The sequence below is a fragment of the Tursiops truncatus genome, chromosome 8 (genome assembly GCF_011762595.2).
Source record: "Tursiops truncatus isolate mTurTru1 chromosome 8, mTurTru1.mat.Y, whole genome shotgun sequence".
Classification (NCBI taxonomy): Eukaryota; Metazoa; Chordata; class Mammalia; order Artiodactyla; family Delphinidae; genus Tursiops; species Tursiops truncatus.
In genome coordinates, this window is record NC_047041.1 from 105,977,762 (window position 1) to 106,255,235 (window position 277,474).

Consider the following 277,474-nt stretch of genomic DNA (forward strand, 5'->3'; position numbering starts at 1 on the left):
GTCTTCCTACGGTCGCTTTTTGGTTTTAAATTTATTTATTTAATTTATTTTTATTTTTGGCTGCGTTGGGTCTTCATTGCTGCACGTGGGCTTTTCCCTAATCATGGCGAGCGGGGTCTTCTCTTGTTGCAGAGTATGGGCTCTAGGCGCGCGGGCTCAGTAGTTGTGGTGCATGGGCTCAGTAGTTGTGGTGCATGGGCTTAGTTGCTCCGTGGCACGTGGGATCTTCCCAGCTCAAGGATCAAACCTGTATCCTCTGCATTGGCAGTTTCTGATTATTGAAAGCAGTAGGGTTCGTCTGATTTCAGCTACTCTTCCAGCTCTCTCATTGTACGCACTTTTTTTAATGAAAAGAATAAGGATAGTTCTGAATTCCAAAACATGCATGTCCCCAAGGGTTGGGGGCCCATACCCATCTCCTGGGGCTGCATGAGGATTAAATGAGGTGACTCACTGCACAGAGAGCACGTTACATGAGGTTTGGCATAAATCATGCCTCCAGCGATGTTAATGTCTTTGTAGGTCCAGACGGCCAAAACAAGAACACCCCACACTGGGCGGCTCATATAACAGAAATGCATTTTTCACAGTCTGGAGATCAAGGTGCTGACATGGTAGGGCGAGGCTGAGAGCCCTCTTCCTGGTTTGCAGATGGTGCCTTCTCTCTGTCCTCACACAGCAGAGAGAGATGTCTCTCCCTGCCCCTTCTCATAAGGACACTAATCCCATCACGGGGCCCCACCCCCATGACCTAATCACCTCCCAAAGGCCTACCTCCCAATACCATCCCATTGGGGGTCAGAGCTTCAAAGTATGAATCCAGTTCAGAGGAGCTGGTTATGGTCAGAAGAATGAAAAAGGGCAGGACCCGGACCCATGACTTACGGGTGAATCAGCTGGACTTAGCAACAGGCTGAACAGGGCTGCAGCGTCGGTTTCTTCCTCCCATGGGACGCTCGTGGGTGAGCATACAGTTCTCCCAGGGAAGGAGTCTCCCGGGGCTGTCATCACCTCCCAGCAGGGCTTTTGTCCCTTCAGGCATGGAGTCTGCCACCCTCAGCTCTGTGCCCCCTCAGCCTGCAGGCCGCAGGGGCTGAGAGTTTGCAGAGTGAGTGGATGCTTCCTGGACCTCCAGGAAAACTGCTCTGAAGTCCAGGGAGGCCCTCAGCCTGTCTGCCTTCCCTCTCTGCCCTCGTGCAGTGCCCTGACATCCCACTTGCAGGCTGACCTTTGCTAGCCAGAGCTTCCGGGGGCCCGTCTGTCCGCATGATCACCCTCCAGCAGCCCCCGGTGCCAAGGCGGGGGCTTTGAGGAGAGACCAAACTCACAGTGTGGAGCTGCTGACAAGGATGCTTCAGAGCCTCAGACGGCCCTGCGCCTCTAGCGGGCATCAGGGCCCTGCTTGGCCTGAGAGCTCATCAGACACCACACAGGGCAGGCCCTCAGCGGTCATCCCTGGGCCGGAGGTCAGCCACTGGGGACCCAAGAGCCTGAGGTCAGGTACCTTTGCTGGCGTTCACAAGGGTTAAGTCTGAATTAGTTTCCAGCACTTAACAACTGGGAAATTTCTCATCAAAATACAGATTTCTAGCCTCTCCTAAATGTCAGAGACTGGCAAACCTCACCCACATTGCCCCTGGCCCACAAGGGAGGGGTGGGGAGGGGCCAGCCTCCTGGAGTCCCCTTCTCCACTGTCACCCTGAGACCAGGCCACACCGCTACATCACACTGTTGTTTCCTAGGTTGAAGAGGAAAGTGAATGGGTCTTTTTGCTCCCGTTTTTAGTGAAATGTGGGGAAAGACAGACCCAGGGAGCCCCCCTTTTTGAGAAAAATGGGAGGGAGCTCGTTTCCTTGTGGACGCGACGAACAATCTTTTGTGTATAATGTGCAACAAAACGTGTGTGTCATTGAACCCCCTGCAAGGGTAAGATTCCCCCCTCCCCCGCCCAGATGGGACCCCGTCATTCTGCTGATGGAGAGAGGGAGGCCCAGGCAAAGGGGGGCTGTCCCCAGTCCCCCAACTGGGCCACGGCAGAGCCGGGCCTCCTCTGACAGGTGGGTGGGCACATCTGCGACGCTGGTGCCCAGGCCCTGGGAGCCGCGATGAGGACCCTCGTGTCTCAGCCCCGCAGGGCCTGCGGACGGGGCGGGCGCAGGCCTGTGAGAGATGATGTCCCAGGCCCCCAGCCCACCCTCCTGCAGACAGGCGTGCGCACCCTCCAGCAAGGGGGCGGCAGGTGGCCTGCGCCAGGCTAATGTCCTGGAAGGATGGGCTGCAGGCGGAGGGGAGGTGGCTGCAGAGACACTGATGAAGGACATTTGGTGGCTTCCCGGGGGGAGCCAGGCCCCGTCTGGACAGAGAGACCAGGGAGCCGGGAGCAGACAGACGGAGAGGTCCCCGTGCAGCCAGCAAGGCCGCAGGGCAGTCGTCCTCCTCATTAGCTTCTCAGTAGGAGATCTCTCAATACCTGTGCGCAGAGTGAAGGCCAACCCCTCACAGGGCAGTCTTTCTGGAGAGGATCTGAGGGGTTAACTCCCTGCTCCAAAATACTGCCTCCACCTTCCCCACAGGGCCTGAAATTCCACCCTTAGCATCACAATTTGGGGGTAAAGGGGGATAAACTGATTTGCTGAATTAGAGAGGGAAACAGCAGAGTGGAGATCGACTCCCAGGGCAGGGCAGGGACCACGGCTGGCCAGAAAACGTGGAGTGGAGAGAGCAGCTTTTCAAGGTTACATATGGCCCCCACTGTCAGGCTGAGAGGAAGTAGGAGACCCACTAGGCCTCCAGGAGAGCCCAGGGTCAGAGATGCCACCTCATGTCAGGTGCCTGGCACAGCACTTGTTTCTATTGTTTTATTATGTCATCCTCACCACCATCACCATCAACATCACCATCATCACCACCACCATCACCACCATCACCACCACCATCACCACCATCACCACCATTAGCATCGTCACCATCATCACTGCCATCACCACCACCACCATTATCTTCATCACCATCATCACCATCACCAGCATCATCATCACCACCATCACCACCATCACCATCATCACCACCATTATCATCATCACCATCACCACCACCAACATCACCATCATCACCACCATCACCACCACCACCATTATCATCATCATCATTGCCACCAACATCACCATCATCGCCATCATCACCACCATCACCACTACCACCATTATCATCATCACCATCATCGCCATCACTCCTCCTCCTCCTCCTCCTCCTCAAGGCACCCCCAGCTCCCTACCAAGGACAGAGGAAGGCAGGAGGAAGAGAGCCAGCCCTCACCTCCTCCATGCTCCACATCTCAGTTCACAGCCTGCCCTACACCCACCTCCACGCTCCTCGCTCCCTCCCCAGCCCCATGCACACTCAGCCTCCTCCATCGGACAGGTCCCCAGGTTCCCCTGATGTGACCTCATCAGTCTCTAAATTGTAGCCTGAAACCAGCCTCCTCTGCAGGTATATGCACCTGTTTGGAAGCTCGGGTGAGCATGGGCGTCAGGAGCTGTGTTTCTCACTCGGCACTGCCTGTATTGGGCCCGGGCCTGCTAGGTGCTTGGTAAACACTGAATAGAAGAGACTGGGGAGGGCATGTGAGAGGAGGGAGGGAGGGAGAGAGGAACTGATACTTGAAGAACAGATCAAATTTTCACCGGGTCGCAAAAAGATCTGGGTCCCAGGGAAAGCCTTGGATAATCTGCAAAATTCTGATGGTTCGTGTGAGCTTGGACACGGACGTGGCTGCTCTGCTCTGGTCCAGCCCAGGAGCAGTGGTCCCATCCCAGCCCCTCAAACCTGCTCGGGCTGCACCCCCTCCCTTGGGAGGGTGATGTCGGTGATGGTCCCATACCCCACTTTGTGACTGTGACACCTGAAAATGGACAGGACGAGCATCTCTGAGGAGGGACAGTGCTGCCTCGTGTCTGTCTGGGAGTCGAGTTGTCACGGGGCTGGGTAGGGCATGGGCTGCCCACCCCTGCTCCTGTGATGCCAGGGATCCTGCAGACCAGCCTGGAGCAGCCCCCCTGCCCCCCGCTGCACCAGCATCCACCACAGAATCTTCCCCTGGGGTCCCAGCATGCACCAGGGCCTGGAGGCTGCGGGCGGGGCAGCTCGCAGAGCCCTGCCTTGACCGGAAGCTGTCCTGGGTCCTGAGAGGCCACTTTGCAGCCGGAGAGGTTGAGGGACTCGCCTGGCAGGTGGCGGGTGTGCCAACAAAACCCAGGCCATGGACCTGCAGGGTATCCAGCCTCCACCTCCGCGTGACACGCTGGGGCACAGGAGGGGTCCGAGGGTCATGTTTATAAGACCGCGCAGGGCAGAGGCAGGAGGGGCCGCTCTAGCTGCCCAGGCCGCCCCTCTGAGCCCACGACCTGAATCCTGCAGCCCATGGGGCACTCGGGACCAGCCGCAGAGCTGAGCATGTTAAGGAGAGGCTGGCGTCTCGGTGGCAGGGACCAGCCGAGGACCAGGGATGGCATTACCAGTGTCTGTCCCACTGCCCTCCCCCCCAGCCCCCCAGGAGTCGCCTGCATCCCACTGCCCTCCCCCCCAGCCCCCCAGGAGTCACCTGCATCCCACTGCCCTCCTCCCAGCCCCCCAGGAGTCACCTGCATCCCACTGCCCTCCCCCCCAGCCCCCCAGGAGTCACCTGCATCCCACTGCCCTCACCCCCAGCCCCCCAGGAGTCACCTGCATCCCACTGCCCTCACCCCCAGCCCCCCAGGAGTCACCTGCATCCCACTGCCCTCACCCCCAGCCCCCCAGGAGTCACCTGCATCCCACTGCCCTCACCCCCAGCCCCCCAGCAGTCACCTGCATCCCACTGCCCTCCTCCCCAGCCCCCCAGGAGTCACCTGCATCCCACTGCCCTCCCCCCCAGCCCCCCAGGAGTCACCTGCATCCCACTGCCCTCCCCCCCAGCCCCCCAGGAGTCACCTGCATCCCACTGCCCTCCTCCCAGCCCCTCCAGGAGTCACCTGCATCCCACTGCCCTCACCCCCAGCCCCCCAGGAGTCACCTGCATCCCACTGCCCTCACCCCCAGCCCCCCAGGAGTCACCTGCATCCCACTGCCCTCCTCCCCAGCCCCCCAGCAGTCACCTGCGTCCCACTGCCCTCCTCCCCAGTCCCCCAGCAGTCACCTGCATCCCACTGCCCTCCTCCCCAGCCCCCCAGGAGTCACCTGCATCCCACTGCCCTCACCCCCAGCCCCCCAGGAGTCACCTGCATCCCACTGCCCTCCTCCCCAGCCCCCCAGCAGTCACCTGCATCCCACTGCCCTCCCCCCCCAGCCCCCCAGGAGTCACCTGCATCCCACTGCCCTCCCCCCCCAGCCCCCCAGGAGTCACCTGCATCCCACTGCCCTCCCCCCCAGCCCCCCAGGAGTCGCCTGCATCCCACTGCCCACCTCCCAGCCCCCCCAGGAGTCACCTGCATCCCACTGCCCTCCTCCCAGCCCCCCCAGGAGTCACCTGCATCCCACTGCCCTCCCCCCCAGCCACGCCCCCGCCCAGGAGTCACCTGTATGTTGGGGACCTGCAACTCTCCCAACCCAGCTTCCAAAAAAAGGCTTGTCAGCTGTTGCTCCTGCAGTGCTGCAGGCATTCTGTTCTGTTGGGCAGAGCCAGGCAGGGGAGGGGTGAGCAAACCTGTGCTGGGTTGGGGAGGGGCCGGGGGGTGCAAAGCAGGGATGGGCATGGCTGGGCTGGGCTGGGCTGGGTGCTGGGAGGGAGCTGGGCACCCAAGGGGACGGAGGATGACACTAGAATACAGGAAGACGGGGCTGAATTCCTGGTGCCCCTAACTTGCTGTGTGACCCCAGGCTGTCGTTCACCCTCTCTGTGCCTCAGGCGCTGCCCCACCTCTCCCCGGAGGAACAGAGCACATGAGGTCAGGGCAGTGTCGGGAGGATTTTCTGGTGTTTAATGATGAACCGTCTGTTTCCCACTGTAATCCCTAAACAAACCTGCCAAGGAGGAGGCGTGGCTGCCTCGGGATGTTAGGTAACACCCCAGCCTGCACCTCAGACCACAGCAGAGGCTGGAACCAGACCTCCCTGGCGCCCGGATGCAGCTGCCGCAGCTAGTCCTGCTGGTGGCGGCTCGGGACTGGAGGGGACAGCTGCAGTCTCCAGAGGAGCGCGCTGGGGGCAGCTGGGATACCGGTCCCCTGCACACCTCCTGGGAGTCGCCGGTCCCCACAGTGACCCCCTGGCCCTCGCTGCACAGCCTGCCACACCTGTCCGTGGCCCAATCTCGGCCACCACTCAGACACTCCCCTCACGACTCTGCCAGCTCCGGTGCTCCAGGGTGCCCACCAAGAAGAGCCTGGGCTGGGGGCGGCCAGCGTCCGTGGCATCGGCTGAGCCGTCTGCTGGGCGAGCATAGCACCCCACCCCGTCCCCACCCCCCCCGCGGGGGCAGCAGAGCGCAGTGGAGACTCCGGAGGACCAGCCTGGAGGAGGCAGCGAGCCCACGCCCTCATGCCCTGCTGCAGGGTGAGTGCTGCCCGCCTGGGGAGGGACTGGGCCCCAGAGGAAGGGCTGCCTTGGATGCTGAAGGAGGCGTCTGGAGCCGCGAGGGGAGGGGCCGGAGAGCGGCAGGTGGCCGAGTGCAGCGGTTCTCTGCTGACTTCCTCCAAGTTCTCCGGGAACTGACACACAGGCCGGGTGGGGGCCGGCTCTGGCCCCCCTCCCGGCCCCCAGCTGTGCCCCCCAGTGGGAGCGCTGGTGGGTCCCAGGGCACAGCGGGCAGTGCTGCATTGCACCCACGTCTGGGCTCCCGCGTCCCTCCCCGGGCAGCTCCGGCCAGCACCTCCTGGAGGGGAAGTCCGGCAGGGCAGGAGCGTTGGGACGGCCGCGTGTGAAGAAGCCTCTGTCCCGTCAGGGCCTTGGACATCTGGCCTCTTTGCCCACAGCAATTTCTTCTTTATAAACCAGACTTGAAAAGGGGTATGTCTGAATTTCTGACCTAACGTTGCGTTGGCAGAATGGAGGACAAAGCTGAGAGGTCCTCTGGGTAGTGATGGAGGACTTGACCAGAACTTTGGGTGCAGATAGGGGTCCTGGGAGCAGAAGGTGAGGTCCGCAGGGCTCGGCTTCCCCAGTCCCTGCCTGTGCGCACCAGGTGCCTGGGACGGTCGGCGCCTTCGCCCCCATGGGGATCGGAGGCCAGGAGGGGCGTGGCCACCGCTGCATTCTGTCTTCCAGCATTTGCATAACGAGGCTGCAGCCCTGGGCCTGTTGTTTCAGAACGTGTTTGAGGAAGGCTCTGTCAGTGCAGCGGGGGCAGTAGCGGCGGCTCAGGGCCTTGGGGAGAGCCCCAGAGCTGGATGAAGGCAGCCTTAGACCGGGCTAGCTGACCGGGGAGGCCTGTGCGGAGGCACGGTGGGCCGAAGGTGATGTTCACGGTGCCTGGTTCGAGTCCCTGGTTCTCCCCGGCTGCATGTCCCTAGGCCTGTGTCTTTCCTCTGCCTCGCCTTCCCCGTCTGTGGTATTAATAAGCCCGCCTCGCCGCCGCGTTTATGAGAATCAGATGAGCTCCCAGGCGTGGGGCGGCTGGCGCAGCATAACGTGATGCTGCAGGTGTGTTGGTCGCCACCAGAAATTAATGGAACACTCATTAATTTTGATGTTACATTTTTCTACTCATCTCTGAGAGCCAACAGATGTACTTGAAGTCTCAGATAAGTAGGTGCCTCTTGAAAGGCTGTGCCCACAGGCCAGGCAGCAAAAAGCCCCCTGGCTCGGGGCATAAGGGGGCCCCCGGCAGAGCTCAGTAAGCACAGAGCTGCGCTGGCGTCTGTCCCGCTGGGCTCTGCCACAGGGTGCGAACCACCAGGGTTTGCAGCAGCCCGCCCTGGATCTGAGGCTCCCACCCGGGCAGGTAGGACACCAGCCCCCCAGGCCAGCAGGGGAGGCACCCAGACCTCCTACGGACCAGCCCCCCACCCCTTGCAGCCAGGGGACCACAGCTCTGCTCTGCCCCCCTGCCCCCCAAGGAGCCCTGGGCTGGACAGCGCCCTCCCAAGAGATGCTGTCTGCTGGTCCCGGAGGCTGGATGCCGCCCGCTGCCCCTCGGGGGCCTGGGCAACCAGGTCCTGGACATTCCCACTGCCTCTGGCTGACTCCTAGTGGGCGGCAGAGGAAGTAAGGAGAGGAATACTAATTGGGCCGAGGGAAATAGTGAAACATTCATGACTCAAGCTCTCCTCCCGAAGCCAAGGGAGGGGGGGCGATGCTGAGCACACACTCCGGGGGCCCCAAGGCAGGGGCTGCGGGTCGTGGGTCCCTCCAGGCCTCCCCGGGGCCCCCCACATGCTGGGCCTCTCGCTGCAAGGAGGGATCACAGAACCACAAGAGATGCCCTTCCAGAGCTTTGGCTGAAGTCACTGGCTGGTGATTTTTGGTGAAAGACCCTCTTTTCCTAAAGGGAAACCCGAGGTGATAAGCAGGGGTGGGGGGCCTGGGAGCTGACAGGAGCTGGGAGAGGGTGGTGACCACGTACCAGATACTTTGGGGGTACAGATGGGCTGGTGGGGGGAAGGAGCAGGGCTACTGGGGGATGGGACAGTGAAGGGGGCTGGGCAGCCCCAAACCAAGCCCCCCTGGCTAAGCTCCTGCCTTCCTTCCGAAGGAGCACCCATGGGGCCCCCAAGTCCCACACGGGTCCCTGGGCCCGGACAGTCTGAGTGCAATGTCCCGAATCACTTGACCTCATCAGCCCCGGGGGTTCCCTCCCCTCCCCCAGACCAGACCCTCCCTGCCTCCTGCTCTCCAGCCCTGCGACACACCAAGGGTCAGGCAGGGCTCGCCCCTCCTCACACCGCCCTGGGGGAGGCCGGGCCAGGGACAAGGATGCGCCAGACCCTGCCAGCCAGTGCCCAGGGCCGGGGTGACCCAGGTGTGTCCTGGAGCCCTTCTGGGCCTTCGTTTCCAGCTGGCAACGTTCGCATCTCAGCTGTCTGGCTGAGTCAGGAGCCAGCGTTCCCTGGCTGGCAGCCCTCGGCTGGCCCGTAATTTGTCCTTGTCACAGACTTGTCGTCCTCCAGACCCCTGTCCAGCCCGGGAGCCCACGGACCTGGAGGGGCCCCGAGGACCAGCTCAGCGGGAGGGCAGCTTGCGTGCCAGGGAAGGAGGCCCCACCTCAGTAAGAGAACCGTCGCAGGTCTGCACTGTCTGCCTCAGGCTGGGGCCGGGCATTAATGCACGGGGTGCACCAGACCCCACGAGGGACCCAAACCCCTGCTCTGACCAAAGCTCACTTGTCCAGCCATGAGTATTTTCACCAAACATTTACAGGCTTCCCTCTGTGTTAAACCTCCTTGGGGGCCCAGGAGATACAGGAAGAGCTGGACACCCCCAGCCGTAGGCCTGGAGGAGGAAAGACTCAAAGCCAGTCATTAACGGAGGCATGAAGTGAGCAGGTTCAACGGCTGCAGCCGTCGTGAGCTGCGCGCGAGGTGCTGTGATCATCAGAGTAGACCCCCCGACCTCCACCTCCTGAGTGCAGCTGTCCTAGGGACTTCGTGTCCTCACCCTCTTAATCCCTACACCCCCCTGTAAAGACCGTGACGACCCTGTCATAGCCGGGGAAACTGAGGCATGGGAGGTTATGCAGCTAATGCCACCTAGCAGCTTAAAGTGCCCCCTGCCACCGCTGTTATGTCCTGGAGCCAGCGGCCCACGCTCAGCTGGGGCCTCTGTTCAGGGCCTCACAGACAGAAATCAGGGCACCTGCCAGCCGGTGCCTTCTGCAGCCCTGGGGAAGAGCTCGCGTCCACGCTCGTTCAGGCCGTTGACCGAACCTGGTTCCTTGCAGCTGTAGGACTAAGGTCCCTGTTTCCTAGCTGGCCACCAGCAGGACCACCCAAGTTTCCTACCACGTGGCCTCCTCCATCTCCGATCCGGCCATGGAAGCCTGCCTCCTGCCCCAGCCTCCCCAGTCCCTGACCTCTGCACCCAATAGGCAGGCCTACCACACTCATCATTTGACTGACCGAAGTCGACGGACCGGGGGCCTCAGGGACGTCCACAAAGATCCCCGTTGCCGGGTCACGTGACGTCATCACGGTACAATCTCGCTCGCTTGTAATCACAGGTGCCACCCACACTCAAGGGCAGGTTATTATGGGAGGGAGCGTTGGGTCGACCTGCAATTCTGCCCAACCCAGGGGTTCAGTAACGTTCAAGGTCAAACAGCCAGTAAGTGGCGGAGCTGAGGTCGCCCCAGGGGGTCTGACTCCAGGAATCATGCCATCAGGGACGGGAGGGCTTCTTCCCAGGTAAGAGGGCACCTGAACTAAGGCTGATGACACGTGTGTGACAGAACCCCGGGGGCCAGCATCGGAGCAGGAGAGGGCGCCAGGCCCTGCCACAGGACGGGGGCATCCAGGGCCTTCCCCTCTCCCCCATCTCAGACCCAACAGGAGGCTGCACAGTGAGGGGCCGGCCAGACACCCCCGGGGGCTGAGCAGGGGAGAGGCCCCCGTCCTGGGCCGAATCCCCGGGGGTCTACAGTGGTCACAAAGAGCACAGCTGCAGCTGCTGCTGCCCCTGAAGTTTGGGAGCAAGCAGGATTCCCAAGGTCCACCGGGCAGCCTGGTAATGCCACTGCCCTGCAATGCCACAGCCTGGTGGACTGACCGACTGCCAGGCCACCGCCCCGCAGCCCACCTGCAGAGCGGGCGGGGCTCCCAGGGGCCCCTCCAAGGCAAAGGAAAGCCAGCAGCCTGGCCGTTCCCCACGGGTCTGACGGCCCGCACACCCTGGGACAGCAGAGGCCACCGTCACAGGGCTCAGCGCCTCCTGCCAGGGCCTGGGGGCTGTCCCCACCGCTGGCGCCGGCGCCCTGCAGCCCTCTGCAGCCGCAGGCCTGCTCTGAGCCGTCCTTGTGGGTGTGTAAAGGGGAAAGGAGGTCGGGCGGCCTCCTGGCACAGATGCGGCCTGTCAGCTGCCTTAAATTACAGCTCACCCCGCCCAGCCGGCGAGACCTGGCCCCTCCTCCTCTTCCTGCAGGGACTCTCGCTCATTCCTCTCTGCCCTGACGGGGTTCCCTGCGATGTCCCGAGGGCACGGGGCACAAGGTGTGGACCATTCCCCACTCCTTGGAAGCCAGCCCCCTCCCCTTCTCGAGCAGGGGTGCGTGCGGGGAACACCCACCAGGTGGAGGTCAGCGCATCAACGTGGAAGTCACGAGTGTCCCAGGCCCCCGGCCCAGGGCTTCCCACACGCGCCGCGCCGAACGAACGTGTGGTTGACCGGCCCTTGCAGCCACATTACAAGGCAGTGGGAGGAGGACTGCAGAACCGCAAGGGCACCATGCCAGCCTGGAGCGCACCCCCCCCCCCAGTCAAGACAGAAAACCAGCAAAACCACCACAGAGGGCTGGGGGGGTTGGAAGGCAGGCCAAACAGGAGGCTGCCAGGAGGCCTCCCTGGAGGAGGCGGGCGGCCCAAGGCCAGCAGATCCCAATAAGCCCCCACCCCTTTTCTCCTGCACCTGAGACGATTCCGCTTTCCTCCAAGACGGAAAAGGGGCCAATCACAGGCCACGGGGTCAAAGGCCAGAGTCACTCCTGTGCCACCAGCATCAGTGCCCTTGGGACACCTGCTTGCCACCTGAGACCCCTGTCAGAGCCCTGGGATGCCTCGATCTCCCCACCTGCACGATGGGTATGTATCAGTTTCCAGGGGCTACCGTAGCCAAGCACCACAGATGGGAGCTTAAACAATAGATATCTATCCTCTTGCTGTCTGGGGGCTGGAAGTCCAAGACCAAGGCATCTGCAGGGGTGGGTCCTCTGGTCCAGGCCCCTCCCCCAGCTCCCGGCGGTCTGCTGGCGATCTCTGCGGTTTGGTGGTTTGTAGAGGGATCACCTGATCTCCACCTGGTGTCCCAGGCTGGCTGCTTCCTGCGGGTGAGCTGAGCCGGCAGGTGTTAGTTGCCTCCTGGTCTTTCAGTGGGGCTCCCCTCTACCAGACCCAGACCCAGACCCATACACCCACACGGAGACTTCCGGCCAGTTGTAACAAAACCGAAAGACTCGAGCCCTTTGAGAAGTCTCTGAGTGGTCCAGGCTCGGGCCACCGTAGCCCTGGACACCCAGGCAGGACCAGCCTTCCTTGTTCTTGGCCCAGGGGATGTGCCAGGAGTTTTCCCCGGTTCCCCATCTCTCCCCGGAGCATCTTCCTTTCTTCCCAGCAGGGGTCACCGTGGAGCGAGGGTTTTGTCGCATCTCCACGTTTTTGGCGCCAGCACAGGGAGAGGTGGACAGACGGAAGGATGCGAGGACAGGTGTGGGGAGAGCTGAGACCCGAGCTGTCCCCGCTGGAGCCAGAGGCTACCATGTCCACGATGTGACCGCCCGTGGACGTGGAGCTGGTGATCATACATTGCTTTTGGATCAAAATGATTCAGCTTTTGTTCCCCAGTAAGAATGCAAAGCTTCTTAATGAAAGATTTGAGATACGCCACTAGCAATCACTCACACCCCAGGATGAATTAGGAGGATGTGCTGTTAGGACCAGTTTGCAGCAGAATAGGAATCAGAGCAGTGGCTATCCAGAGGCCCTTCAGCATAAACAGGGAACCCCATCCTGGATTTCAGAGGGGGCTCTCTAGGTAAAGGGTACCCCCTGCAAGACAGCCCCAGGAAGCAGCAAAAGCCCAGCCGGCTGGCCCAGCAGAAAGAGGAATGTCCACCCGCAACCCTGCCCACCATGAGACGAGTACCTGGCATGGCCGCCGAGCTGGACCCCTGGTGCTGCCCTAAGCATTCCCTGCACCCCTGTCTCCAAGGGGCCTGGGCCACCCTGGTCCTCACAGACACACATGCCCTCCGAGGAGGCCGTCTCCATCCCCCAAGGCCCTGCACCTGGGGCTGGGGTGCAGGTGACCTACGGGAGGGCCCCCTTCCTGCCGCCCCTCTCGCTCACCAGAAATGCAGAGGCCTAACCTCCGGTGGGGGGCGGGCAGGGCTAACAGTTCCAAGAAGACCTCTGCCCACCTTTCCTTCAGCCTCCTGTTTGTCAGAAAGGATCTCACCGAGGGTCCGCACAGACCTACCCTAGTCAGAAAGTGCTGGAGAGACCGCATGGGCGGGTGGGAAAGGGTGGAGCTGGCCGCAGGCCTGGGGGCCTCCCTCCCAGCTGCCTGGTCGGGGGCCCCGGCCGTGCCCCCTTGTCCGCACGGCACCGGGGCCGTGTGGCCCCCGGAGATTCCAGGGCAGTGACTTTCTGGGACAACAGACCCCCGATGGGTCTCTTGACTCCTCCAGGAATCCCTCCCCGCCTCGGGTCTGGAGCCGAAATCCCAGTGGCCCCAGGGGTGGCAGAGATCACTACTCAAGTGTTTTGCTCCACGTGACCTATTTATCTGGTAGAGAGGCAGGCGTTGGTGCATGTGTTAGGGACAGGGGCCGCGTGCCCTCACCCACGGGACTTCCTGCTTCTGTGAAAGGAGAGCCACCGGGCCACCCCCCTCCCCTGCTCCTTCCATTCTGAGACCCGACCCTCTAGGGGTCGGGGAGACTTCTCAGCCCAGAACCTGAGTGTCCAGCGCTCGGTCCCCTGGGCTGCGGCCCCGGCTCAGCAGAGGAGCCCACCACATGAGCTGAGTCCCTGGGGTCCTGCCTGCCACGTCTGGGGGTTAGGAGCTGCCCCAAGGGACCCAATTCATCCTCGCAAGTTCTCCACCCCACTGTGCAGTGGCCTCACCTGGGGCGCTTGTAAAACTCCTGAGGCCTGGACCCTGCCTGCCCCACGGCCAATGAAACAGGAATCCCCAGGGACGGGAGGGAGGCCCTCTCCCTCTGCAGCCCCAGGAGGGGCGGGGGTGGGGGGGGTGGGGTGGGGTCTGGGCCCCGCCTGTAGAAGGGGCTGAGCCTGTTGAGGGGAGGGGCTTTATGGAAGGAGGCAGGGGCTCCCAGAGCACAGGAGGACGATGACCCGACTTGGAAAACAGGCCGAAAATAAGGAGGAGGGGGCAGAAGCAACCATGGGGGTTGGGGGGCTCTAGGGAACAGCCGGTCTTCCCCACACAGGCCACCACCCTGCCACATCCCACCTCCTCTCGAGACCCCGGGGGGAGGCAGGTGCTGGGGGGATGCTGCACAGCTAAGATGTGCAGAGGTCCCCCTCCCCGCCCCACGTGATCCCCGTGCACGTGGGTGCTGGCGCCTGCCCACCCATGGAGGGCAGATTCATATTTACACAACAGGCGTGGACAAATGGAACAAAACCTCCCCAACCAGAGCAGGAGGGTAAAAACTCCCAAGGACACTGGGGTCCCCTCGCTCTTCCCCATGCCTGCTGGACGCGGAGCCGTTCAGACCCTGACAGACAGACCCAGACAGACAGGCAGCTGCCTCCCTGGGGCTCACAGCCACATCCGCTCAGCTCCAGGCTTGGGGGAGGTGACTGAGCTGCGGGATGTCCAGGAGGGCTTCCAGGAGGAGGCGAGGCTGGAGCAGAGTGGGCTGAAGGAGGAGTGGGCTTACTAGTAGAAGCGGTGCAGGCTGGGAATTGTGTGGCCCCGTGGAGGGGGGCACCAGGTGCCAGCAGGGCTGAGGGGCGCGCCCTTCCAGTTGTATAATTCATTTTCCCTGTGTGTTCTTGGCTCACGGGCAAACCAGCCCTGGCGTTTAAGCTCCACACTCACACCTCTTGGCTTCATTCTAGGAGCGGCAGGTTCCCAAACAGCTCTGCCCATTCCCTTCCTCTCCCAGAGCCCCGCACGGTGCTTCCTTCCAGAACCTTCCCTCTCTGGTCAGCTGCCCTCTGCAGCCCTGGATCTTAGGTTGACTAAGCATAGGCTACGGACACCCTGGTCCCCTCCAGAAACCAGTGGGTCTCCCCAGGGACCCTGGAATCTGCATTCTGTGGCTCTGTGTTGGTGGGCCCCCAGATCCTTATAACCGAGGCCGCATCTCTGCAGCCCCACATGGGAGCGTGTCTGGTTACCAATGGGCATCAGCCCTTCTGAGGAAGCCAGACTGGTGGATGGACACAGCTGCCCCACCAGGCCTCTGCCCATGTGTAAATATTTACCAAGGTGGTTATGCAAATGGAACAAAACCTGTCCCCTCCTGCCAATACTGTCCCCTCCTGCCAATACTGCCCCCACCGCTGATCACAGATGCTTGTAATAGAGCCTAGGGCCTCAACACACCTCCCCAAGGTACGGAAAATTTCCGCTACTTACAGTGAATAAAACTGGAGTTCTTATGGTTAAAGCAAGGGAGCAGACCCTAAACTGGCCCACCTGGCCCGGCCCAGCCCTCTTTATTCTGGGGGACATCCACAGTCTTCAAACACTAACGTAGCAGATGAGCTAATTTTTCTGTATGATTTGCCCATTACGTTATAAAATTGCATTTCACCGCACAGGATGCTGCCTGTAAGTGGCCTGTCCTTCCTGCCTCCCAGGCAGTGCCACTCCCGTAGACTTGACCACTCATCACCTCTCGGCAGCAGCGTTGCCAGGGACGACCCAGCAGCCCAAGGCAGCTGTCACCCACTCCTCTGTGGGGAAGGGGGTTCAAGAGAGAGACCCCGGGCAGCTAGGCACAGATGCTGGGGTCACGGTGTCTCCAGCAGCTGATCTAACTGGGGATTTCAGCTGTGCCGTCACGTTCGCCTGGGCCAGAGGTAGCTGGCGCTTTAGCTGAATTCTGAAGCCCACTGCACCGCCACCAAGATGCGTGGCACTGCCTGGGCCAGCAGTCCTTGCCCAGTGACAGGGCAGAACCGCTTCCCCCCGGAGCTAAAAGCGATTGACCAGGCAGGACGACAGCAAAGGAGGCCACAGCAGACGCACAGGGTGTCATCATCAGACACAGCTGCAGGGAGGCGGTGACGGGGCCCAGCCAGGTTCCCAGTCTCCTCCGTGTGCCCTCAAAGGACCTTGCCGGGGACCACACTGCTGGACCCGCCACCCCTACCCAGACCTGATATCCACACCCGGAGGCGCACGGCTCCGAGTGACCTCCTCCCAGGGAGCTTTTCCCCCTCACCCCGCAGGAAGGCCCTGATGGGCCCCCTCCAGGCTCACCCGCACGCTCACTGTGTTGCGGGTTCTCCAGAGAAACAGAAGCAGTGGGATATGCGTAGGTCCGCGTAAGAGGACACGGAGTGTAGGAATCTGCTCACGCGGTTAGGGAAGCCAAGTCTTGCACCATCCATTGCAGTGATGTAATTCAGCCCGAGCCTGAAAGCCCACAAACCAGGAGGTCCAGTGTCCGAGGGCAGAAGATGGACATCCCAGCTCTAGAAGAGGGCGACTCCACCCGTCCTCCGCCTTTTTGTTTCATTCGCCCCGATGGATTGAATGACGCCCGCCTACATCGGTCAGGGTGATCTTCCCTCAGCGTACAGAATCAAATGCTAATCTCTTCCAGAAACACCTCCCAGACACACTAGAAGTCATGTCTTACATCACATATGTACACACATTCATCCAGCCAGGGGTCCCCAGCCCCGCGGTAGCAGCCCGTGGCCTGCTAGGAACTGGGCCACACAGCAGGAGGTGAGCGAGCAAAGCTTCACTTGCGTCTCCCCACCGCTCGCATCACCGCCTGAACCGTCCCTCCCCCGCCCCCCCACCCCCCGCCGTGGAAAAACTGTCTTCCACAAAACCGGTCCCTGGTGACAAAATGGTTGGGGACCGCTGCATCGAGCTATCTGAGCAGCCCTTAGCCCAGCCAAGCTGACACAGAAAATCAGTCATCAGGGTGGGTATTCGTGACAGCTTTCCTTCCCCACCTCCCCCAGCCTAAGAGCACCTTGAGGACGCAGCTGCGTCTTGCTCCTAAGTGCGTATAGAACAAAGAGCTCATGAACAAAGGAACGGATGAACACGTGAGTGTGTGAAGATGCGGTCACAATGTTAAACCCATCACACGCTCCACGGCGTCGTGCATGGCCTCGATTTGCATTTCCCTGATCACTAGTGGTGTTGAGCATCTTTTCACGTGCTCATTCGCCATTTGTATATCTTTTCTGGAGCGATATCTATTCAAATCCTTGGCCCGCTTTTTTTAAATAAATTTATTTATTTTATTTATTTACTATTTGGCTGCATTGGGTCTTCGTTGCTGTGCACAGGCTTTCTCTAGCTGCAGCGAGCGGAGGCTACTCTTCGTTGAGGTGCGCGGGCTTCTCATTGCAGCGGCTTCTTTTGTTGCAGAGCATGAGCTCTAGGCGCGTGGGCTTCAGTAGTTGTGGCACGAGGGCTCAGTAGTTGTGGCTCTCAGGCTCTAGAGCGCAGGCTCAGTAGATGTGGTGCACGGGCTTAGTTGCTCCGCGGCATGTGGGATCTTCCCAGACCAGGGATCGAACCTGTGCCCCCTGCATTGGCAGGCGGATTCTTAACCACTGAGCCACCAGGGAAGTCCCCTTTGCCCATTTTTGAATCAGGCTTTTCCTGCAGAGTTGTAAGAGGATTTTTTTTTGTTTCTTTAATCTATTCTGAATATTAATTCCTTCTCTAATTTGCAAATATTTTCTCCCGTTCCATGGATTGCCTTTTCACTCAGTTGGCAGTGTCCTTTGATGCACAAAAGTTTTTAATTTGATGAAGTCCAGTTTATTTTTTTCCTTTCATGCCTGTGCCTTTGGTGTCACATCCAAGAAATCATTGCCAAATCCAGCGTCATGAAGTTTTCCCCGTTTTCTTCCAAGACTATTACAGCTGTAGCGTTTACACTTAAGTCTTTAATCCATTTTGTGTTAATTTTGTATATGGTGTGAGGTAAGGGTCCAGCTTCACTCTTTCACATGTGGAGATCCAGTTTGCCAGCACCCTTTGTTGAAAAGACTGCCCTTTTGCCTTTCATTTATTTCTTTTAAAAATTTTTATCGAAGTCTAGTTGACTTACGATGTTGTATTAGGTTTAGGTGTACAGCAAAGTGATTCAGTTATACACACATACGTATATATATTCTTTCTCATATTCTTTTCCACTTTGGTTTATTATAGGAAATTGAATAGAGTTCCCTGTGCTCTACAGTAGGAACTGGTTGCTCATCTGTTTTATATATAGTAGTTTGGATCTGCTAATCCCAAACCCCTAATTTATCCCTTCCCCACCCCCTTTCCCTTTCGGTAATAAGTTTGTTTTCTATGGAAAAGACTGTCCTTTCCCCCTTGAACAGTCTTGGCACTCTTGGTGAAAGTTTTTGGACCATAAACGTGAGGGTTTATTTCTGGGCTCTCTATTCTAGCATGTTGGTCTGTGTGTCTGTCAGTACCGCAGTATTTTGATGACTGTAGCTCAGTAGCGAGTTTTGAAATCAAGAAGTGTGAGGCCTCCGTTTTGTTCCTTTCCAACACTGCTTCGGCTATTCTGGGTCACTTGAGATTTCATATGAATTTTTGGATGGATTTCTCTATTTCTGGAAAAAAGCATTTTGATAGCGTTGCATTGAATCTGTGGACTGCTTTAGGTAGCGTTCACATCTCAGTGGGTAATTCCGGACCCCTTCCACCTGCTAACCAGGCACAGAGTCTGAAGGCAGACAGGTCACCGCGGAAAAGCAGATAAAGTACTTTTCAGAGTCCAGACCTGCACTGTCCATCAGAGCAGCCACTGACCACACAGGGCTGTGTAAACTGACACCTTCATGAGGTAAACTTCAGATACTCAGAGGCACAAGCCACTCTAAGCACCCGGCAGCCCCTGTGGCCAGTGGCTCCCACCTGGGTCACATAGCGTATCAACATTTCCCTCATTTCAGAAAATTCGGTTGAACGGTGCCACCCTAGATGTCTTTAAGGGGCAAGAGGCCTAAAGCAGAAACGTAAAGGTCCCGAATCTGAACGAGCTGGGATTGTTCCCACAAAATATGGCCACAAATAGAAACCAAGGCCATTGTGGAAAAGCAAAGCCGCAGTGCTGGATGGGTGTGGACTGCAGGGAACACGTTACAGGGAGCGGAAAGGAGAGGGTGTGATGGGGGCTGGTGGTGTCCGGGCAGGGCCTCCTCCCCAGCCGCCTCCCACCCCGAGTCCATCAAGGCCAAGACAGCAGCTGCAGGCCCAGCGCAGCCCCTCGCGCAGCCAGGTCAGGAGACCCGGGCCCTGCCCGCCCCCCGCCCGAGTAAACACTGTCCTCGAAGGCCCCACCTTTTTCTTCAGCAAATGAATTGGTGAGGAACTCCCCTTTCCTCCTGTGCCCCCGCCAGGCCACCACACGCCCCTCCTCCTGGCCAGCAGCAGCAGGTGTTGACAGAGCTGGCCTGTCCCAGGACCCTCCCCTCCCCTCACCCCTGGCCCCACAGCTCCGGGGAACAGGGCCTGGGCAGGGCCTGGGCACCGGCCTCAGCTGCTTACACCTGCCCCTGGGAAAGGAGCCAGAGCCCGAGCCAGGAGCCTCCTGGGGGACAGCCCCATGCACACACGGGGCCAGAGTCCTCTGGACAGGGCCAGACAGGGGGCCCCTCGGGCCTGTGCTGACAGGGGCAGCTCCCCTCCCAGCCCAGCACGAGGCCATGGTCATTTCCTTGCCAGGCACCCTCTCTCCAAGTTCCAGGGACACTGAAGACACCCAGCACCCGTGCTCATCCAGCTCCCGCCCTGCCCTCTAGCGGCCACTGGCAGCCCCCCAGGCCTGCTGGCATCGGCAGGCACCCTTGTCCTGAGCTGGCCCGACAGCAGGTCGCACCAGCCTCGGCTGCTAACCGACGTCTCTGGGCCCCACCCCCAAGTCCTGGGAGCCCTACCTTCGAGGGCTTGGATTGCCAGCCCCACCCTGGCAACGAGGCCCCAGGCACACCAGGAACAGAAGCGTCTTTTGACAGGGCCAGGTCTAACCCTGCCCACACTGAGCCACTGCCCTCCTCTGTGCACACCAAGCCCATTCACACACACGTCCCTTTAATGTACAGGTTGCCTTCCTTTACTTTCAAGTTGGTGCTTACCACATATATATACCTTTTTCAATGCCCCATTGATATGTTTTTTTGAGGTGTGATTATATTCCGTAAAGCTCCACCTTTTCAGTGTGGGTTTTGATAAATGAATACAGTTGTGTATCCACCACCACAGTCAAGATAGAGAACAGTTACAACACCCCCCAAAATTTCCTGGCGTCTCTTCGTGGTCAGTCCACCCCCACGCCCAGCCCCTGGCAGAACTGATGGGTTTTCTATCCCCAGACTTTTGCCTTTTCCAGAATGTCATATGGGTCCTACAGCGTGTAGACCTCTACATCCGGCTTCGTTCACCAAGCAGAAGGTTTAGAGATTCATCCACGTTGTTGGTGTATCCGTAGTTTGTTCCTTTGACTGTTGAGTACTTTTCCACTGAATGGACGTACCACGTTTTTTTTTACCCATTCGCGTTAAAGAACATTTGGGTTGTATTAGTCCTGGGCGATCATGAATGAAGCCAGTATAACATTTACGTGCAGGGTTTGGGTGGATGTAAGTTCTCATTTCACTTGGGGAAACACCCACGGGTGGAACGGCCTGGTCCCACGGTCAGTGTATGTTTTCCTTTCCAAGGAATGACCAAACTTCCAGCCAAAGTGGCTCTACCGTTTTGCATTCTCTCCAGCAATGCGTGAGGGTCCTGCTGCTGCATGTGCTGGCCGGCAGCGGGGATCTATTGTCTGTGGTGCTGGTGGCGGCTGTAGAGGTAGTCGTTGTAGCCATTCTCACGCGAGGGGAGTGGTATCTCATCGTGGTTTTCATCTGCAGTTCCCTAATGAACGGTGACGTTGAGCGTTGTGCCACCTGCTTATATTATTGGCAAAGTGATTGTTCAGATCTTTTGCTCATGCTTTATTGGGATGTGTGTTTTCTTAGTATTACATTTTGAGAGTTCTTTATGTAATCTGGATACCAGCCCTTTGTCAGGTATGTGTTTGGCAAACGCGTTCTCCCTGTCTGTGGCTTGTCTTTGGATTCTTTTAACATTGTCTTTGAAAGAGGAGAAGATTTTCACTTCAAGGACGTCCAATGTATCATTGTATTCTGGTATGGCTTATGCTAACCCAAAGTCACAAAGATTTTCTCCTATGTTTTTTCTAGAAGTTTTATACTTTCACGTTTTACATATAGGTCTATGATCCATTTTGAGTTCATTTTTGTTTAGGGTGCAAGGTATGAGCCAAGGTGTGTGTATGTTTGCATATGGACATCCAATTGCTCCAACACCATTCGTTAAACAAATTATCTTCCCTCCATTGAGTTGCCTTTGCATCTTTGTCAAACATCAACTGACCGTATATGTGTGGCTCTGTTTCTGGACTCTCTATCCTGTTCCGTTGATCTTTGTGTCTATTCTTTTGCCAATACTGTACAATCTTGATTTCTGTAACTTTAGAGTGAGCTTGAAATCAAGTAGTATGAATCCTCCGATTTTATTCTTTTTCGAAGTTCTTTTGGCTCTTCTAGTTACTTTGCCTTTCCATATAAATTTTAGAATCAGCTTGTCAATTTCTACACCAAAAAATCCTGCTGGGATTTTGATTGAGATTGCATTGAATCTATTGATCCGTTTGGGGCAAACAAACATCTTAACAATACTGAGTGTTCAAACTCGTGAACATGAAACGGAGCAGGACCCTATGGTCCTCACCCGCCCCGCACCCCATGTCCTCAGCCTGTCTTTTGTCTATGGAAAAACTTCAGCCAAAGAATAAGTTTGTTTCTGCATGTAGCCCCCTCCCTCCGCCTACAAAAGCTCTTGCCCACTGATTGTCTGCGGGGGGAGTCGGCCTTTGGACAGGAGTCCACCCTCGCCTCCCCTGCCCCCCGGTTGCCAGCCTCCAAAACAAAGCAAACTTTCCTTTCCACCAGCCTTGCCTCTCTATTGGCTTTTGAGCGGCGAGCAGCCGGACCCCCCTTTTGGTTACATAGTATGTCTGTCCATTTATTTAGGTCTTATTTTATTCCTCTCATCAGCGTTTTGTGTCTTCAGCAGATTCTTTGCATATCTTATTACATTAAATTTAAGTATTTCATGTATTTTAGTGTTATTTTAATGGTATTATAGTACCGAGTTTTTATTTATTTTATTTTACTTCCAAGTATTCATTGCTAATACATAGAAATACAGTTCCTCTTTGTGTACTGACCTTGTATCCTGACATCTTGTACGACTCACTTACAGGTTTTTTATCTGTCCTGTAGAATTTCCTACACAGACAAATGTGTCATTTGTGAACACAAACACTTTTATTTCTTCCTTCCCACCCTGTATACCTTGTATTTCCTTTTATTGTCTTATTGCGCTGGCTAGGACTTCAGTCTGCTGTTGCATAGGAGTGGATAGAGTGGAGATCTTTACTTTGTTCCCAATCTGAGGGGGAAAGCACCAAGTCTGTCACCATTAAGTCTGATGGTAGCTGTGGGTTTTTCACAGATGCCCTTTATCAAGTTGAGGAAGTTTCTAATACGAATTTTCTTAGACTTTTTATCATGAATGTATGTTGAATTTTGTCAAATGCTTTTCCTGCCTCCACTGAGATGATCATTTGGTCTGTTGCTGTGGCCAAGTACACTGATTGATTTTCAAATGCTGAAGCAGCCTTGCGTTCCTGCGATGAGCTCCAGTTGGCGGTGCTAGGTTTTCCTTTTTATACGCTGCTGGATTGGATCTGCTAATAGTGTGTTGAGGATTGTTGCATCTATATGCATGAGAGTTCATGGTTTCACTCACGTGTGAAGCACCTACCTTGAGCAAGGTGTGGGGAGACCCACTGGAGAGGAGGTCAACTCTGACCTCAAAGAGCTCATGCTTGAGCCCCAGGGTCCCACGGATTGTCTGACCTCATTGCAGAAGATGATGTGGTTCAAAAAGAAAAAAATGTGCTTCCCATCGGCTATCTCTTTGGAGTCTCAGTACTCCCTTGAGAGCTGAGAGGTACATTATCATCTCAGGACAAGGTGGGGGTGGGGGGAACTGAGGCACCAAAAGATCGAAGACATCTAGCTGTGGGCGGAGCCAGCGAGAACCCCAACTCCTATCCCAGCCCCTGCTGACTTAACTGCCTTTGACCGGAAACCTCTGCTGTGAACTGAATGTTTATGTCCTCCCAAGTTCACATGTTGAAATCTTACCCCCCATGTGATGGTTTTAGGAGGAAAAGAGGTCGTGAGGGTGGAGCCCATATGAGTGAGATTAGTGTCCTTATAAAAATGACCTCAGAGAGCTCTCTCTCTCGGCTGTGTGAGGATACAAAGAGAAGGCGGCAGTCTGCAACCCAGGAAGAGAGCCCTCACTTGACCCTGACCATGCTGGTGCCCTGATCTCATTCTTCCAGCCTCCAGACTGTAGTAAGTACATTTGTTCAGAAGCCACCTCATCTGTGGTGTATTGTTACAGCACCCTGAGTTGGCTAAGACACCTTCCCACCCCATCCCTAAGGCCATAGGCTTGGGTGGATAACTGTTTTACTTACTTTCAAAATATACCTGAATCTACCCACCTCTCCCAACCTCCCCTTCTACCATCCTAAAGTAAGACTGGACGACACAAAATCTTTCTAAAAGACACCCGGCCTCCATTCTTGAACCTCTATATCCAGAGACATATTTTTTTTAAATCAGATCGTCACATTCCCTTCTCAGAACGCCCCCTGCAATGTCGCTTCCATCACAATCAGACTAAAATAAAACTCCACACATGGCACAGAAAGCCATGCATGGGGGCCCCCGCCAGTCTGCATGGCCACACCTGGTACCCCTCCTCCATCACTCTACCCCCTGGCACACTGGCGTCTGGCCATTATGTGAACACACCAAGCCCTTGTCTGGGCACCTGCTATTCCTCTGTCTGGAAGATGCTCAGCCCCGAGGTGCCAGGGTTCAGTCCTTCACTCCACACAGGTCTCCCGCTCAAAGGTCCTGTTCTCAGAAAGTCCTCCCTAGCCATCCTCTCCAGAGAGCCCCCAACATCGCATGCCTCCTACCAGCCCCTTACACGACTACCTGTCCTTCATAGCATGGGTAAGAGCAGGGGCTGCCTTGCTAGGGGCTGCCTTCACGCACTTGTTTTCCATCTTTGTTTGTGAGCTACATGCAGGCAGGTGCCTTGCTTTCCCATTCGCAGTGGACTCCCCTGTGCCTGGAACACTATTTAACACTTAAGAGATGTGCTATCAATATTCAGTGAGGGAGAGGAAGGATGGAGGGGCCCACTGGGAGCGTCCCGAGTCCAAGAGACAGAGCTGAGCGGTGGTAGAGGCCACGCCCACCTCTGCCGTCTCCTGCACAGGTCTGGCTCATCCCCCCACCTCCGCCGCCAAGTCTCAGTCCCAGCAGCCTCGGGCCCACACGGAGGAGGGGGCCATGCTGATGGGGGCAAGCATTCATCTGGTGGCCCTCTTGCAGGCACTGGGGCAATGTTTTCACATGCAACTCACCTGCACCAAGATGGGCGTTATTTCAACGCTTGCTCGACATGACTGAGAGGATTAAGAGAGTGCGGACAGGCACCTCTCCCCGTGCCTGGGGCTTAGTGGGTGGTCAGTAATCGTAACTAGTATCGTTACAAATATTCGCAACTAACAACTGGGGACTAAGCAAGCTTGAGCAACTTCCCGGGATGTCCACGGAGACAAATAGATTGGAGTTCGGAGCCCGCTCCGTCAGGGGATTTTGTTTACCTTGTATAAGCCTCAGTTTCCTCACTTGTACATATGGATAATGATACCGACTTCATAGAGGTCTCTGGCAAGTGGAGATAATGGCTATAAATCACTTACCACAGTGTCCGGCACATAGCAGATGCTCAACTAAGGGTAGACGCGATCGTGATGATAATGATGGTGATGGTGGTGGCGACACTGGTGGCGTTTGTGGTTCGGTGGTGATAATGATGGTGATGGTGGTGGTGACCGTGGAGGTGGTGGTGATGGTGGCCGTGGTGATAAAGATGTGACAGTAGTAGACGAATAGGTGAGGATGGCAAAGCCTACATTCACACCCTGTTCTGACTCCACTCCCGTTCCAGCTTTTTCCGGAATCGTTTTACTCCACCTCCTGGCACGCTCTACATCAGTGGTTTTCAAAACTTTTCGTCTCAGGATCCTTTCCATTAATAACAAAAATTATTGGGGACCACAAAGGTTATTTGTTTCTGTTGCTTAGTCTATCAATATTTACTCCGAGTTTTAAAAAATATTTATTTACTTATTCCTTTAAAAAGAACAACGATAAGCCCATTATGTTGTTAACACAAATAACACATTATTTATGAAAACCAACTCTCTATTCCAAAGTAAAACTATTTAGTGAAAAGAGTAGCATTGTTTTACATTTTTGGAGTCTTTTTAACGTCTGGCTTCACAGAAGCCAGTTGGATTCTCACATCTGTTTCTGTATTCCATCTATTGCAATATCACACATATGTAGTCTCCAGAAAGCTCCACTGTTAAGTTGTGAAAAAATAAAGGTGGAAAAGGAAAAAAGCATCCTAGTATTTTGATAGCAGGAGCTTTCACGTCTTGGCCCCTAGCAGGGTTTTAAGCTCCCACTTTGAGAAGTGCTGCTCTAAGACCCTCCAAATGAAGTGGAGGCGTTCTCAGCTTCAGGTGTCCCGGTGTCCCTGCAGGGCGACAGAAGCACCCCGGGGCCCATGCACGCTCCAGTGCAGACTTGCCACGTGGCCTGGGTGATGCGCTTCCCACCTCGAGCTCTCGGTCACCTTTGCATAACATTGCTGGGTTTCTCTGAGTTCTGCCTGCTAACCAAACCCAGCCCACGAAAGAGGGACAGTTGGTGGTGGCCGGTGAGTGGGAGCAGGGTCTGAGACCGCCGCCGGACCCAGCCCTGCGAGTCTGCAGAGCATCCCTCCGGGACGAGTTTCCACATCTTGAGAAGAAAGGGCAGCGTGGCCGCCCCGCGTGCAGGTTCCCGAAAGCAGATCCTGCCGTGGAATCTTTTCCTTTTCCTCGGTTTCCGTGGCATCAGGCAGCAGCCCCGGACCCTCCCCCAGATACTGGGAGAATGTGCCAGAGTCCTCATGGACCTCCCAAAGTTAGGCTGGAGAAAGCCAGCCCTCAGCCCCAGTGTGGGTTTGCCAAAACCCTGCGCTTCAAGGTGCTCCAGCCTGGCCGGAAAGGCAGCCCCCAGCCAACGCTCAGGGCATCGGCGCCGGGGGAGAGCCCTCACCGCCCTTCCATCCTCTGTAACTGAGGGCAGGGGACAGGCTTCTGGCTTGGGGCTCAGAGACAGGAAGGGGCAGAGCCTGGATCAGCTCCAGTCCACAGCTTTCAGGACCCCGAGGCCGTGTCCTCAAATGAAGACTCAGAACAAAAGCACTTAGAACAGGGAAGACGTTCAACAGACTTCGGTCTGGCTCAGCAAAGCAGACCGCAGGTCTTCAAAGGGAAAGCAGATGCAGGATGCCCGAGGGCCCCTGTTGCAGTGGGCGAGTCGTGTCCCCCAAAGATACATCAGTGTCCAAACCCAGCACCTGTGCGTGTGACCTTATTTGGACATACGGTCTTTGCAGGTGTCATTAAGTTAAGGACTTCCATACGAAATCCTGGATGATCCTGGTGGGCCCTAAATCCAATGACTGTATCCTTTTAAGAGAAAGGAAAGGAACACTCGAGACAGGGACACAGCAGTAGAGGAAGTGTGTCAGTGAGCCAGAGAAGGGGGTTGGGTGTAGAGGGGCCGGCGTCAACCGAAAAGAAATGCACAACCTAGAAGGAGAGAATTGTGTTTTATTTGGCGAACTTGCTGAGGACTTAAGCCCAGGAGACAGCCCCTCAGATCGCTCCGAGGAGCTGCTCTGAAGAGGCAAGGGAGGAACGAGGATATACAGGGGTTTTTGCAACAAAAGCCAGGTGGCAGGAACATCAAAAGATGGCTGTTAATGAAAGAAAAACCAGACACCTCAAGTTAATGAACTTAGCGCTTTTCTATGTATGGGAAGATGCAAGAGCCTGGGCTCATTGGAACTGCTCCCCTGACGTGCACCTCAGCCACCTGGGGCCAGCACCCCGCTTTTCTCCATCCTGAGTCCCCGCAGTCGGGCGGCTGCAGTGGCTGACAGCTTGGGGGCTGCGACACCCTTTGTTTGCTGATATAGCAAGTGACATTCTCTGTCCACACCACGGGAGCGAGCTGCACCTGCTCTCCGGGGAATGTCCACCTCATTGGACCTCAGGGCACCCCAGGCACGTCACCCCCACTCACGGCAGTGCCCACCATGGCCCACGCAGGAGGGCTAGAAGCAGAGGCTGATGGCCCTGATCTCACCTCCGTGAGCACGGGGAGGTCTGGGTGCGGGCACAGTGGCATGTCCAACGGCATCCGGCACCATGCGCTCCCCATGGCCGCTTCAGTGCTTCCTGTAAAGTCCCTGGAGGACTTGCCCTGTAGATAACACCTTCCTGTCCCTCTAGGTAGGAGAACAAGTATTGGGACCAAGAGAGAGGGAAATTCCATGCCTTTATCTTTATTTACTATCAGGGGTTTGCCTGAATCAGGGGTTTGGATGTGACCTTCTGGAGGACAGGTGTGTGTGTGCGTGCATGTCTGTGTGTGTGACACAGAGAGACAGAGAAGCAAAGAGACAGGGAGAGAAAGAGACAGAGACAGAGAGATGGAGCCCTCCAGGCAGCCGGGTGCCCACGTGACTCAGAATTCCAAAGAGAGACTCTCCAGCTGAATTTCATCACAGGTTCCTCTGAGAAAGGACAGAAAACAGCCACTGCTTGGTCCCCACACCTGGCTTGGTGACTCAGCCCGGGAAGACATCACCAGACAGCGTCTCCCCAGCCAGAGGCGGAGGGACAGGTCTGGGGATGCGATGCTTCCCTGTGGGAGCTGAAGCCACAGGGACAGGGCTGGAGGACGGCTCTTCCCCATGTGCCCAGCCCCAAGTGTGGGGAGGTTACAACTCCAGGCGTTTAGTCCTGCCTTGGCCACTCCCTAGCGGCCTGGCCTGGAGCCGGTCACTTAACCTCCACGGGGCGGGGAATGGTGACCCCGCCACCAGGCGGAGGAGGGGATGGAATCCCGCAGGCGCGGAAAGTGGGGACGTGGTGCCCGGCACAGGACGAGCGATGGATAAATGCCGTGATTGTTTTTACGATTAGCTGTTGTGCTCTGGACACCTCCACATACCCCTCGTGGGGAAGTTACCTCAGCCCTGCTGCACAGGTAAGGAAACTGGGACCCGGGCGCCGAGATGTTCTGGAGTTGTCCCTGAGTCCAGTCACACCATTAGGGTGGATTTGCCCTCGGGCCAGCAGGGGACAGCGGGCCCAGGTTCCCCTGCCCTGGCTGAACCCCTGGGCCGCCCTGCTGCCACCCTGGGCCCAACTAGGAGTCAGGGGTTCGGCTGCACCCCTTACTACTTGGGGCTCAGTTTCCTCATCTGAGAAACGGGAGAAATAGTCACTGCTGCTTCCGTTGGCTCGGCAGGTGTGAAAGCACCTGGCACCTGCCTGGCTCGGGCCCCCCACCCCAGTGGACCGGCCCAGCCAGCGCTGGCCCTGCAGGGGTCCGAGCCCCCGCAGCCCACCCGGGAGGCGCCCTCTCTGAGACGGGCGTGTGTGTTCCAGCGTGTTCTGGCTACCCACCCTTCCCAGTGGGGCAGCCGGTGCAGCAGAAGGGGCAGGGCCCCCCAGGGGTTCCCCTCTGAGCCTGTGGGTCGGAGCACAGCTCTGGAGCAGGCTGCCGGGGGACGCTTACTTTCCGCTCTGTGCCTCTGTTTCCCCGCCTGTAAAATGGAGCCTGTCAGGACCTGCCCTCTGGGACTGTGGGGAGGATTCGAGTCCATATGTCTAGAGCCCCTTGCCATGGAATCGGGGACAGGGTGGGGGATCCATCAACAGGAGGCTGTGGGTCTCCCGCGATCCCCACGGACCGACCGCCCAGAAGGCGCGACCCTAACGGTGACAAGTGCCCTCGCTCTAGAGCGGGGTCTCTCGGCCTCGGCACTGCTGACGTTTGGGGCCTGATCCTTCCCCCTGTGGGCCACCGTCCTGGGTGTGGATGGGTGTTCAGTGGCCTCCCTGGCCTCCACCCACCAGATGCCAGTAGGACCCCCAGCTGTGACAACCAAGGATGTCTCTGGACAGCACATGATGTCACCTCCAGAGGGGAGGCAAAACTCGCCCCGCTGAGAACCACCGTTCTCCAGACTTGGATGGAAACAGTCTTAACTTTAATTACATCCCGCCTGAGAAAGAGTAAAGTTCTCCGTATTTGTAAAGGCACTTTAAAAAAAACTTACCTCTCACAGACAGATCATATGAATTAGCATAAATTCAGAACCGAGTGAGAAGCCAGTGGCTATACTTCAGAGACGGTACCAGCCACTTCTTCCCCTGGGTTCACTAGGGGAGTCCTCTCACCCCGGGGACTCGCGGCAGCCTGCAGGGTGAGATGCTCTTGTGCCCCGCCCCCCTTGACAGGTGGGGAAACCTGAGCACGGAGCTTCACGAACTTGCCCAAGCCCCGACAGCTCCTAGACGGCGAAGCCCACCCAGTGCGTCCCCAGAGCCATCACCAACAGCCCCCGGCTCTGCCCATCTCTGTGTCTTTTCTGTCCCATCCCTGCACTTGGCCACGTGTCCATTTGACCTCAGCAGTGTCATTGCATAAACTCAAGCTCGCTTCAAACAGCCAGCATCAACAGTGACTGAGACTTTCCCTACTTGGGCCCTGAAACCTCCACCCCAGCGGACAGAGGCTTTGTTTTCTTCCCCAAATTCCCTGTGGATTGGCCCTGACAACCAGCCATGGGCCAGGCTGCCAGCAGCCGCATCTAGCTCCACGCAGAGGCTTCAAAGAGCATCCGGGCGGGTCTCGTTGGCCCCGCGCTGCACAGACCCTCCCCTGAAGAGGCAGAGGGCTCCCACCCTGGCCCTGAGCATCTTGTCTGAGCGGTTCTGCATCCAAAGGCCTTGCAAGGTGACTGTGGGGCGGGACCGGTCCCGGGGGTGAGCCCAGGGCTGCCGAGGCAGCACACCCCACCCCTTAACCCGGGGTGCTTTGGTGCCCTGGAGGAACCACCACCTGGCCCAACGGGGTGGGCACGATGCTGAGGCTGCGGGCAGTGTGGGCCGGGGCCACCACTCGGCCGGCTGGGGCAGAGCTAAGGTAGGACTTCCTGCAGCCGCTCCCCTGAGAGCCTGCTCCAGCTCGAGGGTCTGGAAGGGGCCTCCCTGCGTGGCTCCGTGCCCCGCCTGGCGGTCAAGCTGCACCCCGCTGACCACCAGTCTCCAGGGCTGCCCTTAAGGTACGCTCCACCCAACATAAGGTGCTGGGGTTCTGCGGAGGGTCAGTCCTGTCCCTTGGAAGGGAGCAACTGACAGATTCCGTTTGGAAAAGTCCCCGCACCCTACCTGGTCTGGGGTGGCTGGCAGTGGGTGGACCCAGCTTCAGCTGGTCTGCCCCTGGGGAACAGTGGCTGGAGGAAGGCCCCGCAGGCTCTGCAGACCGAGCCCCAGGGCACCTGGGACTGGGAGCGGGGGCTGGCATTAGAGTGTCTCATCTATACAGGAAGGCTTCAGGGGTCTAAAAAGCTCCCTGGGGGCAGAAGGGGTGAGGGGAACTCACACAGGAGGAAATCCACAAGAAGGTGGGCTCCTGGCCCAAAAAAATCATCCTCAGAAAGAGATGCACTGAGAAACATGGGTATGAGGCAGGGGTCCACACGTGGGACAAGGACAAAGGGCTCGGGTGTCTGGGTTTCCTCTTGTGTTCCGGTGGCTTCCGCCTGGGGGAGAAATGGTGACAGTTTCTCGGGGTCGGAAAGAGAGGGGGTCCCCCCCACTCTGGCTAGGGTGGGCTGGAGGCCTGCAAGAATCTGTGATCATGTGCCCTCCCGCACCCCTAACCCATGGAGGCTGACCCCACTCACCAGCGCTCGCTCACCCCGTTTCGGGAGGGACGTCCGAGCGCCGGGCGCGCCAGGCAGAGGGCGGCGAGGCAAGGCCGCGCCAGGCAGGGAGTGGGGTCGCGGCGCGCCCGCTCCGCTCGCCGATCCCGCCCGGGTTTTGCGGCCGCCGCGCCCTCCGTCCCTCTCCCCGCCTCCTCTCCTCCCTCCTCCGCTCCCTCCCTCTGCTCCCGCGGTTGGATCAGTCTTCTGGCATTTCCTGCAGCCGGGCCGCGCCGCCAGCTGAGACCCCGCGCGCCCGGCACGGCCCGGCCCGGCCCGGCCCAGCTTCTCACGGTAGGAGCGCGGCGGGGGACGAGGAGGGGACGAGGAGGGACCGAGGAGGGGGCGGGGAGGAGGCCGCGGCCCAGAGAGCCGGGAGCGTCCAGGGGGCGGCGGGGGGGAGGGGGGGGCTGCTGAGGGGGCTGGGGGAGCCCCGCGCCGGAGCCCGCAGACCCCGGGGACTGGGGCGTAGCCCGGCCGACCCCGACAGTGGCCGGAGCTGGGGAGCCCCGACCCGGGCCGTCGCTCGGGGAGCCCGGGGTGATGCGGCTACGATCCCAGACACGGGCGGGCGGGTTGGAGCGCGGGTGGGGCCGGAGTGTGGGAAGCGGCGGGCAACCGGGCTCCCCAGTTTCGGGGCTTGAAGGAGCGGGGAGGGGAGGGAGGGTGGCTGGGTCCATCTGCGCGGAGTGGCCGGGTCTGTGTCCCCAGCTCAGCCCAGACCCAGGGGATCTTGAAGGGGCAGGGTCTGCGGGAAGGGGACCTGCCGCCTCTGGATGGGGTCTGGGATTAGCGTCTGGCCTTCCAGCGTGGGGCTTGGTCTGTGTCCACAGAGTGAGGGGCTGCGTGAGCTGAGGGGGAGGACCTCTGCTGTCACCCACCCCCCGGGCCCTCCATCTCTAGGCCACTGAGCCCCTGAGACAGGGAGCCTTGGAAATTGTTCAGGGGACATGAGTCTACACGAGGGTGCCGTGCACTTGACGATTCCCGCGGGCCAAGGGAGGGTGGGACGTGGGGGTAGGGGGCTGTCAGCAGCTGGGGGGGCCAGCCACTGCCACTTGGAGCCCCCAAGCTGGGCCGTGTGCCGTCGGAAGACCCTGGAATTGGGATTCTGAATGGCTCCTGGGGGTGTGGACAGGGCCCACCACGGGGAGGTGGGCTTCTCTGCCCCCGCTCATCCTTGGTCTGAGCCAGGCCCAGCCCAAGCAGCTGGTTGGATTTCTGCGCTTTTGCCATTTGGGGGTCCGTCTACACCAGAGATCTTTTATATGTGTGTCTGCCCGTCTGCCTGAGCCTTCAAGGTACCTTTCACAGGCCGACCCCTGTGGTGTTCCCCCAGGCCAGGTCCAGAGGCAGGACCGGGCTGTCACAGCCTGGGCCGTGGGCACAGCCTTTGGGCTGGATGTGGACGCCCTTGCAGATGTGGGCGCCAGGTGGATCCGGGCCCCGGACAGCAGGAGCCCTCCCCTCGAGTGGCTTGTCGGGTGGCTTTTACGCACTTTCTTGGCTGCGAGGCCTTGCGGCTCCTTGAACTTGACAGGCTTCGCAGGCAGCTGGCAGCCCAGGGGCGTCAGGCTTCAAGCTCCAGGTCCGCGATCCCATTGTCTGCTTGCGTGCGTTTGTCTGCTTGCGTGCGTGTGGGGCAGGGCCCGGGGCGCCAGGAGGGTAGGCACTGAGTGTGTCTGTCTGGTCTGTCCTGCCAGCTGTGTTTAGAGATGGTGACAAAGCAGATGGGCCAGGCCAAGGCCCTCGAGTCCGGGCCTCGTCCTGTGGAGGCTGCTGTGCAGATGTGGACCCGTGGGCGGTGCTTCCTGGACGCCAGATGGAAGCCCCTCCTTCCTGGGCCCGGGGGTCAGGCTGGCCTGAGTTGGGCCGGGGATCAGCTAAGTCTCCAGAGGTTTGCTCCCGGCTCTTTTCAGAACGCCGGCTGCAGCCCCTCCCCTAGAATGGTCGTTACTGTGCTCAGAAGTTCGGGGATCAGTTTCTCTCCTGAAATCTTTCTTCCTGGAAGCTCCCTGAGCTGTGATAGTCATCTGACAAGCTGCACCTGGGGGTGGGAAGAAAGGCTGCGTGACAGGCCAGTGGTTTGAAGGTTGTGGTGTGTCTTCGGCAGCTGTGTTTGGGGGACTTGCACTTTCTGATGATTCTGTGCTTAAGTCAGCGTGGACGCGCATGCACGCGTGCGTGCATACACACGCACGATGCACAGGTGGACGAGAACGCACCCAAGGTGATGGGAGCGTGCTTGCCCCCTTCCCATTCATTCAGGGGACAGGTGTGCAGCCACAGCTGGGAAGCAGTGTAGCTCACGGTTACATGGGTGAGACCTGAACCCCAGGACTGGGGACTGTTCAGGGGTGCACGGTGTGCGTCAAAAGGATCCCCGTCGTCTGGACTTGAAGGGAGGTGTCAAGTGCAGGGCCCACCGTGGGGTCCACGGGTCGGATGGAACCACCTGGCGGCTCTCAGGAGGCAGAAGCCCAGGTGGGCACTGTCGGGTCGGGGGCCAGGGGTTGGGAGGCGCAGAAGGACGGTCACCAGGCGTGCCGCTCGCAGCTGTCACCAAGGAACAGAGTATTGCTGTCCGTGCCGGATTTGCCCCACGACGAGGGGCAAACCTCCTCCCCAGGACGAGGCCCGGACTCGAGGGCCTTTGCCTGGCCCATCTGCTTTGTCACCATCTCTAAACACAGCTGGCAGGACAGACCAGACAGACACACTCAGTGCCCACCCTCCTGGCGCCCCGGGCCCTGCCCCACACGCGCGCAAGCAGACAATGGGATCGCGGACCTGGAGCTTGAAGCCTGACGCCCCTGAGCTGCCAGCTGCCTGCAGGTCGAGGAAGCAGAACTTACAACGGGGGATGAGCTCTCTGTGGGTTTATGGCTGGCCTTGGTGGCTCGGTAACCTGCACCAGCTCCCCAGCCGTGTGAGCAGATAAACTTCTCCAGGGATGGTAATGGTGATCGAGGACAAAGGACTTGGACTTTGGATTATGTGTCCTCTTAGCATCACAGTTGCTCCAGGCCAGGGCTCCTGTGTGCCCGTGGGTGTGAAGGTGGCATATATTGGCGTCTGTGCTGAGGGCAGTGGGCACCCGCTGTGTGGTCAGGACCTGCCCCATTGAAGGCCAGGCTTGGATGGGACTGCGTCCGGGACACGAGGTCTCTGGCTTAGAGTTCTCTGTCCGGTGAGGTAGCTGGGGAATGAGCCGTCAAGGTTAAGAAATGCTGCAGGACCGAGACGTGGGGCTGCCGGGAAGTGCCCCAGGGATACCCAAGAAGGGAATCCCTGCGCCAGCATCACACACCCTTGGGATTCAGAGAGGGAGGCTCGAGGGCCATTGGGAAGGGCCTCGGAACCACCGGGCCAGGCCCCTGGGGAGGTGAGAGAATTGCCAAGGTTATCTGGGTCATCCAGCCAGTGAGAGACCGTCCCCACCACTCAGGACAGGAGCCTGGTTGGCCCGCGCCAGGGGACTCACAGGGCCTTTGTCGAAAACCTCAGAGCTAGTACTTTGCTGAACTCCCAAGCCCACCTCACACCCACTCTTCTCTCCAGACTGGCCTCTGCTCCTGACTGAAGCCTCCATTCGAAGGTGCTGGGTTTCATTTTCTCAGCGCCGTGATCCATGCATTTCTGGAACCATCTCCATCCCGTATCTGTTCAGTCGAGCGGGCGGGCACACTGTTGGCACCTGGGTCACCCTTCGCTCATTGCCTGGATGTCTGCTCGGGGCTCTGCCCCCGGGCCTGGCACACAGTGGGTGCTCATGGGAAGCTGTAGAATCGTCTTCGCCCGGGGATGCCCCATCCTGCATCTACCTCGGGTCTGTGGACCTCACCGGCGTTGACAGGCAGGACACCTGACCAGCCCGTGCCCTCTGTCCTAGGAGGGATGGACCCAGCTTGCCCGCCTTCCCAAGGGTCCTGCCATTCCTGGATTAGAAGTATCGTGTGCAGAGTTCACTGGGCGAATGGAGGTGGCCTGGACTGTCCGGGCCCTCCCTGGCCCTGGCTGGGAGGAAGGGCTGCAGGGGGGTGTCCAGGCCTCACGACGGAGCAGTGCTGCCCCAATCCCAATGAGAGGGATATCTCACGGGCTTAATGAGCACATCAGGAGGGGATCTGGGGCCGCCCCGTCCCACAGGCTGCTGACCCTTGTGACCAGCTGGGGGTCACTTTCTCTTGTCCAAGGCCGAGGAGGGGCGGAGACCGGGAGTAGGCAAACGCCCAGGAAGGCAGAGGGAGGGGATGGCCCAGCAGGGACGGGCCAGGCTTCTGAACCAGGAGGGAGGGAGGCCGCCCGATCCTCGGCCAACAGTGGGCAGGGGCGGTGGCTGGCTTGGCCACAGCCACCATGAACCCGTTTTCAGTGGCTTCCACTCGAGGAAAGGCAGTCCGCCAAGGGGAGGGATCACGCGGCCGTATTGATGTGCCCGCCTATTGGGGTGAATGCGGCGCAGGGGAGGTGGCTTAAAGGGCCAGGCCTGCGCGGCGGCGCAGGAGTGGGGAGGATGGGGCGGTGGGGGATTCGGTGCCCGCCTATTGGGGTGAATACGGCAGAGGCCATTAAAGGGCTGGGGGTCTCCCCGGGGTCTGTCACCGGGGCGGCGCCGAGGCTGCTAGGGCGGCTCCAGGTGGCTGTGTCCTCTCCCGCTTCCCCAGGAGGCCAGAGGGAGGGGCCGGAGGGTGAGCAGCTGGGACAGGAAGGCCGACTGCCTGCCCTGTAGGATGAACCTCATCCCCACCCACCCCACTCAGGAGTCACCCAAATCCAGCGGGATCGGGGTGGGGGGCGGGGAGTGCGCACTGTGTCTGAGGTCTGCAGACCCGAGGACCGAACGTTCTGGGTCAGGGAGACCAGGGACAGGCTTTTTGCTACTTACCGACACGTTTACCGAATGTGTTTTTATCCCTTTGCTGCTTTTAGAGACAAGAAGGGTCTCTGGACCGGGGGTGGGGCGGGCTTCATGGTCAGTCCTCAGCCGCCCTTGGGGTGACACCCAGGGGTCGGGGGCCCTTGCAGGTCCTCCCATGGACCCTGGGCTTGTGGGCTTCTCACCCCAGCCCCAGGAGACAGGGGATGGGGGGAACCCCACGCCTCCCAGTTGGAACCTAAAGGCCAGTGTGGCACCTGGCGCAGAGCTCTGAGAACGTGGTCAGGGGTGGCCGTGCACGGAGCCCCCGCCCGTTCAGGACGCCTCTGCGTCCACCTCTGCAGTGGCCCTGACCGGGGCCCTCTCCGGGTCAGCACTCAGCCAACCCAGAGCGACAGGACAGGCTCTCCTGCACAACCCTGTTCCCGAGGGGAGCCTGGATGCCCGCCGCCTCCTCTGCCGGCCCGGCCTGGGCTGAACTGAGCAGGCCCCTGGAGCCCTGGTACAGGCCTGGGGCTGGAGGACGGCACAGAGGCTGGCCAGGGTCCCAGGGGTTGATGGTGTCAGGGATCACGGTGGATGTGGAGGCCAGGCCAAGGAAGCGGCTCAGGGATTCTTAACCCCAAGTCCTGGGGCCAGCAGTTTCTACCCCCTAAAGCTCTGTTTCCCTATCTGTAATCCGGGCCCACAGCAGTCCCATGAGAAGTCATGAGACGGGTGACCATTGGCCCCGTGTTGGTTCTCTGCCTTAGCTCCTTGTGGGTTAGGAACCAGACCTCCTTGTAGGCCGGAGGCCAGGTGCACGGTAGGGCCTGGGGGTGCTGGGGGTGGGGAGGGAGAGCTGGAGCTTCACATTAATGCCCAAAGATGAGCTCAGGTGGAGTGAGAACCCCACCCCCAGGACTGAGAGCTCCAGTCCCCAGCTGACCTTTAGCATGTGCCCATCTCCTGGGCGGAAACTGACCCACAGAAAGGGGCCTCGGTCCTAATGCTTTGTTCTCTGGCTTCAGAGTGAGTGCAAAGCTCTCACCTGAGCCCTCTTGTCTCCCCTCCCCAAACAAAGCTGAGGTTGAGGTCCAGGGGCTCACAGGGTCCACCCAGCTTCTATTAGAGAGGCAAGGAGACCGCAGCCCAGAACATGGCAAGATCGCCGTGCTGTCCTCACCGGGCCTCCGTTTCCCCGTCCGTAAGGCTCCCCGATCCCTGACATCCTGTGTTCCACATTCCTGTGTCCCCCAGACAGGTGGTGATGGGGCAGGAGCTGGGAGGGAAGGGGCGCCCTGAGCCCCAGCTCACTGCCCGAGGCCCAGGTTCTCTGGACGGCTCAGGTCCCCAGCACCTGCCCTTCCAGCTGTTTTAGCCTGAAGTTACACAGCAAGTTTTTGGTGTGGTTTTTTTTTTTTGAATTTTATTTTATTTATTTTTTATGCAGCAGGTTCTTATTAGTTATCTATTTTATACACATCAATGTATACATGTCAATCCCGATCTCCCAATTCATCCCACCCCACCACTTCCCCCCCTTGGTGTCCATACGTTTGTTCTCTACATCTGTGTGTCTGTTTCTGCCCTGCAAACCGATTCATCTGTACCATTTTTCTAGGTTCCACATATATGCGTTTATTTACGATAGTTTTCTCTTTCTAACTTACTTCACTCTGTATGACAGTCTCTAGCTCCATCCACGTCTCACAGCAAGTTTTATATGGAAAAGAGTTTCCACCAGTTTTTAAAAGTGTGAAAGCCACAGGAATTCTCTGGCGGTCCAGTGGTTAGGACTCCACGCTCTCACTGCTGGGGCCACAGTTCAGTCCCTTTTCGGGGAACAAAGATCCTGCAGGCCATGCAGTGCGGCCAAAAAAAAAAAAAAAAAAAAAAAAAACAGGGTGAAAGCCACAAGACCGATGGTTGGAAAACTCTCCCCCTCTCCCTCGGGCACCACACATGACTTCCCGTCACCAAAGCGGCTGCCTGCTGCTGGCCCCTCACCCCTGCCTCCCTGCAGTCCGCCCACGTGGGCCACCCGGCGTGAGCCCTTTGTAGAACCTGCTGCCGCTTCTGTCATCCTCCACCCCCTTCTCCTGGAGCAGAGAGAGAGCAGCCCACTTTGAAGGAGCCCTCGCCCACTCCAGCCCACCCACGCTGTTTCCGCTTTGCGCTCCTGCGACAGAGCACAGGTGGCCCCTGCTCTGAGGCCTCCATGCTGCCTCTGGACTGCAGCCGCCCCTGAAGGGCAGGACCCCTGGAAGGGCAGAACCCAAAGGGTAGGACCCCAAAGGCTGCCAGGAAGAGACCCAGCCCTTGGTCCCGGGAGGCTGGGTTAGTTTGGGTCTGCAAGAAGATGACACCTTGACTCAGAATGTAAGACTGCAGCCCCACTGTGCGATCCTGAGCGTGAGGCCGCCCGGGGACAGGGCCTGGTTGCTTTCCAGCGGCCACTGTGGGTCATCCTTGCTGGTCAGCAGGCTGGCTCCGGAGGCTCCCAGGGAGGGGGGTAGAGGCGTTCCCCTCCGAGGGGCAGTCTCAGTGCTGGGCCTGACCATTGGGACCCCCTCCATGCCCTGCATGCAGCCGTGCAGCGCTCTCTCCCTGGCAGTGGGCATCCACCACCAGCCACTGCAAGGCCCGTCCTGCAGGAGAACCTTCCAGCTGCCCAGAGCTGGCCAGGCTGGGCCAGCGTTTCTTCGCCTGATCAGAGGGGAGAGTTTCTCAGTCTTGGGGCAGGGCCCCGCCCTCTGCTCTGCTCTCGCAGATCGCCAGGCGTTCGCTCTGATGTGACTTAGCACCTCTGTGCCTTAGCGTACGCTGATCCCTTGCCTAGAAAGCCCTCCCTCGGCTCCGTCTCGGGCGCTGACTCTCGGGCACAGTGGGGTCGGCGTCCAGGCTGTCGTGCAGGGAACACCAGGTGCCTGGCCAGCGCAGCCCTGGCCAGCACTTTGTCTGTGGGCCCTGCATGGGTCCACCTCACCCCTTATCTGCCCTTCTTTTTTTTTTTGCTAGAAAATACTATATGTAATATTTTAAAGATGTTTTTAAATTGAGGTAACATCGGTTTAAAGCAGCACGTAAGTTTCGTGTGTATATATAGTGTGTACACTGTGTTTCGAGCTCTGGATACACTACCACATGCTCACCACCAAAATGGTCTCCATCCGGTCCCATACTGTTGGTCCCCTTTACCCGCTTTGCACCCCCGTGCCCCTCCCCCCACCAACCACTGCTCTGTTCTCGGTATCTACTCGTTTGTTTGGGTTCGGTTTGCTTTATCGTTCATTTTGGGTTTTTTGTTTGTTGGATTCCACATGAATGAGACCCTACAGCCTTCGTCTTTATCTGTCTGACTTGTTTCACGTAGCATAGTGCCCTCGAGGTCCGTCCGTGTGGTCTCAAATGGGCAGGATTTCGTCTTTTCTGGTGGCTGAGTAGCATTCCGTTGTGGACACACCACTTCTTTGTCCTCTCAGCCTTCTTCTCACAGGCTGGGGGTTGGGTCTCCAGCCGGAGCCCCAGGCCAAGCCCTCGCCTCCTTCCACTTGCTGGGGAAATGTCACTTGTTTTCCTGGCAAGTCAGCGAGCTGCTGCTTCTGTTCGTTGGTTTGGGTGTTTCGTTTTCAGGCGGAGGCAGGGAGCGCGGTTAAGCCAGATGCCCGAGTCTGTAAACAGCACCCCTGGAAAAGCGCTCCTGACCTGCCGTGGGGGCTCTGGAGCCCCCCGTCTGACCACGTGGACGCCGAGTGGCGTGGTGGTTAGAGCGTGGGCTCCGTGGGAGTCCCCCCCACTCGGACACGTCACTAGCCAGGGAGCCCTGGACAAGTCCCTTAAGCTCCAGGCCTCAGTTTTCCCGTCTGTGAAACGGGCATGGCAACGCCGGCCTCGGAGGCAGGGGGAGGATGTGCTCGAAGCCCAGAGCCGGCCCCCAGAGATGCTGCAGCCACCGGCCCTCATCTGGCCGAGGCTCTGCCAGCAGGGAGGGACCATCTCCTTATCACTGATTAAAGCTTTGATTAATGAGTGGGAAAGATTTACACCTAGAAACCACAGAAAAGAGTAAAACCGATCCCGCCTCATCAAGGTCCTGTTCTCTGGCTCTGCCTGCTTCAGGCTGGGAGCCCAAAGTTCCGGCGCAGGACGGGCCCCTGACCGCCCTCCCCCCGGGGGTTGCCAAGCTGACATCGCAGAGTGCTTTTGTGCTGTTGCTATATATGGATGAATCCACAAACAAATACAGGACCCTCTGGCTCCTTGACAGATGTCGCATGACTGCCGCTCTCCCTTCACGCCCCTGCTTATTTCCCATAACTTCGGAGTCACGGAGAAGTTGCAAAAACCCGTATACGCAGCCTTTTGCAACGTCGTTTGAGCCATGCAGTTATGAGTGCCTCTGCCTCGTTCCCTATCCTTATTTTCTATGTATAAGTCAGGACTTATTTCCACTCCTCTGTCGAAGGACTTTGGGTAGTTTCCGTCTTATCCCTGGAGCGTGTCCTGCGTTGGGTCCCCTGGGGCACGTAGACGGGTGCTTCTCTGGGATATTGGCCTGCGGTGGTGTCTCGGGGTCCCAGGGTGAGCACGTGAGCAGCCCACTGGGTGTGGCCAAGTGGCTGCCAGTGATGCCCCAGCACACGTGGGGGGAGCCGGCCTTTCCCCCGCAGCAGATGGGGAAGGAGGACAGCCAGTGAGCGAGAAGTCACAAAGCTCCCAGCACCGGCGTGGGGTGGGGGGCTCTTCCCAGGGCCTGGCCCAGGTGGGGGGCAGGGGCTGCGTCTCCCGGTAGGGCGGGGTCCTCGGCTCGCCGTTCTGGGGTTGAGACAATCTTTCTAAGCCAGTCCGTTGACTCTCCTGGCCTTGGGGACCCGCCTGCTGTGTCACCTCTTGAATCCCACTGGACGGAGGTCTTTCTCCCCACCTCTGCCTGGGCTGCCAGCTGAACATCGACTCCCAAGGGCCCGCGGAACAAGATGTTTGCCAGGCTCTCCCAAGGGGTCGCTCAGCGACCAGCACGTTCTGTTCATTAAAAACAAGAACTATATGTAACGTGATGCCCGTAGTTGATGACTCTATTGTATAATTGAAATTCACTAGGAGAGTAGAATTGAAATGTTCTCACCAAGAAAAAGTAAATAACGTGTGAGCTGATAGATGTGCTAATTAACTAGGTGGGAGGAAGCCTTTCTCAGTGGAACGTGTATCAAATCAGTGTGACGTACGCTTTCAATATTTTACCATTTTATTTGCTGATTATACCTCAATTAAGCTGGAAAAGAAATAGGCTGAACCTGAGACGGCAAGGGTCCGGGGAGGGCGGGTCTGGCTGAGGCTCTGCGGGCCCTGCCTGGAGCTGGTTAGAGCACACAGGTGCCCAGCTTGAAACACAGCCCCACCCCCCCATGCCAAAAATGGGGCACAGATGGCGGCCAAGTCCCAGACCACGGTATTTCCACGTGGCTGTTACGCAGAAGCAGATCACTGGCGGGAGGGCTGCTGCCTGGTTGTCTGGTCTCCTGGGGCCTGGGTGCAGAGACCATTGGTGATGCTGGTGCACCAGCCCTTTGGGTGCTCGGGGCCACTCTGGTCCACAGCCACCAGCTGGAAAGTGGCCCAGGCAGGATTTGGGCCCTTCTGCGGCATCCATCCTGGGAGAGAAGCTTCATCTCCTCCGTCCCCCAGGTATGGCCAGGGAGATGCCCCTTTTCCCAAGGGTGCTGGCTGCCGACCCATCCATCTCGGGGAAGCCTGCTTGTGTGTGTGTATAGGTCGGCCAGGGTTGCTATAGTAAACACCATAGCTGGGGCGGCTTAAACAACAGACATTCGTTGTCTCCAGCCCTGGAGGGTGGAATCCCAGATCCAGGCGTGGGTGGGGCTGAGTCCTCCTGAGGCCTCTCTCCTCGGCGTATAGATGGCTGTCTCCTCCTTGTGTCCTTACGAGGTTGTCCTTCTGTGTGTGTCTGTGTCCCGATCTCCTCTTTTTATTTGTTTATTTATTTATTTGGTTGCGCCGGGTCTTAGTTGCGGCTCTCTGGCTCCTTAGTTGCGGCAGGCAGGCTCCTTAGTTGCGGCGTGTGAACTCTTAGTTGCGGCATGCGTGTGGGATCTAGTCCACTGACCAGGGATCGAACCCAGGCCCCCCGCATTGGGAGCGCGGAGTCTTATCCACTGCACCACCAGGGAAGTCCCCTGACCTCCTCTTCTTATAAGGACCCCAGTCCTGTGGGATTAGGACCCACCCTAGTGACCTCATTTTACCTTAATCACCTCTTTAAAGACCCATCTCCAGAAACAGTCACATCTGAGAGACGGAGGGTTAGGCCTCCAGCAAATGAATTTGGAGGACACAATTCAGCCCTGACCGTGGGTAGTGGGGTGGCCATAACCTTGGGCGCCCAGCACAGTGGGAGGGCTCATTAACAGATTCCTGGGCTGCGATTCTATTTTTATTTCCTGTGCAGCCCACATGTTTGCAGGGAGTAGGATTTTGAGGCCATCAGAACCTTTAACACCCATAAATGTGCAGAAATGTTTTCAGATTTCACTCCCTTGGATCTCGACTGTTTTGTAGCTGCCCGGGTGCCCTTGGCCAGCATTTTCAGCGCATGCACCGGGGATGGAGCCAGAGGCCCACACCACACGGTACGAGGTTCACACACACATGGACCCGGTTGCGCTTCCCTGGGTCTGAGCTCCACCTGTGGGCGTTCGTAGGGTCGGCACGCCTGTGGCCGTCAGGTCCTGCTGCCCTCTGGCCTTCCCACCTGCCAGGCCATCCTCTCCCGGCCACAGCATCCCAGGCCCGGGTCAGCTTCCCCATCACCACTGCCCGCTGTCCAGTTCAGCAGACACCTTCTGCAGTGGCCCTTGGGAAACCAAATGTGGCCTTTCCTTCGGGCCAGGTGGACAAGGGGACGCTGTAGCAGTGGGCCATCCGTTCTGACGCTCACAGACCTTCCTGTGCCAGCAGCTGTGTGCAGAGTCCTGAGAGCTGGCCGAGTGTGCTCTCCTGCCCTGTTCTCTGCAGTGCTGGCGGGGGTCCCCAGGGGTCCCCTGCCCCTCCCTGTTACCAGACCTGATGGGTGCCCTCTGGGTGCCGCGTAGGGCCTGTGGAGACCTCCACCCAGAACTCAGGAGGGGGAGCAGGTGCTCAACTGTTGGTAGCAGATGCTGTTTCAGGAGGTGGTCCCGGGGGTGCCCACTAGGCCTGACCTTACGGGCTTCCTACTGAAGCTCCAGATACAGCAGAAAAGGGAAGAACGGCTTCTTCCACGCCAGGTGGGTCCCTGAGGGGCTTCCCCCACGTGCGGCCACCACCAGCCCCGCTGAGCGCCCGCCAGCTCGTGCTTCCCCCCCACCCCGGCCCCGGCCACCGGAGCTGCAGGCTGGGCTGGCGGTCAGTTTTTCAACTGCGGTTTAACAAATAATGGGAGGAAGACACACAGGCAAATGACTGCCCTCCTGCCTGTTCATTATTTTTAAACTGTGTCTGCTTTTCAGTTTATTTTTAAATCTCAAAGGCACAAGGAACATGCTGTTTATCTCCGGCAAGCCTGCTCTCTCCGACGTGACCGTTCACCACTTCCCGGCCAAGCCTGGAGCATCCCGCCTCTGGCCGGGCCCCAGTTGGCCTGATGGGCAGGAATAACCCCGCAGAACCCATGGATCCCGGACACCCGCTCCTTCAGGCCATGGGGGCCTCTCCCCGACCAGGGCCGCTTACCCGGCTCAGCTGCCGGGTATTGTGGGCTTCCCCGGTGCGCAGTGGTTGAGAGTCCGCCTGCCGATGCAGGGGACACGGGTTCGTGCCCCGGTCCGGGAAGATCCCACATGCCGCGGAGCGACTGGACCCGTGAGCCGTGGCCACTGAGCCTGCGCGTCCGGAGCCTGTGCTCCACAACGGGAGAGGCCGCAACGGTGAGAGGCCCGCGTACCGCAAAAAAATAAAAAAAAAAAACCTTATCGTGTTCAGGGGAAATCTTGCTATACTGCTTTACCCACGTGATGCCTTGCAGGCTTAAGGTATAAACGAGAAATAATTTAACCCTTTTCCTGGTGACTTGGGTCATTACAACGATTAATTTTTTCTAATGCTTAACATTTTGCTGAGGGCCCTTGACATGGTCTAGCTCCTTTAATCTTTAAAACCACCGTATGTGGTGAGTTGTGTTACCACCCCCAGTTCACAGGTGGGAACGCTGAGGCTCAGAGAGGTGAGGAAGCCTGCCAGAGTCACCCCCCGCCCTCACCGTGGTACATGACAGGCCGGGATTAGGCCAGCTCACCTGATGACGCTGCCGTGACACCGAAGCCCTGGAGGGATGCCGCCTCGTGCGGGGCTGTTTGTCCCTGTGCTAACAGGCCCCAGACACCTTTTCTTAAACTTCTTGTCGGAGGGGTTGTCAGTTATTTCTTTCCTTAAAACACAACTTGTTTCGGCTTCTGGTCCACCCGTGTCTGGGATGGACTTGATGAAGAAGGTTGTTAGAAATGTGTGCAAGCCAAGAGCGAGCAGGAGCTGAAGGAGGGCCGAGATGTGCCGGGGAGTCGTGAGCAGAACCGCAGCCGAGATGTTCTGTGATGTGATGCCTCCCTTCACCGCTGCTGAGAGACTTGCTTCTGTCCGTGTTCTGCATCTCGTTCAAAACCCAGTAGGGCTCTTCCGGGTTGTTCGCAATAACCGATGGGTATCCAGTGCCCACTGGAACCCAGAATTTCGGGGTACAGTAAGGCACCCCCTCTGTTCAAACTCAGGACCAGCTGTGAGGTGCCTGGCAGCGCCAGCTTCGGGTGTGAAACCAGGGCTCAGAGACGGTCCGTGCCTTGCCCGCTCCGCCAGCTGGTGAGTCCAGGAGCCCCTCGCAGGTCGGACACCGGGTGCCCCAGATCAACTGAAAGGCAAAGGAAGGGAATGAGGGGGACCGCAGATTAAGAGACTTGGAAGGGGGCCTCACAGTTGGACGATGAAATCGTAAAGGTGAAGGTGAGGGTCTGGGAGGACCGGCGGCGGGGCCGTGGCCGGGACTCGTGCCGGATGGGCTCCTGGGGTGACTGGGCAGTGCTGACTTCTGACCTGGGTGGTGGTTGCAGAGTGCTTGTCTAGAGGAGCTCGTGAGGCCGAACGTCTGTGTGGTTTTCTGTATTTACATTTTATTTTATAATAAATGGAGCTTAGAAAAGAAGCTGCTCTGGGTGGAGCCCTGGGAACGGGACCCGTGACAACCCAGGCCGGGTCCCTGCTCTGGGTGGAGGGACCACGGGGGCCTCCTGACCAGGAGGGGCCACTCGGAGCAGCTCCCAGCATTTTCGGAACAGCTTCCCGAGTTCCACCTCTGTGGTCCAAAACCACCTATGCTGGTATTTTAGAACATGGTTAAGTCCACCCACTTATTTTTACTTAAATAAATGTGTATCTAAGGGAAACTTTAAGCCGTTGCTGCAGTTAGAAAGGCTTCCTCCCACGTAATAAACAGCAGGTAATATAAAAATGCAAAGCGAGCGTGAAACACCAGACTGTACCGGCGGTCGCTCTCCTCGTTTTGTCTGCCGTAGCTTTGTGCCCGAGGCTGCCCTGCTTCTGTTAAGTAGAGAGATTCGCGATGATGGAGCTGCAGTAAAGACCCAGACTTCTCTCCCTTGACACCCTCAGGAGGCTGGAAAGAGAAATGAAAAAAGAGACGCTTTCGCACTGAGACCAGTGATGACTAATGCGCCCCGGCGTCACCTGGCTGCATCCGGTGTCTGCCCACGTTTTAGAAACGCGTGACGTGCTTATTTCGGGTCTGGCTCAGGACGCAGAGGGGGCTTCGGTGGCCGATTCGAGGGGCTTTGAGAGCTGGCTTTTTCCTAGGGGTGGACAGGGTGGGACGGAGACCCTGCTGCTCGGAGACTGGGAGGTGACCTCAGCGACGGGGCCACCAGGGTGCCCAGCGCAGTGTCGCCGCGTCGCCTGGAGACCCCTCCCCAGGGATGGGCTGGCATCTGCTGAGTCGTAGGCCCTTCTCCAGGGAACACCGGCTTCCTCTGTTGGGTTCGTGCCGGGATGGTGTGCTCCCCCTCAGCCTCGCTTCTCGTGCGGGACGGACAAGGCAGGGGCTGGCGTGGACGTGCCCCAGATGGGGAACAGGGAAGAGGCGCCCAGGTCAGCTTCACTCGAGGTCTGCACATCTGCTGCATGGAGCAGTGACTCTCCTGCAGTCTCAGCAGCGCCCAGGGGCACAGGGTCCCTCGGCGGCGTCCTTTCAGTGTCCACACACTCACCTTTGGTTCAGGCCAGTTTTGAACCCCTAGTGTGAGTGTCCGGGGCGGCTGTAACAAAGGACCACTCGTGGGGCAGCTTTTTCCAAAAAATATTTATTTATTTATTTGGCTGCGTCGGGTCTCTAGTTGCGGCACGCAGGATCTTCATTGCCGCGTGGAGGTCGCGCTCGCGGGGCGGCTTTAAAACCACAGAAACTTGTTCTCTCCTGGTTCTGGAAGCCAGATTCTGAAATCAAGGTGTGGGCAGGTGTGCCGCTCCTTCTGAAGACTCTGGGGGAGGAAGCTTCCTGCCTCTCCCAGCTTCTGGGGAACCCGGGCATCCCTGGACTTGTGGCCGCGTCCCTCCAGCCTCTGCCTCTGTGGTCACCTGGCCTCCTCCTGTGTCTCTGTGTCCTGTTCTCCTCTTATAAGGATACAGTCATTGGACCAGGACCCACTCTGCTCCAATGCAGCCTCATCTTCACTCGGTCACATCTGCAGAGACCCTATTTCCAAAGAAGGTCACCTTCACAGGTCCCAGGGGTTGGGATGTCGACATACCTTTTGGGGGGGCCTCATCCCACCCGCCGCACCAAGGAGTGGGTGGCCACAGTGGGCAGTGGCCAGGAGCTTGCTGGGACTCCTGGAGACGTGGTGGTTAAGAGCTGGGCTCTGACTGACCGAACGGTGGGAAGGAGAGGGGATGGCACTCTGGAGACAGGGGTGACATCACGGATGTGGCCACATTGTTCTCCCAGCGATCCTGGATGCAGGGTCAGGGGGCTGCCTTATTATACAGATGAGATCGTTTGGGCCTCCGGAGAGGCAAGGACCGCTCGGGCGCCTGGCTGAGCTGGGTGTGACTGCTGGGGAGGCCTCCCCGCCAAGGGATGGGATGTGTCCTGCTTCCCCTGGACCAGCGTTCGTCCAGTGAGCTCTCACAGCACCCACACCCGCGGGGCACAGGTCGCTGGCCCCGGCATCTGGAGGTGGGACATCGTGGTCCTTGGCCTCCTGGCTGCTGACCTGCGCCTGAGATGTGAACCCCTCTAGGTCCACAATTCCCTGTGTCCTGCTAAAGCGATCGGCCAGGCCTGGGGGCACCAGGCATGCTCACCCCCGGGCCAGGTCCTCGCTTCGCGCTCAAGGGCCCCTGGTTCCTCCCCTCCTGCGAGACTCTCAGCGGGTCCCAGGCCCTGGGGAGTGAACCGGGGGAGAGTAGCTGTGCTTGTGTCACCTGTGTTTACCTGGGAACCGAAAAACACTCTTTCAAAAGAGCCTCTTAGAAGGCAAGAAACATGCCAGCTCCTTCCCTGGGGCCCTGGGACTCTGGTTCCTGAGGGCAACTCCTGGCTGCCTGGTTGCGGTAGGAGCTGCCCTGGGCACGCCTCTCCCTGGTCCTGCAGCCCTTTCTGCCCAGACCTGGGGCGCTGGCTCCCGGGCCGCAGGGACCACTCGGGAGGCTGCGGTGACACGAGCAGGGGAAGTGGCAGCAGATCGGGTTCAGAGGCCTGCGTCATCACGTAGGGGCGCGGGGGTGAGCGCTCAGGGTGGAAAAGGGAGACAAGGACCTTGCACAGCTGTGTACCAGCACCCGGCACTTGGGGCACCCTCGGCAGGGCCCAGTGGCCAGGCTGGCGGTACCCCAAGCTGCCTGGAGCCTGGCCAGGGCAGTGATTGCCCGCTGACACGTCGGCGAGAGTCGGGTCGTTTTGATGATCAAAGAGGAAGAAAGGGAGCAGGGCTGGGGGCTGCCCTCACCTTGGGGGCACACAGGCGTGTGCCAGCGCGGGGGCCGAGGGCTCGAGCCACCCGACCCGCTGGCCGTCGGCTCTGGTCAGCGCCTGGCCTCACCTCTTGGTGGTGGGGTTGCCTCCTAGGAGGTCCCGGAGGACGTAAACCCGGGAGCCTGGGAGAGGCTGCGGTGGGCGCCCGACCACAGTGGGCACAAGCATGCTGTTGGCCGTGAACCATCCGTACAGGCTGCGCGGGCCCCGGGCCCGCTGACCGGCCGCACGGCAGCCCCGCGGGCGGGGCCGAGGAGCGGGGTCCCGGCGGCGGTGGTGGTGGGGAGGGAAGGGACGAGGGGCTTGCTGCCAGAGTCCCCTGCCCCGGCACGTGTCGCAGCGCTGTCTGGGCCGCCCGGCAGGGCAGCCTACTGGAGAGGTGGCCTCCGAGGGGTGACCGCCCCCAGCCCAGGCCGGTGGGCGCTGAGGGCAGCACCCGGGCCCCCGTTCCCAGCCTCTGCCAGGTTCCCGGCTCGGGGCCTCTGGTGGGTGTTGCTGATCTTGGGGGGCTGTTGTGAATCAGGGGATACGTCCTGGACAGCCGGGAGACCCACACAATCAGGCCGGAGCCTGTGAAAGGCCTAGGGCAGGGCCGGAGGGCCCCAGGCCGCTCTGCAGTGGGCGAGGCGGGGGCCCAGCCGCTGGGGTCCACGCTCTCGGGACACTGCAGCCCACCGAGCGGCTCTTCTTCCCACTCGTTACCTGGCTGACTCCGAATCTGGATCACCTCGTGGCTCTAACCTCCCCCGTTTCGGGGAGGGAGCACTGGCGTTTCCCCGGGGTGCAGCCTCTGATCGCCTGGCTGTCACCTTTCCAGTGTCCTCAGAGGCACCTGGCTTGTTTTTAGTCTTTTAAACTCTGAGCCTTGTTTGGGGGGTGGGGTGAGGACAGGACTCTAATGTTATGTGAATTTCTTCTCTGTTTCAAGGCTTTTATTAAATTCTCCCTTTAAGCTTTCAAGAGAGAGCTTTTGAGCCTCTCCTTTTTGACTCTGTATCACGGAAAATGTGAAATACGAAGGCGGAGAGGACGGTGTAACAGAGGCTCCCTCGACGCCCCGCGGTCCCCAGAGCCGACCCCCGACGGACGCAGCTGCACCTCATCTCCCTGATCTCGGGTTTAAAATAGAGCTTCGTGCTCACCTCCTGACCTCTAGCCCCCGCTTCCTCCTTCTTTTGTCGCTGGCCTTCATAACTGCCGTCAGAGCGCGTGTTCAGGCTGGATGGAGGTGTCCCCAGGTTCCCCTCCAGGTCTGTCTGTGCGGGGTTTCCAGGGCAGGGCCCCGTGGCCATCCACACACAGTGCTGGGGAGCAGAAGGCAGTGGGGAAGGTTCTGGAAGGTCACACCCCGGACAGCCCCCGTGACCTCGAGGAGCTCCTGGAGAGGTCAAGCCCACCCTCCCCGAAGACCCTCAGGAGAGACTCCAGGTGCTGTTTCCTCCCTGCCTGGCGGAGTCCCGGGATGAGCCTCTGGGCCGTGCGTCCCCAGCCTCTGTCTCTGCTGTGCTCCCCCATGTCCCCCCTGCCTCCTGTCTGTTCATGGCCCCTTGGAGCAGCTCTGAAGGTGGAGAGGTTACTTCCTTAGTCAGCCGAGTCTGGTTCCTGAGCGCCTAATGGATACACATCCCACTCGGTCAGATCACCCCCACCTCCATCCCCCACCAGGAGCATCACCGTTAGTACCTGCTACTTGCTGAATGCTCCCTGGGCACTGGGGCTGCAGGGACAAGCCGGGTGCCCCACCTGGGGTACTGCTCCCAGGAATGGAGGAGATGCCGCAGCAGAGGTTCTGAGACCTGGTGCGGGGTGGGGGTGGGGGGGTCGTGTGAAGAACAGGAGACGAAGAGCTAGGATCGGGGGAACAGCCCAGGGGAGTGGCCCTGGGCCAGACACTGGCCCTGCCAGGTGCTAGGAGCTGAGGGCCCCTCGGTGCGGCTGGGGCGGCCGTGGGCATCTGGAGAGCAGGCTCCGGTCCACTCCGGCCTGGAGGTGGAGGGGCCGTGCAAGTGGGGGGAGTATGGGGTTGTTGGCTCCCAGAGAGGGGGTCCAGCTGGGCGAGAGGGACCCCAAGCTTCCCCACGCTCCTCCAAGGCCCTCGGGCCACCTGCCTTTGCAAGACCACGTTCCCTGAGTCTGGGGCAAGAGCTCCTCCCGTCCCCCTGGAGGCCCGGCATCTCTTGCTGCTTCTTGTTTGCTTTCGGGCTGCTGACAGCTCTGCTGGGGGCGTGCTCCGCAGTAAAACGGGCACGCGCTCTTCGTGGAGAGCAGACGAGACGGAGAAAGTCGTATGGACCGATGTACACACTCACGGGCTGGTGGCTTCCGTCACTGCGCCCTGGAGTCGCCGAGGCACAGCCCACTCCTTGGCGCATCCCTTCCGAGTCCGCAGCGTGGTCTCCGTGGCCACGTTTAGCATCCGCTGCACCCACATCCCTTCGTTTACTCACCACCTACCTGTCGATGGGTATTTTCACTCCCGAAAATAGCCCTGCAGAGCAAATCCTCCCACACGTGTCTCTTGGCACAGATATTGATTATTTGGATCTCACGCCCCATAGTAAATTTCTGGAAGTCGGATTATTGGCTCAGGGGACGCTCGTGCTTGACACTCTGATTCACGCTCACAAACGACCCTCCAAAGAGGCTGTGCGCCTTCCCCTCCCTCCGTCCCTCCTCAGGGCTGTGTGCTCATGGGGTGTCCGCTGGGCTGACCCATAGGGCACAAAGGAGCAGCCTGAAAGCAGGGGGCTTCCCGCCGAGCAGCAGGCCATAGTCTGTGGCCCTGGGCCGGCCTCGGTCTGTGACTGGCCCTGCCTGAGCGCTCAAGGTCGGGTCAGGTTGACCAGCAGAGGCAGGTGCTGTGCTCAGCCCTTGGGGACACAGAGTGTAAAACACATCCGACCCCGAGGGCTGTAGCCGAGCGCCCCCTCCTCCTGGGACCTCTGCCAGGATCACCTGGACCCCTCCAGACCGCTGTCCAGCCCAGCGCCTGGAGCGGGCCTGACCAGGCTGGCCAGACCTCTGCCACTGGAGAAGGAGGGGCTCGCTGAAGCTACACGAGGGCAGGCTGCCTGAGGCTCGGCTGCAGGACGACACCCGCCCCCGTGCCCTGGGGACCCAGCGAGTCGTACACCTGGTCACACACGCCCGGTCTGCGCAGAAGCCACCTTTCCTGTGACCGCGACTCATCATTCTCACTTTGGAGCTGGGGGGAGGGCTGAGCCCGTGGAGTCCTTCTCCCTGAAAACTGAAGCCTGGGCAGGATCCCCGGGGGCAGAGCTGGGGCCTGGACCCGCCCCACCCCCTGGCCTCCCCCAGCCGTGCCCGTCCCCTCTCTGAGGAGCACGGTCCTTACTCATCACCGGGCTTTGGGGGGCACTGGGGCAACAAGACCCCTCTGTCCCCAGCCGAGCCACGTCTAAACTCTCAGCTCCCCCTGCAAACCAGGGGCGCGGGGGACGCGTGAGCAATAGAGGCGCCAGGCCCCCTCAGTTTATGGGCTCCACGCCCCTGATACTCTCGCGGTCCGTGCTTCTCTGTGCCAGGCCCTGCAAAGGCCAACGCCATCCTCTCCCGGGCCTTGGAGGGACCCCAAGATCAGCCCCCTTCCCGAGGAGAAACCTACCTGCTCCCCAGCACCACGTGCCGGCGGCTCAGCGGTCCTGCCGAAGACACGTAACCCAAAGTGCAGCGGAAACCCAGGGCCCAAACCAGCCGGACGGTGGGAACCAGCCAGACGCCCTGCCCCCGGGTCCAGCAGCCATGCCCACCGGGGGCCCCGGCCACCACGTTGCTGCAGCCCAGCCCCCTCTCAGGCTGGGGTCTCCACATATGTCTTCTCTCTCCCTCCCTTGCGAGGGCCCTCAGCTCTTTAGGGACCCCTTTCCACCCTCCCACAGAGCACACTGCTCACCTCCCGGGCCTCCACCAGCTCCAGATGTCCGTCCGGGTTTCCCCGATGTAAGCGTCAGTTAGAAATGATCATCGGTTGCTCTGGGCTCTGGGGCCGATGCTGCTGGGGCTGGCGTGACCCAGGGGGGCAGCGGGCAGCCCCCTCCACTGTTCTCTAACGGGGACTCCCCAGACAGCCCCCTCAGCCCACCCGAATCATCGGGGAGCACCGCTGGGCAGTGTGGCTTTCCTCCAGTGATGACACAAAGAAAGCACGTGATGGACCACTGCTCGTCCCAGAAGGGCCACAGGCCTGGGTTCCATTCAGACCCCGTCAGCCTCGGGCCCCCTCCCTGCCCAGGCCTCGCCTGTAAAATGATACTCGATTCTTGCTGGGTCGGAGTGGGGGGCTCGAGTCTGTGATAGCACCTTGAGAAGTCGGCCCCCGAGAACACACCCCTGGCAGGCTCGGGCCCCAGGGGACACAGCCCTTCCCAGCCTCGGGGTCCCCAGCCGGTGCTGGGCCGGAGCCAGAACAGATCTTCGCAACCCTCGAGAACCCTGGTGGTCCAGTGGTTGGGATTCCGCGCTCCCAGTGCAGGGGGCCCGGGTTCGATCCCTGGTCAGGGAACTAGATCCCACAGGCCGCAACTAAGACCCGGCGCAGCCAAATAAATAAATACTTAAAAAAAAAAAAAAAAAAGGAAGCAGCAGCTGGGGGGCGGGACCAGCTTGTTGGAAGGCTCAGGGTCGGGGTGACACTAAGCTGAGTGCTGGGGCCGGTCCCAGCTCTGGAGCGGGGTGTCAGGCAGCGGGGAGGCACCGCTGGCCCAGGGACCCGGGCGGCCAAAGGCAGGGATGCGTGAAGCTGCCTGGCATTTGGGACCTGGTACTGGGGCCGCCTGCACGGCAGGAGAGCTGCCACCTCCCAGGAGCTCCCCGGGGGCTCCATGGTGGAGGGGCGGGGGCGGGGATCCTCATCCGGGGATGGAGCCCTAGGAGGTTAGTCAAGGGGTGACAGGGTAAAAGGTGGCTCTGCTGAGGGTGATGGGACAGTGGGAGGAGCTGATGGGTGTCGGCCTGACCCAGGTGAGCGGGAGGGGCAGGTGCAAGCGGAGGGGACAAGGGGCCGAGAGCCGCCGGGACTCCTGCAGGCCGAGGGGGGCACTGCGTACCTTCCCGTGGGTGGCGAGGTGCTGTTGCGCCTCATCCCCACCCCAGGTCTCTGCTGGGCTGGGCGCCCCTGAAACTCCCTGCAGTGAGTTGAATGGTGACCCCCAAAAGATACGTCGAAGTCCTAACCCCAAAAGCCGTGAATGCATCCTTACTTGGATTTAGGAATTTGCAGGGGTAGTTAAGGGAAAGGTCTTGACCGAGGTCATCCTGGATTATCTCGTGGACCTTAAATCCCGTGATTTAGGAGAAAGGGAAGGAGAGGGAGGTTTGAGACATGGACATGCAGGGGAGGCCACGGGAAGACAGAGGCAGAGACTGAGGGACGTTTCTGTAAGTCACAGAGTTCTTGGGGCCCCCAGAAGCTGGAAGAGGCAGGAGGGAGCCTCTGAGGGTGTGGCCCTGCCGACACCTTGATTTCAGACTCTGACCTCCAGAACTGGGAGAGAATCCGTTTCTGTTGTTTATAAACTGCCCAGCGTGTGGTCCTCTGTTCCGGCCGCCCCAGGACACTGATACAGCCCCTCTCTGTGGAAACCTGTTAATTCTCTCCAAAAAGCCTCAGGATGCAGTGGAGCTGCCGCTGTCACCGGCCACCTCTACAGTCAGCAGGTGACGGGACACTGGCTGCTGTGACCTCTAACCTCCAGAAGGAGAAGGCCCTTCTGGGTCAGGCCCTGATGGGTGAAGCCACCAGTCCCTCTGTCTCCTTGGACTGACCTTCACTGGCTGGGGGGCAGAGGGGAGATGTCAAACCTCCTCCCCAGTCAGAAAGGACAGCCTGGAGGGGGTGGCCCTGTGGTCTCAGCATGTGGGCGCCTCCCACACATCAGATGATCCAGGAGCCTGACCTCTCATGGGGCCAGAGAGGGCGCCGCCCCGGGCGCTGGGATGGGGCTGTCTCTCGAAACCAAGGGAAAGTGTTTTAGGGCGAATGATGGGGCCCGGAGGGAGCGCCGACTGGCAGGCTGGGTTCCCTGGGGCGTCCCCGAAGGCAGGCATAGACGAAGGGGCAGCAGGCTGTCTGGGCAGGTATCTGTAAAGCTCATCTTGAGCCAGAGGGACACGGCTGACCCCGAGCCGGCCTCCGAGCGGTCGCTGTGTCCCCGTCACTCGCGGGCTCATTTATAGCTGTCACTTTCTGCTCACGAGGCGCCGATGCAGTATCACGCTTTAGAACTTGTTATTTCATGGCGTGACCAACGTGTCAGGGGACAGACCCAGATTTAGGTCTCCGAGCTTGGAGGACAAGCCCTGCCTTCTCACCTCTCCCACGGGGCCATTTCTCAGCCCCAGGGGCCTCAGGGAGCCCTGACCTCGAGGGTCGTCGGGGGTCTCTGGACCCTTCTCCAAACCTCAGTATCTCCACTGGACAAGGCACGGTGGCGGGACTTGGGCTGGGCGGCCGCCGCTTCAGTGTCTGGAGAATGGGTCAGGCGTGCTGGCTACACACCTGGTGAGAGGGCCATGGGTCCACTTCACGGAGCTCAGGATTGGCCAGAGGCTGGCAGGACCACTGGCCACTGCGATTATGATCAATGGAAGTGTGATAAGTCCTGCAATTTTGACTTTTTTTTAAGGAAACAGCGTCCATCATCACTTCTGCATAGTGCCTTCTAGACGGCTCCTCTTAATGAATTCAGCGTGAATTCCTTTCCATGTTGAATAATATTCCGTGGCATGGATGGACCACAGTTTGCTTAGCCGTCGATCAGCTGATGGAAGTCTGGGCTGCTTCTGCTTTTTGGACACGTGTGTGCACGCTGCTTGTGGATAGAGGTTTTCATTTCTTCCTTGTTTCTCGTTTGGTCTCTCTGTGAGCCCTTGGCATGCCCCCCCCCCCGCAATGTCTCGTGGTTCAGGCCGATGTCACACTGACACTTCGGCACCAGGAAGCCGGACGCCCTCAAGTGGGGTTTGCTTGGGCCCTGACGGTGGGCTGGAGGGTCCAGTGAGCAAAAGGGTCTGGAGGCAGGGCCGGGGGTCCGCAAGCTTGGTGACCACATCCCTGAGATGTCAGGTCACCTTCCTGGACTGTTCCTACCGTGGCAGGACAAGGAGGGGCCCTCGGCCCGGTGCCAGTTTGGTCCTACCTGACCGGCAAGGCCACTTTCTCCGCCAGGCGCATGACAGCTGACAGAACGGGTTTCCCCAGAAACCACCAGGGAGTGGCAGGTGGAGGCTGTGACCGGGTGCCCACAGCCTGACTTGGGGGGTCACTGGGTAGGGGGACTGCCTCTACTGGTTATCCCAGAAGGGCCTGGAAGGCAGGGCTTCCATTCCCGCCCCAGCAGCTGCCCGCCCAGCGGGTCAGTGCTGAACAAGGCCTTGAACTGGACGCTGAAGGGGCGCCAGGAGCCATGCAGGAAGACCCCGTGAGCTCCAGCCGGAAGTGCAGACAGCCCCTCCCCGAGTTAAAACCTGCGGGCTGGGCTGCAGGAGGGCCAGGGCGGCGGAACAGCGCACAGTAGGTGCTCACGGATCGGGCTGCAGGGGAAGTGGCTGGAGGAGCACAGGACGTGGGGGAGAGAAGGGCGGCCCATCCACCCAGAGGGGTCCTGGGCTCTTGCAGGCGGCGGGGCCGGGAAAGCTGGGGACATGGCAAGGAGGCAGTGGGCTTCCCTACTGTACGGACCTGCAGCCCAATAAACGTTCTCTCTCTGGAGTTCCTGTTCTGGCTCTCAGGACAGTCCCGGCAGATGTGGGCAGCCCTTCCCCTGGGGTTGACGCCGAGCGGGGCGTCCCAGGTGAGCTGGGAGTCGAGGGGGCGGTGCCACCTGGCCACATGTCCCCGGGTGAGTCAGCTCACCCTTGGGGCCTCAGTTACTGCATCTGTAAAATGCAGAAAAGGCAGGAAAACAGCACTGCAACGCTTGCGGTCATTTTTGCTTCCAAGACCTAGGATCCTCCCAGCCCCTGGACAGGGTGGGAGGCCGGCAGGAGGGGAGGAGGGGCATGGTGCCCGCCGCCCACCTGCTGACTCCTTCAGTGCCCTGCAGGATGCGATGCAGGGGGGCGTGCGCCCCGGGGGGAGCTGCCACTGTCTGAGGACTGGGACCGTCCAGCAAGAGGGAGTTTTCAGTTTATGCAAGGATTTGCCCTGGACGTCAGAGAAGCTGGGCCCCCTCCTGCCCTCTCCACGCACTCAAGTTATGATGAACCCCCCCAGAACCCAACTCCTGGAAACCTCGGTGAGCCCTGCACCCCAGGGCTATGTAAGAATGAGCTCCAGCCCTACTGGAAACCCCACTGGCCCAGTGCTGGGTGGGAGGGTGTCGGGGGTCCATGTCCTCCCCCAGTGCAGATGCTCCTGGAGGGAGCTGGGTGCCGGCCATTCCCAGGTGAGCAGGGAGCCCGGGGTCTTCGCCTTCTGGTACTTGGGTCATGAGAGCCACGTCCCGTCCTCGCCAGGAGCAGTCATGACAGGGGCGGTGAGTCCCACTCAGTGAGTCCCCCGGGGCTCCCCGTGGGCGGGGAACCCGCTTGTCTGAAGGCTCAAGGGGAAGCGGTTTCCCCTAAGCGAGCAGGTTGGGTGCACAGGAATGGGACCAAGGCTCTTAAGGGTGCCGAGAGACAGGTCATTCCCAATGAGGCTCTGTTTCCCCCTCCGGCCTCGAGGAGCAGAGGGGGCGGCCCAAGGATGCTCCACTGCATCTGGGGCAGAGAGGGGGCCCCGGCCCTGGATCTGGAGCTCGTTTCCTTCAGAGGAGAGATTCGGGGGGAACAGTTAGGAAAGGAGGTTTCACCCTCCACTCAGACGAGGCCAGGGAGGGGTTTTGTGGAGTCCGAAGCCAGCTGGGCATTAAAGAGGAAGCAATAGAATTGTATGTTAAGCCAGGTGGCCCGTGGCTTCTATAGCAAGTGTTGTTTGTTTTTTTTGTAAATTTCAGACTGTCTTTTTAAATTGAAGTATAGTTGATTTACAATGTTGTGTTAGTTTCAGGTGTACAGCAAAGTGATTCAGTTATACACATATATACTCTTTTTCAGACTCTTTTGTGCTATAGGTTATTGCAAGATATTGAGTGGAGTTCCCCGTGCTGTGCAGTAGGACCTTGTTGGTTATCTGTTTTATACAGAGTGGTGTGTATCTGTTAATGCCAAATTCCTAATTCATCCCTCCCCCCCCTTTCCCCTTTGGTGACCATAAGTTTGTTTTCTCTCTGTGAGTTACAGTGTGTGTTGTAAATAGTTGGTTCTTGGCATAAGTTCAGTTATTTTAACCCAGACTGTGATCACGCTTCTCTGTCTCAGCCCTCCGGGGGCTACAACGTCGACACCAAATAAGGGCTGGCAGCCGCGTGCCGGGCTGCACGTCCTATGGAGTGTGGGGAGCAGGGAGGCGGGTCCGCTTCCCTGAGATCACATGCTCGGTTTTCCCACACGTTGTGCAAAGTGTTTTCCACCTGCAGTGTGGCCGAGGCTGGTTTGGGACAAGACTGGAGTATAATTACTGCACGGCGTCTGCCCGCCCGGATCCCCGGGGCCAGCAAGCAAACCGGCTGAGGAGCCGGCCACGGGCCCACGCGTGCACGCTGACCCTCACATTTGTGTTCCGTGGCCCCGTGGCGGTGTCTTCCCAGCTCTGTCGGGAGCCCACCTCTCAGCCTCAGTCCCCCAGAGGGCTTTGGTTTCCCCATGGACGGCTCCCCGGAAAGGGGCCTGTGCTGTCTTCATCCAGCCGCACGCCAAGCCTTCCCCGGCCCCGGCCATCGCTGCACTCCTGACGCCAGGCTTGTCTCTTCAGGACTCGGTGCTGCAAACGGTAGTACTTCACGTTTGTTGGTGCTGCTGCTCTAAACCCTCTGTGAGCCTCGACTCCACGATAACCCTACGACGGGTGCTGCCATCAGCCTGTTACAGACGAGGAAACCGAGGCACTGAGTAGGTGCGTGGCTGGTCTCCCCGCCGGCTACACCTGTGCTCTTATCACGGGCCCCTGTGCCGTGTTGTCAGTGATCATAGCAGGAGGAGAGGGCAGCCTGACGTCCGGGTGTGTCGGTCAGGGTTCTCTGGTGTATGTATCTGTAGACGTATAATCTATACGTAATAAACACGTATATATAGAGAGAGAGAGAGAAAGAGACTTATGATAAGGAATTGGTTCGGGGCTTCCCTGGTGGCGTAGTGGTTGAGAGTCTGCCTGCCGATGCAGGGGACACGGGTTCGTGCCCCGGTCCGGGAAGATCCCACGTGCCGCGGAGCGGCTGGGCCCGTGAGCCATGGCCGCTGAGCCTGCACGTCCGGAGCCTGTGCTCCACAGCGGGAGAGGCCACGACAGTGAGAGGCCCGCGTACCGCAAAAGAAAAAAAAAAAAAGGAATCGGTTCGTACCGTCACGCAGGCTGCACAGCCTGAAGATCTGCGGGTGGTCGCAAGCTGGAGACCCGGGGGCACTGGTGGTTTAGTTCCGCTCCAAACGCCAGCGGACTCGAGACCGAGGAAACGAGCGGATGCTTCAGTTCAGGTCTGAAGGCAGAAAAAATCCAACACCCCGGTCCGAAGGCATCAGGCAGGAGAAATGCCCTTAGTCGGGGGGGGGGCTCAGCCTTCGGTGCTATTTACGCCTTCAGGTGATTGGACAAGGCCCGCCCCGCCCACACCGCGGGGAGCCGCAGCGCGGGGAGCCACGTGCTCCACCGAGTCCACCGATGCGGAGGCTCAGCCTCATCCAGAAACACCTTCCCAGACACACCCAGGATCGTGTTTGACCAAATGTCTGAGCCCCCATGTGGCCCAGTCAAGTGGATGCATAAAATTAACCAGGTGCCCTCCTTGTGACCTCCTTGGTCTCAGAAACGAGGTGCCCACAGCCAACCCTGGGCTGCCGCGAGCCTGGGCATCAGGGAGCCTGGACGCCCCAGCCAGGCCCCCAGTCTCCGGCTCGATGCTGTACAGCATGGTGGGTGGGGAGACGTTGCCCGTCCCCGGGGGTCCAGGCTTTCTGGGTCCTCGGTGCCCCTCTCTCTGGTGGGGGAGGGCCCCGAGGCCAGGCCGAGCTGGTGGACACCGTGCGGGGATTACGCTCTGTCGATGTCCCAGAACCAGCCTTGGGCACAGTCCGGCTGGGGTGTGCTTTGCGCGACTTGTGGGAAAAGCGGGCATTGGATTTCCGTGGACCTCACGCACCCAAGAGCACAGGACCAGGGGCTGCTGAGAGTGGGTCCTGCGAGATCAGGCCCTCACCTCCCCTGAGCGAGCCAGCGTGCACCCCCGACCCAGCGCTGAGCAGCCGGGGGCCAGGCTGGCTGGCATTTAAGGTGACCCACCAGCGAGCCTGTGAAGGTGGCACGTGAGTGAGGGCGCCTCTTCTTGGCAAGAGGCAGGGTTTCTCCGCACTCAGAACCGGCCCGGGTCAGCCGGGCTGGGGTAGGAAGGAGGAGACGGAGGCTGCACCCCCCCACCCGATGAGGCTGAGATCCTGGTGTTCGTGTGGGGTCCTGAGCAGGTTTGGGGGCGCCCTGCCGCGCCGTGCTTCAGCGTTCTCAGCCAGCAGGCGGGGCGGCCACCTCCCTGCAGGAGCTACAGTGATGCCTGCTCAGGTGTGGCCAAGGTGCTGGATGAGGGGCGCCCGACCCAATTCCAGGGACGCTGCAGGGCTGGGGCACGGGCAGGGGCTGGGGGAGAGGAAGACTTTGCTGCACCCACACCTCTGGATCCCACCACCATGACCTCTGTGGGAGACCTGAGCCTTTTCGGGGGCGGGGGCCCCCCACCCAAGTTGGGGGGCCACATTGCTGAGTCTCTTAGGGAGCTTCTAGGTGCTTTCAGGAGCCCCCCCGCCTCCGCACACGCTCTGCCTTTTCCTGGGCTGTGGGCGCCGCAACTCCCCTTCCCCAGAGGGCGGTTGTCTGAGCCCCGCATGAGCCCGGCCCTGCCTGGAGCTCACACCATCGATCACCCGAGGGACACAGAGGAGAGCTGGGCTGTGTGTGCCCTTCCCAGGTGGCACCGCTCCCCGGTGGCACGGCCCTGGCCCTTCACAGAGCATTCCTTTGGGCCACCCCTTGCTGAGACGCGCAGGGCAGAGCCCAGCAGTCTGACCAAGGAGGGCCCGCTGGAATCATCCCCTCCCTTTTTCTGGGGGCCTCACTCTGGGTTAACACAGTCCGAGATGGTGGGTGTTGCTTAGGGAACCTGGGCCAGATTCTCCCCTGCGGAGGGAGATCCTTGACAGAGATGCCCTGAGGTAGAGCCCTGGCTGTGCCCATTCCCGCCCTGCACCGCCGAGGGCCAGTGCCCCCCTCCGGGGACCCCCAGCAGGCTTCGGCCCCACCCATCCGCTGGCAGCCCTCCTGGCCTGTCTCCTTCTGTTTACTGGACGACTGCGCCTCCAGGGGCCGCGGCTCCTACCTACCTAGTTTTCAGGCCCTCTCAGCGCCCGCCCCAGGGCCACCAGGACAGGAGCAGCTGCAGAAGGTCCCATGGGGGGAGCACGGGTGGGCAGGGGGAGAGGCTGAGGCTGGAGGGGTCTGGAGGAGAGTGCAGGCTCACTCGAGCCCCCAGAATCCTCTCAGGGTCGGCGATGACCCACCACTTCCCCTCTTCTCCCAACCCCCTCCATGCCCCTCCCTGCCTGCTGGGAGGGAGGCTGGGCCACAGCAGCCCCTGGCCCACTTTGTTCTCCTTTTCTTATTGGAATTTCTTATTGGAATTTCCCTCCCAGGCTCGGCCCTGCAATGAGGGAAGATGGGCGGGTGGCCATCTGTGGCCGAGTGACCCCCAGGGCAGCCGCCTAACTGCTGTCCGTCAGCCACCACCACCCAGGCAGGCAGCGGCCTGGGGGGTGTCTCCCGGGCGAGGGGGCACGCAGAGCAGAAGCCCCGCTGGGAGAGCCAGGCCACAGGGGATGTCCGGGAGACATCAGCACCCCTGGGAGAGCCCCGCAGTGTGCGGAGGACTTCATGTCAGCAGCCAGCCCCGCGGCACGGGCAGTGCCTCGGGCGTGAGGTCACCCCGGGGGCCCAGATCCAGCTGCCTGGTTCAGATGCTGGACCTGAGGGTGGGCAGCCCCAACCCTTGACCCTCGGCAAGCCCCTCTCCTGGGGGGCTCCTGCCTCCCCTCCCCGTCGTCCTCCCCGCTGCCCTGCACTCCCGCCTGGTTGCACAGCACCCGTCCTCTCACCGCCCCCTCCCCGTCCCAGAGCACTGCGACCAGGATGCAGTTTGCATCAGAAACTCAAACTCTCATTTGGGACAGGTGGGCGGGCAGGGTCTGGGTAGGACAGGGTGGGGTCAGGCCTGCAGCGGGGACCACATCCGATCAGGCCACAGTGGCCCGGGCTTCCCAGAACTGGGCGGCAGTGGCCTGATGCAGAGGAAGTGGCAAGTGGGCGGTGCCCAGGCCAGCCGATCGTGGTACTGAGTGTGCCAGTTGGCCCCGTGTCGGTCAGGAAGCCAGGTGGGCGGGCGCCAGGGCCTGGCCCTACCCGCGGCCATGTGATCTGGCTGAGTCAGCCGAGAACACCCAGGCAAGGCCTCGAGCAGGGCAGGCCGCTTCCTGCCCCTCTCCGCAGGGCTCAGGCACCCCGAGGTGGCCTGTCTGGGAGCTGTCTCTCTGGGGGAGACCCGGCTCCCACCACCTCCCCCAGGATGCTGTACCCCGCTTCCTTTCTGCCCCTGCCCTCAGCCATCTTCAAGGTGCACGGGGACTGGGGGCGTAAAGCTCTGCCACCTCGCGGGGACCCGGGCACGGTTCAAGCCACTGGACCTCAGGCTGGTCTTTTCTGCTCTCGGGGCCTCTTTAAAATGAGATCTGCTACCCTCAGCTCTCCGATATCATAAGAATCATATCAGATGGAATAATACCTATGAAAGGGCCTGGGACGCGTCAGGGGTCCATCAGCACAGGTCCGAAGTTCTGAACACCGGTCTGGACCCGTCAGGGATGCGCCCACAGGCCACAGTGCGCTGAAGGGGCCGCTGCTCCCATGGGGGCTGCTCAGGCTGCCCAGTTTGAGCCCAGATGCCAGGTCCAGCTGGGGGACGGTAGCCGGGACATGTTTCTGGACCTCATGAGGGGCCTCCTGGCAGGGACTTCATGGCCACTAGCCTTGGGACCTTAGCAAGTGTCTGGAAGGCAAACGTGTGGTGTTGACATGATGGCTGCTGTACTTTAACTGATGGCTGCTGTCCTTCCCTGGGATCTGCTGACCTGTCCACTGGGTGTGCAGACAGAGAGCCAAGCGGGTGGGTTCACGAGGCTTCATCCCTGAGCTTATCTGTGATCTCAGAGCATTTTTCCCCTCGCCTTTTACGATCCGTTTTGTTCAAGCAGAAGTGAGTGCACTGTGAGTGCAGGCATGTTGGCGGTGGCCGGGCTGCCAGCGCCTGCTACTCCTGCGCCCACCAATTAACAGAGGAGCCCCCCGTGGCCCGAGCCGCACCTCCCCTGCCCAGGAACTCTTGCCCTCCTGCCCTCTAGCACAGTTAGGCCAGTTGTGACACTCAGCCACTGGTGAGAAAGCTAACCAGGCAGCCAGGAACTCACACTGGGTTCACCGTCTCGGCCTCTGCAGGGGACTTTGCCACCCCCACTCAGAGGAGCCCCCCCTTTACAAATAGGGGCTCAGAGACGAGCATGGCCAGCTGAGGCCACACAGCCAGTCCCACAGGCAGGACTGGACCTTTTCCCAGGCTCAGAATTGTCCCCCCCACCTCCGCGCCTGCAGGTGGGATGCGAAGTGAGTCCAAGATTCTGTTGGATTCCTTCTCAGAGCCTCAGCCCTTCCCACCGAGAGCTGCAGGCGGCTCTGCGGATTCTGGCCCCAGATAAGCGGGCTGGGCATCCTGTCTATGCTCGCAGATAAGGCACAGAAGACCTTTCCTTACAAAGATCACATTGTTCTGGCCCGAAGGTGGGCCTCTGGTGGTGGAGGGAGGGGACAGTGTTTAGAGGCAAATAACTGCTCGGAAGGCAGCTTCCAGTGGGGGAGGGGAGGGGCAGGGTGCAGGCACCCAGGTGGGGCAGGGTGGGCTCTGTGCAGCTCTCCAGGCCTTGATGTTGGCCAGGCGGCCTTGTTTAGGGACAGAGAGCTTGTCACCTACCAGGTGCCCGAGCAAGTGCTGGAGCTCAGGGACATGGGGCTGGCCCGGGCGGGGCCGAGCCTGACCTATACCCCGTCTACTCTGGGCCAGCACCACGTGGGACCCGTCTGCCCCCGACGCTGGGGGGCCTTCGTGCCCCAGAAGGGAAACGGAAGCCGAGGAGCCAGCTCAGGCCGTGCGGGGTGAGGGCGGCCAAGCCGGAAGTCGGAGCTGCCTCCCGTCCTGGGCTCCCTTATCTGTCCCCCTCATCTCCCAGGTGGCCCGGGAGTGGCAGTGGGGCAGGAGGAAGTGGGGAGCCCTAAGGAAGCAGACCAGGAGGCTCCTGCGGTTGACAGGAAGACTCCTGAGCCGGGGTAGAGCTTGAAGTTCAGCTTGTCCGGCCCCTGCTGCCGGGCAGGGCTGCACCCAGACACCACCCGTGGATACGTCCCGCCTGCGGCTGCAGGACCCTAATGGCTCCTGGCAGTGATGTTTCACTCGAGGCCCCCATGGCGCCCATCAGCCCGGGCCTTCTGCATCCTTGGGGTGCAGGCGGGGCACAGGAGTCTGGGGCAGGCTGCAAGGAGGCTGCTGGGACGCAGAGGACACCGGGGAGGCGGGTCCATCCCTGGATGCCTGGACAGCCACTACCTTGCCCAGAGCAGGGCTGCAGGAGGGGCCCCTGCCCTCCTTGCTCTGGGCCCCCAGGGCTACTCCCTGACCCGCGACAGCCCTGACCCCTCGCAAGCCCCCTTGCCAGCGTGAGCTGATTCATTCTGGAAATGCTGCATCGGCCCTACGGGTGCCCGGCCTGAGTGGGTATCCAGGGGTTCAGGCAGTCGAGGAATCAGCTGGGATGTGCCCCACGGCGGAAGCCCAGCCCGGCGGGGAGTTAACGCATGGACTGAACTAAGACACGAGGGGTGTGTGCCTCGGGCCCCAAGACGGGCAGACGTGCTGCCCCCGAGAGGGCTAGGGTCAGGGTTCCTTCCCTCTGCGGGGACCAGCCGGGAGGAGGAGTGGTGGGAGGCCAGCCCTGCCTGTCCTGGAGCTTCTCGGGCCAAGGGGTGGGCCCGCCTAGACGCCTGCCTCCATGGGAAGGAGCTTGCTCAGACGGACAAACCTGGCGGTCCCAGGGGCGGGGGGCTTGTCCCCAGGGGCACGTGTGCCTCCAGGGCTGGGATTCCTGCTTGCTGGGTGGGCCGCGAGGGCTCCGGCAGCAAACCACAGCCCGCCGTCCCCCAGAGGTACCACCACTGCCAGGGCCTGCAGGAAGCTGACCACACCTGCGCCCTCAACCCTGCGGGTCAGCGTGGGCACCGCCGCCACGCCTTCCCAAGCCCCGGGGCTGGCTTGGTCTTGGGTCTGAGCAGGGGCTGCAGCGGCTTCCCTGCTGAGCTCAGGCCTGCAAAGCCCTCCCCCGAGGCTTGGCCAGGGCTGGGCAGTCCCAGGCCACAGACCTTCTCCCCAGCCGCTGCCCCTCCTCCCGATTCCTGAGCTCCCCCTTAGGGGGCCCGGGGGCCTCTGGGCTGGGGGCCCCCTCTTGCTGAAACACCCGAGGCTCCCGCACAGGGATGTCAGGGCCCCTCACGCTCAGGCCCCCTCACGTGCTGTGTCGGGGGCCGTCTCACCGTGTCAGGGTGCCCTTGGGCTCCTTCCTCCAGACCCTACAGTGTCCCCTCAGACACCTGGACTTCATAATAACGAGGGCCAGGTGAAGCCACGGCAGCCTCATTTATGGCAGCGGGGGAAGAATGTAGGCAACTGTAGGCCGAGGGCGAGCTGTGTACGGGCAAGCGTCACCCCAGTAACCAAGTGTAACGGAGCCCCAGTAACCAAGGGTAACGGAGGGCTGTTACTGTGGTCGGGGTACAGGCCAGCCGTCAGAGGTTGGGGAGGCCAGTGAGGGCAAGGCACATGGTGGCCCGAGATGTCTCAGGCGGGCAGAATCCAGGCTCCAAGGGCCCAGGGCTGGGCCCAGAGACAGCGTGCCCTGAGCCCTTGGGCAGCTGGAGCCCAGGCCAGGACAGAGGGAGATAGCTGCCCGCCGCGGGTGTGGTCCCTGGTTGCTGGCTCAGCCTGGGAGTCTACTTCCTCATCCGCCTCCCTCCCTCCTCTCTCCATCCTCATGGACTGGCTCCCATCCTCACGGGTCTGTGCTCCCTGGGCTACGAGCCTTCAGCTTTCCCTGTGAGGTGCAGAGCAGCAGACAAGGTCATGGTCAGCCCAGCATCGGGCTGACGGTCCTCCCAGCTTGGAGCCTCCAAGGGTCCGCAGACCCGCCAGGTGCCGGATTCCTCCTGCCTCCTGCCAGTGCCTGGAGGGCAGGGCCTCAGTCCTCGGCCGCACCAGGCATGGCAGGAGGCCTAGGACAGGAACCTCACCAGGGTTACCGTGAAAATCGGCCCCCAAGCTGACGCTGGCCAGAGGTTCCTCCCCTAACCCGCAGAGGAGGGACGAAGCCCAGGGGCGTTTGCTCCGCTGCCTTCATTCACCCCAGGCTCTGGGGTCCCCAAGCCCTGGAGCGGAGTGGCGCCCACGCCCGCTGCAAGTCCCTGCTCCCGGCCCTGGGGAGACTCAGCAAACGGGAGGGACAGTGCTGTCCCCTTTCCTGGAACTTGCATCCTGGGGTGGAAGAAAGTTGACACAGAAGAAGGCATGTAGGAGCAACGGTCCAGCGACTTGGACTGTTCCACGGGGATGTGGCATTGTGCGAGACAGAGGGGTGGCAACCTTCTGGGAAGGGACATTTGAGCGGAGAGTGGAATTTGAGAAGGACCCAGCCACACGGACGGACGGAGATGTGGGCGAGGGCGTTCGGTGGCGGGGGACGTCAGAGCAGAGGCCCCAGTGGGCACTGGCTTAGCGTGTTCAAGGAACATAACGGGGGCCAGTGTGTCTGGGGCAAGTGGGTGACAGAGCCAGGCAGGGAATGAGGTGGGAGGAGCGGGCAGGGGTCCTGACGGCCTGGAAAACAGGGACAAGGAGACAGAGGCCGGACTGTGTTCTAAACACAGTGTGGAGCCTCTGGCGAGAGGGGCCCTGGATTTAGCTCTGAAATGAACGAAGCAGCATCTCTCCCTCCTTGACCCCAAACGAGATCAGAGACAGCAGCCAGGGGTGGGCATTGGGAAGGCCGAGGGGCTGCGTGTACACCCTGAGGCCTTGCCGAAGGAGAGGGGCCACCTCGCTGTCCGAGTGGGTCAGAGGGGGGCCTTTGGGGGCCCGCGCCTGCTCTGGGGTGTCAGGACACAGAGGGGGTATCCACGGGTGCCCGCCGGCACTGCACTCGGATCTGTGGGGGTCTGTTCTGGACCAGCTGTTCAGCCATTTGGATGTCACCTCTGATGTACCTGATTATTGGGCAAATAGGAAGGAAGGGGGGAAGGGAAATCAGGCTGCTCTTCTGAGAAGAGAGATTCACGGAGGAGGGAGGGGAGAGAGTTTGGACGGATGGATCGATGGATCGATGGATGGTTAAATGATTGGATGTTTGGATGGATGGATGGGTGGCTAGGCGGTTAGATGGATGGACAGATAGGCAGGTGGGAAGATGGGTGGCTGGCTAGCTGGATGGATGGATGGATGGAAAGGAGGGAGGGAAGGTGGAACGGAGGATGGTATATATGAGCAGATGGTGGGGCTCACAGACTAATGAGTCCCACTGGCCGCTGGTGGTTAGCTGTGCTGGGGGAGGAGAAAGGCAGCCAGTGACCTCTGTGCCCTCCCCACCCTGCCCTGGTAGAGCCGGGGTGCATGGCCAGATGGGGGAGCTGAGATGTGTGGGCAGGAGCCCCTCTCCCTGCCCCAAGTTTGCAAGACTCAACCCCTAAGAGACATGCAGCTCCAGGTGAGGAAGGCCTACCTGTGTCATCCCTCCTCACGCGTCCTGGGGCCTCCAGGGCAGGAGCGGGTCTGACTCACCGCGGCTGCCAGCCAGGTGCTTGGAAGATCTCAGCTACATGAGGAAGACGCGGCGGACCTCCTCTCAGGTGCTGGCTCCCTGGCCTGAGACACGCCTGGGGAGTCAGTGAGCGAGCACTGAGACTCTGCAAGCAGGGGCTGGGCTTCCAGACTCCCGCCCGCTCCTCCCCACAGTGGGTTTGCTAGAAGCTAAGCTGAACTGGTGAGAGGGGGGGACTCGGGCCAGGATTGAGAGTCAGCCTACTTGACTCAAACACAGCCGTTGCCAATGAACAACTGTGCGACCTGGGGCCCCAAATCCCAACCTCTCTGAAACCAGTTTCCCCCTCTGTGAAATGGCAGAGGTGACAAGCTTAGCCAGGTGACACGGTAGTGATTAGGAAGGGTGGGGCCCCTGGGCCCACTGCAGCCTTGGAGCCCCCCCACTCTGACCCCTGGGCAGGGAACACAGAGGAGTTTCCGGGGCTGCCGACGGAACCCTGGGCCACCCTGCCTACTCCTGAAGCCCTGCCCGGGTCCACTCGCCCACCTGTCACAGCAGGAAAGGCTCTGTGTTTCTGCTGCCCTGCCCAGGAAGGCCCAGGGCCAGGGGAGAAAGCGGGAACTTTGTCCTGGGCTTGGCAGGAGGCCACCGGCCCACCCGGGAGGCGGCAGGAGGCACCCCTGGGCCTTTAGAAATCGGTCACTGGGCCTTTACGCAGCTCGTCCTCAGGGAGTGGAAAGAACCCAGGATTCCGAGCCGGAGTTCCTGCTCTGCCAACATCGGCCAGGCCGTGACCACAAGGCGAGGCCATCAGCTCTTGGAGCCATGATTTTCGCATCCATAAAATGGGCCGACGTCGGTGGCGGGGTGCCGTGCACTGGGAACTGCTTGCCCCAGCCCCACGCAGGGCGGGGCTGCGAGGGGGCAGGAGACAGAGGGAGCTGCCTCTTTCCTGATCTGGGCAGACCGGGGCAGCGGCAGGGCTTGGGAGGGCGCGGCAGGCACCTGAAGGACTGGCCGTCGGGCTCCCCGGGGGCCGCTGCTTCCTTTGGGACCGGACGCTGGTTTGGGCAGTGCTGTGGGGCAGGAAGTGATGTCTTGGGTGGAGCGTGGGTTCGGGTGCACCTCACCGTAAGCACGCCTGCACTGCCTCTCCGAGTTAAGGCGCTTTGGGTGCAGGGATCGGAAACCCAGCCGGGAGCTGAAGCCGGGGAGGGCAGGAGGCGGGGTCTCGAGGCGCCCTTAGGTGGGATGGGCAGGCCAGGTTCAGGGACGGCCCCAGCCCCATGCCAGCTCCCCCGGGGGCTCTGTGGCCACCTGTCTGGGCAGCCCTTGGCCCCCTCCCCTGCGTGCACCAGTCGCTGTCTTCCCACCACGGAGCTCCATCCCCTAGCGGGGGAAGTCTGATGGCCCGGCATGGGTCAGGGGCCCACCTCAGCTCCACTTCACCGTGTCCAAGGTCCTCCAGAGCCGACTTAGTGCCGGGCCTGGGGGCAGGGGGTCCTGCCACAGCTGTGGCAGCCAAACCTCCCGCGGGGCCGGTCCGGGCCTGGCCTCTGCCATGGGCCCTGGAAAGCCTGAGCTTGGCCGTGAAGCCTTCCCTGGGTGACCCGCAGGCCCCTCGGGCCCTCATCCCATTTCTGAGACGTCCCCTGAGTGGGGACCTGACTGTAAGACACGGTGGCCCCGGCCACTCGGCCCTGGCTCTCTGGCGGGTCTCTGGTCCCCTTGCCAGGGCGGGTGGAGGATACCCCCTCCAGGCCCCAGGCTGCCCCAGCCTCGGCGTGAGGCGTGACCAGTACTCTCCCCTCCTTCCTTCCAGAAGCCCCCCAGTGCCCACGCCATGAAGGAGGAGGCCTTTCTGCGACGACGCTTCTCACTGTGTCCGCCCTCCTCCACCCCTCAGAAAGTCGACCCCCGGAAACTCAGCCGCAACCTGCTCCTGGGTGGAGAGAATGAGCTCGACTCTCTGGGTCCAGGTCAGCGTCCACATGGGAACCCGGTCACCTGGCACGTGGGCCATGGGTGGGGACAGCCAAGCCTGGGCCCTCCTCAGCTTTGAAGCCCAGCTGTGTGGCCTCAGGCAGGTCCCTTTCCCTCTCTGTGCTGTCCGGGTTGGGGAGGGAGGGCGTCGGCCTTGCTCTGCTCACACCCCAGCCCCTGGTGCCTCCCGGTCAGGATGGCTCTCCCCTAGTCATTGCTTCTCCACTTCCTGCAAGGACCTGGCAATAAACCACCAGCCACAGGGAGCTGGTGGGAGTGGCCCGTCAGGCGGCCTCAGGCCTCCTCTGAGACCATGGCCTCTTCTTCCTGCCCGTGAACCTGAGCTTTAGAAACCCGCTTCAAAACAAACAGAGCTATATGGAATCTAAAAAAAAAAAAAAAAATGGTTCTGAAGAACCTAGGGGCAGGACAGGAATAAAGATGCAGATGTAAAGAATGGACTTGAGGACACGGGGAGGGGGAAGGGTAAGCTGGGACAAAGTGAGAGAGTAACATTTACATATATACACTGCCAAATGTAAAACAGATAGCTAGTGGGAAGCAGCCTCACGGCACAGGGAGAGCAGCTCGGTCGTTTGTGACCACCTAGAGGGGTGGGATAGGGAGGGTGGGAGGGAGATGCAAAGAGGGAGGAGATACGGGGATGTATGTATACGTATAGCTGATTCACTTTGTGATACAGCAGAAATTAATACTCCATTGTAAAGCAATTATACTCCAATAACGATGTTTAAAAAAAAAAAAAACGGAGCCGGGCACGGGCAGCCGCTCCCCCCAGGGTCGAATCCAGACACCTCACGCCCCCCCACCCGCTCAAGCGAGCTGCAGAGGAAGCCTGCTGGGAGGGGCGCGGGGACAGTGTCCGGCCACCTCCCTCCGAGGGCCCAGCACTGGGGAGCAATGGAATTCCAGCCAGCGGATTTGGGGCGTGGGGGAAAGCCAGGCGAGGTCTGGGTACCCTGAACTGAAAACAGGGGGCCTGTCTTACAGACCCCAGAGGGTGTGCCACACCAGCGCCCAGGGCACCCGGGCTTCTCCCAGCGGTGACACCCCCTCATGACGCTGACTGGTGCTCATTAGCTCTCTGGTCCCGCAGCCACCGCCTGGGCTGGCTTCCTGCCCCGCCCAGGCCACCCGTGCCGGTGCCCGTGCCTCGCCTGCCACACACTGGGCAGCGGCGGAGGGGCTGCCCGGCAGCCACGCCCCGGTCCTCATGCCGGCCACTCTCTTGCAGGGAAGGACATGGAGCCCAACAGCCCATCGCCGCCCAGAGATGAAGGGCCCCCGACCCCAGGCTCTGCCACGAAGGTGCCACCGGTAGGAGCCCGGCTGTGGGAGGACCCAAGGCAGGGAGCCTGCCCTGGGGACGATGGGAAGTGGCTGGAGGGAGGGGACAGCAGGGCTGCCGGCCGAACCCACCGTTGCCAGCCCTTGGCTCTGAGTCAGGGAGGCTGCTGGAGCCGGGGACGGAGTCACAGAGCTTGTGAGTTGTTTATCAAAGCCACCTTCTTGAGTAACACAGGTCGGGGATGCAGGGCCCGGAGGAGGCTGGGGCTGCCAGGGGGCCTCAGGGACAGAAAATCATGGTAAAAGGAGGCCCTGGGCTCTTCTGTCATAGGGAACCCATCCAGGTGTGAGCGCATCCTCCCTCTGCCTGTGTCTGTGCTGCGCCCTCCACCCGTGCACCCTCTTCAGGGCAACGCCGAGTTCGGGGAAAGGGCACGCGCACACACAGATACACACACAAATGCACATACAGATACACAGATATACACACACACAGATACACAGATACACACAAATGCACATACAGACACACACACAGATGTACACACACACACACATGCACGTACAGACACACAGATACACATACACACATAGATACACACACACATGCACATACAGACACAGAGATATAGACACACACACATAAATGCACATACAGATACACACACAGAGGCACACACACAGACACACACAGTTACACACACAGATGCACACAGGCACACACACAGACACAAACATACACACAAATGCACATACAGATACACAGATGCACACACACGGATGCACACCATACATGCACACATGTACACATGCACACACACAGATGCACACACACACACACATACACAGATGCGCATACACACAGATGCACACACAGATACACATACACAGATGCGCGTACACACAGATGCACACACACACACATACACAGATGCGCATACACACAGATGCACACATATACGCACAGATATACACACACAGATGCACACACAGATACACACACGCACACACACACACACACCACGTGCTCCCCAGCCCAGCGCCTCTCAGCTGGGGCCCAGCCGTGCACCTCCAGGCAGAAGCTCTGGTCCAGGGAGGGTGTGGGGCCCCAGGTACAGGTGCCAGGTTGTAGACACGCCCTTCCTTCCCCGAAGGGCCTCAGGCCAGGGGAGCCACGGCCCCCAGTTCTGGCGGTGCAGCTGGGGGGCTGGGGGCACATAGAAGCCAGTTCTCCCCACCTTGGCTGCCCCGTGAGACCCAGAGTGACAACCGCCTGCTCCTCTGGGACCCCACGCCCTCCTCTGTCCAACAAGGAGTGTGTGGCGGTCCTCCCTGTGTCCACTTCCGGCAGGGAAGAAACCGGACCTTTCGTGGGTCCCCCCTCAGCCAGCGTTTCCCCGCCTCGGTCCCCAGGGCTGCCGGCTGCTGGGAGTGCAGTTGGAGCGCCTGCATTTGTGTGTGTGGAATTTTTTTAATTAAAAATCTTTTTTAGATTACAGTAAAATACTCATAACAAAATGTAGCATCCTAACCATTTTTAAGTCTACAGTTTAAGTACGTTCACATTATTATGTCACCATCACCACCATCCACCCCGAGCACTTTTTCATCTTATAAAACTGACAGTCTGTCCCCATTAAACACTCACGTCCCACCCCTTCCCCAGCTCTGGGCCCCGCCGTCCTACTTTCTGTCTCTATCAATGTGACTCCTCTAGGGACCTCCCGTGAGTGGATCGCACCGTATTTGTCTTTTTGTGTCTGGCTTATTTCACTTACTATAATGTCCTCATGTTCATCCAGGTTGTAGCTGGGTCAGAATTTTCTTCCTTTTTAAGGCTGAATAATATTCCAGTGTGTGGCTGGACCATACTTTGTTTATTCAGTCATCTGTGTACGGACACATATATTTTTCTAAGACACAGATTTATTTCATGAAAACACGGCTCTTCCTTCTACAACCCAATAAAACATTAAACCCAATAAAACCGCATCAAATGCTATCAGGAACACTCGGTTCAAATTTCAGATTTCACCCATTCAGAAATGATGTCTGGGCATCCTCTCTGGGCGAGGCCCACACCGCGGTGGGTGCTGGGGATGGAGTCGTTGGTAAAAGAAAGTCCCTCTCTCCTGGAGCTTGTGTTCTAGAGGGAAGACAGGCACCAGACAAAACAAGTAAGGTCTAGAACACGTCAGAGGCTGAGGGAGGAAAGAAAGGACAGCTCTGGACACCCCCAGGTTCTTTTCTTTTTTAACAATTTTTTAAAATGTATTTATTTATTTATTTTTGGCTGCGTTGGGTCTTCGTTGCTGCGCGCGGGCTTTCTCTAGGTGTGGCGAGCGGCGGCTCCTCTTCGCTGCGGTGCGCGGGCTTCTCACTGCGGTGGCTTCTCTTGTCGTGGAGCACGGGCTCTAGGTGCGCGGGCTTCAGTAGTTGTGGCTCGTGGGCTCTAGAGCGCAGGCTCAGTAGTTGTGGCACACGGGCTTCGTTGCTCCGCGGCATGTGGGATCTTCCCAGACCAGGGCTCGAACCTGTGTCCCCTGCACTGGCAGGCGGATTCTTAACCACTGCGCCACCAGGGAAGCCCACCCCCCACCGAGACTCTTAAGAGCGACTTGAGACTGTTCTAAAAGGCACAGCTTGGGGAAAGATACAAACTCTAATATATATGTGATAAATGTAAAGTATTTAATATATTAATATTAGATATCATATACAATAGAATATAGCATAACACAGTATCATATCACGTATAGTAACATATCAGATGTGTGATATACCAGCAGTTCTTTATGTATACACACACATATGTGTATATATATTATATAGTTTTTCCATGAGATAAAATTCAAATAACACAAAATTAACCATTTTTGATGAACGATTCAGTGACGCTTAGTGCATGCACAGTACTGTGCAACCGTCACCTCTGTCTAGTTTCCGTGACCCCAAACAGACGCCCTCGCGGCAGTCATCCCTGCAGCCAGCCCTGTGCTTTCCCTCTCTATGGATTTGCCTCTTCCGGACATTCCATATAGACGGAGCCCTGCGCTGTGTGGGGTTTTGTGCCGGGCTCCTCTCCCTGAGCCTCATCCGGGCTGTGGCAGGTGTCCGTGCCCCTGGAGGGATGGACCACAGGCGGCTCGTCCGCTCGTCAGCGGGAGGACATGTGGACCGTTTCCACTTTTCCGCTGTTGGGAACAGAGCTGCTACGAACACGCATGTACAAGTATCTGAGTCCCTGTTTTCAATTCTTTGGGTTTATATCTCAGAGTGGAATTTCTGGGCCATCATGGTAACTCTGTGGCAAGATGGAATTCTAGAAAGTTCTATAGTTGACTTTTGGGGGAAGTGCCGAAATGTTTTCCACAGCGGCTGCCCATTTTACTTTACAGCCCCACTGGGGGAGAGTAAGGGTTGCCGTTTCTCACCTCCTCAACAACACTTGTTTCTGTTCTTTTTTAAACCCAGTAGGTGTGAAGTGATGTCTCACTGTGTTCGTTTGTTTGTTTGTTTTGCGGTATGCGGGCCTCTCACTGCTGTGGCCTCTCCCCCTGCGGAGCACAGGCTCCGGACACGCAGGCTCAGTGGCCATGGCTCACGGGCCCAGCCGCTCCGCGGCATGTGGGATCTTCCCGGACCGGGGCTCGAATCGCGTCCCCTGCATCGGCAGGCGGAGTCCCAACCACTGCGCCACCAGGGAAGCTCCCTAAATCACTCTTTTAAAGGCATTTTTAGGTTTTTGGTCAGACTCCCGCGTTCATGGTTCTGAGCAGCATGTCTCACTCCTGGGGGTGCTGCATTATCGCCCCACTGTGCCTTGAGGTTCAGTGGCCCTCGGGAACGAGCAGAGGGGTCTGGTGGGCCTTGGCGGGGTCCCCAGCATGGCTCTAGGATGGAGGAGTAGGGGCACTGTCTGCAGTGACCCAGCCCGGTGGGGCTTGGGGGGCCCAGGAGCAGAGGGTTGCAGGGCACAGACGCCCCATCCCGTCCACCCCCCAGCCCCGCTGTCCCCAATCGCACCTCTCTCTTCCTCTGTTGCCCCCAACAAGCTCCTTTCAGCCGCATCTGGTGGAAAGCTGGGCGGCAGGGAATCGGCAGAGGGTTCATTCACTCATTCACTCATTCATCCATTCATCCAAGATGCTCACCGAGCTCCCAGCCGCTGGTGCCAAGGGGATGCTGGGTTGAAGCCGAGCCCAGTGGAGCTCTCGACAGTAAGCAGAACCGTCTGTGTGGCTGTCACTGGAGGAGATGCCCAGCCGGCCAGGGGTGGCTGGTGTCATCAGCGTCTGATGCCAGCAGGGTGGGCAGAGCCGTCTTCCTCCCGGGGAAGCAGCTCAGCGGGGCCTGAGGAAGGCGCAGGGGTTGCTCAGCAACAGGGAAGAGCATTCAGGCTGGGGGAACAGCACGTGCTAAGGAAGCTGAGGGCACCAGGCATAAGAATCCCAGCTCCCCGGGAGCTGGAGGGTCAGCCCGGCCCCCAGAGGCCTGTCACTCAGCTCCTTCTCACCACTCCTGCTTCAACACAGAGGGTGCTTCTAGAGCAGAGTCCCCCAGGTGCCTCGTCCCATGTCCCTGTCTTCCTGGGATCCCTGCCTGAGTTCAGCCCCAGCTCGGCCCCTCGCGAGCTGTGTGACGTCTGGCAGGTTCTGAGCCTCTCTGTGCCACAGCCGCCTCACCTGCAGGGCGTGGGTAGTAAGAATGCCTGAAGCTGCGCTGGTTCCTGTGCACACACATGCTCTCCAACCCCCTCTCTCAGCCCCTGCTCCCTGGGGGCGGCCTGTCCCTCTGTTCTAACCCCAGCACCCCAGCACCCGAAGCCATGCCTGGCACGTAGTGCCGTGGGGACAGCCGGTCCCCGGGACAGTTCCGGCTGCAGCCCTGCCCCTGGCTCTGCAGCCTCGGGGGTCACTGCACCTCTCTGTGCCTCAGTTTCCTCATCCATCGGATGGGGGTAGTAACTGGGCCCGCCTCCTGGGTGGTCGTGAGAAGTAGGTGAGCAAAGGCAGTAAAGACCTGAGAGGACCTGGCAACGGCAGAGCGGTCGAGAGCATTGCCTTGCGCAGGGAGGAAGCTGAGGGCCGTTGGCCTCTGGTCCTCCGGGCCTCCCTCCCTTGCCTGGAGGCTCGGGGTGGAGGCACTCAGCCCAGAGGACGAGCAGGGCAGGCAAATTTCTGCAAAGGACCAGAAAGGGAACGTTTTAAGCTCGGCAGCCACACGCGCTCCATCGCAAGAACTTGCCGTGGCCGTTAGAGCCAATGCAGCCACGACAGCAGGCCAACAATGGGCGCGTCCGGTGGCCACGATCACCTGATTGGTGGATGCGGAAATCTGAATTTCATCATTTTCACATCTCACGTTGATTTTTTCCCCCCCATCCCCTTAAAAATGTAAAACCCGGGATTTGCCTGGCGGTCCAGTGGTTAGGACTGTGGGCTTCCACTGCAGGGGGCGTGGGTTCAATCCCCAGTCCGCGAACTAAGATCCCGCAAGCCGTGCAGCATGGCCAAAAAAAACCCAAACAAACTGTGAACCCCATTCTGGGCTCGCAGGCCCACAGAAGCAGGCCCATAGCCTTTAGTCCTGGCTTCTTCTCCCCACTCCCCCCCCCCCCAGCTGCCATTTCCCCGTCTGTTAAAGGACCGAGGCCCCACCCGCCCCCAGATCCCTGGATGCAGCTGCCTGGTGGGTGTGGCCGGCTGCACCTCCTCCCTGCAAGCGTCGGGAGAGGGCCTGGGCGTTGCCCCACCCAGCAGCTGCTGTCAGGGCACTAGGGATGGGGGTCCCCACTGCATACGTGCGCCCTCCCTGACCAGAGGCTGGGCGCCAGGTGATGGCTAAGATGGACGCCTCCTGGGCACCACGGGGAGGGTCATTGCTGTGTGCCCAATGCGGGCCCCCAGGGAGGGGTTCCACAGACACGCCCCCGTGACCCACCCCAGCTCGTGTTCACATGCCCACCTCCTGAGGCCTGTTCACGGCCCCCACCCCCGCGCCCCGGGGCAGGGAGGGGGAGGGACGCCTTTCTCCCACCTCCTGCTTCCTGCGCCCGGCACCACCCCTCACCGCCGCACACCTGTCCTCTTCTCCCCTCCCTCCAGCAACCTGAGTCTCTCTTGCAGGCGGAATACAGGCTGTGCAATGGGTCCGACAGGGAATGTGTATCCCCGACAGCCAAGGTCACCAAGAAGGAAGCTCTCAAGGTGGGCCCAGGCCTGGGGAAGGGGCGCGGTGTGTCGTTTGTTGGATGAATGGGCACCCCAGCCAGTGAGGCCACACCTCCACCCCAGCCTGCCAAAGGGAGGGGGACAGAGTGCACCCTGGCCACCTCCACACCCCCTCTTCCTGTCCTCTCCCTGCCCCCCTCTTCGCCCCTGGCTAGACGTGGAGGCCCTCGCGAGTAGAAGGCCCCCCGGGAGGGCCAGCCCAGGGCCTTCTCCCCTGACCCACCTGCGGGTGCCCTGGGCCCAGGCACAGAAGGAGAGCTACCGCCAGGAGAAGAAGCGCGCCACCAAGCAGCTGCTCAGCGCCTTGACAGACCCCAGCGTAGTCATCATGGCCGACAGCCTGAAGGTGAGCGCGTGTGTGTTCCAGCACTGGCCAGGCTCCCGCGGGAGGCCTCCCCCAGGGACAGTGCAGGGTCACCAGCCACTCGGGAGACGGTGCGGCATGCTGGCTGCTGCAAACTGTATGTGTCCTGGGGCTGCCCTGACAAATGACCACAGGCTGGTGGCTTATGACAACCGAAGATGATTCCCAGGTCCAGAGGCCAAAGTCCAAACTCAAGGTCCTGGCAGGGCCAGGCTCCTTCCCGAGGCTCTAAAGGAGGGTTCTTCCTGCCTCTCCCAGCTTCTGAGGGCCCCAGGCATCCCTGGACTTGTGGCCGCGTCCCTCCAGCCTCTGCCTCTGTGGTCACCTGGCCTCCTCCTGTGTCTGTGTCCTCTTCTCCTCTTATAAGGACACGGTCATTGGACCAGGGCCCGCCCTGCTCCAGTGCAGCCTCATCTTCACTTGGTCACATCTGCAGAAACCCTATTTCTAATTAAGGTGGGGGGCCCTAACCTGCTGGCGGGGGTCCCAGAGTGCCCATAGAGCCCCCTGCTGGGATACAGGAGGGAGGTGAAACTCGGACTTTGGGAGAAAGGACCAGGGTTGTGTTCAGACCTCACTGAGGCAGCGAGAGAGTCCCTCAGCTCCCAAGCTTCGGTTTCCCCCTCCGTACAGAGGGGGTAAAGCTGCTGTATCCCGGGGCTGCCACGAGGGGCAGAGGAGACAAGGGGACCAGGGAGCCTGGGCTTCTACAGAGCCCTGGGCCCGCGTGGCTCCTTTTCTCTGCTCCACGAATAAAAAATTAAGTACAAAAGTGAATATTTAGGATGAGAAAAGAAATGATCACAGGTTTCAAAATCACACAGCGGACAATTGCAACAGTCACATCCGATTCCCAGTTCCCCCAGGGCCCTGGCAGGGCCTTGAACTTGAGCTCCATGGACTTCACCAGTAAATCTGGCTACAGCATCCTCCTTTGGATTCACCGTCATTCAGAGTTCCTGTTAAATCCTAAAAGAGAACTCTGCCCGGAGCGCAAAGCCCTGTGTATCTGCCCCTCCCCGAGCCGCCCAGATGCCCCTGGGTCCCGGGCAGGCATGGACGGCAGCGCCCCTCCCCCCAGATCCGTGGGACCCTGAAGAGTTGGACCAAACTGTGGTGCGTGCTGAAGCCGGGGGTGCTGCTCATCTACAAGACGCCCAAGGTGGGCCAGTGGGTGGGCACGGTCCTGCTGCACTGCTGCGAACTCATTGAGAGGCCCTCTAAGAAGGACGGCTTCTGCTTCAAGCTCTTCCACCCGCTGGACCAGTCCGTCTGGGCCGTGAAGGTACCGCAGTGCGAGCCCTGGGGCTCGGGAGGGCCAGGCGAGGAGAGAGCCCCCGGGGGCAGGTGGCTGTGTGGGAGGAGAGCACAGATGGGCAGTCAGGAGGCTCACCCTGGGGCCCCAGCGGCACGGAGTCCAGAAATGGGCGGACAGTTCCAAGGGTTAAGTCACTCAGTGGCCGGGGGATCAGATGTGGTCACTGGAGGTTGGGGGCGCTCAGGGCCTGGGGGCCCCATGGGATGAGATCACACCTCGAGCCGTGTCCAGAGGCTGAGGAACGCGGCCATGTGAGGGCAGCTTCTCTGAACCCAGACCTCACCCTCATAACCTGGGGGCTGCCCAGCCCAGGACCAAAGGGGGTCAGGTTGCCAAGTGAAATCCTGAATGCCCAGTTAAATTTGGATTTCAGAGGAAGATCAGAAAGTTTTTTTAGGGACTTTCCTGGTGGTCCAGTGGTAAAGAATCCGCCTTCCAATGCAGGGGACGCGGGTTCAATCCCTGGTCAGGGAACTAAGATCCCCCATGCCGCAGGGCAACCGAGCCCGCGCGCCACAACTACTGAGCTCACGTGCCTCAACTAGAGAGCCCCCATGCCGCAAACTACAGAGCCCACGCGTCCTGGAGCCTGCGCACCACAACTAGAGAAGAGAAAACCCGCATGCCACAACTAGAGAGAAGCCAGCGCGCTGCAATGAAAGATCCCGCGTGCCTCAACGAAGATCGTGCGTGCCACAACTAAGACCCGACGCAACCAAAAATAAATTAAAATAAATAAATCTTTTTTTTAAAAAAGTTTTTTTAGGATAAGTATGTCCCAAAAAGAAATGAAATGGAGTTATTTGTAGTGAGGTGGATGGACCTAGAGACTGTCGTACAGAGTGAAGTAAGTCAGAAAGAGAAAAACAAGTACCGTACGCTAACACATATATATGGAATCTAAAAAAAAACCACACTATGTCCCAAATCTTTCGTGGGTGTACTTATACTATGTATGTAATTTTTCTGAGATTCAGATTTAACTGGGTGTCCTGGACCTGCACAATGCTAATTCTGGCCACCCTAAAGTGGGGGGCTCAGAGCTGGAAAGCCAAGGGTGGGACCACCAGCTAAGAAGGGGGACCGAGCACCGCGCCCGTTCACCTCTCTTGCCGCCTGCCACGTCTGCGTGGTCAGGTGCCTGACCCTGCCTAGGGGTCCTGAGGCCCCGGAAGCGTCCACGCGTGTCTGAGTGTGGGTCCACATGACCGCACAACCTGTGTTTCCACCCATCCCTGGCCCATCCCTTGGGTGACGCCGGGTCTCTGCCTCTCCAGGGCCCCAAAGGTGAGAGCGTGGGCTCCATCACACAGCCCCTCCCCAGCAGCTACCTGATCTTCAGGGCCGCCTCCGAGTCGGACGGTGAGTACCTTCCTGCCCTGCTGGTCTCCATGGTGACCCCACCTGAAGCACCCCTCCCCTTGGTGGGGTTTAGGCCGGGTGTATGGGACCCCGGTTCGGACCCCTTCACCGCCATCCAAGGAGGCAGCCTGGTGTCAGGGGACGAGCCCGCTATTCACCAGCCCCCTCTCTGGAGCCTCAGTCTTCCCCGTGGGCAAAAGATGAACAGTAGCACTGTCTCCCCCGTTGCTATGCGAATCTGATGACCTTATTTAAAAGCAACCAGATAACAGTTACTGGGTGCCAACCACGTGCCAGGCACCACTGAATCAGCAGATGCTACTGTTACCATCCACGTTTGACACATGCGGAGACAGGTTGGGTGAACTGCAGGTGAGAAAGTGCTGGAGCCGGGACGAAGCCAGGTTCCCAAATCAGCGCACGTGTTTGGAGCGCCCTCTAGTGGCTGCCCCGAGTAAACGCGGCTGCCCCCACACACACACCCCGACCCATCGCCGAGCCCTGAGGGCCGGCGCCTCCCAGGGATCTGGTGGAAGACTCCCACCCCACCAGCAGTTCAGGGCAGGCAAGGTCCTGCCCGAGGCAGCCTGGCCTGACCACTGGGCTCCGGCCCTCCCGGCTGGGAGTCTGGGGCAGGCGGCCGTCCCTAAGGTGCCATGGCACCCCCTGGTGGCCAGACGCTGCATCCACGCTCCAGGGGGCCGTCCTGGGTCCCTTGAATGCCACCCTCATTTCCCCAGCCCGCCACTCGGTGCCAGGCCCCTCGTGGGCCCTGGGACGGGATGGGCAGCTAGTGCTCCCATGGAGCCTGCAATCTAGTGCGAGAGAACACCAGCAAACCAGCAGACGAGGCCAACTGGGCTGAAGCATGAGCTGAGTCCCTGATGGGGTCGGGGGCCGTGGTCAGGGAGGAAGGGCATCCACAGCCCCTGTGGGTATCAGGGTGGGCTTCCTGGAGGAGGAGGAGGAATGGACTCGAAGGATGCGTGCTATTCAGGATGTCTAGTCCCTTGGGGCAACCACAAAAAACGCACGTCAGGGCCCCGGGCCCCACTCAGCAGGTGTGGGTTTCCCAGCTCTCGCCTGCGGGTTCTGCTCCCATGAGCACCCCACCTTCCACCACCATGACCTTTCAGCCCTGGCTGAAAGTTGGAAGGTTGGTATCCAGCCAAGCCTGCAGTGAAGCCCCCCCCCCCCCCCCCGCAGGGTGCCGGGTGTCCTCCTGATGACCAGGAGCCACCCCCCCTGCAGGCCCCTCCTCCACGATCCCCTGCAGGCCCCTCCCCCACGATCCCCAGCGCCCCTCCCAACGCCAGGCCCCGGGATGCACCACGGAGAGTTAGGGAGGGAAATTCACTGTCTCCAGGAGGGAGACACTGAGGCTTTGGAGAAGGAAAGAACCGAGTTCAAGGTCCTTCAATCCCAGGTCCAGCCCGCGGGCGGCCTCTACCAGCAGGGCTGCAGGGGGCTGAGGATAAGGGCTGGGGGCTGGAGGCGGCTGGCTCTGGCCACCCCACCCCGCCTCCCCGCCCGCCTGGCCCTCCCCTCCCCCCGGAGCTGTTCCAACACCAGGGGCTGCCTGTCTGCGGCCTTGGCTCCGCAGCCCCTCCCCAGCCTGCCAGCCCCCCTCCCGCCCTGTGCTCCAGGCCAGGAAAGCCCTCAGCGCAGAGACGCCCTCCTGCCCCGACCCGTGGGGGCCAGTCTCCATCAGGAAGGGCCCTCACCCTGACGCCACAGGTGGGAGCTCGCAGGGCCAGTTTCCATCAGGAAGGGCCCTCACCCTGACGCCACAGGTGGGAGCTCACAGGGCCTCTGTGCAGAGTGGCCTGAGCTTGCTACACGTATGACCTTGGGGGGGTCACTTACCCATCCTGGCCTTAGCCCTTGTCTGTGACGTGGGTGACTGACAGTGTGCTGGGAGTGGGGTGCTCCTTGTTGAAGAACGGAGGGATGGGGGCGGGCAGGCTCCCTGACAGAGGGACAGGAAGCTCCCCAGTGTGCAGTGGGTGCCTCCCCAGCTGGGGGCTGCTCATCGCCCCTGACCCCCCCCCCCTCCACTACAGGCCGCTGCTGGCTGGACGCCCTGGAGCTGGCACTGCGCTGCTCCAGCCTCCTGCGACTCAGCACATGCAGGCAGGGCCGCGACGGGGAGCCCGGGTCCTCGCCAGATGCATCACCCTCCTCGCTCTGCGGGCTGCCCGCCTCGGCCGCCGTCCACGACCAGGACCTGTTCCCGTGAGCAGGGGCGTGGCGGGCAGGGACCAGCCTCTCCCGGGAGCCTGCTGGGGACTCCTGGGCCCGGGCCCTCCCTGGCACCACCGCACGGGGTCTCCTTGTACGTGGGGAGAAGATGGGGGGCAAACGCCACCGAGGTCTGGCTGCCCAAACCCCAGGCCAGGAGGCAGGCCTCCTCCACTCGAGGTGGACCGGGGAGCCTCAGGGTGTTCGCCGGTGAACTGGGGCTTATAGTGTCAAATGCCCATCGCTGAGGCTCTTCAGCACAGGGATGGGGCTGAGGCGCCCGGCAGCGAAGGGTGCCCCGGTTGAGGGTACTGGGGGGTGTGCCCAGAGGTGGGCGTGACCAGCAACCCACGGGCGCCGTCCACCTTCCAGACTGAACGGGTCTTCCCTGGAGAACGACGCTTTCTCAGACAAGTCAGAGAGAGAGAACGCTGAGGACTCAGATAAGGAGACCCAGGACCGCAGGCGGAAGGCCGAGAGCGGGGGCGAGCCGTCGGAGGCCCCGGGGCGCCCCGCGCGCAGAGGGACCACGTACGTGGTACAGGAACACGAGGACCTGGGGGAGGTGAGAGCCCGCCCTGCCTGGAGCTCGGGCACCGCCCAGCACCCTGCATCCCTGAAGCGATGGAGGCGACGCCTGGCCGTCCCCTCGGGGAGAGCCCGCAGGGTCTGCTACACCCAGAGGGCCGGGGCACGGGAAGGCCAGGATGGCGGGACTCAGGGAGAGCCGGGAGGGCCGCGGGGCTCTAGTGAGGGTGCTGGGGGGGGCCACAGGGCAGGTTCAGGTGGCGGCCTGCCAGGGTCCAGGTGAGACCTTCAGAAGGTCAAGGGGCAGAGGTGGAGCCTGGGACCCGCTAAGGAGGAGCTGTTGTCTGGACAAAGCTGACGGTGCCCTGGACCCGGGTTGGGGTGGGGAAGGGAGAAGGGGTTCAGGGCGCGTCCAGAGGCAGACGGGCAGGACCCAGCCTGACGGCGATGCCACCTGTGAGACCGGTGCTCTGGAAGAAAGAGCTGGCGGCTGGGGGTGGGACCCGACTGTGTCCCAGGCTTGGACGTGCAAGGGAGACGCTGCTGCACGGGAGGGTCTGGGGCTCAGGGGGCCGTCTGGACATAGGGCAGCCCAAGGGGCCCAGGCACCCCAGCCTTCAGAGGCTGAGCACAGGCGGGGCTCCGCAGAGGAACCCTGGGAGGCGTGGCAGGGAGGGGAGGGGTGGCCTCAGGGGCAGCTGTGCTGGGAGCTGGAGGAGAGACAGGGTGACACGGGGGTGGTGGTGACTTTCACCAGGGCACTTTTGGTGGAGAGGAGGGGCAGAAGCCAGAGGGAGAGGGTTAGAGGGAGTGTGGGTGGGATAGGGGGTGCAGGGGATTCCCACTTGCGGCAGCTGCCACGCGCGCCCCGAAGCTGGCCTGGACATCAAAGCCAGGGAGCCACAGCCTCATGGGGGTCAGACATGACCGTGCCTCTGGGGGCTTCCCCTCCCCTCGGTGCCCAGGCGAGCTGTCCAAGCGAGTGCCACTAGGCCTCCGCCACAGCTGTGCAGACACAGAGAGGCAGAGTGGCTGCCTGAGGTGGCCCAGCAGAGTGGTGATGGGCCCTGGCGCAGGGCTGGCTGCTGGCACACCATTCTGCTGCCTCCCTGGGGTCAGGAGATGGGGGTCCATGGGGAGGGGAGGGGGGCTTGGCGTTGGCCCGAGAACTGCAGCTCGATGGCAATTCCCGAGACGGGAGGGTCCCCGATGCACAGCCCTGCCTGGGAGCACCTGCCCCGCCAGCCAGCTGTCTGTACACAGCTGCATGACCCTTTCTGAGATCACTCTGCCCACCTGAGGGTTTGCTGGTTGGTGCGGCCTGGGAGATGGAGCCCCCCACCCCCCTACCCTGCCCCCTCGCCCCCTGCCCAGACAAAGCCCAAAGCTCCGGGGCTCAGTCTCTCTGTGGCACAGTCTCAGGGAAGAGAGGAGGGGCCCAGGGCGGCCCCCTCTAGCCGTGCGATCCTGGACAGGTGAAGACCCCCTTCTGAAGGGAGTGCAGGCCTGAAGCACCTGTGTCACCCCATGAAGACAAGATGGGCTGGGGGTGGGAGGAGGTCTCCTCGAGCACGTGGCACCTGCTGCCGCGGCACAGGTCATGCAAAGTCCACAGACAGGTGTCAGCAGCCACGGTGGACGTGCACCAGCCGCGGGGAGGGCCCAGGCTGGCCAGGAACCAACCGCGGGGAGGGCCCAGGCTGGCCAGGAGCAGAGGCAGACGGGAGCCGGCCTGGGCCAGCAGCTGCCCCTCGGGTCTGCTGGAAAACGCAGGGCTCAGCTGGGGCTGGGACAGGCCCTCTGGGTGTGGCGGCCCGGCCAGGGGGTACGCGTGGCCGCCCTACCCCCCATCCCGCCCCCGCCAGGCTCCCCGCCCAGCTCTGGCTGCAGCCTGACCGCGGTCCCTCTGCCGGCAGCTGGGCGAGGCATCGCAGGTAGAGACGGTGTCTGACGAGAACAAGAGTCTGATGTGGGTCCTGCTGAAGCAGCTGCGGCCGGGCATGGACCTGTCCCGCGTGGTGCTGCCCACCTTCGTCCTGGAGCCCCGCTCCTTCCTCAACAAGCTCTCCGACTACTACTACCACGCCGACCTGCTCTCCAGGTGAGCGACGGGGAGGTGCCCAGAGACACCCCCCCCCAGGCTCCCTCAGCCCCTGCCTGCCCCACAGAGAGTCCTAAGGGTCCCCAGGAAACTGTCCCTGAAGCCTCTGCCTCCAAGGGGCCCGGCCTCCATGGGAGGAGCTGGTAGACAGGGAGGACGGGGCAGCCCCACGTCCGGTCAGGGCCACCATCACAGGTGAGCCCAGCACCTTCTGTGCACCTGAGCCCTGGCATTGGCTCCCTCAAGCTGAAGAAGGCAGAGGTTGGAAGGGGGGCTGCAGGCTCAGCAGCCCACGCAGAGGGAGCTGGGTGAGGGCGAGAGCATCCCGGGGGCTTCCTGGAGGCGGCACCCTGCCGGCCTCGAGCCAGCAGCACCCTCTCTGCCCCAGCACTGGAGCCACCCTGACATTTTCCAGTTCCGTGGAAAACCCGATTCCCTGGCGTGTCGAGGGAGGGTGGGAACCTCCTTTTTTGGGGGCTGGGCAGCCGGGGAGGGGCCTGGGTTTTCAGCAAGTGGATGGAGGTTGAAACGGAAGGAGAGAGGGCGCCGGGAAAGGGCAGAGGGCGGCCCAGGTCCCCCAATCTGGAGTGAGGGCATTCCCCCACCCCATCGCAGGGCCGCACTGGAGGAGGACGCCTACAGCCGGATCAAGCTTGTGCTGCAGTGGTACCTGTCCGGCTTCTACAAGAAGCCCAAGGTGAGAAGCACCGTCCGGGGAGGGCGCAACTACAGCCCAGCCCTGCGCCCTGGCACCCAACCCCACCCAGAGTCCAAGGCCATCCCCTACCCCGCGTGACCCTGAAGGATCCTGGTCGTCCCCACAGTGGTCCCGGGTCCCCCGAGATGGGGGGCTAAGCCCTGACTTCCCACCCAGGGAAGCGACTGAAATAGCAGGGCTGGAGAATTGGGGCTTTAACTTGAAAGGTCATTAGAAGCCACAGGGGGCTTTGAGTGGGCTGTGCACTGGCTTCCCCTGAGGTCCGGGGAGAGCTTGATGTGGTTAGGGTCTCACGTGCCCCTCAGAGCCAAGAAGTGGGCAGGGCACCTCGTAGGCCGTCCGCCCAGAGCGTAAACCAAGGGTAAAGCATAGTCTCCCCAGACCGGGAGTGGGGCGCTGTTCCCAGATGCTGGTGGGAAACTAGACATCCCTTCTAGAGACCTCCTCCCTGCAGGTGCCCGGGGCTGTGGGCAGCAGGCAGCCCCTCTTGTTGTCCCTCGGTCCACACCCCGTCCCAACTGGCATCTGTGCCCCACCCACAGCTTCTCACACAAGCCTCTTTGTTCACTGCCTGCAGGGGATCAAGAAGCCCTACAACCCCATTCTGGGGGAGACCTTCCGCTGCTGCTGGTTCCACCCCCAGAACCACAGCCACACCTTCTACATAGCTGAGCAGGCAAGGGCCCGGCCACCCTGGGCTGGCTGCTGGGTTCTGCAGCGGACGGGGCCCTGGCAGGGGGCAGGGGGCGTCTGACCCCCAGGCACGTTTCTGCGTGGCTCCACCTGCGACCACTGGAAGAGCTCTGGCCTCACTGCGGCCAGCGGGGATTCTCCCAGGAGGCACAGGCACCATCTCGGCTGTGACAGCAGAAAGTGTTTCCTTAGGGAGGGGGACAGCGCATCCCGTTTTCCTGGGGGGATGCGGGGATGGCATTCAGCTCCCCCCCGGGCCCCAGGACTCAGGCCCGGCTTCCCTGGACATTGGGGCTGAGAGATGGGGACTGCCCTCGCGCCTGCGCCTGGCGCTGGGAGGGATGTGGTGGGGGACCGGGCCTGCCTGCTCTTGGGGCTGCCGCAGGAGCCACCTCTCCACCCACAGGTGTCCCACCACCCCCCCGTGTCCGCCTTCCACGTCAGCAACCGAAAGGACGGCTTCTGCATCAGCGGCAGCATCACAGCCAAGTCCCGGTTCTACGGTGAGGGGGGCTCCCCTGGGCCTCGAGGAAATGGGGGGAGGACTGACCTGCCGCACTCGGTGGTCACCGAGACCTCCCCCGGTGGCCATGTTCGTGTCCCTCTCCGCCTCTCCTAGCCAGGGACTGCGAGGGGTAAAGTGCTCAGAGCCTGGGGTCAGGCAGAGCCCCCTCCCCCCGGCCTCTCATCCCTCAGCCGTAGAGCTGCACTGATGCTGGGAGGATTACGGGAAGAGCCATGTGAAGGTACCATCTCGAGCTGGCTGTCCAATTCAGCACCACTGGCCACACGTGGCTGTTTGAATTGATCCAAACGAAATACAACCTAAAAGGCAGCTCCGCGGTTGCTCTGGCCGCAGTGCAAGGATCCGCGTGCTGCGTGGGATAGAACAGTGTCATCATCACAGGACAGGCTATCGGGCAGCACCCCTCGAGAGCCTGGCACCATGGGTCTGTCTGCATTTTTACGTCCTGTCGACCTTCCTGTTGTTCTCACTGGTGGGCAGGTGCTCTGAGTGCCTCTGCGTGCCCAGCAGACTGCAGAGGGCGTACAGGCTCGGCCCACCTTTTCCACCCCTGTGCTCCCGTCACTGACTGTGGCTGTGACTCTCAGCCCTGAGCGGGCCGTACCCCCTCTCCGCTGGTGTTTAAAATCAGAGCAGAGGCCCTAGTTTGAAAAGGTTTGAAGGCTCCACCCTAAGAATCCCTGCTTTAGTAAGTGAAATAAACATGAACACATGGCGACTTAGGTAACTCCTCAGGATGAATGACTTGTACGACCTGGATGGGGCCTTTACAGAATCCGAGGCTCAGAGAGGTTAAGCAACCCGCCCAAGTCACACAGCTGGAGGTGCCTGGGACTCTTTCCACCTGTTGGAAGGGAGCTCAGGTCCTGTGACTTGGGGTGGAGGTGGGGGCCCAGGTCCCGAGGATTGGTCTCATCTCACTGGTCCCACTGCCCCGTCTCTGCAGGGAACTCGCTGTCAGCTCTGCTGGATGGCAAGGCCACCCTCACCTTCCTGAACCGGGTGGAGGATTACACCCTTACCATGCCCTACGCCCACTGCAAAGGTGAGAGGCCATGGTACTCCCACCCTGGAGGGCAGAGCCCAGGCCGGCTCCCTCAGGGAGAGCACCCTGGTTCTTGTCTGTTTGAAGGTATCTTATTTGACCCTCACTCTTCCATGACTTTTTAGCTGGGTATGGAATTCCAGGCAGATTGTCCTTCTGTCCTCTTTGGAAGCTTGTTACCACCTTCTAATTTCCATTGTGGTTGGTGATCAATCATCTGTTGGCCTGTTTGTTACATGTTCTGCTTTTCTCTGTAGCTGCTTTTAAGATCGTCTCTTGTCTGTGGTTTTCTGCAATTTCACTGTAGCAGTTCAAGGTTTGGATTTCTTTTTTTTTTCCTCTACAGTGTTGTGTTAATTTCTGGTATACAGCAAAGTGATTCAGTTATAGGATTTCTTTTTTATTTTTTAATTAACAGACTTTCTTTTTTACAGTGCTTTTAGGTTTACAAAAACTTTAGCAGAAAGTGCAGAGTTCCATATACCCCACCCATCCCAACATGCACACAGACAGGCGCACACACACACACACACACACTCGGATCCCCTAGTGTTAACATCTTGCATTGGTATGCTACATTTGCTACAATTGGTTAGTTGATATTAACACATTATTATTAACTTAAGTCTATAGTTTACATTAGGGTTCACACTTTGTGTTGTATAATTATATGGATTTGGACAAATGCATGTTTCTACCGTTACAGTATCACAATAGTTTCACCACCCTAAAAAATCTGAATAGATGAATTCCCCTATTCATCCCTCCCCCCTCCCCCCCTCCCCTCCCCCTCCCCCTCCCCCCCTCCCCCCCCTCCCCCCCTCTCTCCCTCCCCGCGATGGCTGAAGGCAGCGTGGGCTGTGATGTCTGTGCTTCTTGTCCTGAGTGGATCCCTCTGGGATCTGTAAGGTCATCAGATATACCCCTCTGGGATCACGCCCACTCTGGTCTTTCGTTTCATTTCACTTTGGATTTTTAGGAATTGCTCTTTTAACTTCGTTTTTTAAATAATTTTGTAAATGAAATATGTACCCGGTTCCAAAGTCAAAACTACATAACAAGGTATAGACAGTTCTAGGGTCTCTCAGACCTCCTCCCCCACCCCCCGCAGTAGAGAATCGGGCCCTGCACACGCGGCCCTGCAGCTGCTTCTCTGACTCTGCGTTAGTGTGTCCTGGAGAGACACCAGAGCAGCTCAGAGGCCCGACTCCCTTCCATGTAGCTTTTCCACCCTGTGCACAGGGGAATTTGGGGGTGATTCCAGCCTTTTTGCGATTTCAATTAGCTTGTCTTTTTAAATTTTTTTTTAATTAGTGCTAAATCTTTTTTTTTTTTAAATAAAGTTATTTATTTATTTATTTTTGGCTGCGTTGGGTCTTCGTTGCTGCGTGCTGGCTTTCTTTAGTTGCGGCGCGCTGGCTTTCTCTAGTTGCGGTGAGCGGGGGCTACTCTTGGTTACGGTGCATGGGCTTCTCACTGCGGTGGCTTCTCTTGTTGTGGAGCACGACCTCTAGGCACGCGGGCTTCAGTAGTTGTGGCTCATGGGCTCTAGAGCGCAGGCTCAGTAGTTGTGGCACATGGGCTTCGTTGCTCCGCAGCATCTGGGATCTTCCCGGACCAGGGCTCGAACCCATGTCCCCTGCATTGGCAGGCGGATTCTTAACCACTGAGCCACCAGGGAAGTCTGTTTTTTTAATTTTTGGAAGACTTATTTTAGCCCACATCTCTAAGTGTTTCCAAGTGAGAATGATCCTTTCTTTCTTCCTTCTCCTTCCTTCCTTCCTTCCCTCATTTCTTTTTTTCTTTTAGAGTAAGCCCTCCGTAAGACCAGAAATAGAAGACTCATGCTTTCCTTCAGTAATTAAAAAATATATGTATTAAGTTAAAAAAAAAAGAAAACCACGTGGGCCCGTCCTGGGCGCAGCAGTGAGCAGGGAAGATGCAGCCACCTACATCGGGGCAGGATCTGCGGAACGGAGTGACAGGCCTTGACAAGGGTCTCCCGGGGGCAGTGGGGCTCCTGGGAGCCTGGAACAGGGGCTGCTGGAGGAGGTGACCTAGTAAAGGGTGGGGATGTCTCCCAGACTTAGCAACTCGCATGAGCAAAGGCCCTGGGGCCAGAGACCCCGTTCGCTGCAGGGAGCTGGTCACTGCGGAATCAGGCCCGGTCACGGGCTCTGCTCACCTAACGAGATTCTCCCCCTCCTGGCAGCACTGCCCCCAGAGCGCCTGCCCCCTCCCTGCTCCCGTCTCGCCCTCCGAGCCCTGACAGGGGCCTCCCCGGCTCAGTGTTGCTGGGTCAGGACTCAGCAGAGGTCTGGGGACTCGGCTGGCCAGGGGGTGGCCCTGACCCCTCAGTGCGGCTGTGTTCCAGGCATTCTCTACGGCACCATGACCATGGAGCTGGGCGGCAGAGTGACCGTCGAGTGTGAGAAGAACAACTTCCAGGCTGAGCTGGAATTCAAGCTCAAGGTAGCACTGGCCGCAGCACCTCGGCCACCCAGGGGCCTTGGGGGGCGTGGGGCTTGGGCCGGGGAGAGGCGAGGCCTTGGGTGGCCCCCTCTTGCCCTCTCAGTGCCCCAGGGATGGTTTCCTGACAGGTGCACATGGACGAGCAGCTCCTGGCTTCCCTGTAGCACAGCGAGGCTCGGAGAGGGGAAGGGGCTGCCCACAGGCCACACAGCAGAGCTAGGACAGGCCCAGGCCCCTTCCCCACCACAGGGCACAAAGCCCTGGCAGGGACCCAGCACCCTTGAGCTCAGGCTGGACCGTGGGCGAGCATGGCCACCTCCAGCTTCAGTCCCGTCCCAGCCAGCCCCCCATGCACTGGGGCTGGGAGCTCACCTCCCACCCACCCATGAGGAAGGGGCCCCTCCTCCCCAGCTCCACGAGGGGGCCGTGGCTGCCGCCCTCACCAGCGTCGTAAGGGCATCGTCTCGGGTGTGTCCCCACAGCCCTTCTTCGGGGGCAGCACGAGCATCAACCAGATCTCCGGGAAGATCACATCGGGCGAGGAGGTCCTGGCGCGGCTCACGGGACACTGGGTGAGAGGCCGCCTCCGGGCAGGCGCGGGTGGGCCCGGGGGCAGCAGAGGCCACGGCCGGTACCTCTGACCTGCCCGGCTGTCTGGGGCAGGACAGGGAAGTGTTCATCAAGGAGGAGGGCAGAGGAGGCGCCGAGCTCTTCTGGAACCCGAGCGAGGAGGTCCGCGGGCAGCGGCTGAAGCGGCGCACGGTGCCTTTGGAGGAGCAGACAGAGCTGGAGTCGGAGCGGTAAGGCCCGGGCGCCGCAGGACCCCTGACCACGGCTGGGGTGGCCGGGCCGGCAGCTGCTGTCTCCTGGGTGCACGTCCCCTGGATGTCTGTGGCAGGGAGGATGGACCTGAGTGGACCTTTCTGGGCAGAGGACACATCCAGCTGTGGGCAGCTGGAGAGAGAGCAGGGGAGGCCTGGGGAAGAGCAGGCTCCAGGGCAGATGACCTGCAGTCCACAGGGAGGGCCCTGCTGGTGGCAGGTGTGCGTCCAGCATAAGAAAGAACCATCTCAGGGTAAATCAACAGTGCCCAGGAGACCCGGGCACCCTGAGAGGCAGTGAGCTCCCTGTCACTGGAGGCAATCAAGCGGAGGTTGCTCCGAGGCTCCCCTCTAGTGTGAGGGGACGGGACTGCCCAGGTCCCCCAGCTCAGAACACGTGCTCCGCTCGCAGGCTCTGGCAGCACGTCACCAGGGCCATCAGCGAGGGTGACCAGCACAAAGCCACACAGGAGAAGTTTGCCCTGGAGGAGGCACAGCGGCATCAGGCCCGAGAGCGCCAGCAGAACCTGGTGCCCTGGACGCCGCAGCTGTTCCACCTGGACCCCACCACCCAGGAGTGGCGCTACCGATACGAGGAGTGAGCGCTGGCAGACAGCGGCCTGGGCCCCGCGGTGGGCTGGGTAGCAGACCCCCACCATGCTGGCCCTGGGTGATGGGGAGGGAGGGTCACACAGGGGCTGCACACAGGTGCAGGCAACGGTCACTCCCCTGGGGGTCTCCGGTCCTGCTGGGAGGCTGAGGCCCGGGCCGGGCTGGGGCCCCCTCACTCCGAGGGCCACCGCCCCTGCCAACAGACACTCTCTGGACCCTCCAGCCACAGCCCCTGGGACCCCCTGAAGGACATTGCCCAGTTTGAGCAAGACGGGGTCCTGCACACCCTGCAGCGGGAGACCATGGCCGGCCAGACCACCTTCCTGGGCAGCCCGGGGCCCAGGCACCAGGTCAGCACCACCCCCAGGGCCCCTGCTGGGTCCCTCCAGGTGTGGCCCCATGCCCACCCTCACACCCACCTGCCTGGCCCCCCTCCTCTGGGTCCCCCACCCTGGCACACTCTGACCCACGTCCTAGCAGGGTCTCCTCTGGCATCCCCCTGCCTCCCTGTCCTGCCCTTCCCTGCCCAGCATGGGGCCTGGACGCCTGGATTTGCAGGACGCTCAGTTCCCAGGGCACCCTGGTGTTCAGGGCACTGTGCCAGGGTGTATGGTCCTGGCCCATCAACCCCCAGAGCCGCCCTCTGCGGTGCGGGCAGCATGCTATCCCATTCCACAGATGAAAAAACGGAGGCTCTGGGCAGTCCAGGGACTCGCCCAAGTAGGAGCAGGAGACGGCACATTTACCCAGATGCCTGGGCCTCAAAAGTGTGGGAGAGAGGGTGGGAGGCGCGGGCGAGGGCAGGTGGGAGGTTCCAGGAGACACGAGGAAGGAGAGCTCCAGACAGAGATGCCTTTTGAGGGAAGCCTGGAGTGGCCTCCACCACGTGGGCAGGTTCCACGTGTGGAACAGCACACGCTACACCAGCTAGGCACCCACTGTGCACACGGCCGGGGGGCACGGCCCACCCGGGGCAGGGAGGGGAGGACTCCCCATCTTGCCCAGGGGCCCCAATTTTCCCAGCAAACAGGGGCCACAATATCTCACTAGCCACGTGTGTCCCACCCACCATTCCGCCACATTCCGCGGCCCCTCGACCTCGACCAGATGGCCCCGGCCCCTCGCACACGTGTCCACCTGATGCCCCTCTGTATCGTCCTCCTTCACTTAAGCCTTTCCAGTCGGCTCAGGCCCCACCAAACCCCAAAACCTGTCCCTGCAGCAAAGTCCACCTGGGTGGACTGCCCCACCCTCCATCTCTGTCTGCACCTCCCATCGCTGACCCCACCCCCCAGCACTGACCCCACCCCCATCGCTGATACACATCAGAGCCACAGGGCCCTGATGCAGAGCGTCCAGGCACCATCCTGGGCCCGTCTGTTGGACACAGGCCTGCTGTCACCTGGCCACTCCTGTACTCAGGGGGTTTGTTTGAGGCCGGCCAGCCTGGGGGTCCCTCCATGATGGGGGAGCCCTCAGCTCACACACTGAGCGGGTCCCTGGCCCCACCCCCATCATCTCCGCATGTACTGGGCAGGACCTCGTGACGGTCCCCAGGCCGCCGCAGAGGGGCCAGCAGTCTGCATTACCCCTGAGGACCCTGAGGCCCGGGGGGAGTGAGGCTCCAGTCCAGGCAGGGCCAGACCTCCTCTGTGCACCCAGAGCCAGCAGTTCCCTCCTCCGCCGGCCACCTCCTCGGAGCTGCCCTGGCATAAGCCCACCACCACGTCCCCAAGGCCAGCGACACCCCAGCAGGTCCCCGAGGGCACGGCGGGCGCACGAGGGTGCGGTGGGTGTGGGTGAGCTCCCGGCCACAGCCGCTCCATCTCCCTCCAGGGGTCTGGCCCCGACCGGCGGCTCCGCAAGGCCAGCGACCAGCCGTCTGGCCACAGCCAGGCCACCGAGAGCAGCGGCTCCACGCCCGAGTCCTGCCCAGAGCTCTCTGACGAGGAGGAGGACCGTGACTTCGCTCCCGGTGAGCCCTCCTGGGCCAGGCCCTCTTCAGGGCGGGAGGACAGAGAAGCCGAAGGGCAGAGGGGGGTGTGGGAGGGGGCCTGGCTCCCGAGTCTGCACTCAGGGGGCGGGGCCAGGGCGAGGGGCGGGGCTGTGACCTGTCCATCTGTCTGTGACTCTCCGGATTGGCTCCTGCCTCTCTGCCCCCTGCCCTCAAGGGCGTGCCTGTCTCCCCAGCTTGGTCCCCGCCTCTGGGCGAATCAGAGGCCAGCGGAGCCCGGGGTTCCCTCTGGAAACATCCCTCGGCACCACCTCCCTGTGTTATTAGCTTCACCTGGAGGCTCCTGTGAGGTGGGACACGGCCCCACGACCCCACCTGCCGGCTCCCCAGACATCCCCGCTCATCCTCACTTCTCCCCCCCACCCCGTGTTCCCTTGTCCCCCGGGTCCTGCGTCCCAGGCTGCAAGAGCCCGTGCCCTCGGTGTGGGAAGGAAGCGTGGCGGCTGCAGTTGCTGCACGAGGGGATCCTGTCCATCCGGGAGGCCCAGCAGGAGCTACATAGGTGGGCCATGCTCGGGGGTCCAGCCGGGGCTCCGGGTCAGAGAGCAGGAGAGCCAGAGCCGGCGGGGGGTGAGGGCAGGCGTTCACCTGCACTGTCACTTGGGCTAGAACCCTCAGGACTTCAGCCAGTCTGGCTACTGGGCGAGGACAGGGGACCTCCTGGGTTCTGCCCTCTGCGAGGGGCGGGCAGGGCAGAACGCGGCGTGTGAACAGGCTGAGCTGGCAAGGAGGATGCTGGGTCTGGCGGGGGCTTGATGGAGTCCAGGTGAACCAGGGCAGGGCTGCCCGTGCTTGTGGCGGGTGGAGCAGACAGAAGCTGGAAGGAGGTGCTGCCGGCACCGGCTCCCCCGAGGATGCCTCCTGCCGCCCCGCGGTGGCCCCAGCTCCAAGAATAGTGGGTCCTCGGGAACAGCTGGGGGAGTCATCGCGGGGAAGACTGGGAACACACTCTATTTGCCGGCACCAGGAGGCAGAGCCCTGCTTGCCAGCTCTGCCCCAGAGCCAGGCTCCCGGCTCCAGCAGGGCTGCAGGACTCCCGGCCTGTGGGACCTCGGGCTGTCCCTGCCTCAGTCTCCCCATCTGTGAACTGGGGTGACAGCAGTGGCCCTGGGGCGGGAAGAGGATGGAGCAGAGGGATGAGCTCTGTGCCTGGCACCCAGCGAGCACTTAACCAGCTGTTAGCATCGGAGCCGCCCTCGGAAGCCTAGAATTTCATGCCTGTGACCCACCCATACGCGGCATAGAGGCGTTTCACACCGTTTTAGCACCCCACTCCACTGCAGGCTGTGTGGGGCTGAGAGAGGGAGAGGAATGCTGTCTCCATGGTCAGGGAGGGCTTCCTGGAGGAGCATGCAGGTGGGCAGGGAGGAGCTGCAAAGGGGGAGAGCAGAGGCCAGCACTGAGAGCAGAGGGCACCACAGGTGGGCCGCTGTCGGGAGAAGGGCGAGTCAGGTGAGGGGGCGGAGATGGTGGAGCTGAGCCCAGAGGCCGTGGGAGCCGGGGGGGGGGGGGGGTGTCGGGGTGGCCATCTAGCACCACAGGAGGAGACTAGCTGCGAGGCGGGTGGCTGGGAGAACCGCCGGAAGCTTCTGCTGAGGTCCAGACACACACTGACGTCAGAGTCCAGGGCGGGGCTGTGGGTTTCCTGGGCTGCCGTACAGAGTACCACAGGGAAGCAGCTTCAACCACAGACATTTACCTCTCCCAGTCCTGGAGGCTGGCAGTCCAAGATCAGTGCAGGGCTGGTCCTCCTGAGGCCTCTCCTCGGCGTGTAGACGGCCGTCTTCTCCCTGGTCCTCACGGGGTCGTCCCTCTGTGTGTGTCCGTGTCCTGACCTCCTCTTCTTATAAGGACAGCAGTCCTACGGGATTAGGGCCCATCCTAGTGGCCGCATTTTACTTTATTCACCTCTTTAAAGGTCACATCTCCAAATACAGTTGCATTCTGGGGCGCTGGGGGTCAGGATTCCAACAGAGGATTTTGGGGGACACAGTTCAGCCCATAACAATGGAGGTGGGAGGGAGGATGTAAGAGGCCCAGCTCCCCCAGCCTTGACCCCCCCCGGAATGTGTGCCCAGGAAGCGCAGTGCAGCCACTGGGCCCTGGGTCCCTCCCCCCCTTGCACCCCGGGGCAGGGACGTGCCACCCTGCCTGGGCTGGCCCCAGCTGAACTGCGGTGCCCTATCATTCCAGGCATCTCTCGGCCGTGCTGAGCTCCACGGCACAGGCCAGGCAGGCACCAGCCCCAGGCCTCTTGCACAGTCCCCGCTCGTGGTTCCTGCTCTGCATGTTCCTGGCGTGTCAGCTGCTCATTAACTACATCCTCAAATAAGAGCCCTTCGGGGACGGCGTGGGCATCGCCTGCAGAACTCGGGCAGCCCCAGCCTCCCTCCCAGGCACCTAGCACTTTAAGCCAGCCCCGTGGAGGCAGAGACCCAGCGAGCACGGCCTCTGTGGACAGAGGGGCCCAGGGCGGCACAACAGCAGGAGGGACCTGGGGGGCCACACGGGGTCCTCCCGGGGAGGCGCTGGCCTTAATGCTGAAGCCAAATGCCACATTCGTCGTGCACTGCACCCCCTGGTGACCTCGTCCCATCCTCCCTGGTCAGCCTCAGGGGATTGATGGCGGAGGGGCAGGAGAGCCTGCAGGTCTCTGGATGTCGTTCCCCAGCAGGGGTGAGTGGGGGCGTTGAGGAGCAAGCCGGGACCCCAGGCCCTCCTTGGGCCTGACACACAGGCCAGCCCTTCCTGAGACCCTGCCCACATTGCCCTGGAGGGGCCACGGGTGGGCTGCTTCGGAGAGGGCGCTTGGGGCTTTATTCTGCCTTTGTGCTGTCTGGACAGAGCCCAGTTCCTATACCTACAGGACCCGCCCCACCTCCCTCAGCCAGGACGTGCCAAGCTGGGGCGGGCACACGTGAGCACGGCGTGCCTGGGGACAGCGTCCCCGGCCCGGAGCCTGAGTTGGACACTTTGCTCAGACTGATGCACGGTCTTCTCCTCCCACACGTTTTTAATAAACGCAATCGCAATATTTTAGGCAGGCTGCAGACAGCGCCTGGCGTCTGGCCTCCATTCCTGTGTCAAATGCCAGGGTGTGTGTGTGTGTGTGTGTGTGTGTGTGTGTGTGTGTGTGAGCATCTGCACATATAGATACACACGGAGCCTTAAACTATGTTGTGACGGTGTCATCTGAGCTGATTGTCCAGTTTATGTACCCATGTTCTTATCCTCCCCCAGTTTGGGGACATGTCTTTGCTCCATCCCTTGAAATAAACAAGACACACATATTGTGTGTGTTGTCTTCTTGGGGAACTTCTGGAAACTGGTGGGGGTGGGATGTCTTTCAGGGGAGAAGCTCAATGCCAGCAGAAGCTGTCTGGGGCTGGAGGGGCCCAGGGAAGGGTCCGAGGCCCTGAGGATGGAGGGAGGAGGTCCGTGAAGGATGGGGGTGCAGTTTGCAGGGAGCAGTTAGAAGCTGCCCACCCTGCTGAGCCAGCGCCAGGAAGCTGGGGTCCTGTCAAACAGCCGCTGAGCCAGCTGAGGACACGGGAGGGGCGCTGCCCACCGGGGCCTCCAGGGTGGCCCTCAAGCCCATTTGGCCTGGTCCCTTCTCCACAGTAACAGCCCCCTCCCTGCCCTGCTGCCCCCAGCCCAGCCCTTCAGTTCCACTGTGGCCACCATTGCCAGTACTCACAAACACCAGGGCCAGGTGAGTGGGCCTCCCTTTTCTGGGACAGCCCAGGATACCCCTGAAGGGGAGGGTGGGGACAGCTGACCGCAGACCCATGCACCACAGTACAGGGAGACTGCAGCCCAGCCCTGACAGTACATGAAGGAGGAAAGACACAGAGGGAGAGGCCACAGGACAGGATGGACTTGGACTGGAGCCGAGGAAGGGGCAGGTGGGCACTGCCATCCCAGCCCTCACGCCTGCACCAAGCAGACGGGACTCCCAGGATCCCGCATCGAGGGCAGTCCCCCTAGACTGGCTCTGGATCCCACGTGGTTGTCCCTCCCTGCTGAGGGTGGGTGCTTTCCAGGTGGAAGTATTCTGCACCTTGTTACTGAGGCAGGCTGCTCTGGACCCAAAGCCCTGGGCCACCTATCTTGCACCCTGACCCCTTCAGAGCCAGACGGGGCCACCCTGCTGCAGCCTGATCCACCAGCCCCTCCAACCCCGGACCCCTGCAGCCTCGGAATCTCCTCCAGAATTCTCTTTATGTCCTTGGTAGGCCAAGAACTACTCTAAATAACGAGGAAAAGAAAGCTGGGTGGGCATCGTCCCAGGGGAACAGGAGGCCAATGCCCAGAGGGGTGGCTGCAAGGGCATCACGCAGCCCCTCGTGCAGGAAAAGCCTGGACGTGGTTTCAGGGTCCATCAGCCAACTCTCGGGTGTCCAGATGCTGGTGGTTAAATCTAGAATGATGTAGGGTCCAGAGCTGGGCCTCCCACCCTCACGTCCACTCAGTACCCATTTCCCCGCCCCACTGACAGTGTGCCTGGCTTGGCTCCCAGGGTATGTGGGCAGGAAGAGGATGTTGCAGCTGGACTAGGAGAGTGGAAGCTCAGGAGGGCCTGTGCGGGGGCCCCACCTCACCCTCTAGGAGACTCAGAGCAGCAAAGAGAGAGGCTGAGGAGATGCACTTCCTGGGGACACAGTGACAGTCACCTCACCTTGTCACCTCCTTGGGTGAACAGCCAGCAACCTCTAGTAGGAAGAACTTCTAGCAGAAGCGACCTGGGTCCCAGACAGGGCAGAGAGACTCAAGCAGCTGAGCGGGTCCCCTGGAGTACGGGATTCCGGGTGGGGGCGGGGGACGTTGGAGGAGGTTGAGGAGATGAAGGGGCGCGAAGCTCCCTGTGGATGTGCCTGGGCTGCATCCTGCTCTCCCCACGAAGGAAGGGTCTCCTCCCCTTGAATCCCTCTCATCCACCTCACCCGCCTCCCTCATCAACGTCGCTCCCGCGGGCAGCTCAAAAGATGCTGTGGGCTGAGGCGGGGAGGGAGAGACAGACGCTCGGTGTGCGGCGTCCACCTGAGCCCAGGTCGGAGCCCCTGGGGCATCTGGGGCCGAGGGCGCAGGAGGGGCGGGTGAGGGGGGACCGGCGGTCGGCAGCGTGCTCGCCCAGGAGGGGCTGGGGAGGGGGGCGCGGCGAGGCGCTCCGTCCTTTCCTTTGCAGCGGGGGCTGTGCATACACCCTGCCCTCCCCCGCCCCCTCGGAAGCGACTGGGCAACAAGTTAAACTTGGGGGGAGGGCCGGGAATGGCCGTCCCGGGGGCACCGAAGCCCGAAGCCCATCGGTGGCCCCGGCGCGGCGACGGCCTGGGCTGAAGACCTCGGCATCTGAGGCGGGAGGCGCGGGGTCCAGGGACGGGCAGGGCCGAAACGCGAGTCTAGGACCACCGGTCCTAGGCGTCTCCTCCGCGTGGCCGACCTACGAGAATTCGGAGAAGCGGAAAGTACCGCTTCCAGCTGGGAGGCGCGGCAACTGGGAGACACCGCAACTGGGAGGCGGAGCCCGTGGGTGGGGCGAGGGGAAGGCCGTCCGCTCCGATTGGGTACTTTGGTCAGAAGATCCCCTCCGATTGGCTATGAAGTCAGAAAGTCCTCAGTGAATGGGGCCCGGGGGGTCGACGGGTAGCCAGACTTGGAAGTGTGACCGCAGTTGTCAGCTCGTCCGGAGAGGCATCGCGATGGAGCCCCGGGCGCGCGCTGTCCTGGCGGTGCTGCTGCTGCTCGCGGCGCAGGTGGGACGGCGGCGGAGGGGCTCGGGGGAGGGAGGACTCTGAGAACGGGAAGGGGGCTGTGGCCTGGGCGCGCGTCCGGAGCGAGGATGACGCGGGCGGCGGGACATCCCGCACCCCGGTTCCCATCCGGAGCAGGTCTCAACGGAAGTTTCCTGCACCCAAAGGCCCAGGCGGGGCCGAGCCCGCTGCACATCCTTGGTGACTGAGCGCGGGGAGCCCCAGTGGAAGGGGGGGGGCATGCGAGGGACGGGACTGCGGAGGGCCGGGGCTGCGGGGGGCTGAGTGTGTGTGTGTGTGTGTGTGTGTGTGTACATTCAAATATATAATACAAAGATGTACACATACACACTCAGATCCCCGTTCCCAACCCATAGACAATATCCTTTCTTAACACAGTCTATATGCAACAGGTGAAGCAATTAACTATAGACTAGAAAAAATCAAATACTAAATTCCAAAGGTTTACTACCACAAAGGGTCTAGTTCTGGCCATGCAAATAAAATAGGCTCCTACCATCTAAGTAGTCAACACATCCACATGCATTTGGGAACTGAAGAACATATTCCCCCCAAATAATACTGCTCTGTATCGCGAGTGGAACAGCACGGAGATGCTCCCCCGAGGAAGCCCACTTCCACGAGGGAGGCAGTGCTCCAGGTTGGGGGGTGACTGCCACTCCTTGCTCAGGGGTTTCGGTGTCTGCTTCCATCAGGAGCAGAGGCATCTTTTGATAATGTCAATATCCTCTTTCTGATTGAAGGTGACCATGGCAACCGGGGAGACCCGGTGTAACCCGGGCGAGTATGAGGTTACCAGCCTTCGCCGCTGCAGCAAACTCTGCCCGGCTGGTGAGTCTGGGACCACTTCCAGAGCCTTCCGGGGCAGACCCTGCCTGGGAGGAGGGAGGCCGCAGTCCCTTCGAGCAGAGCTGGGGGCTGCCTGTGGGGAGGAGCTGGCTGTCTGTGGGTGGGAGGGCCTCTCCTGGGCAGCTGCCCAGTGCCCCACCTCTGCACCCACCTTGGGGGCTCTCGTGTGAACAGAGTGGTGTGTGCTTGTTTTGAGATGGGTGAGGTGAGTTCAGCAGGGCTTGGAGGACAGAAGTGAGGACCCATGCCCAGGCTGGACACGCCCACCTTCCCACCCGCACCCCATCCACACTCAGACAGGTGTGCCCACGTGATCAATGAAAGTCCCTTCATGGCCTCCTCTTGTAAGGGTCCAGCCACACACCTGTACCATCACCATGGGCATCGTCTACTCACACACACCTGCACACGTGCCTCATTTTATCCGGGAAAGTGTGCCTTCCGGGGCTTCTGGTTCAGAGACCAAACACCCAAAACCTGGACACTCAGCCCCGTATCCTCCCCACACACACACGTGCACACCCACCAATACACACACTACATACATCTATACACACACATCCATGCATTCACACGCACACCTACATGAACCACATGTAGGAAAGAAAGGGACACAGTTGGTCCAACATGAAATCTTGTGACCTCTGCCCAGCACCCACATACTGCATGTCATCAGTAAAAGCCAAGGGGCAATTCAGGTCCCCGGTTTCTGGGACACCTGTGGCCTCGGATCAGTCCAGAATGTTCCAAGGAGACGGGAGGAGAGGGGTGGGTACTGTGCAGGGCGTCTGGCCTCCAGGTGCCTTGGGACCTCCTCATGCAGAGGCCTCAGAGACCAGGCGGGGTCTGCGGCAGAGCAGGACAGCCCTGGACACCCACCTCCCCTCCGTGTACCACCTGCCACAGGCTACTACGTCAGCAAATACATAGACCGGGACCACAGTGTTGGAGAATGCAGGAAGTGCGAGTCTGGAACCTTCCGGGCCCACCCCAGTGAGGAGAGCAGCTGCGTGCCGTGTTCCCAGTGCCGGGAGGGTGAGTGGGCTGCCGTCCAGGCAACGTGCCCCTGTCGACTGGCCCTGTGGGAACCTCCCCAAAGGAAATTATCACAGAGGAACATGGGGATGGGGCTGCTAGAGCAGACATCACAAAGTGCTTGTTTTTTTTTTGGTTTTGTTTTTTGCGATACGCGGGCCTCTCACTGTTGTGGCCTCTCCCGTCACGGAGCACAGGCTCCGGACGCGCAGGCTCAGTGGCCATGGCTCACGGGCCCAGCCGCTCTGCGGCATGTGGGATCTTCCCGGACCGGGGCACGAACCCTTGTCCCCTGCATCGGCAGGCGGACTCTCAACCACTGCGCCACCAGGGAAGCCCCAAAGTGCTTGTTTTTATCATGATGCTGTATGTATTGGCTAAAGAATCAACCTACAGGTCATTAGGATTTCAGAGTTGCTGTGTATAAGGATGATATACAGAAGTTCTTCCAAATCTCTGTATATCAGTGACATTGTTTTTTAAAATGTAATTGAAAAATGCCACTTCCATTAGCAAAAAAACCCCAGACAAACAAGATTCTTTGAAATAAATCTAGCAAAGCACGTATAAATGTGTAAGTGAACAAACAACATTTAAGGACATCTAAATACGGAGAGGAGTACAGTACCACAAGGTAGTAAGCAGGAAGGCTCAACGTTTTGTTGGGGGGTCTTTTGGGCCGCACGGTGTAACTTGCAGCATCTTAGTGCCTGACCAGGAACCGAACCTGGGCCACAGCAGTGACAGCGCTGCGTCCTAACCACTGGACAGATCGGGAACTCCCTCAGTGTTTTAAAAGTATCAGTTTTCCCAGGAATGATTCTTAGGTTTAGTGCATTCCCAATGAAAATCCCAACAGAATGTATCAACTTATCATGCCATACACCTCAAGTAGATACAATTTTTATTTTTAAAAAGTAAACTATCCCAATAGGAGATTTCATAAAACTGGCTATGCTGACAGTTGCCAAAACAACTTCCTTCTTTCCTAAAGGAGGAAAACAAGATAGCACACTGGCTCCCCCAAGTACTAGGACTCTGTACAGAGAGACAGTTCAGCAGTGTGATATTCACGTGGGGGTGGACAGTGGGCCCCGTGGAAATAGCCCCGTAGATGTGAAGTGTGGGGTGTGGCCCCATGAGCGAGCCCGTCACAGGCGAAAGGCGGAATCCCCCAGTGATGCTGGGAGAGACCGTTCAGTGTCCACACTGAGTAGTGCTCTTCTGATCTTTGTGGGGCACACGAGATGGACAGAATGATTTGGGGGTGTTTCTGAGCAGTTGGCCCTGTGCCCCAGCCCAGATTGCAGGGGCACCCACGGGCCCCTCCACAGACACTCCGGATGCAGGGGATGAGGTCTGGCTGGTCCCTGTCTCCATCCCTGCTGGGGAAGGAGGGGGGTGACGATTCTGAGGCTTTGACTACGAACCTGGACGTGGCCGGCGTGGGCAGGACAGAGTCCAGGCCCCTGTGACTGACCCTCGGCCTTCCCTCCAGCAGATCAGGAGGTGGTGACTGAATGCTCCCCAACTAGCGACCGGCTATGCCAGTGCAAGCAGGGCAACTTCTACTGCGACTCCATGGACTGCACAGAGAGCTGCTTCCGGTGCAAAAGGTGTTGGCCTGGGGTGTGTGAGCTGATCAAACAGGCCTGGGCGTGGGTTCCCTTCCTCCATTTACTGCCTGTTTGGCTTTGGGTCACTTATTCTTCCGTCCCCTTCCCGGAGCCTCCGTTTTCCCATGTGTAAAATGGGGCTAATGGTAGCACCTGCCCCACAGAGGTGTCCTGAAATTAAGTCAGACAAGTCACCTGGATGTTTCCACCTGGTGACGGACTGGAGTCAATGCTCCTTCCTTCCTTCCTTCCTTCCTTCAGGTGTGATCATGAGCCCCGCTGTGGCCTGCAGGTCTTACGGCAGGCCTGGCGCCCCCAGCCATGGTGGAGACCATCCCAACACCTATACAGTGACAAGCCCATGAGGGACAGAGGGGATGCTAGAGACAGCTCTCTAGAGCAGATGCCCCGTGAGGGAGGGAGGGAGGAAGCTCCAGGCAAAGGAAACCACAGGCAGAGAGGACGGCAGTACCACGCCCTGAGGCAGGGTGGGATGCCCACTGTCATGGTAAGAGTCTCCTGGGGCTGCTGTAACAAAGCACAAGTGGGTGGCTTTTAATCAACAGCAGAAATGTATTCTTTCACGGTTCTGGAGACCGGAAGTCCGAAATCAAGGTGTCAGCAGCCGTGCTCCCTCCGAAGACTCCCAGGGAGGAATTTCCCTCGCTCCCTCAGCTTTCCGTGTTGCCGGCAGTCCTTGGCGCTCCTTGGCTGTAGACACATCACTTCAATCTCTGCTTCCACCTCCAGGTGGTCTTCTCCCTGTGTGCTTTTGTGTATCTGCATCTTCACGTGGCCTTCTCTCTGCCTGCATACAATTTCCTTCTTCTAAGGACGCTGGTCATTGATTCAGGTCCACCCTGATCCAGTATGACCTCATCTTAACACGATGACATCTGCAGAGACCGCATTTCCAAATAAGGTCCCATTCTGTGGTTTCGAGTGGGCACAGATTTTGGGGGGGCTTTGGGGAAGACACTTACAGCGGTAAAGCCACTTGTAAAATCGTTCACGTTTGTAGACTACTAAATACAACTCAGACCATGTTGAACTGTTGGCTTGGGAACCGGACAAGTCCAGAGTAAGGACTGCCCTCGGGTCTGGTCTGATCAGGGCTCTGGCTTCTCTGGACTTGCTTGCCTGTCCCCTTCTCCATGAGCTTCATCTTTAGGCTGAGTTCCCTCTTGGTAGAGATATGGCTACAGCAGGTCCAGTCCTCATAGCCACGCACATCTCTATCCGGGAACAGAGGCAGAGGGAGGCCCCTCCCCTATATATCAGAGAATCCTCAAGCTTTATTCTCATTGAGCCAATTTGGGCCAGGTAGCCCAGGAAATGCCAGACACTGATGGCCTGAAGCCTGGTGGGGCAGCACAGGACCCGGGGCTGGTCCCTCGAACCCCTGACGGGTGGGTTTTAAGAAGGATGCTTTGGGCTGGGCCTGGGCGGGGAGAAGTAATGCTCAGGGTTTCTTTATTCTTCCTCTCAGGTGTGAAGACAGCACCATCCTTCAACCCTGCAACGCCACAAGGGATACAGTTTGTGCCGTTAAAATTCATCCAGAGGCTGGTAAGGTCTGATTCTGTCTCTTAAATCCATAAAAGTAAAAAGTTGAGGCTCTGTGGGCCCTAAGGTCCCTGTTGTCACAATTTAACTCTCCTGATGTTGCTTGGCTGTGTGTGAATAAAACTTTATTTATAGCAGTGGACAGGACTTGGCCCATGGGTCACCGTTCATACACTCCTGTCTTGAGTAAGCAAATAGAATCCTTGGGGACAAGCGGTGGCTCTGCCATCCTTGTCCCCATGTTGGGGCCGTGTCGGCTCAGGCACTATTTTTTTTTTTTTTTTTTTTTTTTTTTTGCGGTACGCGGGCCTCTCACTGTTGTTGCCTCTCCCGCTGCGGAGCACAGGCTCCGGACGCGCAGGCTCAGCGGCCATGGCTCACGGGCCCAGCCGCTCTGCGGCACGTGGGATCCTCCCGGACCGGGGCACGAACCCGCGTCCCCTGCATCGGCAGGCAGACTCTCAACCACTGCACCACCAGGGAAGCCCCATTCTTTTTTTTATTATTGAAGTATAGTTGATTTACAATATTGTGTTAGTTTCTGGTGTACAGCAGTGATTCAGTTTTATATATATATATACATACACATATTCCTTTTCAGATTCTTTTCCATTATGGTTTATCCCAGGATACTGAATATAGTTCCCTGTGCTATACGGTAGGACCTTGTTGTTGGTCTATTTTATATATAGTAGTGTGTATCTGTTAATCCCAAACTCCTAATTTATCCCCCCCTCATCCCCCCTTACCCTTTGGTAATCATAAGTTTGTTTTCTACGTCTGTGAGTCTGCCTCTGTTTACTAAACATGTTCATTTGTGTCATATTTTAAGATTCCACACATAAGAGATTTCATGCGGTATTTGTCATTCTCTGCCTGACTGACTTCACTTCATGTGATCATCTCTAGGTCCATCCAGGTCCCTGAAGATGTCTTGCCCATTTTTATACTCGGTTGTCTGGGGTTTTCATTTTCTTATTTTTGATGATTATTTATAAACATTGGTAATTATTTATAAGCTTGGGATACAAGCCCTTTGTATCGGATATCTGCACCCACCTCTGCCCCCGAGGGTGCCTTTTTACTCGCTTTATGGGGTCTCTTGTGGACAGAGGTCCTTCATTTTAATGAGGTCAAGTTTGTGGCTGTTTTCCACTATGTTTGGTACTCTTCCTCTCCCGGGTGAGAAATCTTTGCTCACCCGGAGAAAGTATTCTGCTCTGTGATCTGCCAGCAGCTTCGTGGTCTTACCTTTCTCTTTTTCACTCTACACGAACCTGGAATTGGTGTTTTGCGAGGTGTGAGGTAGGGGTCTAGGTTCAGTGTATGTTTTCCCACTGCACATATCGACTACCCCGTTTTGTGTTTTGAAGACGATCCCTCCCCCGCCCTCAGTGTTACTTGGTCATAACTGAGCGCCGTGTCCATCTGGGCTTCCTGTTTGTCTGTTCTGGGGCCAGTGCCACTTTCCTGCCAGCCTTGCCATTGGAGCTGAAGTCCCCCTTGCCTCCTTCCACAGGGTCGTCAGGCCACCCTTGGACTCAGCACATCCACTGAGACTTAAAAATCAGCTTGTCAGTTTCCTTCTGTTTTAAATAACATGCAAGGACCTTTTTTCTTTAAATTTTTACTGGAGTACAGTTGGTTTACAATGTGTTAGTTTCAGGTGTACAGCAGAGTGAATCAGTTATACGTACACATATATCCACTCTTTTTTCCCATATAGGGCATTACAGGGTACTGAGTAGAGTTCCCTGTGCTATACAGTAGGTCCTTATTAGTTATCTGTTTTATGTATAGTAGTGTGTATGTGTCAATCCCAATCTTCCAGTTTATCCCTCCCCGCCTTACCCCTGGTAACCATAAGTTTGATTTCTGCATCTGTAACTCTGTTTCTGTTTTGTACATAAGTTCATTTGTACCCTTTTTTTAGGTTCCACATATGAGTGATATCATATGATATTTGTCTTTCTCTGTCTGACTTACTTCACTCAGTATGACAATCTCTAAATCCATCCATGTTGCTGCAAGTGGCATTATTTCGTTCTCTTTTATGGCTGAGTAATGTTCCATTGTATATGTACCACATCTTCTTTATCCATTCATCTGCTGATGGACATTTAGGTTGCTTCCATGCCCTGGCTATTGTAACTAGTGCTGCAGCGAACACTGGGGTGCATGTATCTTTTTGAATTATGGTTTTCTTCAGATATATGCCCAGGAATGAGTTTGCTGGATCGTATGGTAGTTCTATTTTTAGTTTTTTAAGGAACCTCCATACTGTTCTCCAATATGGCTGTACCAGTTTACGTTCCCACCAACAGTGTAGGAGGGTTCCCTCTTCTCCACACCCTCTCCAGCACTTGTTGTTTGTAGATTTTCTGATGATGCCCATTCTAACTGGTGTGAGGTGATACCCCACTGTAGTTCTGATTTGCATTACTCTAATAATTAGTGATGTTGAGCATCTTTTCATATGCTTTTTAGCCACCTGTATGCCTTCTTTGGAGAAATGTCTGTTTAGATCTTCCACCCATTTTTCGACTGGGCTGTTTGTTTTTTTAATATTGAGCTGCATGGGCTGTTTATATATTTTGGAGATTAATCCTTTGTCTGATGATTCATTTACAAATATTTTCTCCCATTCTGAGGGTTGTCTTCTTGTTATGTTTATGGTTTCCTTTGCTGGGCAAAAGCTTTTCAGTTTAAGTAGGTCCCATTTGTTTATTTTTGTTTTTATTTTCATTACTGTAGGAGGTGGCTCAAAAAAGATCTTACGTCAAGGAGTGTTCTGCCTGTGTTTTCCTCTAAGGGTTTTATAGTATCTGGCATTACATTTAGGTCTTTAATCCATTTTGAGTTTATTTTTGTGTATGGTGTTAGAGAGTTTTCTACTTTCATTCTTTTACATGTAGCTGTCCAGTTTTCCCAGCACCCCTTATTGAAGAGGCTGTCTTTTCTCCATTGCATATGCTTGACTCCTCTGCCATAGATTAGGTGACCATGGGTGCGTGGGTTTTTCTCTGCACTTTCAATCCTGTTCCATTGATCTATAATTCTGTTTTTGTGCCAGTACCATACTGTCTTGATTACTGTAGCTTTGTGGTATAGTCTGAAGTCAGGGAGCCTGATTCCTCCACCTCCGTTTTTCTTTCTCAAGGTTGCTTTGGCTCTTTGGGGTCTTTTGTGTTTCCATACAAATTGTGAAATTTTTTGTTCTAGTTCTGTGAAAAACGCCATTGGTAATTTGATAGGGATTGCATTGAATCTGTAGATTGCTTTGGGTAGTATAATCATTTTCACAATATTGATTCTTCCAATCCAAGAACATGTTGTATCTGTCCATCTGTTTGTGTCGTCTTTGATTTCTTTCATCAGCATCTTATAGTTTTCTGAATACAGGTCTTTTGCCTCCTTATCCCTAGGTACTTTATTCTTTCAGATGTGATGGTAAATGGGATTGTTTCCTTGATTTCTCTTTCTGATCTTTCATTGTTGGTGTATAGGAATGCAAGAGATTTCGGTATATTTATTTTGTATCCTGCAGCTTTACCAAATTCATTGATGAGCTCTAGTAGTTTTCTGGTGGCATCTTTAGGATTCTCTATGTATAGGATCATGTCACCTGCAAACAGTGACAGTTTTACTTCTTCTTTTCCAATTTTTATTTCCTTTTCTTCTCTGATTGCCGTGGTGAGGACTTCCAAGACTCTGTTGAATCATAGTGGCGAGAGTGGGCATCCTTGTCACCTTCCTGATCTTAGAGGAAGTGCTTTCAACTTTTCAGCGTTGAGTATGATGTTTGCTGTGGGTTTCTCATATATGGCCTTTATTATGTTGAGGTAGGTTCCCTCTATAACCCGCAAACACTTTTAAAGGCTATTATAACACCAAAACAGAAGGCAGAATGAGGAAGGGCCTGATCAGAGAGTAAAGAAGAGCCTTTAAGCAGAACAGTGGCACCACGGGAAAGACTCGCTCCTTCCTCCTCTGTCCTTGGTGACAGATGGCATCAGGGTGGCTGAGCGTCCACGGCTCTGATGGCCCGCCCCGCCCCCCGTGTCTGTGTGTCCACGGCTCCTGTCGGCGCTGGGAGCTCAGCAGGGTGAGACGGAGACACCCCAGTGGTCACGCCAGAGGTCTCCCCAGGGTGGACCCTGCCCTGTCCCTTGGGCCAGCGTGGCCCGGCCCTACTGCCATGAGGACTGGCCATCCCCTCCGTCCTCCCAGCCTCCTCCAGGCTCTGCCTGCTGCTGACCCGGTAGTAGATCCTGCAGCTGCGACCACTCACACCTGAGCCCCATCCGGGATGCCAGGGCCTCTTGCTGCTCTGCTGGCCGGTCAGGCCTCCTGCTGCTTCCAAGGATGTGAGCAACAGCCCAGGGCCTCTGAGCCCAGGTCCTGTCTGAGCAGGAAGGAGGAGCCTGTCGTGCCTCCTGCCGGGGAGGTTCGTGGCGACAGTCGTCAAGAGAGCACTTCGGGGCCTGGGGAATGGCGGTGCTGCCACCACGCCCAAGAGCTGCACGTCACTTGGATGGGGTAAGCGTGCCTGACACTGCGACAGCATTCTCTGTTTCGCCTCCTTGCAGGAGGCTCAGCGTGTGTCCTCCCAACGTGGCTGTGCATCCTCCTTGCTGTGATTGTGGGGATTGCGGTGATTGTGGTCCTTTCCATCGCCGCGGCCATCATCACTCGCCACTATAGAAGAAGAGGTAAAGCAAAGTCACGTTGATCCTTGAGGAAACCAGGTCAGCAAGGGCACCAGGAGCTCAGAAGTGGGGGCCTGGGGTCAGTGGCTCCTGACGGGAGCCTGTCGTTTGAACACAGCTCTGCTCACTTTCCATCTCGGGGGCCCTGCATGTGTCTGGGCTCGGAGCCGCCCGCGGCGTGCTCCCCGATGTGCAGGGCTTGAGACCAAAATTGCAGGGCAGCTGCTGGGGACAGGCGTCCAGGGCACCGGGGGCCGGGAAGCCAGGAGAGACGGGTGCAGCTCCAGCCAGGGGGTCTTGGAGGAGGCGGTCCCTGGGTGCTGGGGAAGCTTACCAAGTAAGTGCCCCTCCTGTGTTTTCCCAGCTGCGTGGTTTTTCCAGTCGGTTGTGGTTTTGGGAAACATAAGTCCACTTTCTTGACTGTGAATTCGAGGCATTTCCTCTCCTCACAGAAGTCGCTGTAATAGTTAATATCAATTGTTTTCTGTTCTCTCTCTTCTTTTTGATTTGCAGAAAATCCAAAGGAGCCAGGCAGCCCTGTAAGTATCACCCTGGGATTTGTCCAGTGAAGCCCCAGGAGGTGGAGGGGTGGGGGACAGCCCCAGGCCTTCCCCGCTGCGTCCACATTTAGCCTGTGCAGTGGTGTCTGCGCCCACCTTAGCAGAGCCCTGGGACATCTGTGCTGGAAGATTTAAATTCTGCTGAGGCACAGGGGACAAAAGGCTTTCTTTGGTATCCCAGGGCTGCTGAGACAGATCCCCATAGACGGGGCGCTTCAAACATTACGAGCTTACTGTCCCACAGTTCTGGAGGCCAGAGATCCGAAATCAAGGGGTTGGCGGGTTTGGGCCCCTCGGGGCTCTAGGGGCAGGTGCTTCCTCGCTTCCCCTGGTTGGGGCTGGACGTGCTTGGCGCTCCTTGGCTTTTCGGCGCGTCGCTCCGATTTCTGCTGTCTTCACACAGCCTCTCCCCGTGTGTCTCTGAATCTCTCTCCTTTTAAGGGCACTAGTCATAGGATACCGGTCCCACCCTTATCCAGTATGACCTCGGCTGAAGAGACCCTATTTCTAAATAGGTCCCATCCACAAGTACTGTGGATTAGGATGTGGGTCTCTCCTTGGGTGCCCACCATTCAACCCACCACAGGCTTCTCTTGGGATCCCCCGAGGAGTCGGTGGCAGAGCAGGGACCTGACCCCGTGCAGTGTTCCTCTCGAAAATTGCACAGGCCTTGCTTACCTATCAGACAGTTGGCATTTCTTTCCCTGAAAGTGGCTTGGGAAGGGCCTGTCCTGCAGGCTCCTGTCAGCAGAAGAAATGACTTTGTTCTTTAGTCGCCTAGAAGCAGCCAGCCCAAGGAGATGCAGATGCCCATGGACCTTGAGAGGGGCCAACCAGCCCCTGGTGTGGAGACCAGGCCGATGTTGGAGGTAGAGGACTCAGCCCTGGAGCCCGAGGCCAGGACTCACCCAGGACCCTCCAAGGACGCTGGGGAAATCCTTGGGCTACAGGAGCTGGGGGCCAAAGGAAGTCCAGCAGCCCCAGAGCAGACACTACAACAGACTCAAGCTCCCGAGGCCCCCAGGCCCCCAGGCCAAGCAGAGCATTGGAGGAATGGGCTAGGGAGGGACATTTCTGTATTTAACTCATGGCTGCCCTCCATAACACGGAGCTACAGATATGTTCGCAAATTATAAACAAATTGCTTGCAGAAGGTATCTTAGGTAGGCATGCAGAGAGCTCCCAATAAACTCTTTTCTGACACAGGGCTGTTACTTTACGCAGTGTCCTGGGTGGGTAGGGTCTGAGCTTCTTTTTTTTTCTTTGCGGTACGTGGGTCTCTCCCGTTGTGGAGTACAGGCCCCGGACGCGCAGGCCCAGCGGCCATGGCTCACGGGCCCAGCCGCTCCGCGGCATGTGGGATCTTCCCGGACCGGGGCACGAACCTGTGTCCCCTGCATCGGCAGGCGGACTCTCAGCCACCGCGCCACCAGGGAAGCCCAGATCTGAACTTCTGTTCCAGTTCTGATCCCACCAGAAACTTCATGAATCCCAGATGGAACTGCGGTCCTTATCCAAATGGATTCTGTATAAACTTCCAATGGGGACAACAGCTCTGCCCACAAGCAAAGGTGCTTCTCTGTCAGGGGCACTGCCTGTGGCCAGTGTGGCAGAGATGGGATCCCAGGGGACTGCTGACTGCACTGGATGGGCTCACGTTCCTCGGAGCATTTCCCTAGGCTCTGCGGCCAGGAGAGTTTGGTGGTTGTCCTTCTGCCCCCACCAACTCCTTGATCTCAGAGTCACCATGACGTCTGCATGACCTGGGACAGGGCGTGGCATTGAGCAGGTGCTCCATGAATAGGCACAAGGAAGTTGGTGACAGGCAACCCACAGGCCACTCTGAGTAGTCAGAGACGCTGGTCCATACCTGGCCCTGGGACCAGACTATCCCTATCAAAAATGGGCAGAAGGCTCTGCTCAGTATTCTGTGATAACCTCTATGGGAAAAGAATCTGAAAAAGAATGCTTATATGTATATGTATAACTGCATCACTTAGCTGTATACCTGAAACGAACACAGCGTTGTATATCAACTACACTCCAATATAAAAAATAAATTAAATTTTTTAAACTGGGCAGAAGAAACAACAAAACAAAGCAAAAAATGGGCAGAAGACCTAAACAGATATTTCTCCAAAGAATACAAACAGATGGCCAATAGGCACAGGGAAAGATGCTCAACATCACTAATTATCAGAGAAATGCAAATCAGAACTACAACGACGTATCACCTCCCACCGGTCAGAATGGTCGTCATCAAGAAGTCTACAAATAACAAATGCTTGAGAGGGTGTAGATAAAAGGGAATCCTCTTACACTGTTGGTGAGAATGTAAATTGATGCAGCCACTATGGAGAATAGTATGGAGGTTCCTTAAGAAACTAAAAATAGAGTTACCATATGATCCAGCAATCCCACTCCTGGGCATACATCTGGAGAAAACTCTAATTCCAAAAGATACATGCACCCCAATGTTCACAGCAGCACTATTCACAATAGCCAAGACATGGAAGCAACCTAAGTGTCCATCGACAGAGGAACGAACAAAGAAGACGTGGTATACATACAATGGAATATTAACTCAGCCATAAAAAAGAATGCCATTTGCAGCTACGTGGATGGACCTAGAGATTGTCATACTGAGTGAAGTAAGACAGAGAAAGAGAAATATCATATGATATCGCTCATATGTGCTATCTAAAATATAATAGAAATGAACTTATTTACAAGACGGAAACAGACCCACAGACACAGGGAACAAACTTGTGGTTGGCAAAGGGGAAAGAGGGGAGGGATCAATTAGGAGTATGGGATTAACAGATACACACCACTATATATGAAATAGATAAACAAGGGCCTACTCTATAGCACAGGGAGCTATATTCAGTATCCTGTAATAACCTATAATGGAAAAGAATCTGAAAAAGAATATGTATATGTATGTATAATTGAATCACTTTTCTGTACACCTGAAACTAACACAAAGTTGTAAATCGACTATACTTCAATTAAAAGAAAAACAAAAAAAACCCCTAAGACTATCCCTCTGCTCTTGTATCTGAGGATCAGATTGGAATGTGACCAGCTTTAGGCCCCAGCTTCCTAAACCAGAACTAGCCAGGGTGGGGCATGGTGACAGTCACAGAGACCTTTTTTAAGTACCTGAAACTATTTTTTTAAGGAATGGACATCATTATAAACTTTTTGAGATAATCATAGATTTACATGCAGCTGGAAGAAATAACATGGAGAGATCTCCTCACCCTTCACCCAGTTTCCTAAAATGCTAACATTTTGCACAATTATGGTACAATGTTAAAGCTGGGATAATGACACTGACACAGTGAATATACCCAACCTTTCCATCATCACAAGGACCACTCATGTTGCCCTTTTTTTTTTAATGTTGCATCTTTTTTTTTTAACTTTATTTTATATTGGAGTACAGTTGATTGACAATGTTGTGTTTGTTTCAGGTGTAGCCGCATCCACCTTCTTCCCGCATTAACTTCTGGTATTCACTTGTCTTTATTTCTATGATTTTTGCCATTTCAAAATGTCAAATAACTAGAATCACACGGTATGTAATGTTATGAGATTTTTTTCTTTGCATTTAGCATAATTCTTTAGAAAAGTAGCTTAAACTGTTAAAGTTTTAATGCCAAAGATACGCTTTTGCCAAAAAGTTGTACAATTTAGCAATACTTGCTTTTATACTTTTTCTTTACCTAATAAAATTTCCATCCTAAGTGTTTCTTTTCATTCCCTGTGTGTGCAGAAGCTTGAGTGTGATGTCCTTGGGAGATGGTATCTTACACAGAGGAAGGCACAGGCCCTGAGGATGTGATCTGTGGGCTGAGGGACTCTAGAATGGGGATTAAACGCCAGAGAAGCCTCTTCTCCTCGTTTGTGTTATTCCCCCCGGGGCCTCTGTCTCTGGGAATGACAACCCTGTCCATACAGAGTGTGTGCTCCACCCTGCCCCCCTTTCTCACTCACCCCAAACATCATCAGTCCTTGGACATGCTGACAAACCAGCTGCTTTCTTCCACCCAGCACCAAGTGTCTTCAAGTTCATTATTAAAGGAAATGCCATAACCACCAGTCTCTCTCAGGACTGAAACGTGGGTGTCATCCCCGGCCCCCACCTCGCTCACCCGCCCCACCCCATCCCAGCATCTGCTGCCCCTCATGGCTCTCCCAGATCTGCCTGCTCACCCTGCTGGTCCAGGGCACCGTCTCCTCTCCTACAGACTATCGAAAAGGCTTCCTGCCAAGTCTTGCTTTCCTCCTGGCTTTCCCTAATCCACTCCACCGCCACACAGCAGCTGGAATGAGAGGTCTACAGCACAAATCCAGTCAAGCCTGCTGGGTCTCTGCCATTCCTGACTTTGCTTACAAGATGCTTCAAGAAGCGCCAGCCCTAGCCTTTGCCCCAGGCCCCAACTCTCGCCAGGGCTGCTCCAGCCTGCCCTGCGGTCAGGCTGAATTTCTCAGTGGCATGCTCTCTGTTGGTATCACTTGCAGGACAGTACCCTCTGCATGGAATGCACTTCCCACCCATTCCCAATCCCCTCCTCTAAGCCTCCTTCCAACTGGTCCTCCCTCCCCGGACCCTGGGAGACAATTTTTCCACGGAAGTGGGTGGGTGGGCGGATGGTTCAGGCGGTAATGCGAGAGATGGGGAGCGGCAGATGAAGCTTCGCCCTCCCGCCTCTCACTTCCTGCTGTGCGGCCCGGTTCCTAAGAGGCCGCGGACCGCTACCGGTCCGCAACCCGGGAGCTGGGAACCCCTGCTCAAGGGCACTGGCCGCAGCGCAGTAGGAACTACAACTCCCAGCATGCCCCGGCCTGCGGCGTCTCGAGCCCGCGGCGGTTGCCTAGCGACCGGGCGTGTCCCGGAAGGCGCACCGCCTCCGGCGGGACTTCCGGGGCGGTGGTTGCGTCAGATTCTGGGAAGCTGTCGGCGCGGCCGCGAGTGCGGCATTCCAACGATGGCAGGTTCCTCCGCGGAGCACGGTGAGTGCGCGCGGCGGGCGGGCCAGCGGGGGCGACCCCGGGCCGAGGGGCGGAGGGGCCACCGGGGATCTGAGGGGGCGCCAGGTCCCTGAGGGGCGGGTCTGAGGGCGCGCAGAGGGCGGGGCGCGACCCCCGGGCGCCCGCGGCAGGCCCCGCTCCTCCAACCTCGCGGGGACCCGACTCCGGACCCGGAACTGCCGAGGCCACCCCGTCCCCAGACTCGGTCCCCTCCTTGGGTCCTCCAGGTTCCATTGCGCCTTGACCCCAGGACGTGGCCCTGCGTTTCCCCCGCCGGTCCCTGGGCCGGACCTCGCCCCTCCTGTCCCCTGGACTTTGGGGGACAGGCACAGCCCTAGGGTGGTTTTCGTTTCCGCCCAGCCCGGGCAGCACCCGGGTTGGCACTTAGGAAAATGAGGCCGAGGAAACAGGGTACGCGGACATACAGGAAAGGGCTTGGGGTTTTACGAAGGCTTTCATCTGCGGCTGCAGACAGTGGCCATTGGGACCTGCGTGGTCACAGCGTTATTGCCGCCTCCGAGGTTCCGTGAGCAGCGCTGGATCTGCCCACCAGAGTCACTCGTGTCGCCAGCCGGTAGACACGCCGCCCACAGGCAGACTCCAGGGGGCGCTGGGCCCTTGCTCCCCTCCCTCAGGCGAGATTGTAGGTGCCAGACAGACCGGAGGTTGTCCCTGGATTCCCTCGTCTGGAGCAGACTTTCTTCAGGAAGAACTCTGAGTGTGTAGTATTTATTCCCCGGGCTGCCGGGTTTAGGCTGTGCAGGCTTCCTGGAGCCCTGTGATCCCTCTTGCTCCTGGGGTTCCAGGCGGGAGCGCTGACCACCTGGGTAACCCAGTGACGTGGGCGGCCCCTGCTGACAGGGCTGCTGTGGTACCCACCTTCCGGGCGCCCCGCATTCCACCCGACAGGTGCGCCTGGATTCCAGCGCCATCTCTACCCACCTGGAGCCTCGGCCCTCGGCCCTCAGAAGTGCACCCGGACTCCTGTAACATAGCAGCGTGGTTGACACCCCAGTCTTCTGAGCGAGCCGGGCTGGGGGCCCACCTCTGCCCCTTCCTCACGTGCAGCAGGGTAACACGTCCCCGCTCGGAGGATGTAGTGGGCATTAAAGGGGCTGGTAGAGGTTAAGGGTTGAGAAGAACACTTGGCATGAAACGGGGGCTGTGTCCGGGTTGAGAGCCCGAGCTTGTTTCTTTTCTGTCTTCCTTCCTTCTTTCCTTCCTTCTTCATTTGTGAACACAACTGACGTATTCGATTTTGGGGTTTTGGTTTTTTAATCGCTTCGGAACTTGAGGTTTCCAGAGCCTTGGTAAGAACTGGCCTGTTTCTGGAGATTGATACCAGAGTTCTAGACATTCTTGGTTTCCGGGTTCTGAATGCTTTTCATTCTCAAGGTTGGATTTATCGAAAGTGACCATCTTTCTGGACTTTTTAAGGAGACCCTCGTCTAGAATATTCTTCCCATTTCTGGTCATCTTCCTTAAGTTGGCTCAGAATGTCCATTTGGTTCCCTGCCACTGGGGTTAAAGCTTTTCCTTTGTAGCTTGAACGTGCAGCCTGTTCCAGGGCCCAGTGTTTTTAGAAAGACGAGTCTCATCCCCGAGGACCCCGGGGTGGATGGAGCGCGTGTCAGAGGCTTTGCCCTGCAGATCAGGCCACTTTGGTGGCTGTGTGTTAGGTCAGATTTGCAGTTTAATTTCTTATGCAGTTTAATTCAAAGGTTCTTCGTAATAACAATGCAGCTAGCTTTTTTTCTTAGCATGAGTCTGTGCTAAATGCATCTGCGGGGGGCCTGTAATCCTCAGAGCAGCCCTTTGTGGTCGATACTGCCCTTATCTTCCTGTGCAGGCGAGAATCCTGAGGTTCAGAGAAGCTAAGTGATTTGTCCAAGGTCACACAGCTAGCCAGGGCCTGTGTGACTGCAGCAGGGATGTTGACTACGCTGCCTTGCTGCCTTTGATGACTCTATTCAGATGAACAGCAAGCACCCCAATTCCAGAGGGCGTCAAGGCAGACAAGAGGAGGGAGCTGATACACTTTCCTGTGTTTCCCAGAGAAGAAATGAAACGTATATATTTGTAGACTACAGACATTTGCTCATCCCTGAACCCACAGTCTCCTGGTATTTACACCTTAAGAGTTGTGAGAGATAGTGTCCTCGGGGGGAGATTAAACCGTTCCCAGTGTCCACACTGCTGTCCCCGGGCAGTGGTGCCGTCTGATCACCTGCGTGTCCTCAGGGCATCAGGTCACGATGGTCCTCATGACCTAAAAATCCCACGTGAAAGATTCACATCTGCTGTTTCTGTGGGAAATTGCCCGAGTGGTTCAAAATATTTTCCTTAAATAGATCTGTCACTTTATTTATTCAGTAGATCTGCTTCAGGCACCGGCTCTGCCGGACGCTGCTGGGCGTGGAGATGCAGCATGCCTGGAGGAGCGTCTCAGCCTTCCTGGGCCTTCCGTCCAGCGGGGCAGGGTGGCCGGAGCCCAGAAGCCCAACGCCTCCCCAGGTTGCATGGGCCATTCCTCTCTTGGTCACTCCCCAGTGCATGTGCTGCCGGGTGGCCTGAGTCTGCAGAGGTGGTTCAGGGCCCACAGTCTGCCAGAAACTTGGCCGGGTCCTCCTCTGCCAGCTGCCCCGTGGGCAGGGCGGAGTGCAGGGAATCACGCCGGAGGCCCTGCTGGGCCAGGTCCGACGCTGCTGTGGGCATTAGCCTACTGGCCAAGCCCAGCCCCGGAGCCCCGAGACAGAGAGCCTGGGTCTGGGGAGCACCCTGTGCTCTGCTCCTGAGGGACGGCCTGGCTGCAGGGCAGGTAGGGAGCCTCCCGAGAGAGGCTGGAAGCTGATCCTAGAGAAAAAAGGGGAGCAGGAGTCCTGGCAGAGAGCACCTCGTGCACTAAGACCTGAGGGCCAGCAGCACTGCTTTCTGGCAAGTTCCTGAGGCCAGAGGGGGGAGGGGGCTGGAGATGGGCCACAGGACCAGGTCTGCAAGGGCCTTGCGCACATTTGCGGAATTTGGGTCTTGTCTTTGCGTTCTGGCAAGATATCTGCCCCCTCCCCCGCGTGTACCAAGGCAGGGAGAGCAGGAAGAACCCAAGACGGTGGTAACCGGCGGCCTGGGCCCGTGGCGGTGGTGGGTGTGAGAAGTGGACAGTCTGGGGAGGACCGGGGCAGGTGCTGGGTTTGCTGTGGGATGAAAGAAACAGCCACCCAGCTTCAGACCCAGTGGGGAAGGTGGCTGTACCGTTCCCGGACTTGTCCCCAGTTGGAGGGCGAGACATGATGCTTGGGAGCACCCTGTGGACACGTGACCGCTGGGCCTCCAGGGCTGGTGCTCAGGACGGAAGGGGGCGCTAGAGAGGGCCTGTGGGAGGAGGTCCTGGGTGCCGGGAGTGGGTGGCATTGCCGCCAGGTGCATGCACCTCTCTCCTTTATGAGATTCGTGTGAGGAGGGGATGCATTCGTTTGAGAAGGCTTTTCCAGTCCCCGTTCTGAGAGCCACCTGGGCAGGCTGGGAAGCCCCACAGGAAAGAAAAGTGGGCCTGAAGAGGGACCCAGGGGGAGGGGCAGCTGCAGAGGCGGGCCAGGGAAGCTGGAGGAGCCTTTGCAGAAAGGATCTGATCCACAGGGCCCGGTGCCGCCGGGGCCTTGCAAGGTGTGGACCCGAGAGGCCTTCAGCAAGTGCGGGAGGGGTGCAGACCCCCGCTGCGCTGGGCCTGGGAGCTTAGGAGGAAGGCAGACCTGCGGTGAAGGGGCCTGCGCTTCAGCAAGCCGCCTGGGGGCTCCTGGCAGCTGAGCTCTGCACCCGCCCCACCCAGGTTCCGATTCCAAAGGTCTCAGGTGGGCCTGGAATGGGTGCTTCCAGGAGCTGGCCCTGCTGCCGCTGCGCTGGAGCCTCACTGAGCGGGAGCCTGGCTGGAGCGGAGGAGGGGGTGGGAGAAAGCAGGCCGCGGACTGTTGTCCAGCAGGTGTGAATGCTGATGGGAAGGGGCCAGGGGAGGTGACGGCTTGGTGTGAATTCGGTTCCTTAGCTGGTTCTTGCGTTTGTGCGAGTTCAGTAAGCGTCTTCTAAACTGTGAAGACCGCGGTCCACGTTTAGGGCCTTCCCACAGTCAGAAGGTGTGTGTCCTGCGATGCATTTCTGGATGGACCTGCGGTGGACCTGGCGGTGGGTGTGGCGCGTGCGTGGGGCTCCCTGGGGAGGGCCAGTGTGGCCAGTGGGCGCCCTGCTCGGGAACCATCTCCGTTCATCTTGGCATCATGGGCTGATAGCCAGACCGCAGTCTGGCCCAAACCCAGGGCCACTTGAAAGCTGACCAATTTTTAAATTTGTTTCCTCAAGTTACGCTTAGCCACAGCTGCCACGGTGACCCCATGACTGCCCCCCTCTGCCCTGCGGGCTCCCTGCTCCAGACGGGGCTTTTTAAATGCGTGTGTGACCCCTGGGTAAACGCCTCCAGGCAGTTTCAATAGTAGTAACACAGGAGCGATTAAAATAAGAGTAACGGCAACTGCCGGGCGCCGGCTGTGTGCCCGGCATATTTCAAACAGTTTACAAGTGTGATTTCACTAACGCTCACCAGCTTTACCAGGCGTGTGTTGTGTGAGCCTGATTTGCCCTTGAGAGGAGCCCGCCGGGTGCGGGAGGGGTGCAGACCCCGCTGAGCCCTTGTCCCCTGAACTGCTTCATTAGTGCTTTAAAGCCATTGTGTTGGTAGAATGGTTGACATGTTTTTCTCATTGTAAAAATAACATATGCTTATTGTAGAAAATGTGCGCAGCGAAGAAAAAAGAGGGAAATAAAATGCCCTGTGAGCGTACTCCTCCAGGGTAGCCAACGTCAAGGTCAGGCAAGTTCCCGGGGGTCTGTGTTCCCTGGAGTAGTTCCGGAGTGAGGGAAGTCTGTCTGTCCAGTGCTGTCCTGGGGGTAAAGGGGCAGGGGGAGCTGGGAGACCACACAGCTTCTCAGAGAGGGGCTTCCTTCCCCTCCCTCCTGTGTCCTGGCATAGATGGCTGCACCAGAGGGATGCTCGGAGACGGGCAGAGGGAGCTTGGAGGGTCGGTGTCGGGTGACCGGCTGCCGAAGGTTGGCCTGGCCCACTCCGGGATGCGTTCCCCCCCCCCCCCCCGCCCACCGCCCCGGCTCTGTCCACCCTCTGGCAGGTCCTCTGACTTAGCCTTCGTGAACTGAACTTTCTCCATCACGAGAAAGGAGCACGCTTCCCGACTCCTGACGGGCTGGCAGGGCTGCCAGGGAACCGTGCCAGGTGCAGTAAAGTTCCCTGGAAGGAAGACTCCGTGCCAAGGAATTTCTGTAGCGTTAGGTTTCCTGGTGCCCAGGGCCGCCCCGGCAGGTGCTGCTTCCTTCTCCCTGGGTGGGACAGAGCGGTCCTGTCAGAGAGGGGTGGGGGGCACGGGCCCGCCTGGCCTTCCTTCACTGTCTCAGAGGGGATCTGAGCCCTCAGGCTGGGTCCCTAGAGCCAGCCACCTGCTCCCGGGAAGGAAGGCGAGCTGGCTGGCGCTGCTCCAGGGCCCTCGTGGGTTCCCCAGGCTTCCCACTGGCACCTTGGGCGGGAGGGGCCGCCTCTGTGTCTCTCTTTGCTTCCTCCGACACTTCCAGGAACTGGAGTGGAAAGTAGCTGCTTCTCCTGGTAGGTCAGGTGTGGAACAAAAGCAGCGCCCCCTGTAGGTGTGCGCCCTCGGGCAGCAGGGCTCCAGCTCAGCCCGCCACGGGTTAGAAGCCTTCTTACACTCAGCTGGGTCCCCACCCTGGTGTCTGGGTGCCGGGTGCTTCCCGGGAGGGGGCTTACGAGGCCCTGGAGTGACAGGTGATGCCGGCCTCCCGCGGGCAGGCCTGCACTTCGAGGTGCATCTGCCGCCCATCCGCTCGTTCAGCAAATTCGCTGAGTGTCTTCAGAACGTTCCAGGCTTGGTTCTAGAGGCTGAGCATATGCTGAGTGGATGAATCGGATAAAACCCCGGGGGGTGGGGCAGACAGTAAAGGAAAGAAAGCAGGGAAGTGTGTGTGTTAGAAATAAGCGCTATGGAGAAATAAAGCAGGAAGGGGTCGGGGCCCCGGGGGGCGGGGGGCTCACTTGGAACAGTGCCCGGGAGGACCCAACGGAAAAGGGGACACCCGTGGAGCCCCGAGGAAGGGAGGGAGGCTGGCTGTGTCTGGGGGAGGCTTCCAGGCAGGCAGGGCAGGGGGCATGAGGGGCGGGGGTGGGAGCTGAGGTCAGAAGGGTGTGGTGGCCCTCCTGGCCGGCGCGAGGACCACTCTTGGTGGGACGGGGGGGTCTAGAGAAGGAGCATGGGCCACTCTGGCCACGGTGTCCTGTGAAGCCCGGATACCAGCAGGGGCGCCTGCATCCCGGGGGCCAGGCGAGAGGAGGGCTGGACCTGCCATGGCAGTTGGGGTGAGAGGGCTGGGTTCCGGGTACGTTTAAAGGTGGAGGCCTGCAGTATCCAAGGGCATGGCGCTGGGTGCTCTGACGGTATTCTGTAACGGGCAGAAGGGTATTCCTAGCCGTGCGCCTCGGGGCCACCCTGGGCTGGCGCCCCCGCGGTGCGGTGGGCAGGCAAGCATGCCGGTCTTCCTGGAAAGCCTGGGCTTGAGAGCCCAGGGAAGACGTTTCCCTGGTGCCCATGCCTGTCCTGGGGATGAAGAGGTCGGGGTTCAGGAGGTCCCCGAGAAGCCAGCCTCCGGGAGGCTGGGCCCTGGATGGTCACAGCCCCTCCGTGGGGCACCTGAGGACGTCCGGAGATGCTGCCGGCTTTGGCCCTTCTGTTGGCTCCTTCCGTCTCACCCCCGTGCCCAGGAAGGCAGCTCCAGGTAGGCCCTGACGGAAGGGTTTCCCGCGGTGGAGACGGTGCAGGAGGGTCTCGTGTGCACAGCTGCTTCCCCACACGTGTGCTCTGCTGTCTGTTTGCAGGCGTCCTGTGGGCTTGGTCGGGGCGAAGTTCCTGTTTCTGTGCCAGGCCTGGCCGGTGTCGGCCCATATCTCCTCCCCGCTCGGAGCCGTCCCACTCTGGGTCCAGCACGGTGACCCAGGGGTCTCGTGGTGTCAGGCAGCTGGCCGCGAAGGGCTGCGGTGTCAGGGTGTCTGCCCCGTTCCCAGGGAGAGTGAGAAACCGGGCTTGTGCTCTCCCACTCGGAGCCGACTCCGGGGCTCAGGGTGTGTCTGTGTGGAAGGGAACAGGCGCTGGGCCCTGTTCACACTCGTGGACTAGGGGACCAGGCTCCCTCCTGCAGCTTCAGGGACTGGTCTGCGCCCCTCCCCCCGATCTCCTACTGCACCCCCCCAGCCAGCAGGTGATGAACGCATCCGCAGGGTAGTTGGAGCAGTGATCGGGGACGTAGGGAGGAGGTGAGGGTCTCGGGCAGCGGGGGGGGGAGGAGGGGCTCAGTGGAATCAGTGCCGTCTGCCGGCTGTGCCTGCTGCCTGGTCCTCGCTCGGGCTGGACTTCTGTCCTCCCACGTCCTTCCTGAGGATTCCAAGGCAGAGGAGTGGCCTCAGGTCCCTGAAGGGGGGCAGGCTTGTGCCAGGTGCTGGCTGGACGGTTGGCCCCCTCTGGCAGGCATTTCCGGGGGCGGGGCCGTGGTCCTCCCAGGAGCTGGGCCTTGGCTGCTAGAAGCCTCACCGGTGCCGGGTTTGGAGAGCTCTGCAGTTCTTAGGCGCCACCCATCGCCCACCCAGGGACGGGTCAGCACCTGCCCTGCCAGCACCCAGTGCACAAAAGGGTGTGTGCGTGTGCGTTTCTCTTTAATTGAGGTGAAAATCACCAACGACGAAACTAACCATTTTAAAGTGCACAGTTCAGTGCGTTTAGAACCTTCACAATGTTGTGCGACCACCCGCTCTTTCTAGTTCTAAAACATTTTCGTCCCCAGATGGGAACCCACTGGCAGTCACTCCCCACTCCATCCCCCAGCCCTGGGCACCCGCCCGTTCTGGACATTTCCCAGCCAGAAGGGTGACCCTGGGACCCCATTCTCTGGACTCACCCAGGCCTCCAGCCCCACTGACGCGTGTGCCTCTGTCTTTGCAGCTCCCGACTACAGGTCCGTCCTGAGCATTAGTGACGAGGCAGCCAGGGTGCGGGCCCTGAACGAGCACCTGAGCACGCGTAGCTATGTCCAGGGCTTCTCCCTGTCCCAGGCGGACGTGGACGCGTTCAGGCAGCTCTCAGGCCCTCCTGCCGACGCGCAGCTCTTCCACGTGGCTCGGTGGTTCAGGCACGTGGCCGCGATCCTGGGCAGCCCCCGCGCCCCAGCCCCGCCCTGTGGGCTCCAAGCAAGTGAGTAGCAGAGCGGCTCCCCGGCCGTGAAAACCTCCCCTCGAAGTTCTGTTCACACTCGTGGGCTAGGGGAGCCCACGAGTGTGACCTCCCTCTGAGGTCAGGGCCCTGAGGGTGCGAGGCGCCCACGGGGGAGCCCGCGGGGCTGGCACTTGTCCCCGCACTCAAGCAAGCAGACTGGGGGGCCTGCCGGCGCCCCCTGAGGGGAGATGAGGACAAAACGCCGAGAGGTCAGCCCCCAAGGATCACGACTCCGGCAGCTGCTGTAGCAGAGCCTCTGGGAGGGCGGAAGGCCTGTGCCCCTCTCAGGGCCGCCTTGGCCGTCAGCTCACTCCCGACCTGGCTCGGATTTGATTGGCTTCTTTTCCTTTATTCTTTCCCTAAGATTGCAGGGTGTGTGTCCACCAGATTTAGAATTATTGGATCTTAAGGAAGTATTCATGGACATGAACTCTTTGGAGACCAGAGAGAAGGCGTTTCTGGGCTTTGAGATAAGACCAGTCTTGCAGCTCTGGCCCCCACCTGTCGGTGTGATGTGTCTGGACGCTGTCATTTCAGGGGCGATTCTGGAAAGTCTCTGGGGCGCATGGTTCCTGGGTGGTCTCTCTCCTCCGGTGAATCGAGGTGCTTCTCCCATAATCGCCAGTGCCCTCAAGCGGCTCGGCCCCCCCGGGGGGGCTTCGAGCACGCACCCAAGCAGCGAGAGGGGTCCAGTGCCGTCTGAGTCGTCCCTGCTGGGCTGGGCAGCCTGCGGGGGCCTTTTCCAGATCCCTTCGGCTGGGACATTTGGACCGTTTCCCAGCTTCTGCACCTCTGCCTGGTCTCTGCTGGGTCCCCCTCTGTAACGGGGCAGAGGTGGGATGTCGTTTCTCCAAGCGTGGGGTGTGTTTTGGTTTTCTCGGTGATCCTGCAGCAGACACCCCTTCCCCGGCATAGGTGGGAGCCTTGCTGTGTAGAGCGTCTCCTCCCCGTGCTTCCAGGCGGTGACCCAGGGGTGTCTGCGGTGGCAGGGCTCAGTTGTCAGCTTGTCCCCCAGGTCCCCCCTCCCGAGGCACGGCCTCTGGGGGTGGAAGTCAGGGTGGGTTGGGGGCACGGCCTCGGCACGGCCTGTCTGGTGTTCCGTCCGGGGAACTTGTGGGGAGAGTGATGCAGACACACGTGAAGGAAAGGCGGGTCTCTGCCCTGCCAGTCGGGGGGCCTGCAGGTTCACCAGGGCGGTGAGGGAGGCACCTGGACAGCGCCAACAGGACTATTCACCTCCTTCCATTTCCAAGTCCCCCGTCACCAATGCCTCCCGGGGGCCGGCAGGGACCCTGAGTGGCCGGGGACGGCGGGTGGGCTGGTGCCCAGAACCCCCAGAGCCGGTGTCCTAGGCCGCGTCCTGGATGCCAGTGGCCGAGCGTCCGCCTCCCCGCATTGCTGGCCCGTCTCAGACATCTCTCCAGCCTGTCCTGGGCGGGAGTGCCCCCTCTCCCAGCCCCTCGATCCACAGTGCCCCGCCGGCCTTCCCTCCATGTCCCACTCCTGCTTGAGACCCCCAGCTGGACATCTCAGCACCGACATGCCCACAACTGGCTTGTCACCGTCCTCTGCGCTGGCCCAGCCTAGGTCCCTGTGCCTCTTGCCGTGGCCACGGGCCTCAGCAGCCCCGGGGAGCCACTCAGACACAGGAGGTGGACCAGGGCTCTGCCTAAGCCCCTTCCCCACCTCTCTGTTCCTTGTCTCACCCCCTCCCCATCTTGTCGCCTCCTCTCTGCGGCCCCAGCAGGGAGGGTCCACTGTGCTCAGGGTTTCAGCCCTGCTGTGCTCTGTGTCTGGAGCGCCCCTCGCCCAGAGCGGGGCTCAGTCCAGACGGCTCCTCCTCCCGGGGCGCCCTCTGCCACTGGGCCCCCCTCACCCCCCTACCCGCCCTCCTGGGAAGGATCTTCAGGGCCTGCCCTTCACTGAAGAAGGCGTGTTAAGTCCCCCGGAGCGTGGGTCTGTCTGCGGCTGGGTGGGGTCTTCAGGGATGTGAACCTCTCTGCTGCCCCTCCTCCGAGGCTGAGGTGCGCGCTGTGCCCAGGGGACCGGGGACCTGGCTGGTGCATCTCCCTCCATCTCCCCTCGGCACCCTCCCTGCCTAGAGCCTCGTTCTCAGGGCGTCCCTGAGCGGCACGTGCAGGTTATGTTGTCAAAGGTCAGGGGTTTATTTCCCCCCAGCAGCCACGTGCCTGGGGCAGAGCCAGGGCAGGACTGGGGGTGCTAGCGAGCAAAGGCACGCACCGTGTTTCGCACAAACCAGAGGAAGGGCAGCCGCCTCAGGAGTCTGCGTCGGGGTGGGGAGGGTGCTGGCAGTGCCGTTGTCGGGCAGGGAACCGCGGAGGGACTCTGGTGAAGCGTCCTTCTTGGTAAACCGAGGTCACCTCCCGATTTTCCCCTTTGGCAGATGGGGGTCGTGTGTGCTGGTTGCCTTGAACTGTCACCGGCTGTGTGGCTGTAGCCACGCTTCGGGGAGCAAGAAAACCCAGGTGTGACCCGGTGTCCTGGACAGTGTCCCGCTGGCCGGGCTCCCTGGCTGCACCCTCAGCTGTGTCCTGTCACTGCTGTCTTTTCAGATGAGCCTTCGTTCCCCCAGACCCCGAGCCCCCCACCCCGGCCCCTGGCTCAGGGCAAGCACGGTGGTCGTCAGGCTCACATCAGTGTGTGGGCAGCTCTCGCCGGCGTCCCCTGTTGTCCCAGGTGGCAGCTCTGTCTTTGTGTTGGGAGCCGCAGCATCTAAGCAAGGGGAGGGGTTGATGGAGTCATAAAGGGGCAGGTGGAGCGTCATCGAATCGTTTGCTGCGTTTACAGTGAACCCTTAGACCACGCCTGACCTCAGGAGGCATTCGAAGTGTCAGGGGGACTTGGGCTTGGCCACCTGGGGGTTTGCTGGCGCTCCCTGGGGTCAGGAGCTGCTGGATAGCGCTGTCTGTCCCCCTCCCCGTCTGCCGCTCTCCGCCCACCTGTACACATGTACACACACACACACAGCCACCTCCCACCCCCTTCACCGGTCAGTTACGTGCATCCTCTGGGTGGCACGTGGCCAGGCCCAGGGCTGAGTGCTCCGTGACCCGCAGTAGGGAGCAGCAGGTGGTTGCCTGGTGGCCACGCTGGACGTGGATTCTGTGCCGGGAGGAGGGAGAATCGCTTTGCAGACACAGAGGCAGGGGTCGGGGTTGGGGGTGGTGCCGAGAGTGGGCACCTGTGCCCTCAGGTGTGCAGGCGGTGTGCAGCCCGCGCTGGCGCCAGGAGAGGGCTGCAGAGCACAGCTGGGTTCTGGGTGCAGGAGCAGTGCCTTGGGGGTAGCTGGAAGGTCACCAGATGCCCAGGGCCTGTGAAGACTCAGCTTGGTGGCTCTTTCCGGCCGAGGGACGGAGCTGCACCCCGCCAGGCTCTTGGGGCGCAGGCTGTGTAAGGCCTGCCCTTCACCCAGCGGGAGGCGTGTGCGCATGAGCAGCAGGGGCAGGGGGTGGGGCTGGAGGAGGAGGAGGTGGGGCTGCCGGGGGACTGTGATTGGAGAGGCTCAGCTCCGTGAGCCCCTGCCCTCAGCGTGGGGAGGACCCGGAGCTGCTCCCAAAGGCCTCCGGGGCCCATGTGGAGCCCTGAGTGCCGGCATCAGCACCGTGTCCGGGAGCCTACATGTCGCCCGGGTCGGGGACAGGAACTGCGCGGGGAGCCGGCCACTGGCCCGCAGCTGTTTCCGTCCTGACCTGGCTTCTGCGCCCGGAGGTGGCCCACGTCCTGGGAAGCCTCCACGGAGCCCGTCCTCCTGAGGGGGTGGCCAGCTGCGTTGCGGTCCAGGCATGCGGCCGGCCCGTGTGCAGGGCCCGCGCCTCCCGTGCGCCCTCAGGCTGGGTCGGGCGCCTCATGCTTGGAGCCGGTGGAGGGGAGGCTGGGTGTAATGGGCCTTCTCCCGCCCCGTGGGGTTGGGACTGTGGGATGCGCCGCCACTCAGACGTGAGCAGGCAGAGAGGGGGCACGAGCGCTGGACGCGGGTGACGCTCTCAGGGTCCACTTTCCCCTTGTCCCGCGGGTGACCCAGCTGTGCTCTCTCCCTGGCAGGCAGAGGCCGGCGCACGCAGCCCCCGTGGTCTCCTCCAGCCGGGTCCGAGCCATGCCAGCTCCGCCTGTACAACAGCCTGACCCGGAGGAAGGTAGGGGGGCCTGGGGGCAGGGGCGGCAGCTCTTAGCTAGCGAGCGTCCTCTGTGTGTCCGGGGCAGGACTGTCCTCGGAAGCACACCTGGCACGCCTCAAGGGGCCTGCCCGTCGGCGCTCTGGCTCTGGCTGTGCTCGGGGCCAGGCCCGAGTGTAGATGCTCGTGGCTGCTCTGAGCCAGGCCAGGAGCCAGCGTGCTCTTGCAGGGGACCTGTGGTGGCAGCTGGTGTCCCAGTGCCAGCCAAGCAGGGCCTGTTGCTGTCGGGGGCCCAGCAGGTGTGGGGACGAGGGCAGTATCGGCCGGGGCCGCTCAGCAGGGCCAGTGGCTCCAGAGATTTTGAAAAGGACTCCGGCCGAGGGCTCATTGGATTGCCATCAGCAAGCACCCTGAGCAGATGGGAGACGGGGTCCCCCTCATGGACTTAATTGGTAACAGCGGCCCCTGAACTGGTCTGAGACCATCGGGCCGTCGGCGGGAGGCCTTGCTCTCTAGGCCGGCTCCTCTGGGATTGCGGACCCCTGGGCATCTGAAAGGAAGCATCCCTGCTCACGTCGTTCCTGGGGGCAAAGGCAGGGCAGTCCCTGCGCTCAGCACGGGGCCTGGCTCGCAGCAGTGCTTGATGAACGGAAGAGCAGCAAAAGCAGGAGCGTCCGTCTCCTTGACCCCCCAGCTTGCGTCCCCGAGTGGGATCCCAGGGAGGAAGGGGCCTGCCCCCATCCCAGATGACTGTGACTTTCCCGTAAAACTAAGCAGTCCTCGTGGAATGCGTATGAACCATTTGTCTGGCGGCTGTGGTCCTGCACGGTGCCTCCTGCATCCTTTGTGACGGTCATTCCTTCATTTCCAACCAAGGACGTGTTTGTACCTCAAGACGGGCGGAGGGTGACGTGGTACTGCTGCGGGCCCACCGTCTACGACGCCTCCCACATGGGGCACGCCAGGTAGGGCTGCACCTGGGCGCCGCTACAGGGACCCAAGCTCTGAGAGGAAGCTCAACGCCCAGCCTTTCCTCTTATTTTTAAGAAGAAAAATTTTCATTCCGTCAGTACTACATATTCACTGTAGAAAAACTAGAGAGACCAGATAACCAGAAAGAAAAAGCCCACAGCCCCGATGTTATCACTCTCCTGGACTCTGACCAGATACTTTCCTCCGTGTGCCTGGCAGTTCCTCCTCATCCGAGGCTCTGGAGGTGGGGGTGGGGGGTGCCCGGTGCTGGGATCCCTGACACCCACACCCGTGGCCAGTGTGCAGTGCCCCCTGCCCCGCAGTCACGAGTGGGGTGGGCATGAGAGTAGCGGTTTTGGGGGGAAATGCGGGGGATCTTTTTCCTTGTATGTGTTTTAACTGCAGAGCCAAGGTGATGTGCGTGATGTGCTGTGTGGAAAGGTTTGTCTTTTTATTGTCCTAGGTCCTACATCTCCTTCGATATCTTGAGAAGAGTGCTGAGAGATTACTTCAAATTTGACGTCTTTTATTGCATGAACATCACAGACATTGATGATAAGGTAAAGGGAGTTTTCAAGGTTAAATTTTAAATACAGTGGACGGTACGAGGGAAGAAATGACTTTGGGTAAGTTAATAAAGTAACGTGGGCTTGAGTGCCCTCAGCCCAACACATGCTGTTTGAATCCCCTCTGGGACTTGTATCACGGTTTATGCAGATGATGATGTCCTGTGTTCAGCTGTTTGGATGCTGTTGGGAAACCTGGGGAAATGTAATAACACCCGGTACTCCAGGGAAGGCACGTGCTATAGTGTCTGGCGCTGCGGGGAGGCCGGGCCTGGCTCAACATGTTCGGACAGTTCCAGCGTCGGTGGCGGGGCGGTGTGTGTGGGTGTGAGCTCAGGCACCGCCCGGCACTCTGCACAGGGACCCGGCAGGTGCCGAGCTGACCCCATTTCCCTCCTCTGCTCCCAGATCATCAAGAGGGCCCGGCAGAACTACTTGTTTGAGCAGTACCGGGAGAAGCAGCCCCAGGCAGTGCAGCTCCTGGAGGACGTGCACGCTGCCCTGCAGGTGGGCCCCCGGCCGCTCCTGGGTCCCTACGTCCCCACGTCCCCACGTCCCCGTCCCAAGCGCAGGGGTTGTCCTCAGCGCGCTTCATAACGTGTAGGGTCATGATGTCTCGGTCGCAGTGCTCCCCTGGCCCACGGGGAAAGCCGCCAGGACGGACGCACACGGGTGGGGCGGGGGATGGGGGTGGGTGACCGTTGCTGCCGCTTACGGGAGAACCTCAGAACCGGTCGCGGCGATCTGCGCCGACTTGTGAATCTTCCACGTGGAGCTCACGAGCAGATGACACGCGTGTGACCAAGACGCAGAAGCTGTGCTAAGCTTCTCAAATGGGTGGTGCTGGAAATTTCTGGAATTATTTGAAGAAATTAGTTCTTTCCAATTTAATATTTTTGTTTTGAATAAACAGTATTACAACTGATGGTGTCAGACAGTGAGGTCAGGAAAAGGCATTTTTTTCTTTTCCATAATTGTTATCTTTAGTAATTGCAGTAACGATTGTTGTTGTGCTTTTCATGTATCTCTGGAAGAAAAATGTAGGAATAAAATTAGGGCTTAGCAATCCTCTAGGCGGACGAGGGGGGCCCACTGGGCGGTGGTGCCTTCGTGGTGGCAGGTGACACCCGCGTGGCCCCGGGCACAGCCTTAGGACGCTGCCACGCCCGGCTCACTCAGACGAGGCCGCAGGCCAGGGTCCCTCTGGGGTGACACTCCACAGACACAGACCTCTGGGTCGCCACGGGCAGTGGGCAGAACTGGCCTCGTGCGTGGAGTCACCTCTGCACACGGGGTTCTGCTGAGCGGGCATAACAGCTGTGGCCTCTCCTCACGCTCGCAGCCGTTTTCAGCAAAGTTACGCGAGACCTCGGATCCCGACAAGAGGCAGATGCTGGAGCGCCTGGAGCGCGCCGTGAGGCTGGCGGCAGAGCCGCTGGAGGAGCCGGCGCGGCGCGGCCTGGCGGGGGAGGAGCTGGACGGCCGCGTGCAGGTGAGGCTGAGGTGGGTCCCGCCGGCCCCTCGCCTTTGCCCCACTGCCTTCAGGGAAACAGCAGGCGCTCTCGGGGAGGAGGGGCTCCTCAAGGTGTTTCCCACTCGCCGGGGACTCTGTCCAGCGTTGGCACTGGCAGCACCTGGGGCAGGCGGAGCGACAGATGCCGGTGGGCCTGAGCTCCGGGGCCGCGGGGACCCGCTGGGCTTGAGCCTTCCCCGCGGCGGCCTTCTGCCCCTGAGGGCGGGCTCCGGGTGCCCGGCCTTCCTCCGGTCCCGACGGCCCTTCTCCTCTGCGCCGGCGCCCCCTGCTGGCCGCTTGCAGAACCGCGGGAAGGACGCAGCCAGGGAGGCTGCGGCCGAGGGCGCGGACGTGTAAGGGGGTGGCCGCCTGCAGGGCCCCCCTCTTCTGGGGCCTCGCGGGGCAGGATGCTTGGTGTGCTTGTCCTGAGCTTCGTGAGGAGTCAGGCGCACGGGGTCTTGGGGACGAGGGCTATCCCGCTGGCGTGCTTCTGAGACGGGCCACACGAGGTCCCGCCCTCCCTGCAGTGGACGCCTCGGGCCCAGCCGTTTATTTCTTCTCCTGAGAAGCTGGTTACGTTTCCGTGTTACCAGCAGTGACGCTGGGAATTCTCTTCCCAACGATTCCAGTGAGGTCCTTTTTGTTAAAATTGTGGTAAAGTACGCATAACATACAGTTCACCACTTGAACCATTTTTAAGTACATGTGTTCACATGGTTGCGTAAACGTCACCACCGTCCATCTCCAGAAGTTCTTTCATCTTCCGAAACGGATGCTCTGTCCCCATGGAACGCTCACTCCCCTCCCCTCCCCCAGCCTGGGCCCCACGTCTGCTTCCTGCCCCCATGAATCTGGCTCCTCCAGGGACCTCACACAAGTGGGGTCACACCGTGTTTGTCCTTTTGTGACTGGCTTATTTCACTCGGCAAACTGTCCTCGAGGTTCAGCCACGCTGTAGCCTGTGTCAGAATGTCCTCTCCTTAAGACTGAGTACTGTTTCGTGATGTGGGTGGACCACGTTTTGTGTGTCCTGTCATCCTTTGGTGAACGTTTGCGTTGTCTCTTGTGAATCATGCTGCTGTAAACATGGGTGTGCAAGCATCTGTTCGAGTCCCTGCTTTTAATTCTTCTGTGGGTATACCCCCAAAAGCAGGTTGTACGCCAGCTCAACTTTTAATATTCTGAGGCACTGCCGTGCTGTTTTCCATAGTGCACAGGGGTTCCAGTGTCTTCACAACCTTGTCAACCCCTGTGCTTTTCTGTTTTCCTGACTTTGCAGGACATTTGGTCCATGCCAAGAGGTCCTTGAAATTTGGTCCCATCCAAAACGTCCATGGTTATATCTGGTCCATGCCAAATGGTTTTAGATAGGACCACACTTCAAAGGCTTTTTGGTGTGGACCAAACGTCTTATGGACCAGATGTCTTACATGTAAATGTATCCTCCTCCTAACATGCTGCCAGTGTCCTGTTAATTTGCCTATACACCAGCACTTTGTGTTGCTGGATTCGTTCCTTTTTATCAATGGAACGTATACTGTAAAGTGGTAATTACTGTGGTTTGAACTTGCATTTCTCCAGCCTCTCCTGAGACTGAGTATCTTTTCACATGTTCACTTGCTGGCTATAATTCTGCACATGCATCTTCTGCCCCGTTTTCCACTGGGCTGTTTGTCGTCTTACTGGTTTGTAAGCATCCTTAGGTTTTCCCTAGACACTAATCCTTTCTCATTTAAATGTGTTGCAAGCACCTTCTCCTAATTTGTGGCTCTTCTTTTCACTTCCTTTTAATAACAGAGGGTCTTAGTTTTAATGTATTCAACTTTATCTGTTTTCCCTTTTATACTTGGCAGTTTTGTGTCTTAAGAAATCTTTCTTGCCCTGAAACGTGAATATATTCCTCAGTATTTTCTTCTGAGGATTTTAAAGTTGTACAGTTCACATTTAAGTCTTTGATCCCCCAGAATTAGTTTTTGTAAGTCATGTGAGTAGAGATCCAATCCCCTCTCCCCCGCACAGATACGGGAGGCCCCCCTTTCCTCAGCCCCTTTCTGTCGTGTGTCGTGTCTCAGTTCTGTTCCATAGGTCAGGTTAGCCACTCTGTGTGAGTCTCACTGCGTCTGTCACCAATGCCTGGAGAGGTAGGAAGCCTCACCTTGTTTTTGTTCTCCAGGTATGGTTTTCTTTTTTAAATATTTATTTATTTAATTTATTTTTGGCTGCGTCGGGTCTTAGTTGCAGCACGCGGGATCTTTCGTTGCCGCATGTGGGCTTCTCTAGCTGTGGCATGCTGGTTTTCTCTCTCTAGTTGTGGCGCGCTGGCTCCTGGGTGTGTGGTCTCAGTAGTTGTGGCTCGCGGGCTTAGTTGCCCTGTGGCATGTGGGATCTTACTTCCCTGACCAGGGATTGAACCCACATCCCCTACGTTGTAAGGCGGATTCTTTACCGCTGGACTGTCAGGGAAGTCCCTCCAGGTATGTTTTGAATGCTCCTTGCTTGTCGAGTCCCATACAAGATACTGCTGGGGCTTTATTTATTTATTTATTTATTTACTTATGGCCATGTTGGGTCTTCGTTGCTGTGCGTGGGCTTTCTCTAGTTGCGGCGAGAGGGGGCTGCTCTTCATCACAGTGCGCAGGCTTCTCATTGCGGTGGCTTGTCTTGTTGCGGAGCATGGGCTCTAGGCACGTGGGCTTCGTAGTTGTGGCACATGGGCAAAGTAGTGTGGCTCGCGGGCTCTAGAACGCAGGCTCAGTAGTTGTGGCGCACGGGCTTAGTTGCTCCGGGGCATGTGGGATCTTCCCAGACCGGGGCTCGAACCCATGTTCCCTGCATTGGCAGGCGGATTCTCAACCACTGTGCCACCAGGGAAGCCCTTCAATATTATATATTGAAGGATCATTTCAGAGCTCCACCTTTGAATGTGTTGATCCTCTCTATTCTATTTCAAAAAAAATTTTTTTAAAGAGTTTATCGTTTTAGAGCAGTTTTAGGTTCACAGCAAAACAGGTTTCGTGTTTTGATAAATAAAGGTTTCCTGTGTACCCCCCACCCCACCCCCATACACACAGAGCCACGCCCACTGTCAGCATCCCCCCCCAGAGCCGTATGTTTGTTACAACTGGGGAAACTACACTGACACGTTGTCATCACCCACACAATAGTTTACATTAGGGTTCTGTCTTGGTGTTGTACATTCTCTGGGTTTGGACAAATGTATAGTGATACGTATCTGCCCTTAGAGTCTTCCACACAGTAGTTTCCCTGCCCTAAAAATCCTCTGTGCTTCGCCTGTTCATCCCTCCTTCACCCCAACACCTGGTAACCACTGATCCTTTTACCGTCTTCATAGTTTTGCCTTTTCTGAATATCACAGAGTTGGAATCATGCAGTATGTGCCCTGCTCAGATTGGCTTCTTTCACTTAGTAATGTGAATTTAAGGTTCCTCCGTGTCTTTTCATGGCCTGATAGCTCACTTCTCTGTAGCACTGAAGGTTAGTTCATTGTCTGGACGGACCACAGTGTATTTACACACTCACCCACTGAAGGGCATCTTGGCTGCTTCCAAGTTTTAGCAATTAGGCATAAAGCTTCTGTAAACATCCATGTGCAGGTTTTTGTGTGGACACAAGTTTTCACCTCTTTTGGGTAAATACCAAGGAGCGTAACTGCTGGATCATGTGGTGAGAGTAGGTTTAATTTTTTTTTTTTGCGGTACGCGGGCCTCTCACTGCTGTGGCCTCTCCCGTTGCGGAGCACAGGCTCCGGACGCACAGGCTCAGCGGCCATGGCTCCCGGGCCCAGCCTCTCCGCGGCACGTGGGATCCTCCCATACCAGGGCACGAACCCGTGTCCCCTGCATCAGCAGGCGGACCCTCAACCACTGCGCCACCAGGGAAGCCCCTAATTGTTGAAGAAACCGCCAAACTGTCCCCCAAAGTGGCTGCACCATTTTCCACTCCCACCAGTGGCGGATGAGAGTTCCCGTTGGTCCAGATCCTCACTAGCCTTTGGTGTTGTCAGTGTTGCAGATTTTGGCCATTGAAATAATGTACGGAGTATCTCGTTGTTTTAATTTGCATTTCCCTGATGCCACACGATGTGGAGCATCTCTTGATATTTATTTGCCATCTTTATGTCTTCTTTGGTGAGGTGTCTGTTAATGTCTTTGGACCTTTTTTTAATCAGGTTGTTTTCTTATTGAGTTTTGAGAGCTCTTTGTATATATTGGATAACAGTCCTTTATCAGATGTGTCTTTTGCAAATATTTTCTTCCGGTATGTGGCTTGTCTTTTCATTCTCTTGACAGTGTCTTTCCCAGAGCAGAAGTTTTTAATGGTGATAAAGTCCAGCTTATCAATTCTTTTCTTTCATGGATCATGCATTTGGTATTGTGTGGAAGAAGTCATTGTCAAAGCCAAGGTCATCTTTGAAGTGCGTAAGGTCTTGGTCTAGATTCATGGTTTTTGCATGTGATGCCCAGTTGTTAAGCACAGTTTGTTGGAAACTGTTTTTGCTCCTTTGCTCCTTTGTCAAAGAACAGTTGGCTATATTTATATGAGTCTGTTTCTGGACTCTGTCCTGTTCCATTGCTCTGTTTGTCTGTTCTTTCACCAACGCCACACTGTCTTGATTACGGTAGCTTTACAGTAAGTCTTGAAGTCGGGGAGTGTCAGTCCTCCACCTTTGTTCTCCTTCAATATTGTGTTGGCTATTCTGGGTCTTTTGCCTCCTCTCCATATACACTTTTTTAAAAAAAATATTTATTTATTTATTTGGCTGCGCCGGGTCTTGGACGTGGCATGTATGATCTTTTAGGTGCGGCATGCATGTGGGATCTAGTTCCCCAGCCAGGAATCAAACCCGGGCCCCCTGCGTTGGGAGCGTGGAGTCTTAGCCACTGGACCACCAGGGAAGTCCCTCCATGTACACTTTAGAATCAGTTTGTCAATATCCATAAAATAACTCGATAGGATTTTGATTAGGATTGAATGGAATCTACAAATCAAGTTGGGAGGAACTGACACCTCAACAGTATTAAACCTTCCTATCCCCAAACATGAAATGTCTCTCCATTTCTTTCATCAGAGTTTTGTAGTTTTCCTCATGTAGATCGTGTACGTATTTTGTAAGGCATATATGTATTTCATTTCGGATGCTGATGTAAATGGTATTGTGGTTTTAATTTCAAATTCCACTTCTTATTTCCTGGCCTGTAGTTTTGTCTTCTTTCCCAGTCAATATACAGACGGTCCCCGACCTCTGACAATTTGACTTAGGATTTTTTGGCTTTACGATGGTGCAAAAGCAATAAACAGTATAAACCATACTTTGAATTTTGATCTTCTCCTGGGCTAGCGATATGCAGTCCAGTACTCTCTTGGGATGCGGGGCACCATCAGTGAGCCTCAGATCGCCAGCGTGAACAACTGACACACTTACAATTACACTGTGCCCAGACAACCATTTTGTTTTTCACTTTCAGAACAGTATTCAATACATTACATGAGATATTTCAACACTTAATTATAAAATAGGATTGGTGTTAGATGGTTTTTCCCAACTGTAGGCTAATGTATTCTGAGCACATTTAAGGCAGGCTAGGCTAAGCTATGATGTTGGGTAGATTAGGTGTATTAAATGCACTTTCAGCTTAATGATATTTGCAACTTACGATGGGCTTATAATCCTGTATAATCCTCTTTTTTTGCCCTTTTCTTGCCTTATTGCATTAGCAAGGACTTCCAGTATGATGTTGGAAAGGACTGGTGAGAGGGGACATTCTCGCATTATACCTCATCTTAGTGGAAAAGCTTCCGATTTCTCACCGCTAAGTCTGATGGTAGCTGTAGGCTTTTTGTAGCTGTTTTTTGTTTGTTTGTTTATTAAGTTGAGGAAGTTCCCCTCTATTCATTTACTGAGAGTTTTTATCATGAATGGGTGTTGCATTTTGTCAGATGCTTTTTCTGCATCTATTGGTATGACCTTGTGGTTTTTCTTTTTTAGTCTGTTGATGTGATGATTTACATTAATTGATTTTATAAAGTAGAACCAGCCTTACATACTTGTGATAAATTTCACTTGGTTGTGGTATATAATTCTTTTTATACTTTTGTGGATTCAATGTGGTAATATTTTGTTAAGGATTTTGCATCTGTATTCATGAGAGATTTTTTTTTTTTTTTTTTTTTTTTTTTTTGCGGCATGCGGGCCTCTCACTGTTGTGGCCTCTCCCGTTGTGGAGCACAGGCTCCGGACGCGCAGGCTCAGCGGCCATGGCTCACAGGCCCAGCCGCTCCGTGGCATGTGGGGTCTTCCCGGACCAGGGTACGAACCCGTGTCCCCTGCGTCGGCAGGCAGACTCTCAACCACTGCGCCACCAGGGAAGCCCCCACGAGAGATATTGATCTGTGGTTTTCTTGGAATGTCTTTGTCTGGTTTAGGTATTAGGGTAATGCTGTCCTCCTAGAAGGAACTGGGAAGTATTCTCTTTGCTTCTGTCCTCTGAAAGAAACCGTAGAAAATTAGTATAATTTTTTCCTTAAGTGTTGGCAGAATTCAGCAGTGAATCCATCTGGGCTTGGTGCTTTCTATTTTGGAAAGTTATTAGTTATTGATTTAATCTCTTTAATAGATACAGGCTTATTCAGATTCTCTGTATCATGTCGTGTGAGTTTTGGCAGATTATGTCTTTCAAAGAATTGGTCCCTTCAGGTTATCAAATTTAGGGGCACAGAGTTGTTTATAATATTCCTTTATTCTTCTTTTAACTTCCATGGGATCTGTAGTGATGTCCCCTCTTTCATTTCTGATATTAGTATTTATGTCCTCTTTTTTTCTTAACTTGGCTCATCAATTTTATTGATCTTTTCAAAGAACCAGCATTTGGTTTTGTTGATTTTCTCTATTAATTTCCTGGTTTCTGCTTTAATTTAAAAAAATATTTATTTATTTGTGTGGTTGCACTGGGTCTTAGTTGCAGCAGGCAGTCTCCTTAGTTACAGTTCAAGGGCTCCTTGGTTGCAGCTCGCTGGCTCCTTAGTTGCAGCACGTGAGCTCCTTAGTTGTGCATGCGAACTCTTGGTTGCTACACGCACGTGAGATCTAGTTCCCTGACCAGGGATCGAACGCGGGCGCCCTGCATTGGGAGCGCGGAGTCTTAACCACTGGACCACCAGGGAAGTCCCTCTGCTTTAATTTTTTATTATATCCTTTCTTCTGCTTACTTTGAATTTTTTTTAATTGGCAACAAGCTAACTTTATTTATCTTTATTTTTATTATCACTATTTTTTCGGCTGTGTTGGGTCTTCGTTGCTGCACGCAGGCTTTCTCTAGTTGCGGCTAGTAGGGGCTATTCTTGGCTGTGGTGCATGGGCTTGTCACTGCAGTGGCTTCTCTTGTTGCGGAGCACGGGCTCTAGGTGCGCAGGCTCAGTAGTTGTGGCACGTGGGCCCTAGAGTGTGCGGGCTTCAGTATTTGTGGCGCGTGGGCTCAGTAGTTGTGGCTCGCAGGCTGTAGAGTGCAGACTCAGTAGTTGTGGCTCACAGGCTTAGTTGCTCTGCGGCATGTGGGATCTCAGACCAGGGATCGAACCCACATCCCCTGCATTGTCAGGCGGATTCTTAACCACTGCACTACCGGGGAAGTCCCTAACCATTTTTTTTTCAATTAATGTAAAGTTAATTTACAGTATTGTGTTAGCTCTAGGTGTACAGCAAAGTGATTCAGTTATATATCTCTTTTTCAGATTTTATGGTTCAGTATATATCTGTTTCTATATTTTTTTTTTAAATGGGTATTGTGGTTGTGACTTTATTAAAATAAGTTTATTGGCTGCATTGGATCTTTGTTGCTGCGCACAGGCTTTCTCTAGTTGCAGCGAGTGGGGGCTACTCTTCGTTGCAGTGCGTGGGCTCTAGGTGCGAGGGCTTCAGTAGTTGTGGCTCGCGGGCTCAGTAGTTGTGGCTCGCAGGCTCTAGAGCGCAGGCTCAGTAGTTGTGGCACATGGGCTTAGCTGCTCCGCGGCATGTGGGATCTTCCCGGACCGGGGCACGAACCCGCGTCCCCTGCATCGGCAGGCGGACTCCCAACCGCTGCGCCACCAGGGAAGCCTTAATATTTATTTACTTATTTACTTATGTATTTATTTTGGCTGTGCCGAGTCTTAGTCGCGACAAGTGAGATCTCTGTTCTGTTATTTTTTGTCAGCCTCTGAGAACAAAGGCTTTTTGGTTTTCAGTTTTGGAGGCTGCTGCTGAGATCTCCTCAGGCTGAGACTCCTTCCTCAGTCACGTCCAGTCAGGCCCATCAGAGACGTTCTTCATTTCCACTTCGGTGCTTTCCCCTCTAGCATCTCTGTTTGGTCCTGTCTTGGGATTTCCGTCTCTCTGCTTACATTCCCCACCTGGCTTCGCGCTGCCTGCTTTGTCCACTAGGGCCCTTAGCATATCGGTCACGGTTGTTTTAAATCCCAGGTCTGATAATCCCAGGATACCTGCCACGTCTGGTCCTGTTGCTCTGTCTTTTCAGAAAAGTGGCGTTTCGGCTTTCGGTTCGCCTTGTGATTTGTTTCCATGATAGTTAGTACATGATGTACTGGGTAGAAGGAGCTGCTGTCAGTAGTCGTGTGGCGAGGTGTGGGGAGGACGCCCTCTGTGGTCTTGTGATGGGTCTCAGTCCTTCAGTGGCCTATGCCCGTGGCCTGTGAACATCACAGGTGTTTCTGGGTTTCTCCTCCCCTCCCCCTTAGATGGGGCAGGATGTGTGGGGGGGCCTGGAGGTGGACGTTTTCCTCCCGCAGGTCAGTTAGGCTCTGCTGGAACCCCAGCAGCTTAGGTTCTGGTTAGCTGGTTCCTCCTGAGGGCAGTCTTGTTAGGAACAGAAGGCTTTGTCATATTTCCGAGCAGTTCCTTTTCCTCTCCCCCTGCTGGAAGCATGAGGGCATTTTTCTCCAATATTTACTGTGAGTAACCGTCAGGGCTCCTAGAGGTAAATCTCACAAATTTGTGGGGCCCCAAAGGCTGGGTCGCCCTGGAGTTTTGATCTCAGACTCGTCCACACCGAGCCTCCAGCGGGTGGTCAGTTTCAGTTCCGGCCTCCCTGCCCGTCACTGGGTCCCAGGCGCTTTCTGCCCCGGTAAATGGCGGTTCTCTGTACCTGCCCGTCTCTCTGCAGTTCAAGGGGCGGCAGTTTGCCCTGGGCCTCTTTCCCTTACGGATCTAAGAGGAGTAGTTGCGCAGCCTTTCGCTCATTGTCGGGACAGAGTGGCAGCTCAGGACTTCAGCTCATTTTCTGGTTTAAGCATTTGAGGCCATAAATTTTCCTCTAAGTATCATTTTTGCTACTTCCACGTATTTTGACATTATTTGCTTCTGAACGGTTTTTTATTTCCATTTTGATTTCTTGTTTGGAAACCCAAGAATTATCTAGAAGTTTGTTTGATTGGAATCTCATTCTTCTGCTTGGTCATGATCTGTGTCGATCCCGAGGGTGGGGGTGGGCTTTCTGCCCCTCCGCATGGGGCAGGCTCTGCCCCTGGGCACCAGCCTGGTCCTGGGAGGTTTCCCCTGCTGCCCTCCAGCGCAGCAGCACATGAGCGGCTCTGTTCTGTCTGGGAGCTGCCACAGGGGGTGCCCTTGCCACCGCTTCCACGCCCAGCTTCCCTGCGCCCTCTCCCTCCACCCTTTGGTCTTTGCCTCCGCCCCTGCCAGTGGACCGCAGACCGCCTGCCTGTCCCCACGTCTGTCGGCTCCGGTTAATGAGCAAAAACACTAGATTCCTCCAGGGCAGAGCTCCAGGTCCCCCTGGCCTTCAGGACTCCGGATGCAGCCCTGATGCTGTCACATCATGTCTCAGATGGACGTTCCTGTGTGTGGCGTGAGTGCTGCGGCGACAGGACGCGACTCGTACCCATGCTGCACCATTGTGGTCGTAACACGGGGCCTTTGGTCAATGGCATGTGGCCGGCAGGGCGGCGTGGCCTTGGAGACTTCCCACCGGGACGTGGCTCCACCTCCTGTTGTGACCCTCCCCTCGAGCACTCAAGTGTCCAGGCTGTGGGTGACCACACCACGTGCTCTCCCACCCTGCCCCAGGCAGCCCCACTGCACCGCTGGGCCTCCCCAAGCCCACCCTGACCCTCCGGCGACACAGTCAGCGCTCTGAACACTCCGGCCTCTTAACCGCCAGGCCATCCGTGGGAGCGCCGTGGTCTCCTGGGTTGGGGCCGCGTCTGTGCATCCGAGGCCTTGAGCGACACGGATTGACCGTGCCAGCTGTGAGCCCATGAAACTTGCACGTGTGTGCGGATGTTCTGTTTCTGTTTCTTCAGGTGCTGTTGGAAGAAGCAAAGGATCTGCTTTCCGACTGGCTGGATTCCATGCATGGCAGTGAAGTGAGCGACAATTCTATTTTCTCCAAACTGCCCAAGTTCTGGGAAGCGGAGTTCCACAAAGACATGGAAGCCCTGAACGTAAGTGTCGCCGACTGTCTTGACCTTGCTGTCTTGGGCTGAGGATCCCCCATGACCAGAAGGCCTTGTGGGATCCAGACCATTTCGCTTTGCAAGTAAATTCAGTTAAAGATGAGCGTGGGGTGGGGGGGTGGGGGGCTTCTGGGCGCCAGCAGTGCTGCAGCTGCCCTTGAACCAGGACTTTGTCATTGTCCCCAGGTCCTCCCTCCAGATGTCCTAACCCGCGTTAGTGAGTACGTGCCGGAGATCGTGGACTTCGTCCGGAAGATTGTGGACAACGGTTATGGGTGAGCTTGGGGCCCTGCTCGGGGCTGCGCAGCATTCCAGGCAGGTTTTCCAGGGAGAGCGGCTCTCCTCTGGCTCCAGACCAGGAGCAGGGGAGTGCACGGTTTTGCTGCTCAGGGTGGTGGTGCCCTGGGGCTGCCGTTACAAAGCACCACGCGGCAGGCAGCTCAAACCACAGAAGAGTCAGTGCACAGCTCCAGGGGTTCCTTGTGCGTGCACACGTGCCGCTCGTCCCTCCCTTTGTGTCCCGATCTCCTCTTATAAGGACGCTGGTCGTACTGGATTAGGACCCCACCCTAATGGCCTCATTTTAACTTGATTCCCTCTGTAAAGACCCTCTTTCCAAATACAGTCAGACTCCGAGGTGCTAGGGGTCGGGGCTCCAGCGTGTGGATCTGGAGTACACGGTCGAGCCGTAACTTCGCCTTATCGGCAGCCGCTTTCCTCTGTGCCACTTGGTTCTCAGCTTCCCAGTTGTTTTGTAAGAGAACCCTCTGGGTTTTCCTTGGTAGTGGCGGCTGTTCAAACAACCATTTAGCTGTACGGAGGCCATGTCTTTGTTCCAGGCAGGAAGGGGAAGCAGGAGGGTGGTGCTGGCTACACCCAGCCTGTCCCCGAAGCCCCCGGCAGGTTTGGTCATACAGCTTGGGGCCTAGTCCAGGACCTGGGGCCACCCCCACCCAAGGGGCTGGCCAGCACCTCTGCCCAGGCCAGTGGCCTGCCCTGGGGACCACAGTGAGAGATGCTGTAGGTACCACCTGGCCCCTGGTCCACTGGGAAGCTCCCAGTTAAGGCCACGCGTCACCAGGTCCCCAAAGCAGCAAGCTGTTGCCCTTGGGCACCTCCAGGTCTTTGGAGACGCAGGCCACGTGGTGTGGGCACTCAGAGTCTTCCTCGTGTCGGGTCCCAAGGCGGGTGGCCTTTATCCTTGCCGGGCCGGGATTTGGCCCCAGGTCACCGTCCTCACCATCTGCCTGCGTGGAACGCTTTTCATGTCTCTGAGTCAGCGTTTTCAGAAACAGGCAGCAAGTGGACCTGTGGACGGGGGCCAGGCGTCTGTGTGCTGATGCCAGGCCCCCGCCCAGGAGAGCTGCGGTCCCCCTCGCGCGAGGTGAGGCGGGCGGGGGCCTCGGAGCAGCAGGAAGTGCCTGGCACAGGGACCAGGCCGTGGGTTCTCGCGAAAGGACAACAGCTCCTTGCACCACCACCACCGCCACCCCCACCCGTCACACGGTCACCGTGGGGCAACTCCAGACTGCCAAGCTGAGTGACATGGGCAGGGCCACGGCGAGAGGAGACAGGGCATCCCGGCCTGGAGTAATCCCCACGCTCCCAGGAGGCAGAGCCTGGCGGGCCGGGCAGGTGGTGGCGTGTAGACAGAGGCAAGGGTGGCAGGGCGGAGGGACAGGCTGTCAGGGAGTGTGGAGTCCCTGTCCCGGCCCCTCTCAGCCCACACAGCAGCTCTGTTTGAACAGCCTCCTGGCCTCCCTGCAGCGTGGCTGAACCAGGGGAGGCTCGCAGCTGGAGCAGATGCCCCAACGGCCTGCGGGTGTCCAGGCCGGCCCGCGAGCACCTCATCACACCTCCCCCAATGGCTTTGTTTTCCAGCTACGTTTCCAACGGGTCCGTCTACTTCGACACGGTGAAGTTTGCCAACAGTGAGGGACACTGCTACGGGAAGCTGGTGCCTGAGGCCGTCGGGGATCAGAAAGCCCTGCAGGAGGGGGAAGGTAAACGGACCGGCTCGAAGTCAGAGCCAAGTGGAGCCGCGGCCTCACCGCACACGATCGGGGTCACCTAGGTTCACGGGGACCGTGGTTTTTCACCTAAAGGGATTTTAGGAGCTCTGTGCACTAAGCCCCTGAAATGTATTATTACTTAAGAAACAGAAGAGTGAGTGGCTGCAGTGCCATCCTGAGAAGCGCACAGACCTCGGGGCCTCGGCCATGGGGCTGGACTTTGCTGGTCTCTCGGCACCCAGAGCACCCAAGGGTCGGGTGGGCTGTGCTGGGCACCCAGGCGGGTGTGTGGAGAGGAATCAGATGGTGCTGAACCACGCGGGGCAGCGGGGAGCCTGCGGAGGGAAAACCCCAGGGTGCTGTGGTCGAAGGCGTGCAGTACCCCCAGTGAGGGAGTAGACATAAGATGGTTTACTTACCGATCCCACGAGGAGGGCCGGAGGTGGGCACTGGGCGGGGAAGGGCAGTCCCCCATCCCAGGGCAGGAGCGAGCAGCTGTTACTTGTAAGGCGGCTGTGGGAAAAGGAAGGTGGGAACTGAAGCCCGGTCCTTATCTGGAAGTCCAGACTGTGGCTGTGGGCAGAGCTGTCCTGCCGTGAGAAGCTCGGGCAGCAGCTCAGAGCGGCTGTGTTCTCAGCGCAGAAAGTGTGACCATGTATAACGACAGCCCCGGGCCCATCTTGATCCAAACATTTTAAACAGAGACACAGTGCCTTTTCTGGGCCAGGCGGGATTCTACTTGTCTTTCATAAGTGTTTACTTTCACCCCCTCAGTGTATCGGGGGGAGCAGTGCAGGGGCTGCTCTCACACTGCCGGACACATGCTGTTTATCCACCAGCGTTTCTGGGATGCACTTTGGCCATAAATATGTTCATCTCTTTTTAACCACGGGTACAGTTTTCGCTTTTATCGTCCCTACATTTATTTATTTATTTTTTAAGATAAAGGATGTTCTTTTTTTTTTTTTTTTTCCTTTGACTGTGTTGGGTCTTTGTTGCTGTGCGTGGGCTTTCTCTAGTTGCAGCGAGCGGGGACTATTTTTTGTTGCGGTGTGGTAGCTTCTCTTATTGCGGAGCACGGGCTCTAGGCACGTGCGCTTCAGTGGTTGTGGCGCGCAGGCTCAGTAGTTGTGGCGCATGGGCTTAGTTGTTCTGTGGCATGTGGGATCTTCCTGGACCAGGGCTTGAACCCGTGTCCCTTGCATTGGCAGGCGGATTCTTAACCACTGCACCACTGGCAAAGTCCCTGTCCTTATTTAAATTTCACCATTAGGTATACTTAGAGCATAGGTATATACCAGCCTTATGTCCAGATTTTCAAATGTGACGATAAATGGACAGGTAGCTGTAAAGATGTGATGTATTAGACGTTGTAGAAGATATTAAACAATTAGAGGGTCTAGTGGGTGGTAAACTTCTGTCTGTATGCCGTTGCATGGTCAGCGGCCAGGCAGACTTGTGAATTTCCGGGCTGCGGTTGGAGGAGACACTGTCCAGGACTGAACTGAAGTCCTGGGTTGCTGACAGAGTCTCCCCAGACTTCAGGCCTTAGACAGACTCAGGAGTCTTTGTCAGGACACAAAGGCAGCTTTACTGTACAGGTTACAGTGCCGTCAACGTACGACTGTACGATGTTCGTACGTTTTGATCAAGTATCTTTACCTCAAGGGCTCTGTTCTAAAGAGATATCAGAACTTAAAACAGGACGACACAGAAACATGGAGGAAAGACAGACCAAGTTAGTTTAACAGCGTGACCATCCGACCCAACGGCGTTTCAGACTCACGGCCGCTGAGCAGGGCCAGGCATCGGAGGCGGACCACTCAGATCATGGCGCTCACGGTGGGAGAGCCACGTCAGGGGACCAGGAATGACACCAGGAGGGGGAAGCAGAGGGATCGTGTGGTTTCTCTCTCTTCCGTACAGAATCAGGAGCGAATAGCAAGCGTTACCAGGTAGTGACGTTTGTGTCAAATGCAGAGTGGGGGAAGGGCGCGTGAGACAGCAGATCCTCTGTTACAGAATTTTTCAAAGTTAATTTTTAAAGTTAGATACATTCATGAGTAACCATGTTCATTATAAAGAAAAGTTTAAACCTCAAGGTATGTTATCTGTCCGGTAAAGGGTGGGTAAAAGAGAAGGTCCCGGCGCCAGGTCAGATTACGTTTTTGAGTAACTGCCGTCGCCGACGCCGTGGTTAAAATGCGCACGGTGAGAAAATAGATACAAGACCAGGGTGGCGCTTGTCCTGTTTGCTGGATGTGTCTGTGTCCTTCTTACATGGATTAAAAAACCCACAAACCCACAAGTCAAGACACCAACATGTTAATAGCAGTTACCCCTGCGTTTCCAACAACATGTTAATAGCAGTTACCCCTGCGTTTCCAGCGACATGTTAATAGCAGTTACCCCTGCGTTTCCAGCGACATGTTAATAGCAGTTACCCCTGCGTTTCCAGCGACATGTTAATAGCAGTTACCCCTGCGTTTCCAGCTGTGGCGCCTTTTCCTGGTTCTTGGTCGTGTTTTCCAAGTATTCTGCGTTTAGTGCCTGTTTCACCGTCACAGTCTTTGTGTTCAGCAGTGCCTCCGTCTGCACTGTGTCCCTCCCAAAGTGGCCTTTTTCCAGTCATCCTGCGTTTGCAGCCTGGACAGGAGAATGAGAGTCATTCCTGTTCTGGAGTTTTCCAGCAGGCGCCCTGGTGAGGCCCTCTAGGGCCTGAGTGCCGGGCAGACCCCATCACCCAGCAGGCAGCCCCCACTGCCTCCCCACTCAGGGATGCTCCGCCTGCAGGCTGGGCTGACCGGTGGGTGTTCATTTTCAGGAGGCTGATGTGTCCGTGGCCCCAGCACGTGGTCTGGGGACGTCTCCCGTGGGGCCGTGGATTCCCGTTCTGGCTGGCTTCATCTGCGTTCAGCGGGTGTGGGGAGGGAGAGGGGGAGGGTCTTCCAAGGAAACGGAACTTGGCCCAGGGAGCAGTGCTCCCGTTCGCTCTTGGGGTTAGACTGGTCCATAGCCTCCTTCCCGCAGCTGCCCTGTGTGGACACGGGAGGCCCAGTGAGTGTCCTGATTTGCCACCTTCAGGCTGGGGGCGCCACACACAGCAGCCTGGTCGCCCTTACGCCCCGCAGAACCACAGCCAAGAGGCCCGCCGGGTGTTAGTACAAGATCCCGCCTACACGAGCCCGGGTCCCCGAGGCAGCCCATGAGAACAGCGCCTCACACTCTGGGCCAGGCGCTGTCGTTGTCCTAGACGAGGGGCCGAGGTGGGGCGGCAGTGGAGGCAGGGGGTGCGGGTCCAGGTCCGGGGGTCGTTGCCCTTGGACGCCGGCTTGTGAGGCCGTGGCTTCTGAGCTTGCGGTTAGGGCTTTATATCTAGACCCTGGGCAACTCCAAAATCTGGTCACAGTCAACTTGAAGGAGTGCTTGACCAAGTTAACAAACAAGTACCTGAATCGTCCCTGGACCGAGACAATTCCATCCACCGAGTACCCGCCTCCCCTGTGTCCGCAGGCGACCTGAGCGTCTCGGCCGAGCGCCTGAGTGAGAAGCGGTCCCCCAGCGACTTCGCCCTCTGGAAGGCCTCCAAGCCCGGGGAGCCATCCTGGCCGTGCCCCTGGGGAAAGGTGAGCACCCGGGATGGGGCCCCGGGCCTGGGGCTGTCACCTCCCTGCCTTCCTGGGACTTGCGTCTTCCGCTGCATGGCTGGGGTGGTGGCGCTGGACTGCCTCGGAGGCCCCTCTGTCCCAACAGTCTCTGACCCGGGGTACTAGGGGACGGATCTGCCCTCCGACATCCCCTGCGACAACAGTCCTGGTGGCCCAGAGCTGTGGGAAGAGGTGTCGGGAGCGGGGGATTCCTTGGCCTTCGCGAAGCTTGTTGTGACTTTTATAGCCTGGGGCCCTATTCATCTTTTCGTGTGCGGGACTTGACCCTCGTTCCCATAGAGCTCAGGGGTTCTGAGGGTCGTGGACAGGGGAGCGAGTCCCGGCCCGTCACAGGGGGCGGTCAGGGCGCTCACCATGTTTGGGTCCCTAGGGGCGTCCAGGGTGGCACATCGAGTGCTCGGCCATGGCAGGCACCCTCCTCGGAGCCTCAATGGACCTTCACGGAGGGGGCTTCGACCTCCGCTTCCCCCACCATGACAATGAGCTGGCGCAGTCGGAGGTAGGGGCGAGGTCGCCGTCCTGGGCACACACGGGGGGCGGCGAGGTGCTCCCCAGCAGAGCCTGGCCTCCACGTCAGGGGCTCTGAACCGCATTACTTAGTCCGGCTCGCGTGTGAGCAGCCTGGCCCTTGGCAGCACAGGCCCGGATTCACGCTGGGCGGCACTCCTTCTGCACGTCAGGTGCCCAGAAAGCGGCCGGCACCCGCTGTCCGGCCCGCAGCGGCGCCCCTGACCCCCGTGCCCGCCCTGTCCACTCAGGCCTACTTTGAAAACGACTGCTGGGTCAGGTACTTCCTGCACACGGGCCACCTGACCATCGCCGGCTGCAAGATGTCCAAGTCGCTCAAGAACTTCATCACCATTAAAGACGCGCTGAAGAAGCACTCAGGTAAAGAGGCCTGGACGCTTCTGTTGTCGGAGGCACGGGGCTGGAGCTGCTCGGGAGGTAAGGAGCCCCGCGCCTCTCTCCCCAGCCCGGCAGCTGCGCCTGGCCTTCCTCATGCACTCGTGGAAGGACGCGCTGGACTACTCGGCCAACACCATGGAGTCGGCGCTGCAGTACGAGAAGCTCCTGAACGTGGGTCCCGCCTCCCCGAGGCAGCTCTGGGCCAGCACAGGGGGAGGTGGTGCCTGCTCCCCATGTCCCCCAGAGGGAACGGGACGTGGCCAAGGCCACTAAGCTCTGGGGGGGGGCCAGCTCCGCGCCACCTTCCCAAGACACCTCATGTCACGTGTGGCGCCTCTCATTCAGCCCCACCCGCTGGCTGCACCTCGGGCCCCCAAGGCTGGAACCGGACCCACTTGTCTCAAAGGAAAACCTTTCCCTTCCCTTCCTACACCTGTGTGACGTTCAGATCGCACCTGCAGTGGAGGCACGTCAGTAGAACGGCTCTTTCCCAGGTTTCTCTGGGATGGAAAGGTCTGAATGCTCTTAAAAGGAATTTTCATATTTTAGGAGTTTTTCTTAAACGTGAAAGACCTCCTCCGAGCCCCCGTTGAGGTAGCCGGTCAGTTTGAGAAGTGGGAAGACAAGGAAACAGAGCTGAACAAGAGGTGAGGCGGCGCCTTCTCTCTGGGGCCCACGGGCGGTCCCCGCAGCACGCCCGCCAGTGGGGAGGCCGGTGGCGCCGTCCCTCCCACTCGTGCAGAGCCACGCTCAGAACGGGCCGCCCCGGGAAGGTCGTCTGTCTGACGCCCCCCGCCTTCCTCTTCCGCTTCCCGTTCAGCTTTTACGACAAGAAGGCCGCGGTTCACGAGGCGCTCTGTGATAACGTCGACACGCGCACCGTCCTGGAGGAGATGCGGGCTCTGGTCGGCCAGTGCAACCACTACATGGCAGCGCGGAAGGCCGCCAGGAGGAGGCCCAACCGCGCCCTGCTGGAGAGCGTCGCCCGGTACCTCACGCACATGCTGAAGGTGAGCCCCCTGCGACCGTGCCAGTGCGGGCCCGCGGGTCACGGGAGCCGCGCCGCTCTGCTCTCAGGTCCTGCCACGCCTGTGCCCGAGACAGCAAGCCCCCCGCCCCTGCCCTCGCTCCGAGCAATTTCGCCTCTTTGCCTCTGCTTTTCCCCTCCTGTCTGGAGGTTTGAAAAGCACAAGGGCTTTCTCCCACAAGTGGCCCTAACATGTTGTTCACCACGCCCACTTCGTGCTGACAAGTCCCGGGTCCTCTTCAGGGGGCTCCGTGGTCCAGCGGCTCAGGCTGGGAAGGGGCCGGAAGGGCAGCGGGAGCCAGACCTCGTCCTGGGTCAGGTGCGGGGGCACCCAGGCCTAGGTTTCCATCTCTCCCCACCCGGCAAGGCCGTCGGCACTTCGGCCCACCCCTCCCGGGCGCAGCGGCGTGTTTCGAGGACCGGTCCCCGCCTCCCACCTCTCAGGACCTCCTGTCCTGCATGCCTCTTTCTTCCCTAGATCTTCGGGGCCATAGAAGAGGAAAGCTCCCTGGGTTTCCCCGTTGGAGGACCTGGAACCAGCCTCAATGTGAGTAAAGCACACCTGGGCCCAGAGAAGCTCCCTGCTGGCCGCCCCGCCAATTTGGTGTTCCCTCCTGGGGCGTCTGAGACCAGCAGTAGGTCCCATCCTGCCCTGGGCCCTCCAGCCTGAGCCCCACGTGGCCGAGTCTCGGCCTGGCTGGGGAGTTGGGCACAGTCCGCCCCCGTCCTCACCACCAGCTGTGTTGTCTTTGTGAGCTCGGTCCCAGGAGACCAGGCTGCACGGGACGGTCCTCAGCCCCCAAGCATCTGAGCCATGGCCACGGGGCATCACCACGGCCATAGGGCGTCAGGAGTCCCACGCCCGCGTTTCCCGGTGTGCGTGCACCTGTAGGCAGACAACATGTGGAACCGTCTGTCCAGTGGGTCCGTGCAAGTGAGAAAACTCGCCAGTGGTTGTTGGTGTCTCCTTCGAACTTGGCATCCGGGCAGACACACGGTTTCTGCTGCGGGAGGAACATCACGTAGGACAGGCACACACTCAGGTTCATCTGAGACGCGCTCGCCCTCCTCCCCTGGTTGGGAACGCTCTTTAAGTATTTGGTTAGAAGGCACATATAAATGCTTACACGTAACGGGTCAAGTCCAAAGTAAAAAGGCAAAACCTTTTAAAAGTCCTGTTACCCAGTGAGGGACGGCGTGAGGCACTCTCTCCTGCGGACAGAGTTTAGGGGTGTTTCCCCAGGAGCTGACTTGCACCCCAGGAAACAGAATGCCAGGCCCTGTCCCCGGGCCCCTTGTCAGCCTTGGAAGTGGCTGTTGCTGTGGTACTTGGTGCTTTTTAGGAAGGAAACCCACGCGGTTGCTTTGTTTTCTCGTGTAAGCAATACTAGACGTGTATTATCTTTAAGGAGAAACACACACTAGAAACACCTTGGAAGGAAGTCTGCCTTTGAGCTTTAAAAAAATGTGTCCAGGGCTTCCCTGGTGGCGCAGTGGTTGAGGGTCCGCCTGCCGATGCAGGGGGCGTGAGTTCGTGCCCCGGTCCGGGAGGATCCCACGTGCCATGGAGCGGCTGGGCCCGTGAGCCATGGCCGCTGAGCCTCCGCGGCGGTGAGAGGCCCGCGTACCACAAAAATAAAAAATAAAAAAATGCGTCCAGCATCGGATGCCTGGTGTTTCTGGCCCCCAAGCCTCCTCCACCCGCCCTTTGAAGACAGCTGCCTGGAATAAGCGGCCCCGAGAAGCGTGGTGGGTGCCGGCTGGGCCGAAGGACAGGCCCGAAGTCACGCCTTCCAGAGTTCACGGCTTTACTTCCAGACCTGCATGGTTTTAGGAGCAGGTCTTGAACCACCTAGTACTGAGCGGTCTACAGCGTGTGCTCGGGTAGTGTAGTCAGCTGGGCCGCTGGGGGTGCTGGCCTGAGACCCTCCTCCAGGCCGGCCTCAGGCACGCTGGCCAGCTCCCCGCAGCGAGGCTCCCCTGCGGCCGTGTACGTGTGTGGGTGGGTAGGCGTGTCCTCAGCCCACGCGCAAGATTGGGCCTGAAGTGGCTTAGGCCGTGCTGAGGGCTTGGTGGCCTCACTAGCCTTTGCATTTGATCGTTGGGATTTTGGTCACTGAGCTGCACGGAGGCACAGAGACCTTGCTCAAAAGTCTAGTGGAAAAATATGGTAGATGTAACAAAACAGGTTTTCCATAAAATTGTTATTTCTCTGGTTTGGATTCGCCCTCTTGGGTTTTCCTTTTCCAGTGGGCTTTGCGTCCCACAGCCACCTCTGAGTCACCGCGGGTGGTTCAGTGTTGCGCAGACGTGAGGGTGCGTGTGGACAGCAGACAGTTGATGGTACACAGGCGTGTGTGTGGCCTCAGGTCGGACCCAAGCACGGCCGGGCTCTGTGGTGCCGGCCCCGGTGGAAGGGAGGCCCCAGCCCAGGAGGAACGGCCTCAGCCTCAGAAAACCATCCCTCCTGGGAACGCTCAGTGTCACCTTACGGACAGGCTTTTAACAGCCGTGTGTCTGCCTGAGACAAAGGGGCTCCTGTGAGCCACTGGGCGGGGCCGCCCACAGGACTCAGTTCGCTGGGGGGAAGGGGACCCTCTTACCGTGCTGTCCGCGCCGCCACGCGGGACGCCCCCGCGTCCATGAGCCGACCGTCGGGGATGGGCACGCGCACCCTGGACGCGGGTCACAACGGGGCGTCCGCCAGCCACACGTCCCTTGGCAGCCCTGCCCTGCGGCGCGTGTACTGGGCTCTGTCCTTCATAAACACGAGGGTGGCTGGTCTCTCGGTGACCCAAAATGTTCTCTCCGCAGCTCGAGCCCACAGTCATGCCGTACCTGCAGGTGTTGTCGGAGTTCCGGGAAGGAGTGCGAAGGGTCGCCCGTGAGCACAGAGGTGAGGCCGTCACGCGCTCCGTGGCCTGGGCACGCCTGGCCGGTCCTCTGCTGCACGTTGTCCTGGGTGCTGTAGGCGATGAGCAGCGTCCCTGGCCTCTGATCACGAGATCCAGGGACCCCCCCCCCCGCCCCAGTCAAGTCCTGGCCTCTGATCACGAGATCCAGGGACACCCCCCGCCCCAGTCAAGTCCTGGCCTCTGATCACGAGATCCAGGGACCCCCCCGCCCCAGTCAAGTCCTGGCCTCTGATCACGAGATCCAGGGACACCCCCCCCCGCCCCAGTCAAGTCCTGGCCTCTGATCACGAGATCCAGGGACGCCCCCCGCCCCAGTCAAGTCCTGGTAGCCACGCAGACGTCTAGACCAAGTGCCCCTACGGTCAGGGCAGCCGAGCAGAGCCTGGGGACACTGAGGGGCCAGCGTTTCCTCACCTCTTTTGTTTGTGGTGACTCGGTTCTGCTCTCTGGGGCGTCCGCAGGGTGAGGACTGGAGGTGTCCTTGTCCCTGCCCTGCAGAGGCTCCGTGGTGACTGCACAGCCTCTGCTGGGGACAGTTCTAGGTTCTGCTCGGGGCCTCGCCAGCGGCCCTGGGGACTTGGGATGAGCTGGGATCAAACGTGTTGTCTTTGGGGCCAGTTTTGAGCAGTTGTTAAGCGGGCGGTGAGTGGCCTCAGTCAGGCAGTCTGCTTCTTACTGTGGTGGTCTGGACTCACAAATGACCACCACGGCTAAAACTGACCTTGCGAGGTTCCGGGCCTGGTCCAGCTGCTGTCCTCACGTTGCTTCTTTAATGTTCGTGATTGGACAGAGGTGGGCAGCGAAGCCCCTGGAAGGTAGAGGCCTCGCCTGGGGTCACGTGGGGGTCGGGGCAGACCCCCACTGTCGTCGCCTGGTGTGCTGTGCCCCCCCCCCCAGTCCCCTGTGTGATGAGAAGTCACACCTGGAGCTCATCCGGGTGGGGCCTCCCAAGGGTGGAGCCGGCAGAGGCCAGATAGGCGGTCAGGGAGCCTCCAGGGGAGCTATGCCTCAGTGGGGAGTGGGCAGGCCCCGGGGTGGGGCGGGAGCTGGCCGGGGCCTGTCCCAGGGCCAGCAGAGCAGGGGGGCTCTACCGACAGAGAAGAAAGAAGCAGTTTCTCCTTTAGTGCCCACAGTCCATTTGGCCAGAGAGCTCAGGCCTGGCCAGCAGGGATGTGGAGTGTGGGTGTGTGACCAGGAGAGGCTTGGGAAATTGGGAAGAAGTTAGAAGGGCCGGGACGGGCACACGGTCAGAATGGGAGACCGGCAGGGCGTCACTGGAGAGATGGTAGCCATTAGCTGTCGTCGTTCTTTTATTGTGGTTAAATGTACACAATGTAGGAGTTTCCACCTCAGCCATTTCTAAGTGTAAAGTTCAGTGGCCTTAAGTAATTCACATTGTTCTGAACCATCACCCCCATCCATCTCTAGAACTTTCCATCTTCCCAAACATCTGTCCCCGTTAAACACGCACTCCCCTCCCCTCCCGCAACCCCTCATCCCCACCGTCTACTTTCTGTCTCTCTGGATGTGACTTCTCCAGGGACCTCATGTGAGTGGAATCAGACAGCATGTGTCCTTCTACGTCTCGCTTATTTCACTGAGCGTAACGTCCTCAAGGTTCATCCACGTTGTAGCTTGGGTCGGGATTCCCTTCCTTTTCTTAAAAAAAAAATTATTTATTTATTTTTGGCTGCACTGGGTCTTGGTTGCCGCACGCGGGCTTTCTCTAGTTGAGGCGAGCGGGGGCTGCTCTTCGTTGCGATGCGCAGGCTTCTCATTGCAGTGGCTTCTCTTGTTGCGGAGCACGGGCTCTAGGCACGCGGGCTTCGGTAGTTGTTGCACGCGGGCTCGGTAGTTGTGGCTCACGGGCTCTAGAGTGCAGGCTCAGTAGTTGTGGCATGCGGGCTTAGTTGCTCTGCGGCATGTGGGATCTTCCCGGACCAGGACTTGAACCTGTGTCCCCTGCAATGGCAGGCGGATTCTTAACCACTGTGCTCTTCCAGGGAAGCCTCTCCCTTGCTTTTTAAAGCTGAGTAACATTCCATTGTGTGGATGGACCATATTTTGCTCATCCGTTCATCTGTGGGTGGAGCCCGTCTCCTTTTGTAGCATCTCCAAGCCTGCGCCTGACAAGGTCTCCCTGCTCACTGCCCATCTGTTTTCCACTCCCGTATCACAGCCCCGCCCCACAGTAACCAGCCCTGATGGATGCAGGCTGCCCCGCCCTGAGCCTTGTGGCTCTATGGACAGTACACACGGGGAAGGGTGCGGACCGCAGTTGCAGGGTACGGGGAGGTGCTGGCAGGGGCATCCAGCAGATGGCCACACAGAGACACGCTCCTTCCCTTCTAGAGCCTGGAGTCAGAGCCCCTTGGCGTCTGCAGGGCTGTGAGGTTCCCGGGGCTAGCACGCTTTGCCAGGTGCCCTGGGAAAGTCGCCGCCTTGGCCCACGTCCAGGGAAACCTGTTTTCCTTTGCTGGGCTCCGTCGTGGTGGTGCAGCTGCTTCCTTCCAGAAGGGGCCCTGCCAGCCACCGGCTGCCCCGTCTCTGTGCACCCACCACTGGGAGCCAGTCCACACAGATCCGCCCATCCCCACTGCTGTCCCAGTGCCTCTTCTCCACGGGGCAGCCTCCGCTCCTGTCTGGGCCTTGCATGAGGTTCCATCCCAGCCCCAGATTCAGTAGCCGCAACTTCAGACCCGGATTTGCACAGCATTGGGAAGACCCCAAGAGCCTTGGCTTCACTCCTGCTGGCATGGCAGGTGGGCGGGGTGGGGGACGGCATCTTCTGTCTCCATGTACGGGCTTCTCCCCGCACCCCACCCTGGAGGCAAGCTCCCCGTCTGTGCTCTTTTAAGGTTGCATTAGCTGTTCTGAGACCTTTGTTCCATATGTTTAAGAGTTGGTTTATTGAATTCCTCGAAAATATCCAACTGGGGTTTTCCTTTAAACAGAAATAACTTACTGAAGTGAACTCGCGTAACGTAAGCCTGGCCGTTTTAAAGTGACCCCTTCAGTGGCGCTGAGTGCCTTCCCAGTGTGTGCAGCCACCGTCTCCTGGTCCCAGCATGTTTCCACCCTCCAGGGTCACGCCCCCTGCCCCAGCCCCTGGCAGCCACCAACCTGTGTTCTGTCTCTGGGTTGACCTGTTCTGGGCATTTCACATAAATGGAGTCACACAGTGTGACCTCTTTTCTCTGGCTTCTCAGCAGAATGTTTTCGGGGTTGTCCACACTGTAGCACGTGGCGGTGCTTCATGTTTTTAGGGCAGAGTGATCGCCAGATACGTGTACCGCTTCCATGTATCCATTCAGCCGTTGATGGGTGTTTGCACCTTTGGTGAACAGGGCTGCTGTGAACATGCATGTGTAAGCATCAGATTGGGTCCCTGTTTTAGTTGTTTTGGGTACACACTTAGGAGAGGAATTGTGGGATTACACGGTAATTCTGTGTTTAACTTTTTCAAGACCCACCAAAGTGTTTTGCATGGTGGCTGAACCATTATGTGTTCCCACCAGCAGTGCGCGCGAGGGTTCCGATTTCTCCACATCCTTGTCAGTCCCTTTTATTTTCTGTTATTGTTAATAGCCGTCCTGGTGGGTGTGAAGGGGAATCTCATTGCGGCTTTGATTTGCATTTTCCCTGACGAGTAGTGACAACGAGCTGCTTGGCCGTCTGAACCTCTCCTTTGGAGAGTTGTCTATTCAGGCCCTTTGCTCGTTTTTTTTTTTTTTTTTTTAATAATTTTTTAAAATAAATCTATTTATTTTTGGCTGCGTTTTTTGGGTATTTGTTGCTGCGCGCAGGCTTTCTCTAGTTGCGGCGAGCGGGGGCTGCTCTTCGTTGTGGTGCGCGGGCTTCTCATTGCGGTGGCTTCTCTTGCTGCAGAGCACGGGCTCTAGGTGTGTGGGCTTCAGCTGTGGCACGCGGACTTAGTTGCTCTGCGTCATGTGGGATCTTCCCAGACCAGGGCTCGAACCCGTGTCACCTGCATTGGCAGGCGGATTCCTAACCACTGCACCATCAGGGAAGTCCCCCTTTGCTCATTTTTACTTGGGTCATTTGTCGTATTGAGCTGTAGGAGCTCTTTCTTTATGGTGGGCACTAGACCCTCTTCAGAAATGTAAGTCGGGAGAGGCTGGAAGAGAAAGCCGGCTCCTAAAGTGAGAAAAAGGTTTGGAAGGAAATCCCGGGGCCAAGTTTGAGCTCCGTGGACCAGAGCAGGTCTCAGATGGAGGTGAGGGTCGCTCTCTCAGCCTTGTGGAGGCCACCTAGAGGATGGCGCCTGAGGGGCCCCAGGGAGGGGTGTCCCTCCCCTGGGGGTATGGCGGGGAGGCGGGGTTGGGCCTGAGGGTGTGGAGGGGAGTTGGTGGCAATGATGGCAGGGCCAGCCTGCTTCCCTTCCCGTTACGGTGAGCAAGCATCCGTTGGGCACTTGCCTGGGCCGGTGCCCTGGGGTCTCCTCAGGGCTCTGGGGGGACCCGTCTGAGCAAGGGGCCCCGAGGGGCAGAATGAGGGGAGGGACCAGATACAAAGGGCCTCGTCCCACCAGCCCTGCTGCGGGGCTGGAACGGGGCTTTTCCTTGACTGGTGCTGGGAAGCGGGAGACTGTGCGTCTCGCACGTGTGGCCGGGGCTCGGGCATCCCCTGAGATGTGTGGGGCATCGTCCGTTCATTCATTCACCCGTGAGTGGACTTGCGGGGCACCTGCACAGTGCTGTGGGAGCACCCCGGGTTCTGGGGACACAGTGGAGACAGGACAGGTGAGTGAGTGACCACGTGGGCCGTGGTCAGTGCTGCGGGGAGGGACAGCGCAGGGCGGGAGGGGTCTGCTTTGCTGGCGCCAGCTGGAGTTCCCACTGGCCCAGTTCTTAGCCCGGAGCTGAATCTGCTTCACCCTGAGGTCAGGGTCTCAGAGCTGGAATGTCCGGGTGAGCCTCTCCTGACGTCTGCATGAACGTGTTTAGTTGGGCTTGAGCCCATATGGACTCTTCAAGCCCAAGTACAAACGGGCTGGCCTCTCCCTGGTCTGGCTGGGCATCAGACACCCTGGGCGCCGTCCGTGATGGCCGTTACAGGACTCTCCCAGGCTCCCCCGAGCTCGTGGGCCTTCACCGGCCCTAACCAGGTGGTGCAGAGGTTAACACTGTCCAGACTTGAAGGGCCCGTCCCGTCAGGCCCAGAGGCCACGCCAGCCGTCTGCTCAGCTCTGCCCACTCTGGCTGCTGCGTGTGTGCCATCTCTCCTGGAAGAGGCACTTCAAAGCCAGTGGGCCGGCCAGGCTCCCCGGGCCGCTGCCCGTTCAAGCCCTGCTCTGGGCGACCACTTCCCTCGGCTGGGGCGAGGCTGGCCAGGAGCGCCAGTGCCCAAGGCAGAGTGTCACCGAGGTGGGGCGTAGGTCCCACCCCCAGGCCTTTGGCCCCTTCTGATCCCTTGCTGGGCCGGGGCCCTGGACGGTGGGACGCGGCCGCCTCTCTCAGGATCGCCTTGCCAGGGCCGCGGGGGCTCGGCGCTCCCAGGCGCCTTCCCGAGTGACCGGGGAGCTCATTCCTGTGCAGCAGAATCCTAGTGCCCCTGGGCCTGCCGCCCGCAGGGCTCTCCCCAGTCCGTGCACCTCTGCGGTCAGTGCCCGCCTCTGAGCAGGGCCCTGAGCCGGTGCACAGGCCACGGGTCCAGGGGCTGCTCTGGGCTCACCAGTGGCCGCGACCTCTGTGTCTCGGCTTCTCCTGCATCTGTGGCCAGTGGAATAGCCCGGCCCCTCCAGAGGCACAGGGGGGCGCTCTTCCGTGGGGCCCGGGCGTTTCCGGGCCCAGTGGACCGAACCGCTTCCTCTGTCCACAGTCCCCGAGGTCCTGCAGCTCAGCGATGCCTTGCGGGACGACATCCTGCCTGAGCTGGGGGTGCGGTTTGAAGACCATGAAGGTGGGTCCTCTGGGCGTGACACCGGGTCAGGGGAGGGACACAGGGTGGAGATTGCTTTTGAGAGGAAGAACTCCGGGACGGGTCCGAGGACGCTCCACCTTTTACGTGGTGAACCCCCCGTGATGTGTGGTCCTGGGGGACCTGTAGTTGTACCTTCGTGGGCATCACTGCCAGCACCTCCTCTCCTGCGGCCTGACTGCCCGGCGGCCCTGTTTTTGCGGGGCCACTGGCCGCCTTTTCTCATGGCCTGTCACGTGGGAGGCAGCCTGTGTCATGTGGATCGTCAGCAAGTTTCACAGCTTGTGTTTCGACTTGGTGGGAGTTTGGGCTGCATGGAAAATTATTGGAGTTTAAACACTCAGATGAATGTTTTATTTTATGACTCCTGGGTGCTCGGTCTTGAGCAGCAAGGCCTCCCCACAGCACAATTAACATTTGACCTATGCGAGCAGGAAGGAGGCCCCGGCTTCTCTCGGGGGCCCCGTGGGCGGGAGTGGTGTGGGCAGCGCTGGGCTCGGCCTCGTCTCACGGCTGTTGGCCTTTCAGGACTGCCCACTGTGGTCAAGTTGGTGGACAGAGATACCTTACTGAGAGAGAGAGAAGAGAAGAAAAGGGTGAGTAAAACCGCAGTGACCTGAGCTGGGTGTTTTGGTTTTTGTTTTAAGTTGTTCTTCTTATTTTTTTTTTTTATTGTCTGCGTTTGGTCTTCATTGCTGCACGCTGGCTTTTCTCTAGTTGCAGCAAGCGGGGGCTGCTCTTTGTTGTGGTGCGTGGGCTTCTCATTGCAGTGGCTTCTCTTGTTGCAGAGCACGGGCTCTAGGCGCGCGGGGTTCAGTAGTTGTGGCTCGTGGGCTCTAGAGCGCAGGCTCAGTAGTTGTGGCGCACTGGCTTAGTTGCTCCGTGGCATGTGGGATCTTCCCGGACCAGGGCTCGAACCCGTGTCCCCTGCACTGGCAGGCGGATTCTCAACCACTGCGCCACCAGGGAACTCCCTGAGCTGGGTGTTTATTGAAAAAGTAAATATCACTGGAGTTTTTATACTTCATCTTTAGGAGTTGGCATTTATACTCTTAGTAAAAAGACTAGATAGGTAACTACTTGGCAATTTTCTAACAACAACAACAACAAGATCCAGCTTCTGATGAAGGACCCGGGGTACAAGGGAAGACTTGTCACCTCTGGGAAACTGCGAAGCTGACAGGTGTGGTCATACTTCGCCCTCACCTGAAGTGGTGTCTCCCTGTCCCTGGGGTTGAATGTGTCACAGTCACACCTCCACCCACTCCCGCCCCCAGCACCGTCCTTCTCACGCCTCAGATGTTACTACACCTCCGTGAGCAGGGCTGAGCCAGGGACTCCGTGAAGTGGGACAGTCCCTGCTCTCGGGGACCTCAACGTCCCATAGAAAGAGAGAGGCAGGAACAGACGCAGTGCCTGTCAGATCTGCTGGGCACAGCTCGCTGGGTGCGGGGCCCAAGAGGCCTTAAGAAGAAACCCCAGGGAGAGGAGTTTGGGAGGCTGGGAAGGGGCCTCGACAGGTGTCCACAAGGAGAACTGACGGGTGGGTGGGTGGTCAGGGAGAAGAGCGGCGAGGCTGGCCCGGGGCTTCGCTGGGCGCCGGGGACGCTGGTGTGGACGCCAGGAGGGGCCGAGCTTGAGAATTAAGGAGCCCGGGTGCCGGGGAAGGTCTGGCTGGAGTCAGGCTGGTGTGAGGTTCCGGGAGCTGGGCTTTGACCCCAGTCCAGGCCCTTCTTGGCCCCTCCCCCCCCTTCCATCCCGTTCGGTCACCCCCGCTGGCGTCACGTCCCCTGGGTCGGGTTCTCCCCATCCTTGGACACCGCAGCGTGTGGGCCGCCCCGGCCCTTCCCCGGAGGTGACGTGGGGCTCACTCCCGCTCTCCCCCCAGGCGGCCCGGGGCGTAAAGACGGGGCAGTGAACTTGGATCGGTCACCCCTGCCCATGTCTTCACTGGCCGTAAGGCCTTTGCGGGAGGGATTTGCCATATACCTTCCGCCTGGTAGCTCGAGTTTCCAGTCGAGGGAATCCCACCCCAACCTCCGTGTGTGGAGGCGCCTGGGACCACGGCCTCGTAGGCTGTCTTCTGCTCCCCCAGCGGGATAAGCACCTCTGGTCTCTAAGTGGAAAAGCAAAAGCCCTCGGCACCCGTCTTCCCACCTCCCAAGCTCCGTGCCGGGTCCCTCTTCCTCCGTCCACCCTCAGCCCCTCCTGCTCTGCTCAGGTTCTCCGGTGACAAGGCGCATCCTGGGGTGGCCCCGCCCTTGACCCCTGCTCTCTGGGACCCTCCCTTTGCTTCCCCCACTGCACTGCCTGCATTTCCCGCCTCTCTGGCGTCCCCCCACCCAGGTGACCTCACCCCGTCCCAGGGCCCCTCTGCCACCTGTGTGCCTGTGACCGCCGAGTCCTCTCTGGCCCAGACTCCTGTGTCCAGCCGCCTACCTGAGGGCTCCGCTTGGCCAGGAAGCACCCGAAACCCAAGACGTCCAAGAGGGAACGCGTGACCTTCGTTCCCCAAACCCGTTCCTCCTTCCTGTCCGGGGCACACGCCGTCCACATGGTGGCCCGAGCCCAAACCTCCCGAGGCAGCCTCGGGCCCCTCCTCACGGGCGCCCAGCCCAGCGCCCAGGCCCTCCCTCCCTGCCTCCTGCCCGGACGCTGCCTGCCTGGTGGGAAGTGGGCTCTGGCTCCCACCCGTCTCCTCCAGCCAGCCCCCCTCCCGCCCTCCCCAGGTGCCTGGGCCCCTCAGGGTTGGCCCTCGCCGTGCTGTCCCTGGTCCCGCACCCGACCGCAGCCCCCCTGCTGCCGGGCAGGTCTGGTCCTTTCTTCATGTTGGTTGTGCTGCAGGTGACCTCACGCATGGTGTCCAGTCACCGCCCCGTGTCGAGAGCAGGGCTGGGTCAGAGCCCAGCTCACAGGGATGGGCGGGGGGACGGCAGGGAGCTTGTCCTGTCCCTCTCCCACCCAAGAGGGGCCTGGGCAGCTCCAGCTCACGGGGCGTTTGCTGTCCCCCAGGCTGAAGAAGAAAAGAGAAGGAAGAAAGAGGAGGCCGCCAGGAAGAGACAAGAGCAGGAAGTAACGTCTGCTCAGGGGCGGGCTGCTGGCGGAAACGCACTTTGACCCCATGCCCTACCCCCTGTGCCTCCTTGGGGCCCAGCCGGGCGCCCCCTCTGCCTCTGTCCCCAGCGGTGGCCCCTCATACAGTGCCCCAGGGAGGCCGGGAGCCCTGGGCGGGGACAGACGTGGCCGCGAGCTCCAGGACGGCTTCTGTGGCCTTGATCCTGCTGTGCTGCGTGCACGGCCGTACCCCTGTTCCTGCAGAGAACACCTGGCTCCCTCCTTTCACTTCCCTCTGCCCAGCCGTCGCTCCCTGAACCTGGGGGCTGGGGTGGGAGCCGACACGGGGTCACGGGCACGGGTCACGGGCATGGGTCCCCCCGCGGGCTCGGAGCAGCGACCCCATGTCTGTGTTCCAGGCGGCAAGGCTGGCCAAGATGAAGGTTCCGCCCAGCGAGATGTTCTTGTCAGAAAGCGACAAGTATTCCAAGTTCGATGAAAACGTAAGAAATCCTTTCTTTCTTTTCAGAACGTTGTTAGACCATTGAATTGGGATGACAGGGGTTTTCAAACTTGGCTGAGAAGATTCTCTGTCCAGGGTGCTGTTTGCAGGAAGGCGGGCTTATGTGGGGCTGTTTCAGGTCCAGCACGTGCAGCCCAGTACCCAGGGCCGCCCCTCCCTCACCGCGGCCCAGCGGCTCTGGTGCCGGGTGTTGTGGCCTGGGCCGGTTGATGGATTTGCAGGGACTCACCCCACAGACAATCCAGAAGGGCCATGGCACAGATGTGCCCATTGCTCCAGGGGCTCTTCAGCGTGGCTACTCATGGCTGCTTGGCCTCGAGACCCTCAGGCCTCCCTCACTGGTCTTGTACGTATTTGCTCGTATCAGAACCATGTCAACCTGGTGGGGAACGGTGCCCCTCACCCCTCAGGCAGGGGGGCACCCCAGGATGGTCGCTTCCCAGAGGCTAGCACGGGCACCTCGGAGCAGTGCGCTGGGTCCAGAGCGTGGCGGGGAGTGGATGCCGGGCAGGCGGACTGGCCTGGTCGGTGGGCGGTGACCGCCCGTGCTCTCGCCTTTCAGGGTCTGCCCACACACGACACGGAAGGCAAAGAGCTGAGCAAAGGGCAGGCCAAGAAGCTGAAGAAGCTCTTCGAGGCCCAGGAAAAGCTGCACCAGGAATACCTGCAGCTGGTTCAGAATGGAAGCATCCCGTGAAGGTGGGGCCGAGGCTCCACACCGCCCCGGGGGCACCAGCTCCCCGCCCCGGGGACTCTGCCGCCCGCCCTCGGGGCCTAAGTTAAGGGTTCTGTCCGGAGAGGGCTGGGCCACCTCCGGCTCTGAAACGTCAGCAATAAAGTCTTCCCAACGCGAGGCCGGGCTCTGTCTGCCGTCACCCTGCATGGTCAGCGCACGAGGGGGCCCGGCCGGGCTGCGTGGTCAGCAGGTCACGACACGGGAGCTCAGGCCACTGAGCGGCTGCAGCTGAGGACTGTCCCCCCCCGCCCCTGCCCCCGTGCAGATGGCTATCGGCTAATCTCTGGTGTGTAGGCGCATTAGGAGGCATTTGAGTAGGAAAAAGACAGGCTCAAGCTGGCAGAGCCCGCTGGCGCCTCGCACAAAGGCTGCTCGGCCGGGTGCCCGGGTCCTGCTGGGTCAGCTCGGCGCCCTGTCTCCACAGTGATTCCGCGGGCGGGCGGGCCGGCTTAGCACGGCTGGCGATGAGATGGGAGGAGGGGGGATCTCAGCAGCACAGGGCAGCGATGTCCCCAGGTCCCAGCCAGGCGAGCGTGTCCTCACCAGCCTGCTCTCGCATTCTTAATCCCGGGGCTGAGAATCCCCACCTGAGCTCCAGGCCTGGATGGAGCAGGGTGGCAGCGAGCCGGGACCGGCTCCACCTGCAGAAGCGCGGGGCCAGGTCAGATCCGCGAGAACCGGCGATGGAGCCCTCGGGGCTGGGAGACGACATCCAGGTCTCGCTCGCGGCGATGGCGAGGCAGGGGGCTGGGGTCGGGGTTGGCACTGTCCAGTGGTGGCCACGCTCACCCTTCACCCCCGCGGCCTGCTCGTAGGAGCATCACCCCCAGAGCAGGCGGGGAGCAGCCTGCTGGCCGGTGCCGGCTGCTCTGGGGGGCTCCCACCCACCCAGCCACACGTGGAGCACGACAGCTGTGACCCCACGAGGACAGGCCCTGCATATGTTCGACTTTTGAACCTTGTAAATGTTCTACGTTAAAAAAAATAAGCCAGTAAGAAAAAAGGCCCCAAAACGAAGTGGAGCAAACCCAGGGCAGTTACCTACCTAACAAGTCACCCCAGCATTTAGTGCCTGAAGTGACAACGAGCTTATTATTGACCCTGGGGGTTCCAGGTTGACCGGCTCCTCTGGGCGGGTCTGAGTCAGGGCCCCACACCGGGTGCGGTCAGAGGGCGGGGGGTCTGCGTGCTCATGCCCGGGTCCTGGGCGGGGGATGCTGGGCTGTGGCCTCCAGGTCGGCAGCCTCTGCGGGTCCCAGGAGAGTTGGGCACCACGTGCCCTTTGGGATCTAACCTCAGAGGTCACGCGGACGCCCTCCATCCTCCCTGAGGGGAGGCTGCCCCAGGGCCCACCTGCAGGCCCCTCCCCGTGACGGCAGTGGCAGGGGCCGGAAAGGGCGGCAGCTGTTCAGGGAAGCGCCACCTGCCGCAAAACCGCAAATCAAACCGGTGAGAAAAGGGCCCCTTTGGTTGGTTTGAGAACCTGCCGCTTCGCCGCACGTCTTTTGGAGGGTGTGTCCTGAGGCCAAAGCCGTGCAGCGAAGTCAAACTTGGTTCCATTGTCATGTCGCTGGGCATGGTGCTGGCGTGGTCGTCACCCTCCGCTCTGCGTGGGCAGTGGACACGTGCCTCGACATCAGCAGCCCCGCATTCATCCATCGTGAGGAAAAGCGCCAGAGGATCACGTGCTGTTAAACACGAACGGAGGAGGCAACGGAGGAACTGACGCTTGACTTGTAAACAGCAGGTATTTCCCGCCATGCAGGCTGAGAGGGGACCACCCCGGTGGCCACGAGCACCCCCAGGGCCAGCTTCCAGGCTCTGAGTGCCATCCCCTCTCCTGGGAGAAGCGGCCAATTCCAGGCCGAGGGCGAGCGCACGTGGAGGCCCAGGGCATCCCGGTACCCTGAGGGGAAGCGTCCCAGACGGAGGGGTTGTGTCAGAAGGACACGGGACAGACCAGGAACACACACAGCAGCCAGGAGAGTCTCCAGAGCATCGGGGCAGAGGGTCACACGCAGTGAGATTCCAGTGAGATGACTCGAGAGGACAGAACCAGAGAGAGCGGCGTAGCGGTGCCAGGGGCTGGGTGGGGGCTGACTAGGGACAGTCCGGACCCTTCACCCTTCGACCGCAGTGGTGGCTGAGGACTCTACGCCCGTGGCCACGTGACACCAGGGCTGGTGTCCCAGGGTTCATCTTTGGCAAGATGGAGCTGTCAGGAAACCATGTGAAGGGCACAGGGACCCCTCTGCTGCAGCTTCCCGGGAACCTTTCATGATTTCAAAGTAAAAAGCCTCAGGAGCTTCCCCCGGCTGAGTCTGCGAAAACTGGAGCCCTGAAAAGAAGGGGTCATTGAAATCCAGGCATCCACACTTATTCTCAAAAGCAAAGAAGACCAAGACATAAGAACTGGTCACCACTGGAGGTGACACCTGGTCCACAGACTTAGTTATTTATAAGTGGCAGGATTGGGACTTGCCTGGCGGTCCAGTGGTTAGGACTCTGCTGTCGCTGCCACGGCCCTGGGTTCAGTCCCCGGTCGGGGAATTAAGGTCCCGCAAGCTGTGTGGCGTGGCCAGAAGAAAAAGGTGGCAGGATTAAACGTCTCCCACCCTCCATGGAAACTATTTCAGGGCCACCAATGTCCCTACTGAAGGGGGCAGCAGTGCCAGCGAGTAGAAGGGGACGAAACAGGACAGTTGGGACGCCTCTGTTCTGGGGCCCCGAGTGCAGCCCCGACTCCAGCCAGGGCTGGCAGTGGACGCCGAGACCCCTGCTGAAAGTTGGGAGCCGACTTTTCATGACGCCAAAGCGTCCCCTCGCAGGTGGCTTGTCGGTCACAGGGGACCGGGAAAGGTACGCCTGTCACCTTACAGCTCGGAGCTCTGCCCATCACCCCCTCCCCCCAGCACTCAGTCTCAGCATCCCCCGAGAGGGACATGTGGGCCTGAGGGGTGGCCTGCAGGGGGGAGCCCGGCCTCACCTGCACAGAGGAGTCTTTCCACTAAGAACACGGCGTAGGTACTGAACGAAGCTTTTAGCCGTGCTGCCCGGGACCTTGTTAAATCACAGACCCTGGCTCGGATCTGGGTGGAGCTGGAGGTTCTGCGTTTCCTCCAGGTCCCAGGGTCACGCCCCTGCCTCTGGTCGGGGGCCCCACCTGGAGGAGGGACTGTCCGTTTCACTTCCTGCTCACCGGCAGTACTGGGGACCGAGACACCGGCGGCAGGTGCCACAGAGAGGCAGGCAGACTCATCGAGGAGGCGGCGCCCTCCTCGGGACTCGGGAGAGATTCGAGAAACAAAACCACCACCTCCCGTGTATGAACCTTGATAGCTTTGAACAAGCCGGCCACGGAGATGTTTGGGGACACGTGCGCATGGGCGTGGTGTGCTGCTAAGGAATCTGGTGGATTTTGTTCGTGCGATCGTGCCGGTTGTGTCCACACACGTCCTTGGTTTGGGACAGCGTGGCGTGGGAATTGAGTCTTCAACAAAGAAAACTCATGAAGCAGATTAATACAGATGCTTCTGGTCACACCTGAGTGGCCGGCGTCTATCTGTGCCCCAGGTCATCCTCTCTACCTTCCTGTGTTCCAGACTCTTCGTGATCAAGTGTTGCTTAAAACATGCCGCCAGGAAACCCTCTCGTCTTTAGTGGACGACCGGGGTGGGTCGCGGCACCTGCAAGGGGTGGCCTGGGGGCTCCTGGTCAGGAACGTCCTCACTGTCCCCTTTGCATTCGGCCTTTGCACCGTTACAGGCTGCAGCAGAACCTTCTGGAACAAGATGGGGTGGAAAACTCCTTTAACTTGTAAAATGTCAGTTCACCTGTAAAAAGTTTCTTCTGCGTGTGTGCATGAAACCTCTTTCCAGCGGTAAGAGCCAAAATTGTCTTCGTGCTTCTCCCCAAAGAGAAATCTTTCATGTTTTCATTATTAAAAAAATCACAGGTTCACGATTTAAAAATCGAATCATGCAGAAGATTACCAGACTAAAGTAACGACGGAGTGTCCCCTTAAGGCCATCTAGAGCGAGCCTGTAACAGTTTGGGGATAGGCTCCCGACACCTTCCTTCTGAGTTTACAGATAGCGGCCCTCTCCGCACGGAATAGATGGTGGCTATTTTCTGATGTCATCTGCTTCTTCCTCCTGTCTCCCATGTGTCCTTGTCATTAGAGCATCATGACCTGGGGGCCACCGCCCTGGGGAGGGATGTCGGGTGCTTCTGGGGCCCCGGGCTCCCTCTCTTCTGCCAGCCCCGGGGGTTACTCATTGAGCAGTGCCCACGAGAGGCGAGGGGCAGGGCCCCTCCAGGGCCAGGTTGGTTGTGGGCTAGCCGTTTTTGAGCTGGGGGGCTGAGGGAGTCATCCAGCCCATCTCTATTTCCTCCTCTGGAGGTGGGACATTGCTCAGCCAAGGCCTTGCCAGCATTCAGTGGCCCCGAGATGAGGCACAGTCTCCAGGTGGGAAGGAAGACGGGGCGCCCGTCCTCCTGAGCTCAGTCTGGGGGGAGCTCAGGCCGAACAAGGAGCAGAAACCGAGGGCAGGGCCACCCCTGGAGGGTAACCCCCTGAGTTCCCCATGGCCAGAGGGCGAGCCAGGCTGGGGACCTGCGTAGAGGGGCTGTTAACAGGTGTGCGTGAGCTCAGAGCCCGGTGGCGTCAAAGTTACGACGGTGGGAAAACGAAAGCCACGAGGTGGCCAGGGGCCTTGGAGTTCTAATCCCAGCACCTCTCAGCCCTGGTCTTACTTAGCACATCTGGGGACTTTTCAACGAACTGACGCCCGCTGTGCCTGCCCCGTTCTGAGTTCACTGGGGGCAGCAGGGATCACGGAAGGACGCTGGGCAGCAGAATGCCACCAGTGTGCTGGCGGGCAGCGTGGAGGATGGGGCGGCAGGAGGACGGGCTGTGACCTCCAGCCAAGGGCACGAGGGTGGCCTTAGCCCGTGAAGAGCTGGGACCCTCCTGGTTGAGGAGGAACCAGCCCAGTGGAGATCCGTTTGCTGGTGCTTCTGCTGTCAGTGGGTAGTCAGAAAGGATCGCGCCCACAGAGCAAGAGACGCCACTGCAAGGCTCCGGTGTCAGCAAAGCCTGGGTGTTTGTCAGAATGAACGTGTCTTGAGGGACTTCCCTGGTGTTCCAGTGGTTAAGACTCTGCCCTTCCAATGCAGGGGGCGCAGGTTCAATCCCTGGTCAGGGAACAGTAGCCAAAACAACAAAAAAAGACACAAGGCCCCACATGCTGAGAGTGGTTTTTTTCTTTCTTTCTTTTTTTCTTTTTTGGCCCATAGCATGCGGGATCTTAGTTCCCCAACAAGGAATCGAACCCGCACTCCCTGCAGTGGAAGCGCATAGTCTTAACCACTGGGTTGCCAGGGAAGTCCCCTGGGAGTGGGTTTTTAAAGCTGATATGGCAAGGCAGGAAGCGCAGGCAGCCAGTGGGTCTGCTGCCGGAGGGCGGGCGACTCGCCCCGGGTCCCTGGGGACGCTGCCGGGGCCTGGGAGGGTGAGGGCAGATCCCTGAGTGGGAGGTGGGCAGTGGGAGGCCACCCCCCAAGCCCCTCAGCCTTCACATCGTGTAGAGGCTCCAGAAACTCAAGGACACCTGCAGCAGCTGCCCTGTTGTACTGGACTGAACAGTGCAACCCCGCAAATCCACGTCCACCCAGAAGTCCACAGCGTGAGCTAATCTGGAAACAGGAGGCTCTTCGCAAATGTAATTACTTAAGATGAGATCCCACTGGAGTAGGGTGGGCTCTAACTCCAATATGAACGGTATCTTTGAAAGAAGAGGAGACAGCCACGGGGACAGGCCATGTGAGGACAGAGGCAGAGGCTGGAGGGACGTGGCCACAAGCCCGGGGAACACCTGGAGCCCCCAGAATCTGGAAGAGGCAGGAGAGATCCTCCTCTATAGCCTCCGGGGGTGGGAGCGGGGCCTACCTACAACTCGATTTCAGACACGACTCTCCAGAACTGGGAGAGAACACATTTCTGTTGTTCAAGCTGTGTGGTTTAGCGCACTTCGTCGTGACGGCCCCAGGAAACCAACAGGACCTCCACCCTTGTACCTTCAGCCTCTTGAACAGACAAACACGTTTAATATGACTTAATGCCTCATTTAAACAAATCCACTTGTGATTATAATGGGGGGGGGGTGGCAGGAAAATATAGTCAGACTGCAGGCAGGCGAGGACTGTTGCCTGATTTCAAAACAGATACGAATAGAACGTGGTGCAGGTTCCCAGGAGCCGCTCTGCACGAGGCCAGCTGCAGGGGACTCCTATTCCCGTTTCCATTGGGGAATCTGGGAATCAGGGCCTGAGAACCGAGAAGACGTCAGACCCAGGGAGGGGGCTTGCGATGGCAATGCTGGCGTCACTCTGAGCCTGGCATCCGCCCATCATGCCCACGGGCAGATGAAGACGTGGCGTGCAGCCTGGCCCAGGCTCACCTCCTGATGGGGCTCCCACGTGCTATCGTTAGGGCCGTGAGCCACCCTGAGCTATTTGCAGGTCCTGGAATGCGCTATGCTCCCCTCCTGGCCTCTCCTGCTGGTTCTCAGGTGTCAGCTGGGACACCACTTCCTCCTGGAAGCCTCCCTGATACACTCCTAGTGGTGGGGATGGGGCAGGAGGTGGGGATCAACATGCTCCCCGTCAAGTGCCCGTGGTCAAGAAAGCTGGCAGTGGTGCCCTGATGGTAATAAGCACGGGGGTGGCAGCGGCAGGATGTTCAAGGAAGGCCCCTCAGAGGAGGTGACTGGACCCAAATGATGGCAGGAGCCCACAAAGGGACATGTGCACAGAGAGGAGTTTTAGATCATTCACAACCTCCCAAAAGGGGCCTTTCTCCAGACCCGTAAGAGCCCTGAAGGGGACAGGCCAGGGGGCGTGGACGACCACAGGTGTGGACAGGTGGACTCCACCATCCCAGGTCCGGCCTGCTTTCTCCAGGTGGCGTCTGGGCCACAAGCAGACCCAGGAGTCAGCCCTTCTGGCCCCTCAAAGGGCGGCTCCAAGTGGCCCCGTACTCAGTGTGCAGGCCCCACTGAGCACCAGGGCCTGGGGCTGCCAGGGACCAGATATCACCTGGGGCAGGATGCAGGCTGAGCCCTTGGAGGAGAGGTAAGCCTTGGGGAGCAGGAACTGAAGGGCAGGTTACCCACTCCCCGCCCTGCCCCTGTGTCCTCAGGTGCTGAGTCCCCTGCCCGTGCCAGGCGGCTGGGGTCATCAGAACAGATACCTGCACCAAGGCGACTGCTCACCAGCGCTGTTCCAAGTCTCCCCCAGCCCCATGAAGCAGGTGCTGTTAAGTGTTCCCATTATACAGATGGGGGAACTGAGGCACAGGCTCTCAGCCAGGCCTGCCGGCTGGAATCGGGTAGAGCAAGGATTTGGCCCCGGGGGGTTGGACCCAGGAACACCTGCCCCTCTCCCCCTGCTCTCTGCTGCATGGCCTACTGGCCAGGACCACTGCCGGGGCACCGCCTTAGTGCGACGTGGACTGAATGGCAGCCTCCAAATTACAGGTTCAACTCCAATTCCTGGAACCTGGGCATGTGACATTCAGATATTGGGGTTTTGCAAATGTAATCAAGTTAAGATGAGGCCATTAGGTGGGCCCTAGGACAGTGACTGGAGTGTCCTTTTAAGAAGAGGACACAAGAGGGCTTCCCTGGCTGTCCAGTGGTTTAGACTCCATGCTTCCACTGCAGGGGGCATGGGTTCAATCTCTGGTTGGGGAATGACGTAAGAAGAGGTGGTAGTGGCTCTGAGAATAAGAATATGCAACTATGTAATTTTTCATTGAGCAAAATGTTTTTATATACATTCCCTGCATTGAACTGTATAACCTAGCATCACAGAATGTTAGCACTAAAAGGTACCCAAAAGATCACTTATCTCCTCTAGCAGATAAGGAAATTAATATCCAAGAAGGTAAATGTCTTTCTCAAGATCATAAATCCAGGACAGGATGACTCTGTAGATGGTTAATGATTTACAAGGGACAGTGGTCCCAATGTCAGCAGGGAGGGTGAAAGTTACCCTTGACAAGACTTTAAATCACTCCTAACATACAATGTAGCGACAAAGCATTAGCAAGTGAGTCCACCAGAACATTTTCCTCTAATAAGGAAACACATCGCTTTTTTTCCCATTGAATCCCAGATGAATCATTTGGCTTGGTTTTATGGGGCTAAGTTGCATGGGAAAAAAAATAAAATAAATTTAAAAAGACATTATAAGAAATACCTGGGGTGGGGGGCTTCCCTGGTGGCGCAGTGGTTGAGAGTCCACCTGCCGATGCAGGGGACACGGGTTCGTGCCCCGGTCCGGGAAGATCCCACATGCCGCAGAGCGTCTGGGCCCGTGAGCCATGGCCGCTGACCCTGCGCGTCCGGAGCCTGTGCTCCGCAACGGGAGAGGCCACAACAGTAACAGGCCTGCGTACTGCAAAAAAAAAAAAAAAAAGAAATACCTGGGGAGTAAGATCAACTTAGGAAGTCGCCCTGTTATGTTCTTTGGGTGAAAAAGTGACTTGAATAGCCCATCTTTCTTTTATACTTCTACTTGTCCCCTAATTGTGTGCTCTTTTTTTTTTTTAATTTGCTTTCCTGAGTGTATGGAGAGGAATTTATATGCTACATTTTTAAAGAATGAAACCTTACTGAATAAGTGACTTAGAAGGTTTAAATGTTTGGGTTTCAGACGGCTGCGATTTCCACTCTAATGTATTAATATCACATACGGGTTGCATGGTCCTGGTTGCGCTTGATAATTTTTGTTATTGTCCTGCTATAGTTTATTCTGCTGATCATGTTATCAGTAAGTCTTAACCTTAACCGGAAGCAGCCACCAGCAAAACCAGTATCAACATAAGCTCCACACCCTAGGCTCTGTGTCTTGGGATCTCTGCAAGAGTAACCACAAAGAAGGAACTATTCATCAAACCTAAAATTTGGATGATCATTGACACTTAACTGTACACCGAGAGTATTGTATTTGTTCCAAGGTAGCTCAAAACTCTTTGGAAGTGCACTATAGGAAGTGGGAAAAACGAGTAATCCCATTTTAACAAGAATGTATACAGATGTGAAATAGGAAAATAAGGGTTCCGGAAAATTGTTATGGTCCTAGCCTCATGTAGTTTATATTTATTTAATTTTTTTGGCCATGCTGTGAGGCATGTGGGATCTTAGTTCCCCAACCAGGGATCGAACCTGTGCCCCCTGCAGAGGAAGTGCAGAGTCTTAACAACTGGACTGCCAGGGAAGTCCCTCGTGTAGTTCAAAATTAAAGTCTGTGCATACAGAAAATATCTGCAAGGTAATTATTAGAATAACGGCAAGAAAAGTCAGGGAATCCTTTAGATTCAGAGTCATGACTTACTTTTCAAATGGAATAGACTCAGCTAGTGGCAGTTTTGCTTCTAGAGTAACGTGGCCTCGAGAAAGCCACTTCACCTGCTTCTATGGATTCATCTGTTACCTCCTATGGACTCCATGCCACATTCATACATCTCATCTTCCCTTCATTATTTCAGTGGTGACAGTGGCAATTTAGGTTTACATCTTAGCACCTAAAACCCTTTGGACTAAAAAGTCCTAAATAAAAACAGTCGTTAAAAAACAAGTTTCATGTAAAATTACCCAGCGTCTCAAAAGTCAATGAAAAGTTACCCAGGGACCCTAAGGCAGAAGTAGTATTTGAATCTTTAAACACAAATGCAGTGAAGCGTGTCAGTAACTGATAAGTTGCCTCCTTTGTAATGCTTTCCATTTTTGGATTTCATATGTCAAAACAAACTCCTTCGCTTAGCTTGTGAGCATAGTAATTAGACAGTGTTTCAGATAATTCATTTTTGGAGCACAGAACTAATTAACAACTAACCCTGTTATAACAGGCTAAAATGAGAGTAATGTTTTCCTAATACATAATTGTATTTCTGAACTTGAGTAGGGATATTTTGAGCTGTTTGGTCACATGTTAAATATTTTGTGCTTTTAAAAAGATTCCTGATAATACTTCTCAATTCTTTCCCATGAGCCCTGAATGTAATTCTGATCTTATAATATTTTTCAAAATGATCTACGGGGAATTCCCTGGTGGTGCAGTGGTTGAGAATCCACCTGACAATGCAGAGGACACGGGTTCGATCTCTGGGCCGGGAAGGTCCCACACGTCGCGGAGCAACTAAGCCCGCGAGCCACAACTGCTGAGACTGCGCTCTAGAGCCCATGCTCCGCAACAGGAGAAGCCACCGCAATGAGAAGCCCGCGCACCGCAATGAAGAGTAGCCCCCGCTCGCCGCAACTAGAGAAAGCCCGCGCGCGGCAATGAAGGCCCAACGCAGCCAATAATTTAAAAAGTATATATAAAATGATCTTCGTCTCCCTTTATTGGAAAATGTCACTTCATCAATCCTTTAGCAATTAAACTCCTGCTGTGGCTTGACCAGCGTGTGTGGGGGGAGGACCCATAGAGACACAGAGAAGGCCATGTGATGCAGCCACAAGCCCAAGACGGCCCAGAGCTCCCAGAAGCTGGAAGAGGCAGGAAGGACCCTCCCCTGGAGACTCTAAAGGGAGCCCAGCCCTGTAACGCCTTGATTTCTGCCTTCCTGCCTCTAGAACGGTGAGAGAACACAATGCTGTTGTACTTTCTAAGCCCCACGGCTTGTGTCCCTTTGTTGTGGCAGCCACAGGAAATTAAAACAGCATTCTCAGTCCTGTTGCAGAAAGGCTGTGGACAATGTCGCCCACCTTCCCACCAACTCACTGAAGTGACCCAGGGAGAGGCCACTACTCCACTACAGCCGTTCCACCAAGGGCCAGGCCCAGTGGCCAGCACACAGGCTGCTCCCCCAACTGGCGCCGGCGTGCTGCACCACCTGCTCCAACCCCGGAACAGACAGGCAGGGCCAGATACAGTGGCCTCGTGGATATGCGCCTTTAGTAAACAGGAGGAGGACAGACCTCCAAACTTGAAAATGCTGGTGCTCTTTTCTTTCGTAGTTTATTGCCTCCTCCCCCAGCTCGGCCCCATCCTCAGCAAAAACAAAACAAGGTCACTACAGAAAAGTCAGAAAATCCAAGTAAGGCAAGCAGGGACCCCACACACGCCCTCTCAGTACAGATGCGGGGCAGAGGCTGGTCCCCGCCGTGTGGGTCCCACCTGGGCACCTGCTGGGCACCCTGCGGCTGGTTAACTGACGTTACGTCCTTAACAGCCCCATCCAACAAGAGCCTCTGGATGCTTTCAAACTCCTCCCCCTCGCCCCCTTCAAACTTGATGAAAGTTACAACGGGTTTCAGAAGCGACCCCGCTCAAAGAAAGGAAAGTTTCTGAAGAAACGGACAAAAATAATCAAAGACCCCTCAACGGAAGATAGCGCCCAGAAACACACTCTCAGAAGCCCGGGCCTGGCGGATGTGGGTTTCCACCGAACTGTCGTCTTACTCAAGCGGTTTTCAGATTAACGCTTTTCCAGGAACTGTAACGTGGGGAGGCCGGGGTCAGTACCCCGGCCCCAGCCGCCCGGCCCTTTCTTCTGTCCGGTGGGTCTGTTAGGCCCGAGCCGGGCTGAGACGCTGGGGACGCGGGCCTGGGCGCTGCCCCGGGAGAGCCCGTGAGTGCGCGGCATGGGGTGGGGGAGGAAGAGGGGACCCCCACGCGCCAAGACCAGCAGGGAGCACGAGCCCGGGGATTTGAGGGGGGAAGCCCAGGCCATGGGGTCGCGGAGGTCGGCGGGGTCAGCGCGCGCGTCCCTGGGGCTGGAACTCAACTGGGGTGGGGGGGAGGCAGGGGTCGCGGGAGGTGGGTGGGCCCCGAGACAGCGCCCAGTCCCACGGGGGGCTGGGGAAGGGGGGTGCACAGGCCGGCGGGTGGACTGCGCCCGAGCGGGGGTGATCGGTCGGGGTGGGCTGTTGGGATGGGGAATGGGCTGCGCAGACCGGGATAAGCGTGGGGCCGGAAAAGGGGTGCGCCCGAAGAGAACACGCCCCCCACACGTGACCTCCGCGCGCCTCCGGTCCTTAAAGGGGCGGAAGGAACGCGGGCGCGCGCCACGCTGACGTCACACATCCCTATTTGCATCCGGCCCGCGGGTCTCAGCCCCGCTCAGCGCGGCGCCTCCTGGGCGGCCTCCGATTGGCCGTCACCGGCGGCGCCGAAGCGTAGTTGACTTGCGCCGCGCCCTCCCAATCGTAGCCCGCTTTGCTCGAGGAGGGCGGGGCCAGGAGACTCAGCCAATGGGAGGCGGCGTTGTTGGCGGCCACGGCGGCGCACTCCCGGAGCGAGCGAAACCCAGACGGCCGCCGCCACTGCCGTAGGAGGCGTGAGGTGCGGACGCGAGGCTCGGCCGGGTAACGGTGGTAGTGGCGGCCGGCGGGGCGGGGACCGGGGCCGGGGCGGTGGGAGCCGCGGAGGAGGCCCGGGGCCGCTATCTCGGGAGGCCGGGGCGGCAGGGGCGGGGCCGGGCCCGGAGCGGCGGTGGGCAGCGGGCGGGCGGGAGCGGGCGACGCGGATGCGACCGGGGCACGCGGGGAGCCGGGCGGGGCCCGGCGGCGGCAGCGGCGGCGGCAGGTGTCGCGCCCCGCCCCTCCCGCGGCGGCCTGAAGGTCAGGAGAGCTTTGTTCCCGCGCGGCTCCCGCCCGCCGGCCCCGCGGCGTCCCCGGGAAGGTTAAGGCCACGGGTCGAGCCGCGAGGACCCGGGCGAACGCGGAGCCGCCCAGGGGCCTTTTGTTTTCGGAACCGGAGCCTTCCCAGGGCTGAGTGACCGTTAGCCGCGGCTGCAGCGGGCTCCGGTCCCGCGTCCGACGGGTGGGTGAGGCTGCCGCGTGTGCCGGCGCGACACCAGGACCTTACACGATCCTGGGTGTTGTCGGGGACGGGCGGCGACGTGCGCTCGCAGCCGTTAACGGACGCGCCGGGAGCCGGACGGGCCCGGCGTGCCCGGCAGGGTGGCCGCCGAGTCTGCGCTACTTTACTGCTTAACGTCATCCTGCGGACGGGGAAGTGGGGCCGTCCGAGAAGTCCGTGAGCGTCACGGATGGGACGTTGCCTTGCGCGTCTTAGTCCGGAGGTGGTGACAGCAGTCACATCGGTGTGTTTGTATCTGATTGCCGGGCCACTCCCGCGCCCCCGCCCGCCCCCTCGATCCTGTGTTTTCCGAATGCTTTCTGTTAATGATCAGACTTCCCGCCGTCCGCAGTTATCCCCGGTCTATATAAGCCGAGTCCTGCAAGAAGCCTTTGGGCCCCGAAGAAGGCTGTGTCGGGTTCCTGGCGGGGATGCTCCTGCACTCACCTGCCAGCAGGGCTTTGGTTCACATGTCCCCTCTGTTTTACTTGCGTGTCGCTGTAAAGTATAAAAATAGGCTTGTGAAAATTCTCAGAGTGAGTTGTTGAGCTTAAAAGTTGTCTTTTCAAAAATTACTGCCTTCCTGTAGAAGTAACTGTATCTCTAAGTGATTAATAGCTGTCCTGCACACCAGGGACTCCGATAATCTCTGCCTGCGTTGACTCATTTCATAATAGTCTAATAACTTATGCGATAAGCACTGTTGTTTTCCCGTTTAACCACTCAGGAAGCTTGCGGCCCTGGAAGATTAATCCATAACTTGGATTAAAATACAGGCAGTTTTAATTTTGCCCAGCTTTACTGTTTCTGTAGAAGAGATGAGAAGTTTTAATAAATTGTTTTTGTTATTGCGCTGAGCCTCACTGAAGTCTAGTTTTTGAGCATCACTGATGCTGGTTGATCATTTCCAGCTCAGAATTCTGTGATTCCACAGAATGCTAAATGCTTCCCATAGTAGAATCTGGAAATGATTTCAGACGGTGATTAACAATAGCTAGAGGGATAAATGATATGCAAATGTAAAATGAACTTCCGAGAAAGAAAGGTGGTGATAGAGTAGGGATATATTTAAAAGGTTAAATGAGTGACTAAAGTAGAGGGAGATGGCTTAAAAATTAGCGTTATCTATTAGTGGTTAACTTGTTAAGAGTTGACAGGAAAAAGAAACCCCAGAAAATGAATTTTCTCAATTTATTAGCTGCCTTTTTTTTTTTGTTTTGTGACAAGGAAAGTTTTTTCTTTCATGTTTTGAAGGTAAAGTATTCTATTCTGAGATTTGGAAGGATTGAAGGTAAGACTCTTGGTCAATAAAAATACCATTACAAAACTTAATTTCTTATAGAATTATAGTGACAAAGGGGATTCGTTTTATAGATAAAATAGGTATAGGAATTGTGACCATTTCAAGTTTACTTAGGAACACTTTCACTAGACGTTTGAGGCCTCTTCTCGTGGTAGAGTAATTATTCTCAAAATAATTATAATTATATAAATAATTTCAACGCTGTAGTGCTGTCTTAAATACCTGTTATTACACATACATTTACAGTCTTTTTTTTCCCTGGTTGACCCGTGTTACTAATTCAGAATGTCTGCGGTTATTTGTGCCTCTGTATTATAAAATAACATCTAAATGCTTTTGTGACTTTTGCATTACTTTTGAAAATACTATAGAGAATAGAGATTGGAGAAATTGATTGAATTCTTTGCAGTAGCTGATTTTATCACTTGGTTTGATAATCTCAGTAAACTGAATTCCGGAAAGGATACATGTGCTTTAGGGTTGTGTCCTCTAAAAGTTTACAGACATTGTAGCTTTGTGAATTGACCATTTAGATTATCAGACCCTTCTATGATATTCTGAGTTGAGAGATTTTAATCTGTATGAGACAGTTCAAAATTTTTTAGAAATTGAGTGCTTCGAGTTGGGATGTGTTCATCAGTACGTGACAGTCTGAATTCATACTTGAATCTTTAGTTAAAATGTTGCCGTTAACCTGTCAGGATTTTTACCAACCTCTTGATATTGAGAGCATATTAATTCCCTGTATCTGCAGTTGTCTGACCAGCTAGGGTTCAGAGTGAAATCTTTTCCTTCTTTCTTTGAGCAATTGATAGTCTTCTAGCATCAGGAGGAGGTGACCTCAAATGAAAATGCGTGCGTGGGGTTACGAATTACTTACTTTCAGAGCGGCTTTTCTTTTCTTGTTCATTGTCCACAGTTTTAAAATGGTTTAAAACTGTTCTGAGAAGCTCATGTTGTACTTCCAAAAGTTTTATTGGAGAACCCAGGGGGGTTTTTTGGTTTGTTTTTTGTGGGATTTTTTTTTTGTGGTTTTTTTTTTGATAAATAGTATCTGTAGGCCGAGGGTGGTTTAAATTCCCAAAGCCCTAAGGGCCACCAACCAGTATGAAACAGGGAAGAACCATTACTGCTCAGAACCAGTGTTCCCAGTGATGGCATTTTGAATATCAAGGCAGCATTGAGGAGCGTGTTGGGAGGTTGGTCTGGGATTGCTGTCTAAGGAGTGCTGTTTTGTTTTCTAGAGGTAAAGGTGTTTAGGCATCCAAAGTAAAAGGTTCATATTACTTAGTTTGACTAGTCTGCCACTGGGATGGTTTCAGAAGTAGAAGGTAGCTGGTGCGGAATTATTGCAGGAAATTGCTCTCCTCCAGCCTTAGCTTAATTTACACAATTTCTCCTAGTTCAGTGAATACTTGCCTTCCTAAACTGCAATTGTGAGATTTTTCCTTGAGCACAACCCTTATTAATGGGTAGTGAAGAATTTTATGTGTGACTGTTACGGAATTTTCAAAACAGACGACGTAGGTTTGTTTTTGTTTGACAGCCGTTGGTTTTCTGCCCTGCCCTCTTCAGAGAAAGCAGGGCTGCTTTACACTGTTTGCCATTGAATTTTAAATTTCATGAGTGTTTAGTAACAGGAGAGGCAGTGTATTTCTGTGGTAAGAAAACTACAAAAGATCACTTAATGAACTTTACCTTTTGATATTGGCCCCTCACTGTGTAGCCTTGAAAATTTCCTCTTAAAAGTATACTGTCAGCTGTTATTAAAGGTGCTTCCATTCTGGGTCTGTGGGACTTTTTTTTTTTTTTTTTTTTTTAGTGTATGTACTGTGCATTTTATTATTATCCCAAAAAGCCTGTTCAAAAACAAGAGAAGATGATTTCTGTGTAATAGTTGTGTGGTGTGGTAGAAAGATCGACTATACAATTTAAATACATGCAAAGGGTGTAAGTATTGTAATTTAAAACGTTACTTGTTTACCCAGTTATCCAAAGTAGCTTTCAGTGCTTGGCATCTGTTCATCCACGAATGCCATCTCTCTGCTAGGCACAGTTCTAGGTGCTGGGGTATTTTATTGCACTGAACAAAACAGACAAAAGATCTTGCCCTCAAGTATTTCCACAGTGGGAGACAAACAAGTTAGACAGTGGTAGGTGCTTTTGAAAACAAAAGTAGAGAGAAGGAATAGGGATTTGGGTTTTAAATAGGGTGGAGAGGGTAAAGCCTTACTGACAAGGTGACAAGACCTTGGATTAAGAAAAACCTTCAAATATTTGACTCATTCAGTCATATACTAACGAATTGCGGACAATAGAGTGGAGGAGGAAATTGGAGCTATAACGATGAAGAACCAGTGTGCCTTGAGTAAAAATAGACTGTTTTGGTTAAAGAAGGGAAACTTTTTTACTTTCTTCCTGAAAACTGAGGGCTTGGTCTCTAGCAAGCTTCTGAAAAAACAGTCCACCGTTGTCTCCTGGCCATTCGATCTTCTAAGCAGATGTGACTTCCTGTGTGTCTTCCGAACCTTCTTAGGAGCGGCTAAGGTGTGCCTAGGGTCCCTGACACCACCATGCTGTATACAGGTGACACACGAGCAGATCATCACTCAGCAGCGGTGAGCGAATGGGTGAAGCAGATTGCTTGGCCACTGTCTCCTGCCTAGTCCTGTGCTGGGCCCAGGGACTGCTGCGTTGAGCAAGTAGATAGATCTCTGCCTTCATGGAACTTACTCTTCAGTGGGAGGCCAGAGATGGATCATTCATCCATTCTTTTTTCAAAAACATGACAATAAAAAGTTTCAAACATATGTAGAAGTAGTGATTCCCCCATATGTACCTAACATTTAGCAGCAATAATTATTTGCCACTTTAGTTCGTCTGTAAACATGTAATATATGTGATTTTTAAAATAGATTTTTCGATCGTGGCAAAAGAAGAAGTGCATATGTATTAGATTATCAATCATTACACGTGATTGAAATCAGAACATAATTCTAAGACCACTGGTTTGAGTTTAGAATCTGAACACTTTTTTTTTTTTAACTTTTGAGAGATTACAAGTATATTGAAGGGTTTGTTGATTTACAAGGACATTTTCCATTATTTCAGCTATTTACATAAGTTATCTGGTTGTTTATTTTAGATGTTTTGACTTACCTGCTGGCATATTGAATCCAACGCAATTAACTCCCAGTACTAAGGAATGCAGTGACAGAGACTGGATAAAGAATCTCCTGATTAGGGCTTTGTGTAGTGGCCAGGTTTTGTGGGTAGAGACATTGGGATGTCCTGTGGGGATATCCTGATTCCTTCTTAGAGCAGATGAATGGCTTCTTTGTCCTTTCTGATGTGTCCTAAGCCAAAGTATGGTCTGGTACTCCTGGAGGATTTGGACCTGTACCCTGGGACTGATCAGACTCCACGATGGGATCGCCAGCCCTCAGACTTTTATGTGAACCAAGTGATTATGCTGTGGGGTTCATTTAACTGCCACCCTAATTTAATAAGTATTATAGACTATATTGAAATTCTAAAGTCTTAACAGAAACATGTTGATTACATTTAAATTAATTTTAATCATCTCATGGGAAGATATGGAGGACCTCTGACTTAAGACAGCTAATAAATGTATTAAAAGTTTTGGTTATGTGAAGGGCGACCATGTTCCCCAATTTACACCTTCTTTGTCTCTTGAGAGTGGCCCAATTTGAAATTATAGGATTACTCTCTAACTGTAGGCTAAATGTTTTCAGTTAAAAATTAAGAATTTAAAGTTATATTGGATAACTTGCTACAAAAATAAATTTTTTTCCCCTAGGAAAATTTTTTTGTTTGGGGTAAAAATAAATTAATCCATAAATCGGATTGTGAGGTAGCTTATATAAATAAAAGCAAAACATTCATTTGTGTAATCATGGAAATTTGCATGTCAATCCAGATTTAGAATTATAGGCTCAAAGTTTTTGACCCTGGAAGGGAAACTGAACAGCTGTATTCTTTTGAAGTTTTAGAATGTTCTTTTGCCTGGTATTCCTTTCATATGTCAACTTGATTGCCTTTTAGAAGTAAGAGACCCTTTTGATGAGGCTTGGGACTGTGGTTTCATAAAATTAGTATTAAACGCAGTATGCCACCATTTAAAACAAATGATGGTTATATTTCTCACACTTGCAAATTTGGTAATTCCTTACAATTTTCTATTTTAAGAAAGTTTTGTTTGATAGTGATTGCTAAACAAAAGCGAATAAGTTGTGGTGTGAAACTTGAGTAACTGAACTCCAGCTTGTTTGTGATATCTCACCACTCTACATTATTTTTTCTTAGATAAGGGTAGCAATGTTTAAACTAACTCGATTTGTTGGTTTCATATCAAGCAATAGATAGGATGATTTGTAAGCGGTTATAAAAGTGGAGAGAGACCTGGAGTAGATTGTGTACTGGGCACTTCCTGTGTTTAATTCCGTCTTCACAGCAGCCTCTCAGGTAGGTCCCTTCTAGTTTATGGATGTTGAAACCGAGGTTACACAGCTAGGAAATGATGGAGATGGGATTCAAACCCGGATCAAAACCATATTGTTTATAGTGTGTGTGCTTTGCTTTAAACATTGATTTCTGGGTTTGTGTTGTTGTTTTGACCTCAGAGTATTTTCTTTTCTATTGTTTAAACTCATTATTTTGTTTGTTTTTCTTTCCTTGATTTAACTCCTTTTGGGGGCGGAGAGAATGTTTTGTTGGGTTTAACTTAATTGCTTTGTCATCATGTCACCGAAAATAGGATCATTGTATCCATGGGATCTTTTAAATTGGAGTGGTGTCATTCTGTGGGAAAGTGAACGTCTTTGGCCTCTATTCTGCAATAGAGTGTTTATTCGTTCACCAGGTATTTATTATGTCAGAGGCTGTTTCGGTCCCAGAGACTACTACATAGTGAACAGGATAGAAGGAGTGGCTTCACACTCTACTTCTAGACAGTGGGTTTCTTGGGAATGCTGCTGAACTGCAGGATCCTGACCCTGACTGAGCTGTTGATTGTCATCTATTCCAACAACAGCAACAGTAATTTTGAATTGAGCAGGTGGAAGTGGTGGCAGGAAGTGAAGTGGTTGGTGGGGGTAGGGAAAGGTCAAGAGGGTCTGGATCTGAAATGTGAAAGGATTTTAATCTAAAATGGAACCAGAGGGTATGAACGGGTAGCTCTCATGCATGCATCCTCAGGAAAATGAAAGGTGAAGACTGTGAGACTGATTTCCCAAAATTGCCTGCTTTACAGAAGATTGAGACTTACGCTATAACCGGTGAGTGTCTTCCAAGAATCTCTCTCCATCTTCAAGTCAGTGAACTTGCTGCGTGGCTCCTAACTGGGTTTTCCCCTTTTGCACTCTTTGCCTGTAAAAGCAACCTGCCCTAAACCTTCAGGCTCACCTGTCACTCACTGCAGTTTAACGTGTCCCAAATTGCAGTTCTTCTGCTATTCCCGAATAAACTCGATTTCTGGTAACTTGAGCTTGCCTCAGTTTACCTCCTTTCTTTTAGGTTGCCATTACATGGTGTCAGAAGTGGGATCCAAAGGAGATACCCACCAAGGAGTGGCAACCCCCAGAGTTGAGCAAGGTACCCACACTTGAGCCCTTTGTGCTCTTCACTTTCACAAGTTGCCGTAACTTGGTTAGGCAAGTCTCCTCTTGGATCTCAAGCTCCCTCGTTTTGGTTGAGCTCTCTGGCTTTATTTGGGATCTGGATAGGGACAGACTGTCCTTCTGGCGAGTACTCTTTTGTTCTGAATCCAACAATGGGATACCAATCATCTAAATGTTTTAGAGGTGGCTCCCTTCGGGAACTCTGATGTGTTTTTGTTTGGCTGTTTTAAATATTTATTTATTTATTTATTTATTTATTTACTTGGTTGCACTGGGTCTTAGTTGCGGCAGGTGGGCTCCTTATTTGTGGCATGTGAACTCTTAGTTGTGGCATGCATGTGGGATCTAGTTCCCTGAGCAGGGATCGAACCTGGGCCCCCTGCATTGGGAGCGTGGAGTTTTAAACACTGCGCCACCAGGGGAGTCCCTCTGAGGTGTTTTTTAATTAATTAATTAATTTTAGGCTGCACTGGGTCTTCGTTGCTGTGCGCGGGCTTTCTCTAGTTGCGGTGAGCGGGGGCTACCCTTCACTGCAATGTGGTGGCTTCTCTTGTTACAGAGCACGGGCTCTAGGGCACGCGGGCTTCAGTAGAGGAGGCACGTGGGCTCAGTAGTTGGGGCTCGCAGGCTCTAGAGCGCAGGCTCAGTAGTTGTGGCACTTGGGCTTAGTTGCTCCACGGCATGTGGGATCTTCCCGGACCAGGGATCGAACCCGTGTCCCCTGTGTTGGCAGGTGGACTCTTAACCATTGCGCCACCAGGGAAGTCCCATCTGATGTGTTTTATTGATCTTTATATGATCTTTCCTCATAGACATTTTTGACTAAATGGACCAGTCTTACTAAGGATAACTTAGAACTTCAGTGGCCATTACAAGAAACCCTTTATGTCCCCAAACTTGTTTTTCTCCGAACCAAGTTAGAAGACCATGGTTACCAGATTAAACCATCCACATAGGGTAGTTATTTTAATTGTTATCTGGAGGCTTCTAAATGGGTTCAGGATTATAAAATTGCCTCCTTACCAAATACTGTTTCCAAATTGAAGCAAATAAGCAGCTAAAGGTGGATTTTTAAAATGTCACTGGCCTCTTTCTTGGTGTGAGCTGAGGTCCCTCCTACCCTTACTGCTCCATCTCCTTTGTACCTCTATCTTTGCTGCCTCCTTATCCCTCCCCTCTCTCTGAACTTCCTTTCTTTCCTGTCACTGAACCCTCACCTGCCAAGCCCATTAAAACTTCCCTTTCAAAATTAGACCTGCTGAGCATCCCGCTAAACCATAGCAGACTCCCTGTACCCCAGGGGCAAAGGGCAAGCTTAGGGCTGGGGACTGCCCTGGTGGTCCAGTGGTTAGGACTCCACCTTCATGCAGAGGGGGCACGAGTTCTACCCCTGGTCGGCGAGCTAAGATCCTACATGCCTCATGGCCAGAAAACCAAAAAGCATAAGACAGGAGCAGTATTGTAGCAAATTCAGTAAGGACTTCAAAAATGGTCCACATCAAGGATATCTTTAAAAAAAAAAAAAGGGGGCTTGGGGTTATAAGGACTTTCCCAAGGTAACATGGATCCTCATAGATTTGGTGAGGAATTCAGTATCGTAACCCTGATTTACCAGCTTGGTCCCTCCAGTCTCTATCAAACAGTCCACATGCTTGTCTAAAATAAGTCAAGCCCAGCACTGGACTAAAACAACCAGTTGAGAAAACCCTGAACCATCTCTTAGGCTCCCTCCCCCAATTTAAATTTTGATTTATTTATTTTTATTTAATTAATTAATTAATTTTTGGCTGTGTTGGGTCTTCGTTGCTGTGAGCGGGGGCTGCTCTTCGTTGTGGTGTGCGGGCTTTTCATTGCGGTGGCTTCTCTTGTTGCAGAGCACGCCTCTAGGCGCACGGCCTTCAGTAGTTGTGGCATGCGGGCTTCAGTAGTCGTGGCTCGCAGGCTCTGGAGCACAGGCTCAGTAGTTGTGGTGCACGGGCTTAGTTGCTCCACGGCATGTGGGATCTTCCCAGACCAGGGCTCGAACCTGTGTCCCCTGCATTGGCAGGCAGATTCCCAACCACTGCACCACCAGGGAAGTCCGATCTCTTAGGCTTAAACGAAACCAACCACCAGCCCTTTTATGTGATCAGGCTGGCAGTACAGCCAGAAGCCTGCATGAAGCCATCCCTAGAGTCTTCCCCTAGTCCATGGACTGGAACAAGATTCAGGCATGCACCCAAAAGCCTGCTGTATCTGTCCATAACTGTTAGAGCAGGCTCCAGATTGTTTTCAAGGAAAATTTCAGGCTTCCCACAGATGCCGAATCCACCCAGGTGGCTTTTAATTCCACGTTTGTATATGATCTAACCAAGGACTCACCCTGTTAGTCAAAAGAACCTGTATAGAATGGGAAACAGTGTCTACCCTGATCTTGTCACTTTGGCCACTCAATTGGCTCGTACCCCAGAAGATGACACCAAAAGAAAGACAACTCCCGCAGATGGAGACTCAAAGCAAATCTGGCCGTTGGAAAAAGGATTGCTATAAATTGAAATCCAAACACTTGCAACCCTCCAAGAACCGACAGCCAAACCCACCCCAAGGATGTGACTCAGAGGACACACAGGGACTGTTCCCTGTCCGTCCATTAAATAGCCTGGGGAAGACTCTTCTCCAGATCAGAGACAAGTTCCTTATAGTATTAATTGGCACAGGGGCTGCTCTGTCAGCGCCCAGCCTAACTACAGCGAAACAGTTCCTTCCTCACAGTATTACATACGTTCCAATAGTGGGGACCTCACGCTGCAACATGTCCCTGTTTCCCAGCCCATACCTTTTTGTCTGGGGCCTTTGCAAAACAAACACCCATTTCTCCTCAGCAGTGTGGCTCCTATACATGTATTAGGATGAGATTTCCTGGAGAAATAGCATGCTGCCACTTTTTCCCTCAAAATCAACAGTTCAAATCAACACTTAGGAAGATTAAACCCCTTTTTGCCTTGATTACATTGCAAAGCTAAAAAGACCAAGCTTTGGACTTACCCACTATTAACCAGGTACCCCTCCCCCCCACTCTTTGGGCAGAATCCTCAACAGACATAGGCAGAATTCATAGTGCCTCTCCTATTAAGACATACAATACCCTATAAATAAAGAAGTCTTCCAGGACATAAGTTCTATCATAGAGGATGGTAAGGACGAAGGACTCTTTTTCCCTTGCACTAGTCTTTGTAATAGCCCTGTCTTACCTGTAAAAAACCCAGCAGCCAAGGAGGGAGATTTGTGCAGGACCTTTGGCAATAAACAGCATTGTAATTCCTTGCCACCCTGTCACCTGTAATCCCCACGTGCTGTCAGTGTTCATCTCTACGGGAAGCAACTTTTTCACTGTGGTCGACTTAGGCAGTATGTTTTTTTAGTATTCCTGTTGGTAAAGAGTCAATATCTTTTTGCCTTTACCTGGGAAGGACAACAATATACCTGGACAGTCATGCGTCAGGGCTTTACTGAGGTTCCTCTTCTGACAGATTTTAAAGGCGACTTAAATGACGTAGAATTCTCTGGAGGCACCACCTTACTGTAACATGTAGATGATTTGCTTCTTTGCTCGCCCTCCCAAAATTTCCACAGAGACATTGTTCACCTGTTAAAGATCTTAGCCATTAAGGGATATAAGGCCTTGAAGGAAAGACTGCAATTTGTCCAAACTCATGTTTGATATCTAGGACATTTAATCTCAGAATGGAGACTACACCTAGATCCCGATAGGCTTCAAGGCATTTTAAACTCTCCAAACCCCCAAACCAAATGTCAGTTACAGAGTTTTCTTGGGCTAGCTGGTTATTGTTGCAACTGGGTTCCAAACTTCTCTTTAATGATTCTGCCCCCCATATGCTCCCATTTGTTGTTGGCCGTGCCACATGGCACGTGGGATCTTAGTTCCCCGACCAGGGATTGAACTCGGGCCCCCTGCAGTGGGAGCCTGGAGTCTTAACCACTAGACCACTGGGGAAGTCACCCTATATGCCTTTCTAAAGAACAGCATACCTGACCTCATTTTTTGGGATGACCAAGATCGTTTAGCCTTTGAAGGAAAGTTTAATAAATCCACCGACCCTTGAATACCCAAATTATCAGCTACCCTTTTCCTTATTGTTTATGAGAAGGAAGGGAATGCCCTCGGGATATTTACCCCAAAATATGGGGCTATCACTGACCCCTGGGTTACTACACCCAACGGTTAGATCCCTGGCCTGAGCATATGGCATGGCTTAGAGCTATGCCTGCTGCTGTCCTCTTAGTAAAGGCTACCATCTTTGCACCTCACACCGTTGAGGCTCTCTTGAGTTCACACCACACTCAACACCTTTCAGCAAGCCATTTTACCCCTTTGAAATCTTCTTACTCGCTGTGCCCGCATCGCTCCCGTTCAGTGTAACAGTCTCAACCCTGCAACCTATCGTCCCTCCTCCACTGATAAAATTCCCCATGACTTCCCATGGTGACACCTCATGACTACTTACAGGAAACCTCCTTGATGAATCCTGATCTTATGTGGTTTACTAATGGCTCTTACCTGAAAAATGAAAATGGTGAATTTTGTGCTGGGGCTGTGAAGTTATTGAGGCTGCCGCCCTGACTTTGGCTGCTTCAGGTCAACAAGCTGAATCACACAGGCATACCTTATTTTGTTGTGCTTTGCAGATATTGTGTCTTTTGGTAAATTGAAGGTTTGTGACGACCCTGTGTCAGCGTCGGTCAGCGCCATTTTTCCAACAGCATTTGCTCACTTCATGTGACTGTGACATTTTGGTAATTCTCACAGTATTATTGTATTTGTTATAGTGATCTGTGGTCAGTGACCTTTGACGTTCCTACAACTCGCTGAAGACTCAGATGATGGTTAGCACTTTTTAGCAATAAAGTATTTTTAAATTAAGGTATGTACATTGTATTTTAAGATATAATGCTATCGCACACTCAACCAACTACCATATAATGTAAACATTTATATGCACTGGGAAACCAGGAAGTTGATGTGACTCGCTTTACTGCAGTAGTCTGGCACCAAACATGTAGTACCGTGGAGGTCTGCTTGTATACCCTCACTCAAACATGCATTTTAGTCAAAGGCAAGACAGCACACCTCTTTACTGATAGTATGCCTTTGTAGAGTGGTGCAGTGCTTTGGAATGTTATGGAAACAACAGGGTTTCCTTACTCCCAGTGGAGATAAAATTAAGCATGGCCCTTATGCCCAAAGTCTGTTGGACACCATACTGCTGCCGGCAGCTCTAGCTATCATTAAAGGGCCTGGGCATTGCAAGTCTGATTCACTGGAAGCCAAAGGAAACTACCTCCCTGATACCTCTGCAAAAAAACACTTCCTTTATGATACCCATAGACCAAACCTCCGTCATGGTCCAAAAGGCTCTTCCCCCTGCAAAGACCTAAGAGAACTAGCCAGGGGAGGATAACAGCTGGTCTCTGAAAGAGAAGAGCACAACTGGAAATCTGAAAGGCTGGCTGTTGGACCCATGAAGAAAAGGGGCTCTGGTTTGAACCCAGTAATAAGCTGTTTCTGCCAGAAAATCTAAAACTTCCCTTATTGACCACTGTACATGGATTAAACCATTGGTCCACTGAGAAAAGGGTAACCTTTATAAATCAGTGTTGATAGAGAAACACCAGCAAGACCACAAAAGGCACTTGTCTTGCTTGTTCTACTTGTCATACATTGAGCCCAAGGAAGCCTGTTTGTCCCGCCTCAGGACATTTTAATGCACCAGACTGCTCACGCTCTGCAAGTGGATTTCATACAGTTGCCCCCACTCATGGGTATAAATATGCTCTCGTAACGGTTTTCATGTCGGACTCGAGCGTTTCCATGTAGAGTGGTGACTCCCTCTTCCATAGCTAAAGTCCTTGTAGAAAAGATCCTTCCCACTTGAGGACCTCTCCCGCCCCTGGAACTCGCAGGGGACCTACTTCACTGGGCGGTTTCCATCAGGCTTATCACCCTCAGCCTTCAGGGCTGGTTCATGCAAGTGTAATTGTAAAGAGCTGGCTGGCTGAGTTAGTTGAAACCCTCCAGATACATTGGCCAAAAGTAGTGCTCTGGTTCTTCTGAATCTTAGATCTACATTTGGGACTCATAAATTCTCACCCTTCGAAATAGTCACGGATGGCCAAAGCATTTAGCCTCTGCTTTGTTTGACCCCACAATGAAAGGTTACATACTTCACATTTTGCAGGGGTCTAAGATCCATTGAGAATAATCGTGCTGTAGTAGAGCAGTCTTTCTGCAGTGTGCTCCCTGGAGATGAAGATGTCAGTTTACAGCCTGGAGACTTCAACTACTGGAAGAGACCTATGCATAAAGACTCCCTCCTCCCTCACTGGAAGGACTTCTCCCAGGTGTTACTGACTAATCCCTGTGCCACGAAGCTCCCAGAGTTAGACTTCTGGATTCATGTGTCCCATCTTAGAAAGGACCCCAAACCTGAGTGGACCTGCAGCCCAACTCAAGACTGAAAGCTAAGAATTTCTAAGGACTGAAGCAGACAGCTTTCCAGAGATCAGAGATATCCGGCCCAGGCCTGTGAAACCTGTTTCAGCCAATTCTGTATCACTCAGCCAAGTCATGCTGCTATAGTTGTAATTGTCCTTTCTTTGGCCTCCTTGCCGCCCTCTAGTTTGGCTGTAATGCACCCCTTTGCTCCCACCTTACAAGAACTCTCATTCCACCAACCTTACTGATTGCTGGTGATGATGAACCTGAACTGGAGGCCTGGCCATTATCCTTAGAAGGGTGCTGAAACCTGTCTGGCAGAGATACAAGGTTTTCCTTTGGCATCTTTGTGGCTATACTTAAATTGGCACCTGACATTACAGCATTCCATTGGGTGCCCCACCCCTAAAGGAATCCCTCTCACTTAAGCCTGGACTCTTACCGAAAAGCTTTCCAGTGTTCCAGAAGCATTAATGGGACTGGTGAATCTCTAGGCTACCTCCTGCACCCTTGTAACACTTGTATGTGATTCAGATGGCCATGGGTTCATTCCCCACTGGAATCTAGGAGACTGACGTCTCCTCCAGCATGTATCTCTTCGGTGGGGTGATGAAAATTTTAACGATACAGGGAGTAGAAAGCTGATGTGCTTTCTTCAGTGGCGCCTCATGGGGAGCTGAACAGAGATCTGTTGAGTGGTAGGAGCTAATTCACCCTAGCTTGTCCCTGGCAGATCCCCAGCCTCCATCAGAACCTCACCCACAGTAACCAAACTCACCTGTTACTCCAAATGTATTGAAATTTAAGATATTCCTCTAACTATCCTCACGGTGCTAAACAGAACCACTTATCATGCGTTGTTTATAAATGACTGATTTTGATCATGAGATCTCTTTTATTCCAGGAAAAGAAAAAACCCTGTCTTTAGAAAACACTGGTTATTTCCTTCTGTGTGGAAGGAATGCATACCCCACACTTGCCCTAAATGGGAAGTGCGCTTGGAGCCCTGTCCTCACTCCTGATGCTGGAGTTGGGAAAACCCTGCCTTCCATCGCCCTTGGGCCCAATCTGGGTTCCTTCTCCTGCCGTCTTGAGAGAGCACATCGTAGCTGGGATGGATACAATTTTGGGCGGATGCCTACAGATACGCTCCTGGTAGATAGAAAGGGATTTGCCCTTTGGACTTTTTCCCTTGAGTTGGAGTAGCAGAACTTGAAAAGGCAGTTAAGAATCTCATCAGATTCATGGCTGCTACCTTAATGCTTATGTCAGAGCTTTTGAGTATCAACAAACCCAAGTAGACAGCCTAGCAGAAGTTGTCTTACAAAACTGCAGAGCCCTAAACGTCCACACTGCATAGCATGGGGGAACCTGTGCCCTGCTTGAGGAAGAATGCTGGGGGGTTTTTTGTTTTTTAAAATTTTATTTATTTACTTATTAATTTTTGGATGTGTTGGGTCTTCATTGCTGCACGCGGGCTTTCTCTAGTTGCGGTGAGCAGGGGCTACTATTCGTTGCGGTGCACAGGGTTCTCATAGCGGTGGCTTCTCATTGCAGAGCACGGGCTCTAGGTGCGTGGGCTTCAGGAGTTGTGGCACACGGGCTCTGTAGTTGTGGCTTGCGGGCTCTAGAGCACAGGCTCAGTAGTTGTGGCTCTAGAGCGCAGGCTCAGAAGTCTTGTGACTTCCCTGGTTCTTAACCAGGGAAGTCCCAAGAAGAATGCTGTTTTTATGTTAACAAATCGGGAAAAGTAACACAAGACTGAAAGTAGTGAAAGAGGGCTTCCCTGGTGGCTCGGTGGTTAAGAATCTGCCTGCCAATGCAGGGGACACGGTTTCGAGCCCTGGTCCGGGAAGATCCCACATGCCACGGAGCAACTAAGCCCACGTGCCACAACTACTGAAGCCCGTGCGCCTGGAGCCCGTGCTCTGCAACAAGAGAAGCCACCGCAATGAGAAGCCCATGCACTGCAACAAAGAGTAGACCCTGCTTGCCACAGCTAGAGAAAGCCCGCATGCAGCAACGAAGACCCAACGCAGCCAAAAATAAATTAATTTAAAAAAATAATAAAAATAATGGAAGATAATATCAAACTATTAACTGAAATAGGCCATACCGCCGGGACCTGGGCCATTTTTGACCTATTAAATATAGGCAGCTGGGGAAACAGGTTGAGAAGTTTATTCTAGTCAGTAGCTATAATTGGACTTCTGGCCATGGGAATAATCCACATGGTTAAATTTCTCCTGTTTTGTATCAGCAGGCAAATGTCTTTCTCCCAGGTGAATGTACAAAATAAAGTTGTTTTTCCTGTATGTAACTACAAAATAAAGGCTTATCCTGAAGCTCAGCTGACCATGGAAACTGAACTGACCACGTCAGAGGAACATAACTGAGGTTCCCCATTTCTCAATTGTTTTGTTAAAATGAGGCCAAGTATCTGCTTGCTGTTTTCCTCTTCCGTGGGATGAGACATCTGAGGATGGTCCTCCTCAGCTCTGAGAGACCCATAATCCACGTGCAGCTAATGGTGCCTCTGACTAAGTGAGATACCCACACAGTAAGACTGATGAGCAGTGCTTTTTGTGAAAGAGTTTAATCAAAAGGGGGGATGTGAAAGGATTTTAATCTAAAATGGAACGGAAGGATGTGAAATGGAGAATCTCTTGCGCATGCACCCTCAGAAAACATGTACCCTCAGAAAACAAAGATGGTGGGACTGATTTCCCATAAATGCTTGACTTATGAGAGATCGAAATTTATCCTCCAACCGGTGAGCATCTGCCAGGAATTTCTCCGCATCTTGGAACCACTTGCTGCATGGTCCCTAATTGGATTTTCCCCTTTTGCACTCTTTGCCCAAAGAAGCACCCCACCCCAAGCCTTCAGTGAACTCACCTGTAGCTCGCCTCAGTATGTGTGTCCTGAATTGCAGTTTCTCTGCTGTTCCCAAATAAACTCTATTTCTGGTAACTGGAGTTTGCCTTAGTTTACCTCCTTTCTTTTAGGTTGAAAGAGACCCCAATCCACACCTTACTAGCCAGGTAACCTTGGGTTAGTCACCTCACCCTTCCCATCCTCAGTGTCCTGTGCACTGGGGATGCACCCTCCCTGCCAGAGTTGCTGTGGGTATAAATTGTGGGAAATTGCCTGTCACATGGGGACCTTGCTAGTACAGAAGGTGTTGGAATTAGGTGTGTGGCTTGACTGGGTGGGGAAAACGGGACTTTGTCCGTTAAGCTGGCAGTGACAGCTGCTGCAAGAGAGAGCAGTTGGTGTGTGTGGTCTACACAGAAGGTGCTGGTGGACATAATTGTTAGACAATGGAGACTTTAATTACATAGCCAAATTGTAGTTGGTTTCAGTGTGTAACCAGTTTGGCAGTAGGTGTCAGTATCCATTCCTATTCTCTGACCCAGAAATCCTACAGTCACAATCCTACTATTGCCATATAAAGAATTACTTGGGATGGGAAGCCATGTAAACTAAGATGTGTTCATGTAGATGTTATCCGAAGTATATCAGGGGGGAAATCTTCAGTATTTAACAACTGGTAAAAGGTAAGTGTATTAGCTCTTAAAATGTTGTCATCAGATGTTATTTTGAAGACCTGCCTGTCTCATGTTTTGCATTTGTAATATATGAAAAAGCAGGAATATAAGCTTGGGAATCGGGCTTCCCTGGTGGTGCAGTGGTTAAGAATCCCCCTGCCAATGCAAGGGAGATGGGTTCAAGCCCTGGTCCAGGAAGAGCCCACGTGCCGCGGAGCAACTAAGCCTGTGCGCCACAACCACTGAGCCTGCGCTCTAGAGCCCGCGAGCCACAACTACTGAGCCCGCGTGCCACAAGTACTGACGCCCGCGTGCCTAGAGCCTGTGCTCCGCAAGAAGAGACGCAACCGCAATGAGAAGGCCGCACACCGCAACCAAGAGTAGTCCCCGCTCACTGCAACTAGAGAAAACCCGCGCGCAGCAACGAAGAACCAACGCGGCCAAAAATAAATACATTTATTTATTTAAAAAAAAAAAAGATAAAGCTTGGGAATAGCCCGGGTGCGGCTGTATGGATGCAGCAGATTGCGGAGGAGCTAAGCTGGGAGGTGTAGGAATTCGGGTTTCTGTGTGGAGTAACTTTGGACTCAGCAGAAGGTGATGGGGACCGTTGGAGGGTTTTTCCTCTCCTGATTTTCATTTGTTTCCTTAAATCATTTAGCTTTTTGAAAAAGATAATGTAACATTTATGTAGTGTTTCGAATTTTTAAAGTACTTACAATGTTTTATTTTGAAATAGAATTACCTAAGAAAGATGCACTTAAAACAATCGTAGTTCATACATTCCATTTGGAGCTGTATTTCCTAACTGAAGCGTTATTGTTCTCTTTGACCCTGAAGCACTGATGAAGGGGCCTGGGCTTTGCTCAGATACCTAAGAATGAGTCATCGACCAGTTGTCAGCTTGAAACCACCCCTCAGAGGGGCATCTGAAGTGGATTTACGACATCTAGGACTAAGGAAATGTGATCTCCAAGCCTGACTGTTTTTAGCTCTGCATTTAGATAGGGCTTTGAAATTGTACTAATATCAAGTTCTGTTTAAGTCATAAATGTCTTAGAACCCACCTTTAATATTTATAGGTAGAAAGTCACCTAATCTGGAGATAATCTTTTTTTATATGTCTCTTGTAAAAGTGGGATCATAATTGAGTGTATTACATGATGTTTTTACACAAGTACTGCATCTTCAGTGTAGAACACACAGAATAAACAAAATTTTAAAATCATTCTGAGTTAGGGTTTGAAAGGCAATGTGAGCACCAGTAAATTCTTTGAATTGCTCTAAAATAATTGGTCTAGCATAAATAAATGTTCCTGTTTCTGAAACTTACTATAGACATAAGGCAAGTTAAAATTGATGAATTGTCTTTATTCTGAAGTCTGGTCATTTTAGTGCCAACAAGAGAAATTTTTTATGAGTAAATGTGCTTGCACTGAAAGACGTATAAGTTTTTCATTTGATGAGTTTTCACAAGTGTGTGTATGCAAGTAACCAGTACCCCATTCAAGGTCTTGACATTTCCATCACCCCAGAGCAGTCCCTCTTGCCCCTCCTTACGAGGTCCTCATCCCCCACTGAAAATCACTGTGAAAAGAGTACATTTGAAAATTTTTTTGTCTGTGAATTTTTAGTAATGTTAATTCTTTTTTAATTTGTAGGAGATAAAAACATTCAGATGGCAGATAACAGGTAAGCCAAAATGGACTTTGTTTATTGGAGTTTAAATTTTAGTTGGTGAGCAAGAGGCAAGCCTTATTTCTGTAAACATCATTAGGTGCTCCAGGTGATGGCTCTTTTTTTCCCTCTGTGTTTTTGAGCCCATAAAGAACTTGCTTTAGATGTGAAAAGTGTGTCATATATTGATACTAAAAACCTTTATGTTTTTAGAGACTTTGTGTGGCTGTCCCACAGAACCACTGTGGGCACTGTCCTAACAGCTTGGCAAGGTGGTTTTTTTTAATAACGGTGAGGAAAGTATTTCATAGGTAACACGTGTGTGTCTGTAGTTGTCTTCTGCTCAAATCTGAAGTTACTGTGGAGACACCTCTTAATGTGTTAAATAAGAAAAACACCATTGTGGTATTTATCTGTGAAACTTTTTTTAGGGTAATACTTTTTAAATATATTGTTTTAGTTTTTCAGATGGGATTCCTTCAGATTCCTTGGAAGCTGCTAAAAATGCAAGTAATACAGGTCAGTTCACTGCACATGGGAAAGTGAACCGTTGGAGAGTTTGCGTGCAGAGCAGGGAGGCTCCTACTCAAACCTCGGAAATCAAGTGAATAGCACAGTGCACCTCTACCTGCCGTCTCTCGCTGTTAGCGCTGATTACCAGGCGCTCAGGCTTTTTTCACCTGTGCCTTTACTTCTCTTCCCGTGATTATTCTGAAGCACGTCCCAGATATCATATTATTTTGCTATGATCATAAATTCATAGATATATTACTTTTCCTCCTTTTTTTTTTTTAATACATTTATTTATTTATTTTTGGCTGCGTCGGGTCTTCGTTGCTGTGCACGGGCTTTCTCTAGTTGCAGCAAGCGGGGGCTGCTCTTCGTTGCAGTGCGCAGGCTTCTCATTGCGGTGGCTTCTCTTGTTGCGGAGCACGGGCTCTAGAGCGCATGCTCAGTAGCTGTGGTGCGCGGGCTTAGTTGTTCCATGGCATATAGGATCTTCCTGGACCAGGGCTCGAACCCATGTCCCCTGCATTGGCAGGCGGATTCTCAACCGTTGCACCTCCAGGGAAGGCCCTTTCCTCCGTTTTCAAGTATTTATCTATGCTTGTTTTTCCCTCTGAACTGTTTGAAAGCAAGTTGTGGATATTCTGGCTTTTTCTTCCTAAAACAATTTAGTATAAATTTCCTAAAAACTAGGATAAAGTCTCATAACCACAGTGCCATTACCACAACCAAGAAATTTAATGTCGGTCCAATACTATTAGCTAATGTACAGTCATGTTCATATTCTCCTGGTTTTCTCAGCATTTCTTTTACCTCCATACCCCACACTCAAATCCAGAGCTGACCGAGGATCACATATCACGTTTAGTTCTGTCCCCTTTATTCTAGAGTTATCTCTCCACCTTTTTTACCCTTCCTCGCAGGGACACATCAGCAGGCTGTGTGCTCCAGCTGTCTTGTAGAATGCTCTGGATGGGTCTCGTGGTTTTCTCCTCACTAGATTCAGGGTAGATGTCTTGGCAAGACGAGCACATAGGCGACCTGATGGAGTGGAATGCAGTTAGGCCTGTGATGGGGCTCCCGAGAGTGCTGACGTGGTGAAGACAGTGTCTGCCGGTCTCTGCCCTTAGGGTCCTTGGAGTAAAGAAGCTGTTGGGCACCCTGCGGGAATCCTGTTCTCCGTAAGACTCTTACGTAGGGATTCGGGCACCACTGATGATCCTTGCTGAATGCGTGATGACGTTGGTGGTCACCAAAGGGTGTTTTTCTAATCCTATCAATCTAACATATTAACATCTATTAAAGAAATACTTCCCTATTCCCCCGCTACCCCATTTTAATGTTACTATAGACTCATGGATTAGCTTTTTATTCAGTGTTTAATCATTTGCCATCATTATTCTTTTTTTAATAAATTAATTATTTTATACAGCAGGTTCTTATTAGTCATCCATTTTATAAACATCAGTGTATACATGTCAATCCCAATCGCCCAATTCATCACACCACCAGCCCCACTCCCCGCCGCTTCCCCCCTTGGTGTCCATACGTTTGTTCTCTACATCTGTGTCTCAATTTCTGCCCTGCAAACCAGTTAATCTGTACCATTTTTCTACGTTCCACATATATTTGTTAATATACAGTATTTGTTTTTCTCTTTCTGACTTCACTCTGTATGACAGTCTCTAGATCCATCCACATCTCTACAAATGACCCAATTTCGTTCCTTTTTATGGCTGAGTAATGCTCCATTGTATATATGTACCACATCTTCTATATCCATTCATCTGTCGATGGACACTTAGGTTGCTTCCATGTCCTGGCTACTGTAAATAGTGCTGCAGCAAACACTGGGGTGCATGTGTCTTTTTGAATTATGGTTTTCTCTGGGTATATGCCCAGTACTGGGATTGCTGGGTCATATGGTAATTCTATTTTTAGTTTTTTAAGGAACCTCCATACTGTTCTCCATAGTGGCTGTATCGATTTACATCCCCACCAACAGTGCAAGAGGGTTCCCTTTTCTCTACACCCTGTCCAGCATTTGTTTGTAGATTTTCTGATGATGCCCATTCTAACTGGTGTGAGGTGATACCTCATTGTAGTTTTGATTTGCATTTCTCTAATAATTAGTGATGTTGAGCAGCTTTTCATGTGCTTCTTGGCCATCTGTATGTCTTCTTTGGAGAAATGTCTATTTAGGTCTTCTGCCCATTTTTGGATTGGGTTCTTTGTTTTTTTAATATTGAGCTGCATGACCTGTTTATATATTTTGGAGATTAATCCTTTGTCCATTGATTCGTTTGCGAGTATTTTCTCCCATTCTGAGGGTTGTCTTTTCGTCTTGTGTATGGTTTCCTTTGCTGAGCAAAAGCTTTTAAGTTTCATTAGGTCCCATTTGTTAATAGTGGATCGAAAAAGATCTTGCTGTGATTTATGTCAGAGTGTTCTTCCTATGTTTCTAAGAGTTTTATAGTGTCTGGTCTTACATTTAGGTCTCTAACCCATTTTGAGTTTATTTGTGTGTATGGTGTTAGGGGGTATTCTAATTTCATTCTTTTACATGTAGCTGTCCAGTTTTCCCAGCACCACTTATTGAAGAGACTGTCTTTTCTCCATTGTATATTCTTGCCTCCTTTGTCATAGATTAGTTGACCATAGGTGCATGGGTTTACCTCTGGGCTTTCTATCTTGTTCCGTTGATCTATGTTTCTGTTTTTGTGCCAGTACCATATTGTCTTGATTACTGTAGCTTTGTAGTATAGTCTAAAATCAAGGAGTTTGATTCCTCCAGCTCCTTTTTTTCCCTTGAAAACTGCTTTGGCTCTTTGGGGTCTTTTGTGTCTCCATACAAATTTTAAGATGATTTGTTCCAGTTCCATAAAAAATGCCATTGGTAATTTGATAGGGATTGCATTGAATCTGTAGATTGCTTTGGGAAGTATAGTCATTTTCACAGTATTGATTCTTCCAATCCAAGAACATGGTATATCTCTCCATCTGTTGGTATCACCTTTAATTTCTTTCATCAGTGTCTTATAGTTTTGTGCATACAGGTCTTTTGTCCCCCTGGGTAGGTTTATTCCTAGGTATTTTCTTATTTTTGTTGCAGTGGTAAATGGGAGTGTTTCCTTAATTTCTCTTTCAGATTTTTCATCATTAGTGTATAGGAATGCAAGAGATTTCTGTGCATTAATTTTGTATTCTGCTACTTTACCAAATTCACTGATTAGCTCTAGTAGTTTTCTGGTGGCATCTTTAGGATTCTCTAGGTATAGTATCATGTCATCTGCAAACAGTGACAGCTTTACTTCTTCTTTACCAATTTGTATTGCTTTTATTTCTTTTTCTTCTCTGATTGCTGTGGCTAGGACTTCCAAAACTATGTTGAATAATAGTGGTGAGAGTGGACATCCTTGTCTTGTTCCTGATCTTAGAGGAAATGCTTTCAGTTTTTCACCATTGAGGACGATGTTGGCTGTGGGCTTGTCATATATGGCCTTTATTATGTTGAGGTAAGTTCCCTCTATGCCCACTTTCTGGAGAGTTTTTATCATAAATGGTGTTGAATTTTGTCAAAAGCTTTTTCTGCATCTATTGAGATGATCATATGGTTTTTATTCTTCAGTTTGTTAATGTGGTGTATCACATTGATTGATTTGCTTATATTGAAGAATCCTCGCTTCCCTGGGATAAATCCCACTTGCTCATGGTGTATGATCCTTTTAATGTGTTGTTGGATTCTGTTTGCTAGTATATTGTTGAGGATTTTTCCATCTATATTCATCAGTGATATTGGTCTGTAATTTTCTTTTTTTGTAGTATCTTTGTCTGTTTTTGGTATCAGGGTGACGGTGATGGTCTCATAGATTGAGTTTGGGCGTGTTCCTTCCTCTGCAGTTTTTTGGAAGAGTTTGAGAAGGATGGGTGTTAGCTCTTCTCTAAATGTTTGATAGAATTCACCCGTGAAGCCATCTGGTCCTGAACTTTTGTTTGTTGGAAGATTTTTAATCACAGTTTCAATTTCATTACTTGTGATTGGTCCGTTCATATTTTCTATTTCTTCCTGGTTCAGTCTTGGAAGGTTATACCTCTCTAAGGATTTGTCCATTTCTTCCAGGTTGTCCATTTTATTGGCATAGGGTTGCTTGTAGTAGTCTCTTAGGATGCTTTGTATTTCTGTGGTGTCTGTTGTAACTTCTCCTTTTTCATTTCTAATTTTATTGATTTGAGTACTCTCCCTCTTTTTCTTGATGAGTCTGGCTAATGGTTTACCAATTTTTTTTATCTTCTCAAAGAACCAGCTTTTAGTTTTATTGATCTTTGCTATTGTTTTCTATATTTCTATTTCATTTATTTCTGCTCTGATCCTTATGATTTCTTTCCTTCTGCTAACTTTGGGTTTTGTTTGTTCTTCTTTCTCTGGTTCCTTTAGGTGTGAGGTTAGATTGTTTATTTGAGATGTTTCTTGTTTCTTGAGGTAGGCTTGTATAGCTATAAACTTCCCTCTTAGAACTGCTTTTGCTGCATCCCATAGGTTTTGGATTGTCATGTTTTCATTGCCATTTGTCTCTTGGTATTTTTTAATTTCCTCTTTGATTTCTTCAGTGATCTCTTGGTTATTTAGTAACGTATTGTTTAGCCTCCATGTGTTTGTGTTTTTTACGTTTTTTCCCCTGGAATTGATTTCTAATCTCATAGTGTTGTGGTCAGAAAAGATGCTTGATGTGATTTCTATTTTCTTAAATTTACTGAGGTTTGATTTGTGACCTAAGATGTGATCTGTCCTGGAGAATATTCCATCAGCACTTGAGAAGAAAGTGTAATCTGCTGTTTTTGGATGGAATGTCCTATAAATATCAATTAAATCTATCTGGTCGGGCTTCTCTGGTGGCGCAGTGGTTGAGAGTCCGCCTGCCGATGCAGGGGACACGGGTTTGTGCCCCGGTCCGGGAAGATCCCACATGCCGCAGAGCAGCTGGGCCTGTGAGCCATGGCCGCTGAGCCTGCGCGTCTGGAGCCTGTGCTCCGCAACGGGAGAGGCCACAACAGTGAGAGGCCCGTGTACCGCAAAAAAAAAAAAAATCTATCTGGTCTATTGTGTTGTTTAAAGCTTGTGTTTACTTACTAATTTTCTGTTTGGATGATCTGTCCATTGGTGTAAGTGAGGTGTTAAATTCCCCCACTATTGTGTTACTGTCGACTTCCTCTTTTATAGCTGTTAGCAGTTGCCTTATGTATTGAGGTGCTCCTATGTTAGGTGCATATATAATTGTTATATCTTCTTCTTGGATTAATCCCTTGATCATTATGTAGTGTCCTTCCTTGTCTCTTGTAACATTCTTTATTTTAAAGTCTGTTTTATCTGATATGAGTATTGCTACTCCAGCTTTCTTTTGATTTCTGTTTGCATGGAATATCTTTTTCCATTCCCTCGCTTTCAGTCTGTATGTGTCCCTGGGTCTGAAGTGGGTCTCTTGTAGACAGCATATATATGGGTCTTGTTTTTGTATCTATTCAGCGAGCCTGTGTCTTTTGGTTGGAACATTTAATCCATTCACGTTTAAGGTAATTATCGATATGTATGTTCTTATTACCATTTTCTTAATTGTCTTGGGTTTGTTTTTGTAGGTCCTCTTCTTCTCTTGTGTTTCCCACTTAGAGAAGTTCCTTTAGCAATTGTTGTAGAGCTGGTTTGGTGGTACTGAATTCTCTTAGCTTTTGCTTGTCTGTAAAACCTTTGATTTCTCTATCAAATCTGAGTGAGATCCTTGTGGGGTAGAGTAATCTTGGTTGTAGGTTCTTCCCTTTCATCACTTTAAATATATCATGCCACCCCCTTCTGGCTTGTAGAGTTTCTGCTGAGAAATCAGCTGTTAATCTTATGGGAGTTTCCTTGTATGTTATTTGTCGTTTTTCCCTTGCTGCTTTCAGTCAATTTTTTTTGTCTTTAATTTTTACCAGTTTGATTACCGTGTGTCTCGGCATATTTCTCCTTGGGTTTATCCTGTATGGGACCCTCTGTGCTTCCTGGACTTCGGTGGCTGTTTCCTTTCCCATGTTCGGGAAGTTTTCGACTATAATCTCTTCAAATACTTTCTCGGGTGCTTTCTGTCTCTCTTCTCCTTCTGGGACCCCTATAATGCGAATGCTGTTGCGTTTAATGTTGCCCCAGAGGTCTCTTAGGCTGTCTTCATTCTTTTCATTCTTTTTTCTTTATTCTGTTCCGCAGCAGTGAATTCCACCATTCTGTCTTCCAGGTCACTTATCTGTTCTTCTGCCTCAGTTATTCTGCTGTTGATTCCTTCTAGTGTATTTTTCATTTCAGTTATGGTGTTGTTCATCTCTGTTCTTTAATCGTTCTAGATCTTTGTTAAACATTTCTTGCATCTCCTCCATCTTTGCCTCCATTCTTTTTCCGAGGTCCTGGATCATCTTCACTATCATTATTCTGAATTCTTCTTCTGGAAGGTTGCCTATCTCCACTTCATTTAGTTGTTTTTCTGGGGTTTTATCTTGTTCCTTCATCTGGTACATAGCCCTCTGCCTTTTCATCTTGTCTGTCTTTCTGTGAATGTGGTTTTTGTTCCACAGGCTGCAGGATTGTAGTTCTTCTTGCTTCTGCTGTCTGCCCTCTGGTGGATGAGGCTATCTAAGAGGCTTGTGCCAGTTTCCTGATGGGAGGGACTGGTGGTGGGTAGAGCTGGGTGTTGCTCTGGTGGGCAGAACTCAGTTAATCCGCTTGTTTGCTGATGGGTTGGGCTGGGTTCCCTCCTGTTGGTTGTTTGGCCTCAGGCGACCCAACACTGGAGCCTACCCAGGCTCTTTGGTGGGGCTAATGGTGGACTCTGGGAGGGCTCACCCCAAGGGGTACTTCCCAGAACTTCTACTGCCAGTGTCCTTGTCCCCCTGGTGAGCCACAGCCATCCCCCACCTCTGCAGGAGACCCTCCAACACTAGCAGGTAGGTCTGGTTCAGTCTCCCCTGGGGTCACTGCTCCTTCCCCTGGGTCCCAATGGGCACACTACTTTGTGTGTGCCCTCCAAGAGTGGAGTCTCTGTTTCCCCCAGTCCTGTCAGAGTCCTGTAATCAAATCCCGCTAGCCTTCAAAGTCTGATTCTCTAGGAACTCCTCCTTCCCTTGCTGGATCCCCAGGTTGGGAAGCCTGACGTGGGGCTCAGAACCTTCCCTCCAGTGGGTGGACTTCTGTGGTATAAGTGTTCTCCAGTTTGTGAGTCACCCACCCAGCAGTTACGGGATTTGATTTTACTGTGATTGCACCCCTCCTACCATCTCATAGTGGCTTCTCCTTTGTCTTTGGATGTGGGGTGTCTTTTTGGTGAGTTCCAGCGTCTTCCTGTCGATCATTGTTCAGCAGTTAGTTGTGATTCTGGTGTCCTCGCAGGAGGGAGTGAGCGCACGTACTTCTACTCCCCCATCTTCCCTCACTGTCCATCGTTATTCTTTTTTGTGTGCAGATTGTCCCATTTGCCAATGGGGTCCCTGTAAGCTGGCTTCTGTGTCCTTTTGCTGCGTCCCCGTCCATTTTGAGTTCTCTGTAGCTTTGTGGCATAGGCGATGGTCCATTTTCCCTTGAACTTTCCTTTCCCCAGACCTGGAATCTACATTTATGCAAGGAGGCCTGTATCTTTTAGTTGGGACAGAGATTTAAAAACCAAAATATAAATCCCATCTGCCATTATTTCTAGACCTTTCAGTGGCCAGAACTAGCGATGTGTGTTTGTGTATATGTTTAGTATTTACATACAGTTTTGTATATACACAGTTACATATGTTTTATACACATACACGGTGCTTCATGTTAATGATTGGGATTGTAGTTAAAAGGTAAGATTGAGTGCATACACGTTGTATTCAGCTTGCCCGCATCACTGTCTTACAAAAGGTGGGGGAGAAATCTAGGTCTGCGCTGCCTTTTGAGTCGGGTGAGGGCCCTAAGTTTGGGTTTCCAGACAGTGTCGCTGAGAGGGAATCTTTTCAACACAGAGCCTGTGCCGCGAGCCAGGTGTGAACCAGTCTGTGGCACAGCTGACCTCCCTCTCAGCGTCGTGTTTGTTCTTCAGGAGTCGGTACAGTGTGTGTGAGCTGTCGAGGTCGCAGGGCAGAGGGGCGGGGGCTCCTGGGAGGAGGCGGGTTTGGGCAGGAGGGCAGGGTGGGTGAAGGTGGAGGCAGAGAGCGCCTGGAAGGTCTGGTGCCCCCAGGGAGCTGGTGGGAGTCGCGCTTTCCTGAGCTGGGGCACAAGTGCGCGCTGATTTCCTGAGCCACGGGCACCTTGTCCCTGTCCTCGGCTTCCGGAAGGGAGGTAGACTGCCTGAACTTAGCAAGTGACAGTGTCCTCGGACCTCGGAGGGGACTGGGGCTTGTGCCGCTAAGGTGAGGAGCAGAACTCTCCAGGTACCCCCGGTGTGTTTGTAACCATCCCCTCAGTGATTAACACGGAGGATCGAATGCCTTTACAAGTAAATGTTTTTGAAACAGATGTTGTTTCTTTTTAACTCTTGATAGAAAAGCTCGCAGACCAGGTGATGCAGAATCCTCAAGTTTTGGCAGCTTTACAGGAACGACTTGACAGTGTCTCCCACACTCCTTCGAGCTACATCGAGACGTAAGTATGCTGCGAGGGAGACGACGCAACTTTAAGAGACAAAGAATAAACCTCTCCTGGTTCCTTAGACTAGGAATAAGTATGTTTTTCATTCAGTAGACCTTGCCTGCTGAGAGCCAGGCTCTGGGGTCCCGAAGGTGACTGCTGGGGTCAGAGCCTGGTAGAGGCTACAGGCCTGTGAGGGCCAGGGTAGTGCGGTGTGTCAAGTTATGGGCGAGTGTACGGTGCCAGCCTGCAGGGTGAGAGGCCTTCACAGGTCCCATGAGCAGGCGGACTGGGGCGTCAGCAGGGGGCGGAGGTACAGGCAGATGGGGGCAGTGCTTTCTCTTCACGGTGGCTCCTGGTGCGCTAAGAGACCCAGTCCTGCCCGGCTCACCTATGTGAGCCTGCAACAGCGAAACGTGGCTTATTTGGACGAGGTCTGTGTCTTTGTTGTACTGCACAGTGAACACCGTAAGGATGCCCACCCTCCAGGCCCTTGGACTGCTCGTCTCGGGGCCTCAGCTGCTCCGGGCTTCCCTCCTCCAGTCAGTGCACGGCTGCGTCTCAGAGAGTCACCCCGCACACTGGCTGGCCCACGCGGGGCTGGGGACAAGGGGGCACAGAGGGGGCACGCTTGGGGTCTGCTCTGCCCGTAGAGAGGGTTCTTCCGGGGGGTGACCTAGTGGGGAGGGTGGGGTGTGGTGATGCTGGGTGCAGGTAGGAGAGCTGAGTGTAAGTGGTGCTTTCTAGTTTCTGGCTTCAGAAACTGGGTGAATGGGGTGGGCAGCATTCACTGAGAGGAAATGGGGGAGGGGAACAAGGTTTTGTGCGATAGAATTAGTTCCACGTTCCATGCTGTACGTGACGTGCCTGTTGTGGGGAGAAGAATGGTGTGTAGTTACTCTTACTGTCCGGAGGCTGGCTGGGGAGGATATCTGGGTTCAGTTGGCTTAGAGGTCCTTGTATTTTTACTCCATTAGGAAGATTAGAAAGTTAGGAAATAACGTTAGGTTGTGTAATTAACGTAGAAAAGAAGTACAGATGTTAATGTATTCAGCGTTACTAAATTCTTACTCTGCTTTTTCCTTGTTCTCTAACTAGCAGTAGTTCTAGAACGGTTTCTGTAGTTGGCAGTCTGTAGTGAAGGACCTTTGTCCAAACTGAGGTTGCCGTGGGTATGATTACACCAGGACAGGGTCCTTTGTGATTCAAGGCTTCTCTACTGCACTTGACCCTCTGTATCCACGGGTTCCCTGGGTTGTAGATTTGCACATTCAACCAACTGTGGATCAAAAATATTGGGGGAAAACTTTTCCAGAAAGTTCCAGAAAGCAAAACTTGAATTTGCCTCACGCCAGCAACTATTTACATAACATTTACATTGTATTAGGTATGGTAAGCAATCTAGTGCTGATATATAGTATACGGGAGGATGTGCTTAGTGTGCAAACACTATACCATTTCATATAAGGGACTTGGGCATCCATGGGTTTTGATATTCACAGGGCTCTGGAACCAGTCCCCCTTGATGGCTGTATTTTCTAAACAGTGCTGTGCTTGGGAGCTGCCTGGTACTGTATACTATTAGACTAATGCCAGCCCTGCCCTTGAGGAGTCAGCCCACGTGGAGGAGGACTCAGAGGGCAGGACCCAGGCCCACCAAGGGGGATAGTGTGGGTCTTTGTGGGGCCCAGGAGTCTGCTCTTGTTTTTAAAAAATTAATTTATTTGGTTGCACCGGGTCTTAGTTGCAGCAGGCGGGCTCCTTAGTTGCAGCATGTGGGAGCTAGTTCCTGACCAGCGATGGAACCTGGGCCCCCTGCATTGGGAGAGCAGCGTCTTAACTAACCACTGCACCACCAGGGAAGTCTGCAGTAGTCTGCTCTTTGTTCCAGATTGTGACTCAGGACTTCAGGTTAAACAAATGATTTTAATGGGTTTAAAATGTTTTTTCCCTTCTGATTTATAAAAGTAAGGCATACAAACTAAAATGTTTCTTAGAAGGTAAAAAGTATCAAAGGGCTAAGGAGCTGGTAGTTGTCTGACTCTAGACTAGAATGCACGCCTTGTCTCTGTCGTCTCTGGTTTTTCCCTTGCTGTGTCAGCAGGAGCTCGTCCTGTGGTGCTGAGTATTCCTTGAGGACACGGTTGTGGACAGGCCGTTTTAATCCTGCTCATCTTGTCATTGTTCCCAGTCTTTCACTTTTACAAATAATACATCAGTGGTCACTCCAGCACATAAACATTTGGTTATTTCCTTAGGATAAATTCTTAGAAGTAGATGCAAAGAATATTTTCAAGGTTCTTGTTTACGCTTAAGAAAGATGAGTCAATTAGAGGGCCTCTGCCCTCAGCCTCATCAAACCTGGGAATTTCTAAAATTTTCTTCTCTCTTTTATTTAAAAAAATTTCTTTGACTGCAGCTCGAAGCTTGCGGGATCTTACTTCCCCGACCGGGGGTTGAACCAGGCCCTCAGCAGTGACAGTGCAGAGTCCTAAGCACTGGACTGCAGGGAAGTCCCCCCTGGGAATTATTTTTTAATTGCCAATTTGGTAAGGAAGAGACAGCAGTTCTTTTAAATTTACATTCTTTTGGCTATTTCATGAGATTGGACCTTTCTTCCGTGTTTCATTACCTGTATTTTTTGTGAATTATCTTTCAGCTTCCTCCTCCGCCACCGCCCTGCTTTTGGTGGGGGGGCGGGGAGGTGGTGTTTGTCCTTAATGATTTTTAGGAGCTCGTTTTCATGGTAAGGGTGTTAATTCTATGTTAATGTTAATTTATTTTAGTAAAAAATAAGCATGCCGCCTTATTTTGCAGGCGTATGGATGTTTTATTTTTTATTCCCTCTCTTTTAGTTTACCTAAAGCAGTAAAAAGAAGAATCAACGCACTGAAGCAGCTTCAGGTGAAATGTGCTCATATAGAAGCCAAGTTCTATGAAGAAGTTCATGACTTGGAAAGAAAGTACGCAGCGTTATACCAGCCTCTCTTTGACAAGGTAGGGAGCTCTGTTAGTACACTTCATTAGTATATTTCAGAAAGTTCTTCAGGCACAACATCCAGATGTACCCAGTGAATCATTGACTGTTACTCTTTTTTTTTTTTTGACATCTTCATTGGAGTATAATTGCTTTACAGTGGTGTGTTAGTTTCTGCTGTATAACAAAGTGAATCAGCTATACATATATCCCCGTATCTCCTCCCTCTTGCCTCTCCCTCCCACCCTCCCTATCCCACCCCTCTAGGTGGACACAAAGCACCGAGCTGATCTCCATGTGCTATGTGGCTGCTTCCCACTAGCTATCTGTTTTACATTTCATAATGTATATATGTCCATGCCACTCTCTCACGTCGTCCCAGCTTACCCTTCCCCCTCGCAGTGTCCTCAACTCCATTCTCTATGTCTGCGTCTGTATTTCTGTCCTGCCCCTAGGTTATTCGGAACCATTTTTTTTTTAGATTCCATATATATGTGTTAGTGTACGGTATTTGTTTTTCTCTTTCTGACTTACTTCACTCTGTATGACAGACTCTAGGTCTATCCACCTCACTACAAATAACTCAATTTCGTTTCTTTTTATGGCTGAGTGATATTCCATTGTATATATGTGCCACATCTTCTTTATCCATTCATCTGTCGATGGACACTTATGTTGCTTCCATGTCCTGGCTATTGTAAATAGAGCTGCAGTGAACATTGTGGTACATGGCTCTTTGAATTATGGTTTTCTCAGGGTATATGCCCGGTAGTGGAATTGCTGGGTCGTATGGTAATTCTAGTTTTAGTTTTTTAAGGAAGCTCCTTGCTGTTCTCCATAGTGGCTGTATCGATTTACATTCCCACCAACAGTGCAAGAGGGTTCCCTTTTCTCCACATTTATTGTTTGTAGATTTTTTGATGATGGCCATTTTGACTGGTGTGAGGTGATACCTCATTGTAGTTTTGATTTGCATTTCTCTAATAATTAGTGATGTTGAGCATCCTTTCATGTGTTTGTTGGCAATCTGTATATCTTCTTTGGAGAAATATCTATTTAGGTCTTCTGCCCATTTTTGGATTGGGTTGTTTTTTTTGTTTGTTTTTTTTTGGCGGTACACGGCCTCTCACTGTTGTGGCCTCTCCCGTTGCAGAGCACAAACTCAGCGGCCATGGCTCACGGGCCCAGCCGCTCCACGGCATGTGGGATCTTCCCGGACTGGGGCACGAACCCATGTCCCCTGCATCGGCAGGCGGACTCTCAACCACTGCGCCATCAGGGAAGCCTGTTTTTTTTTGATATTGAGCTGCATGTACTGCTTGTAAATTTGGGAGATTAATCCTTTGTCAGTTGCTTCATTTGCAAATACTTTCTCACATTCTGAGGGTTGTCTTTCCATCTTGTTTATGTTTTCCTTTGCTGTGCAAAAGCTTTTAAGTTTCATTAGGTCCCATTTCTTTATTTTTGTTTTTATTTTCATTTCTCTAGGAGGTGGGTCAAAAAGGATCTTGCTATGATTGATGTCGTAGAGTGTTCTGCCTATGTTTTCCTGTAAGAGTTTGATAGTGTCTGGCCTTACATTTAGGTCTTTAATCCATTTTGAGTTTATTTTTGTGTGTGGTGTTAGGGAGTGTTCTAATTTCATTCTTTTGCATGTAGCTGTCCAGTTTTCCCAGCACCACTTACTGAAGAGGCTGTCTTTTCTCCATTGTATATTCTTGCCTCCTTTATCAAAAACAAGGTGACCGTAGGTGCGTGGGTTTATCTCTGGGCTTTCTATCCTGTTCCATTGATCTGTATTTCTGATTCTGTGCCAGTACCATACTGTCTTGATTACTGTAGCTTTGTAGTATAGTCTGAAGTCAGGGAGCCTGATTCCTCCACCTCCGTTTTTCTTTCTCAAGGTTGCTTTGGCTCTTTGGGGTCTTTTGTGTTTCCATACAAATTGTGAAATTTTTTGTTCTAGTTCTGTGAAAAACGCCATTGGTAGTTTGATAGGGATTGCATTGAATCTGTAGATTACTTTGGGTAGTATAGTCCTTTTCACAATATTGATTCTTCCAATCCAAGAACATGGTATATCTCCCCATCTGTTTGTGTCATCTTTACTTTCTTTCATCAGTGTCTTATAGTTTTCTGCATACAGGTCTTCTGTCTCACTAGGTAGGTTTATTCCTAGGTATTTTCTTCTTTTTGTTGCAGTGGTAAGTGGGAGTGTTTCCTTAATTTCTCTTTCAGATTTTTCATCATTAGTGTATGGGAATGCCAGAGATTTCTGTGCGTTAATTGTGTATCCTGCAGCTTTACCAAATTCATTGAGTAGCTCTAGTAGTTCTCTGGTAGCATCTTTTGGATTCTCTACGTATCGTATCACGTCATCTGCAAACAGTGACAGCTTTACTTCTTCTTTTCCAGTTTGGATTCCTTTTATTTCTTTTTCTTCTCTGATGTAGCTAAAACTTCCAAAGCTATGTTGAATAATGGTGAGAGTGGACAACCTTGTCTTTTTCCTGATCTTGGAGGAAATGGTTTCAGTTTTTCACCATTGAGAATGATGTTGGCTGTGGGTTTGTCATACATGGCCTTTATTATGTTGAGTTAAGTTCCCTCTATGCCTACTTTCTGGAGAGTTTCTATCAAAAGTGGGTGTTGAATTTTGTTGAAAGCTTTTTCTGCATCTATTGAGATGATCATATGGTTTTTCTCCTTCAATTTGTTAATATGGTCTATCACATTGATTAATTTGCATATATTGAAGAATCCTTGCATCCCTGGGATAAACCCCACTTGATCATGGTGTATGATCCTTTTAATGTTCTGTTGGATTGTTTGCTAGTATTTTGTTGAGGATTTTTGCATCTATGTTCATCAGTGATATTGGCCTGTAGTTTTTTTTCTCTGTGACATCTTTGTTTGGTTTTGGTATCAGGGTTATGGTGGCCTCGTAGAATGAGTTTAGGAGTGTTCCTCCCTCTGCTATATTTTGGAAGAGCTTGAGAAGGATAGGTGTTAGCTCTTCTCTAAATGTTTGATGGAATTTGCATGTGAAGCCATCTGGTCCTGGGCTTTTGTTTGTTGGAAGATTTTAAATCACAGTTTCAATTTCAGTGCTTGTGATTGGTCTGTTTATATTTTCTATTTCATCCTGGTACAGTCTCGGAAGGTTGTGCTTTTCTAAGAACGTTTCCATTTCTTCCACGTTGTCCATTTTATTGGCATAGAGTTGCTTGTAGTAATCTCTCATGATCCTTTGTATTTCTGCAGTGTCAGTTGTTACTTCTCCTTTTACATTTCTAATTCTATTGATTTAAGTCTTCTCCCTTTTTTTCTTGATGAGTCTGGCTAATGGTTTTACAAGTTTGTTTATCTTCTCAGAGAACCAGCTTTTAGTTTTATTGATCTTTGCTATGGTTTCCTTCATTTCTTTTTCATTTATTTCTGATCTGATCTTTATGATTTCTTTCCTTCTGCTAATTTTGGGGGGTTTTTTGTTCTTTGTCTAATTGCTTTAGGTGTAAGGTTTGGCTGTTTATTTGAGATGTTTCTTGTTTCTTTTTTTTTTTTTTTTTTTTGTGGTACGCGGGCCTCTCACTGTTGTGGCCTCTCCCGTTGCGGAGCACAGGCTCCGGACGCGTAGGCTCAGCGGCCACGGCTCACGGGCCCAGCCGCTCCGCGGCATGTGGGATCTTCCCGGGCCGGGGCACAAACCTGTGTCCCCTGCATCAGCAGGCGGACTCTCAACCACTGTGCCACCAGGGAAGCCCTGTTTCTTGTTTCTTGAGGTAGGATTTTATTGCTATAAACTTCCCTCTTAGAACTGCTTTTGCTGCATCCCATAGGTTTTGGGTCGTCGTGTTTTCATTGTCATTTGTTGCTAGTTATTGTTTTATTCCCTCTTTGATTTCTTCAGTGATCTCTTGGTTATTTAGTAGCGTATTGTTTAGCCTCCATGTATTTTGGTTTTTTTTACATATTTTTCCCTGTAATTGATATCTAGTCTCATAGCATTGTGGTTGGAAAAGATACGTGATATAATTTCAGTTTTCTTAAATTTACCAAGGCTTGATTTGTGACCCAAGATATGATCTATCCTGGAGAATGTTCCATGAGCACTTGAGATGAAAGTGTATTCTGTTGTTTTTGGATGGAATGTCCTATAAATATCAAGTCCATCTTGTTTAATGTATCATTTAAAGCTTGTGTTTCCTTATTTATTTTCATTTTGGATGATCTTCTGTCCATTGGTGAAAGTGAGGTGTTAAAGTCCCCTGCTATGATTGTGTTACTGTCGATTTCCCCTTTATGGCTGTTAGCATTTGCCTTACGTATTGAGGTGCTCCTGTGTTGGGTGCATAAGTATTTACAGTTGTTATATCTTCTTGGATTGATCCCTTGATCGTTATGTAGTGTTCTTCTTTGTCTCTTGTAATAGTCTTTATTTTAAAGTCTATTTTGTCTGATACGAGAATTGCTACTCCTGCTTTCTTTTGATTTCCATTTGCATGGAATATCTTTTTCCATCCCCTCAGTTTCAGTCTGTATGTGTCCCTAGGTCTGAAGTGGGTCTCTTGTAGACAGCATGTATACAGGTCTTGTTTTCATACCCATTCAACCAGTCTGTGTCTTTTGGTTGGAGCATTTAATCCATTTACATTTAAGGTAGATATCAATATGTATGTTCCTATTACCATTTTCTTAATTGTTTTGGGTTTGTTATTGTAGGTCTTTTCCTTCTCTTGTGTTCATGCCTAGAGAAGTTCTTTTAGCATTTGTTGTAAAGCTGGTTTGGTGGTGCTGAATTCTCTTCGCTTTTGCTTGTCTGTAAAGGTTTTAATTTCTCTGTCAAATCTGAATGAGATCCTTGCCGGGAAGAGTAATCTTGGTTGTAGGTTTTCCTCTTTCATCACTTTAAATATGTCCTGCCACTCCCTTCTGGCTTGCAGAGTTTCTGCTGAAAGATCAGCTATTAACCTTATGGGGATTCCCTTGTATGTTATTTGTTGTTCTTCCCTTGCTGCTTTTAATATTTTTTCTTTGTATTTAATTTCTGATAGTTTGATTAATATGTGTCTTGGCATGTTTCTCCTTGGGTTTATCCTGTATGGGACTCTGCACTTCTTGGACTTGATTGACTATTTCCTTCCCCATATTAGGGAAGTTTTCAACTATAATCTCTCCAAATATTTTCTCAGTTTCGTTCTTTTTCTCTTCTTCTTCTGGGACCCCTATAATTCGAATGTTGATGCGTTTAATGTTGTCCCAGAGGTCTCTGAGACTGTCCTCAATTCTTTTCATTCTTTTTTCTTTGTTCTGCTCTGCAGTAGTTATTTCCACTATTTTATCTTCCAGGTCACTTATCCGTTCTTCTGCCTCAGTTATTCTGCTATTGATTCCTTCTAGAGAATTTTTAATTTCATTTATTGTGTTGTTCATCAGTGTTTGTTTGCTCTTTAGTTCTTCTAGTTCCTTGTTAAACATTTTTTGTATTTTCCCCATTCTATTTCCAAGATTTTGGATCATTTTTACTATCATTACTCTGAATTTTTTTTCAGGTAGACTGGCTATTTCCTTGTCATTTGTTTGGTCTGGTGGGTTTTTACCTTCTTCATCTGCTGTGTATTCCTCTGTCTTCTCATTTTGCTTAACTTACTCTGTTTGGGGTCTTCTTTTCGCAGGCTGCAGTTTCGTAGTTCATGTTGTTTTTGGTGTCTGCCCCCAGTGGCTAAGGTTCGTTCAGTGCGTTGTGTAGGCTTCGCGGTGGAGGGGACTGGTGCCTGTCTTCTGCTGGATGAGCCTGGATCTTGTCTTTCTGGTGGGCAGGTCCACGTCTGGTGGTGTGTTTTGCGGTGTGAACTTAGTATGATTTTGGGCAGCCTCTCTGCTGATGGGTGGGGTTGTGTTCCTGTCTGGCTAGTTGTTTGGCATGGGGTGTCCAGCACTGGAGCTTGCTGGTCGTTGAGTGGAGGTGGGCCTTAGCGTTGAGTTGGAGATCTCTGGGAGAGCTTTCGCCGTTTGATATTACGTGAGCCTGTGAGGTCTCTGGTGGACCAGTGTCCTGAACCCTCCTACCTCAGAGGCACAGGTCTGACACCCAGCTGGAGCACCAAGACCCTCACAGCCACACGGCTCAGAAGAAAAGGGAGAAAAAAAGAAAGAAAAAGAAAGAGAGAGATAGAGAGAGAGAGAGAGAGAGATTTATTAAAATTAAAAATAAATTATTAAAAATAAAAAAATGTTTAAAGTAATTTAAAAAGAAAAAGAAAACAAGAAAGAAGAGAGCAACCAAACCAAAAAACAAATCCATCAATGATAGCATGCGTTAAAATCTATACTTTAAAAAAAAAAAGGACAGACAGAACCCTAGGACAAATGGTAAAAACAAAGCTATACAGACAAAATCACACAAAGAAGCACATACACATACACACTAACAAGAGGAGAAAAAGGAAAAAATATATATATATATATATCTACATATATTAAAAAAGAAGGAAGACAGCAACCAAATGAATAAACAAATCTACCAATGATAATAAGCTCTAAATACTAAACTAAGATAAACATAAAACCAGAAACAAATTAGATGCAGAAAGCAAACCCCAAGTGTACAGTTGCTCCCAAAGTCCACCCCCTCAATTTTGGGATGATTTGTTGTCTGTTCAGGTGTTCCACAGATGCAGGTACATCAAGTTGATTGTGGAGCTTTAATCTGCTGCTCCTGAGGCTGCTGGGAGAGATTTCCCTTTCTCTTCTGTGTTCGCACAGCTCCCGGGGTTCAGCTTTGTATCGGCCCCGCCTCTGCATATAGGTCGCCTGAGGGCGTATCGCTCATACAGGACAGGGCTAAAGGAGCAGCTGATTAGGGGGCTCTGGCTCACTCAGGCTGGGGAGAGGGAGGGATACGGAATATGAGGTGACATTACAATAGCCTGAGGCACACCGTGTGTTCTTCCGGGGAAGTTGTCCCTGGATCACAGGACCCTGACAGTGGCGGGCTGCACAGGCTCCCGGGAGGGACGGTGTGGATAGTGACCTGTGCTTGCACACAGGCTTCTTGGTGGCAGCAGCAGCCTTTGCGTCCCATGCCCGTCTCGGGGGTTCGCGCAGATAGCTGCGGCTCGCAGCCGTCTCTGGAGCTCGCTTAGGCAGTGCCCTGAATCCCCTCTCCTCGCGCACCCCGAAACAATGGTTTCTTGCCTCTTAGGCAGGTCCAGACTTTTTCTCGGACTCCCTCCCGGCTAGCTGTGGTGCACTAGCCCCCTGCAGGCTGTGTTCACGCAGCCAACCCCAGTCCTCTCCCTGCGCTCTGACCGGAGCCCCCACCCGTCCGGCGGTGAGCAGGCAAGCCTCTTGGGCTTGTGAGTGCTGGTCGGCACTGATCCTCTGTGCAGGGAATCTCCCCGCTTTGCCCTCCGCACCCCTGTGGCTGCGCTCTCCTCCATGGCTCTGAAGCTTCCCCCCTCCGCCACCCGCAGTCTCCGCCCGCGAAGGGGCTTCCTAGTGTGTGGAAACCTTTCCTCCTTCACGGCTCCCTCCCCGAGGTGCAGGTCCCGTCCCTATTCTTTTGTCTTTGTTTTTCCTTTTTTCTTTTGCCCTACCCAGGTACGTGGGGAGTTTCTTGCCTTTTGGGAAATCTGAGGTCTTCTGCCAGCGTTCAGTAGGTGTTCTGTAGGAGTTGTTCCATATGTAGATGTATTTTTGATGTCTTTGTGGAGAGGAAGGTGATCTCCGCGTCTTACTCCTCTGCCATCTTGAATGTTTCCCCGTATGTTATTCTTTAAGCCCCAAAACTTAGAATCTTAAGCTATGAAAGCATCCAGTTTTCAGTCTTTTTATACACATTATTTACAATTTCACTGTCTTTACTCTCAAGTTTCTGAGTAACTGAGTGTAACGGTAAGAAGATCTCGTTTTTACTTAGAGAAGGGAATTCATCACTGGTGATGCCGAGCCGACAGACGCAGAATCCGAATGGCACAGTGAGAACGAAGAAGAGGACAAATTGGCCGTAAGTTTTTTTTAATGAGCGCCACTTGTGTTCTGTTTCAATGCTGTTAGAAATAAGATGGTTTGGGGTGGTGATCTAGTGGTTAGGATTTTGCACTTTCACTGCTGTGGCCTGGGTTAAATCCCTGGTCTGGGGAACTGATACCCCGTGCAGTGCGGCTGGTGGGGAAGAAAAAGAAATCTGGTGGTTTTCTTTTACAAAGAAAAGAGCTCCTAACAGTAGGTGCGGCTTCAGCCTTAGGATGTTTAGATTTCTTTATGACAGTGAAACTGGACAGCTTGGTTCTGTTAGTTAATGTGGTGAGCCAGACACAGTCCCCTTTTTCAGCCGTCTGTGGCACCTCTGCACAGTGGTACAGTGAGATAAGGCATCAGGGGAGTGGAGATTAAAACATCAGAAAAAGTCTTAGTCGAGAGAAAGCAAAAACCCTCAAGGAGAGCACAGCTGTGTCTGTAGAAGGGCAGATACTAGAGGGTGGGCGGTGGTGGGGAGAGCATACTGGAAACATCCGTGCCATCCTGCTCGGGGACCAGCAGTGACAGTGAAGTAGCCCCAGTGCATCTCACCACTTTACATTGGTAAATGGTCCTTTTGGTGATGTGCCCTGTCCATCACCTGCTTGCAGCCTTTTTTTTGGTGATGGGTATCATTCCAGTGCCACGGAAAGTCCCAAAACGACAAGGTGGACCTTGTTGGCCTGATTGTACACTTGGGAGTGGCTTTTCTACCCTATGGTATCAACTTCTGGGGTTTTTTGTTTTTGTTTTTTTAAGTGTATGTTAGTTTTGGTAGCTATACATCTTTCTGATCTTCTAAAAACATGTAGAATCTGGTGTAGTTGAAGCCATGCCTGTGGATCAATATAGTTGTGAATCAGTTCTTCATCGTGCGAGGAAAATCTGCCCCTGTTAACTTAAAAAGCCCCTTGTGATCATGTCCTTCTAAGAATCACATGTCAGGCCTGTGATGTTAGAAAAGACTGCCCTCCTCGTGGCTACATCGCCTTTCTCGTCACCCCCCTGATGTTCGCATGGTGCCTCTGTCCCAACATCTCCGTATCATTGGACGTGCAGCTTGCGGGGCAGTTTCTTGTTGCTGGAGATCCTGGAGTATCCCTCTGGTGGTTATCCCAGGAGGGACAGCGAGCCAGCGCCCCCCAAGTCAGGGGGGCATTGTATCAGCTCTTCAGCTCTTTTCCCCTTGGTCTGGAGTTACATCTGGCTGGAATGCCTTAAATGCTTTGTTCCTCAGAGACGTTGGAAACTGTGATGGGCACAGTGGTCTTGGAGATGCAGTTTCAAAGAGCAAGGGTTTTTGATAGAAGTTTACATGGGATTCTGAAAATATGGTCTGTATTAAGCCATTCAGTTATTTGTAAAGTTGTTGCTTCATGATAAGTATCCAATTTTGCATCTTATTTTTCTAGGGAGACATAAAAAATAAAGCAGTCATAGCGGAAAAAGAAGCAGCAGCAGCAGAAGAGCCAAACCCAAAAGGAATTCCAGAGTTCTGGTTTACCATCTTCAGAAATGTAGATATGCTAAGTGAATTAGTTCAGGTAAGCACACAGGCACATTCCCACTTGAGAGAAGACATTATTTATTTGTGAACTTTCAACCGCATGTCTAGCAGTTGTTGACTGTGGGTGGAAAGGTGCCTTCTGTGACCATAACTCAGGGAAGTCAGGGTCCCCGGGAGGCCTGGCTGCAGCTGGAGCCCCCGTGTGCCCTCGTGTAGCGGCCCTCACGGAAAGGCCTGCCACGCGGAACCTCAGCCGAGCTTAGGGTCGCTTTGTCTCCTGTAAAGTGTCTGTTGTCTCACCCCGGGAAGCTTGTTAACAGATTCCAGACCCTTCTCTACCTCACAGTGATGTGGACAAGCGAGAAGCGTGAGGGCGAGGGGTGAGAGTGGAGGAGTTGATACTGAGCGGTGAAGTGTGCGTGCGTGCGTGTGTGTGTACACATGTACCCATGAGCACGTTTACACACAGGCGCACGCTCGCTGGCACGCAGTCTTCTGTTTTGATTGATTTTTGAAATTTGAAATGGACCTATTGTGCCGCCTTGCTAGTTGTACAAGTATTTAACAAGTTGCTAATAATTTCTAATCATTTTCCTTGAAAAAGTCTTTTTTTTTTTTTAATGGGAATGGTCAAACTTTCTTTGTCTTGCCTTGTTGAGCTTTCTCTAATGAAATGGTGAACCAATTAAAAGGTAACAAATGTGACTTTCCCTGAGCTCAGTTATGGTAGAAGTTTCCAGAATTCAGAAATAGGTACTGCTCAGAAGTCCACAGAGGGGGCCATCTCTGCATTTGGACTTATTCCAGACGGGTCAGCACAGTGCTTTTATATCAGAGCACGGCCACAGGTGGCGTGCAGCTAGCTCGCTCTACTGCAGTTTGCAGAGGTTTCACAGCTGCAGTCAGAATGGTTCCAGAGAGTTGCTGCGTTGCTATGTCTGCTGCCTGCCTTGTTCAGTGCTTATCTGTAAGCCAGAACTGAAGAAAAGGTGGAGGGGATGCGTTTCTTACTCCCCTTCCAGACGGGGGGAACATTTAAAATACATGACTTAACAATAGCCTGTGTTTTCTTGTCTCATGTGAAAAGGTGCGGTTTAAGAATACTAGACCGTTGGGAATTCCCGGCGGTCCAGTGGTTAGGACTTGGCCCTTTTACTGCCAGGGCCCGGGCTCAGTCCTTGGTTCAGGAACTAAGATCCCATAAGCCGAGTGGCATGGCCAAAAAAAAGAAAAGAAAGAAAGCATACTAGACCAAGAATACTAGAAGACTAGAATGCCATGAGCCAGAAATTTATTGGGAAAATTGAGTAATATATGCTAGAACCAGATTCACCCTGCCTATAGGTTAGTCACTTGGGCAACTTTTAAAACTAAAGAGCAGCATCAGTGCCTCCCCACCCACAGGTCAGCGAGAGTTTGAGGTGTTTGTAGAAGCTCTCATGATTCCGATGTACCCCCAAGGGTTGAAAATCCCCATGCCGGCAGACCAGATGGAGAAGGGTGTGTGTGCCTGTCACTGGGACGTCTCGTGGAAGTGCAGGCTCTGAGTCAGGTCTGGGTGGGGCCTGAGGATCTTGGTTCCTGATGTGTCCCCCAGGTGATGCCCATGCTGCAGGTTGGGGGCACACTGTGAGTGGTGGCAGGAGTGTCACGAGGTAGGCTTTTTGGTGCTGGTTAGGCGACTTGATTGGGAGACCTAGCTCCTGGTGTTGCCTGGCCAGCCAGTTAGTAACCCAGGGATGGCGCTGCTGCTTCATCTGTAGCATTTCTTTGGTTTCAAGTACGGTCAGCTGTACTTGAATGAGGTGTCTCTTCCGTTCTCCCACCACCTCTGTCTTAGTATCAGTGCTTCAGTATTTATGCCACAGAGTGTCTCGCTGCTTTTCGTCTTACGGTTGTAAAAAGACGTGTCATTTTTTGAGTACTCATGTAGTATGCAGAGAGTGATGAAATCTGGTTTGGGCTGTTTATAACCTGAAGCAAGTAATGGTAGTAGGTTCCATTTTGGTCAGACATTAAATCCCAAAGGTGGGTTTGGCTGTAGGTCCTTGGGTTCTCTGTTGGTGGTGGCCAAGATAGGTCCAAAAGCAGAGTTTTGAAACTTAGGGAGAGCAGCTTTAAGTCAGTCCCTGAGTTGCTTCCACCGTTGGCCCTGAGTTTTGAGCCTGCTAACTTAGGGCTTTGCGTTGTGGTCTGGGCCACAGAAGGTCCTTGGCCCTCAAGGCATGAGGTTGTTGGAGGGGATCAAGAGCATCATGGCCGTCTCCTGGCTATGGGGGCACCCGTGGCGCTGCTAGCGTGACCGCAGTGGGCTTGAAGGTCCCAGTGCCGTGTATTTGGAAAACATGCTGGTGATACGTTTCGCCTTGGTGATTCTAGAACTAGGCATACGTGCTCAGCCACTGATACACGTGATCTCGGAGCCAAGTGTTTTCTGGCTCTAGAATTTAGGATTTGACATCTCAGACTGATGTGGCCTTTGAAAACTGCTTTGGACTTAACTTTCTGTCTAGAGACTTGGAAGGTGCCTTTGTTACTGCTTTTTTTGGGGTTTGTTCTATGCAGGCAGACCTCGGAGACATTGTGGGTTTGGCTCCAGACCCCTGCAATAAAGTGAGTGTAGCATTCAAGTGGGTCACATGAATTTTTTGGTTCCCCGGTGCGTCATAAAAGTTAGGTTTACACTATACTGTAATCTACTAAGTGTGCGATAGCATTATGTCTCAAAAATGTACGTACCTTAATTTAAAAATACTTCGTTGCTAAAAAATCCTAACCATTGCCTGACAACGCAGGGTTGTCACAAACCTTCAATTTGCAACAAGAACAACAACAAAAAAACCCCCCAAAACCCCACCAAAATATCTGTGAAGCACAGTAAAGTGAAGTGCATTAAACGAGGTCTGCTTGTGATGTAGAAAGAATTTAAAATTGGGAAGTTGGTAGTTATCAGGCTCAGCGGAACCTCAGGAAATCCTTTCGGTCCAGTCCCCAGACTTCCAGGGTGAAGTGACTGTTTCACAAACAAAGCGCCTCTCGTGAGTATGTGGTCACTGGGTTTCAGGTCCTGTGATTTTTTTTTTTCTGAGTTTTTCTCAGTTGGCCTTTCTCAAACGACAGGCCCTGGTGAACTTCCGTGTTTGCATAACGATGACTCGTAAAGGCATAGAGCCATCGTTAGAGGCTCTTCCGTAGTGCCTGCCATTAGGTCTCAGACTTGCTTTGTGAGTGTCCTTGACTGTGTGTGTTGCTGGATTTGGGCTATTTATCACCACGTGCCCTAAGCGGGGGGAACTGGCTGCCAAGGTCAGTAGCTTGTCCAGGTATTTCTTCTGATTCTGTCTCTTAGGAGATGCTGAGGACCAGCAGTCTTAATTGACGGCATTTCCGACCCTGTCTATACTGGCAGCTGGTGGGGCTGTGAAATCAGTCAGGGCTCTTGCCCCTGGCAATGAGCGCGATGCCCTTCTGGCTTGGCATTGGTGGTTACCAGTGCTCCGTGCCAGACAAAGGTGGCACCTCATTGCTGCCACCCTAAGACTGCTAGTGACTGAACAAATTTGGGTGGCTTCCTGGGAGTGACAAGGACAGAATTCCAACAGGGCTAATTATCCAGTGTCTAGGAGTAGGTGCAACAGTGACTCAGTGCGAACATGTGTGTTGTCTGTAAAAGCTCAGCAGAACTTTCGTTTCTTCTCTTCATGGTTAGGAATATGATGAGCCAATCCTGAAGCACCTGCAGGACATCAAAGTGAAATTTTCAGACCCTGGACAGCCTATGGTGAGTACTGATTGTTTGAACTCCTGGCTGGTGTCAGAAAGGGTCAGGCCACTACGGGTAAAGGGCTTAGAGCCAGAAATCCACAGCCAGCCATTCACTTGCTGGGTGACTGGAGTGCGACGTGTGTTCTCACATTGCGTCCCTGGGCCTCACCCGGCAGTGTGCACAGCCGGGCAGTAACTCAGTCCACCAGCTGTTCGGGGGCAGGCGCAGGAGTCAGGCACAGGAGGGGACTCCTCCGACGTGGCCTCCACTGTGCCATGCTGTGGCTTCTGGGCTAGTTTGTTTCCTCTGTCAGACGGGGCGATGTCCTCCTTCTCCTAAGCGTCCCCCAGGTTTGTGAGGGTGGAATGTATGTAAAACAGGCTGCAAAGGATGGTTGGTACGTATTCAAGTATAAGCAGCACTTTAACAGAAATCCAAGATACTAGTGAAGGAAATGTACTAGGTTTTACCTTCAAGAATCACTGCGGATAGATAAGACTGAAAAAATGTTTCCCTGCTCTTTGATTTGTCTGGAAACACATCTATCCAGAATACTTGCTCTCGTAGGCTGCCTACCAGTTAGTGAGGGGAGTTTGACCTAAGCCAGCCTGTCCTTTTCTGTGAAGCAGCCTTGAGACGGTGATGCCTGAGCTGGGGTCCTCGGGGAGCACTGTTCGTGACCTCCCAGTCTGCCTGTGGCTGGTGGGTTCCATTCCAGTGCCACAGCAATTCCAGCACCACACAACTGACTGCCTGCCTGGTGGCTCTTGGTTTCAGGTTTTGAAGACACAGTGCCTGAGGGCCGTGGGGCTGAGGCCCGGTCTCTTCCCACTTCCCCACCACAGAGCAGTGTGAGCGGGATTCCCTCTACCCTGGCCTGCGGGTGATGCCTGCTGGGGGCAAGGGGTGGGGGCACACACACCTGTATCTGTCCCTTTCCTGGTCTGCTCCACTCTGGAGGTGACATTCACACATCCCTCCGCAGCAGGTGGGGTGTGGACACCAGCCAGAGTGATGCCTGCTCACACGTTGGGGGTCACTCTGGTAGCTGAGGGAGCCCTTTCTTTCCTACGGCACCCAGGTTATTGCAGCGCCTTCCTCTTGTCAGTTTCTTCCCAGTAATCGCTCCTCACCTGTGCGAGGCTTGGCCACAGCATCCCCTAGAGGCCTCCTGTGGCAGAGTGCTGTAGTTTGCTGTGATGGGTGTGAATTCTCTTTCCCTGTGTGTGTGTGTGTGTGTGTGTGTGTGTGTGTGTGTTGCGCACGCGCACACACGCACGCACCTGTTTGATGATTTCCTTGGTCCATTCCCTTTCTTCCTCAGCCCATCTGTCTTATATTTTCCTCGGTCTCTTCTGTGGCCCATAGACAGGCTGGAGCCCTAGCTGTGGTAGACTAAGTCATTGTGAAAGTCATACGTGCTTGCATAAGAAAAGTTAGAAAGTATAGAGAAGTGTACAGAACGCTGTGCACTCTTTTAGAGATAACTGTCAGCAGCTTAGTGAATTTACCCATAGTCTCTGCGCTTTTTAAAATTGTTATGAAACGGGGTCTTCCCTGCCTGCCAGTACAGGGGACACGGGTTCGAGCCCTGGTCCGGGAGGATCCCACATGCCATGGAGCAACTAAGCCCATGCGCCACAACTATTGACCCTGTGCTCTAGAGCCTGCGAGCCACAACTACTGAGCCTGCTCTCTAGGGCCCGCGAGCCACAACCACTGAGCCCCTGTGCCACAACTACTGAGCCTGCACTCTAGGGCCCGCGGGCCACAACTACTGAGCCCGTGTGCCACAACTACTGAGCCTGTGCGCCTAGAACCTATGCTCCTCAACGAGAAGCCACCGCAATGAGAAGCCCACGCACCACAACCAAGAGCATCCCCCACTCGCCGCAACTAGAGAAAGCCCGCACAGCAACAGAGACCCAACGCAGCAATCAATCAGTCAATCAACAAATAAATAAAATGTCTAAAGAAAATAAAATGAAACCACTTTACTTCAGAGGGAAACACAGCCAGGGTGTTTGCCCCTCCCCAGGGTCACTCTGCAGGGTCACCATGTTTGTACCTCAGCAAAGTGGAATCCCAGTGTGTGGACAGTGTTGCACTGCTCTCTTCACCTCACGTACGCCCTACGGGGTGGAAAATAGTTGCTGCATCTGTTGGCTGTAAAAAGGTTCAACAGGGCTTCCGTGGTGGCGCAGTGGTTGAGAGTCCGCCTGCCGATGTGGGGGACGCAGGTTCGTGCCCCGGTCCGGGAAGATCCCACATGCCGCGGAGCGGCTGGGCCCGTGAGCCATGGCCGCTGAGCCTGCGCGTCCGGAGCCTGTGCTCCGCAACGGGAGAGGCCACAGCGGTGAGAGGCCCGCGTACCGCAAAAAAAAAAAAAAAAAGGTTCAACATTCCCCAGAATATGCCACTGCCACCACCACCCCGTTATAAATTGTTGCGTTATGATCAGCTTACTTGTGCCCCAGGCTTCTGTTTAAATTTCTGATGATTTCCTCAGTTTAGGTTCCTTTTAGTGTATAATTACTGGGTCGAAGGAGACAAACCTTTATAAGTCCCAAAGGTGGTTCAATTTACACTCCTGATGATGCTAGTGGTATCTTTTTACACATTTCTTTTTGTAACAATAACATTTCTTGGTTTCTTTCTATGTTGAAATAATTTCAAGCTTAGAGCAGCACTGCAGCAGCAGTACAGAGAATCCCCGTATGTCGTTTGCCTGGACATGAGTTGTCTGCTTTGACCACATGGGCAGCATTGCCTGGGGACCGCCTCCTCTCTGCTCAGCACAAGTGTCGGCAAAGGCAGTAGCAGCCGTGTTTACTTTGCTGGGCAGAAGAGATGGAATTTTACACTTAATTGCGAGTGTGGCTGGGCATTTGTCATATGTTCATGGCTGACTTGGCTGTAGCGGGGTGTGAGTGAGGTCGCCTCGTCCTTGGGCCCTTTTCTGTTGGACTGTTAGACACTTTCTTTAAATCATCCCCAGTTGTGTTTGACTCATTCTTGACTAAACAGAGGCCTAGGGAAAGAAGGAAAAGTAGGAAAATATGAAGAAAGGAAGTAGCACCCTTGGTTTGGAGAAATGGCAGGAGAAGGAAATGGGGAGAGAGAGAGGAAGATAAATAATTCTGTCCATATCTATATGGACGTAATGAAGGACGGAATAAAACAGTGCCATTCGTTAGCCCAGCCCAGTCCCCAAGGTGGGTCATCCACATCTGTGGTCACCACCCTCAACAGTTCTCAAGTAATAGCAGTCTCCACTGACTGAAGTCCAAGATAAAGATCGGGTTTATGGGGCCTGGGGTCAGGTCCAGGAGAGCCGTGGAGAGGGATTCCGCCGATGTTCTGATTCCCCATAGCTGCCTTCCTGTCCTCACTGCACTTTGGTTTTGCCAGCCTAGTGACTTGTGGGTGTTGACCTCCCTTCCCCTCCAGCCCACACCACGCTGGCAGGGGTCAGTGGAGACCTGGCCAGATCCCTGCCATCCCTTCTGAACACTGACAGGACTGCCTCCAATCCTCTTGGCCACTTGTGTCTGTACTTCCCAGGCCCTTGTGGCCCTTCTCTTCCTCATCCCCCTCTTGGGGGAGTTCTTATTTCACTTCCCCTTGTGGAAGTGGCTTGTTTTTAGTCTTCTTAATTTTTTTCTCAACTGATGGTTGTACCATTACAATAAAAATAGAAATAGCTAACATTTAGCAAGTAATGCCTGTAAACCTGGCCCTGTTCTAAGTGCTTCCATAGATTAATCCTCAAGTGAACTCATGGAGAGAAAGGGTTGTTTATTCCATTTTGCAGGTGAGGAAACGAAAGCATAGGGACGTGGAATAGCTTCCCAGAATCACGCAGCACTGACAGGCAGAGGCTGGCCAGACCCAGAGCCGGTCCTTTAGACTGTTGCTTACTTCCCCCAGGTTGTCTTGTCAGAAGGGCTGAGGTCAATATCTTTGCACATGCTGCTGCATCCATCCAGGTATCTTCCTGAAATAGGACACATTCCTCAAAACAGAATTATTGGCTCCCAGAATGTTTTTTATTTTGTTAATTTTTTGATATTGCCAAATTGCCCTTCACAAAGCCCTTTACAGTATATGAGTGCCCCTGGCTTCCCAAAACCCTTGCCAGTACCATGTGTTCTTTGGACATTTTGCACAGAAAGGGGGCGTCTCATTTTATTTTTCATCTATTTTGTTACTGTGCACACGAATATCTTCTGATCTGTTACTACTGCTCTGTACACCCGTTTGTCCATTCCTCCCGTGCGTGTCTGTAGGTCTGAAGAGTGCTTTGTGAGTGAAGGGTGAACTTGTCCTTGGTGTGGTTTGAAGAGGCCCAGTCAGTGCCTCCCCTTCTCTCCCCACGTGGAGTCTTGGCCCTTTCGCTGCGCGGCAGAGAAGGAGCTGCTCTGCCCAAGAGAAAGGAGAGGGGGACAGGGTTCTGCTGTCGCCTTCTGCCTCCAGACCCCCGCCCTGCTGTGCTCTCGGGGAAGGGAGGGTGGGGCGGCAGGGAGAAGCCACACTCCTCAGGAGAGCTTGTCCTCCCTGGGAGGGGAGGTGGCGGGGCCCGAAGGGTGACGGGTATTTGCCCGCCTGCTGCCCTGCTTTAACTCTGTGCTGGTGCTTTTGCAGTCAGCAAGTTCTTATGTGGCAACACCTGTTGAGCTTTTCAGTCATGGTTTCTGCCTGTGGTGTCATGCTTAGGGAAGAGCTGGGTTCCAGTAAGTACTGTGTGATTCATAAAGTCGGTCGCTAATTAGTCATAGATTTTAAGTGGTGCTTAGCCCAGTTTCTGTCTTTTTTTCCAGTCTTTTGTATTAGAGTTCCACTTTGAATCCAACGACTACTTTACCAATTCAGTCCTGACAAAAACGTACAAGATGAAGTCAGAGCCAGATAAGGCCGATCCCTTTTCCTTTGAAGGTCCTGAAATAGTTGACTGTGACGGGTAAGGAAATGCCATTGCAACTTCTTTTTCTGAAACAAAAGCAGGAGGTGGTTTTACAACTTTACAAGTAAGATGGAAGTTAGGAATAAAGCAGAAAGCCTTTAATCTGTTTAAAAGCCCAAAAGACAAAGATGGAAATTAAAGAGTCTCTCTGGGAATATGATGACTGGCGCTGGGAAATGTATCATGTGGTTACGTGGGCCAGGGTTTGGGGTGGTGGCCCGATTTCCTCGTTTTAATGAGGGCATTGGGATCTCCAGTCACCGTAAGTGAAGCAGTGATCATTGAACTGATAAATTGCTCTCAGCGGGTATTTGTCGAGTGAATGAATGAGTCAGTGCAGCGCAGCACTGACCGCGGTGAGGCAGCATGAGCGTGGTTGGCCTCAGGGCTGAGCGCCTTGGTGATTGCAGCCTGCGGACCACCAGGGAGAGTGGCTTGGAGTTCACTCCTCTTGGGTGGTTTGAGACGGTTTGGGAAATTGTTTTATTCTTGATTGAAACAGTTATCCTTATTCACTGAACCAAGTACTTATCCTGATGAATCTCCCTGTGTGAGTAATACAGAACTCTCTTAAAATCCTGCTAGGCTGAAATGGCCAGAGTAATGTAGCTTGTTTCCCACGGCCAGGCCATCGGGTGAGAAGGCCTGCCTTTCCAGGCATGTCCTTGAGCAGACGCTGTTCAGACACTGCCAGGGCTCACCCGTTGGTCCAGGGCGATTCGGAGTGCTGTCCCCACCCGGGGCCGCTCAGCACACTGGGAACATTGTGTCTTGCTCCGGTCACCAGTGTTTGCGGCAGCCACCTGCTTGCTTTCTCCAACTTGTCCCACTCGCTTAGCTAGTTGTCTTGAGAATTCCGGCGCCTGAGTGGGTGGCTTCCTGTGCGCTGTGGGGTCTGCGACGGGGCAGCAGGTGACAAGCCCTTGAGCGGGCGTGGTCACGGGAAGAATGTTGGAGGACCCCTGCGAAACGTCTGGGGGTTAAAGCTGTGCAGCTCCGGGAGCTGCCGCGCTGACAGCCTGCCTGGCGGGGCCCTCCGCCTTCACTGGCCTTCGCGTGAGCTCACCGTGTGCCGAGTGCTCGCTCACAGGTTGTTAAGTTGTTTTGGGGTTAAGCGCAGAGCTGTGATTTGCTTGCTGGACACACGTGTGACCAGTTTTTCTCATGGAGTGTGTACCCCCGTGATCACGGTCTTGTCCCTGTAGGTGTACCATTGACTGGAAGAAAGGAAAAAATGTAACAGTCAAAACCATCAAGAAAAAGCAGAAACATAAGGGCCGAGGCACCGTCAGAACAATCACCAAACAAGTCCCCAACGATTCCTTTTTCAACTTCTTCAGTCCGCTGAAAGGTGAGTGGGCTGGGTGGTGACTCCAGGTTACACACAGAATGACTGTTAACATCAGGAAGGTGGTTCTGGTCCTCTGGCGAGCGTTGGGGGGCGGAGCCGTGGCTGTGCGGGCGGGCCCACGGGTGCCTGTCCTGGCAGGAGGGTGAGCCTGGGCAGCTGGCGGAGCTGCATGCCCCCGCCCCCAGGGGGAGGGCTCCTCGTGGCTGCTCTGCTCCCACCCTACAGCCTGCAGGGCATCGGCCCACCCCTCCCTCTCCCCGCCCTCTCAGGTGGGTTTTTGGTTTTTTCTTCGAGCCTTGGTGTAGAGCTCAGGGGTTTGGGAACTTACATATTGTGACAAACACAGACTTAGGACAGAATCATAGCTTGGACGCTTGTTCTCTGCTCCCTGCTCCCACCCTCCAGTAAAAGAGAGATGGAAGTAGTAATGGCTCAGCCGCTGGTTTTGAGGAAAATTACTTGGAAGTCTTTACATAATTTCCTAATCCTGAGAATTCGAAGACCAGACCCGCTGGCAGCATTAAAATATGGATATGAGGGGAAAACATTTTCTCTTTATTTTCCGTGAACAAAAAACAGTTGGAGATAAATGTCGGCTCTGATCTAGGTCATTGGTGGCCCTTTGGGTTGTTTGTCGGGGCCATGGCGTGGCTTCCGTCTTCACTCTGACTCTTGTGCCGAGTTACCAAGCTGCCCGTCACCAGGCAGTCCATTGTCTTTCACTCTTGTGGCTATTTTCCGTGACTTGTCTTCGAACCTGGAAGATGCCGATGTATATCAGTTTTGGGGACAAGAACAGCCATAAATGTAGTTCTTAAATTTCCTTTTTCGGGAAGATCCCTTTCAGAGCCTCACATATGGGAGGCTTCCTGTGTGAATTCACCGTGAAGCAAAGGGGCTTTGATTCCTAAATTCAGTGGCTTTTTTGGATGTTTTAAATAATAACAATTAAAATGGAATCAAGTGGATTCAAGAATTGGGGGGTGATTTTGGGGGTTCTAAAACTGTATTGTGGTTGCACAAGTCTAAAAATGTATGAGAAGTCATTGGATTGTATACTTAAAGTGGGTGAATTTTATGGTATATCACTATTTTTAAAGTAATTGAATAAACATAATATCAAGCGATATGCTCTATGAAAAGGAATAGAGGATGACAGTGGGGGAGGGGTGATGGAGTGGTCAAGGAAAAAAACCCAAACTGCTGAAATGCTTTTTGAAATGAAGGAAATAAAAGATGGCTAGTCCAGCAACCTGTTTGGCTTTAATCCTACAAACTGGCCCAGAAGTCAGGTGAGGAAGTCCTTGCTGTGATTGTTGCCGCCCCTGAGTCCAGAGGCCCCGAGCCTGCATCTTAAACAGCAGGTGGGGCTCTTACACGCCCAGGCTCGGGCCCCCCACCGCCCACGGGGAGGGGTGCTCACACCAGCACCCGCTCCGCCGTGGCTGAGGTGGCGCGTGCCCCTGTCTGTGCTGGCCACGGAGACAGACCTTGCAGCAGAGGGGCGACAGGGAAGACACAAAGGCAGGGTGAGCCCGGCAAAGGGGACGCGACGCCTGGCGAAGCGCCACTGGGCTTCACTGAGCGTGGTTTTAAGGCTGTGTTTTCCTGGTTCCGTGTTGGGCTGTAGTTCGGCACCGAGGTCTGTAGGGCCGTGGGTGCTGGAACCGAATCTCAGCTCACCTTTTGTGTGGAGCGCGGGCCTCTGCCGTGGGTGTCGGTGAGTGACGTCGCCCTGCGTGCTGCAGTGTTTGCGGGAGGAGCGGCTCCGCACTACCTTCTCCTTCCCCTTCGCAAGCAAGCAGGGATGCAGCTTCCGCCTAGCTGAGATGCAGCGCCTCGGTCGCACTGAGGACTTACAGCCTTAAAGTGCTTCCTGTTTCTCTACCGAAGCGTCGCTTGTAGTTCTGTAGGACACGGGTTAAAACTCCGCTTAAAACAAAAATGCCCTGAACGGCCACAGTCTGGGCAGCCGGTTCACCTTTCCATCTGCTGATGCTTTAAACGTCTGTAAATTCTCTTCTGAAAGTGGCCTTCTCCAGCTGGGCCTGTGAGCATTACTGGGTACTGGCCTTTGGCCCTTGATTGGGGGTGGGGGGAGGGAAGGGGGCCTGGCGGTGCTGGGGCCACAGCTTCAGCCTGCAGCAGGCGGGGGAGTGGGGAGCCGGCCAAGGGGAGGCACAACGCTTAGGCACTTTCTAGTGAGCTGTTCCATTTTATTTGTCAGCTGAGCTTCCTGTGTGGGCCTTAGAAGGCTTTGGTTGTCGATGTAATGCAGATGTGTTCTGTCTTTTTTTCTAGCATCAGGGGATGGAGAATCACTGGTAAGTTGTGTGTCATTATCAAAAAAGTATGTTGTTTTGCTGTTAAGGTCCTTATTTCCTGAGTAGTTTGCTACTTTCTTTTTAATCTGTTCTTACTGCCTAAAAACCAAGGGTGAATTTGTATTCCCTGCACCGTGGGGGTGGGATAGCAGCGCACGTGCCGCGGGTGGACCTGAGGGCAGGCGTCTCCTTGAGCCTCACCCCCGCGCACAGGTGGCTCTGGGCCCTACGCTTTCCTGCCATTTGGCTGCAAGGGTTCCTTTAATGCGGCCTAACCTCAGAGATACCTGTCACCCAGCAGTGCCCGCACTGGGTGCGTTATAAGCCGAGTCACTGGAAGTGGGGGGTCAGGCATGGGCAAGGGAATGTGATGTTTACCCCACTGAAGCAAGTTAGCACTTCGCTTTTCCCCTCAGGATGAAGACTCCGAATTCACGTTAGCCTCCGACTTCGAGATTGGACACTTCTTCCGTGAGCGGATCGTGCCGCGCGCCGTGCTGTACTTCACGGGGGAGGCCATAGAGGACGACGACAACGTAGGTGGCCTGTGGGAGCTGCTGGGGTCAGAGCGGGTGCTGGCTTGGGACGCCCAGCCGAGATTTTCATGACATCCTCCACCAGGTCCACGGGGCACTGCCCTCTGGAGTTTGGAGGAAATAGACTGGGCAGGGAGATGGCAGAGGCGGGAGGAGCAGGTCTCTCTGAGGCATCTGAGCACCACACGCCCGCGTGGGCCCGGCCAGTGACTTGTTTCCAAATGTCCTCTAAGGACCCAGGGGTTCGCTGCTGCACACGAGGTCTGTGGCTTTGGGTGACTTCTGAACACGAGGAAACTCCTGTTCACCAAGCGACGGCCAGCAGAGCCGAGTCGTGCTGGCATGTGGCATATCGACCCCAAAGAAACAGAACCCCACACTCCACAGAAAAACAGCCCGGCTGCGCAGGCCACCTTCCCCTCTGCTTGAAGGAACTCGCCCTCCCACAGTCAGAACTTGGGAGCAGGACCCCTGAGCACAGCCTGGCCAGCTGCCCCGGGCTGTCACCTGAAATGGTTCTCCATCGTGACCAAGGCCCGTTTGCCACGAGCCCTCTTGTTGTGTGGAGATAAAGGTCTGTCCTGTGGCGTGTTGCTGGAAGTGTGCTTAGGTGCTGTTTGCTCCCTTGTGTTGAGTGCTCTGAGGTTCCTTTCTGGCGAGGTCTGTTGTGGCTGCTGGACAGGTCCGAGCTGCTTCGTGCCCTCCTTTGTGCTGAAGGCCCCCACGCAGCGGGAGTGGGCCAGCCCAGGGCGTACTGGCTACATCGCCTGACACTGGTGAGCTGCTCAGGTGCGGCCTGTCCATCCCCGGGCTGGGAGGTACTTGTGGGAATCCGGGAACACGGACACACACAGCACAGCGCAGTTTGGGGTCATCTTAGCGCTCAGGTAGTTGCTCAGACTTAAGTTTTAGGAAATGCTGGTTATGCAGCAAATTCTGGACCAGCGCTGTCCAGCGCACCTTCTGTGATGAGGGAGCTGTGCTCTGCCGCATCTGCTGCAGCAGGACTGGCACCACGTGACGCTGGGAGATGGAAGGTGCGGCCCTTGGCGGCTGGGGAACCAGGGTTTGCATTTATCTGATTTGACCAAAAAAGATCGAGTGGCTACACGCAATGGGAAGCTCAGCTCTAGACCAGTGGTCTCAAGCTTTTTTGATCATACACCCGTCAGTTTAAAAACTTAATTAGCAGCTCATATATATTTATTTATAGTATAGGCAGCATAGCGACTCCTGGTGAGCAATACAGTGTGTTTGCCTGTAACATCCGTGTCCATGCTCATTCGTAATGCCTTTGGTGCAGGTACCGCAGGTGCAGGCACCGCAGGTGCGCAGTGTGGTCCAGGGGCTCACGTCAGCCTGCGTCTGCTGCAGCCCCAGCTCTGCCGGTTCCCACGCTTGGACCGGGGCTGGTGGTCGTCACTCCAGCTGCTCCTCAGGCTCCTGGCAGAGGAGGCTCGGTGGTACTGGGACAGAGATGAGTGCACTGACATCAGACACGCTAGGGACGATGTGGACACTGGGCATCGTTATGGGGTGAAGTGGGCGGAGGAGGAGTCCTGGTTTCGTCTTCCACACTCAGCGTGGGCCACCTCACTCGTCCCACGGGCTGCACACCCCACTGGGAGCCTCTGCTCTGCCCGAGCGTGAGATGCCCACACAGAGCTCGCTCAGAAGACGGGGCCAGGGTGAGATGATGGCCTTAGAACCTCAGAAAATGGGCACTTGAGCCTGTGTGAGACTGGTTCCAGTGCGACCTGAAATGCTGCAGTGAGAGTCTTGTCGACTGCAGGACACTGAAAGGTCTTCTTTGTCAGAGGCCTGGAGGAAAAGGTGCCAAGACACGGTCAGATCCCAGGCCGAGCGCGCCAGGCCCTGCCCGCACTGCGCTCTTCTGAGTTCCCTTTGAGTCGTTGCTGACGAGTGGGGGGGGCGGGGGGCTCCAAGAAGAAAGGGTTATAAGAGAAAGCTTGCTGAACCTTCATGTGTCTGTGTCAATGCAGCCACCAGGGACGAGGGGTATTTCGTTCTGTTTGGCTTTTGACAGCAGTCTGATATTCGGGACTTGGCTGAGAGCCTGGCCAGCAGTGTCTTTGGACACACAAGACATTGAATTGAGACGTTCATTCAGCTACACTGTTGGAGTTTCTCCCATGCACACTTTTTCTGACTTATTTTAAAGATTACACACCAAGATTTTATTGCATTTCTAAATACAGATTAAAGATTTCCCCTTGTCCGAGTTATAAAATGACATTGAAAGTCCAGTATGTGATAAAATTAACGCTACTGGTTTGCTTAGATCAGCCAGTTTCCCAGTTGGACCCAGCGCACACCCAAGCCAACGGTTTCCTTTCTTCACCCCGTCTCCATCCGTAGTCTTCGTTTTGAGTGGTTTTCGGATACCTGGTATCCTATTAACATGGCAGGGCTTGTGAGCAAGCGGCCCCGCAGTTCTGGCCCTGGCTTGGAACAGAGGTGCTGGTGGCAGACTGGCCTCTGCTGAGAGGCCAGGCCACTTCCCGCTCTCCTTAGGCCCTATACCCCTGTGGGCGTTTGACGGGCTGTGTCTGGGTCAGGTTGCCTGGGTCACGCTTTATAAAACCTAAAAACGGGCTTCCCTGGTGGCGCAGTGGTTGAGAGTCTGCCTGCTGATGCAGGGGACACAGGTTCGTGCCCCGGTCCGGGAAGATCCCACGTGCCGCGGAGCGGCTGGGCCCGTGAGCCATGGCCGCTGAGCCTGCGCGTCCGGAGCCTGTGCTCCGCCACGGGAGAGGCCACAGCAGTGAGAGGCCCGCGTACCGCAAAAAAAAAAAACCAAAACCTAAAAACCTGTTTCCTTTCTTTTCAGTTTGAAGAAGGTGAGGAAGGAGAGGAGGAGGTAAGACATGGTTTTCGTGAGACATCATTCCCCGAGGTTGCTTTAGGCCTTCTCTGTTTGAGTGGATGAAGGTTATGAAGTCAGGGGACCACTTTAGACTCGTCTCGTGGGAAGCTGCCTTTGAAGCTTTCAGCCCTATTGAATACTACGGAAAGACACGGCAGATGGGTAGCAGTGTCCAGTTTGACCCTGCAGTTGGCTTATGAAAACGCATCTTAGAAAATAACCATTTAGCAAACCAAATCCACTTTTTCAGCAGTATGTTTATTTCAGGGTTATTTGCTAGAACAAGAAGTGTCCAAAGGAGGGGATTTAAAGAAGTATGGCTAGCAATGATTGTAATTGCTTTCCTTCAAAATCAGAGTATTGCTTTATTTGTGGCTGGTGGATCCACAAGAACTTAAGTCCTGTCTGTTCAACTAGCTCTCACTCCTTTCAATGCAGGAATTAGAAGGTGATGAGGAGGGAGAAGATGAGGACGATGCCGAAATTAACCCCAAGGTTAGTTATTTGGGGCTTCCCACGCCTGTGTATGCTACACTGTGGACCTTTTAAAACACGTTGCCCACTTTGAGGTAGTGGTGTTACAAATATGTACCTGTCATTCTCTAACTAGGAAAGTTAAAATGCACCAGGAAAATACTTGAATGAGGAGCTATTTAGACACCTGGTGTATAATTTGAGTGTTAAGTATGAGTACTAAACTGCTTTCCCAAGCTATATCTTATTTGTATAAACTTGTTCAGTAGAGCAGCTTTACATTCCATAACTTTAATTCTTTTAAGATAATGATTTAACTGACAACATGAATAAACTTTTTTGTTTTGTGTGTTTGTTTTTGGAAAAGGTACAGAGACGGGACTTGGTGGGGGGCTTGTTTTGTTTTGTTAATGATAGGATAATGGAGTTGTAGGCATAATTTTACAATTGTACATGGGCTGAGAATACTCAAAAGACATGTCCCGATAGCTCAGATATTTGAAATAAATTAGGAAGCTTTGCAAAAAACAAAACAACCAATTAGGATGACTGGGCAGTCCCATTAATTTTACGCCTGTCTTGAGTTTTTACTTACGGACTCAGATGAGCGTACATCAGGGACTTTGCCACTTGACACATATTTTAAATACAGAACTGTTCTAACGCTGTCCTGAAGCTGTAATTGCTCACGTGAAATTTATAGTTCACCTGACTCTTAGGACCAAATGTATCACAGGCTGTCAGAATACTAACATTACTTGGCATTGTAGAATCTTTATCTCTATTTAAGTAGATGTTGCTTGTTTGTTTGTTTACCCCCGTTGTGCCTGAAGTGGACCGTGCACTAAGCTGTCGTTGTGTAGCTGGGTCTGATCACTCTGTAGCACCAGATGTTCCTATGAATGCATGCTTACAGCAGTAGTTCCTTCTGGGGAAGAATTCATGGTGGGTTTAAATCCTCACTGTGCCTTATAGATACTGCTCTGGGAGTGGGCTCGGGCATGTTCATGTTTTCAAAGCCAGCCTGTCTGTTGGGGCGGCGCCGTATGGACGGCGCACCTGTGCTCAGTTCCTGAGCTGCGAGCCTAGGGCCCTGCCTTGAGTGGATCGCCCTTCACTGTCGGGTGATGATAGAACCGCGCCGTGCCCAGTCCCAGGTGTCTGTACCTGGCTGTTCTTCTGCGCTTGGGGGGCGCTGACGCACACGTTCACGGTGGGGCTTCTAGAGCAGAGATGGCTGGCTACAGTGCCCACTGCTGGACTCAGGTGCCCTGTCTCTGGTCGCTTGTCTCACTGACAGCGGCTGCTCTGTTCCCCATTTCTTGTTGTTTCCTCCTGTTGTCCGTCCTCTCTCTCCCCTTGCCAAACCTTCTGTCTCCTCTCACGTCTGGGTTTTCTAGAGAATTCTCACCAAGTGATCACAGATAGCTTAACAGAAAGTAGAGACATGTCAGTAGTAAGCCTTCGTGAAGCCTTCGGTCTGTTGTGTTGGTTGGGAGTGGGCGAGGTGCCTGAGGAGGGCCCCTCGGTCAGCCACGTGCAGTCGAAATGCCCTAGTCCTGTCCCCTGGGGTCGTGACGTGACACTTCTGTTCCTCCATGTGCACCTCCTCAGAGGGCGCAGTCACGTCACAGTCTGTACAAGCACAGGAAGATCAGGAAGAAGTGTTGCGGTATTAAAGGTACAGATCTGGGTGTTGAGGTTTCCCATCTCAAGGTCGATATTTTTGCAGCCCTTTGTATCATGAGAAATGGTGGCTCTTTCCTCCTGTATAATTTTGTGCATTTCATTTTCTTTCATGCTGACAGTTCCTTTCAATTTTTTTCCCCATTTAGGTGTAATTTTTGTCTGTTAATCATTCATACGTTTCTAGGTAAGGTGGAATTCCATTCATTCCTAACTTCCAAACTTCTGGTCTGTGCTTTGTAGCAATGCCGTGTTGTCGTGACTCGGTGGAGCGTCCGGGCGCACTCAGCACGTGCTGGCCTGGACGAGGGCTTTCTGAAGAGCAGTGTTTTTGTGCAGGTGTCTGTCGTGTGTGCTTTTAAAACCGACAGAAACCACGTCTGGCTCCTACTTGCTGAGCCCAGTGTTTGTCGCTGACCAAGTAACAGAGATGTAACTGGTGTGAAAGCTTTGTTGGTGATGGGGCTGCCGCCCCCCTCCCCACACCCCCCACACCCCCCACACCCAGGAAGAGGACAGAACAAGAGGGCCCTGGGACCAGGATGCACAGGTCCCCCAGCCATGCTGGCCTCAGCAGGACGAGGTCTGCTGCCTGCTGTGATTCTTCTCGACGTGTGTCTGTTGCTTGTTTATACTTTTTAAATTCAGGTGCTACGCAGACCAATAGATAATAAAGGGGTAACTTTAATGCGCCAGGATCTTCTCTCTCAGAAGCTGCCGGCACCAGGTTTCACATCAGCGCTAGTAAGTCTGTCAAGGTTGCTGAGGAGTGTACTGCTCGAGTAAGAAAAGGACCTGTTGTAGGTCCAGGTGAGCGTTGCAAGTCCCAGGAGCCGCCCTGTCCCCCTCTGGGGGTCATGGGTCCTCGTAGCTCTGCCCCAGTCACGAAGTCCCTCTCGTACGACACCGTCGGCTTATGTGGGGCAACGGAGGAGGGTGCAAACAGGAGAGCCTGTGAGAAGCCAGGGCAGCAGTGTCAGCATCTAGGAGAGAGCAGGGGCTGCCCGCGTTGAGCTAAGCAGGCCAGCGGTGTGGGAGCGGCTCCTGGGAGAGCAGAGCTGTGTCTCTGCACCGCAGAGCCGTGGTCTGGGGGTCTGTGAGCCCCATGCCTTCGCGGGTCCATCTGCATCGCCTTCCTGTCTTACTCGGGTTGCTGGCTTTCTTAGAAGACTAACGGGCAGGTGGGCAGACTTGGGCTAAAGGAAGCATTTTAATTAGATGAAGTGAATGTACACCTGGGATCTTTTCTGTTTTAAAGGGTCAGATCTGATCATTTAGAATTGTGTCTGCTTACTGTCTGATTCCTGCTGCCCTGTGTGTCTGAAGAACGTGTCAGCCAGGCTGGTTTGGCCCGAAGCCCCACTGCTCCCCACCCTGCCCGTGACTGCGAAGCGTCCATAAATGGTCCAGCCTGTACCTCTGGGCGAGGAGGACTCTTCTGTGGCAGAACCACAGCCGTGCCGTCTCGCCTGTGTCGTCAGGCGCCCCGTGGAGGGGGTCGTGTCATGGGCTGTTGGGCAGGTGCTCAGGCCTCAGGCCCCCAGCCCTGAGGCCATGGTGGTGGCGTGTGCTTGCTACCAGCAGTGCAAGCCCTTCTTTTCAGTGCCCGCCCCCACCAGGCAGGGTGTTGACTGTTAGTTTGTGCCTTTGAAGCACCGACTCCCGTCCCTTGACGAGCGGCAGCATGAGAGACTGGGCTTCCAACAGCTTCGTGCCGTGGGGCAGAGGGCGCTCGGGTTAGTGCAGTGTTGCTCTGCCCTCTGTCACGGGCCGGAACTGTGGTGTCCCAGTGATGAAGCTCACATGCGTGGCTCCAGGCTTCTGCGCTGGTGCCAGGCTGGGCTGCACGTGGCCCTCGGGAGGTGGGATGCTGGTGACAGCCCAACCCTCTGCTGCCTGGCAAGCCCCACCTTCTGCCTCCTGTCTAAACACAGCGTCCCCACCCGGCTCCCACCCTCACAGCAGCCCGTCCTGGTCTTGGTTTTGGCGAGGACCCTTCCCTCTAGCAGTCTTCAGCACCCAGGGAAGGAGTTCGTTGTCAACAGACAGATGATTGATGCCTTCTCCTGGTTAAAGCTAGATGTGATGTCACTGAGACAGCACAGTGTAAGCCGTGTGCCGCTCTGCGTTCATGGCGTCCTGTACGTCCTGCGTACGTGTTTACCCAGAGGATGTAGAGCAGCAAGCCCGCCGCCCCGCCCCGCCGCACCACGGCCACGGCCATGGCACCGCCCCACCCACTCCCTCAGCCTCAGCTTCTCCCACCTCCTTCCTTTCTGCAGATCCAGTGATGGAAACCCACACACTTCTCCCCTGTCCACAAAAGGCTGCACGCCACTGCCCCAGCCCCTGCCAGTGCTGTCCCAGTCCTGGGGCACCTCTGCGCCTCCCCAGCGAGTCTGGGGCCGGCGTCTGATCCCCCTGGGCACAGTCTGGGCCACTTCCAGGTCTCCCCTTGAGACGACAGAGTTTGAGTTAGGTCTCTTTCAACTAGGATTTCTGGTCGGAGTATTTGTTTTGGTGCCCAGGCTCTTTCTTCAGCAGTGTTTCCGGTGAGCGTGTGATGGGCCGGTGCCATTGGCCCAGTGCTGGGCAGTGCTGGGCCGAGACCCGGGCCAGACCTGGAAGTCCCAGCTCGTCCCTGTGCTGTTACACTTACAACAAGGAGCGTAGCCCAGGGCCCCAGGTTATTGTTTTGTCTGTATGCACCCTTTACACATCAGCTTGTTCATCCCTTAGGTGTGGTTTCCCAAGGAATGACCTGTAGCCCAGCTTATTCCATGCAAGGTGTCAGTTGTGTTATCCCAGATGGTTCTTCTGAACTGTGTGGTGCGGGTTTTTCTTAAGACTCCGTAGATGTGCCAAGTTGTATTCAGAGTAATGTCATCTTCACAGCCAAGACCATAGGTTACTGACGAGTAAATTCATTTGCTAAGAAGTACTGGTGAAATGGTTACCTGTCTCTCAGGCTGCTTTTGTCCTCCACACAGCATTCATGGGGTCGCTAAGTGGGTTTCAGCGACAGGAGACGCAGCTGCCGACCACACGGAAGTGCGTCCGCTCGTTGTCTCGCTCGCGCCTTCTCTGAAAGGACGGAACTCCCAGCCGAGGGGGCTCCTGGGAGGACTGGGGCCTGGCTGTGGAGTTCTTGGTGGCCTCTCGTCCTTTGTCGGGGCGCCTCGGGCCAGGGCAGGAGGGGCTTTGCTTCAGGGCCCGGCCTGGGGGCAGGTGTGCTCCAGGCAGCGCCCGCAGCCTTGTTCACCTCGGGGATGGAGGGGAGCCAGCGCTGTTCCCTGCCTGCTCACCCCAGAGCCGAGGCGCCTGCCAGCTTTGGAACGAGGGCACTGCTGTGCGTTTAATTACTGTCTGCCACCCGAGGACCTCCCTCACCCGGAGACCCTCCTGCTGAGAATTAGAATGTCTTTATACAGAGAGAGGCAGCCCCGCTGTGACCTTGTTACTGGGAAGTTAGCTGCTTATTTGTTACTATTTTTAAAGTGTATTTGTAGTGGCCGTGTTTTCAGCAAGAAGGAGTGAATACTTGAGTCTTTGTTTTCGCTGTTGGTTGGAGATGCCTGGTTGGTGGAATTGCTCGGTTCTCTACAAGTCTTGTTCTCTCTCGTTGACAGAAGGAGCCCAGCCAGCCCTCGGAGTGCAAGCAGCAGTGAGGCGCCGCTCGCTCGTGTGGACAAGTGCTTACGCCTAACTTGTTTTCAAGTGCATGATTTTCACTTTAACTTCTCCTTTTACTTTATTATTTTGCTTAACCTGTACAGTGGCAACTCAGACGCATTTCAGAAACAGGAGGTTTAATTCCAGCAGCACGCTCTACGGCCTTGGGCGCAGCTCAGTGGACCCGCCCAGCCCTGCCTTAGGGAGGGCCTCGCAGACCGCTGGGGCGGTGGGGTGGGGGCGGATCACTTGACGCCGGGGGCCCGTGTCCAGGGCGCAGTTCCAAGGCGTGTAGATCCAGTTCACCCCTCCCGCCATCAGACGGGATTCCTGTTTCTTTGGAAGAAACCCACATGCAGTTTCCAGTTGTCTCGGGAGAGCCGGCCGGGGTTGGCACTCATCCCACTCGCCCTTTGGCTTTATTTTCCTCGGGGCTGGGGTGAGGGTCGCGGCGCCCACTGAGCCTGAGGCGCGAGCTTGTGTGATTCATCTCGTATTTATTTCTCTCTCACGCTTGTGAGGGCTTGGGACGTGAGCTGTCCTTCGAGTTTCTGAGACCCTGTGGGCACCAGAGACCCGGTGCCCCGAGCAAGAGTTGGTGGTCCGCCCGCATGGAAGAAGGCCTCCCTCCCGCCAGCCGTGGGCCAGGGCTGGTTCTCGGGACACACGGACCACGCTTGGCGCTGAGGACGGGGGTGGGGTGGGGCTATGGGCAGAGCCAGGGTTTGCCAGGCTTCGCGGGGAGGGGCTCGGGCAGGAAAGTACAGCTTTCCCACGTAGTGTGTAAAATGTCTTGCTTTCTCTGTAGCTCCCGTTTCTCAGCCTCACATTCACCTTGTCTTAAAAGCCCTGGGTTCCGAGCGACCCGTTCTTGGCTGGAATGTGGGTGTCAAGTGTGTGACCTCTGGCCCCAGGGGCATCCACGCTGTGGCCAGGCTGTAGACTGCTCAGCCTTACTTATGATACATTTGTAACTGAATACAGTGTTTTCAATTTGTACAGACTAGTTAGAATATTCTATTAAAGTTGTGAACTGCGAGCCCAGCGCTGTGTGTGTCTTCATTGCAGGAGGCCCTGCGGGTTGGGGCACTTGGGGCGGGTGGGGCTCGGATGTGGTTGCGCAGCCTCCCAGGCCGGGTCGGGTCTCTGGAGCCCCGGGCGTGGGCAGATCCGGGACTTCCGGGCTCCTGGTCTTCTGTTTTGATTTTGAGGCTTTAAAGCCCATCTTGAGTTAGGGCTGCGGGCCCACTTCACCGTCGGGGTGGGTCTGGGGTCCCCGGGTGGGCCCTTTGCTGCCCCGAGAGAGCATCTGCTCCTTCCCCCAGCAGAGTCATTTCTCCACGTGTGCGGGGCTGGACCTTTCCGATGAGAAGGTTCCAGGAGGGACACTTGCTGCGCCATGGCCACGTTCGGCGTGTCTTCTCGCCGGTGCTCTTCTGGTGCTTGTGCCCTCCCTGCTTCCCTTCATTAGTGGGGAGACACCTGGTGCCCGGGCTCTCGCTCCAGCTGCCCATCTGGGGATCGGCCCAACCCGCATGCAGCACAGAAGCCGGTGCCCAGCTCGCCCGGTGCCTCCTGCCGGCGGGGCTGGCTTCTCCCGGGAGCGGTCAGAGAGAGCACACCGGGGGCCACGAGAAGGGCCAAGCAAGGCTTAGAAAGAAACATGCTTTCGGGGTGTCCAAGACGACCATAGGGCCAGAACGTCGTCCACTCCTGAGGCCCCCGGGCCAGCCGGGTCCAGACCCCCCAGAGGTGGGCGGTGGTGAGCCTCTCCCGGGCCTGCCCTGACGGCCACCGAGAAGAGACGGGGGCACCAGGGGGGCCTCGTTCCTGCAGACACGCAACAAAAGCCCCATCCTTGGAGGGTGCTCGGAGGCCTGCACGCCCCCCACCCAGTGCCCTCAGGCCTCCAGCAGAGCTACCATCCCTGCTGACCCCGGGCCCTCAGAGTGACCGCATTTAGGACAGCGGAGTTGACAAGTACCTATGGGGTCAGATACGGTTGCACAAAGTGACGTGCGTAGGTAACTTGCAGGGGGAGAGCGGGGACAGTTTAGTGCCGGGAGCGCCTGTCCCTCTCCTGACTGTCACCAACGGGTGGCGGTGCCGGGTTCATGCCCAGGGCAGTGACCCTGCACTCAGGCACGTGCAGGGTGCTGGCGAGTCAGGTGAGAGGCTGGCTGTCTTCTCGCCGATCGGTCGGGGGCAGTGAGGGTTCGGCAGGTGGTGTGACGAGAGCCTGAGGAGACTGTTGGGACCTCCGCCCAGCAGTCTTTGGGGCTTCAGGAGAGGAGGCGTGTGTCACCCATGTGCGAGCGGGTGGACGGTAGGTGCCGCCGCAGTTTGAGATGGCCAGGGGGTGGGGGAGGCCCTCCCTCACCCCCCAGGAGACACGATGAGTCAGGTCCCACACCCAGGGACTTCTCTGGTGGTCCAGTGGTTAAGAATCCACCTTGTGGGCTTCCCTGGTGGTGCAGTGGTTGAGAATCTACCTGCTAATGCAGGGGACACGGGTTCGAGCCCCGGTCTGGGAGGATGCCACAGCTACTGAGCCTGCACGCCTGGAGCCTGTGCTCCGCAACGAGAGGCCACAATAGTGAGAGGCCTGCACACTACAATGAAGAGTGGCCCCCGCTTGCCACAACTAGAGAAAGCCCTCGCACAGAAACGAAGACCCAACACAGCAAAAATAAATTAATTAATAAAAAAACTTCCTACCCCCAATATCTAAAAAAAAAGAATCCGCCTTGCAATGCAGGGGATGCAGGTTCAATCCCTGGCCGGGGAACTAAGATCCCACACACCCCAACTAGAGAAGCCCGCGCACCACAGCGGAAGAGCCCGCGTGCCGCGACTAAATGGAAAGATCGCGATGCAGCCAAATGAACATTTAAAAAAAGAAAAGCCCACGTCCACAGTGGGCTCCGTGGCCACGGAGGACAGGCGCGCCTGCCGCCGAGGGGAGCGTCTTCCGGGATGTGCTGAGGAGCAGCACCTGTATGGTGAGCGCACCTGTGCGTGAGTGCACACCTGCGTGAACACAGCTGCGTGGGGGTTCCCAGTCAGAGGAGCTGTGTGCCTGGGGGACCCCTCTCTGCGTTCTCTGTGGGCAGCCATGTGACGTAGTGACCAGACACAGTGGTTTTACGTCAGACCAGTGTAAACGGGGGCAGAGGGAGGGGTGTTCAGATTGCTCACATTGTGGCACCGGGTTTATTTCCCCCACGGGTAAGAAGGGTGGGCGAGGGTGCCACGCTCGCCCGGGGCGCTGGGGCCTCAGTCTGCCCCTCAGCTGTTCTGGGTACACTTGGTGGTAAGGCTGCAGCACGAAGCCCTGAGGCCGTGCCCTCCCCAGCCATGCGCTGTGGCTCTGACCCCACAGCCATGCACCTCCTGTTGGACCCTCCGGCGCCTCGGAGCGCCCTGTCTCACCCTGGGTGCTCACAGGCTCCAGGGCTCCATCAGTCCTTGCCACTTGTGCTGGAAGGTCACGGAGCGTCCAGTAGGTTTGCCCGGAGCCGTCAGCCTGGAGGCAGCGGGAGGGTGGCACTCCTGGTGGCCGGCTCTGCCTGGGAGCTGCAGCTTCCTGGGGCCCAGGCTGCTGTCACCACGGGACTGCAGCACTGCCTGCCTGCTTGGCCTCCATCCCCACTGAGCCTCTGGACTGCCGCAAGCAGGGGAGGGCTTTGATGACCAGTCCTCCCCAACCCTGCTTTGGGGCCCCCTCTGGGCCTGGCCTTCACGTTGCTCGTGAGGGGCCACCTCCTCTCCTGTGGCCTCTGCCACCCCTGACTGCCCCCCTCCCTGGTTACTCTCCCCAGGCCACCCTTGTTCTGTCGCAGGCCGCAGGGCCTGGTTCGATGCCTCTCCCACAGGGCCTGGGTCTTGTCTGTCACACATGCTCAAAAGCAAAGGGCTGGGACTTCCCTGGCCGCACAGCGGTTAAGAATCTGCCTGCCAACGCGGGGGGCACGGGTTCGAGCCCTGGTCTGGGAAGATCCCACATGCCACGGATCAACTAAGCCCATGTGCCACAGCTACCGAGCCTGCACTTTAGAGCCTGCGAGCCGCAACTACTGAGCCCTCGTGGCACAACTGCTGAGCCCGCGCACCTAGAGCCCGTGCTCCACAACAAGAGAGGCCACCGCGGTAAGCCCGCGCACCACAATGAAGAGCAGCCCCTGCTCGCTGCAACTAGAGAAAGCCTGCGCACAGCAACGAAGACCCAGTGCAACCAAAAATGAATAAATTTATTAAACCCAAAAAAACCAGGGACGACTCCAGGCCCAGCTGCCGTTCTGAGTCCCCCCCACCCCCGCCAGCCTCGGCATCCTGACTTCCGGGTGGCGTGTGGCCTAGTGCCCCGGCCTTGGGGAGCAGGGGCTCCCTGCCTGAAGGTGGGGCGGCAGCAGTGTCTATACCCCACGTGGACTAATCCTTGGCCATAGGAGCCCAGCAGCACAGGGCTCTCGAAAGCATCACCTGAGCGGGCCTTCCACGACGTATCTCTGACTTCCAAACCTTCCAGGCCTCAAGGTGACCACGGCTGCCTGGGGGCGGGCCTGGGGCTGCCCAGGGCGCTGTCTGGGTTGCGTGTTCGCTTGTCAAACTCCTCAAAGTCCCTCACGTGGGGACGTTTGGTTTTACGTATGTAAATTATACTTTAGTGAGGCTGATTTTTCAAAAGCCCCACAAGTTGGGGAGATTCCACTTAAAACTCTGGTTTTCCCCTTTAGGGGTTGGGAGTTGTGGCACCTAGGGCCTGGGGTGGCGACAAAGCCTCCCGGCCCCTCCGCCCCCGGTGGCCAGCCTGCTCTGCTGGTCCATGGCTCCCACTTGGTGGGGCAGGGGCCAAGCAGAGACCTGACCCCCCTTCCAGGGCCCCGCAGTCCCCCCAGGCCCAAGGGCTCCCTTCTTTTTTTTTTAATTTGTTTATGTATGTATTTTGGGCTGTCTTGGGTCTTGGTTGCTGCGAGGCCTTTCTCTAGTTGCAGCGAGCAGGGGCTGCTCTTGTGCGCAGGCTTCTCATTGCGGTGGCTTCTCTTGTGGAGCACGGGCTCTAGGCGTGCAGGCTTCAATAGTTGTGGCATGCGGACTCAGTAGTTGTGGCATGTGGGCTCAGTGGTTGTGGCTCACGGGCTTAGTTGCTCTGTGGCATGTGGGATCTTCCCGGACCAGGGCTCGAACCCGTGTCCCCTGCATTGGCAGGTGGATTCTTAACCGCTGTGCCACCAGGGAAGCCCAAGGGCTCCCTTCTTTAAGCCCAGGCTGTCACAGGCCAAGCTGGGCTTCTGCTCCCTGAGCGCTTTTGTGGGGGCCGTGGGGGGTGGGGTGGGGTTCCCTCCAAGCCTTGCCCCAGAGGTGGGCAGCTGGGCTGTCTTGGTAGTGCTGCTGACCTCTGACCTGCCCTCTGCTCAGACTGTCTCCTCCACACCTCCCAGCACCGCTCCCCCCGTCCCCGCCTCTGAGTGCCCAGTGGGCTGGGCAACGCTGGGTGGGCTGCAGAGGCCCGGTGGGAGAGGGGCCACCTCCAGCTGCACCCTGAGGGAGCCCCTGGCCACCAGCCAAGCCCCTGGTTGCAGCAGGGGCTGTCTCCGGGGCTGGGGCCCTGCTGGAGGGCACTGTCCCAAGCGTGGGTGGCCCCTGGCTGCCTGCCAACGGCCTGCCCGGCGCAGCCACACCTGGGCTTTTGGCCCCTGCTTCCGAGTCCTTCCGAGCAGCTTCCTTCCTGTGGAGGCGGACACGTCCTCCCAGCCCCAAGCTCAGAGGGCAGAGCCCCGTGGGGGGCGGGAGCCCATGACCTCAAACCCAGCCATTCAGGCCCCCGACAGCAGGACCTCCAGAACCCCTCCCCGGCCCTGGCTGAGCTTTCGGTCCCTCTGAACTTGGTGTGATTCTCCGGGTACCTTGTCTGCCTGGGATCCGCCTCACAGCCTCGGAGCCTGGGGCCCTCTGTCTGTGGATTCCCACTGGGCGCTGACCCTGGAGACCCCCTTCAGCCCTGCCTCCTCAGGCCGCGGGGAGGGTGAGGCTCGCACACACCCCGAGGCCAAGTCACTTGGTATGCCTGGGTGGAGCCCCCGTCCGCCCCGAGGTGTCTCCACCCGGCCAGTCACTGAGCCAGCCTGGCCACGCAGACTCAGCTCCAGGGCGGTGGCCGGATGTGACTTTCCATGGCAACGTAACAGGCCTGGCCTGGCCCGGCCCAGCTGGGCTCCAGGGCTCGTGGGCTCTGTGGACCTTGCCCAGGCCCAGGAGGACAGGGGCAGGAGACCCCACAGACACGCCCTCTGCGGGCTCTTCCCTCTCGGGCCGGGGGCTTTCTCCAGGGCCCCTCTGCAAGTCTGGGGGTGTCCACCAAGCCTCAGCCTCCCCGGCTCACGCATCTGGGCTGTGAGGAGACCCATCACTTGCCACCCTGGGGCTACGGGAGAGGAAGCCTACGCGTGAGGCCAGAGCCGCCCTCCTACTCCGACCCCGGGCACGGGTAGGGCTGCCCACGCCACCTCCCCAGTGCCTGCCAGTTGGGAGCTCTGGGCCTCAGCGAGCCTGGAGCGTGCGTCTCGGGGGACGGGCAGGCACTGGGCCAGCGTAGTCTGGGCTGTTCTACCATGGCCCCGTTTTTGGCAGGGGGCTGGAAGGTCCCAGCAGAGCTCCTGGAGCTGCCCTCCCAGGGACCAGGACCCTGACCTCCTGAGAAGGAGGAGAACCAAGTAGAGGATGGAGCCCAGCCCCCAGGCTGTGACCCAGAGAGGTCACCTTTCCCAGCTCTGCAGTGGAAGTGGGGGAGGGAACCGTGAGAGGCACCCCCAGGCCCGGTCCTTGGGGTCCCGTCACAGGGCAGGGCTGAGGGGCTCCAAGGACGATGGGAGGAGACTGGCCCTGAGGAAGGGGCTGGGCCGGGGTCTTTCCTCAGGCTTTCAGCGCAGCCTATCTGATCTCCAGAACTGGAAGGTAATAGACCTGTGTTCTTCACAGCGTGTGGTCATTTGTTACAGTATCCCCAGAACACTCGTGCAGGTGGCCGCAGGCAGCCGGGCTACAGGCTGGGACAGGAGTTGCGCCGGCGGGCGGGTGGTGGCACAGAAGCAGGAGGGTGGACTTCAGGAAGCAGGGAAGAGAGTGCCCGGCCTCTGGCCTGCAAAGTGGGAGGCACAAGGGGACACTGTGTAGAGCATGAGATACCTGGGGTGGTGTGTAGGGGGGCCTGGAGACCCTGGGCCAGGACGCCCAGCCCCTCAGCAGCTCATGGGTGGGGGGCCAGGATGGGGCTGGTGGATGGGAGGGGCCACGGGCAGAGACCAGCCCCGAGACTGCGGTGCCTGGTGAGGGGCTGATTGTCCAAAGAAAGCACAGTCTCTACCCAGAGGAGGGGCCGAGGGGACCCCCTAACCAGGTCCCACCGGCTCAGGCCCCTCTGAACATCCCAGACCTGCTCTCCTGGTCTCTGGCTCCCCTCCTGGCCAGGAAGTACTTCCATCTGGATTTCCAGACATCCGAGGAGCTCCGTCTCCTTGTCTGTGCCTGGGGAAACCAGGTGATGTGGAGAACTCCTACTCATCCTTGAAAACCCAGCTCAGAGCTCACCGGTGGTCCCTGGGAAGCCTGGACCTTACCACCCACGGTCAGCTAACGACCCCATCACTCTTGTCCGGTCCCCATCTGCCATCAGACTGGGCTGCAGGCCCAGGAGAGGGTGAGAAGGTGTGGATGGGAGGGCGGGGCAGGCCCAGCACCAGACTCCCTGGGGGCTGTATCAGTGTCCAGGGGCTGCTGTAACTGACCACATGCTGGGTGGCTTAAAGCAAACAGAAACTTACACTTTGACGGTTCTGGAGGCCAGAAATCCAAAACCAAGGTGTTGGCAGGGCCACGCTCCCTCCAGTGGCTCTCGGGAAGGGTGCTCCTGCCCTTTCCAGCTTCTGGGGCTCCAGGCACCTCTGGGCTGTGGCCGCGTCCCGCCAGCTTCTCTCTGTTGTCACGTGGCCTCCTCTTCTTCTGTGTCTCTGATGAGGACACGTGTGCTGGCATTCAGGCCCCTCGATAATCCAGGAGCAGCTCCTCCTCTCAAGGTCATGAATTTAATCGCATCTTTTGCCATATAAGGTCATCACCTCCATCCATCTCCAGAACTTTCCATCTTCTCAAACTGACGCTCTGTCCCCGTTAAACACTCACGCCCCTCCCCTCCCCCAGCCCCCACTGTCTACTTCCTGTCTCTGTGAATGGCAACTCTGGGGACCTCATGTGAGTGGGACCCTATTCACTCTACTGTATAAGGTCACATTCACAGGTTCTGGGATGAAGACGGACACATCTGTTGGGGGAGGGCCACCGTCACCCCCTACAGAAGCTGTTCAGACAGACACAAGCATGTGAAGAGCAAAGACGGCAGACACATGGGGCTCAGAGAAACGCCCCTGGAGACTGGACCCCGTTTTGGGCCACAATTGGTCATACAGAGCATCCATTGTTCGGCCAGCTTTGGGGAAACGGGCACCCTGACTGCCAGGAGGGCTGTAAATGGGTTGGCAGGCAATCTTGTCCGAGTTGTGACGTGTTTAACTCAGCAGTTCATGTCCTCCCGGCTGCCCTGGTGAAACGCTGCACATATGGGTATGGTCAGCGGCACACAGACACTCCGGCAACATTGCCCACAGGAACTGCAGCCTGAGGCCCAGCACAGGAGGTGATTAGATGAGAGTGTGGCCGGTGGAAGGGAGGCGGCCTCATGGGGGACACCCACGACCTAGAAGAAAACAAGACCTGTCCCCCTTTCTGTCAAACAGATTAAAAACGCAAGCTCGTGTCTGCAGACGTGGATATTCACATTCTCTAAGTTGCGCTAGGCTACACGTTACATACAATTTGGCATCTTAACCATTTCTAGCGGCTTAGCCAGCTCAGTGGCGTTAAGTTCATTCACGATATTGGACAGCCATCCCCACCATCCGTCTCCAGGACTTTCCACCTTCCCAAACGGACACTCTGTCCCCATGAAACACTCACTCCTCTCCCCTCCCCCAGCCCCCGGCCCCCAACGTCCTGCTTCCTGTCTCTATGGATTTGACGACTCCAGGGACCTCGTGTGAGTGGAATCAGACAGAACTTGTCCTTCTATGTCTGGCTTATTTCACTGATGTGAAATGTCCCCAAGGCTCATCCACATTGTAGCCTGCGTCACGATCTCCTTCCTTTTTAAGGCTGAGTAATACTCCATTGTGTACGTGGACCACGTTTTGTGTATCCGTTCGTCCACGGACGTGCACGTGCTTCCGCCTTCGGCTGCTGTGAACACGGGTGTGCAGCCGTCTCAAGTCTGCTCGCTTCTTTTGGGGACAGACCTGGAAGTGGAATTGCTGGATCACATGATAATGCTATTCTTAATTTTTTTGAGGAAACGCCAATGCATTTTTTATTGGGTTGGCCAAAAAGTTCTTTTGGTTTTTAAGTAAAAACACATTTTTCATTTTCACCAAGAACTTTATTGAACAACACATTCACCCTTTCGTTCCATTTACCTTCTGCCGTTTTTCAGGCAACTTCATAATTCCATCTTCCCCAAACTTTTTATCTAGTCCAGGTGCCTTTTACAGTCTTCTAATGAATTGAAATTTTTTTCCATGAAGGGAATTTTGTAAAGACCGAAATAAATGGAAATCCGAAGGTGCAATGTCTGGTGAATAAAGCGGATGAAGCAGAACTTCTTGGACACTTCTCATCAATTGAGAGCAGTATCTGTTGGAATTAATCGTTTGGCGTTCTGCAAGGAGCTCATAATAGAGGACTCCCTTCCAATCCCACCCTATACACAACATCACCTTCTTTGGATGAAGACCGGCCTTCGGTGTGGTTGGTGGTGGTTCATTTCGCCTGCCCCACGATCTCTTCCGTTCCACGTTATCGTACAGTATCCACTTTTCATCGCCCATCACAACTTGTTTTAAAAACGGAACGTTTTCGTTACGTTTATGTAGAGAATTGCATGCGGAAATACGGTCAAGGTTTTCTTCGCTTAACTTATGTGGAACCCGAACATCAAAGCGATTCACATAACCAAGCTGGTGCAAATGATTTTCAGCGCTTGATTTGGGTATTTTGAGTATGTCGGCTATCTCCCGCGTGGTATAACATTGATTTGTTCTAAATTAATGTCTCGATCGCTCTCCACTTCAACTGGTCTACCTGACCATGGAGCATCGTCCAGTGAGAAGTCTCCAGCACGAAACTTCACAGACCACTTTTGACACGTTCGATCAGTCACAGCACCGTCTCCATACACTGCACAAATCATTTTATGCCTTTCAGTTGCGTTTTTACCTTTCTTGAAATAATAAAGCATAATATGCCGAAAATGTTGTTTTTCTTCCATCTTCAGTATTAAAATGGCTACAGAAAAATTCACCAATTTTGATAAGTTTTTTAAATGCACGCTGATATGATAGCTGTCACAATACAACCTAACAAAATTGTTTTGAATACAGTTAAAGACAACTGAGCGCTATCAGAGCCATCTCACGGAAAAAAAACGAACACTTCGGCCAACCCAGTAAAAAGGATCAAAGGTCACTTAACCGCATCAAGAGTGGACCTGAGGTGGGGTCGTGAGAGAGGAGCGCTCAGAACTTTGAAATAGAGCTTTGAAATCATTTCAGCCAGTTTTTACTTTTTATGTCAACAATTGGTAACTATTTTGGTAAATGTTTAAAGTAGTGAAGAACTTGATTACAATACACATGACAGGGACTTCCCTGGCGGTCCAGTGGTTGAGACTCTGTGCTTCCGCTGCAGGGGGCACAGGTTCGATCCCTGGTTGGGGAACTAAGATCCCGCATGCTGCGCAGCACGGCCTAAATAAATAAATAAATAAATCTTTAAGAGAAAAAAAATACACATGACCGAAAAGAGAAAACAAAAATACACATGACAGGGTCCCACCCCAGACCTGCTGCACAGACTCTGGGGTCAGGGTGGGCGGGAGCAAGATGTTCTATCCTGTGATGACGCAGCTCAGGCAGCTGCAAGGGCTGAGCACCGTCCAGAAGGTGGTGGCCATGCCTTGCCCACTCGCCCTCCCCCCTTTCCTGTATTTTGTTCATACATTCATCCGAGATTCCAGAAAGGTCCCTTGTCCCCATGAACCAGGCCCTGGGCAGTCGCTGCTGAGTGACAGGAATGACAGCTGGCTCCCCTACCCGCTCTGCATTCTGTGATGATGGGAGAGGCCCCTCCTCTCAGCTCCCCCAGGCCTGGACCAGCCTGGCCCTGTCCCCGCCACCAGACCCCCCCACCCCGTCCCGAGGTGTTCTGGTTTCACAGACAAGCAAACAGTCTCCACCGACATCAGTTGCTCTGAGCAGAGAGCTGGGTCCCTTGGACAGGGAGGTTAGGCCCACTCATTTCCAAAAACACTTCGCGAGTGCCTGGGCTGGGCCCTGAGGGCCCCAAAGACTAAGACATCGTCACTGCATTTTAGGAGCTGGTAGTGACTTCTGAGCAGGGTACTGAGGGATGAATGGGCGCTTGCCAGGACCCAAGAAGTAAAGGCGCTCTGGGTGGTGTGTCACTGTTTCTCATTCGATCCCCAGCGCCTTGTGAGGTGGGGCCTGCCTGTCGGACTCCAGCTGAGGGGCTCAGGGAGCCAGACAGAGGGATGAACCTGAGAGACCAAGGCCAGGCTGACAGTGAGAGCCTGAAACCAGGTGGGGACAGGCGGCCTGCCTCCCGCCCTTGGACCTCTCACTTTTCCCAGGCTGCAGCTCTGGGGAGAGGGACTGAGGGCAGGCCTGAGTCACAGGCCACGGCCAATGGGCTATGTGGGGCTCAGGTCAGGTGACATCAGGCCACTTCTCAGGTGCTGCAACTCCAGGCAGCTGGGGCCTCCCCGCCCCCCCGCTGCCCCCGGCCCTCCCCGGGCTTGCATGGAGCAGGCAATGGAACTCCAAGGCCTGGCAGTCACGTGGTTGGTGGGAGCAGGCCTGAGGGTGTGCCCCGGCAATCCCAGAAGGCTTCCTGGAAGAGGCAAGAGGTGTGGGGGGGTGTCTTCCAGGCAGGGAAGCAGGGGACCTGTCCTCAGGGCTGTCCCTGAGCACTGCCACTCACAGGAAGAGCCCCAGGCACAGGGGCTGCCGTGATGCACAGCTTCCTCATCTTCCTTTCGCCAGGCTGGTTGGGCCAGAGCCTGGAGGGCCTGGCCTCGTCACCGCTGGGGAAATGACCTCACTCGGGGAGTTTCGAAGAGGTGTCCTCTCTCTACCCCAGCTGCCTGACATCCTCACCCAGCTGGATGGGATGACAGGTGTCCCCAGCCGGATGTCTGGGGACCAGTCTCGTCTGCCTGGTGGGACGAGGAGTCGGGGGTGGGGGTCTCCTCAGGCTCCGCGTGAATCCCGGATGCGGCCCTTGGATAAATATTAGTAAACTTGGCTCAGACCTACGCTCTCTGACGCCACTGTCTCGAGGCGAGGCCCCGCGCTGGCCCCTCCCCGTCTGAGAAGCAGCCTCTGAACATCCCCAACCCAGAACCTGCTCAGCCCTTCAGGCAGAGGCTGGTTCCTGCCCCCAGGCGCGGGATGCAATAGGACGAATCTGAATCCTACTGGCGGGCTGGGTGACCTCTGCTGAGCCACTTAACTTCTCTGAGGAGCCCCACCCGTTCCCTGCAAACACCAAGAAAGCAACCCAGCGGCCCCCCGCTCATGGGATGACCCTGAGGAAGAAAGCAGGGCTCACACGGGCCTCCCCGAGGGTGCCAGGCCCCTGACCCTCAGGCTGGGGCTCCTCCCTCCCCAGCACCAACCTGGCCTGGCGCCCTGATGGGCCGCAGCCCGCATCCGCACCGGGGGCCTCGGTCCCCTGCAGGAAGCCAGCCTGGTGGGTCCTCTCCTAGCTATCAAATGGCTCAGGGGTGTCTCCCCGAGAGACCTTCGCTGGGGTTGCAAGGTCAGCGCTTTGTTTCCTCCTCATGTTCCAGAGGGACCCTCAGACGGGCCTGCTTCAGGCGTGGGGACAGGGTCCCCTCCTTGCTCTGGGTTCCTGCTGGTTTGGCCAGGCGGCCCACGGGCCTCTGGCTGGAGGGGGTTTCCAGGCCCCCTGGGGCAGGGGCGTTGGTGGTGAAGCTGCCTGCGGGGGATTTCCACCAGCCCATCCCCATCCTCCGGGGAGAGTGGCAGTGGGCTCCCCACCCCCTGTGACCTGCTTTCCCAGCTCCCGCGGACGCCCACCTGTCAGACCACCCCCCCCCAGGTCATTGGTCACCGACTGACTCTCCCCAGAAAGGCCTGGCTGTTGGGGACAAAGAGAGGAGCGCTGGGTGGGCATGGCAAAGTGCAGCTCACCTGGCCTCACCTGGTTTTCAAGGCCTCTCACATCCCTTCCTGCCTCTCCTGCCCCGCCCTCCCTGGGGCCTCCGCTACCACGTCTGTGAAATGGGGCTGGAAGAACGCCCACCTTGGGCCTCGCTCACCTGGGCTCCTTGGGAATCCCCCTGTGGCACCCCGCCCTCCCCATGGAGACCTCCAAGCTGTCCTCTTGCCCACCCCCAACCCCGTACTCCCCAGGGCAGGCAGGGCTTCTCCCCTCTCCCCTCTCCTCGGGGTCCTAGCACCAGCCAGGCTTACAGGCACACAGTAGGTGCTTAAGCAGTGCTGAGTGTCTGTGGTTTGCCTGGCCCTGAGGTTCCAATGACTGGCCCCCGGGTGGGGGAAACGGGCTGGTGGGCCTCGGAGGGGTCCCGGCAGAGTGCTGGACACCCAGGGGGCTCACAGTGGCTTCCTAGAGGCAGCAGCCTGGCCCCTGGGCTGCCTCTCCCGTGGCCCCGACAGCCCAGGGCCCCCTCAGGACAGAGAGCCTGCGGGAAGGCGGGTCAGCAGTCTCACCCTGCCTGATGCTGGAATCCCCTTTACCAGCTCTGCTGGGATGCCTGTAGTGATGGGGAGCTCACCCCCTTATAAGTCTGCCCTGTGTTGTCTTGAGGGGAGATCTGTCTCCCCACCCACCCACCCTGTGCTCCCTTCACCCTCTGGCCTGCCACCCCACGGGCCTGCCGATTCCAGCTCCGCCCCTCCCCCCAACACTGACCAGCATCCCTATGCTTGTCCTGTGCTCCCTCCCGCAGGCCAGAGTCCTGGGCACCCCCTGCTCTCTGCCACACCGCTGACAGTTGCCCTGGACGCACAGGTGGGTGTGTCCATCTGCAGAGGCCTGGCCCAAGCCACTCATCTGAGCCAGCGGTGCACCTTATTCCTCACGGTGACCCTGAAGGGCCAGGGTTGGGACTTGCCCAAGGCCGCAGAGCGGGGGCAGGTGGGGCAGGGTTGGCTCCACGGCCGGCCGGCCGGGCCCGCACCCAGAAGGTCCTACATCGGCTTTATGCCCTGCCTTCCCAGTCCTGAAAATATCGTTAATACCTTTTGAACCAGGGTACCTGCGTTTCCATCTTGCACCAGGAGGGGGCGTGGCTCTCACAGCCCCAACGGACTCGTGCCCTCCTTGCTCCCCTTGCTTTGCACCACCTGCCCACATCACAGCCCGGCGGGGTGTTGGAAGGTGCTGGCCCCGGAGCGGCTGGGGCCCCCGTAGATTCCCTTCTGCCGCCACCCCCCCCCCCCGCCCCGGGAACCCTGGAGGAGCCAGCGATCACTTCCTGTTAAACCCTTTAAAGGAAGAGGGTAAAAAAAAAAAAAAAAAAAAAAGGAAGAGGGTAAATAAAAAGACTTGTCCTGCTGGCAGGGCATGACTCAGCCGCCCCCGGCCCGGCCCAGGCCGAAGGCCCCTCTGCTCCCCACGCACCAGCGCGTTCCGCGCCCCCCCGGCTCCCAGCACCTCTGGCGGGTCCGCCGGTGCGTCCTCTCTCCCCCCACGTACAGCCGCCAGGAGGGCCCAGGGAGCGGGACAGGCCCCCGGGAAGGGAGCTGGGAGCGGCCCTCACACTTACTGAACACTAAGGGGAGCTGTTCTAGCATTTTCCGTGCGTTGCCTAATCCAACAAGTGTCATCGTCCCCCATTTTACAGAAGAGAAAACTGAAGTTCAGAACACCTGCTCTCCCGGTCGGCCCGACGACCCAGGGGGAAGAGGGCAGGTCGTCCCAGGCGCGCCGGCCGGCGGGTGGCAAGATGGGAGATAAGGCCGGCTGGGGCAGGGCCACCGAAGGGTCTCCCCGGGGGCCTGGGAGGAACTGGGGCCGCGACTGCATCTGCCCCACGAGCGGCAGGGCTGGGTGTCGGGGCGCCTGGAGGGTGGAGGTCTGAGTCCCGCCGTCACCGCGCCCCGGGCTGTCCCCGGCCTCGGGCGCTTCCCGCGGCTCCCCGGCAGTGAGTCACCGCGGGCAGGGCGGGCCGCAGCGCATTCCTCCGTGGGGCCGGCGTCCGGGGCGGGGTGGGGGACATTGAGTCGCCCCACGGGGCCACGGATCTGGGGCGCCGGGGGAACGGGCTGCAGACAAGGGGAAGGGGGGCGACCACGGCGACCCGGGGTGAGGGTGCGGCGCGCAGCCCCGGGGTGGCCAGGCTGGGGGGACCGGGGCGGGCTGGGCCCAGGAAGGGGGCGCGGGGCGTGGCCGAGAGGGGGCGTGCCCGGGGCGGGCCGGACGGAGCGCGTGGGGCGGGGCCGCTATAAAGACGGCGCCGGGGCACCGGGGCGCATTGCAGAGGCCGCCACCACCGGAGCGCCTTCGCTTCTGCGAGCTGCACCCGGCCGACATGAAGACCCCCGGGGAGGTGTTGCGCGAGGGCGAGCTGGAGAAGCGCAGCGACAGCTTGTTCCAGCTATGGAAGAAGAAGCGCGGCGTGCTCACCCCTGACTGCCTGAGCCTGTTCCCCACCGGTCCCGGCGCGCGCCCCAAGGAGCTGCGCTTCCACTCCATCCTCAAGGTGGACTGCGTGGAGCGTACGGGCAAGTACGTCTATTTCACCATCGTCACCACCGACCGCAAGGAGATCGACTTCCGCTGCGCGGGCGAGAGCTGCTGGAACGCGGCCATCACACTGGCGCTCATCGACTTCCAGAACCGCCGCGCCCTGGAGGACTTCCGCAGCCGCCAGGAGCGCGCCGCGCCCGTCGGGCAGCCCGAGGCCGGGACGGCCCGCGCGCCCTGAGCGCCGCCGCGGTGAGTGCCGCCCGCCCGCCCGCCCGCTGGACGCGGTCCTCGGGGAGGATGATGTCGACCTCGGACGTTGGGGGGAGGTCCTGCCCCGTCTAGGGAACGCTGTCGAGAGGGGACTGGGGGCCTCGCCAACGCGGCGCGGCTGGGGCGCGCGGCAGGAGCCGTCGCTTGCGCCTTCCGTGTCCGGGCCTCGGGAGACCCACTGGCTGGACTCCGGCTCGCTCAGCCACCGGGCTCGGCACAGCTCCCTGAACCTCCCCGCTCTCCCCACAGGAACCACACACTGGACGAGTCGGGCCGGACGCGGGCCGCGCCGGCAGGAGCTCAGGGAATGTCCGGAGCGGCAGAAGCCCCGGCGGCGCCCAGCCACTGACCACGGCGAGGACAAAGGCCGGGGCTGCGTCCTGCCCGGCAGAGAAGGACCCTCCCGTGCGGAGCCGCAGAGCCTCGCCCCCGCTGTGCGGGTGCATTAAATTATTGGACTATCTATGTATTTATTTTGATGGTATTTGTGTTAAAACCATCTGTCTTAATATATATACATATATATATGTGTGTATATATATGTGTGTATATATATATATATATATATATATATATATGTGTGTGTGTAATCAATGTGTCCATTCCAAATAAAGTACCTGACTTGTTCTCTTTTCTACCAGCCGGTGTGGTGCAGTGAGCTTCCTGCGGGAGGCGAGTGGGTGGCCCCTTCATTCAGTGTGTGTTAGTTGGGGGGACACCCACCCCAGGTGTCCGAAGGGCAAGGAAATGCTCTTTGAATGAACACCGTTATCCGCCGGACCCTGGCCGCACCATCGCTGGAGGCGGGGAAGTGCCCTGGGAGTGGCCCTGACTTCCGCTCCTGGGTGTGGAATGGGGAGGACAGGGCCCCGGCTTGCTCCCGGAAGCCACTCACAAAATGCCCCTGTGAGGTCATCACGCCTCCCCCATCTGAGCTGCTCCGGCCCTCGGTGGGGTACCGGACCCTAACTGCCCCCTCCCGCCCCTGCCCAGCCCCCTGAAAGGAAACCTTCAGGCCTCTGGCTGCCCACCGGCCGCACTCCTCTTAACATGCTGCCAGCCAGTGCCTGACGTGCGGGGCCAGCAAGGTGGGCAGTGCTTCTGGGCCAACGGGAGACAGGCCTGCACCATTTCTGCCGGCGTGGCAGGAGGCTGAGGCCTCCGAGTGGCCCAGGATGTGACATCAGGATGGGGAGGCCTGAGGTCCTGACAAGCGGGCAGCTTCTGCCCTTCCTGCCCGCTGGGACCCTGTGCATCCAGGGTGGCCCCCAGACCCCCAGGCTCCGGAGGGGAGGTGTGCCCCTCCACCTGGAAGGGCTGTGGGTGATGAAGCAGCCTAGGATGGAAGAAAGGGACAGGACGCTGATCCTGGCCTAGCCAGGGGACCTTCATTTCACCTTTGTGGCTGGAGGGAGCCAGGTGTGGGGGGCAGAGGTAAGGGGAGTGAAGGACCAAAATTGGGCCCTAATGTCAGTCACTTACCCTTGATGGGGGGCGGGCACCATCACAGGCCTCCTAACCGGGTGGCAGGGGTCAGACTGGGGAGGGGCTGTCCCTCTGCTGGGAGGCCTGCAGGAGCCTGGGTGCTGGGTCCAGAGAAGAAACCATTCCTGCCATGAATTTTCTCCTGAACAGCACTGTGAAGCCCCTGTGCAAATGGGGAGGGGGCTCCTTCAGAGAGTAGAAAAGACCAACCCCAGGGTGCGCCCCCATGCTGCCCTACCCTGGAGACCCCTCCCACCAGACCCTCTGGGTGAATGACCAAAGTCAGCGGGTGGGACCCCGGTTCCTGGCGGGGCTCAAGTGGAGGCAGGGTCCGGCCTGAGCCCTCGGGCCGGGAGGGTGGGCGGACCCTGGCTCTCTGAGGCCCCTCCAGTTGGGGCGTGAAGTCCTGAGGTTGGGGTTTCTGAGTTGAACAGCTTCTTTTACAGGCAGCCTGTGGGGGAGGGGTAGCCTTCCTGGTCTCAAGGGCGTCTGTAGACACCTGACAAGGTTGTCCTTTCCATACTGGTCATGGGGCACGGCAGCCTGCTGGCCTCCCTGCGTCTGGTACCCCTTCTCTGTAGCACCTGAGCTGGGAGGCGGGGGGAGGGGGAGGCACAGCTCTCCAGTTCTCAAGCCTGGATGCCTGGTCCTCCCCACGGGGCTCCCCAACAGTGAAGTGAGGGTTCTTTTCCTAGATCTCTTCCCAAGCCTCAAAAGTCCTGATCTTTTCAAACAACCGTGTCTTTCTGTTCATGAGTGGAAGCAAGTTCAAGGGCTGAGGAGGGTGTGCGGGCAGCGCGTGCTCGGCCCCAGGCCGGGGGTTGGTGTGGGGCGGGGGGTGTGAAGGGGTGAGCACGGAGCTCCCTGTCTCTGGGGACGTCGTGGGCAGAGCTGTCTGGGTGGCAGCAGGGGCTACTCCTCACTGGCCTTGGTGGCGGACTCCGGGGGCAGGACCCACCTCCCACTGAGATGAACTTGGGTGATTCTGCTCTCCCTGGAGCCCTGGGGCACAGCTGCAGGCCCTCTCCTCCAGGAAGCCCTCCAGCATCCAAGGCTCCATCCTGCCCTCGTCCCCAGGCCCCCTGCCCAACTGATAGAAATCAGGCTGGAAGAGGTCCTAAGGGAGTTTATTGCCAGTCTGTGCCTGGGGGCCACGGTCACCAGGCTTTGTCCATCTTTGGGGGCACAGGCTGCCTCCAGAGGACCAGCAGGACGAGGAAGTTGACGGCGAGCTGCACGTGGCCGAAAACGGGGACTCCGAAGCGGTGGTACAGGAGGCCTCCCAGGGTGGGCCCCAGGGTTCTGGTCAGTGGCTGCACAGAGGCGCAGAGGCCCAGCATGGTTCCTACGGCGGGGGAGGGGAGGGTCTCTCAGCATCACTGCCCCAGCCGCCCAGGGCCTTGACACAGCTACAGACTCCCTGTCTCCCCCGCCGCCCTCCAGCCCCCCCCACTCCCTCCCTGCAGACCCCCCAGCCATGCAGGGGGAGCACGGGGCCCTCTCGGATGGGGATCTGAGCCTCTGCCCTGCTCCAGAAAGTTCCCAAGCACAGGAGGAGCCTGGGAACAGGGCCCCAGGTTGTGGGCCAGGCCCCCCCGCACCAGGCCTGCCTGAGAGGTGGCATCCCAGCCAGGGGCCTCCCGAAGCACCGCGGTGGGGGCTGGGCCACCACACACCCCAGTCACCTGGCTCCCGCCCTCACGTGGACTGCAGGGAACTCCCCCCAGGGTGGGGGAGGGGCTTCGGGGCGCTCGAAGGGCCCGCACCTGCTTCTCTGCACCCACTTCCCGGGCTCGCCTGGCTGCCTGCACCCCTCTTACCTGACACCCCTACCTCCACACCCCTCTTGTCAGCTGTGCCCTATGAGGGCCACCAAGCGAGTGGCTCCTGTCAACACTGCCGTCTGCCCCGAGGGCCCCAGACTCCAGGGGCTTCGCAGCCCTCGCTCTGGGAGCTGGAAAGCCCTGCCCTTGGGTCAGCTGGGCGTGGCCAGCCTCTCCCGGCGCCCACATGCCCTCTCTCCTTCAGAGCAGCCTCTCCCGACGCCCACATGCCCTGCAGACACCAGGGAGCAATTACCGCCCCCTCTGTGGTTTCCGGTTCCCAGGCTGGTGCTGGGAACCGGCTCCTGGCTCCTTCCAAGCTGAGGGATGGTGCCTCTGGCACATGGGGCCCTGGTGGACTGGATCTGCCCCGCCTTCCTCCCTCTCAGGCTCCGCCCTCCTCCCTCTCAGGCCCTGCCCTCATCTCTCCAGGCTTTGCTCCCCTCCTCTCTCCTCCTGGCCTCTCACACCTGCCAGCCCACAGCCTCCGGGACCCTCCAGGACCAGTCTAGCCTCCCAGGACCACAGAGCCGCAGGTCTGGCCGGCCTTGGGGTCCCCAAGGCAGTCCTGAGAAGAGGCCTTGCCCAGCAGCCTCCCCATTTTCATCAGGGCCTCTAGACCTCAGTCTGACCTTCCCAGACAGGCAGGTAGATGGACGGAGGGTCAGCCAGGGCCCTGAACTTTCTGGCCCTGCTGCCAGGGAGGGAGGTCTTTGACCTCAACCGGCCCACAGGAGCCCTTGACCTTGACCTGCACCATGCCCGGGGCAGCACGGGGGCAGAAGCCTGGGCAGCATCGGGCCCAGGGACCCCCAGTCTGGATGGGAGACTCCTTGGCCTCAAGAAAGAAGGCCAGGTGCAGAGTTGGGGGACTGCAGGTCCACCTCTGGGGGCGCCTGAGTCCCACTGGGTGGCCCGGGGGCAGCACTCACTCCCTCACTCGTTCACTCAGGAGGCACCTGCACATCCCGTGCGCAGGGAGGGAACAGGAGGTGCTCCCCAGGCTAGCCACCCCCTCTGGCTTCTAGCCATTCTCTGCCCATGCTTCAGAGCCAAGCCAGACGCCACCTCCAGGAAGCCCTCCTCCCCTCCCCCAGGCCTGGCCCTGGGCTGATCAGCAGGGCCTGGTGCAGGGTTGGCTGGGTCTGGCTGGACTGGGTGGTGGGCAGGATTCTCTCCTGAGCCCTCTTGCAGCCCACCATCCCCATTCTGCCCACTCAGACCCCCAGCCGCCCACCCTACTCAATGCCCACTGAGTCCAGGCAGGTCCCACATTAGGGCGGCTGCTTTGCCCGAAACTGCTCAGCAAGCTTCCCAGAGAGGAGGGCCGGGGTCTCCCCAGGGCCTGCCCGTCACCGGGCCCGGGATGCTGCCCTCACCCGTGTCTGAGGCCGAGACGGCATTGGTCAGCATGCTGTCGGTGACCACATTGAGGGCACACAGGCTGAAGACCAGGCCGGGCATGAGCAGGCACAAGTGGAAGACATTGGCCATCAGCGCCTGCCGAGGGGCAGAGCAGGGTCACGGTCACGGGGGCCTTGCAGGGCCTCGCGGGACCAGGGTGGAACTGCCCATCCCTGAGGTCCCACTGAGGTGGCCCTGGGTTGGGGTAGAGGGGGCCAGGGGGCCCAGGGGCTCAAGTGCAAACTGGGCACCGGCAGAGGGTCAGGGGAGCAGGCCTGGGACCCTGCTCTTTGTGGGGCAGCCAGAGGCGGGAGCTCTCACCATGGCCAGTCCCACCACGCTGAACGCCAGCACGCTGGCCCGGAGCAGGGCTCCCTCGGAGAAGCGGCTACTCAGCCACCCGATGACCAGGCCCTGGAAGACCTAGGTGAGGGCGAGAGGGTGGAGGTGGGCGCAGCCGGGCCTGCGGAGGGGGCTGGGCTGCGGCCAGCCGCGGGACCTCCCCCACCACCTGCAGCCCCTGGGGCCGCTGCCACCAGCCACAGCAGGCGCCAGGCGCAGGGCACAGGGGTGAGCCTGTGGTACCCACGACGGTCTCAAAGTCCCAGGGGAGACGGGGCCAGCAGCCTGGGCACCTCTCACACACGCGCGCGCGCACACGCGTGCACCCGCATGCACGCACACACCCACGCACGTGCACGCACATACATGCACGCACACGCACACGTACATGCACCTGCGCGCACACACACGTGCAGAGCCAGCCACTCAGAGGTCCGAGTTCCACATTCAAAACTAATCTCTGCAGTTTCAGGCGTGATAAACATATTTTAATCAAAGGACCGGTTAACTCCTGATGGGGGTGGGGGAGGCCATGGCTTACGGTGCAAAAAGCTTCTTCGATAGAAAAATGCTCCCCGTGTGGCCCCGACTCCAACCCTGGGGACCCTTGGGGCCCTGGGAAGCCCCCTACCGTGTCACCTGGCCCCCATGTGCCCCATCCTGGCCAATCACTCGTCCTCAGCCCCCTCTTTGGCTGTCTCCTCTGGGAGGTGGGACCTGCCCCATTCACAGATGGGGAGACCAGGGCACAGAGGAGAGGGGGGCTGGATTGGGACCCGAGCTCAGAGCCCTGGTGCCCATGTGGGGTCGCCCTCCCAGCTGGCCCTATGGAGGCCTGGCCCCAGCAGGCGGGCACACCAGCTACTGTCAACTGGGGCCAGGGACTGGGCCAGGAGCCCTGTGTCCTCCACATCTCCAGAGGCCACAGCTCCAGTTACAACTGGGTAAACTGAGGCCCAGAGGGTGGATGTCACTTGCCTGAGGTCCCAGAGCTGGCCAGGAGTGGGGCTGGGCTGGAGCCCAGGGCGGTGGACCTGTCCTGAGCCTGGGCAGGTAAGCAGGGGGCAACCAGTCTCCCCAGATAACCCCCACTGTTGCTCCGCCCTCCACTCCCAGCTCTGTCCTCCTGGCCGCAGCCCCCTCCCCCGGCCCCAGGGTCAGCCAGCCAGGAGCCAGGTTAAGGTTAAGGCTCCCCTTCCTGCCCTCGTGGGGGTGGGAGGAACCACCCAGAGCAGGGACACCCTTGACGCTGCGGATGTGACTCAGAGGGTAAACCCAGCCCTCGGCCATCCCCAGGCCAGGGGGAGGCTCCCTACCTGGTCTCCTGCCACCTCCACCAGGCAGACAGGAAGTGCCCGGGGCGCAGTGGGTTTGGAGCAACACCCCCTGGGGCTGGGGTCAGGCCGGGGCTGCGCCCTGTGACGGGGCGGGCCCACCCCTGCGGAACAGGACGGGCCACTCCGAGCTGCCTGTCTGGCAAAACGAAACTGTCTCAAAGGAGCACCAAAGATGTCCTTCTTTAATAAAAAAAAAATCCTACTCTCACACTTGCTTATCTTCGTTTTCGTTTGTTTAAAGGGAAGATCTACTTGGCAAGTGTCTTGTAGTGCCCTGCACCCTGAGAGGAAACCACCAAGCCAGGAGGGAGATTTCAATCATACAGAGCCAGAGACCAGGACCCTAATGGACTGGGGTCGTCTTTCCATTTTCCCATTAACTTAAACAAAGCCGAAACTTTCGTGCCTTACGGGTTATTACATGAAACTAGAGCTACCAAGCACACCAGAAATTTCACTTTCTCCCAACCCTCCCATCTGGAGACCCTGTCTGCTCACCTGTCCTGCTGCCCGCTGCCCTGGCCCGAGCCACCTCCACCTCCCCGGAGGTCACATCGGCCACAAGCACCCAGTTCCCCACCAGGGGGCTAGTAAGACCACATCCAGCCTCCAAATGGTCCCACCCACTCCGAGTAAATCTGAGTAAATCTGGGTCCTTCTTGGCCTTGCAGACCATGCCCCACACGTCTTCAGAGGGCAGTCCTCTCCCCTCAGGCCGGCCCAGCCACCCCAGGGCCTTTGCACCTGCAGCCCCTCCCCGTCTGAAGTTCTCTCCCTCCAAGCCTCTCCGTGGGCCAGTGGAGAGCCTACCAGCCCTAACCCTAACCCCAACCCTTACCCCATCTGAAGCAGCATGTCTGCCCCTCCAAGGGCCCTGATTCTCCTTTGAGGTTTTGTCGCCCCTGACACACCAGATGCGCCAGTGGTTGGGGGCTTGCCTCCGTCTCCCCCACCCCATACGACGGACGCTCCCTATCACTGCAGCGGCGCTGTGCCTGGGGCCCAGATGAAGGCCGAGGGGGGGCCCTCGCAGGAGGCTCCTAGAGGGACAGAGGGCTGCCAGCCCCCCGGGCGAAGGGTGACCACCATCCCCTCGTTAGGACCATCCGGGCTGCCACCCCCTGAGACCCCAACCCCAACGATCCCTGTACCCAGGGGGCTGGAAGGGGGTGCTGGTGGGGGAGATCGCCCTTCGGATCCGGCGGCAACCACACCTCAGGTGGGGCGGGAAATGGTCTGCAACGGAAGCAGCAGGTGCAAGAGCAGCTGTGGGGGACCAGGTGGGAGGCATGGTTCACCCCGCGGCGCGGCTGCCTCCCCGGACCCTCGGTGCCCAGCTCTACCCTGGCGGGGCGGGGAGGGAGGCACCCGACGAAGGCGGCTTGGGCCTCCCCTGCGGACGCATCTCAGGCCCTCAGCTGCCTCCACCTTCCCTCCGCTGGACTTAGGGCCTGGGGCCTGGCACCCCACACTGCTCCGTGGGCTCCCTGCCCTCCCCAGGCTCCTCTACCCGGTCGGCCTGTGTTGGGGTCCCCAGCCCCCCACCCCCAGGCACTTTCCCGAATCCCACCGCTGCTCTCCAACCCCGTCCACCAGCATCCTCACAGGTGCTGGAGCCCAGGTCCGTCTCGGGCAGGCCCACCCTCATGCCTGACCAGGCCAGAGGCTACCAGGGTCTGTCCCTGAGGGCCTTGAGGGGTCTGCCGGCTTCAGCCAGGGTATAGGCTTGGCCTCCTGGTCCCGGGGAGCCCAGGACAAGCTCAGGCTGGTGCTCTGGTCCCAGGCAGGCAGGAGCAGCCGTTTAGAAGGAAGCGCCAGTGGCCCCCGATTTAGAGTGCTGTTATCGTTGCCGTTGCTTTCCGTTTCTCTCTGTTCCTCCACCAGGCTGCCGCTTCCCAGCCTACCCAGCTAGGCGCTCTCGGCCCACGGTGGGGGGGGGCAGCCCCTCCCACGAGTGGCTACTTTAGAACCAGAGTCTAGACCAGTCCTGGGCCCAGAGGCACGGGCAGCAGATGGCCTGGAGGTGCTGGGAATGCCACCCGCTTCCGGAGAGCGCGAGCTCTCTCCCCCGCCCAGGCAGGTCCCGGAATAGCCCCTCCTGCGCTCCGGCTGTCAGGCAGATGTCCCGGGTGGCGGCTGCATGTCGCCACCTGTCCCCGCCATGCTCACGCGACCGGCGGGCAGGCGGGCGGGACGCAGAGCCCGGCCATTCTCCTTGTAACGCGCCCCACCACTGGGGTCTGCCCCCTTCCCGACCTGTCCACCGCCGGCGCCCAGATGGACCGCGGCGGACCATGGGCCTTCGCCGTGTTTCCCAATGGGAGGCCAAGGGCTCGTCAGCCTCCACTGCGGATGAGTCTCCCCTCTCCCCTCTCAGACGGGACCTCCGGGCAGATGGGCGGGCAGACAGAGCCAGGCGTGGGAGCCGCGAGCAGGGAGAGGAGAACAAGCCAGAAGCTAAGGTGTGGATGCAACACCCGAAAGGCGGGCATGCAGGACGGCACCTGCGCTGCGGAGAAACCGGGTGCCGGTGGTCTGTGAGGTCCTGGGACCCCAACACAGGCCGACTGCCCAGAGGACCCTGGGAGGGCAGGGAGCCCACAGAGCGTGGAGTGCCGAACCCCCGCCCACCCTGTGCGCCCAGCATCCACTCACCATCTGGAGGACCCCGAAGAAGGACATGAGGTAGCCGGCCTGGGCGGCCTCCAGCTGAAAGAAGTCCATGGAGATGAGGGAGAACATGACCATGAAGAGCCCTGGGCGAGGTGGGGGGTCAGGGTTGAGGGGTCGGGGCTGCGCAGTTGTGCCCACACCTGCTCCCCCCGTCAGGTGACCATCACGGTGCCAGGGGCTTGGCCGCGGTGACCGGCTCAGGGAAGACCAACGTGAACCTTCTCCGAGGTTGTCCCTGGCAGGTCCACCCCACGCGACTGCTGTGGGCCGTGAACAGGAAGGTGCCGGAAGCTGCCCCATGCACAGGCCCCAAGGCCGTCTGGGGGCGGAGGCTGGGAGATGGGGGACCCTGGGCTGATAATGTAGGAGGATTTGGCCCCAGAACTGACGTCGGTGACCTGGGTTCCCGTCACTGTGCCCCACGGAGCCATCCTGAGTCACAGATGGAGCTGGGCGGGGGGTTGCCCAGTTCGCCTGGACAGAGAGCTTCCTGGGCTGAGGGACTAACCCTTTAGCGCCAGTGTGGGGGCACCTGAGCGCCTGTCAACCCTGCCTCGCTGACTTGTCCTCTGCACTGCTCCCCTGGTTGGAGGACCCCAGATGGGGGCTCAGAGCGGTCGCTGCTTGGCACGACTGTGGTCAGGGATGCCCTCAGTTCCACCGAGAATGTGCACGTCCACCTGCAGACGTACCGTCTTTCCCACCTCCTGGACTGTCCTGAGAGGCCCTGGAAGCCACAGGCCGGGGCAGTGAGACCTTCTGTAGAGCAGGGGTAACTGGGGCCCGAGCAGGGCCCTGGGGGGCAGGAGGGAAGGACGGAGACCCTCACTTCTTCCTCCTCCTGGCCTGTGCAGCCACATCTGCGTGAACCAGTGGGCTGTCACCCTCTCTGGGACACATGTGACTGGACAGGGCCCAGTGGAGTCTCGGAGCGTGGGACACAGGGCAGAGCGAAGGGGTGACGCGCGGGCTGCAGACCTCCGTCTCCGCGGCCCCGAATTCTCAGCCGCACCGGGCTCTGGACGCTGGCCGGGCGGCCGGGACTCACCTGAGGGGAAGCCGCAGATGACCTTGACCAGAAACACCGGCAGGACGCCGGGCTGCAGCAGCAGGCAGGTGATGGCCTTCAGGTCAAACACGCTGGCCTTGGGTTTCCCTGAGGCACCCGGAGAGGCCACGGTAGCACCGGACAGCCCGCGCCCCAGGGCCCACTGGGTGCGGAGGAAGCACTCCGGCTGCCCGGCGCCCCACACCCACCGGGGATGTGAGCTCGTGCTCAGCGTGCCTCCCACCAGCCTCCCCCGGTGAGCCCCGGGCAGCTCATCACACTCAGGACTGGGCCTCGGGCCCTGCTGACCCTGGGGACCTCTGAATTCAGGGGGCAGCCTGGCCTGGACCCGGGCTCCAAGTGACGGAGGCTCTCACTCCCCAAACCCGCGTGACCGGGGCAGCTGCTGCCTGCCTGGCCCTGGCTCTGGGCGACGGCATGGCAAGGCCGGTGAGGCAGGCGTCGGCCAGGAGCGGCCACTCTTGGTGGCTGCGAGCGCCCACCTTACCCTGATCCGGAGGCCACTTGGGTGCCTCGTCATAGCCTCCCAGCTGGGTGCGGCGGTGCCCCCCTGCTTGCCTCTCCCAGGTGCTCCTGCGCCTCGGCCCTTTTCCTCTATCTCTTTGCAGGCCAGGCCCCCACCCAGGCCCTCCCTCTTGACTCTTTCTGGGCTGTCCCATCACAGCCAGGGCTCAGGGGCCTCCTGTCCCAGGTGGGTCTCTCCAGAGCTCTCGGTCACCTGGCCAGGAGGCATGGGGTCCCACTCTGTGCCAGGCCAAAGTGGCTGGGCTGGGACGCCCTGGAGGGGCCCCCCCTCTCGAGCCCTGACCTCTCCTCGTGGGGCCTGGGAGGCACGTTGAGCCCACAAGCTCTAACCTGACTGTGCTCTGCCCCCCGCCTCGGCACCCCGCCCCGGGAGCCGTGCTCCTGAAGCCGGCACCCTCACGTCCCCCCATACAGCACAGTGACCGACTGCTCTGGGCCTCAGGGTCCTGGTTCGCCATGCCCGCCCCATCCCAGGCCCCACGGTCCCCCTGGTCCTTTCCAGGCTCAGCTCCAGCGGTGTCCGAAGCTGGGAGATGCCCAGCTTCCTGGAGGGGCCCAAGGAAGAAAAGAGGGCTTGAGTGGCCCCGAGTGCCCCAGGCCCATTGCCTGGAGCTCAGCCCTCTGCCCCCGCAGGTGAGAAGAAAAGAGGGCTTGAGTGGCCCCGAGTGCCCCAGGCCCGTTGCCTGGAGCTCAGCCCTCTGCCCCCGCAGGTGAGAAGAAAAGAGGGCTTGAGTGGCCCCGAGTGCCCCAGGCCCGTTGCCTGGAGCTCAGCCCTCTGCCCCCGCAGGTGAGAAGCCACCGGCAATGCTTTGGCACATCGTGGTCTCGGCAAAGCCTCCCTGAAGGGTGGGCTGGGCTGGGGGAGGCCTAGCCTGAGGTCCAGGGTGCCGGCTGGTGGGAGGGGAGGGCTCACACTTCACACTGGCCAGGCATCCGGAAGCGGCATACCCGGTGGGGTGTAAGCGGTGAGGTGTGTCCGGTAGGGCAGACCCAGCGGGATGTACCTGGTGGGCCTGCTTGTGTGCATCTGTGGGGTGTGTCTGCTGCAGCTTACCTGGCAGGGCAGCCTGGGCACGGGCGCTGGCCCCTTTGGTGCTGGTGGGGATGCAGGTGAGGCTGAGGACGGCTCCCAGGAGGCTGACCACAAAAGCCACGATGACCGGACACTGAATCCTGTGAGCGACAGTTGTGGTCACACAGGGCTCAGGCCCCAGGGCACAGGTGTCACCTGCGGCATCTCCCCCACCTGCCCCTTCAGTCACACTCAGGCTCTGACAGCTGAGAACAGCTCAACCCCCCCCCCACTCATGTCCTTGCAGGCTTCGAACTGGAGGCCAGGCCACGGGACCCTCAGGGCACATCAATGAGGTGATGGATGAAGAAACAGAGGAAGCTCTTGCCTTCCCGACCCTCGGGCTGTGGACACAGAATATGCGCCCTGGCGGCCTCTGAGCATGGGTGGCAGTGGGAGCCAGAACGTGAGCCCCAGAAGGGCTGGGCAGGGGCCTGGGGCGCGTGGCGATTCTCCAGGGGACGTTTGGCTCCCAGGCTGCTGAGGGGTGAGAAAGGCCCCCGAAGGAGCGGGCTGCTGTGCGGCGTGCACCCACTGCTCCCGGCTTGGACAGGGGTGTTAGAGGCCTGGGGGCTGTGTTCCGCGGAATTGGAACCAGCAGGGAGGATGCTCCCCAGACAACCCTGGCAGCGCCAAGGGTCCTCCCCACCCTGTGGAGCAGGAGACCGAGGCTCCCGGGGGACAGGGCCCCGTCCCCAGAACCCTCAGTCCTCCGGCCTCTGGTGGGACTGGAGGGGCCGCCTGGGGTGGAGGAGGGCAGCTGAGAAAGTGACCATTGCCCTCAGTGACTCAGGTGAGGTAGGGTGCTGGCCCACGGTGAGCAAAATGCCAGGTGGCACTGGGGCCAGGGCGCCAAGAGGGGCCGGAGAGACGGGGGCTGACGTGCCCGGTGGGCCGGGGCTTGGGTTAGAATCTCAGCTCCACGCACCCACGTGGAAGACTGTGGGACCCCCTGCAGCCCCATCTGCGTCCTGGGCATTGTCACGCCTCTTTCCCCTCCTGGGGGAGGACAGGCCTGCACTTAGGGGGCCTCAGGAGCACCCCACCACCACTTCCTGGAGGGGGCGGGGCAGGCTGGGCCCATGGGGTAGGGGGCGTTTGGCCCCCCGATAAACCTAGGACACAGCCCTCAGGGTGCCTTCCCGCCTGCCCACAGCGGCACCAAGGGTCGTGACTCAGGCACTCAGCTGTCACTTCTGAGGGAGCATTTCCCCTCCATGAGTCACTACATGGAAACTCAGCCCTCGACCTCTCTGGACCGCACGGGCAGACCTCGGTCTCCAGCTCCAGGCAGCCCGTGTCACCTGGGGACAAAGGCACTGGGGCCCGGCCCCTCTGATTGTCACCGTTTCCCCCTGAGGGCTGGAGGAAGACAAAGAGTGAAACAGAAGATTCATACTGAGCCGGGCTGCTTCGACTGCCGGACCTGTGCACAGCCGAACGCCCTGCCCCTCTGAAGCATGGAAAACTCCTATACATCCCGCAAAGGCCCTCTCTGTGAGGCCCTGCCCCTCTTCCCCAGTGGGCGCCCTGTCCTCTGAGAAGGGCTTGCTCTGCTCCAGGGCTAGTATTCGCCCCCGAGGGCAGGTGAGCCTGGGTGGGACCCTGTGCCGAGACCCCAGTGGGCATCAGAGCGTGGACTAAATGGACGAAAAAAGTCCTGCCCCAGACCTTGTCAGTGTCGTGGGAGACTCCCTCCGCACTTTCACGTGAGGCAGCCACAAGCTGCCTGTGACCTTCCTCCAAGTTCAAAGAGAGGACTCCCCCGCCCCCACTCCACCACAGGCGCACACACGCGCACGCACCTGCACACATACACGTGCATGGCTCCTGCGGGAACCCCAGGCAGGGAAGCCAGTGGGGACTCCAGCACCAGAGAATGGGCCTCGGCAGCCCCTTGTTTCCGGGCTCACACAGCTGGTCAGTGCTGCAGCCGGCACTGTCCAGTCTGCACGTGCCACCAACCTCTCCCCTCCCAGACGGGCCCATCTCTGGCCCCCAAGCCGATACCCACTGCCCAGGATGCTGGACATTTGGGCTTTCTGGCGGCAGGGGTTCCGGACAAGTGGGCGCGTCCATTGGCTGCCAGGTGGGAAGGGTCAGAGGGCACTGGACCCCAGAGTGAAGCCTCTGCTCGGACCCGGGGGAGGCATGAGGCCGGGCACGGGCCCCACAGGCCACCGTCAGAGAGAGGGGCCCTTTCTTCAGGACTGTGGCCTCACAGGCCCGCACGTCACTGCTCCGGCCCGGCCTGGGCAGGGACAAAACCAGCTTTCTTTGCCAGATGCCCCGGAAGTGCGTGAGAGCAGAGGCGGCCGCTTAGATGGCTATTTTGGGAGGCTGGTGACAAGTGAGGGGCGGTGGCAGGGAGCCAGGCCCCTTCTCCAGAGATCTCTCCTGTCCCTGTGTGGCGGCCAGTGAACCGAAGGGGACACGGGGGCCCTCGGGGGCCCCGGGAGGGCGTCGGGGCCCACAGCTGCCCCAGGGGAGGCTTGGGTGTCCTTCCCCACCCACAGTGCTCTCCGACTCCCCCAGACAAAATGGCAGAAAGGAAAGTGGACAGACGGCAGGAAAGCGTGGCAGCCCCGGGTCCCACACGGGGGCCTTCTCGGTGGGGACGCCCTCCAGCCTCGTGCCCCTACCCACTGCTGCTCTGTCGTCCGAGACACAGCTCGGGAGCCCCTCCCCGGGGGCCTCCAGTCAGCCCACCCCCAGAGTCCGCCTCTGGCCCTGGGGACCTCTGGGACGCCAATCGCGCAGGATGGGGCTCTGGGCCACCTGTCCACTGGCTCACTGGACTGTTTTTACAAACTGGGCGCTGACCATGAGGCAGGCACTGTTAGCGTGTCTTTGTCTACCCACCCCCTTTTATTTTTGGTTGAATGTGTGGATGGGAGACTGGACGGATGGACCCATGGACACCCTGAAAGGGCCCCGGGCCAGACTCAGGGCACCCGAATTCTCTGTCCCTTCTCTGTAGCTACCCTGCTGGGTGACCTCCTTTCCTCAGATGCAAATGAGGGCTAGACTCACAGGGGTCACCCTCCCGGGACCCCCTGTCCCATGCCAAGGCTGGGACAGCCTGGAGGCAGCCCACCCCGAGTCCCGCCGATGGGAGGCCTCTGGAACTGACCACGGCTGCCACCGGTGCTGGTCAAATGGCAGCGGACACAGACGCCACTTTCATCCTTATCTCGAGGGTCCGGAAGTTGCCGACGTGACGTTATCAGGAGGGTGGCAGGCCTGGCCATCTGCCCACCCGGTGCGGACTCTGAGCCTGACGCCGTCCCTCTCCTGCCCGGCTTGGAGGGGACAACTCCTCCTGCAGCTGGAGCTGCCCTCCCTCCCCGCGTGCTCCGGGGCTCCCAGAGGGGATGGCACTCGGCCAAGGTCCCCAGGCCTGGCCGCACGTGGGGCTCAGGGCCTCCCAGGCTGCGTACCCCTGTCCTGTCCAAACTGAAGGGCAGGCTGGGGTCAGCTGGCTTCATGGGAAGCCTGGCCGTGCGGGGATCCTGAGAGGCACCGGGCATCCAGCCTGAGCTTGCGGGGGAGAAGTCCCCCTGCCTCCCCTGATCCACAGTCCCTGGCCCTGTGGCTAGAACGGTGTCTGAAAATGGACGTCTTGTGGGTCCACCCCATCTTGTGGGACGTCAGCCCCCCTCTGGTTTCCGAGTCCCAGAGAAAGCCCCTAACGCTGTGTCCGGCCTAACCCTCTGCAGCCCTCTGTGTCCCCTGAGCATCTGCCCACACAGGCCTCCAGGCAAGCCCCAACCTCCTTCCTGCCCCGGGGCCTTTGCACGGGCTTCCCCTCTGCCCGGAACACTGTCCAGCTGACAGGTCTAGGCTGAGGTTCCCAGCCCCACTGCTCTCAGCCATTTGTGCCCTGTCCATGGACCTCCTAGTGCCTGAAACACCCGGGTTCTGTCTGCAGGGGCGGCGCGAGCCCCGGGATGGGGGGACACCTCCACACCCTCGGGTGGAGGGTCACCCAGGAGGCCCCGCGCACCCTCGGTGAGCCACCTCCAGCACCAAGTGGGGTAGGCAGCCTGGGTGACCCGTGAGTCACCCCGTCCCAGAGCCGCTAGGGCAGCCCTAGATGTCTACTCATTAACTCCAGGGACACTGCCGTGTCACTGGGGCGGAAACCTTCCGTCAGCAGGATAAGGGTTTCCCATTCCCTCGCCCGGACCAAGGGCCGAGATACGGTTCTCGGGTCGACTGGCTCCCCCCAGGCCTCCAGACAAGCAGCGGGGTCACACCAGCCGAGTCACCAGGGCCTGCTGGGTGCGGTGCACGGCTGCAGTCAGAGCGGGGCCACACGCCGGCCAGTTAGTGCCCAGGAGGGCCAGCCGGTGACACTGAGGCCCCGGTTTGCCTGACCTCAAGGGTCTGTGGCTGGACCTAAAGGAGCGGCTACCCTGGTGGGCCACCTCCGGGGGACAGAGCCTTTGGGGGCTGGACTGCGGGCCCAGCTGCACCTCAGCGCTCAGAGGAGCACGGGGTCCTGCAAAGACCCCCACACACACACTAAGTCCAGCCATCAGGCCTGGGCTCTGCCTGCCTTCACCATCAGCGGCGTCTGACAGGTGGCCCCCACTTCTCAAATCCCTGAGCACCCTCGACCCGGGACCCAACTCTGGCGGGCTTAGCAGGCTGGTGCCGCCCACCCCAGAGGCAAACGGCCCACTTGGGGGAGGGGATGATAGAGGCCTCCCCAGGCTGTGAGGCGCCAGGCTCGGGGACGTGAGTCACAGAGCTGCCCCCTCACCTGCTAAATGACTCAGGACCCAGGTCTGGGTCCTCCATGGGAGCTAGGCCTCCCAGCCCTGAGCTCCAGACTGGGCCCAAACCAGTTATACCACTACCCAGCCCACGGCAGCCGAGGCCGCTTCCTCCTTCCACCTGCTTCCCAGCAGGGGGTGGGGCACGGCTGGGGACTTCAGGGGCCTTTAGGGGGCCGGGGTGGAGGTGGGCAGGGAGACCTCACACCGTGCCTCAGTTTTGATTGAAGAACGGGGGGGCGGGAGTGTGGCCTTTACATCTTGCCTGGGCCTTGCCAAGAGGTAGAGCAGGCCGTGGGCCAGCAGAGAGGCTGGACAAGGGAGATGGGGCATCGGGGTCCCGGAGCCCCCCTTCCCCGGGCCTCGGATGGAGACTGGGAGCTCCATGGGGGAGTCTTACCCTCTCCGGGGCCTCGGTCTCCCCACCTGTCTAAGGAAGTGTACACAGCGCCTTAGATCTTGGGATGAAAGAAGGGAAGCTAGTGGGATGCTCAGGAAGGTGAGGGCAGGGGTGGGGGTGAATCTGGAGGCTACTGGGAGGGAGAGGGAAGTGAGAGTGCCTTCTGGGTCAGCAGCTGGGCTGGAGCAGAGGGCAGGAGGGAACGTGCGGTGGGGCTGGCCAGAGGAGGCCTCTGTGTGTGGTGGTGGGGGGGCGGGAGGGGCGCTGGCAAGGTGAGGAAGGTTGCCCATGGCCCACAGTAGCAGGTGGCTGGGCTGGGAGGTGAACTCCGAGTCTGGGCGCTGAAAGCCCTGTTGTGCGGGGCAGCTAGCGGGGCTCCTCTCTGCGTCGTCGCTCCCTTCCCAGCACCCTCCTCACGCCCCTGGTGCCCCTCCTTACTCTGCAGCCGCTGACCCTCTTTCTTTCCTCCCTGGGGACAGAGGTCCTCTTTCTCCTGACCCTGGTCCATCTACCAAAGCAGGCTCCGCCCTCATCGCACATGGAGAGAGACAGCCCTGGTTCAGGCGGAATCCGTCACGGGCGCAGGGTCCCATCCTTGACCCACACGCCTGGATATCTCCCTGGATCGCCCTCCCTTCTGGTCCTCCTGGTACCTTTTCCCGATCCCCGGCTTCTAACATGAAGTGCTGGGCACCAGCCTCCATCTTAAGCAGTTCCCAGGGCTAAGAAGCCACCCACTCGAGGACACAGCCCCACTGTCCTCCAGCTCAGACTCCCCCGCCCAGCCACCCACTCTGGGGTTCCTTCAAGTGTGCGCTGAGCACACACTCATCCTGACGGAGACCCAACTCCTGCCGGCACCCTGGCAGCTCAGATCTCAGCGAGGCCCTCGACTCCCCCAGGGCCAGCCCCGGAGTCTGGGCACGGCCTTGAGTTCACACTTACACCCCAGCCATCAGCAAAACCAAGCCAGAACCTGCCCCTGCCCTCTCCCCACCACGGCCATCCCTTGTCCCCCTGCCGTCCTCTCCCACCTGGACTGATTCAGTAGCCACCTCTCTGGTCTCCCTGAGGTGGCCCTAGCCTCCACATTCTCGACACAGCAGCCAGCTCATCCCCTGCCCCTGCTCATGCCTCCCAGGGCTCCATGGCCTGACCCACTGCCCACCCCTTCTCCTCCACTCCAGCCACACGGGTCTTCTCGCTTCCCCAACCTCAGGGCCTTTGCACTTGCTATCTCTTTGCCTCCCCAGATGTCCTCCAGCCTGACGTTATAGGAATACACATCACGTTCATTTCATCTGAGGACTCGCCTGTCCCGTTCACCACTGTATCCCAGAACCTGGAATCCCAGGGGCACTTAATAGGTGTTCAATAAACATCGAGGGGGAAATGAATGAAGCAGTCCTGCCCTCTGCACCCCACCCTCCTGCTCACAGCACTTAGCAGAGCCGGCCACCCCCAACCCAGCTCTGAGGAAATGATGGGGAGGGGTGGGGGGCGGAGGCCTTGAACAGACCTCCCTCGAGAGAGGGAGCTGCCTTGACAAGGCCACTGTGCCCTCCTGTCCCCCAATCCCTGGGGCTCAGCCATCATCGGCTCTCAAGTCTGGGGCTGGTCTGGGGGCACTCAGGGAACCTGGGGAAACTAAGGCCCCCAGGGGCCCCGGCATAGGGTCATTCAAGATGCAGGGCCAGGTGCTGGCCTCATGCTGAGTGCATGCATGTGTGGTTCAGACAGCAGGAAGGCTCCTCGCCTGAATGGAGGCCCAGGGCAGCTCATCCAGGCCCAGGCAGGGTGGGCGGGGCACCAGCTGGCACAGGGCCTCCACCCACAGCTGGGCCGGGCACCTGGATCCCCAGAGCAAAACCAAGGTCTTGGGCCTGAATGAAGGTAAGGTGCAAAGTCCATTCCTATGTAGGAAGCTGGTTTTGAGTGGGTGTCGGAGCACCTGGGGGAGGAACGGGGGTGGGGCAGCATAGGGGGAAGCAGCAGAAGCTTCCTCCCTGGCCAGGCAAGGCCTCTCCAGGGCCAGGTGTCCTAAGTCCAAGGGTATGCACGCCTAGGGCCACTGGAACAGACGGCTCTGTGCAGCCCCACTGCAGGGTCTGTCCCTGGAATGGGGTCCACTCTGCAGACCACATGTGAGAGCTGCCGCCCACAGGCTCTCAGGACGCTGGGCAGGAGTTGAGTTTAGCCCCCGGACCCCTGGGTGCGCAAAACTCGGGGGGGGGGGGGTGGTGAGGGCAATAGAGACCTTTAGTTCACACACGCTAGCTTTTTATCCCCGCAAGCCACCCTCGCTCCTTCCGGAGGCAAGGGGTCTGGCTGCCCACAGCATCCCCATCGCAGGGAGGTGATGGCACCATCACCCCGCCCCCAAGGCCTGCCGTCTGGTTCCTTTAGGTTCAGCGTGGGACCTCCCAGGAATGAGCAGCCCGAGCGCACGGACCTGGTGCGGCTGCAGCATGCGGCGACGGCGCCCCCAGCCGGCCGCCCCGCCCACGTCTTCCGGCCCCGCCCACGTCTTCCGGCCGCAACGCCACTGCTGGCCACGCCCGTCTGCCGGCCGCGCTGCCCCCTGCTGGCCACGTTCACGTCTGCCGACCGCACTGCCCCCTGCTGGCCATTCCCTCATTTGCTGGCTGCACTGCCCGCTGTGGGCCGCGTCGCCGGGGGCCCTGCCCACCGCTCCTAGCTAAGCCCTCGGACCCCGCCCACCGCAAGGCCACGCCCCGGATGGCCACCCCCAGCTGTAGGTTCCTGCAGGTCACCCTCCCATGGACCCCACCCGCTCAGCGTGCACATGGGGAAACAAAGGCCTGGAGAAGTGGCGGGGCTGGGCTGAGGGCCGGAGCGCGGCGCACAACCGACCCAGCCTTGGCCGTCCTGACCCGTACCCACATACCGCCTCGTCGGCCCGCCCCCCCCCCGCCCACGACCGGGTCCCCGCCCCGGACACTCACCCGCACGTGCTGCTCAGGGTCCCGCCGAGCAGGGAGCCGAAGATGACGCCAACGCCGAAGCACAGACCCAACCGGCCCAGGGCCGCGGGCCGCTCCTCAGGCGCAGACAGGTCCGTGATGGCCATCTGGGCGGCTACGGGGTGGGACGGGGGTGCTGACAAGCGCGGCCCCCTCGCCCACCGTCTTGTGGCCTACGGACCCAGGCCACACCTCGCCATCCCCGCACCCCAGACCCAAGCCACAGGCCACGCCCTCACACCACTCCACTCCTCTGACCTGCCCCCACCCCCAGCCACCCCCCACATCACCCGCGGGACCCCGACGTGCCCCCAGGCCGCGTGCTCCCCACCCTGGTCGCGGCACAGGCCACACCCCATTATTCCTCACCTCGGACCTGCCCCCTTCCGCGGGCTACGCCCCCGCATCACCCCTCCATCCCGGTCCTGTTCTCCAGACTAGACCGGCACCCTGGGAGTGGTCTCCGCCCCAACCCCTGGCTCAGGCCACGCCCACACCAAGCTCTCCCGCCTCCCTCCGGTCCCACCCTTGGCCCTGGCTATTCCGACCCGTTCCCGTCCCCCACCCATAGTCCTCCAGCAGGCCGGAAGGCGCCCTACCTGGCCCTACCTGGCAGCGTGTGCATGAGGGCGCCGGGCAGGCGCGAGGCAAAGAGTAAGGGCACGCCGGGCAGGGCCGGGCTGCAGGCGGCAGCCAGGAGCAGGTAGAGCGCTGAGGACGCCAGGAAGGAGAGCGTGAACGCTGCCCGCGCCCCGCGCTGGTCTGCGAACCTGGGGGCCCCACACCTGTGACCCTCACAGGTGTGAGGCAGGCTTCCCGCTCCTCGGCCCCACAACAACCCCTTGGGACTGCCGGGGAACCGGGCCGCAGTGCCCCCACGGGGCTGATCAGGGAGGCCCGGTGCTGCAAGGGTGGGCGGGGGCGCCCAGGGCCCTGCTGGGCTGCTGGGCTGCCTCCTCTCAGGGCCTGTTTCTCCATCCTTCCAGTGGGACAGTTTTCAGTGACCTCGGGGGGGTCTGACCCACACGGCCATTCCCACGCCTGTGTGAGTAACTCGTGGGATGCAAATGTACCAAGGGCACGTGCTTATTTTACAGAAAGCGCTTCCCAGGCTGAAGCCTGGGAAACCGCCCCTCCCCCCACCCCGGGGCTCTGCTCTGTCCGATGCTACCGGGTCTGGAGACCCTTCTTTTCTGTGGAGTAACTCTAGAAATCTGACTCCTGCCACGTTGATCTGTCCATGGCAGGCTTTGCAAGAGGATGTCTGCTGTCACGTCCCTGAGCCCAGCGCCCCCGCTGAGGCTAGCGGGAGTCTGGGGGGTTCCAGTCCCCAGAATATTCTTTTCCAGAAAAGTTGCTGGTGGGACCCCCCGGCTCAGTGGGGCGGGGCATTTATAGCCATGAGGGTCTCACCAATTAAATCCTCTCTCTGGGTCTGGCCACAAACCAGAATTCGTGGAAGTTAGGGGTGGAGATACCCTGGGAGCAGGGGCTTAACCCAGTCTTAAAGGGACTAAAGCCGCTCTGTGCTGCGGGCTGGCCGTCCATGAAGCAGCGGCTGCCGTCTCTCTAGTGGGGCCCAGTGTGAGGTTTGGGAACCTGGCATAACCCAGGCCGTGACCTCCAAAGGGTGGGCCTGGATCATCATGGGGTGAGGGCCCCCAAACTTCCCTGCCCCATGGTACCTGCCAAACACGGGCCCGCCCAACAGCTGAAGCACGCCAAAGATGGTCTGCTGGTAGCCGAAGGCAACAGAGTCCAGGCCCAGCCTCCGGGACAGGTACTGAAACATAGGCGGGGTCCATGGGAAGGGCCCGGAAGGACCCCAGCATCTGCAATCTGGGGTCCTCCATGGGCAGGGCGTAGGAGGGGTAGCCCTGAGCAGGGTGGGAGGGGGTTGAGGGTCTGGCTCTGACCACTCCGCAGTGCACATGGGGGGACCCGTGGCCCTGGCACTCAGCGGCCCTGGGGTAACCTTATCTTGTAGCGGGGAGCCCAACAGGGGCTTTGGGTCCAGGCTCCAGGGACTCGGTACTCAGTGCAGGCAGTTGCGGGCCCCTCCTTCCCCTCTTTGGGGTTCACCTCAGATGGGCGACGGCAAATCCCATGCTACTCTGGCTCTGCACGTGGTGTCTAAAAGCACCTGGAGCTCAGCACGTCCAGAACTGACTCCCGGTCTCCCTCCAAGACCAGCTCCTCTGCTCCACCGTTGATGCTTCCACCCTTCCAAGGGCTCAGGTCCAAATCCGCAGTGTCACCCCTGAGCCCCCCGTTTCTCGCACGCCTGTCTCCCATCCATCAGCAGCTCCTGGGCTCAGCTCCTTCTCCCCTCTCCAGCACTTGTCCCACTACTGCCCCACGGCCTTTGCACTGGCTAGCTCACTCCCGTGTCTCTTTTAAGGCTTCGCTCAGGGTCGCCTTCTCAGGGAGGCCCTGCTGACCCCGAACCTGCCACATTCCTCGGCACCCCCAGTGCCCTTCCTGCAGCACAGTCTAACTATGCACTGTTTACTGCCGGTGGGTGTCACCAACGCCCAGGACCACCAGCGGCAGGGGTGCACTTTGCAGTCTGCGGTATTCAGAGTTCTGAGACCAGGTGCTCAGAGTACCTGCGAGCATTGGTTGAACAAACACATGCCTCTCTTGGGAGAGCCAGTGGGAGGAGAGGTGGCACCAGCAGCTGCTCTGTGCCCCGCGTGCTAAGGATTTCAACTGTTCTCTCATTGCCCCAGCGCCAACTCTCCAAGGGAGGGATGGCCGTCACCCATGTTATGATGAGGACAGCAAGGTACCTGGCTGCCAAGGAGAGGAGAAAGGGCTCAGACCAAGCCATTCGGTGGAAGTGAGCTGGGCTTGGGAAGTGGGGGAGTTGGGCTCACTGTCTGGCCAGGGAGCCCTGCCAAGGCCGGAATTGTGACAAAGGCAATACCCCCTCCCACCCAGATCCCCGGGCCCAGGCTGCTCATCAGAATCTCCTGGTGAGTGGCCAGCGGTTAGTGCCATGGTCCCACCCGGACCAGACAGATAAGGATCTCTGGGGCTCTGGGTCTTCCAAAGTCCCCTGGGTGCTCTTGCCCCAGGAGGGTGAGACCCCACAGGGCGGTGTTGAATGAATAAACAGGAGTGCACGGAGGAGGAGGGTGGGTGTCCGGGCCCAGCAAGCCACAATGGCCACTTAAACCAAGGGGCAGCTATGGCCAGGCAGAATTCCAGACCCAGGGAGGCGGCATAGAATGAGCTGGATCAGTCCTGCCCTCACATCCTGGTTGGAGAGACAGAAATAATCTAATGCCATGAAGTACAATGTGGGGTGTGGGCAAGCTGCATGCGGACGGGCCAGCCAGGACGGGAGGGCAAGTGACCCCGGGTACCTGGCAGGTGTTGGAGGGAGGGCCCCGCCCCGGAGGAGACCTGAGCAGAGGCCTGAGTGGGACTAGAAAGTGAGCTGAGCAGGTGTCGGGGTGGCGGATCCGTAGGGCAAATGCCCCCAGGCGGGGCGGGAGGTACCCGCTAGGGCAGCCGTGCGGGGGGTGGGGGCTGTCATGGGGACAGCTGGTGGTGCAGCCGGAGCGCAGGACGTGCTGAAGGGGGCCGTCCAGAGGCGTAGTTCCCAGGTGCCTTAACTTAGCTCCAGCATGGCAAGGGGTCCCCAGCGCGAGGAGCCTGGGCAGCATGAGGCCCGACCCCCGGCCGTTACCAGGGCAGAGATGGAAGGTGAGAGGGGCGGCGAGGGCACGCCGGTGGCCAGGCTGCCTGTGGAGGGGTACTCACTGGCATGACTGAGAACTGCATGAAGAGGCAGGCGAGCTCCAGGGCTGCCAGCACGTACACGAGCAGCATGACCCGGGACAGGTCCAGAGTGCCAGTCCTGCTGGGGGACCGGCCCTGGCCCCTGGAGGCCCTGACTTCCCGCATCCTGGGCAGGCGTTGCTGGGAGACCCCGTAGGGATCTGAACAGGAGGCTGGAGGAGCGGGCAGGGGGCAAAAGTCCTGCTGTGCTGGGCAAAGGTGCTGAGTCATGGGGCAGGAGGCAGGCGGCCCCGAGAGGGCCCGTGGGAGAGGACGGGGATGCCGGACGGGGCATCTCCAGCCCCTCGCCGTGCGACCTAGGGCCCATCTGGCTCTTGGAGAAGACCACAAGTGGCTCTCCCCCTCCACAACAGACAACTCTGGGTCTCTGGGCACACAGCCACCATGGAACCGGAGACAGGGACCCTCCCCTCCAGCATGGGCTGGTCTCAGTGCCCCATTTTTAGAGGGAAACAGAGGCCCAGAGTGGTTGCCGACTGCGGCTCAGGTAGGTGGCTCCTGTGGTTACGGGGCTGGCTGGGCCTCTACGCTGGGGGTCTGCGGGATCTTCAGGCCCACGGTGCACCCTCCCGCCGCCAGTACGCAGCGGCTGTCAGAGTGCGGCCTACTTTGCCCAGCCAGAACCAGAGGGGCTTCTGGAGTGGCCTGGGGGTGGCGGTGGGCGACGGCTCAGCCTCGCAGGCCCCCAGGCAGGGCAGCTCCGCCTCACCTCCGGCAGCAGGGCCCTGTCTGCTCCCCCCACCCCCATCGGCTGGCGCCAGATTCCGCGGTTCCACGGAGGCCTCCAGTTTTTGCCAGATGAACACCCGGCTGTACGGTTGGGCCAAAGGGCGGCCTTCAGAGCCTGGGCCAGGGGTGGGGATGCGGTGACACCAAGGAGGGGACCCGGGGTGCGAGGAGCTTGGCGGGGAGCGGGCCAGAGGCTGAGAGCAGCGGGTCAGGGGCACCCGGCTGGCAGGGGCTCGACACGGCGCGGGGTGTGGGTCAGGGGCCGCCCTGCTGGAGCGAGCTCGGGTACCTGCCTTCGTAGGGGTCAGCTTGGGCACCGTCCTGGTGAGGCGAGCCCTCCTGGGTGAGCTCCGGCCTGGCCCATCCGGGGCAGGGCTCGGGCACCCGCCCTCTCCGGGGGACCTGGGACACCCATCCTCCAGGGATGAACTCCCCTCCCCCCCCGCCCCGTCCCGGAGGCTGACCCCCGCCCCCTCCCGGCCTCCGCACTCTCATTGGCCAAACCTGACACGCCCCCCGAGGGCCCCGCCCCACTCCGCGGCCCCGGACCCTACGCCGCCTGCTCCCTCCCCGGCCCGGCTTTGCCGGGACCTGCTCCCTCCAGCTTTTCTCCCAGGTCCTCGGGGGAGGCGGGAACTCAGATCTCTCGAGCTGTACTGGTGTCCGGTCCGGGCTTGGGGTGGGCAGGGTGGGGAGGGGGAGGGACGGAGGGACTCGAGACAGGCTGGGAAGAAGGATGGGAGGGGGAGGGGTGGAGGTAAGGGGAGGGGTGGGGGCAGTGCTTGGCTTGCCCCCCCCCCCCCCCCCCGGCTTGCCCCCAGCCTAGGGTCTGCAAAGAGACCCAGAGGAGGGGCAGGGAGAGAAGAGCGTTTCTGGGAACCGCTCCTGGGCCCCTCCCCCCCTCCCCCCCTCCCCCCCTCCCCCCCCACAGCAGGAGGCTGCTGGGAGTTCCTGAGACGCTGGGTTTCCTCATTTCACTCTGCGGGGACCTCACCTGCTTGCTCAAGGCCATCAGAGCCCCACGATATGCAGGTTCACATGGCTTCACGCTGTCCCTCCGCGGGACCGGG

At 56.7% G+C, this 277,474-nt stretch overlaps 6 protein-coding genes, 1 long non-coding RNA gene and 1 other non-coding gene across 81 annotated transcripts in view; 6 read left to right on the top strand and 2 right to left on the bottom strand.

Annotated features, from left to right (window-relative positions):
• Window positions 1–30,810: 30,810 nt before the first annotated feature.
• OSBPL5 (oxysterol binding protein like 5) lies at window positions 30,811–96,396 on the top strand. Of its 12 annotated transcripts, none has more exons than XM_033861375.2 (22): window positions 31,027–31,173; window positions 68,590–68,746; window positions 70,006–70,088; window positions 76,166–76,267; window positions 76,536–76,637; window positions 77,737–77,940; window positions 79,251–79,335; window positions 81,399–81,570; window positions 81,949–82,141; window positions 84,021–84,205; window positions 84,821–84,902; window positions 85,501–85,599; window positions 86,023–86,119; window positions 87,089–87,187; window positions 89,562–89,659; window positions 90,142–90,231; window positions 90,323–90,459; window positions 90,893–91,078; window positions 91,316–91,442; window positions 92,929–93,067; window positions 93,506–93,608; window positions 95,300–96,396. In XM_033861375.2, the coding sequence occupies exons 2-22, from the start codon at window positions 68,611–68,613 to the stop codon at window positions 95,436–95,438; spliced, it is 2,658 nt and encodes an 885-aa protein (XP_033717266.1). In that variant the 5' UTR covers window positions 31,027–31,173; window positions 68,590–68,610; the 3' UTR covers window positions 95,439–96,396. The 12 variants fall into 12 exon arrangements, with proteins under 12 accessions (XP_073665432.1, XP_033717271.1, XP_033717270.1 ...); XM_033861376.2 differs by having other exon boundaries at window positions 76,187–76,267; XM_073809329.1 differs by having other exon boundaries at window positions 70,006–70,079.
• Window positions 96,397–98,729: 2,333 nt separating this feature from the next.
• On the top strand, window positions 98,730–112,977 carry LOC101331781 (tumor necrosis factor receptor superfamily member 26-like). 4 transcript variants are annotated; one of them, XM_073809334.1, is made up of 8 exons: window positions 98,730–98,859; window positions 99,621–99,708; window positions 100,633–100,761; window positions 102,260–102,377; window positions 103,867–103,946; window positions 108,533–108,691; window positions 109,166–109,191; window positions 112,692–112,977. In XM_073809334.1, the coding sequence occupies exons 1-6, from the start codon at window positions 98,806–98,808 to the stop codon at window positions 108,673–108,675; spliced, it is 612 nt and encodes a 203-aa protein (XP_073665435.1). In that variant the 5' UTR covers window positions 98,730–98,805; the 3' UTR covers window positions 108,676–108,691; window positions 109,166–109,191; window positions 112,692–112,977. The 4 variants fall into 4 exon arrangements, with proteins under 4 accessions (XP_073665435.1, XP_033717273.1, XP_033717274.1 ...); XM_033861382.2 differs by having other exon boundaries at window positions 108,533–108,655; window positions 109,986–112,977; XM_033861383.2 differs by having other exon boundaries at window positions 108,533–108,655.
• Window positions 112,978–114,148: 1,171 nt separating this feature from the next.
• CARS1 (cysteinyl-tRNA synthetase 1) lies at window positions 114,149–161,143 on the top strand. Of its 6 annotated transcripts, XM_033861384.2 has the most exons (23): window positions 114,157–114,234; window positions 122,307–122,555; window positions 126,639–126,730; window positions 127,586–127,674; window positions 128,145–128,241; window positions 128,656–128,754; window positions 129,590–129,739; window positions 140,093–140,233; window positions 140,432–140,520; window positions 142,127–142,248; window positions 145,771–145,883; window positions 146,296–146,424; window positions 146,684–146,813; window positions 146,899–147,002; window positions 147,381–147,478; window positions 147,652–147,841; window positions 148,337–148,405; window positions 150,673–150,754; window positions 156,615–156,695; window positions 157,242–157,309; window positions 159,726–159,785; window positions 160,187–160,270; window positions 160,853–161,143. In XM_033861384.2, the coding sequence occupies exons 1-23, from the start codon at window positions 114,210–114,212 to the stop codon at window positions 160,985–160,987; spliced, it is 2,496 nt and encodes an 831-aa protein (XP_033717275.1). In that variant the 5' UTR covers window positions 114,157–114,209; the 3' UTR covers window positions 160,988–161,143. The 6 variants fall into 6 exon arrangements, 4 of the variants coding, with proteins under 4 accessions (XP_033717279.1, XP_033717275.1, XP_033717278.1 ...); XM_033861388.2 differs by lacking the exon at window positions 122,307–122,555 and having other exon boundaries at window positions 114,149–114,234; XR_012333652.1 differs by lacking the exons at window positions 160,187–160,270; window positions 160,853–161,143 and adding an exon at window positions 159,080–159,609.
• Window positions 161,144–173,269: 12,126 nt separating this feature from the next.
• Window positions 173,270–236,881, top strand: NAP1L4 (nucleosome assembly protein 1 like 4). 6 transcript variants are annotated; one of them, XM_033861390.2, is made up of 16 exons: window positions 177,426–179,684; window positions 180,417–180,496; window positions 192,544–192,574; window positions 193,020–193,078; window positions 201,593–201,692; window positions 204,533–204,674; window positions 212,576–212,662; window positions 214,089–214,220; window positions 217,893–217,964; window positions 222,770–222,909; window positions 224,118–224,263; window positions 226,565–226,587; window positions 227,004–227,123; window positions 229,975–230,004; window positions 230,449–230,505; window positions 235,800–236,881. In XM_033861390.2, exons 2-16 carry the CDS (start codon window positions 180,421–180,423, stop codon window positions 235,836–235,838), a joined length of 1,254 nt encoding a protein of 417 aa, XP_033717281.1. In that variant the 5' UTR covers window positions 177,426–179,684; window positions 180,417–180,420; the 3' UTR covers window positions 235,839–236,881. The 6 variants fall into 6 exon arrangements, with proteins under 6 accessions (XP_033717283.1, XP_033717285.1, XP_033717281.1 ...); XM_033861392.2 differs by lacking the exons at window positions 177,426–179,684; window positions 180,417–180,496 and adding an exon at window positions 173,270–173,377; XM_033861394.2 differs by lacking the exons at window positions 177,426–179,684; window positions 180,417–180,496 and adding an exon at window positions 173,310–173,400.
• Window positions 218,615–218,741, top strand: LOC117313451 (small nucleolar RNA SNORA54). Its single transcript, XR_004527959.1, has one exon. It is a non-coding gene; the product is annotated as a small nucleolar RNA SNORA54 (small nucleolar RNA).
• SLC67A1 (solute carrier family 67 member 1) overlaps window positions 235,896–277,474 on the bottom strand; it is a 42,187-nt gene continuing 608 nt past the window's right edge. The window contains exons 1-14 of one of the 50 annotated variants that reach the window (XR_012333654.1): window positions 277,399–277,474; window positions 276,698–277,128; window positions 275,637–275,827; window positions 273,551–273,648; window positions 272,475–272,635; window positions 271,848–271,980; window positions 263,683–263,801; window positions 262,083–262,190; window positions 261,017–261,294; window positions 258,341–258,493; window positions 257,004–257,105; window positions 256,658–256,778; window positions 255,276–255,510; window positions 254,567–254,800 (exon numbers count right to left, since the gene is read on the bottom strand). The exon at window positions 277,399–277,474 is cut by the window's right edge and continues 432 nt beyond it. Coding sequence is in view for 37 of the 50 variants with exons in the window: in XM_033861397.2 (XP_033717288.1) it covers window positions 254,613–254,800; window positions 256,658–256,778; window positions 257,004–257,105; window positions 258,341–258,493; window positions 261,017–261,294; window positions 262,083–262,190; window positions 263,683–263,801; window positions 271,848–271,980; window positions 272,475–272,635; window positions 273,551–273,648; window positions 275,637–275,827; window positions 276,698–276,899 (1,854 nt within the window). In the remaining 13 variants the exon portion in view is untranslated. Of the gene's footprint in view, window positions 246,693–247,944; window positions 248,244–253,452; window positions 253,619–254,566; window positions 254,801–255,275; window positions 255,511–256,657; window positions 256,779–257,003; window positions 257,106–258,286; window positions 258,498–258,525; window positions 260,866–261,001; window positions 261,295–261,542; window positions 262,191–263,682; window positions 263,802–271,847; window positions 271,981–272,464; window positions 272,636–273,550; window positions 277,129–277,398 lie in introns of those variants that run through there. The other 49 variants (XM_073809336.1, XR_012333655.1, XR_012333657.1 and 46 more) reach the window with 49 other exon arrangements.
• LOC141279426 (uncharacterized) lies at window positions 248,250–251,302 on the bottom strand. The gene is made up of 3 exons (XR_012333660.1): window positions 250,778–251,302; window positions 250,268–250,496; window positions 248,250–248,697 (listed from the first exon to the last, which is right to left on the bottom strand). It is a non-coding gene; the product is annotated as an uncharacterized lncRNA (long non-coding RNA).
• On the top strand, window positions 251,442–252,610 carry PHLDA2 (pleckstrin homology like domain family A member 2). Its single transcript, XM_019929101.3, has 2 exons — window positions 251,442–251,949; window positions 252,220–252,610. The coding sequence occupies exon 1, from the start codon at window positions 251,543–251,545 to the stop codon at window positions 251,936–251,938; it is 396 nt and encodes a 131-aa protein (XP_019784660.1). The 5' UTR covers window positions 251,442–251,542; the 3' UTR covers window positions 251,939–251,949; window positions 252,220–252,610.

Bases quoted from the DNA above. Each gene is read 5' to 3' on its own strand.
- OSBPL5 (XM_073809331.1), top strand. From the start codon at position 30,841: ATGGAGGCTGACCCCACTCACCAGCGCTCGCTCACCCCGTTTCGGGAG. The intron at 82,142-84,020 runs GTGAGAGCCCGC...CTCTGCCGGCAG, and splicing joins AACACGAGGACCTGGGGGAG to CTGGGCGAGGCATCGCAGGT. The intron at 93,609-95,299 runs GTGGGCCATGCT...CTATCATTCCAG, and splicing joins GCCCAGCAGGAGCTACATAG to GCATCTCTCGGCCGTGCTGA.
- LOC101331781 (XM_033861382.2), top strand. From the start codon at position 98,806: ATGGAGCCCCGGGCGCGCGCTGTCCTGGCGGTGCTGCTGCTGCTCGCG. The intron at 99,709-100,632 runs GTGAGTCTGGGA...CACCTGCCACAG, and splicing joins CAGCAAACTCTGCCCGGCTG to GCTACTACGTCAGCAAATAC. The intron at 102,378-103,866 runs GTGTTGGCCTGG...TCTTCCTCTCAG, and splicing joins AGCTGCTTCCGGTGCAAAAG to GTGTGAAGACAGCACCATCC.
- CARS1 (XM_033861384.2), top strand. From the start codon at position 114,210: ATGGCAGGTTCCTCCGCGGAGCACG. The intron at 148,406-150,672 runs GTGAGTAAAGCA...TTCTCTCCGCAG, and splicing joins GACCTGGAACCAGCCTCAAT to CTCGAGCCCACAGTCATGCC. The intron at 157,310-159,725 runs GTGAGTAAAACC...GCTGTCCCCCAG, and splicing joins AGAGAGAAGAGAAGAAAAGG to GCTGAAGAAGAAAAGAGAAG.
- NAP1L4 (XM_033861390.2), top strand. From the start codon at position 180,421: ATGAAAGGTGAAGACTGTGAGACTGATTTCCCAAAATTGCCTGCTTTA. The intron at 201,693-204,532 runs GTAAGTATGCTG...CCTCTCTTTTAG, and splicing joins CCTTCGAGCTACATCGAGAC to TTTACCTAAAGCAGTAAAAA. The intron at 227,124-229,974 runs GTAGGTGGCCTG...CTTTCTTTTCAG, and splicing joins CCATAGAGGACGACGACAAC to TTTGAAGAAGGTGAGGAAGG.
- PHLDA2 (XM_019929101.3), top strand. From the start codon at position 251,543: ATGAAGACCCCCGGGGAGGTGTTGCGCGAGGGCGAGCTGGAGAAGCGC.